Raw genomic sequence first — 208,170 nt, 5'->3', positions numbered from 1 at the left:
CATTCCCATGCTTATAACGCTTTTATCCTTGGTCTATAGGGCTGTGTGAGGTGTCATTTTTTGCGCCATGATGTGAACTTTCTATCGATACCTTGATTGCGCATATGCGACTTTTTGATCGCTTTTTATTACAATTTTTCTGGATTTGATGCGACCATCAAATAACATGGGAAAAGGGGGGGGGGGGGGGATTTAAACTTTTATTAGGGGAGGGGGCTTTTTATTAATAATAACACTTTTTTCTTTTACACTTATACTAGAAGCCCCCCTGGGGGACTTCTAGTATAAGCACACTGATCTCTCATTGAGATCTATGCTGTATAGTTATACAGCATAGGTCAATGAGATAAGCAATCGAGTGGCGAGCAGGGATCAGCGCCATTACGGCGCAGACCCCGTCCCGAGCCGAACGTGTGGATTGCACCAGGGAATTGGCTGCATAAAGGATTAAGATGCAGCTGTCAACTTTTACAGCTGCATCTAAATCCTTAAATAGCGGGCACGGCGATCGGACCATGGCCGCTAATAGCCGCGGTCCTGGGCTACACACGGCACCCGGGACCACGGCGGTTCAGAGCCGCGAGGTGGCCGCAGGTCGTAAATATACGCCTGTGGTTGTTAAGGGTTAAAGTTACTCTGTACACACAATCTGCCCACCCCAAACCGCTTGTACCATCAGATAGCTGCTTTTAATCCATGATCTGTCCTGGGGTCCGTTCGGCAAGTGATGCAGTTATTGTCCTAAAAAACAACTTTTAAACTTGCAGCCCTATGTCAAATTGGCGTGGCCAAGAGTGTCTGTGCATTAGGCTGCCACAACCTCTCTGTCCCTCCTCCCCACCCTCTTCATCATTAGGAATGCTCCAGCCAGGTTTTCTCCTATTCATCAGCTGTGTGAACACAGCACATGGGCTGGATCGTTAAGGCACCTGTGCAGTATTCACTGCAGAGGAATAGGAAAAATCCTGCCAGTGGCATTCCTAATGATGAAGAGGGTGGGGAGGAGGGACGGAGGGGTGGTGCAAGATTGGGGCACAGATACTTTAGGCCACAGCAGTTTGACACAGAGCTGCAAGTTTAAAAGTTGTTTTTAGGACAATAACTGTATCACCTGCCGAACGGACCCCAGGACAGATCTTGGATTAAAAGCAGCTATCAAAAGGTACAAGTGGTTTGGGGGGGACAGATTGTGGGTACAGAGTTGCTTTAAGTATACAGTTTAGTGAAACTGCTTACATATGTATGAATGCATGTCTACAGAAAAGAATAATAAAGAACCATATCAAAATGAAAGCTTGATAGGAGAAAACATTGCCAGGGCACCAATTATTGAAAAGGTAAGAGAGCTATCTTAGCATACCAGACATGCCCTTATCCCCAAGCAAAAGCAATCTTGATGTTTTCTATTCATGAAACGGTCAAGAACCTTCTGGAATGTTATGGAAAGTGGAACATTGATGAGAGAACCCTACAAACACTGGTTCAAAATGTAGTTAGACACTAAGAACAGCACCCAAAGAACTACAGGCAGAGCTGAAGACATCTGGAGTCATGATGGTTTCCACCCATACCATATGCCGCATAAAGAAAAAAAAGGCCAAGGAAGAGCTCACCGCTTAAAGAAAGACATTAAAAAAGAGACTGAACGTTGCCAAACCAGACCAGACCTAATAATAAATTCCGACCCAGACTTCCACAGCCACCACACTAATGGAGTTTTGATTAAGGTCCTATCAGATGTTCCAGCATGTTTGAAGTGTTAGAGAAACTATTTGCAGAAATGCTTTGGAATATTGTTCCCTCCTGTGTGCTGGACTGAAAATCACCACTATTACTAGAGATGAGCAAATACAGTGGTACCTTGGTTAAAGAGTAACTTGGTTTGCGTTTTGTAAGAGCGTTTTGTAAGAAGAGCTCATAGTTTTTCAAAATTGTAACTTGGCTTAAGAGCATTGCTTTAGTTTAAGAGCTCCCTGTACTGGGTGGGAGGGGGAGTGGGGGAGGGGCATGGTCTATATAGCGGGGTCTACAGCACTGTACTCCGACCATGGAAGTCTCCCTCACCTTCCAAATCATAGCAGATCCACTTCTAGCTGGGGCTTACATCAGGGGACAGGACTGTGGAGGTAATCTTTCCATAGCTGTAACCCCTCTCTCCCCGGACAGAGAGCGCTGCTATACTGTGCCCACATCTGTCCTGCTCATTCCTTCCTGCTCCCTGCAGTCTCTGTCCGTCCTTGTGTTTCCCATCCTCTCCATTACTGTACAGTAACTTATAATATCACATATTCTGCTGTTTCTAAATGTTTGTTTCATTTGTTTCATATGTTATTCACAAAAGAAAATCATTATTTGTGGGGTGTGGAACCTATCGTCTGCATTTCAGTTATTTATTATGGGAAAATTTGCTTTGCTTTAAGAGTGATTTGGATTACAAGCACAGTCCTGGAACGACTTATGCTCGTAATCCAATGAACCACTGTAGAGACAAAGATCAGCCAAGGAAATGGTTATTGGTTGATCGTTTCTTTAGGCCCTGACCTAAAATCATCGGGCACCAACCGTGCATTGGTACATGTAATAGCGATACGCAGCCGGCGACTGGCGATTCATCAAACAGTTTACATTACCTATCCATGTTCCCGGCCTCCTTCTGTGTTCTGCATGCTTCCTCCCTGGTCCCACACGCAGCAGCTTCTGAGTGGCCTGTCTGAGCTGACAGACTCTCTGAGATAGCAGATTCAGAACAGAGTCCACAGACAGCGGTATCCAGTGGCGGATTAAATGTACCCTGGGCCCCGGGCTGTCCACCCAACCTGGCCCCCCCCCAATCCGCTCAAACCATCCAAATTATAATCCGCTACTGCCCCCCCTACACACACCCTGTCCCCAATAAACACTGCCTGCCTGCCCTCCCTGCTGGCCCCAATAAACATAATGTTTGGTCCCTTGCTGCTACCTCCAGTAAGCATTGCCCACCCCACATCCACTGCCCCCAATAAACATATTGCCACTTGTTTCTCCCGCTGTTGCCCCCAATAAACATATTGCCACCTGGTTTCCTGCTGTTGCCCCTCCCCAAAGGTCACAGCTGCACAGAGGTTGTCAGTATAGGAGGATGCTGATCCTATAGGAGAGGTCCCAGAAGCACAGAGGATGTCAGGAGTGGAGGGTGCTGATCTTATAGGGGAGGTCACAGCAGCACAGAGGATGTCAGGAGAGGAGGGTGCTGATCTTATAGGGGAGGTCACAGGGTCACAGCAGCACAGAAGATGTCAGGAGAGGAGGGTGCTAATCCTATAGGAGAGGTCCCAGCAGCACAGACGATTTCAGGAAAGGAGGGCGCTGATCTTATAGGGGAGGTCACAGCAGCACAGAGGATGTCAGGAGAGGAGGGGGCTGATCTATAGGAGAGGTCCGAGCAGCACAGAGGATTTCAGGAGAGGAGGGCGCTAATCTTATAAGGGAGGTCACAGCAGCACAGAGGATGTCAGGAGAGGAGGGTGCTGATCTTATAGGGGAAGTCGCAGGGTCCCAGCAGCACAGAGGATGTCAGGAGAGGAGGGTGCTGATCTATAGGGGAGGTCACAGCAGCACAGAGGATGTCAGCTGGCCCCCTCTAAAGCTGGCCCCCTCTCCCCCCCCCCTTATAGATGGTCCCCCTCTTCCCTCTCCCCCCCTTATAGATGGTCCCCCTCTTCCCTCACCCCCCTTATAGATGGTCCCCCTCTTTCCCCCTTATAGATGGTCCCCCTCTTCCCTCATCCCCCCTTATAGATGGTCCCCCTCTTCCCTCTTCCCCCCATATGGATGGTCCCCCTCTTTCCCCCTTATAGATGGTCCCCCTCTTCCCTCACACCCCCTTATAGATGGTCCCCCTCTTCCCCCCTCATAGATGGTCCCCCTCTTTCCCCCTTATAGATGGTCCCCCCCTTATAGATGGTCCCCCTCTTTCCCCCTTATAGATGGTCCCCCTCTTATAGATGGTCCCCCTCTTTCCCCCTTATAGATGGTCCCCCTCTTTCTCCCTTATAGATGGTCCCCCTCTTATAGATGGTCCCCCCTCTTCCCTCTCCCCCCCCCCCCTGCACAGCAGATAACTCACAAAAAAAAAAAACACAACTCAAGTCACCTGCCGTCCGTTCCCCCGTCGAGCCTCTCACCTCCTGGTCTGCCCCCGGCTGATGCGCGGCTTCCGGAGGTGTCCCGTCCTGTCCCCGGCAGCGCGTGCATCAGAAAGCTCCCCGTGTGCCGGAAGTCACAGCCACAGGCCGCGCATAAGCCGGGGACAGTACAGTGGCGGATTATAATGTGGGCGGCGTGGCATGGGCCCCCCCAGAGCCTCGGGCCCCGGGCGGCCGCCCAAACCGCCCATATTATAATCCGCCACTAACGGTTCCCCTCGCGCCTGTTTTCCGTAGTGTAAGCAGGTCCTAATGTATGTGTGCAGTCACTCATCCCCCTGCAGTAACAGCAGTAGAAAAAAATATATATAATACACTGCACACATTTAAATATATAAATAACCATATATCACATACTAGGCCTAATCCACTGCAAATAAATCCAACCTTTCCATATGGATTTATTTCGACCACCTGCTTTCATTTTGGAGTCTGATCGGGGAAATATTTTGGGGTCCGGTCTGAGGTCTGAACATATTGAGAGGTCAGGTTTACAGTCTGAATTCCATATTCTGCTACTAATTTGAGGAGTCTGGTCTGTGGTCTTAATTTACTTAAAGGTCTGGCTTGAGATGTGAATAAATTGGTGGGTCTAGTCCGGGGACAGAAGTAATTGCAAGCTGTGGGGTCGGAAATCGGTCAATAGGTCTGGATGGTATCTGAGTTTATTTATGGGTCTGTCCTGAGGTCTGTTTAAGGATTCTGTATTAGCCTAGGGTATTTGATCTAAAGCATGAATGTATTTAAAGGTCTGGTCTGAGGTCTGCCTACTCTTTGGGATCTTGGGTGTAAATTAATTCTAAAATCTTCACTGGGGTTTCATGATTCTTCTGCCTCCATTCTTCACTTTCTATTTCTATGTCTGATATTGTGTATGGTATCATTGTTTGGGTTTTTGCCATTTCCTAACACTTCATCCCTGAATATGCACCTGGGACATGCACATCACACCAGTGGGCCTGTGGTACTGACAGAGCAAATTAGACTGGCTTGGGCACTCTATTGCTTTGCCTCCATATCTTATTGGACAGAAGTGGATAGAAATGCATCTCAGTAACCCTTCCAAGTAGAGATGAGAGCAACTCGAGCAAGCTCAAGTCCAATTGTTCGGCATTTAAATACGAATATCTGAAGAAGTTGGATGCAGCACTAAGGCTGCCTGAAAAACATGGATACAGCCATAGGCCATAGGCTGTATCCATGTTTTTCAGAACTCCGAAGGGCTACATCCAACTTCTTCAGCCACCTGTATAGAAATGCCGAATGATCGGACTCAAGCATGCTCGAGATGTGCTTAAATTAGTTATAGGCCCCATAGTAAAATCACACCTTATCTGAATCTGACAACAAAATCATTGCAGTCAATGGTCTAAATGTAATTCTAATTAATTAATTTAAACAAAATTATTGCACTTTACAGAAGCTAGTAAATCCACTCACATCTCGTAACATTAGACAACAATAATAACCTAAAAAAAGATAATGGCCACCAATGGACACTTTCTAAATGAAGGGCTAGACATCAGAATAAAAAAAAAAAAAAAAACTTTTGTACACTTTATTCCGTTGACTGCTCCTACTTTTATGTTGTTTTCATTGTTATAGTTGTATTTGTTGTACAGACTTTGAGTTAGCTCACTTAGTGAATACCACACTTAATACAGATTGTTGACAGCATATTTTATATCATATTTTGGATGTTATTCTTTATTGTGCTATGTTCTTACCATATATGCAGAAATCAGAAATGGAAAATAACTCATCCTAAAATATTAGAGAAAACATTCTATGGTATTCTCTTTCATCATTTACATGCATTTTTCTACAAATCCCTAAGCTCATGAGCCCTCCTCATCTTACATCTCACAGACAGTTTACTATTTTGATCAATGTTTCTTTGTACGGCTATGTTCGCACAACGTCAAAAAATTGAGAAAAGGCGGACGATTTTGATATTTAAAATTAAAACGTCAGTTTTTGCCGCAATTTAAAGGGGTACTCCGGGCAAAATTTATTTTTAATATGTTATTACATAAGAAAAGTTATATAAATCCCTAATATACACTTATTATGGGAAATGCACATATGGTGCTATTTTCCCTCAATTTAGTAGATCAGGCAGGCTCACTTCCTGTAAAAAAAGGTGACGTCACGTCTCAAGTGCCGGGACCGGCAGGGGGCACATGTATGCAGATGTGTCAGTGCCTTCCTCTCTGCGCTGGCTGACACCCCGCTGTGGAGGCTCCTCCTCCCAACTAGCTATCCCCGCCGCCTGGTCCCAGCGCTCCCCCAACTAGCTCTGAGCCCACCCAGCCGCACCGTTCTGTGCAGGAGCGCTCATCCGCCGCTCATTCCTGGCGGGGTGAGCGCTCCTGCACCTCCCCATCTACCCGCCCATGCTCTAAGCTGCCTGGTCCCTTGTAATATCGCTCATCCGCCGCTGTCTCCCGGCAGGGTGAGCGCTCCTGAACCTCCCCATCCAGCCGCCCGGTCCCTTGTAATAGCGCTCATCCGCCGCTGTCTCCCGGCAGGGTGAGCGCTCCTGAACCGCAGTTCACGAGCGCTCACCCCGCCGGGAGGCAGTGCTATAGCTAGTTGGGGGGAGGAGCCTCCACAGCGGGGTGTTAGCCAGCACAGAGAGGAAGGCACTGACACATCTGCATACATGTGCCCCCCGCCCACTTGAGACGTGCCTCACCTTTTTTTAGAGGAAGTGAGCCTGCCTGATCTACTAAATTGAGGGAAAATAGCACCATATGTGCATTTCCCATAATAAGTGTATATTAGGGATTTGTATAACTTTTCTTATGTACTAACATATTAAAAATAAATTTTGCCCAGAGTACCCCTTTAACTGGCTGCAATGGCAATGCAGTAAAGTCAATTGGAAGATGGACATCCAATGCACACAATGCATTGAATAACGGAGGTTTTTACCACGGACATCAAAATAATGAACAAATTGCGGACGTTTTTTATTAGTTGTTCACACAGTTTTTCTTTTGTCACCGTTCTTTTTCCATTTTTACTATTAAATTCAATGTACTTTTCAATTAAGCCGCATCCAAAGGCCAGTTAGTAACCCCAAACTACAATAATGTACCAACACCAGTCATCGCACTAAGGGTAGGCCAGGCTGCTAAATGACGTCCGTTATTTTAGACTCAAAATCACGGATGTCATTTCAAACGGATCTGAAAAAACGTTGTGTGAACATAGCCTTTGGGTGACAAGATTTTTTTTACCATTTTCTTGACACTTTATACACTGCAGCTAATTTACAATATCTAAGGTCAGCTAAAGCTGCAATAAGGATTTCTTATTTAATCAACTAGATCCATTGAAAACTCTTAAGAAAGCTTTGAGCAGCCTTTTTTTTTAACTTTGACACTCAATTTGTTTCTTGGGCAAAAGCAATGAATCACAGCAATCACTAAGCTCAGGGAGATCAGAAGAAAAAAAAATATCCAATGAAGTATTTACTCAAGAGTCTCCATTGATACATTGCCTCCTATACATTTAAATATGCAGAAAAGGAGGAATATCTGGCTATTCCCGTGTTCTGAGACATGCAACTGAGGCTCCACCGACCCCTTTTAATTTACATTTAAATTTATAGGGGACAATGTATCAATGGAGACTCTTGAGTGAGTACTTCATTGGATGTTTGTTGCTGACAGGCCCGGATTGGTAATCTGGCGGAGCGGGCAAATGCCCGCTGGGCCGCCAAGATTACCAGTCAGTGGGGCCGCCAGTCCCGCTGCAGACTTGCATCGGCCCCCTGCAGTGGTTGAGAGAACATCGCGGCCACCGGCCACGCTGTTCACTCGGCCTCTGCCAGTTCGGGCTGGGCGGCATATTCCCCCTGGTTCCACCACCCCCCGCAACAACATAGGGCTGCTCTGCCCCTATTTCCGGATGTGTAGCAGACATGCCGCGCAGGCATGTCTGTCTCCTATAACCTGCTCTCTGACGGCTGACGTCACTTCCTGGACGTGCTGCAGAGGAGCAGATTACAGGAGGAGAGGAAGCTGCTGCCCCCTGCAGGGCTGTCTGCTGATGACTGGAGCCGACAGGGCTGTTGCGAGGTATTATTGCTGCTGTAAGGGGCTGGCTGAGGTTTCACTCAGAGGGGGTGCCTTTGCTGCTAACATAGGGCACTGGTGCCACCTCCCCTTGTCCCCCAGTGTAAGGACCCAACCAACTCTCCCTGCTCCCTCACAGGGACTTTGTTTTCTTCCTGCTTTGCTGTCGGTGCAGAGGGGGGGGAGGGGAGCACGCTGCTGGCTGTCAGTAGGAAGGGGGGGACCTGTCTGCACCTGAGATTTAAGCAGCTTATTTATGAAAGTAAGTGACTGTTCAAGTTTACAATGTGTACAGTATGTGTATTGTGTGTGTAAAGTCTGTCTGTATGTATGTATGTATGTATTCACAGTGTGTATGTCTGTATAAATATGTATATATGTATGTATGCACAGTGTGGATATATATATGTGTGTATATATATATATATATATATATATATATATATATATATATATATGCAGTTGTATGCAGTGTGTATGTCTGTATGTATGCACAGTGTGTATGTCTGTATAAATATGTATATATGTATGTATGTATGCACAGTGTGGATGTCTGTGTGTGTATATGTATATATATATATATATATATATATAATATGCAGTGTGTATGTCTGTATGTATATATGTATGTATGCACAGTGTGTATTTCTGTATAAATATGTATATATGTATGTATGCACAGTGTGGATGTCTGTCTGTATGTATATATATATATATATATATATATATATATATGTATGTATGCAGTGTGTTTGTCTGTATAAATGTGTATATATGTATGTATGCACAGTGTGTATGTCTGTCTGTATGTATGTATGTATGCACAGTGTGTATGTCTGTATAAATATGTATATATGTATGTATGCACAGTGTGGATGTCTGTATGTGTATATATGTGTGTATATATATATATATATATTTATGTATGCAGTTGTATGCAGTGTGTATGTCTGTATAAATATGTATGTATGTATGTATGCACAGTGTGGATGTCTGTATGTGTATATATATATATATATATATATATATATATATGCAGTGTGTATGTCTGTATGTATATGTATGTATGCACAGTGTGTATGTCTGTATAAATATGTATATATGTATGTATGCACAGTGTGGATGTCTGTATGTGTATATACAGTGGCGTAGCCACCGTGGTCGCGGGGGTCGCCGCCGCGACCGGGCCCGCCACAAGGGGGGCCCGCGGGGCCCCCCCCATCAATCACTCTTGTGACCGCAAGCATTGTTTTGCTTGCGGTCACAAGAGTCTGGCTCCGTCTTTCCCACGGCTGCTGCGCGGCTGCCGGGGGTGTCGCGTCTTACCCCCGGCAGCGCGCGCATCCCAGAACTCCCTGCGCGCCTTGGGCCCTGACTTCCGGTTTCCGGCGCGCAGGGAGTTCTGGGATGCGCGCGCTGCCGGGGATAAGACGCGACACCCCCGGCAGCTGCGCAGCAGCCGAGGACAGATCGAAGGAGTGAGGATCAACGTGGGAGCGCGATGTCAGGTGAGTTAAGTTTTGTTTTTTTATCAGCCTGTACAGGTGGGGGGAAAGGAGGGGGGCATCTATGAGGGTGGGGGGGAAGGAGGGGGCCATCTATGAGGGTGGAGGGGGCCATCTATGAGGGTGGGGGGGGGCCATCTATGAGGGTGGGGGGGCCATCTATGAGGGTGGGGGGGGCCATCTATGAGGGTGGGGGGAAGGAGGGGGCCATCTATGAGGGTGGGGGGGAAGGAGGGGGCCATCTATGAGGGTGGGGGGGAAGGAGAGGGCCATCTATGAGGGTGGGGGGGAAGGAGGGGGCCATCTATGAGGGTGGGGGGGAAGGAGGGGGCCATCTATGAGGGAGGGTGAGGAGAGAGGGGCCATCTATAAGGGAGGGTGAGGAGAGAGGGGCCATCAATAAGGGAGGGGGTAGAGGGGGCCATCTATTTGGGGGGCAACATAGGGGGAGAGGGAATACACAGAGGGGGGCATATATTATTAGGAGGTCACATAGAGTCAGGGCTACCCACTAAATGAGGGTGTAAAGGGGACAATACAGATGTGCAGTGTGTAGAGAGATGGAGATGGTGTCAGAGTGTGGAGCCTAATATGTCTGTCTGGCAGATTCTGTGGATTCGTAGCTCGGAGAAGTTCTCATAACGGCCCAGGACGGATGGAGAAGAAGATGAAAAGGAAAGAACTCAGATCAGAAAAGACGTCTCCTGTGAGTCACCTGATATAACTGCACAGTAATGTATATGGTGTATAGAGCCTGTGTAGAGCTGGGGCCACCTCTATATGACTGGATGAGGTGATTTAGTATACTGGATTTGGTCAGTAACAATATGGTGGTGATGGTAGTGGTTGTGGTGAGGCGGTAATGTTTCCTTCCTATATACTGGTATTACTGGTAATATTGGTCTCAGTATACAGGATTTGGTCGGTAACAGTATGGCGGTAATAGGTAATATCTGTCTTGGTGTGTGTGTGTGTGTGTGTGTGTGTGTGTGTGTGTGTGTGTGTATATATATATATATATATATATATATATATATACATACAGTGGTACCTTGGTTTAAGAGTAACTTAGTTTAAGAGCGTTTTGGTTTAAGAGCTCACAGTTTTTCAAAATTGTGACTTGGTTTAAGAGCATTGCTTTGGTTTAAGAACTTCCTGTATTGGGTGGGAGCGCGAGTGGAGAAGGGGCATGGCCTGCATAGCGGGGTCTACAGCACTGTACTCTAAACACCTTCCAAATCATAGCAGATCCCCTTCAGGCTGGGGCTTACATCAGGGGACAGGACTGTGGGGGGGGGTAATCTCTCCATAGCTGTAACCCCTCTCTCCCCGGGCAGAGAGTGCTGCATGTATGTGCCCACATCTGCCCTGCTCATTCCTTCATACTCCCTGCAGTCTCTGTCAGTCCTTGTGTTTCCCATCCTCTCCATTACTGTACAGTACAGAATAATAAATATATTTGGGGTGTGGAACCAATTGTCTTCATTTACATGATTTCTTATAGGAAAATTTGCTTTGGTTTAAGAGTGGATTTGGATTACAAGCACGGTCCTGGAACGAATTATGCTCATAATCCAAGGCACCACTGTGTATATATATATATATATATATATATATATATATATATATATATATATATACACACAACAATAGCATCACTTGGTCGTGAAAGGAGGGGGGGGGGGCCCAAGTTGGCCTCTCGCACCAGGGCCCAGGAGACATTAGCTACGCCCCTGTGTGTATATATATATATATATATATATATATATATATGCAGTGTGTATGTCTGTATGCACAGTGTGTATGTCTGTATAAATATGTATATATGTATGTATGCACAGTGTGGATGTATGTATATATGTATGTATCTATCCAGTGTGTATGTCTGTATGTATGTATATATGTATGTATGCACAGTGTGTATGTATGTATGCATGTATATATATATGTACGTATGCACAGTGTGTATGTCTGTATAAATATGTATATATATATATATATATATATATATATATATATATATGTATGTATGCACAGTGTGTATGTCTGTATATATGTATGTATCTATCCATAGTGTGTATGTCTGTATGTATATATATATATATATATATATATATATATGTACGTATGCACAGTGTGTATGTCTGTATAAATATGAATATATGTATATATGCACAGTATTTATGTATGTATGTATGTATGTATGTATGTTTGCCATGCCGCACAGTAGCTGCTTTGTTTTTTTTTACGGTTAATTGTGTTCAATTAAACTTGATATTAGAATGGCTATTTGCACACACTTGTAGTAGCTTTATGGTCATAATCATTGCTTTGAAATTAAAGGGATTATCCAGAATTGGAAAAATATGGTTGTTTTCTTCCAAAAACAGTGCCACCCTTTTTCTCAGGTTGTGTGTGGTATTACCATTCCATTCACTTCCCTGGAGCTGCAGTACCGCACCCAAACTGAGGACAAATGTGGTGCTGTTATGGGAAGAAAGCGGACATGTTTATCTAATTCAGTATAACCTCTCCACATGGAGCGTCATCAGGAGGAGGGGGGCAAATTCAGGAGGGCTTATGTCAGACGCTCTTTGCAAAGTCAAACTAGTTGACATGCCGCTTTTAATATAGGACTGGGTTATCAGTATTGTTCTTTGCATAGTAGCCTGCAGCTACTACAGTATAGGCATACACTTCATATATGGGTGACCATGAGTGTATTTTTAATAGTATCACATAAATCTTCATGTTAAAATTATTCTTTTATTGGGTATTAATAAACGCTATGTTTTAATAATAGGGTCACATCCAAAATTTGAGTGGCCCTTTTGTTAGGGGTGCCCAGACTATACTGTTTGTCTGGTAGATCCTACAAAGAGGAGTCGTGGCCAGAGAAGTCTTCATAATAGCCGAGCAAGAAAAAGAAAACAACTTCAGCAAAAACGTCACTTGCAATTCATGCAGAGAAGACACCTCCTGTAAGTCACTGGATATAACTGCACTGCACTACAATAACTCCTTTAATAATCATCCATTTTACTACAATGTATGTAACTTCATGTAACTTCAGCTGGTAATAAAAAGGATGGGGGCGATTTATCAAACATGGTGTAAAGTTAAACTGGCTCAGTTGCCCCTAGCAACCAATCAGATTCCACCTTTCATTCCTCACAGACTCTTTAGAAAATGAAAGGTGGAATCTGATTGGTTGCCAGGGGCAACTGAGCCAGTTTCACTTTACACCATGTTTGATAAATCTCCCCCAATGATTTTAAAAATTTACACTGGACTTAAAGTCCTGTCACTTATACCTCCCCCGCACCTGTATGCAGCAGATTATGTTGTTTTTTTGTGTTGAGGGTGAGGTTCAAATAATTAGGAAGTAGTGCGCAGAATTTGCTACAGCATATCTAGTACAACACTATCAATAATATATCAGGGAGGATATGGTATGTGGGCTGCTGAGGTTTGAGTGCCAGGGCTGATTTTATGTCTCAGTCCGGCCCTGGTTGCTGATCTCCCTGAGCTCAGTGATTGCTGTGTATATTTAATTTACTCTATCGTCTCCATTAGCCAGAATCCAGCTGCACCCTGATGAGGGGCAAATACCCAGAAACAGCTGTCTTGGATAGATGTCTAGCTTTGGTAATTCCTTGTCATGTCACAATGTCGCAGCTGAGTTAGACTTTGATGCAAAAGTGTCCACCCTGGTATTTCTCTATTTATGTTCCAATTTTTGAAACTGAGTGGGACTTAAGGGATTTTATATCAGGGTGGTTTGGTGATCTCCCCACTGGGCAACAGGTTTTCCTTCCCAGGAGGGATATCTGGCTATTCCTGTGACTTGAGACTTGCAACTGAGGTTAAACAGAACTCTTTTTTTGCTTCGGCAATGATTCTACATTTCCACCATGTTTCTAATTAAGCCAATTTAGCTGTTAGTACATTTGATAAAAAAAAACACCACAGTCTTAGGGTCCTAATAAACAAAGGGAGAGATTTATGAATCATGGTGTAAAATGAATCTCAGTTGACCCTAGCAACCAATCAGATTCCACCTTTCATTTTCCAAAGAGTCTGTGAGGAATGAAAAGTGGAATCTGATTGGTTGCTAGGGGCAACTGAGCCAGTTTCACTTTCCACCATGTTTGATAAATCTCCCCCAAAGTGATTTTTTTTTCTCCGATACACAATCACAAACAAGCACTTTTGCAGATAATTGTTATTGCAGTTGTCCTGAATGATTACACCTATCAAATGACCCAACAATGTGTATATACACTAAAAGATTATCGAAGAAATAACAATGATTTTAGGGTCAGCTCAAAAGATTCGATCAATGACACACACGAGTTCTCATCACGAGTTTGATCGATGCTTGTATACCGATGCCGAAATTTGAATGGTATAACGATATTTCGACCGATAATCGCCTTGTGTAATAGAGCCCTTAGTTTACATGGCAAGTTGTGCTTTACCATGTTTAATCACAGCAGTGAAACTGCATAGTTGGAGGAAAAGTTGCATTAAGAGAAGGGCAGTATAGATGAGTTGGTCATGACTAGAGATGAGCGAACCTGGAGCATGCTCGAGTCGATCCGAACCCGATCGTTCGGCATTTGATTAGCGATGGCTGCTGAACTTGGATAAAGCCCTAAGGCTATGTGGAAATCATGGATATAGTCATTGGCTGTATCCATGTTTTCCAGACAACCTTAGAGCTTTATCCAAGTTCAGCAGCCCCCGCTAATCAAATGCCGAACGTTCGGATCGACTCGAACACGAACCCGGTTCGCTTATCTCTAGTCATGAGTTTTTACAGTGCAGAAACTAACAGTAGTTCATGATGTGCATTTTTGTTCTGGGCCAGTAAAGGGTTAAACAAGCAAAACGTCTATACTAGAGATGAGTAAAGTTTTTTGTTTTTTTTTAATCTGCTGGCCAAGTTTGCAAATTTTTATTGTAAAATTCGCAAACTTGTAAACCGAACCTTAATGAGCTGCACTAAAACAGCTAAACAATTGTTTTACAGTTTTGGTGCAATACTTACAAGTCTGCACTCCCTCTGTGTCTTCCTCTGTGTGTCTTAAGGCGTCTCCAGTCCACTTAGACAAATACTGAGTGAGACGAGACAGTGATTGGCTGAGTGGGCTGCCTGCTCAGCCAATCACTGGCCGCAGAGCTGTCCCTTCTCATTCAGTCACTAATTGGCTGAGCAGGCTGTCACTCCAGAGATGAGAGCGAAAGCTGCTCAGCCAATCAGTGAGTGACTGAAATTGGTCAGCACCACGGCCAGTAATTGGATGAGCAAGCTATCACTCTTGTCTGGAGAGTGACAGCCTGCTCAGCCAATCACTGGCTGCTGTGCTGTCCCGTCTCAGTCAGTAATCAGCTGAGCGGGCTGAAGGCGACTGAAGACACCGGTGATGCAGCGAAGGACACCAAGGGAGTGCAGACAGGTGAGCATGTCATTTTTTTTCACTATTTTGTAAAACAAAACTTGCATAAATTTGCTTTTTCAAAGAAACTATTTTGTGTCTCTGATCCCTACTCTATACAAAGCCACCAGACAGAAGAAAGGGGCTGACTTTCTCATTAGTGTGCAGAGTACATCTTCTAAATTGATCCTGAGGATGATGGATGAGTAAGGTTTATTCCTAATAACAATCCCGAGCCGAATTCCCACATTTTGTTTTAATTACCATACATTAAGAGGAGCAGGAGCTAAGGCTGAGTGAAATAACAGTCATATTTTTCATATTACTGAACAGGAAAGGAATATTTTCTGCCTGTAGTTAGGATTACAGCAATTACCTCCGGTAGTAAGTAGTAATTCAGGTAGCAACAACTATTTCCTAGAAAGCTGCTGTTTTTGAAATAAGTCACCTATGTAACACTACTGTATGTCCAAAATGCAAAACCAATACATATTTTGTGTATTCATGACAGAGCCATGAGCATGGTTTTACATCAAGGACTGTTTGTCAGAAATATACTTCAGTAGAGGAAATGTCACTAAGTTAATGGGGCCAAATATTTCAGTACAAAGGCAAAATGTAGCCAAAACAAGTTTCAAAAATGGTCAAAGGCTCGAGGGAGAAAAAGGAAAACAAACTACTACATCCCCTTCCTGCAAGATGATAAAGCATTACATCCTAGGGTTCTGTTCACACAGCATTACATCCTAGGTTCTGTTCACACAGCATAGCATCCCAGGTTCTGTTCACACACTGTCGTTTTGTGGCCTTCATTTTGCTGGCAAAAGATGGACATCCACAGCCTTAAACCCATTGGGAGGGGGGTAAGGGTCAAAATCATACTTACCACTCCAATCTTCTAGATTCTATCTTCACTATCACCGCTCAGCCAATCAACGGCTGCTGCAGTGTCCCACCTCAACTGCTGAGCCAATCAGTGGCTGAGGTGGGACACAGCTGCAGCCACTGATTGGCTGAGTGGTGATAGTGAAGATAGAAGACCAGAGTGTCACTTTGTAAAATCTGCCAAGCAGGGGACACCTGGTTAATTGTTCGAGTCTCCTATTGTTTTCAATGGGTCTCATTACTTGCTTAGAACACTCGACCATTGAAAAAGGCCCAACTTGCATAACAGGCACTCAAGCATTTTAGTGCTCGCACAACTCTAGAAAGCACAAGTGGTTAAAATATAGCAATTAGTTTACAACTAGAGATGAGCGAACCTCGAGCATGCTCAAGTCCATCTGAACCCGAACGATCGGCATTTGATTAGCGGGGGCTGCTGAACTTGGATAAAGCTCTAAGGTTGTCTGGAAAACATGGATACAGCCAATGACTATATCCATGTTTTCCACATAGCCTTAGGGCTTTATCCAACTTCAGCAGCCACCGCTAATCAAATGCTGAACGATCGGGTTCAGATGGACTCGAGCATGCTCCAGGTTCGCTCATCTCTATTTCCAACACATTATGAATATTATGCAAATCAAGGCTAATGGCTGGTGGTAAAAGTATATAGCATAGTTTAGTAGCAGTGTGGGCAAATACACACTCCACTGGTGCAACAATGCAAACTGTCTGCAAAAAACATAAACTCAACACTGTTAACAGGTTAAAGAGAAGCAAGTAAAATCATAATGGCAGCAAGTAGAAATATGTGAAGCAGAAGCCCTATACCCAACGTACGTAGGGCCGCAGCTTCTTCTGGGATCCCGGAAGAGTGTTTTCATTAAAGGAATTATCCACCTAAGAGTGAAAAAATGAAATGCTACCTGGTTTTACTCACCAAGTCCCCCTGAGTATTTTGAGCAGTCTCCTGTCTTTCCAAATTAGCTGATGATGTAGCAGAGCTAGCGTGCGCATGGTGTAGCTATGTGCTGCATAACGGGCATCTGTTTACCGGGCGGTGGGGGGGTGTAGTGTACGTTTAGATCTCTGCTTACTGACTGTCAATGAAAACATTCTAGTTCCATCCACACTCTATGAACATCCATAACACTTACAATATGCAGAGCTGTGGCACAAGACAGGTACATATGCCTGTATTCACTGCAAGCAAGCAAAGATAGAACTATAACTTTTCATATTTCAGAGACCTAGGCTCAAGGACACATGTAAGTCTATGGAAGCAGCACAGGTGCATGGAGATGATGCAGATAATGTGTCCACAGGGTCAGGTTACCAAGTCAATAAACAGCTAACCTGGCCCCCAGAGAGGAAATCACATGTCCTGTGACTACAAAGATAGGGGGGGGGGGGAGAGGGAAATGGGCGTGGTCAGAGTTGACCAAGACTAGAGAATTTTACATGTCCAGAGCAGATAAGAACGAGAAAAAACTAAAGGTAAAGGTGCAAGATAGGTTTTACATGTATATTAGACATAGGGTATTGGGAAGGGGGATTGTTTAGAATATTGTTTTTGTTACTCGGAAAACCCCTTTAAGAGACGGCAATTAACAAACTAGATTACTGTGCAGATAAGTTGGTAGCTGTGTTCTGTCATATAAAAAGTGCCATAAACATAAAGAAGAATTAATAGAGTGATATGTTGCACTTGACAAGTTTCATGCTCTAAAAGAGTACTACATTATGTGGAAATCACTTATTTTTCATCAAATCTGTTCTGGCTTATTTGCTTGGGTAAGGTAATAAATCATGGAGAATATTTATTTGCATTCCAAATAATAACCATCTCAGCGGACCACGTACCTAATGAATGGATCACTTTTCTGTCAGTTTTAACAGGTGTCATGTAGGTTGTGGAAATCTTTTGTAAGCTGAACAGCAGTGGAATTTCCCTCGGTTCGTGAGCAGGAGAGGAATGGAAGCCATGTGATGATTCTTGTTTCCAAAGCCTTAGAGAATTAACTTGTGTATTTTTAATGGGAAAAAAACATAAAAGAACTTGAAGGTTTGCAAGGCCCTAGAAAAGTGATGGAAATTTTCTAACTATTTGAAAAATCAGGTTGTACAAAACCAGTTTATTTGCCTATTATGCCCCAGGCTCACGTTATGTTGACTTTGGTATAAAGTCGGAGCTAGTTACTTATTTCATCACCGATGTCTCGTTTTAACTACAAATCAGCATTAGCTGCTCATTATAAGGTTTAGTCTATATAGTCTGTTTATTGCAGTGGGCGTTTGGGTTTGTTTGACAAATTTCTAATGGGAAAATAATGGTAACGGATTGCAGATTACGTTTCCATGTTTTAGACTCTACATGGATAATTCTAATCATCTCTTTGAACCGTTGACCGGGGGATGGAAGAAGGTTTTGCTGTAAAGAGTAGAGATGATCGAACAGCGGAAAATCTTAGGTTCTATAGAACTCGAACATTATTGAACTTTCCGCATTTGATTCCCGATGCTTTCCCGGTCCGTGGGGAAGGAGGAGACAACCCGGGTATCGCCTGAAATTCCGGGATAAAGCCTAGGTAATAAGCTATATCCCGGAACTCCAGGCGGTACTCCCCCTTCCCCATGGACCGCAAAGGCATCGGGAATCAAATGCAGAAGGTTCAACAAAGTTCGAGTTCTATAGAACCTAAGATTTTCCGCTGTTCGATCATCTCTAGTAAAAAGCTGAGAGGTGGTGGTCTGATTGACAAAAAAATCAGCCCCTTGATAATAGAGTAGATGAAACGTTTGGTGTCAGCCAGTTTCGTATGGAAAATCATGGTAAGAGAAGAAAGCCTGCACATAGTTACTTTACCAGGGGGGTAACTACCACTGTAGCAGCCATAGCAGCTGCTACGGGGCCCACCGCATCAGGGGGCCCAGTGGCCTCTTTCTGCAATACACTGGGACCTTTGAGCTGTCATCATTTGCAGCACCTGGTGGCCAAGTGAGCCTCCTGGGTTCTGCAAATGTCCCCTAACCACACTTGACAGCTTAGTGGTCAGTTGGGGGGGGGGAATCAAAAGTTTGCTATGGGGTCCAGCCATTACTAACTATGCCCCTGTACGCCCCTAACACAACCTTAGTTTTGTGCACTGTCCATGCTTCAAAAAACTGGCTTTACGCCTTTTTGCTCTGGGCGAGCACCTGCTCCATTCAATGGCATGCACCAAGAAGCTTGTAGGTACGTGGGGCCCAAAGGACCTTGTTTCTTACGGTCTTGGGGCTCTTTAGGTGCTTTTCCATATGTCCTTTTTCGAAGCTTGGAGAAATGTGGGGCCCAAAGGACCTTGCTTCTTATGGTCTGGGAGCTCGTTCGGTGCTTTTTCATGTATCCTTTACTAAGAAAGGGCCTTTTTTTGCCACTCTGCCATAAAGCCCAGATTGTTGAAGCTCTAAAGTGCTGGTTAACTTTCTGGAAGTTTCTCACATCTGAGTGCAGGATCTTTTGAGCTGAACCATTGAGTTACCATTGGGTTTTAAGTCACCTATATTACCAAGGCCTTTCTCCCCCAATTACTGGTAAGGCAGTAAGCTCTAGGAAGAGTCCTGGTGGTTCCAAGCTTCTTCAATTTAAGAATTATGGAAACCACTGTGCTCCTGTGAACTTTCTGTGCCCTTCTCCAGATCTGTGCCTCCACACAATTCTGTCTCTGAGCTCTACTGGCAGTCTTTTCCTCCTCATGTTTTGGTTTTTGCTCAGATATACATTGTCACCTTTGAGACCTTATATAGACATGGGTGTATGTAAGTCTTTCCAAACCACGCCCAATCAATGGAATTCGGAATGGTGACTGTAAAGGACAATGAAGACAAATGGAAGGCCCCAGAGATAAATCTCAAGTGGCGTAGAAAATGTCAAGTGTCATAGATCTCAATATAATGTCCATGTAAAATGTTAGTACAGTATTAGTTTTTTTGCTTTTTATTAAAATTCTGTTTTCACATTCTCATTATAGATTGATATGGGGGGGGGGGGGCATTTTTTTTTCTTTTATTTTAGTGCAATAACGGTCAGGGTGACCTTAAAAAAAATCTATCTATCTATCTATCTACACAGTATACAGTAAAACTAGATTACAATAGTCCTGTGGACCATTCTTTTAAATATAGCAAGCAGGTTAACCATGATGGCATAAGCTTTAAGGAAACAGAGATGTGTTGTATTCAAATGTTTACTCTACCATATACTGGTCAGACTGGAGAAGCAGACACTTTCCTGTTTGGAGCCAGTGATACACAGAGCACATTGGCTGTGTTCACTACTACATGGTTACTGTTGAAATCCTCGGAGGAATTTTTGACACCTTGTTAATAAGTTGGTTATGAGTCGATGCTGTACTCTTTCAGTAACTCCTATTCTACCATCAGTACTGCGGATACCGGTGATAAATTTCTACAAGGCAAAGTATTTGTGGTAATTCTCCTTAATTAACACCAGACCGCTAATATAATAGACCTATGTGTTGCTGATAGAAACAAGATTTTGTCAGGGTTGCAGAAAATTAGCTACTAATAGAAATTAGAGCTAAATTTAACTTTATATAGATCACTTGTAAGCAACAACCCTCCCCCGCCTGTCGCTTATTTGGGAAAATTAGAGGGGGTGGGGGCATGTAAAAAAAAGTAAGGGCATGTAAAAAAAAGTAAAAGATATGGTATTTCAGAGCTGAAAGTATATGTGTGATTAAAACATTCCATGGACTTGGTAGTCGATCAGTCTTGTAAGTTATTAGATTTTCTTTGATTTACTTTGACACACAAGATTAACAGAAATTAGGCACATGAATGTTATTCAGGGCGGGTTCCTGGAACCTAGCGTACCTGGGAAATTGTCGAGGCCCACAACGCCTCGAGGGGCCCTGTTTTCATTGCTCAGTCAGCAATAATCTATTATATATCATTGTTGAGTGAGGTCCACGGGGGGGGGGGGGGGGGGGCGGGGTGCGGCATCATCCGGGGCCATCACGGGAATCCAGAACACACTTATCCCGGTATCCTGAGTAAGTGCACCAGTCAGTTACGTTTACTTCCAAGACACCACTGATTGAGCGCAGGCAGCCGGGACTTCCGGCACAGGCAGCGTCTATAACAGAGGAGAAGAGAGCTGGGGAGCTATGGGAGAGCGAGTAGTTAGGTGAGGGTTTTTTTGTTCTTTTTTAAATCTGGGTTGCACATAATGGCCATCTTTAAGGGGGACTACACAAATAGGGGCCATCAATAAGGGGGTCAACATAGAGTGGGGCCATCAATAAGGGGGACAACAGAGTGGGGCCATCAATAAGGGGGACAACAGAGTGGGGCCATCAATAAGGGGGACAACAGAGTGGGGCCATCAATAAGAGAAACCACACACACAGAGGGGGGAATCTATAAGGGGGACTACACAGAAGGGGGACAATCTATAAGTGGCACTACACAGAGGGGGCTATCTATAAGGGGCACTACATAGAGTGCCTTGCAGAAAGGAGTACTCCGACATCTGGTAAAATAAAAATGCCACAAAAGCATATGACATTGCTTAAATGCCAACCCCAGTTCTGAAACTACCAAAATTGCATTTGTTTTGGGGTCCTAGTTTTGTATTTCATAGTTGCACTTCCAGGTTGTACAATTCCCAGAATGCATTGTTTTCCTTCAGCTTTTCATCACAGTCCTCCCAGCCTGTTTACTCCCCACCCACAGCACTCCTGCCAGTTCCCAAAGCAGAATGTCTCAATTTGAGCAGACTAATGCACATGGAGGTTGCCGCACCTGCTGCATCATTCAGCACAAGGCAGCGTGGTATAAACACAACAAACTCTCCCTTAATACCCCACTGAAGATATATGTACAGTATCTGTGTATTTGAAAGGGAGATAGTAAAGTAAACTAGAGAGGCTGGTCAGAGATGGTAACAGCTGGTGCTCAGAGACAAGGACCAGCAAAGCTTCCTTTGACATCAGAGGATAATGTGTTGTCTATGAAGAGGAACTGGGGAGCTGGAGACATATCTTATAGTCCTTCTATTTCTTTTATTAGCGATTGTATAGTTGTATTATCCGTGTCTGTTTGGGCTTTAGCGCCATCCTCTCTCTGTAATCTATGGCAGAAGAAGTAGTGTTGACACTGATTTTGTACATTTATTATATTTTGTCTTAACTGGTCTTAACACTGCTCTATTTTACTTTTTGCTGTGTTAATTGAATTCCACCACATCCATCTGTTTCTCCTCATATTTTGGTTCTGAGCTGCAGACAGTTAAGCTAGTTGTGATTGACAGTTCCTTCACCACTCATATTCCTTCCTTAACAGTCTGTGATCTGTGTGGCCTGGATATCAGAGGGACAGTCCATTTGCGACCTAGACTGAGGAATCCCATAAGAATACATCTGGCCCTTTGTTCAGTGCTTGCTTTAAGTCTAATTTGGATTTGGTTGGTGTTTACCTGTATTGATATTTTGGATCTTTTGACCTCTGACTTCTCTGACTTCCCATTTCTCTGATGATCTGGTACTATATTTGCCCACTTGGTTTTCTGACCCATTTCTGTGCAACCATTCTCAAGTGTTTGTCTTGTCTCAGTGTGCAATTTGGCGTTGGAAGGGAATGTCGACCAGGTAGGTAGGGACAGTTGTGGGGCCTAAGGGCTTACTATCATGTATTCCTACCTATTCACCCTGAACATACATTCCTAACAATAGCAGAGTAAAATCATATGGTTTCATCACATTAAATTATCTAATACAGTTACCATGGATTGAATGTATATGGAAGGGTTAACTTTGTTCTCACTATGCTTTCTTCGTTGGGGAAGGAGGAGACTGCCCAGGTACCGCCTGGAATTCCAGGATTCAGCCCATTACCTAGGCTGAATCCCAGAATTCCAGATGGTACCCGGGCACCCTCCTCCTTCCCCATGGACCAGGAAGGCATCAGCAATCAAATGCGGAAGGTTCGTGAATGTTCGAGTTCGATCGAACCTAGAATTTCCCGAGGTTCGATCAACTCTAATGTTGAGCAGATCTGTCAAAATATTCGGGTTTGGCTAGTAATCCGAACCTGAATACTGGGTGTTCAATGCAGCTGCAAAAGTTGGATGCTGCCCTAGAGAGTCCTCGAAAACATGGATACAGCCATAGGCCATAGGCCGTATTCATGTTTTTTCTGGCAGCTCATTATTAGGTGTAACAGTGGGCTTGGTATTCGGTTTATCCTGGAACATAACATCTTCCAATTCTGACGGATCCAGAGAAACTGCACTAGAATCAAGGACTACAAGACACAGAGTAAAATCCTGGCAAAGAGGTTTATTTCGAAGAAATACCCTGTCTCACTCATTCATAACTCCCGTGAAAGAGCAGGACAACTCAGTCAAACCCAGTGTCTACAACCAAAAAAGAAGACCCCCGCTGTACACATACAGACAGATAATGGCTTTTAGAGATGAGCGAACCTGCCGAGGTTCGGGTTCGTATGAACCTGAACTCTCGGCTTCTGACTGCCGCTGTCTGCCCGCTCCGTGGAGAGGGTGGATACAGCCGGAGGACCGCCTGGAAAACTGGGATACAGTCTATGGCTATGGCTATATCCTAGTTTTCCAGGCGGTCCTCCGGCTGTATCCACCTTCTCTACGGAGCAGGCAGACAGCGGGAATCAGAAGTCGAGAGTTCAGGTTCATACGAACCCGAACCTCGGCAGGTTCGCTCATCTCTAGTGGCTTTAGTTCCAATTTCATCACCACCTACACACTGGACAACTAAGCCATTAGACTAATTCTAAATAAAAACTGGGATGTTCTGCTACATGATCCGTTTCTTAAAGAACACATCCTTAAAAAACCAAGGGTCACCTTTAGAAAAACACGCTCCCTAAAAAACATCATAGCACCCAGTAGGTTAAAACCAATTCCAACCAAACCAATGTTATCTGTCACCCTACACAAAATCATTGGTTGTTATAGATGTGGGGTCACCATATGCAGATGTTGCAACAATATAGGAGTATACCTCCTGAAATGCGTAATATTTGTGCTTTACAATAAATATCCAGTATTACTACTACTTGGCTTTGGTGGACATTCATCTAGACAGCGCTGGTGATTAGTATATGTTTTTTATTTTTTTTTTCACGGTGTCTTTTGTTCTTGAGTTCAGTTTTTTTCTAAAAACACTTCTCTCCGGAGCCTTATTTACTCCTTTAACATATTTAAAGGTTTTGATCATGTCTCCCCTTTCTCTTCTTTCCTACAGACTATACAGATTCAAATCTCTAAGTTTTTCCTGATATGTTTTAGCAGCTTGACTTTGGACCCGCTACAAAAAATTTTCAAAACTCCCGGCATCATGATGATACGGGATAAAACTGAGTTTCATTGCACACCATGTGTTGCAAGGAATGTGTAAATAAGGCCTAAGATACATAAGAACACTATGGGGGAGATTTATCAAACTGATGTAAAGTAAAATTGTCTTAGTTGCCCATCATTGTCATCATTTTTCAAGATTCTGTGAGGAATGAAAAGTGGAATCTGATTGGTTGCTAGGGGCAACTGAGACAATTCTACTTTACACCAGTTTGATAAATCTCCCCCTATGAGTTCATATCTATTCTAGTGTTTAGGCTGACCTCTGGCACTATTTTAAAACATTATAGTCGTGATGACTTTCCGCTTTGTTTATTATATTTTGTGACGATCTGTCTTAAAGGAGAACTCCAGTGAAAATTTTTATTAAAGTATTGTATTGCCCCCCCAAAAGTTATACAAATCCCCAATATACACTTATTAGGGGAAATGCACATAAATGCTTTTTTCCCTGCACTTACTACTGCATCAAGGCTTCACTTCCTGGATAACATGGTGATGTCACTTCCTGGATAAAAGGGTGATGTCACTTCCTGGATAAAATGGTGATGTCACGACCCAACTCCCAGAGCTGTGCGGGCTGTGGCTGCTGGAGAGGATGATGGCAGGGGGACACAGGGCACTGGAGGGACACTGATAATCCCCCTGCTATCATCCTCTCCAACAGTCACAGCCCGCACAGCTCTGGGAGTCGGGTCGTGACATCACCATTTTATCCAGGAAGTGACATCACCCTTTTATCCAGGAAGTGACATCACCATGTTATCCAGGAAGTGACATCACTATGTTATCCAGGAAGTGAAGCCTTGATGCAGTAGTAAGTGCAGGGAAAAAAGCATTTATGTGCATTTCCCATAATAAATGTATATTGGTGATTTGTATAACTTTTGGGGGGCAATACAATACTTTAATAAAAAATTCCGCTGGACTTCTCCTTTAAAGGGGTACTCTGGCGAAGTAATTGAAATTTTCCAAGTGATTGAAACACGTTACAAAGTTATATAACTTTGTAATATGCTTCAATCACCTATATGCCCCCTTTACCCCTTAATCCCCCACCAGGAAGTGAAGTAAACTCATTCTTATCTAATGACTGTTGACCGCCAGGCTTTTTTTTGTGGCAGCCATTTTGTGACAATAACATCATCAAGATGGAGGCGGGTCTAAGCCCTGTTAAGCCAGCTCTCTTTGTCAAATGACTCAGGTTGCTCAGCTCTGATTGGTTGAGCAAGCTGTAAGCCATCTAACAGTTCTACAGAGTCAGTTAGACATCACAGGAGACGAAGTGCATCATGGGAAACCCCAAACCAGGAAGCGAAGAAAAAATGAAGACACCAACTGGAGCTTCAGGGACCTGCAGAGAGCGGGAAATTCAAACGGAAACAGACTCAGGAAGGATGATAAGTGGGAAAACTATGTTTATGATTGATTGTTTGTTTTTAAATCAGCGCTGGAGTACCCCTTTAAGGAGAACAAGTAGAACCCTAAAATAAACCACGAGTGACAACAAAGCATACATTCCCAGGTTTCTTTGTATTTATAGAAAAAAGAACAAAAAAAATGCGAGTGGGGTTGTTTCGCAAAGCTTTTATTGAGATAACGTGCACTTAAAACACCAATTCAGACTCCATAAAGACAAACACCACCACCTAAAATTCAGATTTAGTACCAACATGGGGGAACAGAGACAAGGATGAATGGCACTACATAAAAATAACAAACAAACAAAAAAAGCCTAAACAACAATATTTCATGGTTTCAGAGATACAGATTCATTTTTCAAGGTGCTGTATACTATAGCAATGTCACTTTTTATATTAAAGACAGCCTCCTATAGAGGATTACAGTGTCGCATTCTACATTCATAGCCCCTGTTCATGTCACTTCCGTGAAAATGACCCATATGGTAAATACAGATTTATAGGTGTCCAAGAAGGCACAATCTATTTTACTTGTGATAGTTATAATAAGGGAATATCTATACACATCACATAAATATGCAGATATGAAAAGGAGGTCTTTATGGTGAATCATCTTGCACACTGCAATATACAAATTAAATGAATTAAAGGGAAACTCCGGCAATTCCCCCCCCCCCCCAATCAACTTGTGTCAGAAAGTATATAGATTTGAAAATGTTCATGTCTTCCCATACTTACCAGCTGCTGTATGTTCTGCAGGAAGTGGTGTATTCTTTCCAGTCTGACACAGTGCTCTCTGCTGCCACCTTTGTCTGTGACAGGAACTGTCCAGAGCAATAGCAAATGCCCACAGAAAACTACTCCAGCTCTGGACAGTTTCTGTCACAAACAGAGGTGGCAGCAGAGAGCACTGTGTCAGAATGGAAATAATACACCACTTCCTGCGAGACATATAGCAGCTGATAAGTACTGGAAGACGTTCAAATAAAAGTAATTTACAAATCTGCATAACTTTCTGTTACCAGTTTAATTAAAGACTGATTTTTTTTTTTCCTCCAGACCATCTCTGTCTGTGACAGAAACTGTCCAGAGCAGAAGTTTTCTGTGGGGATTTGCTACTGCTCTGGACAGTTCCTGTCACAGACAGAGATGGCAGCAGAGAGCACTGTGTCAGTCTGAAAAGAAAACACCACTTCCTGCAGGACATACTGCAGCTCATAAGTACTGCAAGACTTTTAAATAGAAGTAAATTACAAATATATATAACTTTCTAATGGTGCGTTCACACAGGCAGATTTATCTGACAGATTTTTAAAGCCAAAGCCAGGAACAGACCATAAACAGGGAACGGGTCATAAAGGAAAGACTGAGATTTCTCCTCTTTTCAAATCCATTCCTGGTTTTGGCTTCCAAAATGTCAGATAAATCTGCCTGTGTAGGGACAGAGTTGAAGGGAATAACCACCTGACTGGTGGGGTCACGAGAATGGAGGTCAACTGTTCTCAAATAAATGGGGCTGCAGCGCACCTGCATGGCTTTTCTGATCAGTCTTTTATCCCCGGTCCTGTAGATATGGGATAACTTAGGATCTTGGGAATACCCTCTTAATAGGTTTCATACATTTAGAGGGAAAAAAAAGTTAAACCAGTTTTTCAATGTTTGCTAAAATTACAATTTCTTGTAATTCTTGTATGTCAGGACTGACATATTATTTATCAAATGCCAACCATGTCTGTTGTACTTCACCAATACAACATATTAAAGAGACAGAATTTTCAGAAACATAAAAAATATTAAATACTGTGCAGTTATTTTTTTCCTTGTAGTTTCCACATTGGCCATTAGGTGCCAGCACTACAGGCGACTGTCCAGTCTGGTAAATATGAGTATTGTTTTAAGTCTCCCAGTGCAATTGGATATTATCATCTAATTATCACTTGCACAAAAAGGGCTAAAAAGAGAAAGAAGGGCTGATCGTTGATATAGGTTTGGACCTATAATTGTAGCTCTAACGGCTATCTAGATAGCTGGTTAGGGCTGCATGGACATGGGTAACAATGTCCATGCAGCCCTTGTTAAGCGATTATTGGGCCGTGTAATAGGCTCAATAAACTAGCGTTGATCTAGCAGATCGGCGCTCGTTTACAGTTATTATCGGGCCCCCATTGGCCCATGTAATACTAACCTAAGAGAATGAGGATTACAACAGGCCTTTACAGCAATGCTGACAATGTTGCCCCTCCCGCATAAAAAAACAAACAAAACACAATAGTTAAAGGATTATAAAATTACATGTTTGACCTCTTTGACCTCTGTAAACGACATATACAGGGAATCTATAGAGATGTTTATGTATGTAGCGATTCAGGTTTCAAACTGCTGACATTGTTAGATACCCGTTAGGGCAAGGAGACACATGGTACCTTTCATATATCTGTCCGTGCTTCCATTATATTGTCAAAAACTTTTTCTTTTCATGTGTCAAAAAGGTTTTCACTTGGGGAAGCCTTTTTGCAAAGAAACAAAAAAAAGCATTTTTCTACACTATGGAAGCACAGACACATATATGAAAGGTACCATGTCTCCTTGTCCTAACAGCTATCTAAAGGCCGTATGGCACAATTTTCTGGGGGAAGTGAGCGCTGACCTTGAGCTCAGTGCTCACTTCCACCTCGTTCCCTGCACTATTACACACACAGCAAACAGCTGCTCAAACAATCCTTAGACTTGGATAAGTCCAAACAGGCCGGAGGATGCACAATTGGCATGAAACAGGCCATTGCCTGGTGGAACGCCCCTACCTCTCACTTTTCTGTCCCACGCATGTTATGCCAGTGATTTATCAATAAATCTTCAAGCATTGAATTGGTGAGTGCCGCCTCATAAATTTTCTCTACCTATATCTATGTTTGGATGCTTGGACGAAAGGCAGAGCACCGCTGGCTAACAGATTACACTGTAGTATCTGGCGCTTTTATCTGCACTGATGTGCACGATTGGCCGAACATGAATAAGAGCAAGGATTTTGCTACTATCTCTTTTTATAGAATAAAATGAGATATATATATATACATATGTATACATCTTCGGAATACTGGAATTGTTTAAATACATTTTTCATGTTTTTATTTTATTCATGTTTCAAACTGCCGACACTGTTAGATAGTTGTTAGTTCACATGGTACCTTTAATATATGCATCTGTAATTCCAGGATGTAGTAAAATGTTTTTATTCTATAGTAACAAGAGCCAAGCTCTTAAAACTGCTGAGGGTTGTCTCCTCTCCGCCCGCTTAACTGACACCTGATTTGTAAATATTCCAAAATCTTATAATTTTGCAACATATGAAACTAATATTTTCTAGACCGATTTACCAGCAATCCATTTTTCCTTCTTACGGCTATGTTCACACTACGTATCCATACGCACGTAGTTTTGAGGTTGATGCGTTCCTTTGAAAGTATATGATATACGGCCGCACAATGCACACTATGTATGAGATATATATATATACATATGTATACATCTTCGGAATACTGGAATTGTTTAAATACATTTTTCATGTTTTTATTTTATTCATGTTTCAAACTGCCGACACTGTTAGATAGTTGTTAGTTCACATGGTACCTTTAATATATGCATCTGTAATTCCAGGATGTAGTAAAATGTTTTTATTCTATAGTAACAAGAGCCAAGCTCTTAAAACTGCTGAGGGTTGTCTCCTCTCCGCCCGCTTAACTGACACCTGATTTGTAAATATTCCAAAATCTTATAATTTTGCAACATATGAAACTAATATTTTCTAGACCGATTTACCAGCAATCCATTTTTCCTTCTTACGGCTATGTTCACACTACGTATCCATACGCACGTAGTTTTGAGGTTGATGCGTTCCTTTGAAAGTATATGATATACGGCCGCACAATGCACACTATGTATGAGCTTACGGCCGGATCGTATGCGGCGACGTGAAAAATGAACAAGACCATTGTTTGAGGACGGAAATGTTCCAACTCACGGCCGTGGATTTCCATGCGGTCCCGTACGGAATACTTATTTCAGCCAAATTAAACGTGATTTTTAGATCCAAAAGGTTCTGGGCTGGGCGTAGATTTTCAAGTAAATGACCTGTTTCAGATCGCTTCGAAACAAGCTAGGGAAGCATAACTGTACTACGGGCGTATGTTCGCGGTTCGCCCGCATGTTCGCAATCCGGTCACATGTCTATTTTTTCCACGGCCGTACTTTCAGCCGCACATGTACGGCTGCGTACGAACTATGGCCGGACTCATACGCAGTGTGAACATAGCCTATAGCTGCAGAACATGTAACTTTTATAGGGTGGGAGGCAAATAATCATCAACCGGACGACCAAATGACATTTTTGGAAGACACAATATATTTACATAATATCTTATATTCACTAATGTGTTCAATCCCTCTTCTACTATCATATAATAAACCTTTGGCCCGTGGGCTATCAGCTACTATAGTGCAAACCCTTAGGGCCCTATTCCACGGGACAATTATCGTTCAGATTATAGTTAAGTCGTTAGAATCTAAGCGATAATCGTTGATCACTTAATAAGACCTGGACCTATTTTTATCGTTGCTCGTTCGCAAATCGTTCGCATTAAATAAGACGTTGTTCGGTCGTTCGCAGCAGTGACGAATGCAATGGCGACGTCAAGACGACCGCAAGAACGATCATAAGTAACGATTATCGTTCCATGTAAATGGGTGAACGATTTCAGGCCGTTCGCCATAGCGGTTGTTTGAAATCGTTTATCGTTAACGATTATGCGAACGATAATCGTCCCGTGGAATAGGGCCCTTACACACAGTCAACATTTTTAAAGCATTTAATTTTTATAACCTTGTTTCTAGAAACAATGGTCGTGTCTGTGCCGCATACCGTGAAAGGACGACAAACCTTATATACAACTATGCTATAAGTGAATGTATACATTATCAACTAAGAGGTTTGAAAATAAATTACTTCAATTAGCATGATCTTACACAATAATAATAATAATAATAATAAAAGCAACTCTGAGAAGCCAAGACTATCTCAGTAGAACGATGTGCCGGGATGGGTCTAGCGGCACAGGCATACGGCAAGGACTAGGAGCAGTTTTATGCACTTATGTCATATAGTTTAGTTTGTGCTGTCTTTGTTGTAGGAGCACCAAACCGGTACTGTATACAGGGCAAACTGGCACTAGTAAAGTGTTCATTTTGAGGTACAGTAAATATCTCATGAACATGAAGACCTTTTGTAAATATGGCAACAATACCTTTTATTCCAGGATATTTCAGCTTTTGTTGCTACGCTGAATACATGTCATCTTAATACATATATGTGTCTGTGCAGATGCCATGTAATTAAATTATACACACATTTACATATATTCATAACTCATAAAGGAGTGAGGAGAGGACACTTGGGGGTAGTAGTTTACCAGTTTTCTAGCATTATTGCATTCAGCACGACGTGTGGTGTATATACCGTATTTATCAGACAATCTCACCGCTTTTTCTGACCACAATATTTTTGTTTAAAGAGAATCTGTCACTAGGTTTATATAAGGGCAGCATAAACTAGTGATAGAAATGCATTATTTACATTATTCCGTTTAGCCGTTCTCCTAATATGCAGGTGAATAGGATTCTTCCCACACCACTTCCTATGTCCGACAGTTGCTTATTGACAGTTGAATGTCTATAGACAGCATGGATAGATAACTGCCAATCAGCAGCTGGTGGGCAAAGTTTACTGGTGCTCATGAATATCCAGGACTACTGAGCTCATGCACAATAATGGAGAGCACTACTTATTGTCCATGTTATTCAGGAAGACATCTCCAAATCATCTGCACAGAACAATGTAAGTGATACAATATTCTGTTCAGCTTCTCTATCACCAGTTTATATTAAGGTGCCCGACATTTTGTTCCTTACAACAATATAGTACAACTGGTACTGTATGTGACTATAAAACCCAGGAGATATAATCATGGAATCTATTTTATCTGTTTAAGATTTAAATTGGCTCCCATGCTTTTTTGTCTTATAGAAGGTGAGATGCTTAACATTATATAGTTTTGTATGAATTTATTTTGTGCTTTCATGCAAAACACTTTTTATGTGCCTGACAATACTGAATAGAATAGTGGCGCGTTAGCCTGAAATGTGTCAGTTTCTCACATGACATAATAAAGAAAATATTGTTCAGGAGCAGAAGGACTTCTGGAGTCTTTCTTTTAACTATTACTTAATTTGAACTGTGCCACAATCTGGTAGAAGAATTCTGGCCCATTTCTGGTGCGAGGCGTAACATCTTAAGCCACACCCCTTTTGGACAGTTTCATGGCACTAGTTATGCTAGAATCCTGGCGCGTTTGCTGAAATAAATCTTTTTCAGTGAATCTTAAGATTGAAAACTATATATCCTTAAATTCAGCATCTTACAGATCGATTTTAAAGTGTTTAAAGGGGAACTATTGGCAGGTTAGACGAATCTAACCTGCTGATATGTCCCTATTGCACAGGAGATAAAGAGGAGGAAGGTATGTCTCTTAGTTGGTCAGTTGGTCATGTTAGGAGCAGTGCCCACCCCCATAGCGGCGATCTGCCCCCGCCAGCCCATCCCTTTAGAATGATAATGAATGGAACAGGTCGGCTGGATTGGCACTATAAGGGTGCGTATTTATCGCTGCGTTTTTTACATCGTGTTTTGATTTTCACATGTAAAAATCGCACCAAAAACGCAGCGTTAAAAACGCAGCGATACGGTACGTGTGAAGCTACCCTAAGGACGGGCAGTGGTCCTAACAGTCTCACCGGACCGTGGATGAAAAATGACTAACTGCCCCGTAACAGCACCAAGGAGGAAGCTAAGAGACCTCCTCTTCTGCGTCTCCTGGGCAGTAGGGACATATCAGCAGGTTAGATTCGTCTAACCTGCTGATAGTTCCCCTTTAAACAATACATGTTTAGGCTATGTTCACACTGCGTATGAATCCGTCCATAGTGCGAACCACGAATATACGCACATAGTTTTGGAGGTTGATGCGTTCGCTTGAAAGTATACGATGTATGCCCGCACAGTGCACACTACGTATGAGCTTACGGCCGGATCGTATACGGCGCCGTGAAAAATGAACAAGATCATTGTTTGAGGACGGAAATGTTCCAGCTCACGGCTGTGGATTTCCATGCGGTCCCGTACGAAGTACTTATTTCAGCCAAATTGAACTTGATTTTTCGAACCAAAAGGTTCTGTGTGGTTTACGGGGCTGGGCGAAGATTTCCAAGTAAATGACCTGTTTCAGATCGCTACGAAACAAGCTAGGGAAGCATAACTGTACTGCGGGCGTATGTTCGCGGTTCGTACGCATCCGGCCGCATGTCTATTTTTCCCACGCCCGTAGTTTCAGCCGCACATGTACGGCGGCGTACGATCTACGGACGGATTCATACGCAGTGTGAACATAGCCTAAATGTATATAATATTCTTTTTTGGTATAAGAAGTGTTTAAAACAACCCAATATTTACAGGTAATGAAATCCTCTGTAATTTTTTTTTCCCTTTTACCAAATGTGTACAATTGTTATAAGAAATTACATTTAAAAACTAACATGTATAAAATGACCTGAAGTGACATTTGGCAATGGCAAATTTTTGCAAGGATTAATGTACAAATAAATGAATGTATGGCTATATTTTAAAACATTACTGTCACTTTAACTTTATTTTTTGACATGCTACCCTCAATGATCCATCCTGACACATTGACAGTAGGCAGGCTCCATTATAAGTCTATGGATCTGATGTCCTGCAATGAGATGAATTGAGCACCAAGCCACAGAGTGAAGTGCTCTGCTGCTCGCTTCTCCTGGCTGTATCTAGAGATATAGCACTGAGACCCTGACAAATCAAAACTTTTGTGACATGTCAAAATTCTTTTAAATGGCAGTAATGCTTTAGGGTGCGTTCACACGTACAGGATCTGCAGATTTGATGGCACAGATTAGAAGTTGCAGATTCCATGCAAAGTAACTTTGGGCCATCAAATCTGCTGCGGATCTGCTGCAGATTTAAATCTGCGCCATCAAATCTGCTGCAGATCCTGTACGTGTGAACGCACCCTTATAGATTGTACTAGACAATCTTGTATACACCCCAACTGTGTCTACAATGTAGGCTTGCTTTATACATTGAATTACACACATGAAAAAGAGCAGTCTATTAAAATCTCAAGAAATATGGTGGCTATAGAATTTGTCATAGTAGCTTGGAGATAAGGCACATTCAGGTGTGGAAAGCTTCTTTAAAAGTTAACAGCATGGGCGTGCTTCTTGCATAGAGGTTTATCCTTCTTTGAAAAGAATGTCTGACCCTCCAAACTCTCACAACATACCTAGGAGAGAGAAACACAAGACAACAACTGAATACACACATACAATTAGCCCTTTCATATACTCTAAGCTTGTATTACTGTACTATACTTAAAGAAGACTGTTGTATAAGGATATGTGTGTGTGAATCTTTAGACAAGGTGTTTCCCCAAAAATAAGAAGTGTCTTATATTAATTTTTGCTTCCAAAGATGCGGTAGGTCTTATTTTCAGGGGATGTCTTATTTTTCCATGAAGAATAATTCAAATTTATTGTTGAAAAAAAAAAGAAAAATTGAACATTTACTATATACTGTCCAGTCTGGAGACTGTAATGATCTCCCACAGCAGTTCCTGGACCACTTGTACAGCAGGGACGGTATTGTAGCTTCAGGCCACCAGGAGAGCTCATTACAGTATACTTGTACAGCACAGCATGGACAGAGTATGGTATGGTGACAGGATGACGGCAGGCTCTGTGCAGCTCTACATCTGGCGGTAGGGGACAACAGGGATGGCGGCAGGGGACAGGTCTTTTGATGACTTGTCTGCCCATTTACAAGTGAAAGCTGCGGAAGGAGACATTGAGGTTGGTGGCAGGTGACGGTCTTTATGTCCTGCATGCAGCTGCTCTTCAACAGACAGTGAAGGTAGGGGACAACAGCGGCGGGCTAAGAAATGAATGACAGCTGCATGCCCTGGTGTTCTGTTCGGCGGGCAAGCTTGGAAACAGAAACTTTACTAGGTCTTACTTTCGGGGGACACCTTATATTTAGCAACTCAGCAAAACCTCTACTAGGTCTTATTTTCAGGGGAAGTCTTATTTTCAAGCAAAGAAGGCATATTTTGTATGGAATGTAGTATTGCATAAATTATGGTGATATAATCTGCCCCATGTAAATATATAATCTGATAATCTGAAATTTACATAATACAGTAAACAATTTGTTGGACAGAACAGTTACAACAGCAGGCTATTTTAATTCATGGTATGATCTTGTGTATGAAAAGAAATCAATCGTATTCCAGTGCTGGAGTAAAACTACTCCTGTCAGATCAGTGGGATATGCATGTATTATTCAAGACATATAACACATATAGAGGGAGATTTATCAAACATGGTGTAAAGTGAAACTAGCTCAGTGGAGTCTATGGGGGACTAGAGGAACCATACTGGTGAGGTAAGGATGCTGAAGGGGGTACTGGTATAATGATGAAGGGACAGGAGGAGGATGAAGGGGGAAGTAGTATGATGATGGAGGGGCAGGAGGATGAGAGTGGTAGTACTATGATGATGGAAGGGCAGGAGGATGAAGCGGGTGGTAGTATGATGATGGAGGGGGAAGGAGGATTAGAGGGGTAGTACTATGATAGAAGGGCAGGAGGATGAAGGTGGGAGTAGCATGATGGAGGGGCAGGAGGATGATAAAGGGGTAGTAATATGATGATGGAGGGTCAGGAGGATGAAGGGGGTAGTATGATGATGGAGGAGCAGTAGGATGAAGGGGGTAGTAGTATGATGATATGGGGTGCAGCTGCATCATATGGGTACAAACTACCAGTATGTACAGTCAGTCAGTAGAATGCTATCTCAGCCTGAGTGGGGTGTGTAATATACTGGGGACCTGAAACTGGGGTGTGTAATATACTGGGGGCCTAATACTGGGGCGTGTAATGCTCCTTTTGTGTTGTTCTGACTGTAAATTCTAACTGGAAAATTTTGAACCCACACCCAAGATAGGCCACACCCCACCAAGACCACACCAACAATAAGCTACACCCCTTTTTAACACTAAAGTGTCCCTGGAAAAAATGTTCAAATGTTGGCAACTATGCATGTTGTGGTTAGTATTGATCCCTATATACTGGTTCTGCATTGTCTGCCAATCTCTTGTGGACAGTATTTGGGCTAAAAACAATTTTTATTCATTCTGTGCAGCGTCAATGAGCCTAGATCATCCATGCTCTAGGCCTGCAGCGCCTCTCTCCTCGCCTTTCTTCTTTTTTGGCCTATCCCATCCCGCCCAGTGGGATAACAAATAAGAAGAAAGGCGTGGAGAGAGGCGCTGCAGTCCTAGGGCACGGTTGATCTAGGCACCACCTCACTGATACAGTGCTGCCCGAATAAAAATGGCGGTTTGGGAGGGCTGTCCGGCGGTACAGATTCCCTTTGTACAATGGAATGGATGCTTAGCTATTTTATTGTGTTACCTAGCATTACGCCTATTTTCTATAACTAATGAATCATCTCAAGATACAGCTTGAGGTGCGAGACTGACTTAGTAGCTGTTAAAATACATAGAGTAAATGCTAAAATCATGGCCTTATACTTACAGAGCAGACAAAGCAAGTGTTATGCCAGGTATGGCCCAGGGCTTCGAGGAATCGGTCACCAGCTTCAATAGGGAAATCACATCCATGACATATCGTACCAAACAAAGAATAGTAATCTACATAATTATAAAAAAATATTCAGTAATACAATTCAGACTTGATAACAGTATAAAACGATAAAAATGTTTCCTTAAGTCAGCACATATTCAGTATTCCAAATGCATGCATACTGGTCCATCACCAGTCGCTAGAATGATCAGGAAGAACGCCTGCCGATCTTGTTCTCTCCCAGCTCTGTGCCGCACCACTATGACGGACTCACAGCACGAGTCTAGGAGACCATACTGGTTGCACACCACACAGAGACTGGGAAGAGAAGCGCTCAGCCATGCGTTTCTTTTCCTTTTTATTCTAGTGATCTACCAACTACAAATCAAAAATATAAAAGTTAACATAATCCATTTCACTGAATAAAGAAATGAAAAAAAAAAATCACAAGCAAAGAATTTACTTATAAAAGCATAAAATTGCGTCTGCCCATGGCAACCTGACTACTGTACGAACTTGTAAAGAAAATTTCTAGACTGTTATGAGGAGAGCTGTGATAGGATGCAGACATCTACATTAACATCATATCCATGGCATCTGAGGCCATCAGTCTGCAGAAAACAAGCGCTGCTCTACCTCAATGCCGCAATAAAAAAGACTGCAGTGAAGCAGCAGAATAATTTAATACTGGGGGCCACAATCTTCAGTGGAAAATATATTTTTCCATTGTGTTATTTCTTTTTTAACCTTGCTCCAGAAATTCTCTAGTAACTGGATGACAACTGGAGAGTCAGATGTTAAACCAGTATCAATTACACAAGTCCAAGTGGATATATGAATATTATCTGATGGAACTGTGGAAAGAGAGGAGAGTACGAATAACATGCGGGTACAACTTCTTGTGGCTATTTTTACCTCTATAGCATTTCCATATTATTATAAAAAAAATATTATTATTATTATTATTATTAAAAAATATTATTATAAAAAATTATCAAAAATATTATTAAAAATATTATTAAAAAATAATAATAATAATAATAATAATAATAATAATAATAATAATAATGTTGTTTAAAGCTCCCATGAATCCAGAGCACTATACAAATGATGAGAGGTTAACATACAGAACATTTTAAAAGTTCAATCTCGGCACTCACCATAAATGCTTCCTAATTTTTATTGTAAAAAAAAAATCCATCATGGAATACAACAGTTGTATTTCGTAATGGATTTTTTTCTACAATAAAAATTATGATGCATTTATGGTAAGTGCCGAGATTGAACTTTTACAATATTGTTGGGATTTTTTTCTTACTACAAGCACCACCCATAGACACAGAAGTGCTGTCTAGAAGACTTTCTTTCAAACATACAGAACGTAACAGAATAAAGAAAACAACATATATGAAGTAAATGACAGACTGGCACAGGGGTACAGAGAGAGGACCCTTCCCACCAGAGCTTACAATCTACAGATTTAACTGGTTATTTACAATGATTGAATATTTGAAGGGGTTGGGATGTTTCGCCAGGTTCACACTGTGATAGCTCAAGATGAGCAAATTTACAATAATAACAAAGCAAAATCGGTTCATTATTTCTGTAGTTGGGTTATCAAAATGCTGCCTTTTAACTCAGTGCCGTTTCTCCTAGGGTTACTGGAAAAGCTGGATCCAGTCCTGGGAAACTGGGAGAAGTTTCCCCAGGACTGGATCCAGCTTTTCCAGGCACCCTAGGAGTTGAAAAGGCAGCCGGCTGATAACCAAACTACCGGGCTACTGAAGCGATTCACTTTGTTACTTTTGTACATTCACTTTTCATAGTGGTCAGAACAAAGCTGCAAAGCCACGCATAGTCACTAAGAAAAGGGCGACTCGATGTAAACAAGGAAGAAGCAGCGATGTTCACCACAGCCTCTTCGAAGAGGTGATCGGCATACATGCTGCGAGTCAGATGCCCACATTGTGATACCGATGGCCAATCCTGAGGAAGGGCTATCAATTTTAAGAGCCTGAATTACCCCTTTCAGCACTTTAAAAACTGATTTAGGTACACTAGAACAGCTATGGTCACATCATATTTTTGTCAGCACCCTCTCAAAACAAGTTGCTAGCATATACTGCAGCATGTTCCTGACAGGCCCATACTTTTTTTTTTTAATTAGATGATTTTTATTGATAATTTTTCACGCTCAGTTGCCCCTAGCAACCAATCAGATTCCATATTTCATTTTCCAAAGAGTCTGTGAGGAATCAAAGGTGGAATCTGATTGGTTGCGAGGGGCAACTGAGCCAGTTTCACTTTACACCATGCTTGATAAATCTCCCCCCATGTCCTTTAATGGCATTTCAAAACAAGTATTGTGTATATACAAGGCACTGGTAGGACAGAAAATTCCAATAAAGAAAACTTACCCTGACAAGCAGGAGGTCTGACCCACGTTTATCATCCATACAAGCACACATTCATACAAACAATGAGACATACACCACAACGAGATATCTAATGATGTAGATGGTACCTAAGATCTCCTTCTTGCAACTGCCCTATATTGATCGGCTAATAGCAGAAATGCCTCCATGGGATCGCGTTTTAAAAAAGTGAGACGATAGACACGGAGTATCCACCCACAGACCCCAAATGGCTTCATACTTTTTCATTGCTTAGGCCTATAGACTTTAATGGGCCACGGAAGCAATTAGTAACTGCGTTTGGTCTATTTTAGGCTGAGCTCACACTACCTTTTTGCAAAAAACGGATGGAAAAAACAGATTAATGTGTGTGCATCCGTTTTGATCCGTTTTTCCATTGAACTACATTATAAAAGAAACGGATCAAAACGGATCAGTTTTTTTAACGGACAGAAAAATAAGGTCGACTACTTTTTTGTGTACGTTAAAAAAAAAGGGATCCGTTTTGATCCGTTCTTTTTATAATTGAATTTGATGGAAAAACAGATCAAAACGGATGCACACACATGCATTTTTTCATCTGTTTTTAGTAAAAAATGGATGAAAAAAACGGATTCCAAAAACATAGTGTGAACCCAGCCGTTTAGACTTAACTCTGGGGTTGTTAGCAGCATAACATACCACACTGCTGAGCCCCACAGGATTAACATATATGTTCGCAAAATGGACTAAATGCAGTCACTAAATGCTTCCGCTGGTTCATTAAAGTCTATGGGCCTGTCAAGAACATGCTGCAGTGTATCATTTACACCTGCATCTGCATTTGCACATTTGAACCCTGTGCCCTGAAGATCCAGCTAAGGGTTTCCCCTTTGTGATAAATACATACCCATCTCACAGTAAGGATCTCCATCCTCCAAATGGAAGACACTGTTACGGATAGGAGTTTGACAGGCCACGCATACAAAACAGGAGACATGCCAGGTCTGCTTCAAAGCATTGATGACTTCCTGTCATAGTCAAAAGAAAGAAGAAGTGTTGATCAATAAATGATTTGGATATAAATGGCGGACAGGGGGTTATTTTGTTCTGCGCTTGATATATTACAGAAAAATGCTCGGCTTTCATTCCTGAGTCTTAAGAACTGGATACATGAGAATCTAATGAATAATTGAGGCGGCCACAAGCGAGCTGATGCTTCATTTTCAAAAAGTGTTTATTTCGGGTAATTGTGCAGATAAGATTTTCTGGATCAATACATTTATGATTTTCAAGGTGTCAGGATGGACAGATGTCACTAACCTTCAATGAGAAAAATTGTTAAAAAAAAAGATTATAACAACAATTGAAACCTTAGTTTGTATTGTATTGCCCCCCCCCCCCCCCAAGTTATACAAATCATCAATATACACTTATTACAGGAAATGCATATAAAGTGCTTTTTTCCCTGCGCTTACTACTGCATCAAGGCTTCACTTCCTGGATAACATGGTGATGTCACTTCCTGGATAACATGGTGATGTCACTTCCTGGATAACATGGTGATGTCACTTCCTGGATAAAATGCTGATGTCACTTCCTGGATAACATGGTAAAGTCACTTCCTGGATAACATGGTGATGTCACTTCCTGGATAACATGGTGATGTCACGACCTGACTCCCAGAGCTCTGCAGGCTGTGGCTGCTGGAGAGGATGATGGCAGGGGGACACAGGGCACTGGAGGGACACTGAGCATCCCTCTGCCATTATCCTCTCCAGCAGCCACAGCCGCACAGCTCTGGGAGTCAGGTCGTGACATCACCATGTTATCCAGGAAGTGACATCACCATGTTATCCAGGAAGTGACAGTAGTAAGTGACGGGGAAAAAAGCACTTTATAAGCATTTCCCGTAATAAGTGTATATTGGGGATTTGTATAACTTTTAGGGGGCAATACAATACTTTAATAAAAATTTTCACTGGACTTCTCCTTTAAGAATGCCAGATGGGTTAAAGGATGTAAAATGATATACTATATCCTATGATGGTTGTGCACATCTGCAGAATCTAATATGGCTGCATAAGGAAATCATGGATACACTAACATACAGTGTGTGTGAATTAAAGACAGCAAATGTGTGTTACAGGATATGAAACAAAACTGCTACAACTATCCTGTGTTAAAGGGGTATTCCAAACTCGACTAACATCACTCAACTTGCAACTCTTAAAGTTACATTTTTTTGAAAATACTTTTATTTAGCACACTTGCTGTGTCTACAGTATATATATTTTATAACTGAATATATACTAGCCAGACCACTGGTTTTAGAGCGGAGCAGTGGTCATTTTAACCTAGACAACAAGTAGATGAAAAGAGTGGACATATCAGGAGAAAGAGCAAGTTTGCTAAATGTATTCGTAAAATTTTTTCAAAAGGGTACGCCAGAGGGAAAAAAGGGTTTTAAATATAAATGGTGTCAGAAAGTTATATAGATTTGTAAATTTACTTCTATTTAAAAATGTCAAGTCTTCCGGTACTTAATAGCTGCTGTATGTCCTGCAGGAAGTGGTGTATTATCTCCAGTCTGACATGGTGCTCTTTGTTGCCACCGCTGTCTATGTCAGGAAATGTCCAGAGAAGTACCAAATCCCCATAGGAAACCAATTCAGTTCCTGAAATACAGCCTATGACTCTATCCATGTTTTCCAGGACTCCCTAGGCCTGCATCCAACTTCTCCAGCCACTACAAACAGATGCAGAACAGTCGTGTTTGGATGAACCCAATCGTGCTTGAAGTTCACTCAACTAACCCAAACGTGCTTGAAGTTCACTCAACTCCAATAAAAAATATTTTGACTGGTACTTTTTTTTTTTTTACAAGAAAAATGTAACTATGCACTTAGGGTAGATTCACACTAGTAAGTAAAAATAACAGGTAAAAATAACAGCCGCCTTTTATAACAACGGCATTGGATAAATAACGTATTTGCGCTATGACGGCTGTTGCTATGATAGACGGCCGTCATTTTTTCATAGTGTGAACCTAGCCTTAGGCTCCGTGCACACGGAGCAAAACTGGCGGAATTCCGCAGCGCAGAAGAATGGCGTCAGCCTCCCTGTCATAATGAGGCGCGTGAGCCTCCCATAGATTGTCATTATGACAGGGAGGCTGGCGGCAATTGCGGAATTCCGCCACTTTTGCTCCATGTGCACGGAGCCTTAAGGCTTAAAGGGGTTGTCCACAAAAAAAAAAATCTTTTAAATTAACTGGTGCCAGAAAGTTATATAGATTTGTAATTTACTTTAATGAAAAAATCTCAAGTCTTCGAGTACTTATCAGCTGCTGTATGTCCTGCAGGAAGTGGTGTATTCTTTCCAATCTGACACAGTGCTCTCTGCTGACATCTCTGTCCATGTCAGGAACTGTCCAGAGCAGTAGGAAATCCTTATAGAAAACTTCTCTTTCTCTTCAAACTGCAAAGAATACACCCCTTCCTGCAGGACATCAAGCAGCGGATAGACTGGAGATTTTTTAATTAAAGGAAATAACAAATTTCTGTTACTTTCTGGCACCAGTTGATTTGAAATAGAAAATCTTTTGGAGAACAACCCCTTTAAATCAGACACTCGGTGACACAACCAACGTAATGGGGTAATATTCCAATTTATAGACTCTGATTCCTAGGCATAGCACTCTTACGCCCCATGTCTTTCAGTAAAGCCATCGAGGTGCCTACAACGTAAACCGTTTAGACTGCTTGTAAACAAGCGCGTTGCAAATGTGCTGTATACGCTTAGCAAATTGCTGCCTCCATGCTGTAATCTGGAAGTGCACCTTTAAAAAGTACATCTCAATGGATTGCTGGTCAAATAGTTAGGAAATGTGTTGAGACTGGTAGAAAGAAAGATGAAGTGTTACAAGTTTCCTGCACTCTTACAGATGAATATTCCAGCTGGTCTGGATATGCCGTCGAATAAACATTAGTAGCAGACAGTTGATTAACGTCACATCTGAAACAGCCAAAGTCTTTGCAGATTTCATCTGACCTATCTATAAAAAAAAAAAAAAACACACAATGTATGCTAAAGGGCTGTGCGTTTATTTATTGTTTAATTTATGGTTCCTCCCTGATCATTTCCAGCTCCGCCGGCAAAACGTCTTCCATCTACTGCCTAGAAAGAAGCACTTGGGAACATTACTAATAGACAATGCATAAAATATACCTTATGCTGCCGTCCCGGCGTACGAGGATAGGCTGCCCGGGTCAGCCGCACAACACTGCGGCCTAATTAAGTCTCTATTATTTAGGCACTTGATCTGCAGATAAGGCGTTCTGGCTTACACAGTCCTCCGCCTCTAAATCATCAGACAAACACCAGATCCAGGCAGCTCAAATATCTCCCTCTAGAAAATAAGATATCCCAGCGTGTCTACGAAGTCTGGTGCATATGTGATTGAAGAGAATCACTACTACTACCACATGCCAGAATAGAGATGGCTGGAGATAGAAAGAGAAATTTAAGACAAAAGCCATCCATTTGTCAGGAAGAAAGCCTAAACGTTCTAATGTAGTACGTACTGTCCCATACCAGTATGTAACGCAAAGCCAATGAAAGAAAGAAAGACAATGGGGGAGATTTATCAAACTGGTGTAAGGTAGAACAGGCCCAGTTGCCCCTAGCAACCAATTAGATTCCACCTTTCATTTTCTAAGGAATCTTTGAAGAATAAAAGGTGGAATCTGATTGGTTGCTAAGGGTAACTGAGACAGTTCTACTTTACACCGGTTTGATAAATCTCCCCTAATGTCTGAGATATATATATATATATATATATATATATATATATATTTATTTTTTTATTTTTTTTATTTTAGCAACTGAATAGTTACCAAAGCAGTGTACAAACTGCATTCAGCTTGTCAATCAAGTCTGACTCTTTAAGAAAGTTGGGGCCAGTGTGGCTTCATATGTGAAATGCCGATCGAATATGGCTAGGGTTCCATCTCCTAGCGTTTGATCTTCTCCCACATAGTGATCTGATTTTTTTTTACTATTTGTACTGTTGCCTCTCTCAGCCTATTCCTACCTTTGGGCACTTGCACAAGAGAAAAAGAGGCTGAATTTACGAGCGGATTCCGCCCGTAATTCTGCTCGTCTTACTTTATCAGAATCTGCCCAAAGAATTGACACCTGGGCCTAAGAATTACCATCTGGGCCTAAAGGAACGATCGGACATTGATTGTTTCATCAGCTGATGGTTGTCTTTATTACACAGAGTGATAATTGGCCGATTATCACTATATGTAATACGGCCCTTATACTGTATTGTAGGTATGTCATGCATTGTATGTATGTACAGTATCTATTTATCTGACGCTTGCGCCTAAGATTCCTTGCAGATAACAGCTGATCTCTGGGTGCCTGCAGCAGAACAACCTAAATCAGCCTATTTTCAGCCATCGCTGAGTCTTCTGAAGTGTCAGGCCTCTCAGCCAATGACTGACCAAGACGGGGCAGCGCCAGTGATTGGCTGAGCGGCCTGTCACTTCAGAGGCGGCTTCAGCAGCTTCAGTGGTGATGAGCGGGAAGCATAGGGAAAAGACAACGATCAGGCGATGATCGGCTTCTCGGCTGGTCGTTGCTTTTATTACATGGAACTATATCTGCCTTAATCAAACTGGTTAGGCAGATAATGGCTCTATGTAATAGGGACCTTAGACGGCAAGTAAAAAGTCAGTTCTTGAAGGTGATGGTTTGTGTGGTGGCAGTGTGTTCTTGGCATGATGTGGTAAGTAAACGTGATCCATAAGACAACCAATGAACCTCAGAAAGGGTCATGGACAGCGGAGTCTCAGTAACATACTGTTCACAGAGTTGACAGTACTACAGCTGGTATACTAGTTCCCAATGTTTCAAGAAAAACTGTATTCTGCCATATGGGGCCCCTGTAATAGGACCAACGTTCAATGAAGGATGTACAGGTTTTTTGTGTTTGATTCACTAGCACCTAAACGCAAATGCCCTCCATACATTACCTCTTGCTTCAGATTCCATAAGTTTATTCAACATGACCCCACAAACTAATTCAGAACAACTACATCACATCACAGTAAAAAGCCTAAAAGAACAAAAATTAGCTGAGTATTTCTGATAAAAAGGAACTAATACTTACACCAAGAATCTTTCTCTGACATCGGGCACAGTCTGGGGCAAAGAACTTCTCATAGCACATTTCACAATACAGTGATCCTTTCTCTTCAACAAATCCCATCTCAGCCATGCTCTTCTTGCAGTGAGCACAATTGAATTCTTCTGGATGCCACGATTTCCCCAAAGCCAATAAAAATGGACCTCTGGTATAAAATAGAAGAAATGAAAATAAAAATCTTTTTAGTGCCTTAGTAACTCGTAATTATCAGTGTTAAGCGGACCTGTCATATTGTTGGGGTTCGGGCAACGTTCTCTAAACTTAAGCGCTTAGAGTTTCATTCCCCGCAGCTGGAGAAGTTGGATGCCATCCTAGGGCCACCAAGAAAACATGGGCACAGCCAACGGCTGTATCCATGTTTTCCAGGACTCCCTAGGGTGGCATTAAACATCTTCAGCTGTGGAGAATTAAACGCCAAGCATCTGAGGTCGAGAACGTTACCGAACAATACGACAGGTCCGCTAAATACTACTAGTGATGCCTATAAGCTCCCTCAGTGACTAAAACTCTTAGTCATTCACAGTAAACAGGAGAGTTTATGAGTTTTAAACTAAAACACATTTAAGGAGAAGTCCGTCGAATGTAAAAAAATAAAATTTAGCCGGCAGAGGCAGCGGGAGAACATAATAAACAATCACTACTAGCCAGGGCCGGATTAAAGGGAGGGCACCTGGGGCACGTGCCTCGGGGCCTCCACCACTTAGGGGCCCCCACCAGCCTGAACCCTAGCAGAATGGTGCTGCTTACCCAGGATATCAGACCATGTAATAGGGCCCTGGCACAGTGGGTAAGAGCGCACAGAAAGTGTTCTCACATTACGTTATTAACACAAACACAATGTGGGAATACACTCTGATACTTATCCCCCCCGCTTCTGTCTCTAGGGCCTGGCATTTTCCACTGCAGCCTCTAGTGACCACTTGCATAACAGAGGAGGATGCTGAGCCATACAGCCAGGAGCGAGGAGGGGGCTGTGCTAAGTCGCCTACAGTAAGCAGCCATCTGTATAGATCATGGTATCGTTTTTTTTGTTTTTTTTTGGGGGGGGGGGGGTTGTCGCCCGGGGCCTCCACCAACCTTAATCCGGCCCTGCTACTAGCCCATCACCATGCTTTGCAGCGCTGGATTCTGCTCCAGGACTCTTGCCAGGCTCCTGGATCTCCTGCTGCTGGACCGTCGCAAGCCGGTTGATGAACTGCCCGCTCAGCCAATCAGTGACTGGGGCAGCACACCGCTCCAGTTACTGACGGGCTGAGTGTGTAATTCATCAGCCGGGTCGGATATTTTCCCCGACATCGGAACTCAGGGTAAAATGCCTTCCAGCAGGGGTCCCCTAGCCTATGACCCGGCGCTTCGGGGGCACTGAGAAAGGTAAATAGTGGTTGTTTATTATGTTCCTCCCTGCCTATGCCAGCTAATTCATTTTTCTAAATTAAAGGACTTCTCCTCTAATTGCCTAACCTCAGGTCTTTATATTAAACTTTATTTATAATTTGTGGATATAACATCTATAAAACACAATCTTCAATGATACTATGCATACAGTTGCTTATAAACAACAACACTTATCAAAACATATCCTTTACCACCACCCTCCCTTCCCCCTGCCGAGGATTAAAAAAAAAACCTCTAATATGCCCAAATTTTACAACAGGTCTTCTGTGTGATCAACAAATGTCCAACACTTAGGGGGACATTTATTAAGTCCGGCGTTTTCTGCGCCGGGCTTAAAAATGTCCCTGCAGCGCCAACACTTCGCTGATTTACGTAGAGGCGCACTGCCACTACATAAATCCTGTGCGCACCAGTGCGTGCGCCGAGGAAACCTACGCCAGCTCAGAGCTGGCGTAGGTTTCCTTAACATATTTCGGTGTGAAAAATGATGAATTAAGCAGACCCAGAGTCCAGGCAGGGTCCTGGAAGCCAAAGCCCTAAAAATGACATTACAAAATTCATTGATTAATAAATGATAGAGATGACAACGGTAGTATTTTTAATCAGCAAAAACAGTATTTTTCATAATGGAAACCACATCGGTCTGAGCAGGTAATAAAAACAGTGACCTAACTTGATATCCCCCATCCTCTGTACAAGCACCTTTATACACCAACGTCCCTCAGCTATGTACTGGAGAAACAATGGCGGTTCTTATGTACAACAAAGTGCTCTCTTCTCTCAGTGTCAGCACAGCCTAATTTACCTGAATCATTAACAAAGGAGTGACACTAAAGAAGACAAGTTTCCCTGTTCCAGACAGGATTGAATTTCCATCTGTATTAAAAAAGACAGGCATCACTACCTACAAAATGGAACCCGGAGAGCGTGGAAACGATACGGAAGGAATATCAGAGGCAAAGTAGGATACAAAAGGGGGGAAAAAAAAAGGTTACGGCAACAGAATCCCAGCACAATGATGGTTCTCTAAAGATTACAATGCTGACATTCTCTGGTCAGAGCACCAGGTTCAACTCCAGGTGAATAAGGGATTATAAAGGAGTTAGAATGATCAGAGTCATGCTCTATATCACCCAGCTTTACATAAGGTTACCATGAAGTATAGGTTATGAAACATGGCAAGCGTCATCCTGGTATTAAAATGCAAAGATATGAATGTATCTATGGAGTCTGATGTTGTTATGTCACTGTGAGCGCTTTACTGGTGATATCAATATAGAGAGGTCAGTTATTCTTAATGTAAAAGACAAAAAGTGCAACAGCAACCTACAGGTGCAAGTGCTTACCGTACACACAATAAAATCCTGCTCTATAGATATTAAAAAATTAGGATCTTCGCAAACAATCTGATCAAACTGAGGAAAACTTAACGTGGTGACATGGTACACTCTGAGACATGGTCCTACTCTAGCATTCTCAGACTAGCAATGGCCTCTCCTGGGCTGAATAAGCCTACAACCAGGCAGATAGGAGCCAAATTATCTCTACTTAAAGCACCTCCTGGCTACCTCCTGTTGGCTTGCACTCCACCCATGTCCTGTGGGTGTTTTAAATAGAGATTACCTGGATCATATCTGCTCAGTTGTAGGCTTAATGTTAGCCCAGGAGAGGCCAATGCTAGTGTGGGAATGCTAGAGTAGGATCACGTCTCTGAGGACACTTTAACGTGATGACATGGTACACTCTGTTTGATCAAATAGTACATCCTTATTTTTTAATATCTATAGAGCAGGTTTTTATCATGTGTACGCTGGGGATATATGTACGGTAAGCACTTGCACCTGTAGGTTGCTGTTGCTTTTTTTATGTTTTGAGTCGTAGAGACATGTCAAATGTTTTGATTATTGGGATCTGGATGTTCAGACCCCCATCAGTCGCTAAAACCAGGCACTTAACTCTGCGGCCTGCTGCTCTCCCTGTCTTGTTGCAGGAGCTGGGACTCACAGTCTTACGAGGCATTCTCACGATCTGTGATTACGATCCGGTCTGAAATAAGGCTAAACATGAAGGACATAGCCCCTTTTTTTAATCTAACTGACTTCAATGCTAAATATCTCACAAAAAAAGTTGTGTCCCTACAAGGATAATACTAATCAATGAATCAATGATTTAACAAGTTATTTTCTAAGCAAAGTTAGACAAATTCCTAATGAATACTAATTATGGGAAATGCACAATTTAGTAGATCAGGCAGGTTTCAATTTCTCTAAAAAAAATGTGTGGTCACAACTTATGTCTATACCTGTATTGTCCAGCAAGGGGCGCAGTATATGTAGACATATAGGTAGGCAGGGACCCGTAGTGCAACCACCCCTTAAAGTCGTCCCCCCCCCCCGGCCGCCCAATCACATCAGAAGTACCAGCCCCGTAGCACCAGTACCGGTCCCTGCTGCCTCTCTCCAGCTAAACCTGATCAATTATTGCAGTGGGTGAGAGGCAGTGGGGACCACTATAGAGGAGCGTTTAACCCGATGCACACAAGACGGGGTGGCTTGGGGAATGTTCGCATTACGGGCTATACTGTAATGTCTACTGGCTTCTGTGAGGGTGCGGGTGGGTAGTTGACGAATTTTGTACCTAAAGCACAGGAAGGGTCCTGTTATTTTTACATGTAATATCTACATATACTGCGCCCCCTGCTAGACATCTCAGGTATAGACCAGGGTCGTGATGTCACCTTTTTTTCTTTTTTTTTTTTAAGAGAGAAATTGAAGCCTGCCTGATCTACTAAATTGAGGGAATTAGCACTATATGTGCATTTCCCATAATTACTGAACATCAAGAATTTGTCTAACTCAGGAAATAACATTAAAAAATAGATTTTGACCGGAGTTCTCCTTTAAAATATGGTTACGTCTCCCACTGTAGAATGTCAGTGAAGAGTTATTGTAAACAATCCAGAGATACATTTAAATATTTAATAAATTAAAAAGTCAAAAATGAATAATTAACTGTGCCGACAAACACTGGATTGTTATCTAAGCGATCATGTCTGGCTGGGTATTCTGTTGAGTAAGGCATCCATGTCCTGGATGTATTTTGGCTTCAAAACAGGTGTTCTGAATGGTCACTTGATACAAGTGGCCGCTTTACTTCAAGGTATTCCAGCCAGCAAGGGCATGAACTGTAATTGCATAAAGCAGCCAGCTGCAGACATTTAAAATATGATATGAGGCAATCAAACGGCACATTTTACTAGGCAGAAAGCTGCAAAGACTTAATCTTCATTGTTAGTATGCAAGGCAAATAGCGGTACATAAGGGCAAGAGAATATCAGCTTCATTAAAGCATATTTCCACTTCATGGTTTCTTTTAGAAATGTACTATTAGGACAGAAGGTTTTCAGATCATACATTAACCCCCTCCCGCCACTGCAAAGCAAATTAACATAGCTGCAGCCTATTCCCAATGCTGCAGCGAGATTAATTTATATTACAGGATGATACAGGCACAGAAGCTGTGTCTGTGTCATCCATGGCAGGTCCTCGCTGTCAGTGATAGCCAGGGACCCGCGGCTCCGGTGCTGACAGTTAACCCTATAGATATTGCGGTCAGCATGATCGCAACATCTATAGGGATTCAGACAGAGAATTCTCCCTCTACAAAGGGAGAATTCTCTGCCTGGTAACCATCGGGGATCTGTGATATGCTTGATAGACCTGGGATCTTAGCATACAAGTGTTCTCCCTTATACAATATGTACTTTTTAGTTCTTTTTTTTTTTCTCCAAAAAATTAAAATGTAGCATCTTATTGGTACACTAGGCGCAACTGTCCTGAAGATGTCAATAACCCCCAAAATAGTAAGTCATGATAATATGCATTCAAGAATTTGCTATCGGTTGTACATGTGTCATTTTCGCCATAAAAGTCGAGTGAATAAGGATCCGTATAGTGCAGTAATGCATTTCACATACCTAATAACTAGGTTACAGATGGCGCACATTGGGGTACGTGTCCCAGCGGGTATATGCTCTGCCCTTTGGACAAGGGTGTCTTTATCATCAACAGGCAGTGGAGCAAAAGGCTTGTTATTGGTTGCTGGTTTGGCTGCAGATGGTGCACTTGTTACCCTTCCAGTTGATGGACCTGAAAGGAATAACAAAAAGATAAAAATGTTCTAAATTACAGCAGAGAAAATGAAATATTTACTGTTTGTTATTATGTCAGCAGAGTTGAACACAGAGATACTATTTTTGAACATGCAGTTTAGAACAAAGGTTAGAAGTAAGGATGAGGAACGAAGCAAAGCGCTTCTTAGGATGGGCTGGCAGCTTGTGGTCTTTGCCCAGGAAAAGCTTGGAAAAAGTTTAATTAAAAAACAACAACACCCAATTAAAAAAAAAACTGCAATTATGGCGCTTGGTGCTTATATTTGTTTACACAGTTTATCATGCAGAATTACCCCCTCCCCATCCCGGATATATATATTTTTTAAATAAAGATATATTATAAAGTAATATAACTTCATTAGAGCAATGTATTAAAATCTACTTTTTTTTGTCTCCGGAGTACTCCTTTAATAAGGCACAGTTCAGCTTTTCAGGCTCTTATAATAAAATTTAAATTTAACTTAGTTTCTTATTAGCAGTTGGTGTCTCTCTGCAGAACTCCTATAATGCACAATGAAAATCTATAAAAGGCCCAAAGTTATTTGAAGGGATTCTCTATGATTAATATCAGGGAGTAACTTGCTGGCAGGGGGGAAAGACAAAAATTTTCTCAATCTTCCAAAACATATTTGCAAGTAACTAGACTAAGTAACAGACTAAAATCCAGTACTGATATTTATCCGGATAAACCAAGTCTTGCAGAGAGGGCCCCCGGGCACAGTTTTTTTGTGGTGTTTTTCAGGCCTCCAAAAATATTATGTTGGCGTTTTTCAAACGTTTCTGATGTTTTAGGTGTGATTGGCTTTTTTTGCCTTAAGCGTTTTTGAGACGAACAGAAGAAATTCCATTGAACTTGCCCCAGAATGCAGAAATAAAAACGCCAAACCCTCACCATGCTGCAAAAAAATCAGGAGAGACAAACCCCACAGGAAAAAAAATGGCAAGTAGGACATTTCATAAAATTCTATTGACTCACCTGGCTGCTACATTTTGGTAAAAAACAAAAACATAAAAAGGTTGTTTTTTTCCCCCCTATTTTTGCAAAAAAAAATTTTTTTGCCAGTGTGAAACCAGCCAAAAGCAAAAACATTGTGACCACATGTTAGCCATGAGTCAATAGAATATTATGAAATGTCCTACTTGGTGTTTTTTTATGTGGTGTTTCTCTCCTCCATGTTTTTTTTTTTTTTCATCTGGCTCTACGGCAGTTTTTAAAACACAACATGCTGAGGGTTTGGCGTTTTTTTTTTCTCCTGCTATCTGTGGGGTTCCCCTCCCATAGAGTCCAATGGAATTTCTTCAGTTTGTTTAAAAAACGCCATAAAAGGCAAAAAAAGGCCATTCACATGTTAAAGGGAACCAATCACGCAGAAAATCAATGTAAAGCTAAGGATACGTGCTGGTAGATCACCCAGCACACTTCCCAAATATGCCCCTGTAACCTCTGTGCCCCCCTCAATTAGACAGTATTCTTACTTTGTTCAGGTCACGCGCTGTATGTAAATTTTGGTAAGTAGTCAAGGTGGGCGTATGTAGTCAAGGTGGGCGTATGTAGTCACGGTCCGGGGGCGTATGTAGTCACGGTCCGGGGGCGTATGTAGTCACGGTCCGGGGCTGTAATCATGCCCAGAGGGGCGTGATTCGGAGGCTTGCGGTCCAGTGACGTCATCCGGCGGCTTGCGTTCCGCGTCGCGGGCCGCGCCGACGTCTTCGGGAACCCGCGCATGCGCAGTACATCAGCGTCGTCTCCCGCCGTACTGCTCATGAAGGACATAGCCTCGAACTCACTTAGCACCGGAGATCGTCGCTGGAGGCTGTGTTTCACCTGCTGGGCTCACCTCAATTCCTCTTTCTGCAGAAATTTGGTATTCCTCATCAGTTCTTTCTTCACTGCCACCAATGATTTACTTTGCAAACTCTCCCTGTCACCAATGATTTTATTTGCAGGTCCCCACTGACACCAACAATTAACCCCCCCACTGCCACCAATGATAAGGGGGATTATTATTGGTGGCAGTGGGGGGGTTAATCGTTGGTGTCAGTGGGGACCTGCAAATAAAATCATTGGTAGCAGTGAAGACCTGCAAATAAAATCATTGGTGACAGGGAGAGTTTGCAAAGTAAATCATTGGTGGCAGTGAAGAAAGAACTGATGAGGAATACCAAATTTCTGCAGAAAGAGGAATTGAGGTGAGCCCAGCAGGTGAAACACAGCCTCCAGCGACGATCTCCGGCGCTAAGTGAGTTCGAGGCTATGTCCGTCATGCGCAGTAGGGCGGGAGACGACGCTGACGTACTGCGCATGCGCGGGTTCCCGAAGACGTCAAGCCGCCGGATGACGTCACTGGACCGCAAGCCTCCGAATCACGCCCCTCTGGGCATGATTACAGCCCCGGACCGTGACTACATACGCCCCCGGACCGTGACTACATACGCCCACCTTGACTACATACGCCCACCTTCACTACTTACCAAAAATTTACATACAGCGCGTGACCTGAACAAAGTAAGAATACTGTCTAATTGAGGGGGGCACAGAGGTTACAGGGGCATATTTGGGAAGTGTGCTGGGTGATCTACCAGCACGTATCCTTAGCTTTACATTGATTTTCTGCGTGATTGGTTCCCTTTAAGTCAAAAACGCCAATACTCTTTGGCAGTTTTTCTAGTGTTTTTTTGGAGGTCATAAAAATGCCACAAAAAAAGCTGTGTTTGTGGTCACCCATATAGTTGCATTCAATCCAATAAAACAAAGCTCTTTATTAATACTATGCTGCCATATGCTCCACCTTCCTGCTTCGCTATTCATAAGCAAGCATATTTGATTGATCAGAATAAAGGAGTTCTCCAGCAAAAAAAAATTTCTTTCAAATCAACTGGTGTCAGAAGGTTATATAGATTTGTAATTTACTTCTATTTAAAAAATCTCAAGTCTCCCCATACGTATCAGCTGCTGTATGTCCTGCATGAAATATTGTTTTCTTTCCAGTCTGACACAGTGCTCTCTGCTGCCACCTCTGTCTGAGACAGGAACTGTCCAGAGCAGGAGAGGTTTTCTATGGGGATTTACTACTGCTCTGGACAGTTCCTGTCTCGGCCAGAGATGTCAGCAGAGAGCACTGTGTTAGACTGAAAAGAAAACATTTCCTGCAGGACATACAACAGCTGATAAGTATGGGAAGACTTGAAATTTTTAAATAGAAGTAAATTAAGATTCTATATAACTTTCTGAAATCACTTGACTTGAAAGAATTTTTTTTTGCTGGAGTACCCCTTTAAATCTAATCAATGACAAATGGCAGTATGTAGAGTGAACGTCATTGCAGTATACACTATATATGGCCCTTATATCAACAATAAAGTAACATACTTGTGTATCAAAGAAGGTAAAACCAGGTGATATATTGTTCACTGTATGTAGCCGTATAAAAATGAACAGGACTCTATTAGTGCATACTTTTCATGACAGATCAGTTCTTAGCACCTTCTCCAAACAAAGATCGTGTTTCTCTTTACCGTTTAATATTTAACTTTCTATTATTTTCTACCCCACCCTCTTACAGTATGACACGGAGTTTCAGGCTGGAAGTGTACTGGTTGAATGGCTGACATTTACAAATCACCAACACTTGTCTCACAATGGGCTTTGCTCCGTAAAGTCAAAGTTTGTATCAGTTATGACAAGATACATTCCTGTGGCTTGTTGTCACGGACTGAAAAAATAAATCAGGATAAACAGTGAAAATGAATAATGCATGTGTACGAAAACTGGCAGATTAAGAAGCCGGAGCCAAAGGTGTCGGCTGGTATTGTGTTTTTTATGGAGTTTTTAATTTTGATTAGAAACTTCTACTGGGGACGTACGGAAATCACACAGCAGGACTCTCTGCGGATGTACCCGGTGCTATTAACTACATCAGGAATATAACATAAGGATGATACAAATTACCCACCGAGTTGTATACAAAACTGGTCATATGGAAAAAAAAAAAAAAAAAGGACTAGCAAGCCAGAAAGATGATTGCCGTCTACTGACTCAGCCCTACTTTTCCCAATGTAAGGGTATGTTCACACTGAGTAAATCAGGCGGAATTCCGGAATACCGCCTGCCTCCCGTAGCCAGTCTATGGGAGAGCGCACGCTCCCCCGCTGCCGTTGCTCTCCCGTAGACAGGCTGTGGCACACTGAGGCCGGCGGGAATTCCGCCTGATAGACTCAGTGTGAACATACCCTTAGGCCTCATTCACACTACATTGAATATTTTTTTCAGGGTCGTATATTATGTCTGCAATTTGCAAAAAATAAATAAATAAATGAACTCAAATGAGTGCATCAGTAATTTATATCTTTTGAGGATTTGACAAAAAAAAGGTGATAGTTAAAGAGGTACTCATGCAAAAGGAAAAAAAAAAATAATAATAATAATTTTATATATATATATATATATATATATATATATATATATATATATATATATATAAAATCAACTGGTGTCAGAAAGTGCCAGAGATTTGCTATTTGCTTCTACTAAAAAGTCTTCCAAAACTTATGAGCTGCTGTATGTCCTGCAGGAAGTGGTGTATTATTTCCAGTCTGACACAGTGCTCTCTTCTGCCACTTCTGTCCCTGAGAGCAAATCCCATAGAAAACCTCTCCTGCTCTCCAGACTAGAAACAATACACCACTTCCTGCAGGACATACAGCAGCAGATAAGTACTGGAAGACTTGAGATCTTTTAATAGAAGTAAATTCCAAATATCTGGCACCAGTGTATTTGAGAGAATTTTTTTTTGCTGGAGTACCCCTTTAAATTAAGATGATCCATAATTTTTGTGGACATTACAGATATTACATGTGTAACATTTACCAATCCCATAGAGTTTGATTGGCTAATTCTGCCATTATGGCCCATACTAGGACATGTCCTATTTTTTGCGGCAAGGATTGGGGATCCGTACAACTACGGATAGTGTGAACTACCCAATAGAAAATCAATGGACTCCAAATTTGGTTCTGTGTAGAAATGGCCTTTCTCTAGCAGACCTGGCCTATTCATACATTTTATTTTCACACATTTATCTGAATGGCTGTCATGTAATTTTGCATTTCTTTTTTTAGAGTCCTCTACATAGGAAATCTATAGTGAGTGGGAGCCGTCCTAACAATAACACCAAACCAATGGAGGTTAGTGAAGGTGGATCCAGGTCAATGAGCTGATCACCCGCTCAGTTTCCATAAAAAGTGACAATTCCTATAGAAAAAGGTCTGTTTTCAGCAATATAAAAGTAGTTTTCCAATTCCCTGGTTTTTTTTCTCATTCTTATCCGCTCTGGATGTCTAAAGCCATCTACTCTGGGTCCACTCTGACCACGCTTAGCTCCCTCTTCCCCCCTCCCTTTGTAGTCACAGGACATGTGACCTCTCCTCTCTGGGGGCTGGGTTAGCTGTCTATTGATTTGGTAATCTGCATCATCTCCATGCACCTGTGCTGCTTCCATAGACTTACATGTGTCTCTGAGCCTAGGTTTCTGTAATATGAAAAGGTATAGTGCTATCTCTGCTCGCTGTCAGTGAATGCAGGCATATGTACCAGATAGCATTTAATTTTTTTGCTTTTAAGCGGATAACCTCTATAAAAGATTGCAGAGTTTCCCCAGCTTGGTACAATGGTTAGCATATTCTATTCAGCTATTTGATAAGTAAAAAAGCACATGAAGTGTAACCCAGCCGAGCCCAAATATTTTACAATACATATTACTTTTCAGTATGTTTGGAAAATATTTACTGAATGAGAAAAATCCAGACACTCCCAGTCCAGTAAGTAACCCCTGCAAGCACACCTGCGGTGCTCCTCACACTGCACACGTCTACACCAGATGTACAGTACATATATAAGATCATTCCTGATGCTCCTAACACACAGCACTGTGTCTCCTTGCTGCAATGTTAAAGATACAGCGCACCACTAATGCCAGGTAAAACGGTCCTGTATCTTGCCATTGTAAATCCATTGTATACTTTATTAACCTGTTGTGCCCTGCTGTGGATACAGACAATGCAGATGCGTCACCCCAGCAGCAGTGAGCGTAAATCTTCACAGACACTATAATCTCTCTCCTAGGATTCCGTATTCTTTGTGCGGACCTCTTGTTTTATGGCAGCTACTAAATCTAATAGCTTCACGCTGTAAACACCTTTAGCAATCAGTATGGCTTTTTAGATGACAGAGTATACAGTCTGCGAAGAGTTAAACACTTTGGGGCTTGCGCTTATTGCAGATTTACAGTTCTGAGTAAAGGCCCTATCACACTAAGGGCCCTATTCCACGGGACGATTATCGTTCAGATTATCGTTAAATCGTTCGAATCTGAACGATAATCGTTCGGTTGAAATGCAGTTAACGATTAACGACCGAACGAGAAATCGTTGATCTTTTAATAAGACCTGGACCTATTTTTATCGTTGCTCGTTCGCAAATCGTTCGCATTGAATAAGACATCGTTCGGTCGTTCTCAATAGATACGAACGCAATAGCGAATAAATAGCGAAGAGAAACGATCGCAATTACGATCATAAGTAACGATTATCGTTCCATGGAAATGAGTGAACGTTTTCAGGTCTTTCGCAATAGCGGTCGTTTGAGATCGTTAATCGTTAACGATTATCCAAACGATAATCGTCCCGTGGAATAGGGCCCTTAGGCCGGGTTCACACTACATATGACACCGGCCGTTTTGTGACCTGTCTGTGGCACAGAATGGCCGGTGTCAGTGAAGATCATTCTAGCTGGTTCTGAAACATTTGTGCTGAATTGGATGTGGGCGCATCCGTGTGCGTCCGCATCCCAATTCACCATAGCACACAATGGAGAGTGCGGCCAGTGCCACACTCTCCATTGTGTGAACTGACATGTATGTGCAGCCACTATTCAATGAATAGCAGATGCACAAAACTGAATGTCAGTTTTCCATGTGGCTGGTTGGAATCCCAACCGGTGTGTATACTCTGTGTATACAATCCGTCTGGGATTCCATTTATTCAAATATAGAGTTTCTTTCGCATTAAACACGGCCGTTGTTGGAAATTGCAACAACGGCCGTGATTTATGTAAAAGTGTTGTGTGAACATATTTATTATGTATACATTGGTACCAAATACATATTACGTTTCATTGAAGTAAAAAGGGACGGCTCTTTCTGCTGTTCTGGCAGCATGGGTGAGTGCAATAGAGCTAGATGATAATAATAGCTGATTTTAGACCCCTTTAAGATTAAATGTAAGCATATGGGACATTAGGAGACCTTTAAGTTCTCTGATACACATATATCCCTGTACAACATACCAAGGCAGAGGCTAAGATATAAGACATCATCATAATCGCACTTTCCATGATGATTCATACCTGCTGACACCAGTTTTTTATACAATGTTTTTTTAATAATTGTGGTCATTTTTTTAATTTTACTTCAATGAAATGTAATATGTATTTGGTACCAATGTATACATAATAAATATCATTTACATTTTTTATAAACTAAACCCAGTGTTCGTTTGTATAAAATATAGTGTGGGTTGTTTTATTGATAAGGTGACATCTGGTGGTGCAGGGTGGTACTGCAGCCTAAGTTGTTAGATTACCCCGTTCCCCTTATCTCAAACCTTGTGTGTAGTTGTGTGAACATAGACTAAACGATGACCGATTACCGGCTACTCAGGTCGATATTCATTCCGTGTAATAGCGCATGTTGAATGGCCACGATCAGCTGACACGATGTTGGCTGATCGTGGTCTATCAACATGTTAAAGGTCACGATTTTAGCTGTGACAGTCTGCTGCATGTCGCTCCTTGTAATAGGAGTGAAGACAGACCAGTGCTGACATCAGTGGGCCGCCTTAATGATGTAAGAGCACAGGCAGCGAGTGCTGAGCTGACAGGTCAGTGCTCGCTTTCCTCTGAACATCCGGCCATGTAATACATATTAGGCCGATTATCGGCCATTAGAGCCGATAATCGTTTTGTGTAATAAAAGGCAACGATCAGCCGACATGCACGGTGTCGGCTGATTGTTGTCTTTTAACGTCTTTCCACATGTTGAAAGACGATAGCAACGTTCTGCTGCCGCCGTTCTGTGTAATAGAAGCGGCAGCATCAGACCGATGCTATCACCTATGGGCTCCCTGGACAATCTAAAGATCATCCAGGAAGCCCTACCACAGCTCCATGCGACCCCCGCACCCCCCCCCCCCACACACACACACTTACCCACTCACTGTCACGTGTAATAGTGCCGGCAGTGAGAGGAGAACGAGAAACAAGCAAGTGCCGACCTGCTTGCTCCCGGCTAGGGGCTTAAAGAGGACCTGTCACCCCCCGTGCTGGGGTGACAGGCTCCCGACCCCCTATTAGATCCCCCTATACTTACGTGATCCCGCTGGGTCCGGGAGATATCAGCTCCCGAAGCCCGGCGCTCGCTGAGAGATGAGTCCGATGCCCATAGAGAATGACGGATCATCGGACTCCCCATTCATTCTCTATGGGCGTCTGACTCTGCTGTCAGCGCGCGCCGGGCTTCGGGAGCTGATATCTCCGGGACCCGGCCGGCTCAGGAAGCGGGACCCGGCGGGATCACGTAAGTATAGGGGGATCTAACAGGGGGTCGGGAGCCTGTCACCCCGGCACGGGGGGTGACAGGTCTCCTTTAACATGCAACAATATTCAGGTCAACAGGACCAACATTTTTAATAAAAAATAAGTAACTAAAAAGCCTTCTCATATTTTATGAATAAAAAGACTAAATTAAAAAAATGTCCCGGACAACCCCTTTAAGCTACAGTTACATGTTAAGTGCAGTGACGTCACCGACCCAGAAGGCGGCGACAAATCCTGTCCCGCACACAGAGCATCTGTCAGCTGAGCACAGCTGGAGGCGCCGAGAGTCACCAATAGCAGAGCCGCAGTGGGAGCAAGTGGGGGTTATAGGTATGAGTGAATACACTAAAGGGGGGAGTAGGTGAATACACCAGAGTGTATATAAAGAGCTAAATTATATGTCCCCTCCCCCCAACCGAGACGTCAGCGGTACCTTCTATGTTCAGGGAGAAACTGCCTTCCCACTAACAGTGTAGGCCCTGTGACTATCACTGTGACACCCCATGTTCAGGGCGGGCCATCCAGAGAGCAGTTTGTCAGGCTCTGAAAGCCCATACCTAGGGGCCTAGTCCACGGAGCGATAATCATCCTGATTCGGCAGATTATGGCTCCGTGGAATAGAGAGAACCATCAGCCGACGATCGTGTCATCGGCTGAATGTTCATTTAGGTTCAAACCCAAAATCATCGGTCGCCACCTGCGCATCGCTACGTGGAATAGAGGGCGCGGCGGGCGACCGACGATTTCAAAACATTATACATTACCTGTCCAGGCGCAGGTCTTCTCCTTCTCCCGTAGCGGCCTGTCAGAGCTGACAGAGCGCTCAGCCAATCACTGGCAAGGACCGCCGGGGTCTGTCAGTTCAGTGAGGCCGCTCCGAAGCTGATGCTGCCGTGCGGGACCCGGAAAAGGAGAAGAGCTGCGTCTGGACAGGTAATGTATGAAACAAGGGCTGCAAGGACATCGGTAACGATGTCCCTGCAGCCCTCACCAACGATTGTTGGGACGTGGAATAGGCCCAGTAAACGAGCGCTGATCTAGCAGATCGGCGCTCGTTTACATCGTTTATCGGGCCCCATCGGCCAGTGGAATAGGACCCACCCTTACATATAGGCTGGCCTCGGTGACGTTACTGCACCATGTGAATAATCGAGAAAACAAGAGAAAGAGCCAGAATTGACTATAGAAGCCAATGGCACATAGTAATTATATAGCAAGACAAGTTTATTATATTAAATAAATATTAATATAATAATTAATATTAAAATAGCTCAGAAAACCCCTTTAAACTAGAATTCAGAAACAGCGCAATCCAATGGGGGCAACTCTTACACATCAAGTAAAATAATGCAAGGTCTAGACTGTGACAATGTCTATTAGTCTTGTGCTTTCAGGGAAATTAGATCTGCATGAATGTGAATATTAATGTAGTCATTTCCTATGTATTGCTTCAGGTAAAGGAAAACTATTTGTACAGTTTAACGTGATCCTGTTCTTTAAAGCATATCTGTATTCCGCTCTGATCTAGCCCTGTAATTCGAGGACAGACATGAACATTGTTACTCCAAAATGAGGATTAGCAGGATTATAGGGGTTATCCAGCAATTTTATTTTCTTTCAAATCAACTGGTTTCAAAAAGTTTAATTGATTTGTAAATTACTTTTTTTTTTAAACATCTCCAGTCTTCCAGTACTTATCAGCTGCTGTACGTCCTGCAGGAAATGGTAAATTCTTTCCAGTCTGACACAGTGCTCTCTGCGGACAGGAACTGTTAAAGGGGTAGTGCGGTGCTCGACATTTATTCACTAAATAACACACATTACAAAGTTATACAACTTTGTAATGTGTGTCATTTAAGTGAATGGCCCCCTTCCTCGTGCTCCCCCCCACCCCGGAAGTGTGGTGCATTATACTCACCGAATTACTGTCGACCCTGGATGCCATCTTGGGTCGATCGCATCATCTTCAGGAGGCCGACCGGACCGCTCCAGCGATCGACCCAAGATGGCAGCTGGGGTCGACAGTAATTCGGTGAGTATAATGCACCACACTTCCAGGGTGGGGAAACACGGGGAAGGGAGCCATTCACTTAAATAACTCACATTTACAAAGTAGTATAACATTGTAATGTGTGTTATTCGAGCACCGCACTACCCCTTTAAGAGCAGTAGCAAATGCCCATAAAACAGTTGCTGTCTTAAACAGAGGTGGCAGCAGAGAGCCAGACTGAAAAAAAGAATCCACCACTTTCTGCAGGACGTACAGCAGCTGATAAGTACTGAAAGACTTGAATTTTATAGAGAAGTAAATTACAAATCTGTATAACTTTCCGAAACCAGTTGAATGGAATTTTTTTTTTTTTCGCTGAATAAGTACCCCTTTAACATAATTCTTACATATTGACAAGATAAGAGAATTTAGTGAAAAAAAACATGTGAATGATCCGACTCCTTCTGAACCCAAGTACAATAATCTTATATTAATTACAAAGTTTATAAAGGTTCAGCCACACCAGATTCTCATGTTCTGAACTTCTGACCACTGGTCTTTTAGTCTTCAGCCAAGAGCCCCCCCCACCCCCGCGTGTCCCCCTCCCCGGTAGTGGCTGAATGCATTCCACACATCTAATTAAGTTTTCCTGGGACACATATCCCTTTGTAGCTGAATGATAAGTGGAAGGACAGGGCACAAAAGTTCTTGCTATATCTACTCTTTCCTCTTTATTTCTGACGGCGAGCAAAAGTTAAAAGAGCCTCTTCTAAGCACAAACATCAGATGTGACAGTTATGCAAATGACAAAACCTTAAGAAAATGTAAAGTCCTTTAGATTAAAAGAGCATAAAACAGAATTAGGAATAGAGGTCAAAGATAGCTACCACAATTTCATAGTTATCTTCGACATTTTTAACAGGCTGAGACCGGCGGCGGACTGACCTACTTTTACTAACCTGCTTTTATCTGTGCGGAGAAGAATTTAGCAGCGGCTAATCGATAGCTCAGTTTTGGTATATATACATATAGTGTTCCCTGTATTATACTGTTCATTAATCATTCGCTGTATTTAGTTTACATTAATAATGGGGAAACAAAATTTGGGCCACAGTTGAGTCTCCATTAACCTCACAGAATGGAAATCCGGCTGAAGTGTCATGGCGCCATCTAGAGGCTAAACCAGAGTACTGCAGCACTATCTACTCATTCTCATTTAATAGATTTTCTTCCTGTTGCATGGACATATCAGTCTCATTAGTTACTTTAAAAATGTTGCTAATTTTTTTTTTTTTTAAACCAAACAACCCCCCCCCACACACACACACACCTGTCACCACCTTATGCACACTGAGCTTTTGGTACCACTGCACAGCACTTACTAAAAGTATTGCTGCCATATCTGTAAATTCTCAGTCTATTGTTTTATTTTTATATTTAAAAAAAAAAATATAATATATATATATATATATATATATATATATTTTATTTTTTTCTCGTACCCAAGGCCCGCCACGCCTCTTTGTGCATTACTCCCACCCCTTTCATCATCAGCAATGCCCAGAGCTCGGTAACAGCAGAGCCCTGGCCATTGCTGATGATTCAAAGATCCAGAGTAAAGGCCTTATTCCATGGGGTGACTGAGAGGAACAAGTGAGCGCTGTCAGTGCTCATTTGCTCCTTGTTCCCCGCTCACTGCTGCCGTGTGGAATAGAGGGGGCAGCGAGTGGTGAACAAGGAGCAAATGAGCGCTGACAGCGCTCGCTTGCTCCTCTCAGTGAGTACAGGGGAGGCCGTGGGGAGCTGCCCGCGTGATCGCTAGATCGTCCGGGCAGCCCATAGAGGATAGCGGCAGTCTGCTGCCGCTGTTCCTGTTCCACGGAACGACGTCAGCAGATCGCTGCTATCATTGTTGTTTGTCAGACAGCAACAATCAGCCGGCATTGTTCATAGCAGCTGATCGTTGCCTTCTATTACACAGGACGATTTTCGTCAGAATACGGCCGATAATCGTTCCGTGTAATAGGGCCTTAATGTATAGTGAGGTGTGGTGGCCCTATGCCATAACACGGTCACGGGTGAAAAAAATAAAAATAAAAAAAATTATAAATGCAGTTTGCCAGTATGTTGGTTTATACTGTGCAGTTCTCACTAATCACCAGTGTACGGTACTAAATATTGCTGCTAGGAAAGGGAACTTTTATGGTGAAACATTGCTTAACAAAGCCAACATGTTTCACCATAGCATTGCACCATTAGGATCTGTACAGCTATGGCAATTTGGCAATTGGTGCCACAATGCAATGGTGAAACACATTGGGGTATAGAGTATGTGTTATGCAAGGAACCAAGATGTTAGCAGCAGGTCGGTAAATGCCTCGAAAGTAAAGTCAAACTTTTTATGGTCCTGTTCCCGAATGCTACATTTTAGCCTGTTTGTGATATAAAGAAGTTTTTCATCAGACGGTGAGTGCCCCCCGCATTTCTTCTTTGAACCCAGACTTTTCATGGATCATGTTTATGTAACACATCAATCAGATTAAAAATTCATTTGCTTCCAATAAGTTCTGAACTTATTTTTCAGCGTGGCAAAGTGCAGTATTCTGCTGAACGAGGTCACTGCCATTATGGTCATTCTGGTTATGAGTGAGGTGGTCGGTGATGGGGCGGGGGTTGGGGGCGTGGCCCTAAAGCAAGCGGGCCCCGTGCAAATGCACGATTTGTACTCTAGCTAAAGCGGCCCTGATGCCTCTTTTAATTTATACAAACCACAGCATACTAGCGCCACCCCTGAAGACCTGTAGTTTCGGAGAGGCTCTGACCCAGATGTCTAGCTGTCACAATTTGGCCTTTGTCTAGATCCTCCCACTTGCCAATGTTCCTGCTTCTATCACATCCACAATAAATGTCAGCAGTTTATCTATCCATAGTTATAATCAATCATTTATGTGCAGTTACCTGGTTGCCAGCCTCCTGGCTTGGCTGCAGTGGTTGAATTACTCGGCTTGTATACAGATGGTGTGGGGTGGTAGGATGCAGGCATTACCTTTGAAGATGCCCCGGCAATACCAGTACCCAATGCAGGCTCATGTGAATCACTGTTGGTAAAAGAAAATATTAATATTATAATATTGATCACCATTGTCTGTACATTATAATGGGGGCGAGCGAGGTGTCAAGATTGTAATCGGTCCATCTCCAATTCAGTCAAAGGAGCCCCTGAGAATACCCAAGTATCCTTGGTCATATGTACTGAAGAACAAAAGAAAAAACTGTATAAAAAGTTTAGCAAAATTCAATTCTTTATCGTAAATCACAGCATAAAACCGACGTGTTTAGGAAGCCTCAGAGCTTTCTTAATCATGGTTCAGACAGTCATACTGGTGTATGCAAAAGACAAATACTGCACCTCTATCCTACCAAATTATGGCAAATGTGGCAACATCCTGCCCCCCTTGCTACATGCTGCTGTCCTGGTCCCAAAATGTCCGCCACCTCTTGGCGTGCCACAGTACACTTTACACATCACTATTTTAAGAAAGTCCTTAATGTTACATACAGTAGAGGGAACCAACCTTGAGACCTGAACCACTCCTGCAAATAGTATTGGTTTGCAAAAGTTTCAAATAAAAAGTAATCTATTTGCAATAAGTTTCAAATGAGAAGTAGTCAAAAGCACTGTGTGTCCAAAAGCATAGTGTCCTATAAACTGCCAGTGCCTGGTAGCTATGGGAGAAGTCTGGGTCCTACTCCAGATAAATGTAAAACTAAATACAAATCACATTTTTTTGTGTGTTCGCTCTTCAATTCCTGGGTACCATCAGTTTTTGATTAATCTATGTCTTTAAAAAAAAAGGAATGAGTATATACCTCGACTGTTCATATCCCACCAAAGCAGTGGACCTCCTTGCTAATTTTAAACCTGGAATAGGTTGTTTAATGACAGGTTCTATGAGAAGAGCGTCCAAGAGAGAACGATATACAAAGGGATCAGACAATCTAGGAAAGAGGAGACAAGTAGAGTGGAAATAAAAGAGCAGGACAGTCATCCATAAAAACAGTGACATGCCTTAGAAAAAGTTGCAGTTTTAACAGAAAAAAAGTGGATGATTGATAGTAAATATCAACTGAAAGCCTCTATAATATTGCATTTATATAGGGTAGAAGGTGTTCAGGCAGGTCTACATTTATTCGGTGATCCAGCACCAGGCACGGTAGCAAAGTGCAGTTCAAAGCATGTGGTAATTCACTCTACATGCCGGATCGCTGGACAGCCCTTAGGGCCTGTTCACACTGAGCAAAACAGCCGGAAAGGGATTCCGAAGCAGAGTCCGCGGTATGAGTTCCGCTCGCTGTCTCAATGTGATGTCTCGCAGTCCTCCGTTTTCCACCGTTCTCCACTTAAAGAATTAATGTTGTGCAAGACATCACATTAAGAGAGTGAGGTAGGCGAGATTTCCGCCTGTTTTGCTCAGTGTGAACATAATCTTATGGTGGAACGCATCTTGCAGCGTCCTGCTGTACAGCCTCCCCAAAAACTAGTGAATTAAAAAAAAAAGAAAGGATACAACTGATGTATTTTTGTGGCATCAGTTACTGGTAAAAGAAAGATGCCGGATCACCATATGAATAAAAACCTTCCCTTAGTTAAATAAAAGTAATGCCTCTCTACAATTACTGCATTTACAGCATGTGGAATAATAATATTTGTATAGCGACAACAGATTTTTTTTTTTTGCACAGTATAGACATTACATTACTTATACAAATTACAGAAGTAAATAATGAAAATATATAAAAATACTAAATGAGTAAAGGAGCTTGATCACAAGAGCTTCCAGACTAGGAGGACTGGGGGTGACCCAAGCGGCAGTCAGTGCTTTATTTGCGGATGGTCCCGCCATTGTACATAGAACTGGAAAGTGCCTGTGGGTGTTGGGTAAGCCAGAACAGGTACAAAGTGCATGGAACCGTCGGAGATTTGGAGTAAAAGGCGAGGGGACAGCAGAGGGGGAGACAAGTTTAGGGAATGTTATGAGCCTGAAGAGAGTTTTTAAGGCACGCTTGAAACTGTGAGTCCTGGGAATGAGTCTAAAGTCTTTTGACTATATATGAAGCTTCCCTGCCCTTATTCTATTGTGTCACTAAAGAGGAAGAAATGGCCTTTGTTTAAGTGACATACAAAAATAAATTTTCCACCACCTTAAAGCGAATGTACCACTAGATACAGAGCTTTGGGTTAATCAAAGTAACAGAGTGGCGCCAGAGCTGGGATGCCGCTGGCGTGTTTTTTTTTTAACCGCCACCCGGTTCCCGCACACGGCACCAATCTATTCCCAGTCGGGAATAGTGCTTCATGGCTGGGAATAGACTGGTGTTGTGCACGGGAATCGGTGGCAGTTCAAAGAAAGGACCATATCACTGGCATCCCTCATGCCTGTGCCGGTCCGTTCAATGTGGTAGATTTGCTTTAAAAAATAGTGGTGTAAATCAGCAGGTGTGGGTAGTTTGCCTCATTCATAGATTGTGCGCTGTGATGATACAGTGGCCGGCATATATCGTTCCCACATTTAAAAAAAAACAAAACACACAGAACAAAAGAAAACACACTGTTAGTTCCACTACAAGCACGGCAAAGTTATGTATTATGCTGAAGGATCATACACCGATTTGGATCGATACCTTGCCTGTGCCCCCACAACAGCTGACACCGCAGCAACTGCATATGTTTTGCTTTTTGAACTTTTCACCTGAAGTGGTGAAAGCACTGGAGGAGGACAGGGAGCCGACTTTGGAAGTCTGTCCACAGGATTTTCCATTGAACCTTTATTTACGCAAGTACTTGTATATAAGAAAAAAAAATAGACATAAAAAGAAAGTAAGGACAAAGAATTAGGGTTGCCAAAAACTATTACTCACCTGTTAAATACCTCAACACTCCAGCCCAGCACTGATGTTCTGGTGGTCTCTGCAGGTCTCCTTACTTTTCCAGCATCACATACATTTATGTGACCACTGCAGCCAATGACTAGCCTATAAATACTGACAGCAGCTAAATAGAGCTAAAATTAGACTCCCCTCCTCCAGGCTGTGCTGTCCTGCTCTGTGGAGAGTCTGTCCATAAGATGGCTGACATGGAGGAGCATGTGACCATGCCCCGCCCTCTCTGTCCTCCATAGGAATATACAGGCTGTGTGGTGGACACTGGGGGCGGGACATGGTCACATCTTCCTCCATGTCAGCCATTTTAAGGACAGACTCACCACAGAGCAGGACAGCACAGCCTGGAGGAGGGGAGTCTGATATTAGCTCTATGGGGCACACAAGGAGCTGCTGTCAGTATATACAGTGAGTACATTTTCTAATACTGTACACTGAGCTATTTTAATAAAGAGTGGTCAATCTCTTTAATAAATGTCTGATTGTTGATGCTATTCATACCCCTTCTTGGTGCTGTAGCAAGTTTAATTGCCTTTAACAGAATCCCTTTAACATTGTGTAAAACCAGCATTTGTAAAGAAATTAACACAATGTTTAAAGTTTGTCTGTCCCTTACTGTCAAAAAGTTCTGTCTAATGAACCATGGAGAAAGGGATAACCTAATGAACTAGCTACAAATGTTTCTGTCCTAGTTTATACTCTACGGGGGAGATTTATCAAAGGGTGTAAAATATAGACTGGTGTAAACTGCCCACATCAGCCAATCACAGCTCAGCTTTCAGTTCTGGTAAAACAAAAGAGGAGCTGTGATTGGTTGCTGTGGGAAGTTTACACCAGTGGATATTTTACACCCTTTGATAAATCTGGGCCTAACATTTAGGAGGAGATTTATCAAACATGGTGTAAAGTGAAACTGGCTCAGTTGCCCCTAGCAACCAATCAGATTCCACCTTTCATTTTCCAAAGAGTCTGTGAGGAATGAAAGGTGGAATCTGATTGGTTGCTAGGGGGCAACTGAACCAGTTTCACTTTACACCATGTTAGATAAATCTCTCCCATAGTTTTTGGGCCTACGTTAGAAATTAAAATATTACACTGGGCCTCATATAAAAAAAAAAAAACCAAAGCAGCAAAGTCTCGTCTCAGCCAGTGAGCCGGCAGGTCACACTTTTGAGCCCTTGTTCAGAAGAAAGTGGTACGATACATTATATTCGGACTAGAGATGAGAACAACTCAAGCAAGCTTGGGTCTGCCTGAACCCGAGCCTGCAGCATTTGATTACGAGTGCCTGCAGAAGTTGGATACTGCCCCAGGGGGTCCTGGAAACATGGATACAGCCTATGGCCTATGGCTTAATACATGTTTTGCAGGCAGCATTCAACTTCAGAAGCCGCCACTAATCGAATGCCGCACGCTCTGGTTTAAACAGACTCAAGAATGCTCAAAATACGCTCATTTCTAATTAGAACCTTAAAGTGAATGTACTATCAGGTACATTCGTTTTAAGATATTCACATGGATAAAACGCGCTGGTGCGGAGAAGCTGGAGCCGCTGCCCTTTTTTTGAACTGCGGGCTGGTTCCTGTGTACGGTGACATTCTATTTCTGGGCACCCCCACCCCTCTATGACGCAGCTCCATTGATTCTCCCACCTCAAGTGCTTCACAACCGGCCGGCGCCATTCTATCCATGTGAGAGTCTTAAAGGGAATGTACTGATGGTACATTCACTTTAAGCTGAGTCAGATGGCTGGAAAGGAGGATGCTGGTGATGTGAATGGCGGTAGGGGGATGCTGGTGATGAGGATTGGCACTGGTACTACTCCCCCATCACGTGCTCATACTATGAACACCTATTGGGAGGAGTAGTACAGTGTGAATGTGGCGGCAGCAGTGGCGGTGGGGCTGGGGGGGTGCTGGTGATAGGCCCAGGTACTACTCCCCCATCATGTGCTTATACTATGAGCACATGATGGTAAGAAAGTGATTTTCAAATAGGCTAGGAATCACACAGGGGTACTCATTCGGAAAAGTTGTTGGAAAAGACGGTGAACATTTAAGCACAAAATTCTGTGTCCATTAACAGCAAAACTTTAGTTTAGTGTAAGAGAAGATTTATACCTTGTTTGGGTCAAAGAAATATGTGACTGAAAAGAAGACGCATTTATGACAGAAGTCTGCTCTCCAGAGCGGTCCATACTCACATGCCTAAGCAGAAATTACAGACGTTAATATGTGTGCCAAACTGCAATAAAAATACAGACTGACATTTAAAGGGAACCTGTCACCAAGACGCTGCTATCTTATTCTATCGCCATCTTGATATAGAGCAGGAAGAACTGAGCAGATTTGATATATATCTGGGAAAAGATTCAGTATAACTTGTAATATGTTGATTGACATCCCTCATCATGCTATGTTAAGGAGTCCAGTGGGCGGTGTCACTTAATGGGCTGGACTCTTTAGCATGGAGACATCAGAGATTTCAACCAACAGATTACAAGTTATACTGAATATTTTGCCATAAAAATTTATATCAATCCGCTCAGCTTCATCTGCTCTATAATATGATGCTGATAGCTTAGGTAGCGTTTTCATGGTGAAGGGTTCCCTTTAATAAAAGAGATGAGGGGATTCCAATCACATTTTTTTTTCAAGCAAATGGTCCAGGTAAAGTACCTGCTCTGTGACTCGGGAGGCGAATAATCTTTAGATGCAGGAGGCTCCGCAGCATAAAAAGATGATGTCTGCTGGGGAGCAGGAGGATCACAAGTCTGAGTTGAAACAGTACACTTCTGTCTAAAACCAATCTCCATGTTCAGTCCGTTTTTTACTGGAACTTCTGAACATTTATTTTCCAGCACTGGACTGGGCACAATCATAGTGGATCTTTCATTCCCAAGTATGAGTAAAAAAAAAAAATTAAAACAAAAAATGTAAATATTAGACACAATCCTTATAAGTTCAACTGTATTAACGCTATTTACACATGTGATTCTATGGATGTTGTGGTGTTAGAGGTTAAAACAGGTATCTACGCCTTATCCAATCAGGGTATTTCAATTCATTGCAAAAATAAAAATAATAACCTTGCTTGATCTTTACACTGGGTCTTTTTCCCATTTGGGAATCAGTTGTACCTACCAACCACCACCCATCTTCCCAATAAACAGGAACGTTCGGAACAGGCAAGCATTCCTGTGTTCTCTATAGGCAGGGGTAAGCCACAGTGAGAGCGCTCTCGCTACACTGTATCTCTCTCTCAACAAAGGGAATCGCACATGATTTTCCATCTTGACTGACCCCTATAACCACCAACATTATCTGTCAGTGGTTGTTCAGGATGGCCCCACACATCTTAGACTGACAGCCATATCTGCCGCAAGGTTTGAATGTTTAAGATGTATAAGGACAGTTAACCCCATCCCGCCGCCGCACTGTTAATTAACATCGCTGCCTATGCCCGATGCTGCAGTGACGTTAATTAACAATCCAGGATGACACAGAAGCAGGAGCTGCGCCTGTGTCATCTGCAGTGGACACGTCGCAACTCTCAGCACCGGAGCCGCACTCCTGTGCTCAGAGTTAACCCTATAGATACTGCGGTCAGCACGACTGCAGCATCTATAAGGCTCCAGATAGACAATTCTCCCTCTACAGAGGGAGAATTCTCTCTCCGGTGTCCATCAGGGCTCTGCAAAGTGATCGCAGAGCCCAGGATGGTAGCCATGGAAACCGGAAGCCTCAGCGGCAGGGGACAGCGGAGGGGGGCAGACACAGGGACATCAGCTTATGGGATCATTATGATCCCATAAGCTGATCTCCAAACACAACCTGGGCATTGAGGCATCAATGACCCCAGGTCGTGAAAGGGTTAAAGTGTACATGTCGTTATAACTTTTAAAATCTAAATCAACAGTAGATGTAATATAAAGCAAGTTTGCAATATACATTTTTTTTGTTGTTATCATGGCGAACACGGGACTTCCTGTTTTCTGACTTTTTTTTCTCAAAGAGTCAGAAAACAGGAAGTCCTGTGTATCCCAGGCCATTTGAGGGCTCACAGAAAGAAGGCAGTCATGGGATTGATGGACACATTGAGCCATGATTCTCTGTACTGGCCGGAATTCCTGGGTTTAGTCTGTTTTTTTCAACCAGCACAAGTCAGAAAATCTGCCTTCAGGAGACTGGACCTGGATTTTTGGTAAGTTCAGCTTTGTTTTACAGCATGATAACAACAACAAAAATAATGAATGTATATTGCAAACTTGCTTTAATTTCACATGTACTGCTTATTTAGAATTTGAAAGTTATAACGACTGTGACACTTTAAGGCTATATTACATGGCATGATTTTCTGGAAGACGCAAGTGCCGACTTGTCAGGTCAGCACTTGCTTCCCCCTTATTCCCTGCCTGTGCTATTACATGCATAGACAGCAAGCAGGGCAGAGCAGGAAGGAGGGGGAGGGGCTGCTGAACGATCCTTAAAGTCAGCGGCGGTCTGCTGCCGCCGATTCTATTTCATGGAGCATCGAGAGGCAGAACGTTGCTGCCATGATCGGAATCTTTCAGCATGTTGAAAGACCACGATTAGCTGATTTTTGCTCAACTCGCGCTATTACACAAAACGATTATCGGCCAAGTAAGCTTTAGCTTTGGCTGTCCAGGCATGATGGGAATTGTAGTTTTGCAACAGCTGGAGGGCCAAGGTTCCCTAGTCCTGTTGTAGGTTGCAGTCATTATTCTCTGTATGGTGAGAAAGACACACTGAGGCCAAGGAATAGGTGAATCAGGAACTGGTATTTTATTTACCATGCATTAGTTATACCTAAGTAAGTTATAGGTAATTAGATATAGGTGCAAAAAAAAACAAGTGCAGATGTGGTAAATCCAAATGAGAAAGACATCTAACCTCATGTAGACAGAGGCAGTGTTAGATATTGTAGCTACTTGACTAGAGACATTTAGGATCCTAACAGTAGCCGGAGGGAAAGGAGCACATTTTGGTAGTGATTCCAACGGATTGTCAAATAAAGCCTTTCTGGGAGAAACGATAGAAAAGAAACTCAAAACAGATTATCTATGATCATATAATAATTCGGCAATACTTTCTCTTTCCCAAACGGATGGAAAATAGGCAACACATTGAGGTTTAGCAAACTATTTCTTTCTGATTATACATGTTACAATTTATGTCCATATTTTTAGCATCACTGGTTTTAGCATCATTGGCCTAGTCCCAGTTGGGACTGAATCAAACATTTTTACAGGTCAGGTAGGATAATGTAAAAGACAGATTAAAGAAAATGCTAAATGAGTTTTTTACAAATCATTTCTGCAATTCATCTAAAATCTTCTGAATAAAAGCTCAAAATACTTTCTATGTAGGTCACAGCATTAGACTTTCGTAAAGTGTTTAAAACTATTTTGTTTAAAATCCTTCTACCAAAGTTAAAATGAATGTACCAGAATGGGCACCACAAAATTTTTTATTTATTTATTTTTTTTTTTTTAGCAAAAGCTTTTAAGTTGATTTTTATAACGTCCTATAAATGTCAGTGATGGATGATGATGAGCAAGCACTGGTCAAATCATTAGTCAGGAGGGGGGATGAGCAATTTTACACTAATAGTAAAGTGCCGTCGACTTGTTAGCTTTGAACTCTTTGCTGCTCTGGGTGCCCGGAAAGCTGGATCCAGTCCTGGGAAACTGGGAGAAGTTTCCCAGGACTGGATCCACCTCTTCCAGGCACCCAGAGCAGAGCGGCCTGACACTTATCCAGTTCCTTAGCAGAGATACAGCGCCATATAACTAGGCAACTAGCTGTAAGCAGGCAGAAAAAACTTTTGAATTACATATTCTAAAAGAGCTGGATGAGCTGAAACTCCTATTGATGAGTAGCCATCAGCTCACACATTGTCTCACACATTAGTGTGAGACAATGTTTACACTACATAAATTCCGCAGAAATCACGGCCGCTGTTACAACGGCCGTGATTTCTGTGGTACTTACGCAGTGCTGCAGGCTGAGGGAATCCCGGCTGGAGTGTATACACATAGTATACACTCTGGCTGGGATCCCTAGCGGTGCTATAGAAAACTGATAGTTCACACAATGGAGCAAGTGGCTCCGGCCGCTGGCTCCATTGTGTGCTGTGGGGAGTTCTGATGCGGGCGCGCACTGAACTCAATGCCGCAAAAGATCATCTGGCCGGTACTGCAGTACTGGCCGTGATGATGTTTTCTGAGATCGGACATTCCGTGACCTGGCTGGGTCACGGAACGGCCGGTCTCATACTACGTGTGACCATAGCCTTATGATGGTTTACCTCTCTGGCGGACTACTTGTTGGACCAGGATCAATAGATGGTTTTTCAGGAGAGGTGATAGAAATAGAACCTGGGAACATCTCCTCATTTCCTGTTCTCTCTGGATCTGTAGGTTCTGATCTGTAATGTGGTTCAGCTTACACATTAAGAAGTTATATGAAGGTTTTCACACATTGAAGTTTCACTTGCAGACAGTGCATAACAGTGGTTACACATTTCACACCTCATTTCATATAACACTGTGCAAAGTGCCACCCTAATATTTGTAGACTTACATCATTGGGTGTGTTTATGATGTAAGTCACTTGGCTCCACCTTCACCCTTAAAGGGGTTGTCCAGCAAAAAAACTTTTTTTTCTTTCAAATCAACTGGTGTCAGAAAGTTATATAGTTTTGTAATTTAATTCTATTTTAAAATCTCAAGTCTTCCCATACTTATCAGCTGCTGTATGCCCTGCATGAAGTGGTGTTTTCTTTTCAGTCTGACACAGTACTCTCTGCTGCCATCTCTGTCCGAGACAGGTACTGTCCAGAGCAACAGCAAATCTCTATAGAAAACCTCTCCTGCTCTGGACAGTTCCTGCCTTGGACAGAGATGTCAGGAGAGAGCACTTTGTCAGGCTGAAAATACACCACTTCCTGCATGACATACAGCAGCTGATTAGTATGGGAAGACTGAAGATTTTTCAATAGAAGTAAATTACAAATCTATATAACTTTCTGACACCAGTTCATTTGAAAGAAAAAGATTTTCACTAGACAACCCCTTTTAGGACGTAGCCAAGCTAATGCTATTCACACCAGGCTTACTACTATCTCTCTAGCCAAAAAAACTAATACTTAAATAGTTGTTAGAGACGATAGACACAAAGGGTTACATGCTCCCATGCTCATGTTTACCATAGAATACTCTATATGTTACCCACATTTTTGTTTCATGTGTTTATTTTTTTTAAAAGGAGAACTCCGGCCAAAGCAAGAAAAAAAATTCACAGCTGGAAGGAGGGTGCAGGAACATAATAAAGAATCGGACCCACAGCACCATGTCACAGGCTGAGCCAGGTCGTGAAGTTGTAGCAGCGGGAGCTGTAGGAGGCTGAGGGATCCGTGAACACTGCTCCTGCACTGCGGAGGTACAGGGACAGGTATAGCTCCTTTATTATGTTCCCTGCCTACCGTAAATTTTCATTTTGGCTGGTCATCTCATTTAACCCTTTCATTCTCTATGACAATGACTGCCTCTATTACTTAGGCAACACCAAGCTTTTATTGCTTGGACTGACAGAGAACTAAAACACCCACAGACAAGCAGTGAACTTTTAACAATATCTATGTTACTAAATTCCCCTCGAAGGGGTATTCCACTTAAACATAACTTTTCATATGTTGCTGCCCATGGTGAGACTAACAATTCATTCCATACTTATTATTATCTATTTGGTCTCCTTCTCCCAGTTATGAGCTGCTGCTTTCTCTCTCTGTTTCCCCCTCCTCCCTTCTGAGATGGCTGATGTAAACAAGTCCCCGGCAGGCTTTATTTGCAACTTTGTAGCTTCTTTGAAATGCTGGGAGGGTTAAACTGAGGTCAAATTGCTGATGAACAGTCCCTGTAATTAATTATTCCAGCATTACAAAATTGTTACAAAGTTGCAGATAGGGACTTGTTTTACATCAGCCGTCTGATTTTTGCATTTGTTACACTACGAAACCAGAAAAAAATTCAAAGTGTGGTGAAATTGAAAAAAAAAAACGCATTTCTTTTATTTGGGGGAACTGTGTTTTTACGCCATTCGCCCTGGGGTAAAACTGACTTGTTATGCATGTTCCTCAAGTCGTTACGATTAAAACGATATGTAACATGTCTAACTTATATTGTATCTGATGGCCTATAAAAAATTCAAACCATTGTTCCTTAAAATCGCTCCATTCCCATGCTTATAGCGCTTTTATCCTTTGGTCTATGGGGCTGTGTGAGGTGTCATTTTTTGCGCCATGATGTGTTCTTTCTATCGGTACCTTGATTGCGCATATACGACTTTTTGATCGCTTTTTATTACATTTTTTCTGGATTTGATGCGACCAAAAATGCGCAATTTTGCACTTTGGGATTTTTTTGCGCTTACGCAGTTTACCGTGCGAGATCAGTAATGTGATTAATTAATAGTTCGGGCGATTACGCACGCGGCGATAGCAAACATGTTTATTTATTTATTTGTTTACTTTTATTTAAAACCTGGGAAAAGGGGGGTGATTCAGACTTTTATTAGGGGAGGGGGCTTTTTACTATAAACACCACTTTTTTTTTTTTTTTTTTTTTACACATATACTAGAAGCCCCCCTAGGGGACTTCTAGTATATATACTTTGATCTTTCATTGAGATCTTTGCTGTATCTCTGCTGCAGCCGGAAACAAACGAGTGCCGAGCCGGAGACGGCGCCATCTTGGACGAGTCCCCGGCCGGCATCAGACAGGGAGATTGCTCCTCCGGGACAATGTCCCAGAGGAGCGATCTCCCCCACTAGACACCAGGGAACGGTTGCCTCCTGTAATCGGAGGCAGCTGTCAACTTTGACAGCTGCCTCCGATTAGCTAATTAGCGGGCACGGCGATCAGACCGTGCCCGCTAATAGCGGCGGTCCCGGGTTACACGCGGCACCCGGGACCGCGGCGCTTCAAAGCGGGATCGCCGCGCGGCCCCGCTTTGAAGTGCTAATGAGGACATATGACGTACGGGTACGTCATATGTCCTTAAGAGGTTGAGTATAGAATAAATTGTTAGTCTCATCATGGACAGCAACTTATGAAGAGTTATGTTTGAGTGGAATACCCCTTTAAAAATTGCTTTTATGATCAGAGTTCCGTGAAAAAAAAAATTATAAAAATAAATCCTGTTGGAAGCGTAAAAGATTTAGTATAGTGCAGCACTGTCACGCTGTGTGCTGTAAGTAACACACATTACTTTCCATGCATTGGGGATAGTATAAAGCTTGCTCAACCTCAGCGCAGATGGATTTATTGTCGGAGGTTCACTAGTGGAAAGAACATCCGCTGTCTGAGTACCCACTGAGCACACGGCTGCATCCACAGGAATCGCTTCAACGTCCGTAATAATTGGCGGACCTGCAGACATGCTTGAGAAAAAAAAATATACACAGTAGCAAAGTTTGAACTTGTTAAAATGTATTTAGCTGCCAGACAGATTATCACCATAGACAAAATGGTCAATCGGTGTCCATTGTCAATAACAGTGTGTTGTCTTTGCTGCTAACACGGCTTTAGGGATTAGTTTCGCTTCAAGCCTTAAGCTCAACTAGACCAAAACCAATTAAAACAGAAAGCGTTTTGCTCCCAGCTGGGATTTCTACATTTTGATGGAGCTTCATTTTCAAGTGCAACTAAAGAACTTTTCTGCAAGGTTTTAAGTCTTGAACTTCTCATTTTTAGAGCGTTCATTTAGATGTAACCTACAGCGATCATCTTTGTCATCTCCAATTATAATATGAACAGTGACCATTTCTGAATCTCCCGGAGGGTCTGCAAATAATAGAGAGCCTCCTTCTAGTAAGCGGAGAGACAAAACTGCTAATGCTGTTTTCTGAGGATACAGAATTTACTCTTTCGTAAAACATTTAAAGGGGTTGTCCAGTGAAAATATTTCTACGTTTTAGAAAGTAATACAGATTTTTAATTTACTTCTATTCAAAAGTCTACTTTTATTAGCTACTGTATGTCCTAAGGGAAATGTTGTATTCTTTCCAGTCTGACACAGTGCTCTCTGCTGCCACCTCTGTCCATGACAGGAACTGTCCAGAGCAGCAGCAAATAAAAAAGCTTTCCTGCTCTGGACAGTTCCTGTCTTGTACAGGGGTGGCAGCAGAGAGCACTGTGTCACACTGGAAAGAATACATTTCCTGCAAGACATACAGCAGCTGATAAGTACTGGAAGACTGGAGATTTTTTAAATAGAATTAAATTACAAATCTATATAACTTTTTGAAACCAGTTGATTTTAAAGAAAAAGATTTTGGCTGGATAACCACTTTAAGGTTTGTAGTTAAATCTTGTTATTTTATCAATTATGAAAAATTCCCAAAACTATAAATATAAAGTTTTACCTATCCAAAACTATTTACTAGATCAATATATGTGGATGTTGACAATGAGAACAACGCAGGGGTTTTACCATAATGACAGACACCCCTGTATGAAGCTGCAGATGAGTATGGACACTGCTGCTCCAATTAAATGCTATCCCTCCCTTTTAAAGCTGGGTGTGTAGGGTGCATGACCTTTAGGGTTCACTTTAATACCACAGTCAATTAATCCAGAAGTGTATAAGAAGAAGGTACGCCAAGGTAAGTTTTCAAAATCATGTGATAATTTTAGTGTTCATATTCTTTAGTATTGTAGCTGTGCACATCAAATAATTTTAGCGCAATGTTTCAGGTACGTATACCCTTTTCTTATGCAAGTGCAAAGGAATTCTCCACTATACCTCAGCACTGGAGCTACGGACTGCAATAAGAGTTATCTCCTGATTTTGGCTTATTGTACACTACCTTTACTTTGATTAACAAAAAGCAGCTGACAGGTCCGCTATAAGGGTAGCTGCACACGTACCGTATCGCTGCGTTTTTACCTCTGCGTTTTTATTGCTACATTTTTGGTGCGATTTTTAGATGCGAGTTTTGATTTTCACATGAAAATCATGTGAAAATCAAAACACGCATGTAAAAAACGCAGCAAAAACGCGATAAAAACGCAGCGATACGGTATGTGTGAAGCTACCCTAAAAGCATATAATTATTACTAATGATATTAAAAAAAAAACTTTTTATTTATATAATGATTAAGCTAAAAGAACAGAAAGACATTGTTTGGCTATGTTCACACACTGTCATTTTGTGGCCGTCAATCATTATTTGCCATCTTATTCAACAAAAGACATCCGCCTTTTACTGTCCACAAAGGCAACAGTGTGTGAATACAGCCTCAAGGGCCAAGATTAATAGCTAAAGACAATATGGGCAAAGTGGGCTCAATACAAGACCAACCAAATATATCTGCTAACAATCTCTTTTCTATAAAAACTAGTAAAATGCTGAGCAGATGCTATAAAGCACATAGCAGAATAACATTACACTTAAGGGTGGGTTCACACGTACCGTATCTGCAGCGAAATCTGCTGCGCATACCTTTCCTGTCATTTTTAATGAGAAGACATACTCACAGCGGGATTGTCAACCTGCTGCGCGTATGTAAATGCCGGCCCCTTTAACCCCCGCCGCCCGCAACATAGTACACCTGATCCACGCTCTGGCTGCATCTGAGGCTCCTGGCTCCCAGAGGTCCTGCCCAGCCAATAAGTGACTGCGGCGGGACCTAAGGGGACCAGGAGCCTCAGATGCAGCCAGAGGGATAAGTATGTTCCGGGCGGCAGGGATTAAGGGGATGACAATCCCACTGCGAGTATGTCTTATCATTGAAAATTACAGGAAGGGTATCCAAATCAAATTTTGCTGCAAACTCACAGTGTGAAATCCGCTGCGGATGCGGTACGTGTGAAAGCACCCTAGAACTCCGGCCAGGACCCTTTTTTTTTTAATCACCCAGAGAGGGGTCGGGTGAAAAAAATAACCTCAACTTACCTCCCTGACTCCTGCCCTGCTGCCTGTATGCCACTGCTCTGGTTCCCTGCTCAACCATTCAGTGACTGTAGCAGAGTATCGCCTCTACCGCTGAATGGCTGAGGAGGCCTGCCACATCACGTCCCAAATCTCATCTCAAGACTTCGGAAAAAGGAGCAGTGATATGCAGGTGGCAGAGCTGGAGTTAGGGAAGTAAGTGGGTATTATGTTTTTCACCTAACCCCTCCTCAGGCCACGGTTAGAGTTCTCCTTTAAGGCCATACGGACTACCTGATTTTTATGCTGAGGCCGATATAGTACAGACTTGGCAACTAATAGAAAAATGCATCAGATTTCTGCTTTCCTGCTGCAAACAAGATAGAATGACCCTTGAAGCCTTGTGCTTGACTTCATAATCTCATTACCTGGACATAACCTGGAGCGGTGCACAACAGGGACAAATCAAATGCAACAACATTTAGGCCACTTTCACACAGGTCACAACATATAAATCGGCAGCAGCAAATCCCCACAAAACTGTGTAAGGGACAGTTCACACAGTAAAATCAGCAGAATTCCACGGGGGAGGAGGGAGAGTGGCAGAAGCAGAGGCACGCGACCTATCCCCTTGAAACAGACGGCAGGGAGGATTCCGTCTATTTTACTCTGTGTGAACTGGCCCAAAAAGAGGAAGATGTATCACAACAAGGCAAACCCTGATCTGCCTGTAGCAACAATTTACTGCTCAGCTGTCATTTTACCGGGACAATATGACAAATGAAAGCCGGGCTGTGATTTGTCACTATGGGTAAATAAAACAAGTTCCTATCCCAGATGGTTTAATAAATCTGCCCCAATTTTTTTCTATTTTAAATCTGAAAATTTGAACTCCCCTATTCAAATCGATGGGAAAAATCCATAGGAAATCCTCAGCAGAATATATCCCCAGCTAAGGAAATAAAGCTGGAAAAAACCCACTGGAAATAAAGTAATGTAATAAGCTGTGGAGCAATCCTCAGTGTAGCCTACCTGTGTGAAATGCCCAATCTTGTGTGGCACACGTGATGTAAGAGAATTACACATTCGGTGAGAAAATGGTCACATTACGGTAATGTGCTCCATCATATTTTCTAGTGTTGTTAGAAACCAGTGCGAGAAGAGATTTTAAGAGATTTTTAAGAGTCTTATTTTCAGCGTCTGTTTCCCTGGTTACCTGATATCTCCATTTATAACTTGGCTTTCCCTAGGCATAAAAAAAATAATTATCCAGTTATTTCCAAAACTGCAGGGGAAAAAAGAGTCAATTGCCATTCGCTAGTCAAAAAGTCAATCGCCATGAAATATTTAAGTGTCATCTCTTCTCCCCAGTGTCCAAATAGTTGAAAACTTGAATAAAAGGAAACTGTCAGGAGGTTAGAGTAATCAAACCTGCTAAAAGCTCTCTATTGCACCTCATCGCAGTTTGTAATGTAATCCTGCGTCCGGTAAGTCCATTTGGAGCACTGGAGGCGGGGCTACCGCCCCTAGAATACCGATCCGGTCCGCTTCACTGATAATAATTACAAGGGGCGGGCCAGCAGGGGGTGAATTGGCACTCTGGGGCAGTAGCTCCGCTCCTGTGCTCTAAATGGCCTTACCAGATGCAGAATTAAGCCAGCGGACGGTCTCTGAAAAGATCATCCCCGATCTTTTTGGCCGCAGAATTCCGATGCGGGGGCGCATCCGTGCGTGCCCGCATCAGAACTCCCCACAGGACACTATGAAGCTTGCGACCGGAGCCGCTCGCTCCATAGCGTGCACTGACATGGATTCAGTGAATAGCGGCCGCAGAAGACTGACATGTCCAATTGCAACGGCCATACTTTTACGAAAACATATGTTGTGTGAACATAGCCTCACACAACAAACTGAGGATGAAGGTAAGAAACTTACCTTAACCCAAAGGAAATCAATGGGTCCTACAATTGTCCGCAACTGTGACTCCAAATATGTGAATAAGGCCTTAGGGGGACATTTATCATCCATGGCGTAAAGTGAAACTGGCTCAGTTGCCCCTAGCAACCAATCAGATTCCACCTTTCATTTTCCAAAGAGTCTGTGAGGAATGAAAGGTGGAATCTGATTGGTTGCTAGGGGCAACTGAGCCAGTTTCACTTTACACCATGTTTGATAAATCTCCCCCTTTGAGCACAACCAATGTGAAGGATCTTTAAGTAAAACACCATAGATGCAACAGAGACTTCTATTCAATATTAAGCCAGGCTTTTGTGGCCACATAAATTTGCCTTTGTTCAAATGAGTTGACAGAACTTCTATTACCGGTGGCACACGCCGTACAATAATAAAAGATTTTAAACAGAAAACAGGAAATATATTTTATTTGAGACAAAAATATGATACATTATATTACATCAAGATGTACAAGTAAGGGGTAAAAGAATGACAGCGGTTTACTGTAGAGATTCCCGTTCCGCCATGACACGTGTGAGCTAGCGGTCCAGTCAGGTACGCTCATTGGAAATCATTTAAATCATGTGATAGCACCAAATGTGTTCTTAAACAGTGAAGACGACATCAAACCAATCAAATCCCGAGGCCTCTAGATCATCCCAGATATGTACAAATGTAGCTAAGATTTACCTTTTGTAAAATACTGCAAGCTTGAGGTTATATCCATGCACAATATCAGCCATTATATGAAGCAATACACAAGCTGTTCAACGGCCAAAGTTGCTTAAAGGGACCGAGCCAAATAACAGCACTACAGGGCATGCATCCAGTCAAAATCAGCGGCCTATAGCCAAAAAAATCATTATAATCTATATATAAACCATATTTCTTATCAAATTAATCCCTGGTCACACTTTCATAAGATCCAGAGCCAACGTAACAAGTCCAGCAGGCTGCAGTACCTTCCTTCAATATCAATTACTTTTCTTGGGTAATGTCCACCATCAACAATACAGCCAACATTCCCAACAGTGAAAGCCTATTAGCCACTGGCCAGCCCCAGCTCCTGGCACCCCTCTCCAGGCTCCTAAACTGGCCGCCAGCCGGTTCGAATTTTGCGCTGGATCAGTAGCCGACTCAGGAGCCTGGAGAGGAGTGCCAGGAGCTGGATAGGTCGGCGGGGTGATCCCCGCAGCTTGAGGAGTCATCAGAGGTGGCGGGAAGAAGCAGGAGCCGGGGGCCTAGAAAAGGGTGCCAGGAGCAGGGACAGGATGGGTGGAGGAGTTGCCTTTGCTTGGGAAAGAGGGAGCCAGCGGCTGCTATGAGAGTGGTGCGGGGGGCCAGTAGCGCCTGGGATTCCAGGGATAGGAATCAGCGCTCTGTGAACCCCGCAGCAGAGAGAGAAATGCAGGAGCAGGCAGGTGTTTAAACTTGCTGCGCGCTCCTGCTTCTCTCAGCTGTGTGGAACACCCTGTAAAGAAGCAGGGATTCCTGTCATAATGACTGGAATCCCTGCTCCCTCACAGTAAGTAGTGGTGCAAGATGCACCAGTACTTACTGATAGTGCTCACACTCTGTGCGCCAGCTGCACCTGATCCATGGAGTGTAAAAACCAATTAAAGAAACTTACACTGTTCCCTATGGGAAAACACAGCTCGGTTCTCAAACTGCAGCTCAGTTTTGTAACAGCCTTCCAGAACCAACTATGTTCAAGAACGGAGGTACCTGTGTGTGTGTGTGTGTGTGTGTGTGTGTGTGTGTGTGTGTATATATATATATATATATATATATATATATATATACATACAGTATATGTGTGTGTGTAAAAAACATTCTTGTAAGTTATATATATCGAAACTTTTCCTAGTCAAGTGGGTGGTATTATCAGTGACCAACAGCATTCCCAACATGCGGCAGGCATACACATAGAGACAGATGTCAATCACTGATTAGGACCACCTACTTGACTCCTAAGCTCAGAACAAGCACTAATATACTGCATCAATAGATAACGTTATGTAAAATCGTTTCTAGCAAAACGACAGATCCATCTTATCAGCTGATTCTTCCCTTTAACAGGCTGCTTGCAGATCAGACTGCATGATCAACACGACAGATTCCCTTTAAATCGAGTTACACACACAATTGACCATTTATTAGGCTTTCCACGTTGTAGTATCCTGCTAATAAACATGCGGATCACTTTCCCGGGTTTCCGCTTTACACAATATTGCCTTTAACAGTTGACATAGCCAATATATATTCAATCAGTGGCTTATGTGCAAATTCACACAGGTGCAGCAGAGCTAAATTTGCCATTTGCAGAACATGACTATGAGCTCAACTCTAATGGTCTCCCATTATTGTGTATGGACACTGTATAACACTACATTTCCCTTGCAGGGACTTCAGCAGCTAGGCCCATGGTCCTGTCTTTTAAGAATTGGCCAACCAGTTGTATGGTCTATATGAGCCATATAACTTGCATATATAGTAGGATTTCCTTGTACTGTGTAAAACCACTCATTCGTATTAACAAACAAAGCTCTGCTACATCTGCATATGGAGATCACACTAGAATCAAACTTAAGCAGAGAAAAAAAAATTCAACCCAATATAGCGATTTCGGCTTAAGTTTAACATTAGTTATCGGAAGCCAAATTTATCGCGGTCATGCAGCGAATACAAAAATAAGTAAAAGAAGAAAACATAAAATGTTTCCACTTGCAAAGCAGCAATGAAAACGAAAGCCACCAAAAGTTTAGAAAAGACAGGAGATGTATGCAAAAAGGTAAAGGATCACTGCACGTTTAGAGCACGGGCTGAAACGCCATGGTGCCAGTCACGTAATTTTGTATACTTTGGACTAATGATCTGAACGGGAGCTTTTTCCCTACAAAGATAGAAAAGACAGAGAAAGACAAGAGAAGAAAAGTAAAAATAAGCCAAAACTATCACATTACAAGCATAATACCTATAAATATATCACTGACAATGGCAGCACCACAAAACAAGCACAAAAACAAACGTACATGGACTGTCAGAGCCGTCATGTAGCTGCGGGACGTAAGTTCTTTTCAGCAGAAACAAACATACCACAAATGATGAGCACATCTTGAGTTAAATATCAACACAAAAAACACAATAAACTTACTTGATCTCTTTCACATTTTCGGGCTCTGGTTCTGTGACTGTAAAGTAAAAAATGAAGAATTAACATCAGATGAAAAGAAGTCTGTAACACATGAACTTCTAAATCATGGAACAGCACCACTAAGTCATGGCTTGGTTTGGACAAAGTTGCGGAAGACGTTCATTCTTTGGACGGACAATGAAATCTGCCTGTGTATAGAATGGAGTCTATGTATAGTAGTGGAGACGGCACGTCTGTGGTGGTGGTGCTCGTGGCGGATAAGAAAGTCCCGGCACTCACCAAGTAGAATGCTGCTTGTTTTTTATGTGCAAAACATCATAGGGTACAGGAGGACGCGTTTCGGCAATTAGCCTTCATCCATGAAGGAGCTGATGAAGGCTATATGCCGAAACGCATCCTCCTGTATATGATGTTTTATACATAATAAACAAGCAATATTCAACTTGGTGAGTGCCCGGACTTTCTTATCCACTAGAATGGAGTCTATGACACGGGCGGAGACACGCGCGCCCGCAGCAGCGCCCGGATTCTGCGCCGGATATTCCTTCACATTTCCGAAGTGTGCACATACCCTTATAGTGGAACCTATCTCCTGCAACTGGACTGACATCGTATTGGGGAGTGACATGCATAACTGTGAGCTTTTACTGCATCATTCTGATGATTAGAGGGGTTCTGAACACTCAGATCCTGACTGATCAATAATTTTACACGTCTCTGTAACAGGTCAAAAGTTTTGTAAAATAACAGAGACACTTTAAGGCTGGGTTCACACTACGTATATTTCAGTCAGTATTGTGGTCCTCATGTGACTGTGATTTTTCCTCTTTTCAGATCCATTCCTGGCTTTGGCTTCAGGAATTTTTCAGATAAATCTCTCATGGTAAACGCACCATGAGGCTGCATTCACACGTTCCACGTTCTGTACGGACTTCCCTCCCCGCCCGGGCAGCATCTGTGATAAGATGCTGGGAGCGGGAGAACTGTATAGATATGTGCCACGCTGTAATAACAACGACACATATCTGTACAGCTCTTATCACAGATGCTGCCCGGGCGGGGAGGGAAGTCCGTTACAGGCATTCCACAACCGTGTCCCGTACGGAACGCGAAGCGTGTGAATGCAGCCTTAGTTCCATTGAAGTGAATGGGGCTTAAAGGGGTAGTGTGGCGCTAAACAATTATTCACTAAATAACACACATTACAAAGTTATACAACTTTGAGGCTGGGTTCACACTACGTATATTTCAGTCAGTATTGTCCTCATATTGCAATCAAAACCAGGAGTGGATTGAAAACACAGAAAGGATCTGTTCACACAATGATGAAATTGAGTGGATGGCCTTCATATAACAGTAAATAACGGCCATTATTTCAATATAACAGCCGTTCTTTTAAAATGCCAGCAAATATTTGCCATTAAATGACGGCCATCCACTCAATTTCAACATTGTGTGAACAGAGCCTTTCAGTGTATTCAATCCACTCCTGCTTTTGGTTGCAATATGAGGACCACAATACTGACTGAAATATACGTAGTGTGAACCCAGCCTAAAGGGGTATTCCGCTCAAACATAACTTTTCATATGTTGCTGCCCATGGTGAGATTAACAATTAATTTCATAAGTGTAATTATCTATTCAGTCTTGTTCCCCAGTTCTGAGCTGCTGCAAAAATCTGTGTGTGAGCTTTTCTCTCAGTCTCCCCTCCCTCCCTCTCCCTTAAGAGACTGATGATGTAAACAAGTCCATATCTGCAACTTTTCAGAAACTTTGTAATGCCAGGATGATTAATTATAGTGAGTATTTCAGCAACTTGACTTCAGATTAACCCTCCTAGCATTACAAAGAAGCTGCAAAGTTGCAGATACAGCCGGCCAGGGAAAGAACCTGCATAATAATACTAAAAGTTCCTTAGTCTCCACAGCCACTATAAACATTGATAGAACTTACGATTTTCTGTTCCAGTCATTTGAGCAAGGATACGGAAGGAACGGGACTGGGTGGTACCGGTACGTGGGTGCCAGTCTTCTGTGTTGTCTACAAGTCGTTTTTTGCTTGCATCACTGAAAGATGGAGTATGCTGAAAGTCGATCTCGACATCCATGATGTGTTGGCGAGGTGGGCTGAGGAAGAAATGGACAAAAAACTTTTGAGGATTTTTTACTTTGTAAGTCAGAAGGATTTACATTGATCAAACACAAAATAGCCAACTAGTGTGTGCAGAAAAAAAAAAAAAAAAGTAAATTTAATCTTTACATAAATTACATTAGTTATTACGGGGGAAAAATTTCAAGGATGTACGCCAGCTGTTGTGTTCTGTACAATGCATCTACATAAACTTAAGAAATTCAGTATTTAACATGATTTATTCATATATTATTAATCTCTACATCACACTTTTAGTGTTGTTCAGTTCAACCAACATTAAACTTTTCTTAAATACACAGGAAAAAAAAAAAAAAAAACACACAAATGTAGTCATGTAACATTAGGGCCACAAGATGGCAGCGTTGTTACTACTTTTTGGCTAATACCTTTACCTCCTACTACAGCAAGCTGAGCCTCCACATTTGAAAATCTCTATAAAACATTTTACTTCCATTAACATCACTAAACCAGCATAAAAGTTATCATAAAACTTCTGCTCTCATGTGTGAGCCATATGTTAGAACCTCAGGCCTAGACCATAAGCTCCTATTTCAATTCAGTCATTAATGTCTCTGTTTTTCATACCGTTTAGGTGGACTTTTCCTTATTTCAGATAAGAATAAAAAGGAAAAAGAGAAAAGAAATATGAGAAACACAAAATACAGGAAATGGAGAAGAATAAAAACATGCCAGATAGACAAGTGTAAAAAGGGAAAGCTACAACATCGGTAATAGCATGGTTAGTGGTTAAAAGAATTATAAAACCATGACTAGCTATAGATTAAGGCTGTGTTCACACAGTGTTTTTGGGACTCATTTAGAGAAGTAAAATAAATTATTCAGAAAAATTATAGACAATGGTAGAATAGTAGGGGAAAAAACAAAAAAAAACTGTTTCAAATGACAGAACAAAGTCTAAGACTCGTGTGTGTGTGTGAAGAGAGAGAGAAGAGAGAAAGAGAAGAGAGAGAGAGTGGGTGAGTGAGTGAGAGGGAGAGAGAGAAAAGAGAGTGAGAAGAGAAGATAGGAGAGAGAGAAGAGAGAGAAGAGAGAGAGAGAAGAGAGAGAGTAGGTGAGTGAGAGAGAGAGAGAAAAAGAGAGAGAAAAAGAGAGAGAGAGAGAGAGAGAGAGAGGCAGAAGAGAGAAGAGGTAGAAGAGAGAAGGACAAGAGAGAAGAGGGAGAAGAGAGAAGAGGGAGAAAAGAAAAGAGAGAGAGAGGGAGTTTAAAAACAATGCCACTTTCTTCCAGTGACAGCACCACTGTTGCCTCCTGTTCAGGTGTGGTTTGCAATTAAAGGGGTAGTGCAGCGCTAAACAATTATTCACTAAATAACACACATTACAAAGTTATACATCTTTGTAATGTATGTTATGTTAGTAAATGGCCCCCTTCCCCGTGTTCCCCCCACCCACGCCAACCCCGGAAGTGTAGTGTTCTATACTCACCTAATCCATGTCGACGCCCGTCCGCCATCTTGCGACAATGATGTAATCTTCGGGCGGGCGGCCGAACCGCTCCGACCGTCCCTCGTGCCGGGCCGCCCTCTGCCGCGTAATCAGCTGCTCGGCCGCGATTGGCCGTTCACTAACATAACATACATTACAAGGCTGCGTTCACACTACGTATATTTCAGTCAGTATTGTGGTCCTCATATTGCAACCAAAACCAGGAGTGGATTGAATACACAGAAAGGCTCTGATCACACAATGATGAAATTGAGTGGATGGCCGCCATTTAATTGCAAATATTTGCTGGTATTTTAAAACAACGGCTGTTATATTGAAATAATGTTAGTTATTTACTGTTATATGGCGGCCATCCACTCAATTTCACCATTGTGTGAACAGATCCTTTCTGGGTTTTTAATCCACTCCTGGTTTTGGTTGCAATATGAGGACCACAATACTGACTGAAATATACGTAGTGTGAACGCAGCCCAAAGTTGTATAACTTTGTAATGTGTGTTATTTAGTGAATAATTGTTTAGCGCCACACTACCCCTTTAAGCCCCATTCACTTCAATGGAACTAAGGCTGCATTCACACGCTTCGCGTTCCGTACGGGACACGGTTGTGGAATGCCTGTAACGGACTTCCCTCCCCGCCCGGGCAGCATCTGTGATAAGATGCTGGGAGCGGGGGAGCTGTACAGATATGTGTCGTTGTTATTACAGCGTGGCACATATCTATACCGTTCTCCCGCTCCCAGCATCTTATCACAGATGCTGCCCGGGCGGGGAGGGAAGTCCGTACAGAACGTGGAACGTGTGAATGCAGCCTCATGGTGCGTTTACCATGAGAGATTTATCTGAAAAATTCCTGAAGCCAAAGCCAGGAATGGATCTGAAAAGAGGAGAAATCACAGTCTTTCTTTTATGACCTGTTCACTGTTCATAGTCTGTTCCTGGCTTTGGCTTAAAAAATGTGCCAGATAAAACTCTCTGTGTAAACGCACCATTAGTTGCAAAACCCCACCCAAACTGGAGGCAAGAGTGGTTCTGCCTCTGAAAAAAAAGTAGCCATTTTTTTGTATCACTGGATAACCCCTTTAAAACAGAGAGGCATGACTATGTGATCTTTACTCTCTACTTTCCTGTTTGGCCAGTAGATGGCACAATACACACTTGAAGACTTTAGTTAACTTGTTAAAGGACAACTCCCACAAAAATTTTTTTTTGCTCATTTAACACACATTACAAAGTTATATAACTTTGTAATGTGGTTAAATACCCGGCCTGGCCCCCTTCCCCCACTTTCGGACCCCCGACCCCCCACCCCGGAAGTTAAGGAATATATACATTACCTATTACGATCGTCACGGTCCTCTTCTCCGGGGCGGCATCTGGTGACGACGACGTCAGAGCCGAGGGGCGGTCCGGGTCTTCTTCCTCCTCGGCGTCTTCATGCAAAGTGAATGGGGATGAAAAGGCTGCTGGTGCACATGCGCACCAGCAGCCTTTTCATTGGCTGGAGCGCATCACATGGCTTCCAGCTTGCTCAGCCCTGATTGGCTGAGCTTGCTGGAAGCCATGTGATGCGCTCCAGCCAATGAAAAGGCTGCCGGTGCGCAAGCGCACTGGCAGCCTTTTCCATCCCCTGGACCCGGAAGTCGGAGACATCGCTGGATGGCGGACGGCAGCGACGGAGAGGCGGACGGCGGGCGAATCGAGTGGCGATCATCACCGGAGAGATGGTGAGTATGGTGTCTGTGTTTTGTTTTTTTTTTGGGGTCCCGCGGGAGTTGTCCTTTAATGACTTCTCTTAAATTGAATTCAAACTTGTAAAGCAGAATAATATAAAAAATAGGGGGGAGATTTATCAAACATGGTGTAAAGTGAGACTGGCTCAGTTGCCCCTAGCAACCAATCAGATTCCACCTTTTATTTTCCAAAGAGTCTATGAGGAATGAAAGGTGGAATCTGATTGGTTGCTAGGGGCAACTGAGCCAGTTTCACTTTACACCATGTTTGATAAATCTCCCCCTAGATGTGCGATTTCATAAAAGGCTTATATAGTCAAGCCAAGGGTGGGTTCCCGCCATATACGTGATATACTCTTTCATATATCAGCAGCTATATTCTTCATTTGGGTGTGTGTGAATGTTTCATAACTAGTCAGGTCTTGAAGGAATGTTTATTCAGAGTTTATAGTCTCACCTTTGTTTTCTTTTTATTTCGTAGCCCCAGAATGTGTTTTCTATTACCCAGGTGCTACTTAAAAAGTGCATGTTAACTCCAGCCTTGTCGGCCCCCTAACCCTGAGAGCCTGAAGGCCTAACAAAATCAAGGATAAATGGCCTCTGAGCTTGAAATACAGGGTTAGGCTCCTTCAAAGGGTGTGGACAGGTTTGTTTAAAGGGGTACTCCGGTGAAAATCTGTTTCTTTCAAATCAATTATATAGAAAAATTATATAGATTTGTAATTTAGTTCTGCTCAAAATCTCAAGTTTTCCAGCACTTATCAGCTGCTGTGTGTCCTGCAGGAAGTGGTGTATTCTTTCCAACCTGACACAGTGCTCTCTGCTGCCACCTCTGTCTGAGACAGGAACTGTCCAGAGCAGGAGAGGTTTTCTATGGGGATTTGCTCCTGCTCTGGACAGTTCCTGTCTGTGACAGGGGTGGCAGCAGAGAGCACCGTGTCAGACTGAAAAGAATACACCCTTCCTGCAGGACATACAGCAGCTGATAAGTATGGGAAGACTTGAGATTTTTAAACAGAAGTAAATTACAAATCTATATAACTTTCTGAAACCAGTTGATCTGAAAATATATTTTTACCAGATTACCCCTACACATGGTCCATTATATTTAAAGGACCACATCTCTAGTGCCATCTATAAAACAGATTAAAGGGGTTATCCAGATAAATATGTCTACATTTAAATGTAAGGGGGGAACAAATGAAACTGTACTCACCTGACACCCGCCTTTACACACGGGTGCCGTTAATGACGTCAACATCCTGTTCTGCATCCCCACAAGAGATGCCCACTCTGCCAGTCAATGACTGCAATGGTTACCTGCCTCAGCCAGGGATTGGTTGAGTGGGCATTTTTTATGTGTTGCAACCAAGAACAGGAAGCGGCGGGTGAGTATAGGCTTCTTTATTCCAGCCTCCACAAGTTTTAAATGGAGAAATATTTCTAAAGAAAATCCCTTTAAACTGAAAGCAAAGGATATCCGAAAAATACAAAAAAAAAAAGACACACAAAACTGAACAAACCATGCAGTTGTAACACCAAGGCTTTGTTCACACACGGAGCATTGATGTGGAATTTTTGTTGCAGTATCCTAACTGAAATTCCACAACCGGTTATAGTACAACATATGCGTATACCACAACAGACCTGGAGGCAAATCTAACAGAGATTTTACTCATTTTAATTATTGAAATCTGCGGCCAAACCTCCATACAATAAGCTGCATGTAAGGCTGGGTTCACACTGTGCTTTTGCACTAGTCTGTTTAACGTATACAATTACTGGAAAAAAATCATGAAAAAAATAAATAAATAAAAATAAAACGGGCAGCAAAAACAGTGTGAACCAAGCCTTATACTTTACTCTGTACAAGTAGAGTGGTTACTGATCCCCTTTTGGTGTTTGCTAGGCTAGTTCCCATTGGAGAGGACTATGTTACATTCGAGCTATACCAGTACGTTACAACAGACAATGTTTTGTGACTTTGTAAATGCAGTGCATTACTTATCATTACATCTCCAGTAAGGCTGGATGCGACCCACATGACGGGGGAAAGAGCAGGGAAAGGGTTAAGGTCCTTTTACACAGGCTGATTATCAACCAGGAGCTTTTCTAGAAATGCTCCTGACAACGATCATTCAAGGACACTCCCGATCCTCAGTTGATCATTTATTTACAGCAGGCTTCAAAATTTATCGTCTTCGGCCACACATCCCCCTGTGTAAACAGTTGATGTGGGGCCGATAAAGGCAGATGGTAAGCACAAACATACGTATACCTGTGCTGTCAGTTTGCAGATCAAACAGCAGTACATACTTACCTAGCGAACTGCTGCTGTGATCCAGCATCTTCTCTGGTTCTCCCTTCCAGCCACTGCATCTTCTGGCGAGGTAACGCCTCCTGATTCCTTAGAATGTTGGTATTTTGGGCTTTCATCAGGATAGTGTCCAGGGAAGTGGTGGTTTTTCTGGACAGGTAACTAGTAGAGATGAGCGAACCTGGAGCATGCTCGAGACCATCCGCACCCCAACTTTCGGCATTTGATTAGCGGTGGCTGCTGAAGCTGGATAAAGCCCTAAGGCTATGTGGAAATCATGGATATAGTCATTGGCTGTATCCATGTTTTCCAGACAACCTTAGAGCTTTATTCAAGTTCCGCAGCCCCAGCTAATCAAATGACGATCGTTCGGGTTCGGATGAACTCGAACCCGAACCCGGTTCGCTCATCTCTAGTAACTAGCCATCTACTGGTCTTTTTATGGAGGGCTCCTGACCAGTAGTAGGTGGTTGGGGGCTAAACTAACTGATTGGAACTCAAAGGACCTTCTCCCGACTAGTTGTTAGGAGTTATTTATGTATATTGGGAGAGATTTATCAAACATGGTGTAAAATAAAACTGGCTCAGTTGCCCCTAGCAACCAATCAGATTCCACCTTTTATTCCTCACAGAATCTTTGGAAAATGAAAGGTGGAATCTGATTGGTTGCTAGGGGCAACTGAGCCAGTCTCACTTTACACCATGTTTGATAACTCTTCCCTATTGTTTATGTATACTATTTACGTTAATTTATCTTAATATATGTTTTAATAAACGGCTTCTGTGGCCAATTTATTCCAAACAGGTATCAGTGTGTTCTTTTCCAGGGGCCGGCCCAGAGGGGGTGGGGGTAACAATCTGTCCTCGGGTTTGATGTAAGAAGGGGGTCTGTTTTCCAGCGTCATGACTGCAGCCCGAAGTCGCACTTAGCTTACTGTACAATGCCTGGTGTAAAGAGAAAACTTCCCTCAATGTAATTCATTTAACTAAGCTGTGTGCAGACAGCGAGCCAGCATAGACCGATGGAAGAGTTCAAGTCTAAAGCCCTAAGCTTTGTGAATACAGCTCTGGACTTTAGTACCGGACGTAACTCAGGATCAGTAGCACTCAAGTAATGCACAACATTTACATAGTAACAATGATTTTTATGTGGAATTCTTTAAAGGGGTTGTCCAGTGAAAATCTTTTTATTTCAAAGCAACTGGTTTCAGAAAGTTATATAGATTTGTAATTTACTTCTATTTAAAAATCTCAAGTCTTCCTATACTTATCAGCTGCAGTATGTCCTGCAGGAAATATTGTTTTCTTTTCAGTCTGGCACAGTGCTCTCTGCTGCCATCTCTTTCCGCAGGAGAAGTTTTCTATGGGGATCTTCTGCTGCCCTGGACAGTTCCTGACATAGACAGAGGTGGCAGCAGAGAGCACTGTGTCAGACTGGAAAGAACACACAACTTCCTGCACGACATACAGCAGCTGATAAGTACCAGAAGACTGAAAATTTTTAAACAGAAATAAATTACAAATCTATATAACTTTCTGAAACCAGCTGATTTGAAAGAAAAAGATTTTCGCTGAATACCCCTTTAACTTTAAAAGGTGGACATACACATGGCTCAACAGCTGAAAAGCATGCTTCACACATGCAGTGGCCACAAGAATACACGCAAGTTGATGAATGATACTAACTTTACCACTGTCGATACCTACACGTGAAAAAAAAAAAAAAAAGATAGCAATGTCAATATAAGATCTTAAGGTGCTGTAACACAGAATGGCTTTACATGCTGGAATGGCACCCGGGCAGCCAGATCCATTAATAATCATCATAGTTCTGGCATGAGAGGCAGGATATTCCGAGGATTTTACCTTCTAAGGAAATATTTCAAAATCACAAGCTAAGAAAAAAAAAATACTCAGGCATAAAGCAGCTCATTCCTCAAGAGTATGTTCTATAGGCTGTTTGTAATAAGAAGTGAATGCAGAGAGGCAGGATGGAGACTAAGTGCTGCCAATGTAATGTGAACAGAAAACAGAAGGGATGAACATTATGGAGCAGAATTCTACCTGTGCCAGGAACATAAAACTGGATTTCACATAGTAATATCCAACTGTGCAGCGGGGTCTGAGCTCCGGTACATGGTGCTCACTTCCAGGGGCTCACTTACGCTCACTTGGCTTCTTTAAAGTGTAACTTAAGAGGCATGGGCAGACGCTGAGAACATTTATTACAGAAGCTTAAAAAAAATAAAAAAAATGGAGTTGAGCGAACTTGCTGATCGTTCGGGTTCGTGCAAACCCGAACTTTTAGCAACTTTGCTCATCCCTGGAGTCATTTTTTAGTCATCTGCTTTTATTTTTGTAATGTATGCAGCTGCAATGTGCTGGAATCCCTGGAGCAGTACGATGTAATGTGCTGAGTTAGAACATCCTTATGCAATGATCTGCATATAATTAACAAGTGACACAGCTGTCAATGTAACACGGTGCCCGCTGATAGACAACCAGTGGCATGTTGTGCCAGCTAGCGGCAGACATCAGCCGAGTAATCCTACTAAGGTCTTTTTTTTTTTTTTTTTTTTACAGCTTTTTAGCATTTACATATTCTACGGGATATAATTTTCGGTTTATTTGTTATTGTATTTTTTAATTTGTAAGCAGTATAGAGGGAGGCTGGGGTGTCGGGGGCATGACTATATGGTTAGATTAGTTAATTGTAATACATAAATTCAATGTATGAAAGATCCAATACATAGAAAAAATAGATGTGGCACTCACCAATTGTAGCAAAAATTCAGATACTTTATTCCTTTACCAAGCAGGTAACATCAGGCCTTATTGTGTTTGTTTACTCCATGTTACCTGCTTGGTGAAGGAATAAAGTATCTGAATTTTTGCTACAATTGGTGAGTGCCACATTAATTTTTTCTAAGTATTGGATCTTCCAAGATGAACATTTCATATGTTGGAGCACCACCAGTAGCATGCTCCGTTTGGCCACTATTTATACATGACTATCTGGTATACAAAGCGTTTATTGTTAGGAAGTGCCAAGGACTTTCTATGTGGTGATAATCAATGTATGAAATGTTGCTATTTTTTCTTTTGTTACTTGGTGCTACCATTGTTGTTACTTTTATGCACAATTCTAACATATAGACATGTGGCTAACATGCCAATCAAATGGATTTTCATAGTGAAGATTTGGAGGCAGACAGTATAGCATCTATATTTATAGATCCTCAATAGACACAGGGTATCATGCTGACTGAATTGTTGCATAACAAAGAGCATTGTCTCCTGTTAAGCTGCCGAGCTGATCATATAATTAGCTAAATTAATAGTGTAATTAGCCTAACCTAATTGCCTCAGTTGATATACAACTTGCATGATGATCAGGTGTCTTTCCTTGTGTTAGCGTACAAGTATATTGCAAAACTATTTGCGATCACAACCCCTGTTTATTTTGCAACAGGTGCTTTTTAATCCATTTTAGAAAACTGCATTTTAGACCAGAGTTCCACTTTTAGGGTCTGTCCACACGTACAGACTCGCAGCGTAAATCTTGCTGCGAGTCTGGCAGGTCCTGGCAGTTCCCTGTCACTACATACGCAGCTGTCTGTAATTCTTGCGCCCCCTTAACCCCTTCGGCTCCGGCTCTGCTGCGTGTATACATTACCTCTTCTTGCTGCACGGGGTCCTGGCGTACTGCTCTCCCGCCCAGCCAATCAATGGCTGCGGCTTGGCAACACACTGATTGGCTGGGCAGGAGAGCAGTACGCCGGGACCCGGTGCCACAAGGAGAGATAACGTATACACGCAACAGAGTGGGAGCCGATTGGGTTAAGGGGGCGGCAGAATTACAGACAGCTGCGAGTATGTAGTGACAAGGAACTGCCAGACTCGCAGCAAGATTTACGTGTGGACAGACCCTAAGGCTACGTTTGCACACCGTATTTTTGCACCAAAACCAGGAGTGGATTGAAAACACAGAAAGGCTATGTTCCCACACTGTTGAAATTTTATAGATGGCCGTCAATTAATGGCAAATAGCAGACGTAATTTTAATTTTTTTTTAAATGGCCGTTGTTAAAAAAAAAAAAAAAAAAAAGGGAATTATTTGCTGATAAATGGCAGCCATCCACTAAATTTCAACAGTGTGGGAGCATAGCCTTTCTGTGTTTTCAATCCACTCCTGGTTTAGGTGGGAAATTACAGAGTAAAAATACTGTGTGTGAACATAGCCTCAGGCTGCACACAAATGTCCGCAAATTTTGCGGACCTACGGAGAGTGAATGCCTGTCCTGGATGGTTTCAACATCATGATGGTAGCGGAGAAAATGTTTGAAATTTTAGTGTCACTGTAATGACAGAAAGGTGCAGCTGTGTCATTAGAGTGCTGCAGAGATTCAGCTTCCCCGCTCCCGGGATAACGTTGATATATCATGCCAGGGCGGGGAAACCATCTAGGACAGGCATTCACCCTCCGTAGGACATGTGAGTGCATTCTAAACAAGGGAAAAAATATTTCATATCAGAAGCCACAGAACTACCTGAAACTAGGAGAAAAATAAAATGGGAGTACATAATGTAGTGATATAATCTGCTGTAAAGCTCCGTGGTCTCAGTACACATTATTACACTGCATTATGGACGTCCTTCTGTCATTTCTGAGGCCGAATAATTTAGATGTTTTGTCATAAACCTACTGTACATTATACAGTAAATAATACTACGCACTGTGTGCACTGAAGCAAGAAGATCATAGTCAGCCTATATCCTCCCCATAAGGCGCCCCTTGTTCTTCCATTACTTTTTCCAGCCTAAATAGTATCACTGAGATGTCTGGAATCCTATTATTAGACATAAATGGACCAATAGAAGCAATTAGTAAACTATAAGGTTACCTTTCCAATTCATAAATGGAATTTTTATAGCTCTTCACGTTTCCTTAACCTGCCAACAATGTCATCTCGTTACATGTCTCGCCACTGTGCATGAGATGATTGTTTTACCATAAGGTTTCTACAGGCCAGTGTAATGCTAGGCCTAATCTGAAGCTTATACTATTTTGTATCACCTGTATCACAGCTGTATTAAGTATTGCACATGAATAGAGCGGCACTGGTGCGGGGAAGCCAGTGCCGCGGTCCTTTTTATGAACCAGCAGGTATATTACCGAGAACTGTCCGGGGCTGAAGCACTGGAGACGGGCCCCAGTGGGTGGAAACCCCCACCCCTCTATGACACAGCTCCATTGATTTTAATGGAGCTGCATCAGAGAGGGGTGGGGGTTTCCTCCCGCTAGGGGCGGGCCAGCCTGCCTCCAGTGCTTCAGCCCCGGCCGGTGACCATTAATAAAACGGTGCAATACACGTGAACAGGGCCGTGGTTCAAAAAGAGCCGCACCAGCACCGCTGTATTCATATGCAATACTTAAAGCGATTGTACCTAATGGTACATTCGCTTTAACTAGTGTCTGTTATGCTGCGTTTACACGGAGCGATAATTTGCCTGATTGTACGTTTAACGATTTCGAAATAAGTTTTTTTTTATAACGATCAGTGTTTAGACGGAACGATATATTGTATGGAAAATCGTATGGAATATCCTATTGCGATCTTTTAAGCCTATCTCGCACATAGGTTAAATCCGTGAAAGACCGTTTCGATCTGCGATTTTTTAGCGAGCGACCAACGACGATTTGAGAACATGTTCAAAGATCAAAATGAACGATTTCTCGCTCATTGCTTGATCGTTCGCTGTGTTTACACGGAACGATTATCGCTCAATTGCGATCGTTATCGTGCAAATTCGATCGATAATCGTTCCGTGTAAACGCAGCATTACCCAATTTACACAGCTTGTACAAGGTCTTGTTATTAGAGACTGAGCAGGACTCATAGATAAGTATCTAGTTGACCTTTTATCTGTTTATATATGACCAATGTTTTCGTACATTGCTCATTGTGTTACTAATACCTTGTATTTGTTTCTTAGACCTGGTATCATCTTGTTTTAAGGTTATACATTGTGTCATTGTCTTATTTTATTAGAAAGAAAGGAGAAAGAAGAAAGAAGAAGTGGACATTGTTTTTCAAAGGAATCACCATACTCGGACTGTGCATGTATAACAGGAATAAAGGGGGAGATTTATCAAACATGGTGTAAAGTGAAACTGGCTCAGTTGCCCCTAGCAACCAATCAGATTCCACCTTTCATTCCTCACAGACTCTTTGGAAAATGAAAGGTGGAATCTGATTGGTTGCTAGGGGCAACTGAGCCAGTTTCACTTTACACCATGTTTGATAAATCTCCCCTTAAGTCTTCAATGTGATGAGTTTCGGGAACTGTACTGTTCCCTTTCTCAGATCTTTCCTGTTCATCCCATGCATGTGAATGTTTGGCTAAACTAAAGCATTTATGTATTCTGAATGGCCAAAGCTTATGTATCACCCCAAAAACAAAAACAGGATTAGGAAGGCCAATGTGCCTGCTCCGCCATGATATCATGTGTTAGGGAAAAAGTCTCCACATACACTATGAGGGAGTATTATTAAAGGGGGTTCTCCAGCGAAAATCTTTCTTTCAAACCAAATGGTTTCAGAAAGTTATATAGATTTTAAATTTATTTCTATTTAAAAATCTCAACTGTTCCCCTACTTATCAGCTGCTGTATGTCCTGTAGGAAGTGGTGTTTTCTTTTCAGTCTGACACAGTGCTCTCTGCTGCCACCTCTGTCCGTGTCAGGAACTGTCCAGAGCAGGTGAGACTATGGGAATTTGCTACTGCTCTGGACAGGTGGCAGCAGAGAGCACTGTGTCAGACTGGAAAGAAAACCCCCCTTCCTGCAGAACATACAGAAGCTGATAAGTACTGGGAGACTAGAGATTTTTAAACTGAAGTAAATTAGAAATCTACATAATTTTCTGAAACCAGTTGATTTAAAAAAAAAAAAAAATAACCCCATTTACCTGGTCGGATTAATTAAGAGGCGCACAAATGTATACCTGCTCCAGAGCATGTGTAGATTTGGGTCCTGATGTACACCATATATAATGATAAATCGGGCATGAGAAAAGCCATGTCTCCTCCCTGCCTTGGCGAACAAGGCTTATACTTGCCATACACCATGGGAAAGGGTAAAATCTGCGCCTGTAGCGTACACCAGGGGCACAGATTGATAACTCTGCCTCTAAATTTTTGGCCAGTTCCACCACAATTGTAGGATAGACTGCTGTTTCCTTAAAGGGGTTATCCAGTGCAAAAAAAACATGGCTACTTTCTTCCAGAGACAGCGCCACTCTTGTCTCCAGCTTGGGCGGGGTTTTGCTGCTCATTTCTATTGAAGTGAATGGAGCTTAATTGCAAACCGCACCTGAAATGGAGACAAGAGTCGTATTGTCTCTGAAAGAAAGTTGTCTTGTTTTTGTAGCACTGAATAACCCCTTTAATGCGAACCACCTCAGGATAGTCTGAACAATGCCATGGGAGCCATTGAAGCAGCCAACGCCATTCTGTGAAGTTACCAACAAAAACCTTTCAATTCCTCACAATCACTTAAAAGCAGATCTCAGAAAAACACATGCAGGCTCTACCTACCCATTCTGTGATTTGTCACCCAGATTTTCCTTTTGTCCTCTTCTTTGCCCACTGGCAGCATCATTATTAGTGTAGTGGGTGGCAGTAGGACTGTAGGCTGCCGGCTGCCGTGGCACATTGGTGACTGCAGGTTTAGTTACAGGTGACTGACGGTCGGTGGAAGGTTTGTAACCAGCATGCAGGCCGGCTGTAGTGGGTGCAGGTGGGTTTGCAGCAGCAAGCAGGGATAAAGCAGATGGCTGTGTGGAGGCTTGGGTCGTGGTTGCTGGGGTAAAGGCAGAGGACGGTGAAGGGATTGTTGCAGGCTTGGAAGGAGACGGGGCTCCGAATGGTCGGGGTGCTTTGTTGTATGCCACATTGGCAGCTGTGGTGACTTTGGGCACAGCAGGGACGGGTGTTGCAATGGGTACAGGCTTTATAATTTCTTTTGGTGCTTCCTATATAAAAAACAAAACAAAAACAAACACACCAACCACATGCAACGAGCTCAATTGCTCAGGTTACAGAACAAGCTTTAAGCGATACAGACATTGTTAATGTTAGCGTTCAGTTAACTACACTAAAATACATGTAGGATATACTATCCAAACTGTACACTATGTCTGTATGGCAACTATGTCTGTATAGCAATAAAAAAATTAAAGGGGTATCGCAAGATCAAAAAAAAAAAAAATTATATATATATATATATATATATATATATATATATATATATATATATATATATATATAATTGGGCCAAGTGAGGGAAATGCCATGAAGAAAAAAGAACCATTACTTATCTCATAGGTTCACCCCCTCACACCCTTCTAGTGTTTGTGCCCCCCCCCCCACTTGTCAATGTTTACTGTGGTGACATTAGAGGATCGTTGCAGCCAATCAGCAGTCTCCGTGGTCGGGAGACCAGTGAGAGGTGGCACTGGAGCTGCCGAAGGTTTATTAAAGGGAATGTGTCATCACAAAATGACTCATTGTTTAAATAATGTTTTTATGTTAAACATTTTTATTAAGATTTTTTTTGTGACATTTTTTCTAATTTTCAATTTTTCTACTTGGATTATAAAATAATCCTGATATCTTGCAATTTTCATTCTCACCACTGGGGCTAAAACTAATCAGAGGCTTCCTGTTCTGCTGTGGTGATAAGAAGAGGCCGCTGTAAAGTGATCTGTACAACATTGCAGTGACATGTGACACCAGTAGATAGAGGAGACAAGAGTAGCTCCCTTTGAAATGACCTGCTCAAAGTTCACAGAGCACGCTCAGTATTGTTTCACATTCATCTCAAGAGGACAGACTCTGTCTATTGTCGTCTATGTCCATGAGTCTCACATGTCACTAAATGCTGTTAAAAACAGAACAGGCCATATGGAAGCCCTCATAACAATGTACAAAAAGTGAAATAAAAAAATAAAAACTACAGTCAAAAAATAGAAACAGGTTAGAATAAAAGACCATGTTTTAGTATCTGACTCTAATCAGTTAAAGAAAATTTAGGTGACACATTCCCTTTAAGTTAGTAATGGTATTTTTATTTTCTCTTTGGCTAAATGTTTCCCAAGCTTGGAAAATCCCTAAAAAAGTTTAAATATTTGACAATTACATATAAACTGTATTTTACTGGCATATTCTGCAAGATCATTAAAGGTCATTCCCATCACCGACATTTCTGGCATATATACAGGACAAATTTCAGACAATGTAGTACAGACATGTCAAACTCTGACCCGCGGTGCCATTATTTTTGGCTCGCCACACTATTTTCCTGGTATTTTAAATCTGGCCCGCCAACATTGCAGATTATAGTATGGGAGGTCCAAACAGCCTCTCAGACCTCCCATAGTATAATCGTGTAGGCTGCAGGCAGTTTTTAGCCTGTGGCCTAGCAGTATGTTAGCAGCATCCAGACGCCGGAAATGTGGTGACATCACCGCACATGTCCGGCGCCTCCCGCAACCTTTGCAGCCGCAAGAAGGGTGAGTCTATGGGGGAGGGCTGGCTTCTCTATAACATACTATGAGGAAGGGCTTGCTACTGTATAAGAGACTTGGGCAGGGCTGGCTTCTAAATTACATCATATGGGGGAGGGCTGGCTACTATATAAAAGACTAAGAGACTAGGGGAGGACTGGCTTCTATATAACATACAATGAGGGAGGGAGGGATGGCTACTATGTAAGAGATTATGGGGAAAAGCTGGCTACTATATAAGAGACTTAGGGAGGGCTGGCTACTATATAACAGGCCATTGGAAGGGCTGACTTCTATATAAGATTATTGTGGAGGGCTTGCTTCTATATAAGACTATTGGGGAGGGCTGGCTTCTATATAACAGGCTATTGGGAGGGCTGACTTCTATATAAGACTATTGGGGAGAGCTGGCATTTATATAAGACACTATTGGGGAGGCCTGGCTTCTATATAAGACCACTCTATATATAGGCTACTATATGGGGCACTAGTGGGAGGGCTGGCTACTATATGGGACATTTGGGGGTCTGACAATTATATGGATCACCATTGGGAGGCTGGCTACTATATGGCTACTATGTAGGGCAATATTGGGAGGTGTGGTTACTATGTGTGGCAATATTGGGAGGGCTGGTTACTATGTGGGACACTATTGGAGGGGTTGGCTACTGCATAGGGCACAGTTATGGGATTACCTACCGCTCGGGGGAAATAATGGGTAACTACCATTGGGGTTGGGGTTTAATCACGTCATAGTATTTTATCCTATCATTTATCATAGTGCACAGTGCTAGGAGACGCACACCACTGACAGTGCCAGGAGCGCCGCATGCCCTCTTCAAAAAATATCAAGGTTGGCCCGCCACTTTGTCCAATTTTTTAATTTTGGCCCACTGTGTATTTGAGTTTGACACCCCTGATGTAGTACATCATGTTGCTATGCAATACCGGTCTGTGATGGGAATACCCTTTAGGTTTATAAGAACCCATGTGTGTGGATAATTATTGAATTATGTATATTGTGTTTGTTGCTCATGTTCACGCTGTTTAGATTAGGTTCTCCAAAAACTTTCAAAACCAGAGATTTATACACAGTTGTATAATTTCATTAAGGGTGCGTACAGGATCTGCAGCAGATTTGATGGCGTAGATTTGAATCTGCAGCAGATCCGCAGCAGATTTGATGGCCTAGAATTGATTTGCTTTGAATCTGCAGCTTCAAATCTGCACCATCAAATCTGCTGCAGATCCTGTATGTGTGAACACATCCTTAAAGGGAATTTGTCGGCACCCGGACCGGACCCGAGGTGCTGACAGTGTGGTATATCAACTAACATCACTATACTTGTAGGGATCGTCACGTTAAATATTTGTGCAAAAACATTTGTTTCGCCTCCTTCCCCTGATACATCTGCTCTTTTACTCCCATTGTTGACGGCATGATGTGCTACAGTATACATATTTATATATATTATACACTATTAGGGGGAGAATTATCAAACATGGTGTAAAGTGAAACTGGCCTAGTTCCCCTAGCAACCAATCAGATTCCACCTTTCATTTCTTACAGACTCTTTGGAAAATGAAGGGTGGAATCTGATTGGTTGCTAGGGGCAACTGAGCCAGTTTCACTTTACACCATGTTTCATAAATCTCCCCCTACACTTCTACATTATAGAGGGGGCAGATCAGGAGATAGAGGCAAGTATGCTAAATGAATCCATTCACAAAAATATGTAACTTGACGAGCCCTACATGTTTAGCTATATAAGTTGATGGGAATACCCCTTTAAAATATTACAGTGTATGTCGACACAAAACTGATTTATTGCATCAAGTCTGTCCAGTATATTCCAATGGGATTTGTAAGTCACATGCACATGCTTCACACTGGCCCCATTTAGATGTACGGGACAGATATGTCAGCAACAAACCCGCCACATGTGATGAGGGAACTAGCTTATGTCACATCTTCAGGATAACTTGTAAAAAGAAAGTATGGACTTTCACAATAGATTTGACCCTTTCGTGGTAAATATGGGGAAAAAAATCTACTGGGTGGAGTTATACTTTAAAGAGGTATTCCAGGAAAAATCTAATTTTCCCCCAGCCACAGGATAGAGGAAAAGCAGGAGATTGCGGAGGTCCGACCTCTGACCCCCTCCCGGCTAATATCCATATGGGCTTCTGTGTACGGCATGTGACCCGCGGCTCTATTCATAATAGAGAAGTCAGGGGCCAATAAAGAGATAGGCGGGGAGTACAGAGGTCGGACCCCCGTGATCTCCGGTGGATAGGGGGAAAAGTAGATTTTTCCTGGAATACCTCTTTAATATAACTGGTTATCAGTATTAACCAATGATACTAATACAGGTAAAATAACAACTTCAGCATGGTACTGTGGGGCTCATTTAACACATTATTAACACATTAGGTTCATTCTCTTATCTTATATTTACCCTTATATGAATATGACCAATAAAATGCAGAATATAGGAGGGACCATGAGAAATACAGATACAGGCATCTATCAGATTAGAGAATTAGTTTTCAAATCACACCACTTTGATTCAGATTATATAATATATATATATATATATATATATATATATATATATATATATATATATACTGTGTGTATATATATATATATATATATAAAACAAGCTTTCTTTTACGTGGTTATATGGTTAAAGCTGGGCTGACCTAATAAGATCTGTTCCCCTTAACATTAGTTTCGGTACATAGAGCAGGTAGATATTTTTTATTACAGGAACACAACTTACCACTGGTGGAGGTTTTGGATTGTTCTGTACCGTCACAGCCCTAAAAAAAGAAACAAAAAACAATAGGTTAAATATCTGTATACAGTTGTATAGTGTCAATATCTGATGCATTCTGTAAGGCCTGATGCACACATCCGCTAAATTTATCTGGATTTCTTATCAGGTTCAGGTTATAAGATTTATTAAACTGGTGTAAAATAGAATTGTCTTAGTTGCCTTTAGCAACCAATCAGATTCCACCTTTCATTTTTCAAAGAATCTGTAAGGAATGAAAGGTGGAATCTGATTGGTTGCTAGGGGCAACTAAGACAATTCTACTTTACACCAGTTTGATAAATCTCCCCCATAGGGTTCTATTAGACATGGCCACTCTTTAGGATTTTTCCTGAACGAAGTACGTACTGGAAAATACGTTGGGAAATTCTGTCCTATTTTCATCTGCAAAGACTTCATAGAAGCATATGAGAACATATAGGAATTCCAGACAGCTCTGGATCTGCATCTGGAAACTGAGTGGAATTCCGATGCTAGCCGGCCCGTACCCAGCAAGTGCCACCGGGTGCTGCGTCTGGCCCTTTAACTGCATTCGCTCCTCCATCAGTATCACAATAGATGTGTGATACCAATGGCTTTGCTAATCTTACAGAAAAAATAGAAAGATTCAAAATAGAAAAAGAAAAACCAAATCTAAAAGGTCAAGTTCTGACTTAAAAGATAAAAAAACAAACATGTAGAGTATATCCACAAGGAAGTCTAGTAGTAGTAGTAGTAGTAGTAGTAGTAGAGAAGAATAATCTAAAGAAGAAGATCTAAAGAAACAAAGAGGAGACTTAAAGTGACACTGTCCCCCCCTTTGTGCATTCTGACATCTCTACACAGGTGTAAAGGGTAAATTTATCAGTTTTCATACCTTATTCTTTATCATACGTCATGGTGCTTGTTCAAGTAAAAAGTCATCTTTTATCAACTGCAGATTATGTTAAGTGGGAGGGGCCTTGCGGCATTAGCGCCACTTAGCCCCGCCCACAACGCCATCGTTGGCCTGCACCCCTCAGCAGTCATTGGAACAGGCTGGCGTAAAGGTCTAGGCCCCACCCCCTCTAGGTCGGCCCACCAATGGGAGCCAATGGTGGTGTAGTGGGTGGGGCTAAGTGTGGCTAATGCCATGAGGCCCCGCCCACTTAACATAATCTGCAGTTCATAAAAGATCACTTTTTAGTTAAACAAGCACCATGACGTATGATATAAAATAAGGTGTGAAAACTGCTAAATTTGCCCTTTACACCTGAGTAGAGATGTCAGAATGCACAAAGGGGGTGACAGTGTCACTTTAAGTTGTCCACAGTTGTTATAAAAAAAAACTTTTGACATGTAAAAAGTTGTGATGGGTCCAGGCCTGAATGTTCAGACCCTGACTGATCATGAGACCGAGCAAGGAGGATTATATAGTATATAGTATAGTAATAATAATAAGTATAGTAATAATAACGTCACAAGCTCGCGTCAGAGACCAGGAAGGGGCCAGCAGCACGCACCGGTGCAACACAATCCGCTAGAAGAGTGGAGGTAAGGGGATGTCATTGCCCTCATCCACCACCTCCCCGGTCATAGCCAAAAAAGCCCCCCAGCCTGGAGTACCCCTTTGAGCTCCATTTACTTCAATGGAATTGAGTTTGAAACGCCACCCGATCTGGAGACAAGTGAGGGGGAAAAGTGGCCATGTTTTTGTAGCGCTGAATAACCCTTTTAACTTTGCCATACACAACTAACTGGTTTAATGAATAAATATGACTCCCAATTGGAATTGCAGTGTATAACAAAACTTTCACAGGATACATTGAATTTATGTAATGGTCAGCCCAATGGCTGTAGTTTTGGCACAAAAACTACCAAAAAAAATCTTGCAATGCCATGTGTGAAACCAGCATAAATAACATGTAAGAAATGTTGTGAAATACTGAGTATTCCCGGCTCTCATTGTGTATGCTCTGGCTTATTTTAAGAACACCACAAAGGCAACACTATTTCCATCATAAAGAGTCAACAGTAATAGGAAAAAAACTTTTCAAAAAACCAAGTCAGTGTGTAGAGAATATTAAAGTATTACTTCACACTAAGCAAATCCTTTGGAGATTTATCTCTACAGATTTTCCAGCAGATTCGGAATAGGTGGCTTATATATATTTTCGATGGGAAGAAAAATGGATGTGCTGCCTTGTCTTTTTTTTCTTCCCATAGAATGTGTATATAAGAGATCTTTCTATTGATCTTTATACTGCTATGTCCCCAAACACGACAAGAGGGCATCTACATGATGTATGGGAAAGAAGCCATTGAAGCTTTGCTTTTCTGATACGGCGCTCAACATCACTTTGATGGAACTGATGTGCAAAACCATGCCCAAACTGAGGTCAGGAGTGGTGCTGTTTCTGGAAGAAAGTGCCTATGTTTTTTTTGTTTTTTTTTTATCTTGTTTAATATTTCCTCAAATTACAGCCAATCACTGGATTTCAGGGTGACCCTTCGTATTGAGCTCTTTGTCTAGGGACCCAACAACTGGAGCTTGCCTAGGTAGATAAGCATATAAAGACAATTATACAGGAGCCAATTTAAAAAGCAGTAGCTTTTTATGGTATAAAAGAAAGACCCAGGGGTGCTAGAGCAAGTTTAGGGGCAGGCAACCAAAGCAATGAAGCTGGATTTATGCAAAGCAAATATAATAAGCAAAGTAAAGGTCATAAAAGTTTGGAGAACCACTGGCTTAAAGGGGTACTCCCATGAAAAAAAAAAATTCCTTTCAAATCAATTGGTGGCAAGTACCAGAGATTTGAAATTTACTTCAATTAAAAAGTCTCCAGTCTTCTTGTACTTATCAGCTGCTGTATATCCTGCAGGAAGTGGTGTATTCTTTCCAATCTGGAGAGCAGGAGAGGTTTTCTATGGGAATATGTTACTGCCCTGCACAGTTCCTGACATGGACATGGTGTTTTCTTTTCAGTCTGAAACAGTGCTCTCTGCTGCCACTTCTGTCTTATCACCCTCTTGCAACTATTTACTTCTGTCTGTGACAGGAACTGTCCAGAGCAGGAAAGCAGTTTTCTATAGGGATTTCTACTCCTCTCAACAGTTACTGTCACTGACACAGGTGTAAGCAGTTAGCACTGTGTCAGACTGAAAAGAATACACCACTTCCTGCAGGACATACAGCAGCTGAAAAGTATGGGAATACTTGAGATTTTTAAATAAAACTAAATTACAAAATCTATATAACTTTCTGAAACCAGTTGATTTAAAAGAAAACCATTTTCACTGGATAACCCCCTTACCATAATAAAGTATATTTTTACAATTTGCACCACTGTTACCAAAGGTATGTACTGTAGGTAACCACTGATCCTGCTAAATATTAGAGAAGACGTATGTTCACATAGTCCTCAGAATGATATTCTAGCTGAGGCTACTGTTGTCGAGCTAAAAAAAATTAATCGCTGCCCTTAAGGGAAAAAAAAGACTGAAAATATACCAATGTGGTCAAAGAATGACTATTTTAGCTGACATTTGAGGAATCTTAAAGAATTCCAAGCATTAGATCACTGCCTTATTAGGGAACAGACAGAATGATACCAGTCAGAGTAAAAGCTTTTTTTTTAGATTTTTCCAAATCTAATATTCAGCTTTTCCTCTCCGGGCTCCGGCATTCCCCACTGATAAAAGCCGCGTCCACAGTGGGAGTCAAAGCTGAAATATTTCACTGCTGCAAAATGTCACTTTTTTCTCACATTACTTACTTCTGCTATATACTGTAAACTCTTCACAGTATCTTATATACAGACATGGATCTACTTGTCGTCTTCCCAAGATTGAAATAAACACAAAATGTACGGTATATCCCATACACAAATCTAACACTCCTCTTCAAGGAGAAGTCCGGAATTTTAATTAAAGTATTGTATTGCCCCCCAAAAGTTATACAAATTACCAATATACACTTATTATGGGAAATGCTTATAAAGTGCTTTTTCCTGCACTTACTACTACTTCAAGGCTTCCCTTCCTGTATAACATGGTGATGTCACTTCCTGGATAAAATGGTGATGTCGCTTCCTGTATAACATGGTGATTTCACTTCCTGGATAAAATGGTGATGTCACTTCCTGGATAACATGGTGATGTCACTTCCTGGATAACATGGTGATGTCGCTTCCTGGATAACATGGTGATGTCACTTCCTGGATAACATGGTGATGTCACTTCCTGGATAACATGGTGATGTCACTTCCTGGATAACATGGTGATATCACGACCCGACTTCCAGAGCTGTGCGAGCTGTGGCTGCTGGAAAGGATGATGGCAGAGGGATGCTCTGTGTCCCTCAGTGTCCCTCTGCCATCATCCTCTCCAGCAGCCACAGCTCACACAGCTCTGGAAGCTGGTTCGTGACATCACCATTTTATCCAGGAAGTGACATCACCATGTTATCCAGGAAGTGACATCACCATGTTATCCAGGAAGTGAAGCCTTGATGCAGTAGTAAGTGCAGGGAAATAAGCACTTTATAAGCATTTCCCATAATAAGTGTATATTGGTGATTTGTATAACTTTTAGCAGACAATACAATACTTTAATAAAAATTTTTGCTGGACTTCTCCTTTAACTTTTTACGCTATATTAGAGAAATGCTAGTAATGTACATTCCCTGTTACATGTTACATTGGCTCCAGACCCAAAAGCCTTATGCTAAATCTGCCTGGTCTTGGTATAAGGTAGGGAGGTGATTCAGCAGAAAAGTATGTCAGTGAGGGCTGATGCTAATAGACTTGTGGTTTATAACCATAGTAATATAGTAAACAACGCGGAACAGATAAGACGCACTGACCTCTTACTTCCCTGCTAAATAAATACATTGAATTAAAAATATATACATATCAGAGAGAACCGTGGGGCAGTGACTCATAGATATGCAGATAAGTTATATGTATACAAATCAAAAACAAACATTCTACATGGTATGCCTTAATGCATTACCATATAAACATTTTTTACACTAAAGGCCCTGCACCAGCAGCAAGCAAACAATGAGGAGCAAGCAAGCGCTCATCTGATGCCTTGTAATAGGGGGACTTTTACTATAAGCTGTGCCACTGGTGTACCCCAAGAAGAAGGTGCAGATTTGCCTTTCTCCTAGGCGTACGCCTGTCGTATCCCCCGCTCACCCGATGGACGGGCAGGGAGGGTGCGGCAAGGTGGGGAGGCGGTGTGGCCTCCTTCCGTGTCTGATTTACCATGAATTACGCCTGCTTGCAGGTGTAAATCATGGCAGAAGTCTACATTTGCTCAGAAGCAGGTGTAGATTTCTGTGCCCACCGTGCAGCAGGGGCAGGTCGGTCGGATTCGGAGGCGCATGCCTCTTAGTGAATCCAGTGGGGCATTTGGGGGCGGTGCACCAATCTTCATAAATGTCCCCCTAAAAAGTCTGGCAGAGTAGTTAAAAGCTGTTTAACTCAAGCGCTTATCCCGTCCATCCCCATAGAAACTACAGACCATTTTTTTTATTTTTTTTCCATATCACATGGGCCAACCCACGGAGTAAGCAAATGCTCACTTGCCAAACCTATTAGATGGCTTTATAATCAGGAGGCCAGAGTTGTATGCGCATCGCTAATGGTTATGCAGCCTTTTTCTTTATTCAGCCACATCTTTTATTACACAGAAAGATGTGCGGCCAGTGGCAGATTATCTTTTTATATGTTGAAAGACAATGATCAGTAGGCGAGCAAGTGTTTGCTGGCTTCATGGCTGATCACTGGCTGTAATAAAACCAGGCACACATCTGTCAGATAATATCTCTGTGTAAAAGAGCCAGTATAAAGGCAGTCAGTATAAAGAGTATTTGGCTCTCCCGAGACTTCACCGACATTATCGGTGGAAAATCACTGCCCAAGCCCTTTGTTCTCGAATGGCCGCCAGAGCATGGCTGTGCAAGGTTGTGAAAGAGAGGAGAGCACAAGAGGAGGTCTTGTTGTTAACCATGACATACAAGGCTCTCCACAACCTGTCCCCTCCATGGATCTCTTAGGGTCCTATTCCACGGAGCGGTAATTGGCCGAATCGGACCAATGGAATAGGAATAGGACCCTTAGATCTCCCAACACTGATCGGCAGGCAGTGTCAGGACATCAGGTCTAAAATGTACGGAGGGGATAAGTTGTGAACAGCCTTGTATGTCATGTTTAACAATTTGAAGTGATTTGTTGGTCAATGGGGAGCCACTGAAAGGACGGAGCCTTGGGGAAGTTTAAAGTGTCACTTTCGTGAATTTTTTTTGCAGAAATCAATAGTCCAGGCGATTTTAAGAAACTTTGTAATTAGGTTTATTAGCCGAAAAATGCATTTTTATCATGAAAAAGCAGTTTGAAGCTCTCCCCCCTGTCTTCATTGTTCTCCTATGGAGAAAGCTAAATAAAAGACCAAAACAGGACAACAAAGAGTTAATCTACAAATACATTGCCCTTTATCTCCTCTGACAGTCACCACTGACCTCTCTAAGCTCTGATTACAGCTGTCACCCAGCTCTGTGCCTGTAATCCCTTTGTTCTCAGCTTTCTGCTGTCGGCTAACTCCCTCCTCCCCCTTCCCTCTCCCTAGAACAGACTGGGTACGTCTGATGCAACAAGTCACAATTTCCTGATTTTTTGCAGCGGATGGAAAAGAGGAGGGGGGGGGACCTGGGAAAAGACTTTTTAAATGCAGATAATGGCATATTTGGCTAATAAACCCAATTGCAAAGTTTCTTAAAATAGCCTGGACTATTGATTTTTGCAAAAAAATAAAAATAAAAAATATGACAGTGACTCTAACAGTAAAGTGAGGAGACGGTGTGTGAGTAGGAGACATCAAATGTACAGTGCGTGAGATATAAGGAGATCAAGAAGAGGGCTACATTTGTGATGCTTAGGAGTGAGAAAGTTTGCAGCAGGAAAGAATGCTCATCTGTATCAAAGGATGAGGAGAAGGAGCAAAGAGTATTGGCACAGAGAGACTTTGGTGGTCATCAGATCACTGGCCACTTAGAATGGTTTCAATAGAGTGGTTGAGAGTGGTAGAGTGAACGTGGTCAAAGATTTGAGCTGAAGGTGTAAAAAAAAAGTTCAAGGTAGACATGGTGTTCAACAAGCTTTGAGACAAAGGAAAAGTAAAATGAGGCAGTAGATGAATAACTAGCATGGGTCGAGGAATTCGCTTTTGAGAATGGGTGTGATGGTGGCATGATGAATGATGAAGGAAAGGTTCCAGTTAGGGATGGTCCGAACCTGCCGAGGATCGGGTTCGTACGAACCCGGACTCTCGGCAATGATTCCCGCTGTCTTAAACCTCCGTGCAGAGGGTGGATACAGCGGGAGGACAGCCTGGAAAACCGGGATACAGCCACAGCCATAGGCTGTATCCCAGTTTTCCAGGCGGTCTTCCTGCTGTATCCACCTTCTGCATGGAGGTTTAAGACAGCGGAAATCATTGCAGAGAGTCCGGGTTTGTACGAACCCGAACCTCGGCAGATTCGGACCATCCCTAGTTCCAGTGTTAAGTGATAGATTGAAGAAGTGGGTTAGAGCTGGAATGAACACTGTAGTGAATTTAAGGATAACGTGGGATGGCATTCGGTACACAGGTGGTGAGATGCAATCATATTTAATGGTGAGTCAACTCTTTTTAAACCAAGAACAGAAAATGTCCGCAAGGCCAGTGGCTGTCTGTAGTGGGTAACTGCTGTGGATGTGACTGGTATCGAGAGCAGCCAGAACGGCAGATGTGAGGGATCAGGGCAGGCGAGTATGCTTGCATTTTTATGTTCAAAGCACCCTCTATATATATAAAAAAAATAAATCTATATCTATATGTACTACCTTGTTGTAGCACATAGAGTAAAAAAACATATGACCCCCCCCCCCCCCCCCAGAGAGTGATTATAGCAACCAATGTTTATTTTAGCTACAAACTATGTTTCGGCTTCATTCCTTTTATCAGTGTAACTCTCCAAGTCATACTCAGCGAGATAATGACGTATATGTAAGAAGAGATGGACGGGACTGAAAATCAAGGCATAGCCATTACCAGGGGATGAGGTCAATTAGGGTATTATATTCCTCCCTGGACTGGTTGGACTTTATCTGACCTTAGGCTAATCAGCCTTTCCTTCTAGACGGCACTATCGGAGAAATATCTTTACTTTAGACTTATTACATTAAGTCTTACTATATATATATATATATATATATATATATATATATATATATCTGTAATCAAGTAATGCAGCTTATTTGCGGAGTAGGGCTTATTTCTACAAGCACATTGAACTAAGTCAGAAGCATGTGGCTTCACTCATTATAGCAGATAGATGAACAAGGCCTAATGTACAGTATGAGGCTATGTTCACACACAATATTTTTGCTCTGTATTTTTCACCTAAAACCGGGAGTGGATTGAAAACATCATTTAATGGCAAATAATTGCTGTTGTTTTGACCAAAACACTGAGCAAAAATACTGTGTGTGAACATAGCCTACATGTGAAGAGTATGTTGGAAGACGGCTGATATGATGAAAACTAATCAATGAAATTGTGCTGGTGATTCTGTCAGTCATGATGATATAGATCAATTCTATTTTCATGTATATTTTAAACAACGGGGGAGATTTATCAAGCATGGTGTAAAGTGAAACTGGCTCAGTTGCCCCTAGCAACCAATCAGGTGCCACCTTTCATTCCTCACAGACTCTTTGGAAAATGAAAGGTGGAATCTGATTGGTTGCTAGGGGCAACTGAGCCAGTCTCACTTTACACCATGTTTGATAAATCTTCCCCAATGTTATCTATAAAGAGGGATTTTATGACCTCAATGACTGCTAGAATAAGGAAGATTGTGTTTACAAAGTGGTTTAATATACATACTCCAAACAAACTCCACAGACACAATAAGGCTGGGTTCACACTACATTTTTTGCAACCCAAAAAAAAAAAAAAAAAAAAAAAACTGATGGAAAAACGTATGCATTTGTGTGTATCAGTTTTGATCTGTCTTTCCATTGACTTCCATTCAAATAATAACTTTAATAATAATGTTTTTTTTAGCGTATACAAAAACAAAGTCAACCTCATTTTTGTGTCAGTTAAAAAAAGAAAAGTAGTGTGAACCCAGCCTTAGATTTCCCATCTAATGATCTAAGATGTGTCATGAAGTGCATAGGTAACAAATGTTTCTCTCTGCAATATTAACTATGCCTAACTGCAAATTTAAAGAAAAGTGTCTTCCCCCAGAAAGTGCTTCCCACCTCATGCGCTTCTGTGACCTCTGCACAGGTCACAGACCATGCTAAATAAACTGTACCATAAAATTCAATCAGTTGTCCCCAGGCACCAATTTCCTAAAGCCCACGTGACCCTTGTAAAGCATCCCTCTGCTCCTAACTACATGTCACAAAGGCAGAGCAGCTACTCAGGCATAATCATGTACAGATTACAAAAAATTCTGTTAGAAGCCCAAAGCCAAGAGATGAACCTGAGCTGACTGGCTATATATATATATATATATATATATATATATATATATATATATATATATATATATATATAATATATTGTATATACATTGTTTTGGCTAAATAAAAAGTAAAAAAAACAAAATAACGTATAAACAAAAACAAAGAACAATGATGTGTTCTGTAAATATTTACACTTCCTTCAAAAAGCAAGCGCCAACTCTGTCAGATGCAAGTTCCAAAAAAGTTGTTTCTGAAGGTAAAGAGGAACGATGTTTAAAGCTAGAATTCCATTGAAGACTCAGCTAAGTGTAAAGCCATGCATGTGTTATTCTGGGAAGAGAAGATAAGTAGAAGCCAAATTCACATTGTTCCCCTACATCATTCACCAACTGATAGCTTAAAATAAACCTGCAATAACTAAGCTGCCAATTGCTAAATGCCTACTAACAAGTCCTTTAAATTCCATATGATTTTTGACCTTTGCAGCCCTCTTAATTTAGAAAGCGTATACAGGTTTGCAGGATCAAGAAGAGAATTTACATTTTAATCACATGATATCTTATTTCCCGTCTGGTCTATAACAATTTTTACACCGTGTTAAGAAAATAAGTATGAAAAAAAAAATGCATAAAATAGATTATTAGCTAATACAGTAAAAAGACAAAAAAAGGGGGTAATTTAGATTTATTAAAGGAGTTGTCCAGCAAAATCTTTTTCTTTCAAATCAATATCAGAAAGTTAGATGGATTTGTGATTTACTTCTATTAAAAAAATCTCAAGTTTTCCCATACTTATCAGCTGCTGTATGTCATGCAGGAAATGTTTTATTTTCAGTTCGACACACTGCTCTCTGCTGATATCTGTGGCCGTGACAGGAACTGTCCAGAGCAGGAGAGGTTTTCTATGGGGATTCATATAAAACTGAGACAGAGTTCCTGTCTCGGCCAGAGATGTCAGCAGAGAGCAGTGTGTCAGACTGAAAATAAAACAACATTTCCTGCATGACACACAGCAGCTGATAAATATGGGAAGACTTGAGATTTTTTTTAATAGAAGTAAATTACAAATCTATATAACTTTCTGATATCAGTTGATTTGAAAGAAAAAGATTTCCGCTGGACAACCCCTTTAATCTGGTGCAGATGTAAATCATGGTAACATCCGCCTCACGCCCACTCATCAAGTGTGCAGAGAGATCGGCAAAAGAGCACAAATATTTGCACAGACGGCCATGTTTGCTCCATAAGAGTGCCTTTTTGTTGACCTAAGCCATGGCCATGATAAATGACCCCCATTCACAGCCTTTACAGGTTCAGTTAGAAGGTTTGGATGAGCATCTACTAAAAATTCATATTCAGTTTTCCGCCATTACATTTTCCGCCAAGCATGTTATTACATAATAGAGGTTGTAACAAAACATATGTAAACGTAATATAATAAGGAAAAAGTAGAGTGGACTGTGAATAGATGGTACCACATCTGCACCTTATGTCATCTTGTGCGCAGTGCTTTATGGCTATCAGCTTGCTAGATACAATTACTTACTGCAAGGTGCTGAAACATGCTAAACCACAGGGCTAAATAAAGCGCAGAACACATTGCTCAGATAAATGACAACGCTCTGCCTACGTATCCAGCCTGGCTACAAAAATAATGACATAAACCAAGCAAGATCACACGTCGTCATGTCTGGAAAATGCGGCTGCTGATTTATCTTACCTTCAGCACCGTAATGCAATACCAATAGAACCATTCAAACCTTTAGGGTGCCTTCACACACTGGATCTGCAGCAGATCCGCAGCAGATTTGATGGTGCAGATTTGATGCAGTGTTCAGTTATTTAGATCAAATCTGCTACGATACGGTGTGTGTAAAGCTACCCTTAGGGTACAAACCCACACACCGTATACGCAGCTTATTTACTGCTGCGATACGCAGCAAATACGCAGCAAACACGCAACAAATACGCAGCAGATTAGATCTAAATAAATGGACACAGCATCAAATCTGCACCACCAAATCTGCTTCAAATCTGCTGCGTTTTTGCTGCGTATCTGCTGTGTATACGGTGTGTGGGTTTGTACCCTTAGGCTGGGTTCACACGTAACAGAACCTGGACGTCCCGCTCAGCCAATCAGATTGACGCGGTAGGACAGCGCACTGATTGGCTGAGCTGGATGTCAGGGCGCCGGAAGACACAGAAGAAGCCAGAGCATGGACCGGGTAATTTATGCAGAGGGCCACAGGGGGGGTTAAGGGGGGCCACCGCTTACATGCTCGTGGCAGGATGACAATTCCGCTGCAAGTATGTTATCCTATTAAAACTCACAGGAAGGGAACAGCAGTGGATTTCACAGCAAACTCAAGGCATGAAATTCGCTTCGATTCTGTTACGTGTGAAGCCAACCTAAGGCTATGTTCACACAACGTATATTTTCGTAAAACCACTGCCATTAATATTACGAAAATATACGTTACCTTGCTATCTATGGGATCACGGCCGGAGCATATACACATAGTATAAGCTTCGGCCGAGATTCCTAGCGGAGCCGCAAACAACTGACATGTCAGTTTTCTGCTGCCGCTATTCATTGAATAGCGGCCGCTGAAAACCCTGTCAGTGTGCACTATGGAGTGAGCGGCTCCGTCCGCACGCTCCATAGTGTGCTGTGGAGAGTTCTGATGTGGGCGCACACGGATGTTTTCAGAGACCGGCCGTTCCGTGACCTTGCCAGTCTCATGCGTAATGTGAACATAGCCTAACAATGTTTTGACAGTTTACATGGGTTTAACTTTAAGTTATGAGTGGATGTTCCTGGGCTTTTTAGGCTGTGTTCACACTGCATTTTTGTAATCCGTTTTTTTCATCCATTTTATGAAACAAACGGATGAAAAACAGATGACTTTCACTATTAAAAAAAAAAAAGGATCAATAAACAGATCAAAAAGCATCCATTTTTTAAGCATACACAAATGTGGTTAACCACAAATGTGGTGTACAATAAAAAAATTTTTTTTAAAAAGAGGATGCATTTTGATCAGGGAAAAGAAGAACAGCCACGTACACAGCACGTACCCAGCTACACACGGATACCAGTGTGTTCATTTTTATGAACCTGATGATAGTTTCCCTTTAAGGTGCTCAATAAAAAGTTTCCCTTTAAGGTGCTCAATAAAAAGTTTATCTCCTGACATAATATATCTACAAGTTATGCCATAAGTGTCCCACAGATGTGGGTCCCACCTCTGTATCTTCAGATCAAAGGCTCCCCCTCCGACCTGTTTGTGGCCACTACAAAGTGATCGGGAAGCCTTAATTTATTCTACTCTAATTGACTCTAATAGTAGTCTACGATCTGCAGGTCCCAGAGGTAGGGCCTGCATCTAGAACAGTGCTTCTCAAACTTTTTCTACTGGAGCCTCACCCAACAGACTTAGGGCCCTATTCCACGGGCCGAGGAGGGCCCGATCAACGATGTAAACAAGCGGCGATCTGCTAGATCACCGCTCGTTTACTGGGCCTATTCCACGGCCCGATGATCGTTGAGCGAGGGCTGCAGGGACATAGTTACGGATGTCCTTGCAGCCCTTGCAGCAGCATACATTACCTGTCCAGGCTTTTCCGCACTGTCTTCATCCCCGGGTCCCGCGCTCTCTATCTTCAGAATGGCCTGTCAGCTGACAGGCCACACTCAGCCAATCACAGGCCGCGGCGGTCCCGGCCTGTGATTGGCTGAGCGCTCCGTCAGCTGACCAGCCATTCTGAAGTGCGCGGGACCCAGGGATGAAGACAGCGCGGAGAAGCCTGGACAGGTAATGTATGCTGCTGCTTCTCAAATCGTCGGTCACCCGCCGCGCACCGCTATTCAACCGTAGGGATGCGCGGTGGGGGGAACGATGATTTTAGGTCTGGCCCTAAATGAACGATCAGCCGAGGACACGATTATCGGCTGATCGTTCTCTCTATTTCACCAAACGATAATTGGCCAAATCGGGCCAAATGGGGCCGATCCGGCCAATTATTGTTACTGTGGAATAGGGCCCTAAGGCAATGCCCAGGCCTCACCAGACTGCCCAAGAGGGTGCCTGGGCCTCACTATCTGTGGTGAAAGTCCATTTAAAAGCTGAAAATAATGCTAGGGCTACTTTTCACCTATCTCTCAAGCTCTAGATTCTAATAAAGCAAGTAATAATGTTGCTAAAATGGAGATTTTTGCAAACAGCAAAAGGACTGTGCAGATTATAGTAACTTTTGTGCAAACTGCCTCCTCAGCTGGGCCTCACCAACAACTAGGGGGCGCCTCACAGTTTGAAAAGCACTGATCTAGAAGACACTTATGGTATATCCTGTGGATATGCCATATGTATCCTACATGATATAAATCTTAAAAAAGAAAGAAAGGTTTCCATATAAAACCATATCTCAGAATATCTAGGTTTCTCTTAATACCACTGACTATAATAATACTTATACATACTGATAATGACTATAAAAAGGTGTATATACACAGAGAATATATACACGGTAGACGAGTTCTGAGCCGGAATCTTACTCGACATACATCTGACACACTGTTAGCAGATGTGATGAATGTGAGGTACGGAATTACTTGCAGATCAGTCACAGAACAAGGCCACATTACACAACGTTTACTTGTAAAACCTCAAGATTTCACTTTACACTCTTTACCTTACACAGATCTGTCAAGGACCAAAGAGTCTCCTTCACTTAGGAAAATAAATGTGAGGAACAGTAAAATCTTTCAGCACTGCACTCCAAAATCCCAGGAAATATACAACTATAGGCTTCCACTGATATTATCCAATATAATCATGTTAAAGAGGTTGTCCAGGCAAAACTAACCAGTCCCCTAGGCCACAGAATAGGGGACAAGTACGAAATCTTGAGGTATCTGACCCCTGTACCCCACCCCGCTGATCTCCGTATTAGCCCTCGGCTCCTTTGTTATAAATACAGCCGCGGGTATGGCATGTGACCTGCGGCTGTACTCTGCTTTCTCCGATGGCTCCATAGAGAATGAATGGATCCACTGTAGAGAGCCGAGTACAGCACCATCCTGTGGATAGGGGACGTTAGAGCACGATTACACGTCCCGTACAGCCGCAGGTCACATGCTGCCCGCCGTCCTGATTATGATGCAGAAAATCATTAGACCGTTCGATTTAAACAATATTCGTTCCTATAATTTCAGGCAAGGATCGAACTATCCTTCGCGTGTCGTTGATTTAGAGCTGACCCTAAAATCATTGTTAATCGTTCACTTATCGTTCCCTGTAATTCCCCATTCGTTCACTAATCATCCAGAGTAATTGCACATTGTTCATTGTTTTGCTGGGATCAGATGGAGTAAATGACCGTAATAACGATCGCTGTAACAATATTGTTACAATATCGAGAAGCAGAGCGCAAGAGAAGCCCTGCAGCATGGATAGGTAATGTACACAGTTTGGAAATCGTCAGCCGTGCACCGCTATTACACGTAGCAATGCGTGGTCAACACCCGTCAATTAGAGGTCCAAACCTATATCAACGATCAGCCGATGATTATGTTGTGTTTATTACACAGAGCGATAATCGGCCGGAGAGGGCCGATTATTGTTCTGTGTAATAGGGCCCTTAATTTTGCCTGGACAACCTCTTTAAAGTTACATTAACAAGGGGAATCCAGGGCTGTGTATATGGGGTACCCTGGGCAATGTATAAAGGGTATTCAGGATTGTGTATATGGGGTATTCAGGGCAGTGTATATGGGGTACCCAGGGCAGTGTACATGGGGTATCCAGGATTGAGTATATGAGGTACCCAGGATTGTGTATATGAGTATTCAGGGCAGTGTATATGGGGTATCCAGGATTGTGTATATGAGTATTCAGGGCGGTGTATATGGGGTATCCAGGATTGTGTATATGAGTATTCAGGGTAGTGTATATGGGGTACCCAGGATTGTGTATATGAGGTACCCAAGGCAGTGTATATGGGGTACCCAGGATTGTGTATATGAGGTACCCAGGGCAGTGTATATGGGGTACCCAGGATTGTGTATATGAGGTACCCAGGGCAGTGTATATGGAAGTAATCACTAAGTAAAATAAAAATAACAATTTTAGAGTTATATTTTTCCTACGCTGCTTTTATAATAGCCATAAATCAGTAAAAGATCAGAAATTACCAATGACCAGTGGTATAACATTGCAACTAATAGGCACACAACGCACCAACAAACGCCATCACCTACCAATCATCAAAGCTTAGAAACTCACAATCGAGGACACGGTCTATTTAGAAGAAAGTACAGTTAGTTCCCTGAGTACAATGTTCCATTTATTACATGATGTATCTTGTTATATTGTTTCCAGTTTGCACTTCACAGTAAATTTTATGGCTTTGTCTCAGACAGATCACAGATAATACAATAGAAAAGAAAATAACAAAAGGAGCTGTGAGGCTGGAGGTTAGAGATTTCAGATGACTTGTCATTCACGGCTGCTCCATGACAGTAGTTGTTCTGGATGACAATGCCTCAAGTTGAAGTCAACCACTGCCAGGATCTGCGGCCTAGTCTGGGCTTCCATTGACATAATGCAGATCTGTCACTTAGCGTGAAAGATGGCTATGCGGCATGTGGCATTGAACACTAATCTGACAGTCTAGCCTGAGGCCGCCATAAAGCTGTGACCTAGAGTTATCCATAGACAGCTGATAGATGTACAGGAAACCATTACCAGTCCTCATTCACTTCTTAGGGCGCATTTACACGGGCCAATTATCGGCAAAGGAGCATTCAGCCAATAATCGGCCTGTGTAAAAGTGACAGCGGTCAGCTGAGGAGTGGGAAAACGCTTGCTCATCGGCTGATCACATCCTTTTTGCAGCCCTAAAAATAACTATTTATCGTCTGCGCATTTCCCTATGTAAACAGGCCACGTGCGGCCATTAGCAATGCACTTAAATGGCCGCACAAATGATAAAGGGATCATTCGTGTGGCCAAGCCGCTCAATTAGTTTTGCTGTGTAAGGCTGGGTTCACACTACGTATATTTCAGCCAGTATTGTGGTCCTCATATTGCAACCAAAACCAGGAGTGGATTAAAAACACAGAAAGGATCTGTTCACACAATGTTGAAATTGAGTGGATGGCCGCCATTTAATGGCAAATATTTGCTGTTATTTTAAAACAACGGCTGTTATATTGAAATAATGGCGGTTATTTACTGTTATATGTCTAATGCACTGGGGGCGTTCACACCTTCAGGATCTGCAGCAGATCCTGTAGATGTGAACGCACCATTAAAGGGAATCTGTTAGCACCGGACCCGAGGTGCTGACAGTGTAGTATAGGTGTGTGTCCCCTTGTGTGCATGATCCCTGTTTAGAAAACCTCTGTGCAGTAGACTTTAACAAACACACTCTAACCAAGTGTCAAAGAGGAGTAGTGGCATGCCTTGTGCTGCACTTCGGCATTCCTCACCACCCATATTCATGCCTATTTACCTATTAGCCTGCCTCCTGCTTCCTGCACATACACCATTTTATTGTGGACAAGAACTCAAAAACAATAGAATCCAATGAGTAACATTTTATTTGAGGATGCATCTACTGTTACAATAATTGTACAGTAGGTCCAGTGACCGTACTAAGAAGTGCAAGATTTCAGGATTATTTTATAACCTGGCAAAATGTAAAATTAGAAGTTGTTTGAAAACATATGTTTAACGTTTCTGACAACATATTCCCTTTCAGCAAACTCCACCTACCTAATGCAGAAATAAAACGAATACCAACACGGGCTTTAAAAGTAACTTCATGTGCAAAGCCGACACATTACAAGCCAAGAACTCCATTGTGCCTGAATAATAATAAGTCAGCAGGGAACCATTTACTGCACTCAGCACAACTGGCTGAAACAGATTAGTACAATGCGCACAGTAGGCACCGGCTCTTCATACACTAATACGCCTGAGATGGTGTCTCGGTCTGGATACCCCCGTAGTTTACAACAAAGGCATGACAACGCAGGCAAGCCATCTGTAGCTGTAGTAGTAGAGAGCAGAGGTCGGCTTGGGGCCCGGCACAGTCCATTACAACCTACCCTCTGTGCAGCAACAAGGGACGTTAGCAGCTGTGGATAGTGCAGCAGTGGAAATGGCAGTCTACCAATATAGTATAAAAAATTTAATTACATCATTTAGGGGGAGATTTATCAAACATGGTGTAAAGTGAACCTGGCTCAGTTGCCCCTAGCAACCAATCAGATAGCACCTTTCATTCCTGACAGGCTTTCTGAAAAATAAAAGGTGGATTCTGATTGGTTGCTAGGGGCAACTGAGCCTGTTTCACTTTACACCATGTTTTATAAATCTCCCCCTTAGACTTTAAAGCGACTCTGTACCCACAATCTGCCGCCCCAAACCACTTGTACCTTCAGATAGCTGCTTTTAATCCAAGATCTGTCCTGGGGTCCATTCGGCAGGTGATGCAGTTATTGTCCTAAAAAACAACTTTTAAACTTGCAGCCCTGTGTCAAATTGGCGTGGACTAGAGTGTGTATTCCCTAGGATTGCACCGCCTCTCCGTCCCTCTTCATAAATAGGATTGCCCCTGGGCAGGATTTTTCCTATTCCTCACCTGTCTGAATAGTGCACAGGTGCCTTAACGATCCGGCTCATGTGCAGTGTTCACACAGGTGATGAATAGCAGAAATTGTTCTAGGGGTATTCCTAATAATGAGGAGGGCGGGGAGGAGGGACGGAGGGGTGTCGCAATCCTAGGGCATGGGTACTCTAGGCCACGCCAATTTGACACAGGGCTGCAAGTTTAAAAGTTGTTTTTTAGGACAATAACTGCATCACCTGCCGAACGGACCCCAGGACAGATCTTGGATTAAAAGCAGCTATCTGAAAGTACAAGCGGTTTGGGGAGGGGTCAGATTGTGGGTACAGAGTTGCTTTAATATATGCAAGACATTACTGTAGGAGAGACAGAAAGGTAGAAAGGAAATAGAATTTAGCATGTTTATTAAAAGGGTAGTTCACAAAGAGCAGGAAAGGTTTTCTATGGAGATTTGCTCCTGCTCTGGACAGTTCTGGACAGAGGTGGCAGCAGAGAGCACTGTGTCAGACTGTAAAGAATACATCACTTCCTGCAGGACATACAGCAAGTGTTCTCACTTTGCTGTTGTGCTAAATGTATCCTCATAGTGTAACGTTTGGAGTATGTATAGGAAAACTCCACAAGAAAAACTGTGGACATCTGGAATGCTTATATAGAGACATGGGTGTTTTTTCATCTTACATGCAGAACAGAAAATTCTTTATATTACAGCCCATGTGTTTTTCTAATGTCTTTCTGGAAAAAACTCGCTAGCACGAGAGATGAAAACAGTCCAAGGTTTAATCAATTCCAATCAAATGTATGTTCAGGGATAAGATGATCAGTTACGATGATTGATTGAGAAATGAATAAACCTTGTATGTTTTTTTTTGTTTTGTTTTTTGTTTTTTCATCAGCTTAGTTTACAATGACCAAGGTGATCTGACTGATCTGATCTGAGGCTGGTGTAATGGGCAGGCTGCTCAGACAATGCTGCCACCGGGACTGGGAAGCTGCGGAGCACAGGGCACAGGAGAGAAGACCAGGAGCGGGGAAAGGTAAGAGATCAAGTGTTTGGGCAAGGGCTGCATGGACATCGCCAGTGCCATTTAGAGAATTTGTGATGCAGGGGCAGTGACCTCAGTTCTTATATTGACCATGCCTATGCCAAGAGAGCACTGTTTAGATCAGGGATGGGGAACCTTCGTCCCTCCAGCTGTTGCAAGACTACAGCTCCCATCATGCCTGGACAGCCGTAGCTATCTTAGAGGAGAACTCCGGTGAAAATATTAACTTTCCAGGAGGCAGGGGGGAACATAATAAAAAAGTGGATACAAGGTAACACATGAGCCACACTCACCATGATTCAGCCAATGACGGTCTATATTAAGTACGCTGTAGACCTGGCATGGAAGGGGGACAGTGAAGAGGCAGGTGCCTTCCTAGACAAACGGTTTCGCGCTCTTGCAGCTCTTCGTCAGGTCTAGACCTGACGAAGCGTTGGAAGAGCGCGAAAACTTCCATGACAGTTCCACAGCGTACTTAATAAATACTGTCATCTGCTGAATCATGGTGAGTGCGGCATCTTTGTTACCTTATATCCTCATGATACGATCCATGCTTTTTTGGCGAGCACCGCCACGAGTGAAAACCATTGCTGCTGTTTTGGTGGACGGCACTGCATTCCCCTTGCCCCCGCTTCAGTGTAGAGTAGTGCCGGCTGCTCTGTACTTCTTCTTCATATAATAAGCAAGTACTGCTTACCTCTCTTGTGCCTCTGCAGTGGCATGTCAAAGGCTCTGGGACCCCACCGGGAATCATTCCCCCCCACCCCCCGAGTTCAAATGTCATCACAAGAATAACATACACAGCTGATGGATTGCCTTTTCAGCCAATCGGTGACTGCAGTGCCTTCCCGGCCCAATCATTGACTGGCTGAGTGGGCAATCATTGACATCTCTTCAGGAGCAGGTCAAGGAGCCTGACCAGAGGTAATTAGAGCTTGATTATTATGTTCCTCCCTGCCTCCTGGAAAATTATGATTTTTGCCTTCTCTTTTAAGGTCAGCTTTAGTCATTCAATTTTAAAAACAGACAAAAAAATTAAACTTACTTTTGTAGGGTCAAACGCAATGATCCTGTGCAAGCTTTAATCTTGTTTTGTGCCTCCAAGTGAGTCATTCCTTCGGTGCTTATACCATCAATGCTAAGGACCACATCACCAATACCGATGTTTGCTTTAGCAGCTTTCCCTCCGTCATTTAACTAGTATGGGGAGGAAAAAAAAAAAAAGATGTGTCACAAATAAAATAACTACACCTCTGCTTCAGATTCTAGACAGTTTTCCTGAGGGAACAGATGTTGGCGGTATGCAGCAGATATAGAAGTCAAAGATCTTTGCATTGTGGGGATCAAGGTGAATAGGATTTCGAAAGGCAACCAGTCAGAACATCTATAGTCATTTTTTCCAGCACGTTACTTTAAAGGGGAAGTCGGCTAAAATTAAAAGGTTTTAAAATGTTGCTGCCCTTGGGGAGAATATAACAAACAGCCTTTCCGCACTTCCCCGGTGTCCAACTGCATCATCTTTGAGTCCCTGGCTAAAAGATCCCGACTTCACTTCGAAGACGAACACGAATGGCAGAGACCGCTCAGCCAATCACTGGCTGCAGCGCTGTCCCATGTAAGTCAGTGATTGGCTGAGTGGACTTTCAATGCCAGACGAGTCCACCTTCGAAGCACAGGTAGGGTCTTTAAGCCGGTGACCTGAAGATGACGTAGGAGGACACCGGATGAGCACGGAAAGGTAAGAATAGACTGTTTGTTATGTTATCCCCAAGGGCAGGAACACACTATAACTATTATTTGAGCTGAATACCTGTTTAAATGCATTATATCACCTTGAACATGCAAGATTGCTAAAATTGTGCTTGATAGGAGTAAGACTTTCTCTGTGCTCAGCAGACCTTTGACTTTTTGGATTTCTGACAAGCTTTATACAACAATAATTTAACATTTGAGACCATATTAACTTTTGAGCACTTTTGAGCCACAAGCCGGCTGATGGACTGCCCATTCAGGCAGTCAGTGACTGGGGCAGAACACTACTGCAGTCACTGATTGGCTGAGCAGGTAATCCATGAACCGGTTCGGCTATTCCGCCCCCCTGAAGTCATGACGTCCAGTGTGGGTTCTAGAGCATGTGACTCAGCGTTTCGGGGTCTCGGGGAGAGGTAACTGGTGGTTGTTTATTATGTTCCCCCCTGCCACTGCCGGCTGTCAATTTTTTTTCAAACTGCTGGACTTCTCCTTTAATCAGTTCATCTTATGACCCTTCTATATTTATTCTAGGAAGAGAGAAGCTTTTCTTATTTCTTACCATCCACTATCTCTACACCTCTTAATTTACTGGAAGGTGATATTCTCTCTTCTACATTACATAATTGTATACTGATTCTTAAAGGGGTATTCCCAGCACCTAAACTTTTGTTAGGTGGTGGGAAATGCAAAAGAAATTTAGCAAAATTGCTTTCTTTTGACGTTAGTCTCCTTTCTCTCGCTGTCATGTTGACAGCAGTTGCCTAGGATGCCAACAACCACTATCACCTATGGTAAGTATGATTTTACTAGTTTTGTCTCCCTCTTGACATCCCACATGTCTCCAGGGCCTGGATTGTCCCAGGATAGGTATAATGTCAGAGGGTACCGCTTTGTCCCATCCTCGCTCCACCTGCACTGAACCAGTAAGTGAGAGCGGGGTGCAGCTAAGGCCGACCTAAAAAGGGAGAGATGGCACAATCCCTTTAATGTTGTAGGGGTCCCTATTTTTATTAAGAGCTGGGAAAGAGATCTAAAAAGGATATTCCGAGAAACTTAGGCTGGGTTCACCCTACGTTTTTGCAATCCGTTTTTTAAATCAGTTTTTTGCAAATAACGGATGGAAAAAACGGATGCATGTGTGTGCATCCGTTTTGATCCATTTGTCCATTGAATTCCATAAAAAAAAAAAAATCAAAACAGATCCGTTTTTTTACGTACACAAAAACCTCATTTTTGCGTCCGTTAAAAAAAAAGGATCAGTTTTGATTCGTTTTTTTCTAATGGAGTTCAATGGAAAAACGGATACACACACATGCATCCGTTTAAAAAAAAAAAAAAAAAAAACGGATAAAAAAAAAAAGGATTGCAAAAACGTCTTCTTACGATGTTTATGCAACCACAAAGATTTGCAGACCTTACGCAAATGAGGTGTATAGCTAATTCAGATCCTTCTTTTAATTCTCTCCAACACTGTAGATCAGATAAAAGACTAAATGTTGGGTCCCGTGATGTTCTATAGTCGTACCTGCTGTATGGCATATGTCAGTGGTTTTAAGGGTTACGTCAATAGCTTTTCATAATATATCCAAACAGATTATAGCGTAAGGATTAAACAGAAGTCCATTTCACGGCAGATATGCAGAGTCGTGTGATATGGTCTGAGATACACATGCCCCTGAACTAACATATGCGTGACAGTAGTTATGTTCTGCTACTTCAATAAATTATGTATAGTAAGTACATCCCTCTCTCTCTCTCTCTCTCTAGACATTATTCAGTCTTGAAGTTACAAGTTAATTTAAAGTTTTACAACCCTAGATATGACAGCAATGTTTACTTACATAGAAACCGTATCTGGCTAGAAGGGTTCTCAGCTTTCATGCTGACATTACTGACAGTACATATTGCTTTATTATAACTTTAGATGCCGGTTCCATCTCCATGAGTCTGTGGAGACACGGCATTTTAGAGCTATCCCCATTACAGTACGATTACATACTGCTTGTAGGCATCAACGCTATGACACTTACTGTATCAGGCAAATGTCACTTGGATTCCTTTCTTAACTAAACAAGTATAGAGCGAGAAATTTAATACACAGGGACTTTACTTCGAAAATCTGATCTCGGAAGAATCTCTGTACAATGATATCCACATTCACAAATATGAGGGAAGTTCCTAACTGTTAGAACTGTGTTACTCTTCCAGACTGGAAACTTTGAATGAAAAATAAATAATAAACAAATAAAAATATTCCCACGTTATTCAACTCCTACGGATTATTCTAGGGGACTCACTTTTGGGCATTTTTATTTCTGTTCTGTATACTGTAGGACTGTAAATTTTCTCATGCCCAATATTGCTATGTAACCAACACCAGTTCATATAGTAATACATGATATATTGTACAATATGCTTATTTCTGTTAAAATGCCGAAATTTCAATAAAAATGTTGAACAAAAATAAAATTAAAAATAAATAAATAAATATACATTTATCCCAATTGGGTAAAAAGTATAAGAAGTACACTTAGTTACATTCATAGACCTTCCCCTCCTCCCAAACTTGAGTATCCAAAGTAGCTAGCTACAGTCATAATAATAGAAAAAAGTTTACATTACTTTGCAAGTCTATTATAAGTTGCTATTCTTTCTGCTTGTTCTTAGCATGGTATAACTTAAAGGGAAACTGTCATTAGGTGTATGCTGCCTTAAATGAGGGCAGCATAAACTAGTGACAGAAATGCAGAACTATTCTGTTCAGCCGTTCTCCTAATATGCAGGAGAATAGGATTCTTGCCACACCCCTCCCTTCAGCTGCTGATTGACAGTTGACTGCCTATACACAGCATGGATAGATAACTGGCAATTAGCAGCTGGTGGGCACGGGGTCGGCACTGAGCCCTGGGCAACAGCTATTGTGAATGGTGTGCTCAATGATATGGTAAGAATAAAGACTACAAGTAACCAGGATTGTTATATATTAAAAAAAAAAAAAAAAAAGTAAAGTGGGGAAAAACAAAACAAAAAACAAGGCTGCTTTCATCAGTCACAGCACCAACTGTCCACTGGTGGTGTCTGGTACTACATGTCTGCCCTGTTTACTAGAGTAGGGCAGAGCTGCAATACCACAGGTAGCAAATAGACAAAAGTGGGGCCTTCCTGTGACAGAGCTGACATGTTTTTATATCTCATTCTCTTCAAAACTTCCCAGCCAACTCTAGATGTTTGGATTGCTCCCTCTTAAAGGAAAACTTTAACCTGTTGATACCTCCCTACTGCGCACAGGGCCCTAAGAATGAAGGTATGTCTCTTACCTTCATCCTCAGCGTCATCCCCCTGCAATTTTTGTAATCTTGTGTTTGGCAGGGCCATTTGGAGCACTGCCCCGCCCCCAGAGCACCGATCCGCCCTGGCTGGCCCGCCCCTTCTAATGGGGGCCTCTGGGGACGACGTAGTGCTCCAAATGGCCTTACCGGACACAGAATTACATTAAAACTGCCCAGGAGCAGCGCTGAGAATGAAGGCAAGAGACATAACTTCATCCTCAGTGCCTCAGCACAGTAGGGACATATCAGTAGCTTAGATTTGTTCCTCTTTACAAAACATAATAAGTGAATTATATATTACTGGTCATGGGTCCAATCATGTTTCAACAAAATATTTTTGAGCCCCTAAAATTTGGGGAGTGGGGTGCTATTTACCAATTCATGTACATATTGTCATATTAAAGCTAAAAGTTGGCATTTTGAGCTCATATTATTTAATTTTAACTTTATTACATTGCGGTGGAAAACCACTTCAATACCTTATTCATTTTCACATACCTACGTAGATAATGTATAAGCCTTCTTGTCCCCTTAAAAGTAATCTGTCACTAGGTTTATGCTGCCTAAAAGAGGGCAGCATAAACTAGTGACAGAAATGCTGAACAAATCGGTGTATTACTTACTTCATTCTGTTCAGCCGTTCTCCTAATATGCAGGAGAATAGGAATCTTGCAACACCCCTCCCCCCGCCCTCCAGCTGCTGATTGACAGGATGGATAGATAACTGCCAATCAGCAGCTGGTGGGAGGAATTTTCTGCTTCTCATGAATATCCGAGTCTACTCGGCTCATGCACATAATGGAGAGGACTACTTATTGTCCATGTTATTCAGGAGGAGATCTCTGGATCAGCTGCACAGAACAATGTAAGTGATACATCATTCTGTTCAGCTTCTCTGTCACTATGTTACTCTTCGATAGGACAGCATAAACCTACTGACAGAGTCTCTTTTCTAAGTTTGTTGACCTAATAGCTCATCCAGCCGTCTGCGATATATTATAAATATACATAAAGTTTATTTCTTTTTTGGTTGTTTCTTGGAGAAATCACACGCTCCTCTGTGAACTTCAGGTCTGTTTGTTTTTTGGCATATCCTCCAGTTAAAAAATTTCCAGTCTATTGATTAACTGCCACAAAGAACACTTCACGCCTATAATATTTCACCCAGAAATCCCTCCCCATATTTCCCACAATGGAATGTTTGGCTGACAGGGCCGCGTAAAATGGGCAAGAGATGTACATTTATTATATGATATTACACAGCCTGCTGAGAATTTCACGCTCAGATAAATAATGTTAGATCTCCACGTATTATAAACAGCGAGATGAAATATTGATGTGTCAGCTTCACAAGTGAATCAATCCGCCTTCACTATTCTGCTGCTAATAGTATTTTCAATGAACCTAGGACTAGGAGGTTTAAAATTTACACTTTAATCTTCATTAACAGGGTTGACTCATCAAACTGCTCTCCCTGAGCCCCCAACAAGCAGGGAAAGCCAAGAGTCATTATCCCTGAATACAAAGGGGGACATTTATCAAGACTGGGGTACTCATACGCCAGCCAAAAATAAAGCCCCAGCCCCATTTACCTGGCTGGATTTATTAACGGAGAGGTCCAGAGATATCTAAAAGCCGGAGCCTGCAGGGGGAAGGGGGGGGGGGGGGGATTGATTACAAGTAGGAACTTACCCATACCCATACCCATGCCCCCGGTGAGTGGCCTCGAGACCCCTGCCGGAAGTAATTTTCCCCACGGAGTTGTGATGACGTCATGACTCGGGGGAAAGTGCCTGTCCTGGCTGATGGACTGGCCACTCAGCCAATCAGTGAATGGAGCGGCGTCTGCCCCAGTCACTTACTGGCTGAGTGGCCAGTCCACCAGTCGGAGTCTTGCAGGGGTCCCACCTCTCAACGCAGGGCACCAGGAGAGGTAAGTTGTTACTTGTGATCAGTTTCCCCCCTGCCCCTGCAGGCTGCCATATTTTAGAAAATCACCAGACTTCTCCTTTAAGAGGTGTACACCGGAGGGTCCTGCGCCTGTCGCTTGGCTTGTGCAGAAATCTACACCTGCCCCGGAGCAGGTGTAGAATTCTGCATGGTTTACGCTTGGGGCTGCTGCCTAGCGTATACCACGGCAAAGGCAGAAATCTGATCAATGTGCTCCACTGACCAGGAATCCACATCGGGTAATGATGTCCATATGCACTAATAGAGCAACTTTAACGTCCAAATTTTCTTTTTTTTTTCCCCCTCACATTCTAGGGGGCATTTTTTTTTTAATCATTGTTAGTACAATTTTTTTTAGTTCCTACTAGGGAACTTTCATAAGCAATCATTAGATTGCAAATACTGATCCATGCAGGTTTCTTCCAGGTCTGATGTAAATTGCGTGAACTATAAACTTTGTCATTCAGAGTCTGTGGTACAAGGCCCAAAGGCTAAAAGTAGACCGACTTTGATGCCCGGCCAAACAGTTTTAGCTTTGGATCAAGCAGAAATACTTTTTTATCTTTGAAAAATTCCGAGGATGAACAGCTACCTCTTTCTTCCCACTGATAGTGCCAGTGCTAGATCTAAAGAGCAGGATGTCGTCTCACCAAGCCAAGACTTTTTTTTTTTTTTTTCCATTTCTTAATATTTTATTTTCTTCATTAAGACATTACATACTCAGGAGAGGCCAAACACATCTGGACCCACCCTGTTCTGTACACATACATAAATACATTCCTTAACGATTCCCCCCCCCCCCCCATATACCCCCCACCTACCGCCCCAGAAAGAGGGAGAAAACACAAAAAAAAAAGACTTTGGTTAATCTAACGTCAGATATGGGCTTGTGCCTTGCCAGGGTGAAATTCAGGTTAAAAGTTTAAAATGGTAATTTAGTTTTGAGCTCCTTTTCGACAAAGGAAATGGCAGCTCTGGTTACATGTGTTCCCTATTTCAGTAATATCTTCCAACGGGTTTTATTTATTTTAATAGCCAAGAAAGTTCTCTTTAGTGTTCTCCATATATTATTATGAATAGATTTTTGGTATAGATTTTTGGATAGATTTTTTTTTTCATTTCAGGATGACACTGCATAGGCAATATTAGGGCTACGCTCACTCACAGTTATTCTTTGGCCATTCTTAGAGCTGCCGTCATTCTGAGGTCAAATAACGTCCGTGATAATACAAATAACGCCTGTTATTATAAAATAATAGAGACGAAAGGGAAAAAGATACCCAGGGCTGGCGTCAGAACAGGGCCTAGCCGGACAAGTGCCGGGGCCTACAGCGCCTCTAGGGGCCCAGAGAGGGAGAGGGGCCCGGTATTCTAATGTTCAGCCTGCTGATTGTAGTGCAGGTTGAGCGGGCTGAACATCAGGAGATGGAGCAGGACCTGCACATCACATGACCTGAAGGTCCTCAAACTTACAGTATGGAGAGCAGCCGACAGAGAGAAAGAGTGAGAAGGCTGAGTTGTGTATTAGTGTCAGTGTCAGTGTGTGGCAGTCAGTCAGTGTCAGTGTCAATGTGTGTTTGCGTATGTTAGTGGTGTCTCAAGTGATAGTGTGCATAGTAGATGAGGGGCCCGCTGAGGCTCTGTCACCCGAGGGCCCGCAAAAACCTGGAGCCGGCCCTGAATATACCACAGATAATAGGTAGGGACCGTAGGTGTCCAGATTCAAGGCTCACCTTGATGCCCCTTCGGCTTTGTGCACATGACCCCAAACATAGGGGTACGAATAAATCCAGGTCGATATCGTGTATAAGCTGGGGGGGGCTGCAGAAAGCTAGCTGGAGTACTAAAGCAGGATACTCCCTTAAAGGGGCTTGTGAGGACACACATAGAAAATAAAGATAACTGCACCTTATCTGAGGAAGGGAGCAAGTCTCGAAATGCGTCATATCATGCGCATTACCCAATAAATGTTTTTTTATGCCTTTTAAACTACATCTACCTTTTTTTTTTTAATCTCTATGCTATAAAATAATAGCCGGTATTTGCTCTCAAAATGACGGCAGTCCTAAAAGACGACCGTCAACTAGCCAAACAAAGTTATGTGAGCATTGCCTATAAGTTGCACAAATTATACGTGAAGGTCTGCTAAGAAGAATAGAAATGAAAATGCAGAAATAAAGAGTTATTTAAAAAAAAAAAATCACAATAGCTAATAAAAGCCAATCAAACTTCAATTGTACTGTGGAATAGCTCACAAACCATAGCCTTAAAATATATGCCTTGTAGGAAAATGTCAAGGCAATTATGTAAGGTCCTATGAATGGTAAAAAAGAAGCCTTTCACGTGCCAAACCACATGAGAAAATAAATGTCTCAGCACTTGGGATTAATAGGCAGTCTACTTTTTCCACTCTGAACCGCAAGCTTCTTTATGTATACTAGCTGCATTGTATATTCATTTTACATTACAACTTATGAGGTACATGTATTTATTCACAAAACATTACAGTATTCCGGTATTGGATAATGACGTGATCAATGAGGCTGGTCAAAAGCATAAAAGGGATATAAAACTGACATTGTGCCTTTATCAAAGAACCAAATAAAATTGTGCACATGCTCATGAATCTCTCGTCTTCTTCTTTTCACAGTTTTTTTTCTTGTCAGAGCAGTTTTCACTCCAGAGCTGCCCTTCCTAAAATAACTGATTGGGGATAAACCTGATCCTTAATTTGTACCTGGACATGGCATCATCCTCTGATGTCGCAGGAGGCTTAAAGGGGTTATCCAGTGCTACAAAAACATGGCCACTTTCTTTCAGAGACAGCCCCACTCTTGTCTCCAGCTTGGGTGAGGTTTTGCTGCTCAGTTCTATTTAAGTGAATGGAGCTTAATTGCAAACCACACCTTGACTGGAGACAAGAGTCGTGTTGTCTCTGAAAGAAAGTGGCCATGTTTTTGTAGCACTGGATAACCCCTTTAAGGCCCTATTACACAAAACGATTATCAGCCAATTATACGGCCGATAATCATCTTGTGTAATAGACCACAACCATCAGCCGACATGAACGATGTCGGATGATCGTTGTTGTCGTTTGTCTTTTAACATGTTGAAAGACAAACGACTCATATAGCAACGATCTGCTGCCATCGCTCCGTGGAATAGGAGGGGCGGCAACAGACCGCTGCTATATGCTATGGGCTGCCCGGCTGATCTAGCGATCACCCGGGCAGCCCCCCTGGTCCCCAGGCCAATCCCGCTGCTCACCGCAGGTACGGGAAGAGGTGAGTTCGTACTTGATATCAAATTCCCCCCTGCTGGCAACTGGATTTTCAAAACGGTTGGACTTTTCCTTTAACCCTAGACGGGGTGGAGGGCCTGAAACTAAGCGATTTTAAAGCAGAAAGAAGACACAAGTTTTATACTGGTATATATGGAATGGGCAGCATCTAACCTTGTGGATAGAGGAGAGAACCGCACGTAAAGGGGTGTGTGATAGTATCTCTTTAACAGTTTTTGCAGTCATAGAAAAGAATACAGACCTGTTTAAAGGAAAAATGCTAAGCAACCAGAACCTGTAGACAACATGCTTATTTAGAAATGGTAACACCCGTGCCTCCAGGCGTATTATTCACAAAAGACCTCTTTTAAAACGCTCAAGTACATAAATATTCTGACATGCAAAAACTGCTCAAAACATACTTACTAACGCTTGGGTGGTGAGTAATTGTACAAGGTAGTTCTCTGAAATCACAGCCTTAGGCTGCTTTCAGACAAATGCAATACGGACGCATCTTTGGGTCCCTATTATGAATGCAAGTCCCAGCCTGACCACAGGTAGAAATCAAGTCTTTAAACCTACGGTCAGGGCAAGGCTTGTGGCATTTTTGCATCGGTATTATGCCCCTCTGAAACCAGGCTTAAAGGGGTTATCCACCTAAGAGCAAAAAAATGAAATGCTATCTAGTTTTACTCACCAAGCCCCCCTGAGTACTTTGAGCCTTCTGCACATTCCTGACACCTTAAATAAGCCATAGTTACAGTCAGCTGACCAGATCTCTGACACTGGGTGCCCGAGCATCAGCCAATCAGAGCCAGACTTGTTATGCTCCGCCCCCACCTACTTAACACAAGCTGCAGGGGAGGCAGGAGTGGTAAGAAGTAGGGGACATTACATATGGAGGGACAAAGAGTATGTGGGCCAACTACAGAGGTGAGAGGGAGCTATAAGATATGGAGGGGGAATAACTATGGGGGGGTATACAGTATAGCAAAGGGGGATGTATATAGTATAGGGGGTCCTGCAGGAACATTAAGAAGTAAAATTCTCATTGATTTATAGGTTATTTCTATTACTTTAAGGCCCTATTCCACCAACAGATCTGACGACAGATTATCTGCCAAAGATTTGAAGCCAAACCCAGGAGTGGATTTAAAAATAGGAGAAATCCAGTCTTTCCTTTATAACCTGTTCTCTAAGTATAGTCTGTTCCTGGGTTTGGCTTCAAATCTTTGGCAGATAATCTGTCGTCAGATCTGTTGGTGGAATAGGGCCTTTAGGCCTGAAAGTTTTAATGACTGGGAATTCCTAGAAAATATGTGGCACTGAAGTCTCGCCTGACCACAGTGTCCGAGGCGTTAGGAAACAACCTATTGTATGTAATGGCATGAGGATTATATAGCATAAGGACAATAGTTTGTAATTAGTTTCCTGTGCCTTACATGATATGGACATTTCATGGCAAAGAACAAAGGATTTGTTCCAGTAGATAGCTGAGATAGCGCGCCCAGCTTCTTTCTCCCAACTGGAGACAAAAGAAATTGTTGTGGCAAACAGACTGGAAGTTTGTGATACGGGTTGGACAATGGGGGAAGGGGATGCGCTTAAAGCTCCAATGGACGTTAAAGAGTGAATAAGGTATAATCAAGTTTTATTTTCCTCGTAAAAATCTTAAGAATGCGGGTATTCCAGATGACCAAATAGAGAATGTGACTTTTCGAGCAATAGGTTTGGGGATGATCAGAGTGGACTTATCTATGGCTTGAGAAAATGTCCAGGCCAGGAAAAAAAAAATGTGGCTCCCACAAGGATTCAGACTTAGAAATCAGAATTGTCTAATATATGAATAACGTAGTTCTTTGTGGATGTAAAAGGAAAGAGAAGTACAAGTCCTCTCTTTATATTTTCCATCCCATTTGAATCCACCACTTCTGGCTTTGGCACAAAAACTGGCATGTGTGAAACCACCATAAGGGGACCATCTCATGCGTAGAGTTGAAGGTTAGGTAGGCGGATCGGGAAAGATTTAATTAAAAAGTACAGTGGTGCCTTGGATTACGAGCATCATTTGTTCCGGGACCGCGCTTGTAATCCAAATCCACTCTTATACCAAAGCAAATTTTCCCATAAGAAATCATAGAAATGCAGACAATTGGTTCCACACCCCAAAAATAGTGATTTATTATTCTGAATAACATGTAAAACAGATGAAACAAACATTCAGAAACAGCATAATCTGTGATATTATAAGTTACTGTACAGTAATGGAGGGGATGGGAAACACAAGGGCGGACAGAGACTGCAGGGAGCAGGAAGGAATGAGCAGGACATATGTGGGCACATACATGCAGCACTCTCTGTCCGGGGAGAGAGGGGTTACAGCTATGAAGAGATTATCTCCACAGTCCTGTCCCCTGATGTAAGCCCCAGCCTGAAGTCGATTTGCTATGATTTGGAAGGTGAGGGAGACTTCCTGGGTCAGAGTACAGTGCTGTAGACCACACTGTGCAGACCATGCCCCTCCCCCACTCCCCCTCCCACCCAGTACAGGGAGCTCTTAAACCAAAGCAATGCTCTTAAACCAAGTCACAATTTTGACAAACTGTGAACTCTTAAACCAAGTTACTCTTAAACCAAGGTACCACTGTACATACAATATGACGGCTCCAGTCATTCTCTATGAGCGTCGGACTCATCTCTGATGTGAGCGTGCCGGGCTTTAGACGGTGATATCTTGGCGGCGGGAGCGGCTCCAGGAGTGGGACTTTGTGCATGGCGTAAGTATAAGGATCTCAAGCGGGGGGGGGGGGTCGGCCGGGCTCTGCCCCGGGACGGGGGGTAACAGGTCCTTTCTAAACATCTCAAGTCTTCCCATACTTATCAGCTGCTGTATGTCCTGCAGGAAATATTGTTTTCATCTTCGTGCTTTCTGCTTCCACCTCTGTACGAGACAGGAACTGTCCAAGGCAGTAGCAAATTCCTATTAAAAACCTCTTCTGCTTTGGAGAGTTCCTGTCTTGGACAGAGATGTCAGCCCTGTCTCATACTGAAAAAAAAACAAAACATTTCCTGCAGGACATACAGCAGCTGATAAGTATGGGAAGACTTGAGATTTTTAGATAGAAGTAAATTACAAATCTATATAAACTTTCTGAAACCAGTTGATTTGAAAGAAAAAGATTTTCGCTGGACAACCCCTTTAAGGCAAATGGTCTCTGTAAGTTGCAGCTGCAGATCAGACTTATTTTACCAGCACATCCCAGAGAGAATTTTTTTAACGTTTTAAATTCATCATTCCAAAATTCTGTTTGCTTCCTCCCCGGTAGTTAAGCAGGTTTTTCTATTACGTCTGAATTATTGAGACATGCCTGGTGGCTGTGCATTATTCATACGAAGCCCGGGGCCACAGAAGTCTGTCTCCTTTGTAATGAACAGGCCATATGTTTCACACAGTCTCTTGTCATAAAGGATTTCATGACAAAAATGTAACTCACATATAATCAGGCAGAGACAGAGATCTCAGGAAGGGCGAGAAAGAGAAGAAATAGACTCTTTTCAAAGGGCAATCTATAATTTATAGGTGAGAAGATTGCAGAGGTCCACAATCTATAGAGTATTTTAGTGGCGTTACTTGCATTCTATAGATGTATCCATATTTAATGGGATTTAGAACATGTGCAGTGAACTTTATAGGGGTTGTCTGGGGAGCAGAATAGGTCTTATCTGTTCTGTTCCCTAGTACTCCACTTGTTTTAGAAGTATACCTTCCAAGAAAGAGCTATGCGAGCATTGCATATGGGTGAAGCCACACCAGCATGCAATGGGCAATAGCTGCCCAATTGCTCTGCAGGAAGAAGTGTTGTTTTCATTAACCCCTTCATGTCAGCAATCTGTATATATACGTTCCTACTGCATATACCCTGAGCAGTAGGAATGTATATATACGTTCCAGTACTGACGGGGTTACTGATGTGTGTGGGACCGCTGCAGTGAGAGCGGTCCCACACACATCAGTGTGTCCGGGGCCGGAGGTAATTAGAGGCAGCAGCTGCATCTCATTAACCCCTTAAACGCAGCGATCTATAGCGATCGCTGCGTTTAAGGTAGCGATCACTGAGTGATCGGGACCCCCGGTTCGGCGTTCTGTGTATAGAGTCTGCTCTCAGGCAGGCTCTATACATAGATCGCCGATAACACTGATCTATGCTATAGCATAGATCAGTATATGCAACCTATTGATTGCATCTTTTACAGTGAAAACAAGTGAGAAAAAAAAAGGTGTTAAAAAAAAGTTTTTAAAAGTATTAAAAAAACCCTTATAAACCCCCCCTCCCAATAAAAGTCTAGTATACCCCCTTGCCCATTATAAAAATAAAAATATTTACAGATCGTAGCGTGCAGAATTGTCCGACCTATTAAGATATTACATTATTGTTCCCGCAGAGTGAACGGCGTAACTGAAACAAAAAAAAAAAACATTAAAAAACACAACAGGATTGCTGTTTTGTTCATATTATACATCAGAAAAAAGTTAATAAAAAGCGATAAAACATTTTCTGTTACAGTATGATATTAATTACAACTATTGATCATGGTGTTTTCTTTTAAGTCTGACACAGTGCTCTCTGCTGACATCTCTGTTCGAGACAGGAACTGTCCAGAGCAGCAGCAAATCCCCATAGAAAACCTCTTCTGCTCTGGACAGTTCCTGTACTGGCCAGAGATGTCAGCAGAGAGCACTGTGTCAGACTGAAAAGAAAACAACACTTCCTGCAGGACATCCAGCAGCTGATAAGTATGAGAAGACTTGAGATTTTTTAAATAGATGTAAATGACAAATCTATATAATTTTTTCAAACCAGTTGATTTGAAATAATTTTTTTTTCCCGGGCAACCCCTTTAATAAGATAAATGTAACTCGTGTCTACTTATTACCTGAACCATTCCCTTTACAAGTAAGAGCAATGCTGGAAATAGAGGAGAGCAGCTGCAGGGAATTAAAATTCCCAACAGATGCTTCCTTGGCATCATCATTACAAACCGGGCACTGCATACATGAATACAGAAGCCGGAGAAGGGAGGGGTGGGGTCCTGTAGAACTGCCCAATACATAGTTCTGACTCAGTTAAAGGGGTTATCCAGCGCTACAAAAACATGGCCACTTTTCCCCCTACTGTTGTCTCAAGTTCAGGTGCAGTTTGCAATTAAGCTCCATTTACTTCAATGGAACTGAGTTTCAAAACCCCACCCAAACTGGAGAAAACAGTAGGGGGAAAGTGGCCATGTTTTTGTACCGCTGGATAACCCCTTTAATGTACGAACCAAAAAACGTCAGTAAAGAGTCAGACTGCAGCGTGTTAAATGAGACATCTGGTCAAACTAGAATTTTTGGTTTCGGTGTACAAGATTCAACAAAGAAGAGATTAAGATGAAAGAATATATGTTTAAGATTCCAAGTCCTCCTTACTGGGGTACTCCGGGGAGTAACAATTTAAAGGGACTCTGTCACCTCCCACCCTCCTCAAAATCCTAAACTAAAGTCATCTGTGAGTAGGATAAAGGACGCTGATTCCAAATCTATAATTTGTAGCTTTTGACTGCTTTGTATTTCCCCGCTGTAAGCTACACACTGGGCATGTTAATGCATAGAGAGGACGACTTAGCTCAAGAATATTATAGAGACGACTACTTAGACTCCATCATTTGTGGCTTATAGCAAAGGAATGCAAGATGCAGATATAGAATAAGCGCTGTATATACTCTATGATTGTACAATACTACTGTACTACTGTACTGATAAGTTTAGAGGGTGTTTCGGAGGAATCCCTTTAAATCCATACAGAATAGAATCCATTTAGAAGGTGCAGTTTTTAAATCCACAATGTGTCCATTTATGTTGGACATATTTTTCAGATCTGTTGCAAACTTTATTCATTGACTTTAAAGTGTCACTGTCATTTATTTATTTATTTATTTTGCAGAAATCAATAGTCCAGGAGATTTTAAGAAACTTTGTAATTGGGTTTATTAGGCAAATATGGCATTATCTGCATTCAAAAAGACTTTCCTCGTGCCCCCCCACCCCTTTTCTCTTATTCACTGCTCATTATCAGGAAATCTCAACTCTTTTACATCAGTCGAGCCCCTGTGTAACCTATGGAGAGGGGAGGGGGGAGGAGGGAGATTAGTCAGCAGCAGAGAGCAGAGACCAAAGGATTACACAGCGAGAGCTGTATGAAAGCCTCTATTCAGAGGTCAGAGAGGTCAGTGCTGACTCCAGAGGAGATAGCCCAGTGATGTAGCTGTAAATTAACTCTTTGTTGTCCTGTTTTGGTGCCTCATCTCCCTCCACCCCTCTCCTCTCCATAATAGAACCAGGAAGACAGGGGGCAGAGCTTCAAACTGCTTTTTCATGATAAAAATGCATTTTTCGGCTAATAAACCCAATTACAAAGTTTCTTAAAAATCGCCTCTTCTAAAAAATTTAAACGACAGTGACACTTTAAAGTAGAAGTCAAAATTTGCAGCTGCACTTTGGTAAAGATCAGCAGTCGTGAATATATTTGTGGAAATGCTGCAGATTTTCCACTGCAGAAAAACCCCTCCGCTTACAACTAGAGACTAGAGGGCAACTCAAAGATGCTCGGGTCCAGTAGTTCGGCATTTAATTACCAGTGGCTGAAGATTAGATAAAATGCAGCTTATGGCTATGGACTAGGGCAGTGGTTTTCTAGGGATCCCTACGGCTGCATCCAACTTGTTCAGCCACCAGCATTCACTTGTAAATCAAACTTAAGCATGCATGAGTTGTGCTTATCTCTACTTACAACCCATATTATATATATATTATATATATACATATTGTACCTCTCACAAAAAAAAAAAAAGTTGGGGTCTAAGTGTCCTGACTAGAGATGAGTGAACTTTGTCCAAACCAGAACTCTCGCCATATGATTAGCGGTGGCTGAAGTTGTTGGATGCAGCCCTAGGGAGTCCTGGCCTATGCATGTATGCATGTTTTCCAGGCAGCCTAAGGACCCTATTACACAGCTTGATAACCGGACGAATTGGGCCAGTGATTCGTCCGGATTGGTAGGATCGGTAAGCATGCAGAGGCAGGAGAAGACCAGGAGGGTGGACAGGTAATATATTAACAGTGTGGGCAAGGGCTGCACGGACATCACTAACATAGTCTGTGCAGCCTTTGCTAAATGATTATCAGGCCATGTAATAGGCCCAGTAAATGAGCGTCGGTCTAGTACCCTCAGCCACCACTAATCAAATGCAAAGACTTCTGGTTCGGCCTAACTCGAACATGCTTCATTCATCTCTAGTTCTGACTGGGACAGGTGGGGAGAACAAGTGCGGAGGGCCATGTGGCACTACCATGATGGAACCCAGTTAGCATGCGCTTCTGACAGCTCAGTCTTCTGATCTCGTCTCCTACATGAATGTTGTATAAACAGTATATCAAGCATTGTGCTGTAAGCTGCCGCAGGAAATCCGTGTGGACAAATCCCTATTAGCAAAACAGCTGTTAGAAAGCAATGCCCACTAGCGGGTCACAACTGGTTAAGTGACTACTGGGAAAGGATCCCAAATAATAAAAAGGAAAAGGAAATTAATGATCAGAAATGCCCTTCCTCTGCTCTACAGAAAGACACTCAAGAATTCTAGGAAAGCCAGTGTTAATTGTTTCCTGCCAACGACGTGAACTCTTGAGCACTTCCCAACACTTCAAAGATAGGCGTATAATTTATAATGATTCACCATGATTAACTGTACTACACATACACGTCCCTGCTGGTAGACACATTCACTATATGGCAGTATATTCACAGGAAACGGGGAAAAGACTAAAGGAGGACTTTCCTGTCTGTTAATTGCGGACATAGGCCTAGATTTACTATTGTAGGTTTTTTCCCTATTTTGATTGCTTGTGCCCTAAGCAGGTCTAAACAAACCATTAACAGAAAAATACAAAAACCAATACAAAAAAAAAAAAAAAGAGGATTTTCCTGTCTGTTAATTGCGGACTTAAAATGAGTCACCAGTGCAACCAGGCGGTGGGGAAGGCAAATCGTAAGCTGAGCTGTATAGCTAGAGGTATAACCAGTAGGAAGAGGGAGATCGTGATCCCACTGTGTAGAGATCTAGTGAGACCACATCTGTATACTGTGTCCAGTTCTGGAGACTTCGGGGGAGATTTATCAAAGGGTGTAAAATTTAGACGGGTGCAAACTGCCCACAGCAACCAATCACAGCTCAGCTTTCCTTTCAGCACTGCCTAAAGCTGAGCTGTGATTGATTGTTGTGAGCAGTTTGCACCAGTCTAAATTTTACACCCTTTGATAAATCTCCCCCTTCACCTACAAAAAGATATCGATAAAATAGAACAGGTCCAAAGACGGGCTACAAAAATGGTGGAGGGTGTGAGGCATATCAGGAAAGACTTAAAGGGGTTATCCAGTGTGGGGGCACTTTTTTGGGGGGACCGGGGAGGAGGTGGCTGAAATAAAAGACGTCCACTTACCTCCCCGGTTCCAGCGGCGGGTCCCGCATCACGGCGCTCCGGTGCCCGGTTCCCGGACGCTTCCTGGTGTCTGACGCCGTCCGAGACGCTACGTCTCAGGGCCGCTCAGCCACTCAGTGAAGGAGGCGGAGTTCGTATGAAGTCCGCTCGGATCCCGCCTCCTTCACCGAGTGGCTGAGCGGCCCTGAGACGTAGCGTCTCGGGCGGCGTCAGACACCAGGAAGCGGCCGGGAACCAGGCACCGGAGCGCCGTGATGCGGGACCCCCAAAAAAGTGCCCCCACGCTGGAGCACCCCTTTAAGGATTTAAATCCGTATAGTCTGGAGGAAAGAAGGGAAAGGGGGGACATGACTATAACCTTTAAAGAGGATGTACATCAGGTACATCCTCTTTAATATTACCCACGGATAGAACGGCGCCAGTGCCATGGTCCTTTTTTGAACCGAGGCCCGGTTTCCCGTGTACGGCAACGTTCTATCCACGGGTACCGGGCCGGGACTGAAGCACTGGAGACGGGCTAGCCCGCCCCCAGTGGGAGGGAATTCTCTCCCCTCTATGACGCGGCTCCATTAGAATCAATAGACCGGCATCATAGAGGAGGTCCTCCCACTGGGGGCGGGCTAGCTTGCCTCCAGTGCTTCAGCCCGAGTCGTTAGTTATGACCATTAATACAATCATTTACCCCATTTGATCACAGCATAAGAACGAACAATGTGGAATTACACTCAACGAGTAACGAACGACTAATGACAGTTTTGGGGTCTGCACAAAATTAATGATCAACGACACACAAACCATTTCTCGTTGGTCTTTTCATCGTTGCCGGCATTTACATGAAATGATTATAGTTTAGATTTGAACGATATAATGATTCTCACAATAATCGTCCCCTGTACTAGGGTCCTTAGTCATCTACAATAAGACAGTGAACTATGGTGGAGGCTGTGACAGTCAGACAGTACATCTCCTGCAGGGCTCATCAGATATCTGGGATGGGCTAAACAATGGGGAGTTAACCCAAGGCATCGTTCTATACCAAATAAAAGGCTCGAAATGCGGAAAGTTCCGCAGAGAAGGTTTATTTGCTGAGGTCTTGCAGTATCCATGAGGGTGTCTGATGTTTTCTAGGCTGAACAGCTACAGATGCTACACAAATAATATCTTTTTATTCAAGCCTCTTAGATGTCCAGGCCAAGCACCGTGGGCATCCGTACAAAGGAAGCAACGTGTCAGCATACAGATGCAGTCTGTACTACCGACCAAGAGTTTCTTCACGTAGTGGAGATTTCTACTGTTAAAGGGGTTGTACACCAAAAAATTTTTTCTTTCAAATCAACTGCTGCCATAAAGTGCCAGAGATTTGTAATTTACTTCTATTAAAAAAATCTCAAGCCTTCCAGTACTTATCAGCTGCTGTATGCCCAACAGGAAGTTGTATTATTTCCAGTCTGGAGAGCAGGAGAGTTTTTCTATAGGGATTTGCTGCTGCTCTGGACAGTTCCTGACATGGACAGAGGAGGCAACAGAGAGCACAGTGTCAGACACGAAAGAAAACACCACTTCCTGCAGGACACAGAGCAGCTGATAAGTACTGGAAGACTTGAGATTTTTTAATAGAAGTGAATTACAAATCTCTTGCACTTTATGGCACCAGTTGATTTGAAAGAAAAAAAAATTTGGTGAACAACCCCTTTAAACAGGAGGGACTGAACATGTCTAGAGATCAAACGTAAACTAAATCACATAAATAAAATGGTCGCTATGTTCTGCTGGTTCATCCCGTCATATATGCCCATACATGTAAGCCATGTGCATGCCCATATGCAAGAGTTCCTGCAAACATTTGGTGTTTTTTCACACTAGAGAATGAATCACTGACAGTAATGTTTAGCTACCTGATATCCACCATGTCTCACATCTGACCAGAGGTTACAGCAATGTGTGTCTGTAGCCCACGGGCGCACAGCACTTCCTAACCGTGAGTCATGAACTTCCGACAAGACAAATTAGGATGGGAGGGAGCTGCCCTCTTGTGATACATGATACACTGAAGGCTGTCTGGACAGGAACTGAACACTAGATTAGGCCAACACCCTACAGTGTTCTATAAAAAAAAATGTATATATATATATATATATATATATATATATATATATATATATATATTTATATTCAATTTCAATTATTTTTAGTAGTAAGAAAACTAAAGTTGATGAGTTTTAGGTTCTTCCTTGCCCTGTGTGAGCCTATAAATATTAGGAGGAAGTCCATATATTGTTTTAGTGATAAGCAGCGTGAATGATACTCTAAGTATAACAAAGCCGCCAATAGACAATTTCACTATATGGAACTGCCAAGATAAACATGATCCATTGGTCCTAGCTTTGTATTCATAACATACATAAATAACTGACTGTATACTGTTCTAAGAAAGGAATATTAACAAGAATACATTCATTTTCATTGCTTACAGTTTTTGCATTGTAGAAGGATCACCTAAGAACTAGAGTGGCGTATCTTACAGCGGCTTCTAAATGCCTTAGGCCATAGTTCATACATAGGAAGTTGCTGATCTGAATCTGCAGTCCTTTTAATACTGATGAAACAATTCCCTTGCTGCATGATCTGTTCCATCAATCTATTATTTCGCAGGGTCAGTGAACTGGTCTGTCTACCTCTTCCCCACCATCTACTTATGCATTTTTTTTTTCTTTCCCTTCCCCCTTCATTCACTCACAACTGGTGCCATTATTCTTGATGCACGATGTGCTAATTAATAAATAAATTGACAAGTGGGCAGTCCTCACCTCACTGGCTTAAATGGGTACTCCAGCGAAAATCTTTTTCTTTCAAATCAACTAGCTTTGCGCTTGATTTGCAAATCTCAAGTACTCCAGTACTTATCAGCTGCTGTATATCCTACAGGAAGTGTTGCATTCTTTTCAGTCTGACAAGGTGCTCTACACTGACATCTCTGTCCGAAACAGGAACTGCCCAGGACAGCAGCAACCCCCCATAGGAAACCTCTCCTGCTCTTGACAGGGGTGGCAGCAGAGAGCAGACTAAGTAAGACTGAAAAGAAAAAACAACTTCCTGCAGGACATACAGCAGCTGATAAGTATGGGAAGACTTGGGATTTTAAAATAGAAGTAAATTACAAATCTATATAACTTTCTGAAACCAGATGATATGAAAGAAAAATATTTTCGCCGGAGTACCTCTTTAAGTTCAAAGCCATCTGAAACATCTATTGAGTGCTGGAGTTGGCCCGACATTATCCAAACTGGGTTTCAGGACCCACAAAAAGGGATATTATAGGTTACCTATGCTGATCTGAATTTAAAAAAAATTTTTTAACAGAAAATAATGCAATAATGGTCAACAATTCTTTCTAAACAGACAAACACAGTATTCCCGAATTCTTTTTCTATGGAAAATGCTGATGGTAAAATTGGGACACGACGCCACACTGACAGATCTTTCCATGTTTCTTCTCTTAGAGCTCGGCGCTCTCATCCTTCCTGTTATTACACAGGACTCCCACTAATTTCCTCTGCTTCCTACGCTTTCTGTGCCTGCAATTGGAAAGTAAACCCTCCGGGGAGCCAGATAATGGCAATCCAAACAAAGCCTATGCCCTTTATTAACGGAAACATCTCACAACGTCACTTAGATAGAGAAAATGATGTCTTCTAAGCCTGGTCCACATGTGGGGGAAATTTCACACTGGGTTATATCATAAATCTCTGTAGGCATTACCCATTTTTCTTATCTACAGGTGAGACCCATAGCATTTCCGCCATGTGTAAGTTTTGCCTTTTAAAGTGTCACTGTCGTTTAATTTTTTTTTTTTTTTTTTTTGCAGAAATCAATAGTACAGGTGATTTTAAGAAAGATGATAAAAAATACATTTTTATCATGAAAAAGCAGTTTGAAGCTCAGATGAGGCACCAAAACAGGAAAAAAAAGAGTTAATTTACAGCTACATCACCGGGCTATCTCCTCTGAAGTCAGCACTGACCTCTCTGACCTCTGAACACTGGCTTTCACACAGGTCACGCTGTGTAATCCTTTGTTCTCTGCCCTCTGCTGGCGACTAATCTCCCTCCTCCACTCTCCATAGAACCGACAGGACCCGACTGATGTAAAAGAGTCGTGATTTCCTGATAATGAGCAGTGAACGAGAGAGAGAGGAGGGGGGGGGGCTGGGAAAAGTCTTTTTGAATGCAGATAATGGCATATTTTGCCTAATAAACCCAATTACAAAGTTTCTTAAAATCACCTGGACTATTGATTTCTGCAAAAAAAAATGACAGTGACACTTTAAGCTTGTTATGCTCTATCCATAGGACAGAAGATAATAAGCGTATTGGTGGGGGTCCCACCACCGGGACCCCCACCAATCCTGTAGAAATTATCCTTGCAATGAATGTTCTTATGACTCTTTTTTTGGCTAACAAGATCCACTAAGTCCCCCATATACTCCAATGGATCGACTTGCATAAAGATCCAGTAGACTTTGGACCCAGGTCCTGACCGCTGGCACCATTACATTGCTTATTTGGAGTTCTGCTTTCCTCAGTTTCTATGTGTAGAGAGCTTGATATCTATTCTATTCTCTAGTTACCAAATGTGACCACTATGCAGAGCCTCGAGACACTGAATAGTATATAAACGTATATTTTATGCATTGTACTGTCACAACCAGAGATGAGTGCAACTGGACAAGGAGTTTGATCGTTCTGCATTTGATAACCAGTGGCTGACCACTGACCCGAGCATGGTCATCTCTAGTCAGAACTAGGGGGTGGCCCGCTCTCTCCCCAGGGGCTGTGTCTTTGTATTGCAGGGGGTCTCGGCGGTAAGACTTGCTGCAACCAATAACTTGACCTGCCTGATGACGTGTCAAATGTTTTTTTTTTATAATGACTGGTATTCTTTAATAATCCAATATGATACAAGGTATTAGCGTTTGCAAGTGAATCAAAAGCTTGTTTTTTTCGTGACCCATCAACCATCTTCTCACAGAAATGTAAACGCGTTTCTGGCGCAAGCACACCCTCAATCATGTCATGCTATCGGTTGCTATGGTCACGCTATTGGTTGCTATGGGCATGCTATTGGTTGCTATGGGCATGCTATTGGTTGCTATGGGCATGCTATTGGTTGCTATGGGCAACTTAAACCAGTCTACAGTATCCAAACACACAACAATCAAACACGCTTACCCTGGAGATGGTCAGCGGCATGTTAAAGTCTTTACCACCTTGAAGCCTGAATCCCCATGGAGCCGGGCCTACCAGCGACACACTGTAGTTGCTCATATTGTTTGAAGTTCAAAAATGGAAGATGTGAATGTCCAAAACAGACGGCAAACTGTAAAATACACAAAAAGTTATAATTATAACTTTTATCATCAATAAAATAAAAGAAAACATTTATGATCCTTGCTAACTACAGAACAGGGTAAAATATGCCTATAAACCATCAGTATATTCACTTTAAGATTTTCACGTGGATAGAATGGCGCCGGAGCAGGGAAACCAGTACCGCAGTATTTTTTTAACCGCGGCCCGATTCCCGCGCACGGTGCTGTTCTACTTTCGTGCACAGGTCGGGTTTGAAGCACTGTAGGCAGGCCAGCACGTCCGCAGTGGGAGGAAAACCTTAAAAAAAAGGACAGCGGCAACGACTTTCCATCGGCGGCAACGTTCTTTCCATGTGAAAATCTTAAAGCAAATGTACATGTACCATGATGGTACATTTGTTTTAAATAACTGTCCATGTTATATCTCCCGTCCTTGCTCTCTATCGGGAAGGGTAAGCCGCAGTGGCTTATCTCTCTGAGAACCAAGGGGTTGGGCAGTGAATCACGCCCAACTCACGCCCAACTCTAAACTCTATCATCATCTGCTGGTAGAGACTCTTTATACTGACAGCCAAACCCACCACCAGTGGCGGTTTCAGCCAACATGTGTATGGGGCCCTTTACTTGTAAACATCCTGTGATGAAGTCCCCAAAGACATAGCTCAAACAATGCAGTTACATTAACACCGCTGCTGGTTTACATATAGATATCAGTAGATACTCCTTAGCTTTAGGAAAGGTTTTCCTCGACTTCTGCTATTGGGGTTGGAAAGCTGCCATAAACATTTTAACCCTTGTCTGTACTGTAAAATACACAAATAGGCTGCATTCACACTACGTATATTTCAGTCCGTATATTACAGTCAGTATTGCAACCAAAACCAGGAGTGGATTAAAAACACAGAAAGGATCTGTTCACACAATGGTGAAATTGAGTGGATGGCCGCCATTTAATGGCAAATATTTGCTGTTATTTTAGAACAACGGCTGTTATATTGAAATAATGGCCGTTATTTACTGTTATATGGCGGCCATCCACTCAATATCACCATTGTGTGAACAGATCCTTTCTGTTTTTCTAATCCACTCCTGGTTTTGGTTGCAATACTGACTGAAATATACGTAGTGTGAACGCAGCCATAATCTGCATGCAGGTGTGATGCCTCATAAAACGGAAGAGAAAACAAAAAATAAGTTGTTTCCGCATGATGTAAAATTAGGTTTGATTCCACGTCCACTCACACACGTCTTATTATATAATGTTTTAAACCAACAACTAACGTTACCAACACTCAGCGCCTCCAAAAATATAAGCTGTGTATGTAACGACTGGCAGTGAAAGGGTTAATATCGCACAATATGGTGTTTGGGTTTGGCTCCAGTTACTGTACATCAAAGACGGCATCAAAGTTGGAAGAAGCGTTTACTCTTTGTTGAATGAATTACACCCCAGCTACCTTATAATGATGTGGAGCTGTAAGGACAGACACCTGGAGTCCTGTATATTAGGTCAGCAGAATATGTCATGTGTCATGCAGCAGCGAGAACCCTCAAGAGTTACAGAAAAGCTGATTTGTTAGAACAGCATGGATGTCCAGCTGGCCGGTGGCCAGTAAATGCAGCAGATGTGGTTCCCAGTGGAAGCAAGCTATAGGATCCGGCCTGCGGCTTCCACCTGCAGACGGCACTAGAACAGCAGGTGCTGGGAGCTGGGAACACAGCGAAGCAGGATTTTATTCTACTAAGAAGCCCTTTTTTATTTTTTATTTTTTGGCTATGTTTATGTGAGTCTGGCAGATTAGTGCCCCCAAAGAAACAGACAACGCCAGCTCTAACATCTTATATATTGGGCCTATACTTACAATCATGACTGGCTTTGGTATGTACAAGATTGTCGTCCCCCCCCATCTTTATTTAAAAAAAAAAAAAAAGACACACCATCTCCAGGTACTTGGTGTAAAACTGATCCTTTGTTCACACAGTCTTTTTTTTTTGGGCCGTTTGAGAGCCATCTTGCATGAAGCCCAAGAGAGAGGAAGAGTGACAGCCATCTTGTGTCTCTACCATTTCCTAATAATTACACCAACAGTTGTTGCCCTCTCAGCAAGCTGCTTTCCAACTGTCCTGTAGCCCATCCCAGTCTTGTGTAGGTTTACAATCTTATCTGGTGTCCATAGACAGCGCTTTGGTCTTGGCCATAATGGAGATGTTGGAGTGTGATTCATTGGCTGTGTGGACATGTGTTTACTATACAGGTAACAAGTTCAAACAGGTGCAATTAATACAGGTAATGAGTAGGAGGAGCTTCTTAAAGAAATACCAACAGGTCTGTGAGAGCCAGAATTTATGCTGGTTAGTAGGTGATCAAATACTTATTTCATGCAATAAAGTACAAATGATTTTTTCGAATCATAAAATGTGACATTGTGGATTTTTCTTAAAACTGATTCTGACTAACAGGTGACATGAAAAAAATTACAAAACTTTCCAATATTCGTCAGTATATGAAATACTTATTTTCCCCACTGTATCTTAAAAAAAAAAAAAAAGTTGCATGACCAGGAAGTCGATGTGTAGTCCTGGCCTCATTTTTAGACAATTACAGCAGATACTAGAAAATATTGATTTTTGTAATCTTTTTCTATTTTTCTGATTGCAATTTTTTCATTGCATTTTCGTACATTACAATGGGGACAGCCACCTTGCTTGAACCGTTTTAATAGCATGTAAATATATGCTTTACTGCAAGCCCCATGGACATGGGTAACAATGGACAGATGACACATTTCCTTTAACAACTCCAGCCTGTTTAGCAAGCAATCCTGTGATAAGCAGAAACCTTTCCCATGTAAGCATCTCTGATGGTTTCTGTGTCATCTACGGTCCCTGAAAAAAAAAAAAAAACCTGAGCCTGCCATGTGGTTCAGTTGTTGGTGGGGGCTGGCTCATTGTACCAAGTGACACAGGTTCAGGGTCAGCAATCCAAGTCAGACACAGGAGGACTTGTCCAGTATAGGAATTATCAGACAAAGGAATCCAGCATCCAGACAGGCAAAGGTCAATATACACATAACAGGATCAGACTCAGCATACTTTCACTATGGAACCTCCAACAATGCTCAGGCACCAGGCATAGGTGTTGCTGAGCTGGGACTGGTTTTGGATAGCTGCATTGTCGCTTTCAATTACAGAAGGAACATGTGTGCACCCCTTATGTGCCAGGACCAGCCCTGCAATTGGAAGGGACAGCAGCTGCATGGTGGTGTGGTAAGAGTCCTATTATACGGAAAGATTATTGTGCGAAAAATTATTATATTGTTCAAATTTAAAGGGGTACTCCAGCGAAAAGCTTTTCCCCAGTAATTGAAACACATTACAAAGTTATATTACTTTGTAATATGCTTCAATCACCTATCTGCCCCCCTTCCCTATCTTTTCCCCCCTCAACCCCCCACCAGGAAGTGAAGTAAACTCATTCTTACTTAATGACTGTTGACCCCAGGCTTTTCTGTGGCAGCCATTTTGTGACAATGACATCATCAAGAGGGAGGCAGGTCTAAGCCCTGTTAGGCCAGCCTCTCTTTGTCAGATGACTCAGGATGCTCAGTTCTGATTGGCTGAGCATGCTGTAAGCTGTTAGACATCACAGGAGACAAAGTGCATCATGGGAAAGCCCAAACCAGGAAGTAAAGAAAAAATGAAGACACAAACTGGATCTTCAGGGACCTGCAAACAGCGGAAAATTCAAATGGAGACAGACTCAAGAGGGATAGTAAGTGCGTAAACTATGTTTGATTGATTGTTTTTTTGTTTTTTTTTATCAGCGCCGAAGTACACCTTCAAGTGATACTCTTTCCATGTGTATTCAGGCAGTGATCAAGCGAATATCAAAAATTTGTTTGTATCTTTCGGTGTATGTACACATCGCTCGTTCCCTATTACGGTCATCAGTCTAGTAGACTGTACGAACGATCATAATTACGATCGTAACGACTATCGTTCCGTGTATTATGGTGAATTTCAGGTCGTTTGCAAAAGCGCTTGTTTCCAATTGTTTATCAGGACACCAGCAGAAGCCACCAGCCAACCCTACAGCGAGATAGCTGGTAGCAAAATAAGCATTTGACCAACTGCTCTCTTATGGACGGCTTATTTTCCACACATTACGCAACAGTAGCCAAAGAATTCTGTTCCAACCCTGGTTTTACAAGACAATGAATTTCAGCATTTTCTCACATTTGCGCTGACTTCCAAAGACACATCATTATCCAATTTTAGCTGGAGGACCATCCAAGATCCAAAATACTTGTTATAATATGCCATCGTGATAGCTATGAATACATTTATAGATGGTAACCAGACTCATGCATGGTGCTTGAGGCCAACCAATAGGGAAAAAAATCCTTGTCCTATAAGTGCACAGGGTACTGGCCCAGGAGCAGAAGATGTGCTGCCAACAGAAGGAAGGTACTCAGAAATAATCTCAAGAGCCATTAATACAAATGTTAAGTGAACACCTAAATTAGGACCAAATATCTGGGAACCACAGGGTGGTTAAATATAGACGCGAAGGGAGAAAAGATAGAAAGCAAGTCTCATACAGGGTTTAATGTTTTGTCGTGTATGAGGGCGCAGGGTCATTGCCTTAACTAGATCGTCATCGCTTTGTGACGCTCAATGTTTATACCTTCCAAGTACTTATCAGCCTTCCAGTACTTATCAGATTCTGTATGTCCTGCAGTGGCGTTTTCTCCCCAGTCTACCACAATGCTCTGTTTCTACCTCTGTCCCTTACAGGGACTATGCAGAGCAGGAGCAAATCCCCATAGATAATTTTTTTCTGTTCTAGACAGTTCCTGTCTCGGACAGAGGTGGCAGCAGGGAGCACTGTGTCGGACTGGAAAGCATACACCCCTTCCTGTAGGACTACAGCAGCTGATAAGTATGGGAAGACTGAAGATTTTTAAATAGAAGTCAGTTACAAATCTATATAATTTGCTGACACCGGTTGATTTGAATTGAAGACTGTCTACTCTAAGTTTGCACATAGAAAATTTTAGAACATCTCGACCATTATCTTACATCTTACATACATCTGACCAACTTTTACTTCTAGAACCCTTAATAGAGTTAGAACATGGTGATATTGAAGCTTCCCCATCCATAATTGAATATCATGCCAGACTAATGATGGGTTTATGCGGACAGATTTATCTGACAGATTTTTGAAGCCAAAGCCAGGAACAGACCATAAACCGAGAACAGGTCATAAAGGAAAGATGGAGATTTCTCCTATTTTCAAATTCATTCCTGGCTTTGGCTTCAAAATCTGTCTGTGTAAACACACCCTAAGTCAGTATCAGTGAGGTTGCAGCACCTGCTGCATCATTCAGCACAAAGCAGCGTGCTGTAATCTCACCTTGTCTCAACAAAGATATATATGTACCTGTGTGTATGACATAGAATAAAGCGGATGGACAGCTGATAAACATCTTTTAAGAGACATCGTTATGTCGGCCACTTTGTAACTACTATTCAGAAGATGAAAAAGTTGCAGTGAGCTTTCTGTGTTGGAAATTTTGTCGAATGAGACTAGTCTAGACCAGCCTTAAAGGGGTTATCCAGTGCTACAAAAACATGGCCACTTTCTTTCAGAGACAACACAACTCTTGTCTCCAGTTCAAGTGCGGTTTGCAATTAAGCTCTATTCACTTCAATAGAACTGAGCAGCAAAACCCTGCCCAAGCTGGAGACAAGAGTGGGGCTGTCTCTGGAAGAAAGTGGCCATGTTTTTGTAGCACTGGATAACCCCTTTAAGCCACTTTCACACGTGTGTGTAACATTCATATCATGGAGACAAGTTCCGATTGGAATATAGGAAAGAAATCTGCAGTAGAACGAGTCAGCTGTTGCCCATTGCTGTGTATCAGTCTGACCAGTCTGTATGTGCACCTACAGTAGTGAGCACAGAGTTAATAATGTTCCACAGTAATTCATCCCTAGCCGTTTCAGTATGTGATTACGAAACCTAACACACCCAGCATCTGCCCTTCACGTCTACATTCAGAATGCATCATCCCCTACTAAAACTGATGAAGCAAATGGATGATGTCTCTCTACAGTGCATCACTGCGCACGAAGAAGGGCAGAGCCTGTCATAGGGGAGGAAAACGCCTTGCCATATCACAATGGGAAACTGTTGTATCCCATATACAGTGGTATCTCCGTACTCTTCAAACTCAAACAATTCGTTTTTTTCAAACAATATTTAAAATAAATAAAATTAAAAATTTTCGCACCTATTCTTAGTCCCAGGACACACATACATACTGCCGTCCGCGGCAATAGACCTGCGGGGGTCGGACAGCACTACGCATGTGCATCCCTAGCCGCCTGCAATTGTACCGACTTAGGTGAATGGCGACTGCGATCTGTTGCAGGACCTACCAGCTAATTTTTTGAAGCAGGGATCACAGTCCCCGGCATGGACCTGTAACACCTACATGTGAACCTGGCCATAGAAGTGAATAGGTCCGAAATTGCAGACAGTAAATGTGTACGTATAAAGTCAGTGCAAGTGCTGTTGGTGTCACTGTGTGGCTGCACTACTTTATGTTACCTGATATATGCCACCTCAGCCTTCTCTTCCAGTCCTCCTCTTCTACTCTACTGTATGACTGCTCTTAGTGGGCTGTGAGGGTCCCTGTGTGCACTATTGTGTTGGATATATATGTTACTGGTTTTTTTTTTTTTTTCAAAACCAAAATTCTCATACATTTTTTAAGCTCTGTCAAATGTACTTTATTTTCTTGCGTATAAAACTAAATTTTATCCCGGGAAAATCTTTTCAAGTCAGGGGTCGTCTTATACGCCAAGTGTCATCTTATATGGCGGGTGCTGAAAAGCTTCAGAACCAGACTGGAGAATCTGTGGTTGCTGCATACGTTGGTGGGGGGGGAGCTCAAAAACGGGCGCATCCCTGCTGCATGCAACCGTGGAGAAAAGAGATACAGAGTGGTGCTATGCCCAGAAAAACACCCCTCTTTCACCCGTCCGGCCGCCCTTGTATCCTACCGGTATTACTGTACCTCCTTCACTGCCTCTGAGATCTCGCTGCTGTCTGATGTTTTTTAATAAATTTTTATTTGGTGTGCGTGGTAGAGAAGTAGTCTTATACGGCGAGTCTATCCCAAAATATATAACTGGAGAAGTTAGGGGTCGTCTGATACATCGGAAAATACGGTACTTGGCTACCCTCCTTAAAGTGGTCCCTTTAAGGAAATAGAAATGTTCTGTAATATCTGAAGCTTCACGGTGATCTGTAAGCACCGGCTTCTTCATGGTTTCTAAGGCAAGAAAACTTTGTACATGGTGTTTGCTGCCCTTTTGACTCCCTTTATTCGCCCACTGCGTTTGCTGCCAATGAAAAAGCATGCACATTTCCCTTCTGCTCGATATCACAGGGCTGAAGCCTTCACTATGCAACTTCCTCTCCCCCGGCCTAAGCTCCAGCTCAGCGAGCACAATTACATACAAATCATGCGGCTAGCCTGACAGGAAGTCACTGAATGAAAGCCAGACTGCCTGTCACTAGCTGGGTGTGTGCATATATATACATACCGATCAGCCGTACCAAGAAAATCAGAGACGGGGGAAGTAAACTATATGGATTAACCTGCGTCAGGTGGTGCGAGACACCAGGCAGCAATAGAACAGTCACTTCTTGAAGTTGATATGTTGGAAGTAGAAGAAATTAGGCCGTAATTTGCAGTCTGCAATTATGGACCCTTGAGTACGGACTGTATAGGACACATTCTAGTCTATGGGTCAATGCACACAGTCTTTGCATTGGCCAAGAGCCTGGACTGCAACAAAGTAAGATTGGCACTAATACAGTCTGTTTTGAAGTAGTAGCTCCATAGGTTTGATCTCCTTCAGAAGCTCATGGTCCATGATTTCGGGCGGCACCAGCCATAAACCATTATAGCTTTACCTGAGAAAGGTGGATGCAGCCCCAAGAACTGCATGGAAAACAGAAATACGGCCCAGGCCGTCCCCAGGCTGCATCCATCTTCTCCAGTCAGCGGGAATCAAATGCCAATTGTTCAAGTCCGTGCAAACCCAAACTCTCTAAACAAGGGGTTCAGGGTTTCGCCAAACCAGTAGGTGTTGCGTAGTGGTGGAACCGGGTTTCTGCGGCTAAACTTCCAGTCACTTCAGTAATCCTGTACCACCACTATACAATGGACATATCAGGGCTGCCGTGTTATGGGAGCCATCAATCTCCCTATCAGTTGATCAGTAGCGGTGGCGATCAGCGATTAATGGCGTATCCTCATAAGTCATTTTAGCATGGGAAACCTCATTAATTGCGTAACCTGGTGAGTATTTGCTCTCATGGGTGATGGAAAACCTGATGTTGCCTTTTCACTATAGTAACTTTAAAGGGGGAGATTTATCAAACATGGTGTAAAGTGAAACTGGCTCAGTTGCCCCTAGCAACCAATCAGATTCCACCTTTCATTTTCCAAAGAGTCTGTGAGGAATGAAAGGTGGAATCTGATTGGTTGCTAGGGGCAACTGAGCTAGTTTCACTTTACACCATGTTTGATAAATCTCCCCTTTGTTGTTAATAATAATAATAATAATAATATTATTATTATTATTCATATTATAACCATTTATATAATAGTCCAAGCTAGTGGCAGAGTATGGAAGAGAAAAGAGTCTGTATTTTAACTTATTGCCCATCCACAGAATGGCTGCCCAGGCATGATGGGAATTGGCTTTGGCTACCCTGGCATGTTGGGAATTGTAGTTTTGCAACAGCTGGAGGGTCGAACGTTCCCCATCTCTGGTCTTACCATCACAAGTCGTCTCTTCGCAAATCCTTAAAGTGACTGTACCACCAGGCCCAGGCTGAGGCACTGGAGACGGGCCGACCCACCCTTAGTGGTAGGAAACCCCCGCCCCTCTATGATAGGGTTCCAATGTATCTAATGGAGTGTCATGGAGGGGCGGGGGTTTCTTCCTACTAAGGGTGGGTCGGCCCGCCTCCAGTGCTTCAGCCTGGGCCTGGTGGTACTGTCACTTTAAGCTATGTTCACATAGCCTATTTTTCACATTGCGAAAAACAATATGCAATGGAAATATTTTAGGGTAACCTCAGACATGTACTTTCCTAGCTATTGTGGATGCAGATTATGCCCATTTAATTGGACTTCTGACTGCATTACACTCTAAGGCTATGTTCACACTACGTATATTTGAGGCTGTATGTTTGAGGCTGTATAGCAACCAAAACAAGGAGTGGATTGAAAACACAGAAAGGATCTGTTCACACAATGTTGAAATTGAGTGGATGGCCGCCATTTAATGGCAAATATTTGCTGTTATTTTAAAACAACGGCTGTTATATTGAAATATGGAAGTTATTTACCGTTATATGGCAGCCATCCACTCAATTTCAACATTGTGCGGACAGAGCCTTTCTGTGTTTTCAATCCACTCCTGGTTTTGGTTGCTATGAGGACCTGACAAGAGGACCAAAGCCTAAGGCTGGGCTCACACTACGTATATTTCAGTCAGTATTGTCCTCGTATTGCAACCAAAACCAGGAGTGGATTGAAAACACAGAAAGGATCTGTCCACACAATGGTGAAATTGAGTGGATGGCCGTCATATAACAGTAAATAACGGCCATTATTTCAATATAACAGCCGTTGTTTTAAAATAACAGCAAATATTTGCCATTAAATGGCGGCCATCCACTCAATTTCAACATTGTGTGAACAGATCCTTTCTGTGTTTTTAATCCACTCCGGGTTTTGGTTGCAATATGAGGACCACAATACTGACTGAAATATACGTAGTGTGAACCCAGCTTAAATAAGCGAAAAGCCACTGAAAATACATATAGTCACATTACAAAACATCAACTTAAAGGGGTTATCCAGCGCTACAAAAACATGGCCACTTTCCCCCTACTATTGTCTCCAGTTTGGGTGGGGTTTTGAAACTCAGTTCCATTGAAGTAAATGGAGCTTAATTGCAAACCACACCTGAACTGGAGACAACAGTAGGGGGAAAAGTGGCCATGTTTTTGTAGTGCTGGATAACCCCTTTAAGGGGACTGTCTTAGAATCAATATGTGTCACCCATCTACAGAATAGGTGATAGGAGTCTAACCGGTGGGACCCTCCCGACAATGAAAAATGGCGTCCTGTGTCTAAATGCTATTGTTATATTGACTCTACGGGGACTGGTGAGTAAAGTGCTCAGCAGCTGTACAGGTTGGATGATGCAGCAGCTGAGGCAGCAGGGGGTGAGTTATGGATGGTTTTTATTTTATAGCTTCTCCAGCTGTAAGGTTAAAGTTGTAAAAGTCCCGGAAATCCCATGAAATATGCTGCATATACTTGTCAAAGCCACTGCCTGCGCTTCAAGAGGGACTTTATAATGATCTCCATTAGTAAAATGTGTTGGTGCACAGCATGATGGGAGTTGCAGTCACCTCTCACACATTCCTATCCATGTATATACACAGCAGATGCAAGCTAATACACAGCACAGCATGATGGTAGTTGTGGTTCTGCACAGATCAGGGGGCACCACAGTACAGTCACCTCTTACATATATATATAGTAGATTAATGCATGATGGAAGTTGTAGTTCTGCAGCAGATGCATGCTATTATACAGCACAGCATGATGGGAGTTGTAGTTCTGCAGCAGATGCATGCTATTATACAGCACAGCATGATGGGAGTTGTAGTTCTGCAGCAGATGCAGATGCTATTATACAGCACAGCATGATGGGAGTTGTAGTTCTGCAGCAGCTGCATGCTATTATACAGAGGTCAGACGTCCTAGCTCTGCCCCATCAGCAGAGACTGCAGTCACGCTATCAGCACTTCACTGAAATGGAGTCACACTATCAGCACTAGGAATTGCAGTGCTCCTATATACCATGTTTTACGGTAATAGCCAGGACTAGTTAGTTCCAGGCTCCAGAATGTGCCAGGAAGATCATAGGGTGACACCTACATGTGAGACTAACTAAAGAATGCCAACTATTAACCCCTTCAGGTCCATTCACCCACTGTTAACCCCTCAGATCCACAACTGTTCAATTACCCCACTGTTAACCTCTTCACATCCACTACAATCTAATTCATCCACTGTTAACCCCTTTAGATCCACAACACTTCAATTCATCCACTTTTAACCCCTACACATCCACCACAGTTTAATTCATATACTGTTAACCCCTTCAGCTCCAGGAATATTTTTTTTTTCTAACTATATGTAATTTTTAACACCTGAAAACCAGGCTCATTTTAATTTATTTCTCTTATTTGTCTTAGACATAGAGGAACCATTATTACTGTACGGATTAGGAGTAATGTGATGGTAAAGTGTCTATTTGGGGCTATATGTCGCACATTTTGAAGTCCAATAAAATCACGAAATCAAATTGTTATCCAATTTCGCTACCATATGCTAGAAGAGCGCTTACTCTCGTACAGGTTCTGTGATTTTCAGACATTTTTACTGTACGGATTCGGAGTAATGTGATGGTAAAGTGTCTATTTGGGGCTATATGTCCCACTATTTGAAGTCCAATAAAATCACAAAATCAAATTGTTTTCCAAACTCGTTACCATATCCTAAAAGAGCGCTTACTCTCGTACAGGTTCTGTGATTTTCAGACATTTTTACTGTAGGCATTCGGAGTAATGTGATGGTAAAGTGTCTATTTGGGGCTATATGTCGCACATTTTGAAGTCCAATAAAATCACGAAATCAAATTGTTATCCAATCTCGTTACCATATCCTAGAAGAATGCTTACTCTCGTACAGATTCTGTGATTTTCAGACATTTTTACTGTACGAATTCAGAGTAATGTGATGGTAAAGTGTCTATTTGGGGCTATATGTCCCACTATTTGAAGTCCAATAAAATCACGAAATCAAATTGTTATCCAATCTCGTTACCATATCCTAGAAGAACGCTTACTCTGTTACAGGTTCTGTGATTTTCAGACATTTTTACTGTACGAATTCAGAGTAATGTGATGGTAAAGTGTCTATTTGGGGCTATATGTCCCACTATTTGAAGTCCAATAAAATCACGAAAGCAAATTGTTATCCAATCTCACTACCATATCCTAGAAGAGCGCTTACTCTCGTACAGGTTCTGTGATTTTCAGACATTTTTACTGTACGGATTCGGAGTAATGTGATGGTAAAGTGTCTATTTGGGGCTATATGTCGAACATTTTGAAGTCCAATAAAATCACGAAATCAAATTGTTATCCAATTTCGCTACCATATGCTAGAAGAGCGCTTACTCTCGTACAGGTTCTGTGATTTTCAGACATTTTTACTGTACGGATTCGGAGTAATGTGATGGTAAAGTGTCTATTTGGGGCTATATGTTGCACATTTTGAAGTCCAATAAAATCTTGAAATCAAATTGTTATCCAATCTCGCTACGATATCCTAGAAGAGCGCTTACTCTCGTAAAGGTTCTGTGATTTTCAGACATGTTTACTGTACAGATTCGGAGTAATGTGATGGTAAATTGTGTATTTGGGGCTATATGCCCCACTATTTGAAGTCCAATAAAATCACGAAATCAAATTGTTATCCAATTTCGCTACCATATCCTAGAAGAGCGCTTACTCTCGTACAGTTTTTGTGATTTTCTGAAATACTTACTGTACGGATTCGGAGTAATGTGATGGTAAAGTGTCTATTTGGGGTTGTATGTCGCACATTTTGAAGTCCAATAAAATCCCGAAATCAAATTGTTATCCAATCTCACTACCATATCCTAGAAGAGCGCTTACTCTCGTACAGGTTCTGTGATTTTCAGACATTTTTACTGTACGGATTCGGAGTAATGTGATGGTAAAGTGTCTATTTGGCGTTATATGTCGCACATTTTTAAGTCCAATAAAATCACGAAATCAAATTGTTATCCAATCTCGCTACCATATCCTAGAAGAGCGCTTACTCTTGTACAGGTTCTGTGATTTTCAGACATTTTTACTGTACGGATTCCGAGTAATGTGATGGTAAACTGTCTATTTGGGGCTACATGTCCCACTATTTGAAGTCTAATAAAATCACGAAATCAAATTGTTATTCAATCACACTACCATATCCTAGAAGAGCGCTTACTCTCATACAGGTTCTGTGATTTTTAGACATTTTTACTGTACGGATTCGGAGTAATGTGATGGGAAATTGTGTATTTGGGGCTATATGTCCCACTATTTGAAGTCCAATAAAATCACGAAATCAAGTTGTTATCCAATCACACTACCATGTCCTAGAAGAGCGCTTACTCTTGTACAGATTCTGTGATTTTCTGACATTTTTACTGTACGGATTCGGAGTAATGTGATGGTAAAGTGTCTATTTTGGGGCTATATGCCCCACTATTTGAAGTCCAATAAAATCACGAAATCAAATTGTTATCCAATTTCGCTACCATATCCTAGAAGAGCGCTTACTCTCGTACAGGTTCTGTGATTTTCTGAAATACTTACTGTACGGATTCGGAGTAATGTGATGGTAAAGTGTCTATTTGGGGCTATATGTCCCACTATTTGAGGTCCAATAAAATCACAAAATCAAATTGTTATCCAATCACACTACCATATCCTAGAAGAGCGCTTACTCTGTTACAGGTTCTGTGATTTTTAGACATTTTTACTGTAGGGATTCGGAGTAATGTGATGGTAAAGTGTGTATTTGGGGCTATATGTCCCACTATTTGAAGTCCAATAAAATCACGAAATCAAGTTGTTATCCAATCACACTACCATATCCTAGAAGAGCGCTTACTCTTGTACAGATTCTGTAATTTTCTGACATTTTTACTGTATGGATTCGGAGTAATGTGATGGTAAAGTGTCTATTTGGGGTTATATGTCGCACATTTTGAAGTCCAATAAAATTACGAAATAAAATTGTTGTCCAATCTTGTTACCATATCCTAGAAGAGCGCTTACTCACGTACAGGTTCTGTGATTTTCAGACATTGTTACTGTAGGGATTTGGAGTAATGTGATGGTAAAGTGTCTATTTGGGGCTATACACCTGATAATTTGAAGTCCAATAAAATTACGAAATCAATTAGTTCTCCATATTGTTCTTGTTGTTGGACGCTTTTGGTAGACGACTTCCAATCCCAGGAGGGACCAGCTTCATGGCTGATGGAAGATAACCATTAAGAGACTTTTTTCAGGACTGTTCTTCTAGTTTAATAAGTCTATGTTCCTTGTAGGTTTAGGTTAGGGACTCGCAAGAGAATGAGGACCCTTGATGTGGCTTGCGAGCTTACGATATTTCTTGCCTATTTTTTTCTTCTAGTTTTCAACGGTAAAAGATATCTACTAATACCTCATTGAAGATTGGACATCGAGCCATCAAGGAGCCCCACTAGACTAAAGCTGCTTTCACATGCAGCAGATTTTAGGCAGATTTTCTACAGCAGATTGTCTGTTGCCAAACCAAAGTCAACCTGAAGTTTCAAATCTTCTGTAGAAAATCTGCATCAAATCCGCAGTGTGTGAAAGTACCCTTACTATTCTGCAAGTCTTCCCAAGTGCATTATAGGGTCATGCAGCTGCCACTGACTGACAGCTACTTACCGCCCTAGCGGTCTTGTCTCTGCCACCTAATAAAAAGTGCTGAGGGGCCTGTGTGAGCTGCTGGTGCCTGCTGATGCCCCTCCCCCGTGCCGACCTCTATGCTTTTATAGAAGAAGTCTGGCTAAAACATTTTTGTATTGTTATTGTATTGTCACCCAAAAGTTATACAAATCCCCAATATACACCTATTACGGGAAATGCTTAGGAAGCGCTTTTTTCTCTGCACTTACTACTGCATCAAGACTTCACTTCCTGAATAACATGATGATGTCACTTCCGTGATAACATGGTGATGTCACTTCCTGGATAACATGGTGATGTCACTTCCTGGATAACATGGTGATGTCACTTCCTGGATAACATGGTTATGTCACGACCCGATTCCCAGAGCTGTGTGGGCTGTGGCTGCCGGAGAGGATGATGGCAGGGGGACACTGAGGGATACAGGGCACTGGAGGAACACTGAGCATCCCCCTGCCATCATCCTCTCCGACAGCCACAGCCCCCACAGCTCTGGGAGTCGGGTCGTGACATAACCATGTTATCCAGGAAGTGACATAACCATGTTATCCAGGAAGTGACATCACCATGTTATCAAGGAAGTGACATCACCATGTTATCCAGGAAGTGAAGTCTTGATGCAGTAGTAAGTGCAAAGAAAAAAGCGCTTCCTAAGCATTTCCCGTAATAGGTGTATATTGGGGATTTGTATAACTTTTGGGTGACAATACAATAACAATACAAAAATGTTTTAGCCAGACTTCTTCTATAAAAGCATAGAAGTTGGCACAGGGGAGGGGCATCAGCAGGCACCAGCAGCTCACACAGGCCCCTCAGCACTCTTTATTAGGTGGCAGAAACAAGACCGCTAGGGCGGTAAGTAGCTGTCAGTCAGTGGCAGCTGCATGACCCTATAATGCACTTGGGAAGACTTGCAGAATAGTAAGGGTGCTTTCACACACTGCGGATTTGATGCAGATTTTCTACAGCAGATTTGAAACTTCAGGTTGACTTTGGTTTGGCAACAGACAATCTGCTGTAGAAAATCTGCCTAAAATCTGCAGCATGTGAAAGCAGCTTTAGTCTAGTGGGGCTCCTTGATGGCTCGATGTCCAATCTTCAATGAGGTATTAGTAGATATCTTTTACCGTTGAAAACTAGAAGAAAAAAATAGGCAAGAAATATCGTAAGCTCGCAAGCCACATCAAGGGTCCTCATTCTCCTGCGACTCCCTAACCTAAACTTAAAAGGAACATAGACTTATTAAACTAGAATAGAAGAACAGTCCTGAAAAAAGTCTCTTAATGGTTATCCTCCATCAGCCATGAAGCTGGTCCCTTCTGGGATTGGAAGTAGTCTACCAAAAGTGTCCAACAACAAGAACAAGATGGAGAACTATTTGATTTCGTAATTTTATTGGACTTCAAATTATCAGGTGTATAGCCCCAAATAGACACTTTACCATCACATTACTCCAAATCCCTACAGTAAAAATGTCTGAAAATCACAGAAACTGTACAAGAGTAAGCGCTCTTCTAGGATATGGTAAAGTGATTGGATAACAATTTGATTTCTTGATTTTATTGGACTTCAAAGTGTGGGACATATAGCCCTAAATAGACATTTTACCATCACATTACTCCAAATCCCTACAGTAAAAATGTCTGAAAATCACAGTACCTGTACGAGAGTAAGCGCTCTTCTAGGATATGGTAGCGAGATTGGATAACAATTTGATTTCGTAATTTTATTGGACTTCAAAATGTGCGACATATAGCCCCAAATAGACACTTTACCATGACATTACTCCGAATCCCTACAGTAAAAATGTCTGAAAATCACAGAACCTGTATGAAAGTAAGCGCTCTTCTAGGATATGGTAGCGAAATTGGATAACAATTTGATTTCGTGATTTTATTGGACTTCAAATAGTGGGACATATAGCCCCAAATAGGCACTTTACCATCACATTACTCCGAATCCCTACAGTAAAAATGTCTGAAAATCATAAAACCTGTACGAGAGTAAGCGCTCTTCTAGGACACGGTAACGAGTTTGGAAAACAATTTGATTTTGTGATTTTATTGGACTTCAAATAGTGGGGCATATAGCCCCAAATACACAATTTACCATCACATTACTCCGAATCTGTACAGTAAACATGTCTGAAAATCACAGAATCTGTACGAGAGTAAGCACTCTTCTAGCATATGGTAGCGAGATTGGATAACAATTTGATTTCAAAATTTTATTGGACTTCAAAATGTGCAACATATAGCCCCAAATAGACACTTTACCATCACATTACTCCGAATGCCTACAGTAAAAATGTCTGAAAATCACAGAAACTGTATGAGAGTAAGCGCTCTTCTAGGATATGGTAGTGTGATTGGATAACAATTTGATTTCGTTATTTTATTGGACTTCAAAATGTGCGACATATAGCCCCAAATAGACACTTTACCATCACATTACTCTGAATGCCTACAGTAAAAATGTCTGAAAATCACAGAAACTGTACGAGAGTCAGCGCTCTTTTAGGATATGGTAACGAGTTTGGAAAACAATTTGATTTTGTGATTTTATTGGACTTCAAATAGTGGGACATATAGCCCCAAATAGACACTTTACCATCTTATTACTCCGAATCCGTACAGTAAAAATGTCTGAAAATCACAGAACCTGTACGAGAGTAAGCGCTCTTCTAGCATATGGTAGCGAAATTGGATAACAATTTGATTTCGTGATTTTATTGGACTTCAAAATGTGCGACATATAGCCCCAAATAGACACTTTACCATCACATTACTCCGAATCCGTACAGTAAAAATGTCTGAAAATCACAGAACCTGTACAAGAGTAAGCGCTCTTCTAGAATATGGTAGTGAGATTGGATAACAATTTGCTTTCGTGATTTTATTGGACTTCAAATAGTGGGGCATATAGCCCCAAATAGACACTTTACCATCACATTACTCTGAATTCGTACAGTAAAAATGTCTGAAAATCACAGAACCTGTAACAGAGTAAGCGTTCTTCTAGGATATGGTAACGAGATTGGATAACAATTTGATTTCGTGATTTTATTGGACTTCAAATAGTGGGACATATAGCCCCAAATAGACACTTTACCATCACATTACTCCGAATTCGTACAGTAAAAATGTCTGAAAATCACAGAATCTGTATGAGAGTAAGCGCTCTTCTAGCATATGGTAGCGAAATTGGATAACAATTTGATTTCGTGATTTTATTGGACTTCAAAATGTGCGACATATAGCCCCAAATAGACACTTTACCATCACATTACTCCGAATCCGTACAGTAAAAATGTCTTAAAATCACAGAACCTGTACGAGAGTAAGCGCTCTTCTAGGATATGGTAGCGAGATTGGATAACAATTTGATTTCGTGATTTTATTGGACTTCAAAATGTGCGACATATAGCCCCAAATAGACACTTTACCATCACATTACTCCGAATCCCTACAGTAAAAATGTCTGAAAATCACAGAACCTGTATGAGAGTAAGCGCTCTTTTAGGATATGGTAACGAGTTTGGAAAACAATTTGATTTCGTTATTTTATTAGACTTCAAATAGTGGGGCATATAGCCCCAAATAGACACTTTACCATCACATTACTCCGAATCTATACAGTAAAAATGTCTGAAAATCACAGAAACTGTACGAGAGTAAGCGCTCTTCTAGGATATGGTAGCGAAATTTGATAACAATTTGATTTCGTGATTTTATTGGACTTCAAAATGTGCGACATAAAGCCCCAAATAGACACTTTACCATCACATTACTCCGAATCCGTACAGTAAAAATGTCTGAAAATCACATAAACTGTACGAGAGTAAGCGCTCTTTTAGGATATGGTAGCGAAATTGGATAAAAATTTGATTTCGTGATTTTATTAGACTTCAAATAGTGGGGCATATAGCCCCAAATAGACACTTTACCATCACATTACTCCGAATCCGTACAGTAAAAATGTCTGAAAATCACAGAACCTGTACAAGAGTAAGCGCTCTTCTAGAATATGGTAGTGAGATTGGATAACAATTTGCTTTCGTGATTTTATTGGACTTCAAATAGTGGGACATATAGCCCCAAATAGACACTTTACCATCACATTACTCTGAATTCGTACAGTAAAAATGTCTGAAAATCACAGAACCTGTAACAGAGTAAGCGTTCTTCTAGGATATGGTAACGAGATTGGATAACAATTTGATTTCGTGATTTTATTGGACTTCAAATAGTGGGACATATAGCCCCAAATAGACACTTTACCATCACATTACTCCGAATTCGTACAGTAAAAATGTCTGAAAATCACAGAATCTGTATGAGAGTAAGCGCTCTTCTAGCATATGGTAGCGAAATTGGATAACAATTTGATTTCGTGATTTTATTGGACTTCAAAATGTGCGACATATAGCCCCAAATAGACACTTTACCATCACATTACTCCGAATCCGTACAGTAAAAATGTCTTAAAATCACAGAACCTGTACGAGAGTAAGCGCTCTTCTAGGATATGGTAGCGAGATTGGATAACAATTTGATTTCGTGATTTTATTGGACTTCAAAATGTGCGACATATAGCCCCAAATAGACACTTTACCATCACATTACTCCGAATCCCTACAGTAAAAATGTCTGAAAATCACAGAACCTGTATGAGAGTAAGCTCTCTTTTAGGATATGGTAACGAGTTTGGAAAACAATTTGATTTCGTTATTTTATTAGACTTCAAATAGTGGGGCATATAGCCCCAAATAGACACTTTACCATCACATTACTCCGAATCTATACAGTAAAAATGTCTGAAAATCACAGAAACTGTACGAGAGTAAGCGCTCTTCTAGGATATGGTAGCGAAATTGGATAACAATTTGATTTCGTGATTTTATTAGACTTCAAATAGTGGGACATATAGCCCCAAATAGACACTTTACCATCACATTACCCCGAATCCGTACAGTATAAATGTCTGAAAATCACAGAAACTGTACAAGAGTAAGCGCTCTTCTAGCATATGGTAGCGAAATTGGATAACAATTTGATTTCGTGATTTTATTGGACTTCAAAATGTGCGACATAAAGCCCCAAATAGACACTTTACCATCACATTACTCCGAATCCGTACAGTAAAAATGTCTGAAAATCACATAAACTGTACGAGAGTAAGCGCTCTTTTAGGATATGGTAGCGAAATTGGATAAAAATTTGATTTCGTGATTTTATTAGACTTCAAAATGTGCGACATATAGCCCCAAATAGACACTTTACCATCACATTACTCCGAATCCGTACAGTAAAAATGTCTGAAAATCACAGAAACTGTACGAGAGTAAGCGCTCTTCTAGGATATGGTAGTGGGATTGGATAACAATTTGCTTTCGTGATTTTATTGGACTTCAAATAGTGGGACATATAGCCCCAAATAGACACTTTACCATCACATTACTCTGAATTCGTACAGTAAAAATGTCTGAAAATCACAGAACCTGTAACAGAGTAAGCGTTCTTCTAGGATATGGTAGTGAGATTGGATAACAATTTGCTTTCGTGATTTTATTGGACTTCAAATAGTGGGACATATAGCCCCAAATAGACACTTTACCATCACATTACTCCGAATCCCTACAGTAAAAATGTCTGAAAATCACAGAACCTGTATGAGAGTAAGCGCTCTTCTAGGATATGGTAACGAGTTTGGAAAACAATTTGATTTCGTGATTTTATTGGACTTCAAAATGTGCGACATATAGCCCCAAATAGACACTTTACCATCTTATTACTCCGAATCCGTACAGTAAAAATGTCTGAAAATCACAGAACCTGTACGAGAGTAAGCGCTCTTCTAGGATATGGTAGCGAAATTGGATAACAATTTGATTTCGTGATTTTATTGGACTTCAAATAGTGGGGCATATAGCCCCAAAATAGACACTTTACCATCACATTACTCTGAATTCGTACAGTAAAAATGTCTGAAAAATCACAGAACCTGTACGAGAGTAAGCGCTTTTCTAGAATATGGTAGCGAAATTGGATAACAATTTGATTTCGTGATTTTATTGGACTTCAAATAGTGGGGCATATAGCCCCAAATAGACACTCTACCATCACATTACTCCGAATCCATACAGTAAAAATGTCTGAAAATCACAGAACCTGTACGAGAGTAAGCGCTCTTCTAGCATATGGTAGCGAAATTGGATAACAATTTGATTTCGTGATTTTATTGGACTTCAAAATGTGCGACATACAACCCCAAATAGACACTTTATCATCACATTACTCCAAATCCGTACAGTAAAAATGTCTGAAAATCACAGAAACTGTACGAGAGTAAGCGCTCTTCTAGGATATGGTAGTGTGATTGGATAACAATTTGATTTCGTGATTTTATTGGACTTCAAAATGTGCGACATATAGCCCCAAATAGACACTTTACCATCACATTACTCCGAATCCGTACAGTAAAAATGTCTGAAAATCACAGAAACTGTACGAGAGTAAGGCTAGGTTCACACTGCGTTTTCAGCATCCGTTTAACGGATCCGTTTTTTTTAACGTCCAGAAAAATAGAGTCAGCAACGTTTTTTGGTCCGTTTTGGTCCGCCAAAAAAAACGGATCCGTTTTTTTTATAATGGAAGTCAATGGAAAAACGGATGCACACAAATTAATCCGTTTTTTGCAATCCGTTTTTCATGCGTTTTTTGCAAAAAACGGATGCGTTAAACGGATGCTGAAAACGCAGTGTGAACCTAGCCTAAGCGCTCTTTTAGGATATGGTAACGAGTTTGGAAAACAATTTGATTTCGTGATTTTATTAGACTTCAAATAGTGGGGCATATAGCCCCAAATAGACACTTTACCATCACATTACTCTGAATTCGTACAGTAAAAATGTCTGAAAATCACAGAACCTGTAACAGAGTAAGCGTTCTTCTAGGATATGGTAGCGAGATTGGATAACAATTTGATTTCGTGATTTTATTGGACTTCAAAATGTGCGACATATAGCCCCAAATAGACACTTTACCATCACATTACTCCGAATCCCTACAGTAAAAATGTCTGAAAATCACAGAACCTGTATGAGAGTAAGCGCTCTTTTAGGATATGGTAACGAGATTGGATAACAATTTGATTTTGTGATTTTATTGGACTTCAAATAGTGGGACATATAGCCCCAAATAGACACTTTACCATCTTATTACTCCGAATCCGTACAGTAAAAATGTCTGAAAATCACAGAAACTGTACGAGAGTAAGCGCTCTTCTAGGATATGGTAGCGAAATTGGATAACAATTTGATTTCGTGATTTTATTGGACTTCAAAATGTGCGACATATAGCCCCAAATAGACACTTTACCATCACATTACTCCGAATCCGTACAGTAAAAATGTCTGAAAATCACAGAACCTGTACGAGAGTAAGCGCTCTTCTAGAATATGGTAGCGAGATTGGATAACAATTTGATTTCGTGATTTTTTTTTTACTTTAAAATGTGCGACATATAACCCCAAATAGACACTTTACCATCTTATTACTCCGAATCCGTACAGTAAAAATGTCTGAAAATCACAGAACCTGTACGAGAGTAAGCGCTCTTCTAGCATATGGTAACGAAATTGGATAAAAATTTGATTTCGTGATTTTATTAGACTTCAAATAGTGGGGCATATAGCCCCAAATAGACACTTTACCATCACATTACTCCGAATCCGTACAGTAATAATGGTTCCTCTATGTCTAAGACAAATAAGAGAAATAAATTAAAATGAGCCTGGTTTTCAGGTGTTAAAAATTACATATAGTTAGAAAAAAATAAAATATTCCTGGAGCTGAAGGGGTTAACAGTATATGAATTAAACTGTGGTGGATGTGTAGGGGTTAAAAGTGGATGCATTGAAGTGTTGTGGATCTAAAGGGGTTAGCAGTGGATGAATTAGATTGTAGTGGATGTGAAGAGGTTAACAGTGGGGTAATTGAACAGTTGTGGATCTGAGGGGTTAACAGTGGGTGAATGGACCTGAAGGGGTTAACAGTTGGCATTCTTTAGTTAGTCTCACATGTAGGTGTCACCCTATGATCTTCCTGGCACATTCTGGAGCCTGGAACTAACTAGTCCTGGCTATTACCGTAAAACATGGTATATAGGAGCACTGCAATTCCTAGTGCTGATAGTGTGACTCCATTTCAGTGAAGTGCTGATAGCGTGACTGCAGTCAGCAGAGCACAGGACAGGACAGCAGAGCACAGGACAGCAGAGCACAGGACAGGACAGCAGAGCACAGGACAGCAGAGCACAGGACAGGACAGCAGAGCACAGGACAGCAGAGCACAGGACAGGACAGCAGAGCACAGCAGGGCAGGGGCAATCCCATTGTAATGTACGGCCAGGGTGCAGACCTCTGCCCCGTGCCCAGAATCCTCTGCGGCTGCACATCCAGGTACAGATGCCACCAATGGAAACCTCCCCCCGGGCTGAACAATAGTCCCGGCAGAGACGCCCGCACACCGGCCGGGACGGGCAGCACCTGACGGCGGGACCCACCTGTGCTCTCGGGCAGTGCCAGGGGCGGGCAGCACTGATCGGGGCTCCGGCACCGGCGACGTCTCCTGCCCACAACTTCCGCCTGTGTCTGGTATCTCCGGGCTCTCCTGGGTGTTCTCTTCCTCTCTCGCTACCTCCTCACAGGGACAGTCGGCTCGCCCCTCCCAGGCCAGGGAGGGAGGACGGCACAAAGCTGACAGGGAGGGTACGGGAACCTGGCGGCGCCCTCCCTGCTAGGTACACGGCGCCCAGTGCCCCCTGCAGACGCTGCGGTACCGCCGACCCGCGCTCATGCGGCTTACCACACTACTCTATTACTTTTTTTTTTTCATATTCTTTTCCGAAGTTTTGAAACTTTTTCATCCAGGTTAAGACTTTAGTGCGGTTTAGCTTGTCTTTCCTGTCTCTGGTAATACATATGGGAGGACAAGAGACGCATTATTTATGGGGGTAAAAATGGAATGGAGTATAACTTTATATGTGTGACTGTATATATATATATATATATATATATATATATATATATATATATATATATATATGTATATGGGAAACTACAGCTGAGAAGAGTCTCTAGGACCCTGTTAGGCTTCCTCCAATATACAATGTGATATGATTGGGAGTAGAGACATACAGGTTCCAGATGGCATCGTCCTGTGGCACATTCATCCACTAATGGGCCTGTAGGTCCTGCACAATAAAGTCCCTATTCCACTGGACGATTATCGGCCGTTACGGCCGATAATCGTCCTGTGGAGTAGAAGGCAACAATCAGCCGACATTGTTCATGTCGGCTGATTGTTGCAGTCGTTTGTCTTTCAACCATGTTGGAAAACAAACAATTGTGATAGTAGCGATCTGCCGCCATCGCCCTGTGGGATAAGAATGGCGGCAGCAGATCTATTGGCTGCTCATACGATCTACTAAGCGATCACCCGGGCCCCTCCCACACTCACCCACTCGCTGCCGACACGTGTAATAGCTGCGGCAGTGAGCAAGGAGCAAGCGAGCACTGACAGCTTTCGTTGTCAGCCTGTGGAATAGGGCCTTAAGGGGGACCTGTCACCCACCCCCCGTGCCGGGGCCGACCCCTCGCTAGAGACCCTTATACGTACCCCATAAGTCCTGCTCCTGGAGCCAAGATATCACCATAGGAAGCCCAGGACGATCGCATCAGAGATGAGTCCGAAGCTCATAGAGAATGACGGCTCCATTCATTCTCTATGAGCGTCGGACTCAAATCTGATGCGCGCGCGCCGGGCCTCGGACGGCGATATCTCGGCATTGGGAGCAGCTCCAGGAGCGGGGCTTTGTGCACGTGGTAAGTATAAGGGTCTTTAGCAGGGGGTCGGCTGGGCTCTGCCCCAGCACGGGAGATGACGGGTTCCCTTTAAGGGTAGCTTCACAAGTAGAAAATCGCTGTGAGTTCCGCAGCGAAATCCACTGCGATTCTCACTTCTGTGAGTGCGAATGGGGTTACATACTTGCAGCGGAATTTTCATTCTGCTGTGAGTATGTACATACTGGCCCCCTTTACCCCCCGCTGCCCGGAGCATGTTTTACCTGGTCCGCTCTCAGGCTGCATCTGAGGCTACTCACTGTAGCAGGAATCGCTGCGGAACTCGCAGCATGAAATCTACTGCGATTTTCTACATGTGAAGCTGCCCTAAGGGTACGTGAACACTGCGGATAACCCGTCGCAGTTTCTGCTGCTCGTGTCTGCTCGCATCTCCGCCCATGCCATAGACTCCATTCCATGCACAGGTGGATTACGCCCTCAACTCATCAATTCTCTGGGCAGATGGCGGAATCCGCCTGTGCATAGAATGGAGTCTATGGCACAGGCAGAAATGGGCGCGAGTGGCGGTTTAACTGGGGGACTCCGTAATGTGCACGTACCCTTACAGGTGTCTGAACCTGGCGTCCCAGCTGGTCCCATAAATGCTTGATTGGTAGTAGATAAAGCACCTGGGAGGCCAAGGAACGATTACAGTCTGGTGGAGACATTGCCATTCGAAAAAGAAATGCCAGCGGAAAGCGGCGCCATAAGGGGCGACAGGTGTGGCTGCAGGATGTCCTGTATGTATCATTCTGCTGTTAGTGCACAGATCATCACAGGAACAGTTGTAATGAAACTTAAGCCCATTAAGGGAAAGTCCGTCCATTTTGAAAATCTGGCAGGTGGGAATTTGATAGCGAGTATTAACTTATCTCTCCCTGTGCACACGGTGAGCGGCAGGACCGGACTCGTGACCCCCGCCTGAAGTCATTTTCCCACAATTTGGGATGACATCACGACTTGGGGGGGGAATGCCTGCCCCGATTGATCAGCTGAGCGGCCAGTCCAACAGCCGGGTCATAAGGTGTACACCCCAGAGTCTGGTGGGGATCCCGAGGCCAGTCCTACCACTCAAAATTAACTCTTTACATGTCGCGGCTACGATCTGGCAGGGGCATGTAAAGAGTTAGGCTGGGTCCACATTGCGTTTTTGCAGTCTAACATATCCGTTTTTAAATGGTTACTTTTAAAGTACAAAAAAAAAATGGTTAACCACGTTTTTTGTATGCTAGAAATAAAAAAAAACGCATCCGTTTTGGATCCCGTTTTCTTTTTTTATAATGGAAGTCAATGGAAAAACGAATCCAAACAGATTGCACACAATTCTTTAAATTCTTCCATAAAACCTATATGTTAAACAGACTGCAATAACGCAGTGTGAACCCAGCCTTAATCTATCAATCTATCAGGAACTGAGGTTTCTGATGGATACAGTGGAGGACAGGAACATTGCCTGTCTGCATAGGCCTGACAGTGTATTACAGTATTGACCTAAGGGTCACTGTAAAAGTCCCCTTATGAAACATGAAAAAGTGTAAAAAAAAAAAAAGTACATAAAATGTGATAGAAAAAATGTGACATAAAATAAACCAATTTTTCCTTTCGCTTCCCCTTTTTTTTTTTTTACATAAAACATAAACAAAAAAAATCCATTACGACCTTAACAATCTTAAAGGGGTTATCCAGTGCTACAAAAACATGGCCACTTTCTTCCAGAGACAGCACCACTCTTGTCTCCAGCTCGGGCGGGGTTTTTGTACAATGAACAGAGTAAAAAAAAAAAAAAGATAAGTCAGAAATCCTGATTTTGTATCCAACACTCAAAAAAACTGTAAAAAGTTAAAAAAAAAAGTAAAAAAAATAGTTATACGCATTTCAAAATGGTATTCATAAAAATTACAATTTGAAGGCTATATTACTTAGGAGGCAACTGAATAAGCGGGGGAGGAATGACTTATGGCATTAATGCCCAGAATGTATGACAGGGAAGGGGTTAAAAATCTGTAGCCCTTATCAAATTATATAAAACAAACGATAATTGGCCCGATCGTACGATTAACAATGTTGGAGTAACGATTTTTTTTTCATAACGATCAGCGTTTAGATGGTACATTATATCGTACGGAAAATCATTTTGCGATCGCTTAAGCCTATCTCACGGAATGATCTGCAAATTTTTTGCGAACGACGATTTGAGAACATGTTGTAAGATCAAAATGAACGATTTCTCGTTTGATCGTTTGCTGCATTTACACGTACGATTATCGTTCGAATTCAATCGTTATCGCGCAAATTCGCACGATAATCGTTAGGTGTAAACGCACCGTAAGAATTAACCATAGTTGAAAATATCCTAACTAGATTATCTGAATGCAAAGTATAGCTGCACATGATCAATAACACTGACGGAGCCAGATGGGTATCAGATCATCATTCTGATGATTTATAGGACTGAAATGAGACCAGACTGGTTGCTGCAAAGTGAAATAGTGCCCTCCCCAGGAGGGAACTGTCATTAAAGTACATGCATTTTTTTTTTTTTTTTTTTACATTTTACATAAAATCAAGGACAAGGTAATATTAAAAAAAAGCTGAAAAATGTAATAAAGGCCATAGCATCAAAAGTAAACGTACAAAAGTAAAGTGAAATATTACAAATTGAAAATCTATTATAAGTGACCAAAAACTTAGGTAAGAAAAGGTCGTTTCAGGTAACTTTTTTAAGCTGCCCTGTGTGAAAGAGAGGAGCAGCACCATATCTGGCCATTATGCATCTTGCTTAGTTAAATCTGTAATTTTAAATTTTCCCAGAGCTGGTGGGCCCAGCCTGATGTCTACGGTGCACATAGAAGAGGGGACAGTGGTGTAACTATAGCAATTGCAGCTGCCACCGGGCCTTAAAATCTGGGAGGCCTCTCACCACTTTAAAGGGAATTTATCAGCTGCAATTCGCATTTTAAATTTCTGACGCTGTTAGATAGTTGTTGGGACAAGGAGACATATGGTACCTTCTATATATCTGTCTGTGCTTCCAGAATATACAACATTGCTTTTATTCTATAGTACAAAGAGGCTGTCCCCAAGCTTCCCCAAGATGTAACACCTCCTTACTCCCCCCTCCCTTTTCTGACCCTGCTTGGGACTCCGCTTCCAGGTGTCAATCAAGCAGGGAGAGGAGACATTTCAGCCTGAAGCATTCTTTGATTCTTTACCCGTTTCTGCCACTGAATGGCTGAGCGGGCTGGAAACGTCACATCTCAAGCCATGCCAAAAGGCCAGGAAGCGGCACGGCAGACCAGAGCAGCGCGGTGCCGATGCACCATTTGCCCTCAGCTTAAAGCAGCCTTGGTCCAGTGCATTGAGTGACCCCGCCCACTGGACTCCTAATCGTACTGTGTAAACAGTCGTCGCGTGATAGTCCCACCGCCCGCCCCCCCCCTCATCCGCAGCCCCCTGCGCCGGCTCGATCGCCACCCCTGCCGCCGCTCTGATTGCCACCCCCGCCGCCCCCATCGCCACCCTTGCCGCCGCTGCCCCGATCGCCACCCCCGCTCCGATCGCCCCCCCGCCGCTCCGATCGCCCCCGCCGGCCCGGCCCAGAGCATACATTACCTGCTCCGCGTAGCAGGTCTTCAAAATCACCGACTCCCCTCTTCAGTGCATTGATTGGCTGAAGAGGGGAGCCGTTTGAAATTCCCGGCTCCCCTCTTCAGCCAATCAGTGTTGCTTTGCATTGATTGGCTGAAGAGGGGAGGCGGGAATTTCAAACGGCTCCTCTTCAGCCAATCAGTGCTGAAGAGGAGCACTGATTGGCTGAAGAGGAGCCGTTTGAAATTCCCGGCTCATCTCTTCAGCCAATCAATGCGCTGAAGAGGGGAGCCGGGGATTTCGAAGACCTGGTACGCGGAGTATGCTCGTGGCCGAGGCGGCGGGGGCGATCGGAGCGTCGGGGGTGGTGATCGGAGCAGCGTCGGGGGTGGTGAACGGAGCGGCAGGGGTGGCGATCGGAGCGGCGGTGGCGATCGGGGCGGCGCAGGGGGCTGCGGTTGAGCGGGGGGCCGGACTGCGGGCGGGCCGGGCTGCGGGCGCGCGATCGCAAAACGTCTAAACGCTATCGTTATAAAAAAAGAACGTTACTTCGAAATTGTTATCGTACGATCGGGCCAATTATCGCTCCGTGTAAACTTAGCATAAGATAGAATAATCAGGGAATTCAATCAATATGTTACAAGTTACAGAATACTGAATCTTTCCCCAAAAAGAGATATATCAATCTGCTCAGTTCTTTCTGTTGTATAACATACTGTAATAGCAATAGATTAAATAGCATTGTCTTGGTGACAGATACCTTTTAAAGTTGACTGCTTATTTCTTACCTACTATAACTCAGTGTGTGGCAATATATGGAGCTCTGTGCAGCAGCACTGAGAGAAGCAAAGGTATATGTGTTAAGTGCAAACTGTGGGCAAATTTATGGATTAACTCATGTTTAACTCATAACACCATGTTTTTTTAACTAATTTCCCCAGTTATTATTCATTGTGATTGTGAACGTATTTCTGTACAGTAGCATGCTTGAAAAATGGGAAGAACAAGAATAAAAGAGTTTTACGTGGTAATAGATGATTTGACATAATAACCTAACATGCATTTCCATGATGACTTAAGTGCATCTACAGACAGAGGAACACTAAAGTGTGATACTATGACTAGATAAGTTGTTCTATTATTGTTCTGCTAAGGGTATGGCAAGTACAGCGCTGCTCTGACATGTTGGCAACCCTATTTTTAGTGTGAGAAATACATGGAGATAACACATGTCCACTGAACTACACTGATTTGTCTCCTATTCAAGCACTTTAAAGGGAACCAATCACACAAAAATTGTCCATAAAGCTAAGGAAACGTGCTGGTACATCAGCCAGCACGCTTCCTAACCATCCCCCTGTACCCTCCGTCCCATGAACATTCAGCCCGCAAAGTTAGTTTAATCGTGTCCTGCGCTCTATGCATATTACCATACAAGTAGTCATGGTGGGCGGGGGCTTCGTCAAGTAGTCACTGGGTCCTGGGCCGGCTCCAGCGCTGTAATCACGTGTTGTAAAGTGGCACCTGGTGACGTCACTCGTGGGGGGAGGCATTGCACGTCGGCCATGCCAACGTCTTTACTAGGCTACGCATGCGCAGTGCAGCCTGAGAAGACGCTGCTGTACTGCGCTTGCGCGGCGTAGTACAGCAGCGGCTCCGCTCACTGTACTGCGCATGCGCAGCCTAGTAAAGACGTCGGCGTGGCCGACGTGCAATGCTGGCCCCCACAAGGGGCGTGATTACAGCGCCGGAGCCGGCCCAGGACCCAGTGACTACTTGACGAAGCGCTCGCCCACCGTGACTACTTGACCAGCCGCCCGCCCACCGTGACTGCTTGTATGGTAATTTGCAAAGAGCGCGGGACACGATTAAACTAACTTTGCGGGCTGAATGTTCATGGGACGGAGGGGACAGGGGGGAACGTTAGGAAGCGTGCTGGCTGATGTACCAGCACGTTTCCTTAGCTTTATGGCCAATTTTTGTGTGATTGGTTCCCTTTAAGGCTTTGTTACCACAATGGGAAAATATCATCTTAGCTCCAATAGACCATGATCATGAACATTATTTTCATCCATAATTATCAACTGACAGGCCTGTATTTGGCGTTCATGCTGTCCTAGGCACCTTGAGTGCTGATGCTCTAACCCTTTGTATTTCGCTGCTTACTGTAGAGGAGCAGAACACCTGTCAAAATTAAGGACTTAGCACTTACCTCACCTCTGGCTGTGTCTTCACCTGAACTGCAGCCTCTGGTAACCATCACATGATCCCTAGAGGCTGCAGTGCAGAGGAAGATGCCATAGGCTATGTTCCGACATTGCATTTATGGGAACACAGCTTTTCAGCACTTTGTGGCCATTCTTCCCCAACTGTGCTAGCTTCCTTCTATGGCCATTTACAATGAAGGGATTTATTTAAATGGACATAGGACCAACTTGTAAAGGGGTTTCCTAAAACACAGCCTAACACTTTTTATGTATCCCTTGCAGTGCTAGTCTGGTAGCACATTACTTTTACTTTATGAAACTATGTGTAATACCCATTCATTATAATAGTCTAGAGAACTAAGGAAAACAGTTCTTTTTGGGTATATGTCTTTAAAGATCCTGGAAATACAGTATATCTTTGTTATATTTGGTGTCTGTGTTACCCTTCCTACTTAGCCTACCCCTACTCCCTCCCTAGATCCCTACTACACTATACTATAATAACATGTAACTACAAACTTTTATGCTGTTATGTACGTTTCTGTATACAATTTCTTCTATCTAAAAAGTTCTGATAAAATAATACTCATTTATTCTTCTCAGCTCTTCTTACTACTGTACTCTGATTTTATACATAGTTTCTCTAACCACATAACAAGTTATTTACTACTCGTTCTAAACTCTTGTTGTAGAACGTTTGTGTTCCATTTTAATGATGATTGACAGCTAGTTGACAAATACACAATAAGAAATAATTTGCAGCCGCGGGGATTATGCCGCATACCTACCGACACTCTATCCATCCCATTCACTAACATAGCACTTCCTTAAATAATCTAAAGTTGCTATATCATAGAAACCAATACACAACAGCATATTGAACCCGATCTCTTATTATTTATTAATGCATTACTTATGGACAAATCTTTTATTATAACTATTCTAGCATGTCATTTGATTATCTATTTTCTACTTATATGTATGTTTGCTACATATGTATTTTGATTCCCCCACCATTTAGGACCATTCCCCGTCATTTTCATTCTTACGTCCTAATTTTTGTTCAGTGGTACCTTGGGTTAAGAGTAACTTGGGTTGAGAGCGTTTTGCAAGAAGAGCTCACTTTTTTTCAAAATTGTAACTTGGATTAGGAGCATTGCTTTGGTTTAAGAGCTCCCTGTAACGGGGAGGAGGGGCATGGTCTGCATAGCGGGGTCTACAGCACTGTACCCACGAAGTCTCCCTCACCTTCCAAATCATAGCAGATCCACTTCAGGTTGGGGCTTGCATTATGGAACAGGACTGTGAAGGTAATCTCCTCATACTGTAGCTATAATCCCTCTCTCCCCAGACAGAGATTGCTGAATTTATGTGCCCCTATATGTCCTGCTCATTCCTTCATGCCGTCTGCAGTCTCTGTCAGCCCTTGTGTTTCCCATCCTCTCCATTCCTGCTATAATGTGCCTGCACTCACACTCAGCTATACACACTGCTGCTATAATGTGCCTGCACTCACACTCAGTTATACACACTACTGCTATAATGTGCCTGCACTCACACTCAGCTATACACACTGCTGCTATAATGTGCCTGCACTCACACTCAGCTATACACACTGCTGCTATAATGTGGCTGCACTTACACTCAGCTGACAGGCTATTCTAACCTGTTGTACTACACTAATGCATTATGGGGATCTGCAGTTTCATCCTGTATCTACAAACTGCTGCTGTTTTTTTTCAGGTTTATGCACTCACTATACATTATACACTACATGCTGATTGCTATACTGTGCAGTAACTTATAATATGACATTCAGCTGTTTCTCATTGTTTGTTACATCTGTTCTACATGTTATTCAGAATAAAAAATAATTATTTTTGGGGTGTGGAACCAATTTTCTGCATGTCAATGATTTCTTATGGGAAAATTTCCTTTGGTTTAAGAGTGGATTTGGATTACAGGCACGGTCCCGGAACGAATTATGCTCGTAATCCAACGCACCACCGTATTTTGTTCCTTAAAGGAATGTGTAAATGAAATTTACAAAAATTAAAATCAATAAGAGCAATAGGCTTCTGCAAGACACATTAGGACTAGGTATGTTGTCAATTGGCTCCTATTCACTTCAATAGTAGCTGAGTCTGCAGTAATGCATCGCTGCTGCCACACTGAGCACCCCACCGATCAACTATTAATAGCTCACCCAGTAGTTTTATCCTGAAAAATTTTAAGAAAAGGTTGAATATTTTTTGCAATGGCAGCTAGTGAAGAAGTGTGTGAAGTTGCCTGGAAATAGTCAGCAGCACTATTGACAACTAGAACTCAATACTTCATTGAATAGTGGTGTCACTCACCATGGTGCAGTAGGATTTCTGGAGTGTATTGACACAGGTCACATCCCACATCCCAGTGGACGATAACCTCAGTCTGGTATGTGAGAGAGGAAAAACTGGCAGGAGAGATTTGTTCACATGCCAGATGTTTTCTTAAAAAGATTCTATGATGGAAGTTTAAATGAGCTATTTGTAGCATTAGGAACCAATTACGTTGCTATTTTCATAGGATTTTTTTGTCTGTTATTTTGTGCAGTGTGTTTTTCAGTACATTAGTGCAAACTTTTTAACTTTTTAGGAGCTCCCGACATCATAATTAATCATGATTAATTCCCTGACTGTGCACGCCTGCGGGGGTGGTGGTCGTGGCACAGTGTGGACTTAGTGTAGGGACCCATGTGTATCAGATACCTGCACGCGGTACATGGGGCAGTGTGGCTTGATCAATTCACATACAGAATTCTGATGTTTTTTATGCAGCCAAGAGGTACTAGTATCAGCCATAGGTGTGAGGTGCAGCACTCTTTTTCTTCCCTGAACCGTATTTTGTTTCTCTCTTTTCTCCGTGTTTTGCACTCCTCCTGGTGAGACCCACATGACCGCAATTAGCAGGAGACACCTGAGTGCTTATGGTTTTAATCCCTCCTGTCTGTCCCATTCTATCTTTGATAGCTATGGTGAGTGCAATACCTTATCCAGACTGTTTGGGGGCAGCTTCCTCTGCCGGTGGTGCTGGCTGGGTTTTGGTGTGGCATTTATGGGTCTGGTCCTGTGGCATGGGGGTTGTTGGGCCGTCCCATGGCCCCCGTTCCCTGACTGTGCACGCCTGCGGGGGTGGTGGTCGCTGACTGGCACAGCGTGGACTTAGTGTAGGGACCCATGTGTATCAGATACCTGCACGCGGTACATGGGGCAGTGTGGCTTGATCAATACACATACAGAATTCTGATGTTTTTTATGCAGCCGAGAGGTACTAGTATCAGCCATAGGTGTGAGGTGCAGCACTCTTTTTCTTCCCTGAACCATAATTAATTATGATGCTGGGAGCTCTCAGATCCAATCCGCAGAACACTGCTCGTGTACGGACGGAATTCTCCGGATGTGGGAATGACCCCTTACTGATGCTATCTACTGGTGTCACATGACGCTGCAATGCTGTACAGATCATTTTACTCTTATCACCACAAACACAACAAGAAGTCACAGCTTTGTTTTAGCCCCAGTGGTGAGAGTAAAAACTGTTAAATTTCAGGATTATTTTACAATGTAGAAAGTCAAATGGAAAATTTGAAAAAATGTCCCCAAAAATTCTGAAAAAAATATTATATTTAATATAATACAACTAATTTCCTGATGACACATTCCCTTTAACCTGACAAAGAATGAGCACATGCAGACATAACTGTTCCATACACATACATAGAAATGCAGAGTAAGGGCCCTATTACACGGGACTATTATCATGCGGGAAATCGTTATAGCATTTGAATTTGAACTATAATCGTCCTGTGTAATTGCAGGAAACGATCGAAAAATCGGTTGTGTATCGTTGATTTATATCTGACCCTAAAATCATTGTTAATCTTTGCTGTAATTTAACATTCATTCGCTAATCCTTTAGTGTACTTCCCCATCATTCCTTCTTTTCTTGGATCAGATGGAGCAAACAATCAGAGTAACGATTGTTGTATCGATCGTAACTAACGACTATCATTCTGTGTAATATGAACGATTGAACGATTTCAGGTTATTGATAAGCAATCTTGTTTGCAATGGTTTATTGTTAATCGTTAAAATCGCTTTGACCCTAAGGGCATGGAAGCCATGAAGTTCTAGCTGGACTCCTATATTAATTCACACACTAAGGGTATTTGCACACTACAGAATCCGGTAGGACCAGCCGCCGTGGATTCCGCAGCTCTCCTCCGCTCATGGATGCTGGCGGACGCACGCATCTCTACTGGTACCATGGGCTTTATTCTATGGTTTGGCAGATTGGAATGTGCCAAACGATATAATGAAGACTATGGGACCAGCAGGACAGGACGGCGGCCAACGTCGGCGAGTGCGAGCTGCGGAATCTGCAGTGGGTGATCCGTTGTGATTCCGTAGTGTGCACATACCTACATACCTAAAATAAGTAAATTTAGGCTGCAGACCAGACGCCTTTTTTTACTTCGCCTGCTTCTGGCTTCTACTCTCTACCAGGCACTTCTGCATACAAGCACCAGCCTAGTTCTAGTTGTGACAGGTCACCTAGGCTTTGTGCACTAGTCACAACTGTGACCGCTGCAACCCCTGTAGCTGTGCCATTGTTTCGGTGCTTCCTGATTTTTTTGTACAATTTATCTTCTTAGCTTTTGTCTTTGTGCTAAAAAAAAAAAGTGCTATAAATAAAACCATGCACAGTTTGCTGGGCCTCATTTAGCCAAAAATAATAAAATGAATTCATTAATATTCAACAGCTGAAAGCTTTTTTCGTTGTTCCTTTGTCCTTTGCATTAAATCTCCAAGGGCAATGAAGATTATATTGGCATTACCTATTGTTACATAAAAAGCAGTTGGTATTTTAGCAGGCATGAAGTCGTTTTTATTACTCACATGATTTATGTAATGGAAAGGGCTCATCTTTTATCTAGAAGTAAAAAAATAAATAAAAAAAAATCTTGTAATTTAATGCCATTATTCGATGCATTGCATTGAAAATATTGGAGTTCTATAGGGACTATTATTGTAGCATTTAATAAATGTAAAAATGAAATGTTCCCAAACCTAGCTGGTCTTACTCACCAAGTCCCCCTGAGTATTGTGAACCATCTTCCGTCTTTCTAACTGCCACCACTAAAAGTTTTTCTAAAAGCCAATCTATATCCAAGATGACGCCGGACAGCAAACTATGTTTCCCAGCATGCATTGCACCACAGAGCCTACTGCCAAGTATTCACCTCATCTTGTAGTATCTGCCTCATCACTGGCTCAATCTGCTGCACTTAAATCAAAATATCTATCTAGATAGGTTAGGTCACTTATTTTCATCGCATCTTTTGGAGTGCTGCGGTATATATTTGGACTTGTATCGTATACACCTTGTTATCGGGTGTTACTGCTGGCACCGTCCTCACCTTTACTCCTGTGTGCTGCTGCTCTTGTTCTCTAGATAGGTTTAGAAGAGAGAGAGATAAAACAGCTGTGTTTCCTTTCCCCTATACTGCTCAGGAGGCTCACTCTTCTGTTGTTTCCCACCTTAGGTCAGGAGCTTACTGATTAGTATGATGTCAGTGGTGGTGGTGGTGGTGGGGGGTTACAGGTGACGCGTTACAGCTTGCCTGGCAACAGAAGAGACAGAGATCATGTGAACTTTGTCTCAGAAGGAAGGGGGAGCTCAGAGGAATGGAGACAAAGTGGACCAGGAAGTGAGAATTTTCCGCAGCATCAGAGTCAAAATGTGCTGCAGACAGACAGCCCCATTTATGTCATAGAAACCCATTACAAACAAGCTTAGATTATGGGTGGCGCGGTCTTCTCCCTTCTCGGTGTCACATGATCTGTCATGGAGCTATTTGGATCGGTACAGGTCTCTGACATGTCAAAAGTTTTGTTTAACGACAGTGACACTTTAAGTTCAATATGAATACATGTAAAATCATGCATCTGGGGGGGGGAGGGTATGAAATGAAAGGGGGGGCCAAAGGAAGCCCTGTCTGACACTGACTGTATGTGTTACATTTCTTTATAAATACGTTAGACAGTCAAGGAATGTTCTGAATGTATTTCCACTTTTAGAGATGGAAAATCATGGTTCACACTGTAGCTTCTTAAAGGGATAGTTCACCAATTTATTTATGTATTTATTTTAATCAGCTGTTTCCAGAAAGTGCCAGAGATTTGTAATTTACTTATCAAAAAAAATTTCAAGTCATCAAGTATGTCCTGCAGGAAGTGGTGTATTCTTTTCAGTCTGCAAAGCAGGAGAGGTTTTCTATGGGGATTTGCTGTTGCTGTGGACAGTTCCTAATAGGGACAGAGCTGACAGCAGAGAGCACTATGTCAGACTGGGAAGAATACATCACTTCCTGCAGGACATACAGCAGATGATAAGTATTGGAAAATTTGGGATATATATTTTTATTTTTAAATAGAAGTAAAAAAAAATTTCTGGTGTACTACCCCTTTAAAGATAGTACATCTTCTTTTTAATTAAAACAATACCTACTGAGAACTGAATTGCAAATGCATTTTTCTTGGACCACATTGTCTAAACTGTGCATGACATTCTCCTCCAGCATTCCTCTGTTAATCCTCAGTATCAATCTTCTGTATGTTTAGAACAGCTGTTGGGAAGCCCACATGAATGCTACTATAAACTGTTATGCTACACGTTTTCATAGGAATAGCTGCCACATATTTTAGGATTTGTAAACGGAGCAGACATTGTACATGGATGTATATTTCCAAGTCTCGTCTTATTACTTTAAATCAACTGGCAGAAAAATAGTTAAGTGTCAGAGAGTGTGTGTCACTTATAGTATGTATCTAGTTAGGATTCTAATGGATGTTACTTTACTGTACATCATATTGTTAACATATTAAATAAAAAACATTGCTTCTTACAAATGTGTTCGGAATTATAGTACATCAGTCATAGAAGAAGGCTTTTACTCTATAGTATAAAAAGTGGAGATAAGAGAATTTCGAGCACGCTCAGGTTTGTCCGAACCCGAAAGCTCTGCATTCGATTACCGGTGGCTGAAGAAGTTGAATGCAGCCTTAATGGTGTGTTTACACAGACAGATTTTTGAAGCCAAAGCCAGGAATGGATTAGAAAAGAGGAGAAATCTCACTTTTTCCTTCATGACCCTTTTTTCTCTTTATAGTCTGTTTCTGGCTTCAAAAATCTGTCTGTGTAAAGACACCATTAGGCTGCCTGGAAAACATGGATACAGCTATAGGCTGTGGAGAGTATTACAGCTTAATGAGGTTGTCCGGCGAAAGTCAAATGATGTCAGAAAGTTATATAGATTTATCATTTACTTCTATAAAAATCTCAAGTCTTCCCATACTTATTAGCTGCTGTATGTCCTGCAGGAAGTGTTGTTTTTTTTTTTTTTCCAGTCTGACACAGTGCTCTCTGCTGCCACCTCTGGCCGAGACAGGAACTGTCCAGAGTCGTAGAGGCTTTCTATGGGAATCCTCGTAGAAAACCTTTCCAGCTCTGGACAGTTCCTGTCTCGGCCAGAGGTGGCAGCAGAGAGCACTGTGTCAGACTGAAAAAAAAAAAAACATTTCCTGCAGGACATACAGCAGCTAATAGGTATAGGAAGATTCGAGATTTTTAAATACAAGTAAATTACAAATCCATATAACTTTCTCACACCAGTAGATATGAAAGAAAATTATTTTTGCTTGACAACCCCTTTAAGGCCCTATTACACAAAGCGTTTATCGGCCATTACGAACAACAAGTTTCCTGTAATAAAAGGCAACGATCAGCCGACATGCAATGATCGTTGATGGCAATGATCTGCCGCCGTCGCTGCTTGCCACTATCTCCTATGGACTCCCTGGATAATCTAAAGATCATTTGACCTATATAGCCCTGAAAGCCATGATGTGGAAAGGCCACCTTGCCTAGCATACACAATGCACCATAGGTTATTAGTATAACACTTTACTACTTGCCAATGACTGAACTCTGGTGTCAGAGGGATTGATGTTATACGTCTGTCTCCCAGGTACAGGAGTCGTCTCATTTAGGGAAAGGGCTGCACACCCGCCGTACTGGAAATGAAAGTTTAAATTACTCACCAGGAGTCACAAAGCTTTCACTGCAAACTCATCTTGTATAGCTTATTATTGTACATGGAGTTATAATTCATTTCTTCATGTTATTAGTATGTCACATGCTTCCCAACACTGGACCTCCACTGTATACAGAATTCCAAGTTTTTTTGGATTCCAAGAACATTCTGACCCCAATTAAGATTAAATTGCCATTCCTAAACTATTTCAAGTGATCATGTGCCCTTGTTTAATTGTCACAGGAGATGAAGCCTTGGCAGCTTCCCGAGATTTATAATGTCAGTTTGTCTACAAACACCCATAGCATTGTATTGTTTCATTCCCCCTTGATAATGTTCAGCTTAGCAGTAGAAGATTTATAGTATATTTAGTTACTTCTATAAATAAGTCCAGAAACCACAGTTTAGCCGTTACTGTTTTATAGTCTGTATATATATATATATATATATATATATATATATATATATATATACAGTACAGACCGAAAGTTTGGACACACCTCATTCTAAGAGTTTTCTGCATTTTCATGACTATGAGAATTGTAGATTCACACTGAAGGCATCAAAACTATGAATTATCACATGTGGAATTAGATGCTTAACAAAAAAGTGTGAAACAACAGAAAATCTGTCTTATATTCTAGGTTCTTCAAAGTAGCCGCCTATTGCTGTGATTACTGCTTTGCACTCTTGGCATTCTCTTGATGAGCTTCAAGCGGTAGTCCCCTGAAATGGTCTTCCAACAGTCTTGAAGGAGTTCCCAGAGATGCTTAGCACTTGTTGGCCCTTTTGCCTTTACTTTGGGGTCCAGCTCAACCTAAACCATCTCGTAGCCCCCCATCACTCTCCTTCTTGGTCAAATAGCCCTTACACAGCCTGGAGGTGGGTTGGGGTCATTGTCCTGTTGACAAATAAATGATGGTCCAACTAAACGCAAACCGCATGGAATAGCATGCTGCTGCAAGACGCTGTGATAGCCATGCTGGTTCAGTATGCCTTCAATTTTGAATAAATCCCCAACATTGTCAACAGCAAAGCACCCCCGCACCATCACACCCCCTCCTCCATGCTTCACAGTGGCAACCAGGCATGTAGAGTCCATCCGTTCACCTTTTCTGCATCGCACAAAGACACAGTGGTTGGAACCAAAGATCTCAAGTTTGGACTCGTCAGACCAAAGTGCAGATTTCCAATGGTCTTATGTCTATTCCTTGTGTTCTTTAGCCTAAACAAGTCTCTTCTGCTTGTTGCCTGTCCTTAGCAGTGGTTTCCTAGCAGCTATTTTACCATGAAGGCTGCTGCACCGAGTCTCCTCTTACCAGTTGTTGTAGAGATGTCTCTGCTGCTGCACAGTCTTCTCTTACCAGTTGTAGAGATGTCTCTGCTGCTGCACAGTCTCCTCTTACCAGTTGTAGAGATGTCTATGCTGCTGCACCGAGTCTCCTCTTACCAGTTGTAGAGATGTCTATGCTGCTGCACAGTCTCCTCTTACCAGTTGTAGAGATGTCTATGCTGCTGCACAGTCTCCTCTTACCAGTTGTAGAGATGTCTATGCTGCTGCACAGTCTCCTCTTACCAGTTGTAGAGATGTCTATGCTGCTGCACAGTCTCCTCTTACCAGTTGTAGAGATGTCTATGCTGCTGCACAGTCTCTTCTTACCAGTTCTTGTAGAGATGTCTCTGCTCCTGTACATTCTCCTCTTACCAGTTCTTGTAGAGATGTCTCTGATGCTAGAACATTGACCTGGTCTCTGAGCTGCTGGTAACCTGCGATTTCTGAGGCTGGTGACTCTGAGAACCTTCTCCTCCGCAGCAGAGGTGACTCTTGCTCTTCCTTTCCTGGGGCGCTCCTCATGTCAGCCAGTTTCTTTGTAGCGCTTAATGGTTTTTGCAACTGCACTTGGGGACACTTTCACAGTTTTCCCAATTTTTCGGACTGACTGACCTTCATATCTTAAAGTAATGATGGCCACTCGTTTTTCTTTACTTAGCTGCTTTTTTTCTTGCCATAATACAAATTCTAACAGTCTATTCAGTAGAACTATCAGCTGTGTATCCACCTGACTTCTGCACAACACAACTGATAGTCCCAACCCCATTTATAAGGCAAGAAATCCCACTTATTACACCTGACAGGGCCGCACACCTGTGAAGTGAAGACTATTTCCAGTGACTACCTCATGAAGCTCATCAAGAGAATGCCAAGAGTGGGCAAAGCAGGAATCACAGCAAAAGGTGGCTATTTCGAAGAACCTAGAATATTAGACATATTTTTCAGTTGTTTCACAATTTTTTGTTAAGTAAATAATTCCATATATATTAATTCATAGTTTTGATGCCTTCAGTGTGACTCTACAATTTTCATAGTCATGAAAATACAGAAAACTCTTTGAGGTGTGTCCAAACTTTTGGTCTGTACTGTATATATAATATATATATAATATTCTGATCGTCATTTAACCAGTAAGCTGTTCTTTTCTACTCTAGTGTCTTCGCAATGTTTGTAGACTTTTGGCAGCTGTGAGAGAGATCTCAGAGCAGCACTACAGGGCACAGGGACTGGTAAGTATACTTTATTATTTTCACGCACCCCCCTGCCTGCCTGTCATTTGTTAGTTTCACAAGACTTCTTCTTTAGGGAATCTGTCAGCTGTAATTCATGTTCTAAATTGCTGATACTGCAAAATGATGCTAGGTCAAAAAGACACATGGTACCTTAAATATATTTGTCTGTGCTTCCATAGCGTAGAAAATGCTTTTGTTCTCTGGTACAAAGAGTCAAAGAGGCTTCTCCTTGCTTATTTGACACTTGGATGCTGAGTCCCCAGAAGGTTTGGGTATGGAGGCATTTGATGAAATCCCTGATTTTATAATTTTCCTGTAACATATATATGATGTATATTTATGGTGGTGTCCATGTTGTCATGATATGGTATGATTGGTATTAGGGATGGTCTGAACCAAGTTCGGTTCGGGTTCATACGAACCCGAACTCTCGGTAATGATTCCCACTGTCTGCCCGCTCCGTGGAGAGGGTGGATACAGCGGAAGGACCGCCTGGAAAACTGGGATACAGTCATAGCCATAGGCTGTATCCCAGTCTTCCAGGCGGGCCTCCCGCTGTATCCATCCGCTCCAAGGAGCGGGCAGACAGCGGGAATGTAATGCCGAGCGTTCGGGTTCATACGAACCCGTACCTTGGCAGTTTCTGACCATCCCTAATTGGTATGACCCTGTCACTTCAACAAAACTTTTGACAGACCTTGTAGATGTAGATATAAACCTTGCAATGCATGTTGTTTCTTCAAGATTTTAGTGTCCCTTTAATCCAGGGATATGCACATATTGTACATGCAGGAGTTCTACTATCCACTGCTTCATCCTACTTGTGTGCATTGTGCAGGTGATAGATCTGTGTAGCAGGCAGATGTCCAGCTTTATGACTCTGCAATATGTAAAGACCTCCAACTCCCAAGCATAACAAGTTAAACCAAAGAACGCAAAATAAAGACACAACACATTGCAATCAGGTGTCAAAGGGTCCCAATTTTATTTAAAATTACATGACACTGAAAATGGCAGGCCCCTGACTCACGAAGAGTCACCCTCCAGCACTAAGGCGAGGAAAAACCCCCTGTGGGGGAAACCTCGAGGGAGCCATGGCTGGAGGGTTGCCCCTCCCCTGGGCTTAGAGGGTAATACCATAATTTAAATATAATAAACTGGATGTGAGAGAAATCCAGCTACAATATCTGTCACCTTATTGATGGCTAGATGGCTGTATCTTTTCTCCCTCCAGGTCCACTTCTCAAGAAGGTGGAGACTCGATGAAGGGGTAGTCTAAAGCAGACCACCCCCCCCTGCTAGAACCTCCAAATTACATCAAGGATAGGGGGCAGTAATGTAGTCAAGCTCAAGGTCCTCTGGGGCATTCAAGATGGCACTGATCAGGGCGCGGTGCAGTGCTTTATGGAACCGTCACAGTGCACGGTTGCCATGGTTACTGCAGGTAAACACATCTGAAGCATTAACCCATTAATGACTGGCTATGTGCTTTACTGCAAAGGTCACTAAACACACATGTGACCAAGCAAACAGCCTTTAGTTAGGCCGCACTAAGAACACAAAATAATATGGTTTGATGTGGCCCATAGCAACCAATCACAGCTCAGCTTTCATTTCTCAATTACTCTGGTAAAATAAAGGCTGAACTCCAATTGGTTCCCATGCGCAACTTAGTCTAATCTGCCCATAGCAACCAATCACAGCTCAGCTTTCGTTTCTCAAATTACTCTGGTAAAATAAAGGCTGAACTCCAATTGGTTGCCATGCGCAACTTAGACAGTCTACCGTGCCCATAGCAACCAATCAAAACTCAGATTTCATTTAATAAAAGCTTGTTAAGATATGAAAGGTGAGCTGTGATTGGTTGCTATGGGCGAATCAGACTGTGTTTTGTCTCTGGCAGATTGATAAAGCTCCTCCATTGCTGTAAAACTTGATGGTGATGACTGAAAACACATGATGTCAAGCTTCCCCATAATGCTTTGCAGTCAGCCCTTCCCCCATACCTCCCAACTTTTTGGAGGGACACTTGTGGTTCACAGACATTTCTATACACTACAATTCCCAGCACTCAAGTTTACAATCCACTGGTATACAGTTATATACAGCAGATTTGTTAACCCCCTCCCACCGCTGAGCAGTAAATTAAAGTCAGTTGTAAAGTCAGGTAATGCTTAGGAACTATGTGGCTCTGTTTAAGTTAATGAGGGTTAAGGCACAGAAATAGGAGCTAGATAGTATGGAATCAGATATAAGACAACCACTAGGTGGTGTCCGATGACTGGTAGTTGGGCTTTGTATTAAACATAGCTGTTGTAAAACTGTAAGGATAGTTCCTAAATATAAACAAAAAAAATTGGTTTTCACAATGGTCTCTGATAAGTGTTGAGTCTCTGGGGAGAATCCGCTTTCAGTAAGATATAGATTATTCTTATATTTCTTTTCTGTCTAGATTCTCTTTCAGAGTACACTTCAGGAAAGTTGAGCAAGCAGTAGACTACTATATATGTACAGCCAGGAGAGTTGGATGGAAAGTACTTCTAATTGTGTTGGCTGCAGAATATAGTAGGGCGTTTATAAATGGTGGGCTATGAGGATACCTAAAGAGGATGTACCATCAAGTACATCCTCTTTAATCTGACCCACGCATAGATCGGTGCAGACAGGGGGAAGCCGGTGCTGCGGTACATTTTTTTAACCAGTATCCCGTGTACGGCGCCGTTCTATGCCCCAGTGGGAGGGAATTCCTTCCCCTCTATGACGCGGCTCCCTTAGAATCAATGGAGCCGCGTCATAGAGGGGAGAGAATTCCCTCCCACTGGGGGCGGGCCGGCCCGCCTCCTGTGCTTCAGCACCGGCCCGGTACCTGTGCATAGAACGACGCCGTACACGGGAACCGGCTTCCCCGTGTAAGCGCAGATCTATCCGTGGGTCAGATTAAAGAGGATGTACCTGATGGTACATCCTCTTTAAGCATTTAAAGTTAGCTTTCATGTAATACTTAGTATAGAAAGAAAAGTCCAAGTGCACTCACCGGTATGGTAGAAAATGCTTTCTTTATTCGATTCTTACGTTCATTATAGCGTAGTGCGGGTAGAGGGGGAGATAGCACTACGCTATCATGAACGTAAGAATCGAATAAAGAAAGCATTTTCTACCATACCGGTGAGTGCACTTGGACTTTTCTTTCTATACTAGGTATTACATGAATAGCCACTCAGCTCCGCCCGATTGTTGCACCACCTATGGTAACAGTTTTACAAAGAGCACAGCTATATGCACGCAGCTGGTGAGGCTAAAATTGTGAAAGGAGCTTCAGTAGTGCCGACTCTATCTATATATTGACTTTAAAGTTAGCTTTGTTCACTATGGGAAAGGCACTTAATAAGATGGGGTGTAGTTTGTACCCCAAAAGACCCACAACATGTGTGTGGCAGGAGTTTGGAGAGGACTGGTGCCTTGGAGCACTGCAATCACGTTTCCAAAATGGTGGGCTCTGTAGCCCTGTAGCGTAGCAGGAAGAATGTAATATGGCCACCTGTCATTGCTACTCTGTAAGGTGATGTGGTTTGGAAGGGGAAATCGGTACTCAGGGCTCCTTTATGATGGTCCTCGACACTCCCGGACGCCTTTATCCATGATCAGCTGTGGTTTGTTCCGGTAGCGGGACTTAGGTGGCAGGCACTGTTTCTCTCCTCGCATCTGTGGTTCTAGCAATATAGGCGTAGAAGCGATGGATATGAGGAGGTAGGAATGGGGGAAAAAGGGATTATAATAGTCATTGGGAGAGAGCACTGACTGCATGTCTGCTCTCTCAGGAAGCCAAGACACTCCCCCTATAATAGGGTTTATTAGGCAAAAGAGCTTCCTTCTGTACTCACAAGGCTGTTTTCCAGCCTCTCTCCCCCCTCAATTTTTATCTGTTCATTATCAAGGCAAAGTCGTCTACGTCGTCTACATTGCAGAGAAACAAAGTGAAGACAGATTTGCTGTGTCCATTATAATCGAGGAGCCAGGGGCTAAGGGGGATAGGTGAGCAGGAAGAGGAGAGAATCAGCCCGACAGTAGACTGTCTGGGCACAGAAAGCGCTGGATTCACAGGTCAAACTGCTCAGTGCTAGCCTGGGAACTTGGTGAGGTAAAACTCCAGGATGTTACTGGTTCCTATACTGCAAACTGCACAGGCTGGTCCTCTCCCTGCTCTCTCTCCCCCCTCGGCTACTCCCCGAGGGGCGTGAGAGAGCAGGACACAGCAATTCCTCTTCACTTTGCTTTTGTGGGGGGAGGTGCAAAAACTCTTTTGTCAGTACAGAAGGAAGCTCTTTTGCCTAATAAAACCTATTACAGAGTGCCTCCTAATCACTTGTACTATTGTTTTCAGCAAAGTTGTTTCAAATGACACTTTAAACTGTGAAAGGTGACTGTAAACAATGTACTTAACAATGAGAGTTCAATTGCACGCATATTTCTTACACACATAGTATCATTGCATAGCATCATTGTGCCAGTCTTTTTCATACCACTGTATTTTAACTAACATGAAAGCTATTGTGAATTACTATGAAACAGCTACTCCCTTTCTACTACTGTATATAATCTCCAGTGAAACAATAATATATGATATATATTGTATAAAAGGAAGAAAATTCACCAGGATTTGCAATGACACAAAAGGAACAACTGACAGGGTGATCCTTTTGAATAATAACGAAACAAGTCATACCTTTCACTTTCTCAAGATTTTCCTCCAGATCGTATTCTGTCTGGTTGAGAAGTTCCCACACCTGCATCTAACTGGAAGATTAATAGGTGTATTTTGCATTTTTTTTTGTACATTGCTTGCGTCGGCCCTGTGGTTTCAGCACCAGAATAATATTTGATAAGCCATGCAGGAATGAAAGTGTTTATTGCTTCTTAACATGTGTGTGACTTGAGCTGTTTATCTGCTGTCTATTTATACTGCAGGACATGGACCTGAAAGAGAAGCAAGCAGATCAAACCAATAAAACAGCACAGACATGGTAACCTTGGAATAATGTGACTGTTTAAAATCATTGTAATGGATCTCTATTGGCATATTTTGCCCCAGATTGCAGTAAAAAAGTACATAAAACATATAAGCCAGTGCACAGTGATAAAAATATTCGGACAAAAAGGTGCAAATGATAAATGTCCCCCCATGTGTGAGCACAGCCCAAAGGCTAGAATATTCCGGCTTGTATAGAAAAAAATAAATATGTATACTTACTTCTCCATGCTCTCCCTTGTCCTCCTAGCTTGTTCCCTGCTGACTGCAGCCACCACGGACACTTCCAAACCTGTCCCTGCAGTGACAGCCCGCTCAGCCAATCACTGGCTGCAATGCTGTCCTGTCTCAGTCAGTGATTGGTTGAGCAGGCTGTTACTGCTAATGTGAGTTTGTCTCGGAAGTGGCAGCAGCAGTGGTCAGAGGAGGACCCAAAGACACTGCAGGAGTATATTTTCTATTTACATAATCCACTGTTCAAAACCCAATACATAAGAGCACCAAAATCTGCACAATTTGGTGCAGATTTGTTGCTGTGTGGTAATGCTGAAGATTTTTTACTGGGGAAACCCTGCAGCATTTTCTCTGTGTGTTACCCTATATGTATAGTCTTGCAGCAGTACAATACAGATTTTTTTAACTCACTCCTCTTCCAATGATATTCTTCATGCTGTTTAGTTTCCATTTCACTATGATCAATTTTAACATACAGAACCACATTTTTGTGTATGTTAAAAAAAAAAGTTACATTTTTGTTTATTAATTATTTTTAATTATTTAAGTCAATGGGAAACAGATTCTGCAGTATGGCATATAGTAGTGTCCGTTTTACCATCCATTTTTGCATCAGTTTTTTTTCCCTTTAACCTATACTTTAAACGGACAGAAAAATGCAGTGTGAACCTAATCAATATGTCATTTTCTCACATTTCTCAAAACCAATCGTTACAGTCGTTAGGCAGTGCACAAATTTAAGCATATAGCACACATAGGACATCTAGTGGTGTTCCCTAGTAAAAACATCTGAATGTCTATTTATACTGTATTTAGCTAATCGAATGGCTGAATATTAGACACATCTCTGCACATTATCATGATGAAAAACATCAATCAATTATGATTCTTTACCAACTTTCAAAAAGAAAGTATCTAATCTGATCTACACATCTGGGCATGGCTTTTCCCCACTTTTAGGCTACGATTGTATGGCTGCTTTTATTTTAGAGAGGCGGTTTAACAAATGCTTGCAAATTTACATGAACATTCATGCAACAAATGCATGCACATACATAAAATGAGAAATAATAAAACACATAGGGGTCTGGATACCATTTAGGGATTTCTTATAATTTATTTCCAGTCTCCCAGAGCGGGTGTGCTACTGCTGTTTATAGTAGGTGTATTTTGGCACTGATGGATGTATATGCTCTGTGCTGAAGGATTGTATTATGCACTCCCACCACTAGTTGTCACTCTACACTTTATTCTATCTGGCACAGCTGAAGGGAAGCTTAAACTGACTGTACCACCAGGCCCAGGCAGAAGCACTGGAGGGGGGGCCGACCCACCCTTAGTGGGAGGAAACCCTAGCCCCTCTATGATAGGGTTCCATTGATTATAATAGAGTCACGTCATGGAGGGGCTGGGGTTTCTTCCCACTAAGGGTGGGTCGGCCTGCCTCCTGTGCTTCTGCCTGGGCCTGGTGGTACAGTCACTTTAAAGGGAATCTGTCAGCTTTTGGGCCCTACCTAAGGTGCTGACAATGTGCTGTAGCTGGCAGCCCCCAGTGAGCATGGTGCCTTTTTGGTAAATTTCCGTGCAGCAGATTATGTACAGTCTTATGTCTCCTACTGTACTAAAGAGTCACAGAGCAGTTGTTCGTGCCACACTCTAACATGCATCCTCCTCCCTCTTCATGAATAATCAATGCTGCCCGGCCTCCTGCTCGCTCAGCTGTCAGATTGCAGATCAGAAACTCTCAGGTATAATTGAATCTCTTCTCCCTAATGTTGGAGCTGTGGTCTAGGGGTAACTCACCTGTCTAGAGACCTGCCAGCAGTTCATTCTCTGGTTTGAATCCCCTGATGGAAATTAAACCAAGGTCTTTTTTTTCTTATTGTTGTATCATTTTTAAGGCTATGTTCACACACAGTATTTTTGCTCAGTATTTTGGTCAGTATTTTGCAACCAAAACCAGGAGTGAATTGAGAACACAGAAAGGCTATGTTCTTGCACTGTTGAAATTGAGCGGATGGCCGTCATTTAATTGCAAACATTGGACGTTGTTTTAAAATAACAGTAATTATTTGCTATTAAATGGCATCTATCTACTCAATTTCAACAGTGTGAAAACATAGCCTTTCTGTGTTTTCAATCCACTTCTGGTTTTGGTTGCAAACTACTGACCAAAATACTGAGCAAAAATACTGTGTGTGAACATAGCCTTAAAAATGATACAAAAAAGGACCTCTATTGAATTTCCATCAGGGGAGTTACTCCTAGACCACAGCTCCAACACATTTCTATTTATATTTTTTGAACATATTTTGATTTGTAAAATGGGAAAAGGGGGGTGCAGATGGAAGAATGCAGCACTACACACATTAAAGTCTATTCTATGCTGCCAAGGCATAAATACATTCCAACTGCACGGGGCATTGGCCATTGGAACCTTTATAGCCGTGTACAGTAGGGCCCTGCCAAAAGTGTCTACATTGTTGTGATGATTTAGCAAAAGCTAATAGGCATGCAATACGGTGAAAGAGAGGAATTCCCGATGGCGGCCCTGTTCAATTGTGTGAATATAATAATGATATATGTAAGTGATTACAACATAAGGCTATGTTCACACAACATAGGTTCTGCAGTAATAACGGCCGTTGTTGCAATGGCCGTAATTAGTACGAAACTTAGGTTGTGCTGCAGGCTGAGGGAATCCGGATCGGAGTGTATACACATAGTATACACTCCGGCCGGGATCCCTAGCAGCGCCATGGGAAACTGACATGTCAGTTTTCTGCAGGCCGCTATTCAATGAATAGCAGCCACAGAAAACCCTGTCAGTGCATACTTTGCAGCGTGCGGCTCCGGCCGCTCACTCCATTGTGTGCAGTGTGGAGTTGTGATGCGGGCGCGCATGGATGCACCCACATCAGAACTCAGCGGCGCTAAAGATCATCCGCCTGGTACTGCAGTACCGTCCGGGATGATCTTTTCTGAGACCAGGCGTTCCGTGACCCGGTCATGGAACGGCTGGGTCACGGAACGGCCAGTCTCTTACAGCGTCTGAACATAGCCTAGTAGTGAAAGGATAAGTTTATTCAGGGAAAACTGTACAGATAAAAGGCATTTGTAGTAGCCTGAAAAAGGGTTGTCATGGAGGCATACAGGTTCAGTATGGCTTCCTGTAGTACATTCGTTCACAGATGTTGCAGCTAGGCCTGTAGATTGTGCACGCTTGTAGGCTGCTGATCACTTTTACTGATCATTTTCTAAAAAGACCCTCCGATCTACAAATATTTCCAAATTATGTGCTCGGAATCAACAAATAATCACAGTGTTTCCTCAGACGGTAACGGGGGTGATAAGGCAGATGATGAAGAGCAAGAGGAGGATAAGTGCACTCTATGCTACCCTGTTTCCCTGAAAATAAGGCATCCCCCGAAAGTAAGACCCCCGCCACCACCCTCCGCCACCATGCTGCTTGGTTGTCTGGTTATGCTGGTTTGTGATGACAACGACTGTACAGTATATAATAAATGTTCATTTTTTTGTGAATTCTTCTTCATGGAAAAATAAGACTTCCCCTACAAAATAAGACCTAGCGCATCCTTGGGAACTAAAAATGAATGCTATTAGACACCATCTTATTTTCGGGGAAACATAGTAGAAGCTTGTGCCTTTTGGGGGTAACCAACCTCCATAACCGTATGGTCCCAACCATGTTCAATATCCCTTCCTCCACAAAAAGCAACAGACAGACGTAAATGGCACAACAAGTCCCAACAATATAGGATTGTTTTTTTTTATAAAACCACAAAGTAAGATCTCTTGTCTCAGATGAGCTCCGAGAAACTGCTAATGACGAATTTACCGACATGTTTCCCCTGTCTGTTCAGTTTGACAGGGAACATTAGATTCCTCTTAGACATGTCACAGGTGGCTACCTAATCACATACTGTCACACAGAGACCACACATCAAGTCGTACGTTTAGTGTGTTTGTCATATAACGTTACCAAATGACGCACAAGTGATGCTCAATGTTGATGGACTGCTAGATGCTCACCTCAACTGGAAATAAGACACATACACTCACAGATGACTGTGTTAAAACCATATATACCACAGCAGTATGAATAAGCAACCAGACGACCCTCAACCAGTCAGGATAAATCATTAATGCCATTAGGAGGCATATTGACCATTGTCAGCCACCACCGATAAGCTAGACTTAGCCATCTCGATTAGACCGCGGCATCTCTCCCGATCTCAGTGCAGCGATGTCGAGCTGGATAGAGTTGCACAGCGGAGCCGTCTCATCCCCTCAGCCAGATGAATCTTGTGGTATCCTTAGTTGCAATCCCATAAGAGACAACACACGTAGCTGCAGGATGTCTTGCACATATTGATGAGCTGTTAGTGTCACTCATATAACTGATAGGAGGGAATGACTGTTGTATGTGATGGTGATGGCTCCCAAGGTCATCACAGCAGCAGTTGGGCAGCATGAAGCTTCACAGCAAAGGCAGAATGGACGCGCTCACCATGAGGCTTTCATCATTGCTAGGCATTAAGATTCGGGGCCAGTGGCGCAGATAAAAGGGTCACTGCCCCCAGGGCTGTATTAACAGCTGTTGCTGCCCTAGGCACTAAACCTGAAGATGCCCCATCTTCACGCACCTATTGGCGATACCAGACCTGACCAATACCACCATACCCCCCCACCCCCCTGGAAAAGACACCAGATTTACTGGCAAGTCTGAGGAGGGAAACTAAAAAAATTGCCCCCCTGCAAGGTGCTGCCCTAGGCACCGGACCACGGGTGCCTAGTGGTAAATACGGCCCTGTCTGCCCCGGATCTTTTGCGTACCAAGGCACTAAATGGGGGGTGACAGGAAAAGGCACAGCACTCGGAGAGGCACTGGTCACTGTGTCTGTCTCTTTGTCTGTGAACGCTGTTATTGGTAGGGCAAGTAGCTATTGGCTCCCTACCCTGCTAATAACTTTTGTGGTTGCGGACAGCTCTGCCTCTGACCACAATAGGATGCCCCCTTCCTCAGTCTCAGAGTGGGGTGATAAGACACATGCAGGTAAGTATGGTTTAGTTTTTTCACTAACATGGGTGGTTGGGTTAATGACCAGAGGGCTGTCAATATGGGGAGAGGTCTGCCTACATGGGGGATAGTTGTATGGGGAGAAGGCTGCCTATATGAGGGTTGTTTACATGGGGAGGGGGCTGCCTACAGGGGGAATGTCTACATGGGGAGGGGGCTGCCTACAGGGGGAATGTCTACATGGGGAGGGGGCTGCCTACAGGGGGAATGTCTACATGGGGAGGGGGCTGCCTACAGGGGGAATGTCTACATGGGGAGGGGGCTGCCTACAGGGGGAATGTCTACATGGGGAGGGGGCTGCCTACAGGGGGAATGTCTACATGGGGAGGGGGCTGCCTACAGGGGGAATGTCTATATGGGGAGGGGGATGGAGGGATACACACACACACACACACACACACACATATATATATCAACTGTGAGAGTATACCTAGAAGAATTGATGCTCACACAATGTCCCTTTTTGCTGTTTCACAGCTGTTTTTTTCATACTGTGTAAAAAATAAAATAACGTCTGTTATTACCGAATTATAGTTTAATGTATCAATGGAATGACGACCGTCCAATACATATAGGGGGAGATATATCCAACATGGTGTAAAGTGAAACTGGCTCAGTTGCCCCTAGCAACCAATCAGATTCCACCTTTCATTCCTCACAGACTCTTTGGAAAATGAAAGGTGGAATCTGGTTGCTAGGGGCAACTGAGCCAGTTTCACTTTACACCATGTTTAATAAATCTGCCATAACAAATCTGCCATAAAAAAGATGCAATCACATATATTTCTGCTAGAGATTAGATGTGGTTCATATAGAAATGCATTATTTGGGTCATTTTCCATCCCTCTGCTCGTTTCTGAAAGCTCACATTATTTCTTCCAATGATTGATAAATAGGTGGCGTAAAAAGGAGAAAGGAAATAACCATAATCCCTAGCACCTGTCCAATCAGCCGTAAACCCAGTCGGCTGTGTGTGGAGGAGAGAGCAGGATGGTAGCAGACAGTTAGAGCAGAGCAGGGAGAGACTAACAGAGCGATATAGGGACAGGGGAGAGGAATGGCGAAAATTAGATAATTGACTGGCTGATTGATTTTTTTTTTAAATTGTGATTTTCTAATTTTTTACACTTTTACAACAACATGCTTTAATAAATGCGTCCTTCTGCAATAGTCCCAGTATTGTAGCTACTATAGTTTTGGCTGTTTTAATGAAATTTGTTAAGATTTTTTTTGCGAATCTTAACGAGTCGGAGAGACACTTTTATAAACATTATATATATATATATATATATATATATATATATATATATATAATGAAAATGGTGACAGAGTCACTGAAACATTGCGCTTGGAGTGTTACACTATGAATTGACTGAATAAACACAGCTTATAAGAGCTTTTTCACTACGCTGGAGTGCTGTGGATTATCTGCATATATACTCACTACGATCTTTAGTCTGGATCAAGATCCGCTGGCACCACCAATACTACATTAAAGCAATGCTGCTTCTTCTCTTTTAATATATATATATATATATATAAATCCAAGAATTTTGCGGCACATCCGTATAGTGAAAAAAGTTGTGGTATTTATTGGTACATCAAAAAGCAAGTGCAACGTTTCAGTCTCATCTCGAGACCTTTCTCAAGCAAATACAAACAGTAACTCATATCCTTTTATAGTGTGTGGCAAATCATGATTAACAGGTGATTAGAAGTGAAAAAGAGTGATACAAATCTGGTGCAAAAATAGTGATAAATAAGGTTCTGTATACTGAACAAATTATTAGCACTTGCTTTTTGATGTACCAATAAATACCACAACTTTTTTCACTATACGGATGTGCCGCAAAATTCTTGGATTTATTTAGTTGGAGATTTAATCCAATCTCCGTTGCTAGGCACTCCAGCACTGGAACTGGGAGTGCGCTCAATTGTGGACATTATATATATATATATATATATATATATATATATATATATATATAATGTTTTATTAATTTATAGAGTTTAATATATAGTCAGAATCCGGTGAAATAACAGACAAAGGGATAACGCTTTAAAAATAGGTCGCTGTCTTTAATATAAACAATTTGTTACATTATTTTTACAAAACAATAGTTTAAATATAACAATTACATGTTGTGTAATAGAATTCAATTCTTAATAAGCTTAGATTTGCAGAGACTTCGAGAAACAAATTAGGTAGAAAAGAATGAGTGGCATATACCACTCAGCCAAACATTAAAATCATTTAATAATATTAATATTATGTAGACCTCCAAGGGTGTTTGTGGTAGGTGGCACAAGAACATTAGCAGCAGAAACGTTAAGTCTTGTAAGTCTGTTACACACCATAAACAATGGTACTTGACCTCATCCAATTTATTGGGGTCCACTGGGTTTGTAGTGTGGTATCTGGCATTGACTGGTTTTGTCGATGTATGTACCCCCAGAATTAAAGTGCTGCGGAATATATTGGTTCTGTATAAATTATACATATATATATATATATATATATATATATATATATATATAGTATTATTATTTAAAGTGGGCCAGCAGAGTAGACCAACTTTTCCATTGCACTGTGCTCCAGATCTGATGCTCAGTATCCTATTGAAGGTGTAGCATGGTCCTGGTTAAAGTCATTCAGATCCTAATACTTGCCCTTTTTCCTGCATCCAACACTTCATTGTGAAGAGCCGACTATTTTTTGGTACTCAAATACACCCCACCCCTTAAAGGGGTTAACCAGCGAAAATATTTTTCATTCAAATCAACTGGCTTTGGAAAGTTATATAGCTTTGTAATTTACTTCCACTTAAAAATCTTGTCTTCCTATACTTATCAGCTGCTGTATGTCCTGCAGGAAATATTGTTTTCTTTTCAGTCTGACACAGTGTTCTCTGCTGCCACCTCTGTCTGAGACAGGAACTGTCCAGAGCAGTAGCAAATCCCCATAGAAAGCCTTTCATGCTCTGGACCGTTTTTATCTTGGCCAGAGGTGGCAGCAGAGACTGAAAAAAGGACTTGAGATTTTTTTAATAGAATTACAAATCTATATAACTTTCTGAAAACAGTTGATTTGAAAGAAAAAGATTTTTTCTGGATAACCCCTTTAAATGTGAAAATCATTGTTATTCACTCTACGTGTCAGGGTTTTCAGTGTTATGGCTTATTGGTGTATACCTGCTTATGGCTAGGTACCCACAACAACTTATTTTTTATTTTTTTTGCTGCCACCTTTTTGAACGGCCATCATTTTGGTGCCACAATACATCCATATTATGCAAATTACGGTTGTAATCTGCATAATACATCTGTATTTTGGCTTCAGAATAATAGCCGTCCAAAAAAAGACGTTGTGGGAACACAGCCTCTATGTGCTGTCGGGTTGGTAAATAAAATTGACAATCTTTTAAGTTCACACTACATTTATAATAGGAATTCTATGTTCTGCTGCACATTACAGTCCTGTGTATGTAACATCCAGGATCATGCGAGACCTCTTGATTGATGTGTGCTTATTGGCTGATCCATATGACCCCCCATCTTTCATTGCTGCCTTTGCTATAATTATTCATTAAAGAGGTAAATTTTCTCAAGTGCATGGAATCCTCTGGAGGAAGGTTGATTTGAAAGAGCATGGAACCTTGAGACCTCTCGGAAGCCAAAGAAGCAAGCAGAGGTCATTGCTCCTAAAATGATTATGTTTGCTGGAGCTCAAATCGATCTGGGCGATGTCTTGTACAAGATATCAGTGCGCTCATTGCAAATGTATTACTCTCTAAGGGATTCCATAAAGACAGAATCAAACTCTTCATGTTTACCTTTTCTGATAGCTATAACTACAAAGGATCCGATCATTGAATGTGCTCCTTATCTCTCTACGTAACCTTATAGTCAAAGAAACATTGAAACAAAATATTGCAATCAAAATAGTAAAGAATATCCATCTCTTCCCCACATGTCCAAAGAGATTGCCTATGTCTCCTTCCTCCTTCTTAATCTTCTATGTCTGGTTATATGACAAAAAGCTGCAGAAGAAACTGCAGAACGAATGACTGTGTTCCTTATTGGGTCAACTGTCGCTATTATGGGAGAGATCCTTGCCTAGGAGAAACTTTTTTAAAGCGAATGTACCATCAGGTACATTCAGTAGCGGATTATAATAGGTCTGTTTCGGGTGGTAGCCTGGAGCCTTGAGCTCCTGAGGGGCCCATGGCCTCCCAAACAGCTTGTGTTCAGTCATGATTTGCGTAAAAATCGCTGCTTTTTACCGCAATTTTGCACAAATCAGGGCAAAACTGCAGCCAGGAGACAATGCAGTAACATTAGAAAATATATTGAAGGACCTTATCATGTGACAATGATGTCACCACAGGTCCTTTACAGGCTGCATTATGGAGGAAAAAGAAGTTAGTGCCGCCATAGTTACAGTGGGTTGGGGGGGGGGGGCAAGCTTGGTGAACAGCCCGGGGCCCATAGTAAAGTTAATCCGCCTTTGGGTACATTGCTTTCTTCTTTTTACATTACCGGATTGGCACGGGGATGCCGGTGGTGCTCTATTCCCGAGCACTGTCTCATCTCGGAGCACGGGGGGCAGACCCGTTGACCCCCAGTGTGACAAAACCCCTTCTGCTCTGTGATGTTTCTCCATCAATTCTAATGGAGCCACATTACATGTATGGAGAGATCATCATACTGGGGACCAGAGAGCCTTTCCGCAGTGTTTCGGGACAGGGCAGTGCTCAGGAACAGACCGGTGCCATGCGTGGGAACTGTGCGGCAGTTCAAAGAAAGGACTGTGTCACTTGCATCCCCGAACTAATCCGTTAATGTAAAAAGTCCAAAGCGATGTACCTGATGTACATTCACTTAAAGGCCTAATTCACACGTCACATAATCTATGGATCCGTATTTCTGTATTCAAGTTAGTGCACATTGTTGTCTATTGGGCTATTAACACGATCAGTACATTACAAGGACGCAAACCAATGCTGAAAAAAAAGGACATGTCCAAGTGCAAACCTAGATTTTTTTTTTTACACATGTTCTCATAGAAATCAATGGGATCTGCAATTTTTTTTACCCATTTTAACCTGTTTGGCATCCATATTGCCGTAAAAAATACGGATGAGTTATACAAGACATGTTGAAACAAAAAAAAGGTTTACGTATGCCCAATCCATAATTTTTTGCGGATTGTACGGTTGGATAAAGGGAGGACTTGAAAAAAATACTGAACGTGTGCATAAGGTCGGAGTCTCACCTGCAATAACTATTGCAGGGAAAATGTATGACTAACCAATGGCGATTTCTAAAGACTACCTCAAAGATGATTGATTGCTTTTATCTAAAAAGTAGGGATGGTCCGAACCTGCCGAGGTTTGGGTTCGTGCGAACCTGAACTCTCGGCAATGATTCCCGCTGTCTTCAACCTCCGTGCAGTGGGTGGATACGGCCAGAGGACCGCCTGGAAAACTGAGATACAGCCACGGAGGTTGAAGACAGCGGGAATCATTGCCGAGAGTTCAGGTACGTACGAACCCGAATCTCGGCAGGTTCGGACCATCCCTACTGAAAAGGTATATCTTCATGAGACTCCTCTTTAAAGTGTATATTGCATTTTTTTATTATTTTTTCTTTAAATAGGAAGACTGAACTCTGACCACTATAGAGGTATGTAGTAAAATAATAAGCATAGAATTAAAGAATATACTGTACTTTAATTCCTTTTTGACATTTTATATGCATGTTAAGATTTCAGGGAGAGGAGTATGGAATGGGCTCAGGAGCTCAGCCCATTTAATACATAATAGATGTTGACGGTTATACAGCTGCCACCTGTGAGCAATAGCTGGAATTTATTACCTTCTTTCTAAGCCCCTGGCAATAGGGCAGAGTTCAGGGTAAACTAAGATAGTGGTTACAACACAATGCACTGCAATGCAGAAGTATCACAGTGTGTTGAACAAGTGATCAAGCATGTTCAAGGACCAAGGGTGAATGAAAACAAGACAGTGGAAAAGTAGTATACTGTGTGAAATAAACCAAAAAATTAAGAACTTTTTCTATTAATTAAAAATAAAAAAAATATTTTTATCATCATAAATGTCCTAACTTCCGAAAAGTCCAAAAACATTCTTCTGCACTTTGAATTCATACTAAAAAATACCTCCTAAAAATAATTCTATAAAAAGGGAAAAAAAGTCATCCAAAATGCTCGCAAATTAAAAAAAAAAAAATTGCCCCGCAAAAAAACAAGCCCTTACACAGCTTGTACTGACTTGTACAGTGTAAGGTAATCATGTCACCATATATGGTGCACTTTAAAACTATTTAAAAGAAAACCTGCAAAACGTTAGTGAAATAAAAAAATATAGATTTCACTGCATAAATGTTTTTTTAAAAGCTTCTAAATACTTAATAAATGGTGCCCTTTAAAGTGTCACTGTCGTTATCATTTTCAAAATCTAAATCAACAGTATGTGTGATATAAAGCAAGTTTGCAATTTACTTTCATTATTTTATTGTGTTTTTTTTTTAGTTATTATGGAAAACACGGCACTTCCTGTTTTCTGACTCTTTTTTTACTCAAAAAACAGGAAACAGTCAGAAAACAGGAAGTCCTGTGTATCCCAGGACATCTGAGCGCTCACAGAGAGAAGGCAGTCATGTGAATGATAGACACATTGAGCCGTGACTCTCTGTACTGGCCAGAATTCCTGTTTAGTCTTTTTTTTCAACCAGCACAAGTCAGAAAATCTGCCTTCAGGAGACTGGACCTGTACTTCTGGTAAGTTCAACTTTGTTTTACAGCATGATAACACCAAAAAAATTATGAATGTGTATTGCAAACTTCCTTTATTTCGCACCTACTGTTGATTTAGATTTTTAAAGTTTTAACGACCGGTACAGTACGGAAGCGTACGTATCTTACGGGCGTAAGTTCGCGGACCGTACGTAGCCGGCTGCAACTTGCGTAAATTCCGGCCGGAGTTTTACACGTATATGTCCGGCCGTGAAAAATATGCGGCCGGACATATACGTAGTGTGAACATAGCCTAAAAAACTTGTCCTGCAAAAAACAAGCCTTTTTATGGACATTTTGATAGTAGAAAGGGAGCAAAAAACGCCATTACAAAAATTTTTTGGCGACCAGCAGGGGTTAAATGAGTTCCCTACTTTGACAATATGCTGATCAGAAAGTCCTCCTTGCTGGCGCTCCTAACACTGTGCTGTAAGTTATAGGGATACCTGTCAGTAAGTTCCTTAACAGAGGAACCCCCTCCAGTATCTCTGTATTGCTTATATGGACCGTCTTTAAATATAATTTAAATAAATTAATATATATTTGAAAATATCAGTTTGGTGCATATGAAAGAAACTACAAACCGACCAGATCTCAGTAAATGTATAGACAGCATAGTGAGTGTTTGTTAAACACGGATGACTAATAAGTATTTCATTTGCGCACAAGCTAGAATTACAAATGCAGTAAAACATTGTATAGAGACTAGCGGTCAATGTATTTCTAGTGTGAATTCATTAGTCTACCCTTATTCTCGTGTGCAGCTTGCAACATCCTAACACATACTGTAATACAAGTCAGCTACAGTGCTTGGTTTGTGAGGAGTTTGATTCCAGCCTTTAGGCAGGAATAGATGCTGTCAATGGTTGTCTATTGCTGCCTACAGGATAAGGCTATATAGATCCATAATGATGTGTCTCTAGCTGTCAGAGATTTAGCATACCTCAAAACAATCAAAAATTATTAAGGCTCCAGCAACATTATTTGAATGAAATGTTGCTAAAGTTTACATTGCCAGTGCTGTTTGCCATGTAAGGGTATATGCACAGTAAGCAATAATCGCAAATTCCGTGAGAAATTAAAGTGGAAAAATTTCTGCTTGAAATTCCTCTCCTTTTCTGCTCTGGCAGAATAAGGGTGGCTTCAGACTACGGAATTCGCGCGGATAAATTCCGCCGAATTCCGCCGCTAGAACTCACTCACGGCTGCCCGCCTTTCCGTAGGCTCCATAAACACCAATTGACGTGACAATTCTTTCGGCCGAATGCAGAATCAGCTGGCCCATAGAATGGTGTCTATGTAGCCGGCGAAAAGGCGCGGCCTTGAGCGTGTACAGGGGACGGAATTCCGTGGGATTTATCCGTGAGAATTCCGTAGTCTGAACCCGCCCTCAGAGCAAATACAAGCAGAATGCAAGGGGAATTCAAGCAGAATTTCTAGCAGAATTTAAGCTCCATTGACTTCTATAGGGTACAAATACACTGGGCGTATCCGCAGCAGATTTCTCACTGCGAAGTCGCAGTGAGGCCCGCTGCAGATCCCAGCCCTGTACACTCTATTGGCAGACAAACTCGCAGCAGGATGGACATCCGGCTGAGAGTTTGTCAACAGCCCGCCCCGTTAACCCCCGGCCGCCGAAGCATATACATCATCTGGTCCCCGCTCCGGCTTGCTTCGGGGGTTCCCGGCACGTCTCGCTCAGCCAATCAGTGCGCTGCCCCACCGCCGGAAGCGGCCGGGGGTTAATGGAGTGGGCTGCTGACAAACTCGCAGCAGGATGTCCGAGAAATCCGCTGCGGATACGCCCAGTGTGTTTGTACCCATAGGATTCCTCTGGCGGAATCCGCACAAAGAATTAAGATGTCAATTCTTTGAGTGGAATGTGGATTCCACCTGGAAATTCCAGATGGAAAATTCCACTGTGTGCACAAATGTGCGGAAATC

The 208,170-nt window shown here is 42.2% G+C and overlaps 1 protein-coding gene across 5 annotated transcripts; it reads right to left on the bottom strand.

The window, feature by feature from the left end:
* Nucleotides 1–26,732: 26,732 nt before the first annotated feature.
* On the bottom strand, nt 26,733–171,409 carry PDLIM5 (PDZ and LIM domain 5). Of its 5 annotated transcripts, XM_069978337.1 has the most exons (14): nt 171,216–171,407; nt 147,825–147,972; nt 124,798–124,949; nt 104,538–104,577; nt 93,869–93,885; nt 87,252–87,269; nt 86,469–86,641; nt 84,516–84,552; nt 64,472–64,611; nt 50,679–50,850; nt 45,272–45,452; nt 40,001–40,121; nt 36,650–36,765; nt 26,733–34,339 (listed from the first exon to the last, which is right to left on the bottom strand). In XM_069978337.1, the coding sequence occupies exons 2-14, from the start codon at nt 147,918–147,920 to the stop codon at nt 34,250–34,252; spliced, it is 1,353 nt and encodes a 450-aa protein (XP_069834438.1). In that variant the 5' UTR covers nt 147,921–147,972; nt 171,216–171,407; the 3' UTR covers nt 26,733–34,249. The 5 variants fall into 5 exon arrangements, with proteins under 5 accessions (XP_069834438.1, XP_069834436.1, XP_069834437.1 ...); XM_069978335.1 differs by lacking the exons at nt 87,252–87,269; nt 93,869–93,885 and adding an exon at nt 99,782–100,218 and having other exon boundaries at nt 171,216–171,409; XM_069978336.1 differs by lacking the exons at nt 87,252–87,269; nt 93,869–93,885; nt 147,825–147,972; nt 171,216–171,407 and adding exons at nt 99,782–100,218; nt 128,127–128,241.
* Nucleotides 171,410–208,170: the final 36,761 nt, after the last annotated feature.

Source organism: Dendropsophus ebraccatus, chromosome 7 (assembly GCF_027789765.1).
Source record: "Dendropsophus ebraccatus isolate aDenEbr1 chromosome 7, aDenEbr1.pat, whole genome shotgun sequence".
Lineage (NCBI taxonomy): Eukaryota > Metazoa > Chordata > Amphibia > Anura > Hylidae > Dendropsophus > Dendropsophus ebraccatus.
Note: the sequence above shows the minus strand (reverse complement) of the source record. Positions and strands in the feature narration are given on the sequence as shown.

Bases quoted from the DNA above. Each gene is read 5' to 3' on its own strand.
- PDLIM5 (XM_069978335.1), bottom strand. From the start codon at position 147,920: ATGAGCAACTACAGTGTGTCGCTGGTAGGCCCGGCTCCATGGGGATTC. The intron at 100,219-104,537 runs GTAAGTTGTGTT...TTTTTTATATAG, and splicing joins ATCCAAAACCTCCACCAGTG to GAAGCACCAAAAGAAATTAT. The intron at 34,340-36,649 runs GTAAGTATAAGG...TCTCTCTCCTAG, and splicing joins ACACTTGCTTTGTCTGCTCT to GTATGTTGTGAGAGTTTGGA.